Here is a 288,358-nt window from a genome sequence, read left to right as displayed (position 1 = left end):
CAAGCCTCCCAACAGGCAAACACTCTTTATTGCTTGTGTTTTTGCTCCAGAAATATATTTTTTAATTAAAAAAAAAACGTTCTCGCAGCATTCATCTTACAAACGTTAACCCCTTAAAAGACAATTCCGACATACTTTGCCGCTGGCTTTTCCACTTTATAAATGTTCTACAGACAAGGAGAAAATCAGAAAGAAAAATTTATTTCTCACATAGCACAAGCTGTCTGTTTCTTTACGGGGAAAAAAAAAAGAATCAAGGCATTCAAGACAGCTTTTATGCGATTAATCATGTGGGATGAGATTAATCATGTGGGATGAGATTGATCATGTGGGATGCTTTGATTTTTGGGGTGTCTGACTTGAAATAACGCGTAGGGAGTCGTTTTCCAGATAAAACGTGTGAAACCCGGCAGCGTGTGCCAAGTGGTGCCCCCAAACGGGCAGCCAGGGTCGAGGACGGCCCCGGTTTCGCGAGGGGCTGCGGCGCGGAGCCGGCGACACCGGCGTGCCGGGGAGGCGGAGGGGTCGGCCCCTGCTCGGCCCCCTCGGAAGGACACCCACCACGGGTACGGCGTTATTTTGGCTTGTGGTGGTATAACGCCGCTTTTGCATGACCTGCTGGGTCCTGCGGGCTCCCCTATTGCCATATGGTTACTGCAGAATGTCCCGGTGCACGAATGATGATTTCCTTTGCTTTTACAGATGCTTTACGCCGCTGGCTGGCACCGCTGCCTGCGCTTCCTGGAGGCCCTGCTTCGGCGAGTTTAGCCAGGAGCCGGGAAAGCCAAGCTCTGAGCCACGTCCTGCTTAACTCCACACTTTTATCCTTTCATGGCTCTTCACTTCCATGATTTAATTTCTCCCCAAAGAACTTTATTCTGGCTTTTAAATAAAGAATGAGCTTTCTAATAAGTCCTCTTCTTGCAGAGTCACTGTCCTTTTTAGGTGAAGCACCATGATTATTGCATCGCTGGATAAAATTGTGAAGGAAGAAATCCTGAAAAACTGCTAAGCACCCACCTTAAGCTTGATCAAACCCTTCACTACCCCTCCGAGACCCCACCGAAACACCAGTGAGTGTGGAGAGCCTCCCCAGTGCCCGTGGGTACGTGCTCGACCCTCGCTGGGGCATGCTCGAGGACTGCGTCGGCGCGAAGGCGAGTTGCTGCGGGGATGGCTCCCGCCGGCCGGCGCGGCCGCGGGCGGTGCGCCTCGCTGCGAGCCACCGCCCGACCATCGCTGCCGTTTTCCCTTCCAGCAGGTGTCCAACTCTATTGGTGTGACGGCCCACGTGCTCCCGGTCCCTGGTGGGTCTCCTTGATGATAAACATGAGTGTTACCGGTGGCACAGCTCACCCTGATGATCCTTGAACTGGATTTATTCATTTATTTGTAGAGAGGCAGGCAGCCCGGGGAAATTCAACGGAAGCCTTCCTCGCCGGTGGGGGGAAAGGCAGGTGTCTGACATGCTGTTTCCCGCAGGTCGTTATCCTGTCTCTTTAATTGTCCCCAGGGGTTGTGCTGGAACAGCTGCGGGTTGTTTGCAGCAAGGTGCTCGGGGCTACAGCTTCTGCAGGGGGACCTGGCCTGGGGAGCGATGCTGGGAGCGCCTGCTGGGAACAGGTATGGCCGGGGGACGTTCTGGGCTTTTCAGGGCTTTTGTGTGGGCTGAAGGAAGCGCAGGAGGCGTCTGCAGTGCCCCTGAGGAACGGGGTGAGCCCCGTGGGGAGGGAGGCGATGGGCGTGTGGTACGTGGAGGTGTCAACGTAATTCTGACCTCTTGCTAAGGGCTGCGATCGTATGTGAGGAAAGAAGCACCAAATCACCGGTTAAGTCAAATCCCCTCGGTCAAAGGACAAATCTTTGCTGTATTATAGCTCTCCTTCCCTGAATTGCCAGCCAGTCTATCATTTTTATCACTTTAGAACGTGGCCAGTGGAAGATGCTGGTGCTGGACCCTCCCAGCCATGCCAAACCTCCCCGCTCCCTGCAGCTCCCGTGGGCTGGGGTGAGCCCTCCGCAGCTGCCCTGCGGGAGGGAGCGGCACCCCTGTTTGGCCACGGGGCTCCCACAAAGCTGCCCCCCCCCCAGGGGCTGCGGGGGAGAGGCAACACGCAGCCGTACCCCTGTGCTGGGGGTTCCCCATCGTTGAAATAAGCCTCTCCTGACCGCAACGCAGGGGAGAGGCTCGGCCGACAAACTTTTGTAAGTGCTTTTGGGGGAACTGTGTGTTGTTTGTTTGTGGAAATGCACCAGGGTAGATCCTGAACGGATGCAAATCGGCTCATCTCCGTCAGGTCACTCTATTGCTCTCATCCCCCGAGCGCCGGGTCGGCTCCCTGCTTCTGTGCCACCGGTTTCCACCCACCGCCTTGCTCGCTCCTTATGTTTCTCCCTCTCCTCCCAAGTTCTTGAGCACCTTTATTCGCAGTGTGACTTGCTCAACCTTCTTTTTGTGGTTTAATCCACGTCGGTCTCTCCCTTGGCTCTGCCTATATCTGTTGTTGCCCGTATTTACATTGTTTTGATTGCACGTTCTCCGGGACAAAGCGCAATGATGCCATTTTGTGGATAATTAAATTTGCCTGGGTGCGGTCCAGCCAGCGGCACGATTTGCGCCGCGTCGCACAGGAGGGTATAAACTGCCCGGATTTGCATGCAGAGTCTGTCATCTGCTGTGAATCATTTTGGGATGCTTTTGCATGACAGAAGCTGTTTAAAAATAAATTGTGTTGTATTAGACTAATGGAAGACAATAAATTCGGCTGGCCTTTTAGCTTAAAATTCATCAATGCCTGGAGCTGGAAGGAAGGAAGGAGCCCGAGGACATCGTGCCACTGGGCAATTAACGGCCGGGAGCTCAGCACTTGCCAGGCTGCTGCGATGCCTGGCTGTGTCGCTGTGCTCAGGCGGGCGTGGGGATAGCACGAGCATTAAACCCCTCTTAAAAAAGCAAAAACTACATAAACCCCCCCTCTTTTAAACATCGGTTAACAAGATATCCCTTCATCAAAGTCTGCTCTAAGTTGCGCTGTGCAAAGGGATTATTGCAAGATCAAAAACCTTTGAATTATTGAAGCCTTTCAACCCTGACGGCGTTTGCCGTCCCTGCTGTAGGGCAGCGAGAGCCCCTTTTTGGGCGTAATTTCCCCAAGACTGGAACATGTCGGCCCTGCGCTGATTGTGGCCAGCAGTGAGGGAGAGGGATTGCAGAACCAAGCCCGAAGCTCAGGCGGACTTTCACTGGGCAGTTCTGGGGAGACAGCACGCGGGGGCAGACCCTGACTCGCGGCGGAGGACGGGGCTGCTGGGACAGCGCCGCCTTGCAGGGGTTGTCCTGCGGCCCCATCCCTGGGTACCACAGGGAACGGATTCACCGTCAGAATCCCCAGCTTGGAAAACCTATAGGAAGAAGCGCACCGGCTGTAAAGTCAGCTTTATGGTTATTTCTGGGCATCACCATCTGCTGTGAGCGCCAGCGTCCCGCTCCCCCGTCCCCTCATTCCCCCGGCATATGCTCCCTTTGCCTTCCCGCCATTAAGCCGCCGCAGACAGACCGCGGCACCGGGTGGCTCCGGCATTGCTCCAGGAGAGCATCCCTGCGGCGTGAGGGCCCCCCGACACCAAGCCCGGGGCTGCGGCAGGGGCCCCTCGCTTGCATTGAGGTCTGGGGGCTTTTCCCCTCAGCCCCCGCGTGCCGGTGACGCCTGCTCGCCCCGACACTGCCATAAATTTGGGGTGATTCTGGTAATTTCAGTGGAGCGAGGCCTGATTGATCCCCACGTACGCGGGAGGAGAGGTGAGCGTGAGACGTGGAGGGAAAGCAGCTTGTTAGTAGGGCAAATAATTCACAGTGAATAATTTCTTCAACAAACACAGCTCCTATTTCTGAATGTCTGCGAAGGGGCTGTGCTTTTCCCGAATCTGTTGGTGTCCAGAATTAATGGATTTTGCTTTTTTTCCTTTCGGTTTGGGAGGGGTGAGAGCGGGCCGGCCGGGCTCAGGCTGTCCGGGCGAAGGGCGAGGGCTCACACAGTCGTTCCTGGTACCTCCTCAGAGGACCCCGGCTCTCCCCTCCGCCCAGCCACGGCAGAGGCCCTGGAAACATGCCCTTTCCCCGAAAACACGGCAAATGCGAGGACTTGTGCGGGGGCTTAATATTCACCTAACACAAGAGACAGTGCAGGCAGACCTCGATCGTTGGTGGAAGACACAAGCCATCTAAGCAGGGCTGCTGCACGCTCATGTTTAGACTCGCCCGAGTGTTTGAGAGAATTCCCTGGATATATTTGCCCAGTAATTTTTAACTTCATAGAGTCGACCCTCTGCAACTGGTAGTTTTCTTTTGCATCTTCAGCGGCGCTCAGCCGGGCGGGAGGAGAAGAGGGAAGCCAGAGAATGTAATTTATGGGGGGAAAAGCTGCAGCAATCGGATGTTTTGTCCTCTATAAAGTACTGCTGCCACTTAAGTGCCCACTTGTTGAATGGCACTTTCGGTTGATGTCATTTGCTGGCTTCACAAGCGGCTTCTTCCAAAAGCGCGCTCTGAGGAAAAGCATATTTTAAAAAATGCGTGTGTATGATCTGGACTCTGCTGTTACGAGTGATGAGTCTCAAGGTCCTGGAAACTCTCCTCCCTTATGGCTGGGAACGTGATCTAGAGCACTGCCGAAACCTGCCCCCCGCACGCCCCCAAACGCTGCACTTGCAGCAGAGAGAGGGGCCATGGTGAGATGAGAAAGCTGCAGGTACCAATACCCGGTGCTTTGAACTGTTGTTGTCTTTCCTCGCGTTCGGATCACTGACGTGCTGATCTGGCCAAAGCTAACTCTGCCCACCGGTGCCCACCCCGTCCCAAATCAGGGTCCCGGGGCGGTGGCTTGGGCAGAGGCTTATTCAGCAGGAAGGTGTGATGGGCAACACCTCCTTGTGCGTACGGTGAAGGCTGACCACGCCAGGCAAGTAAAATACGCTCAGACTTTACCCCCATGAGCAATAGCTCAAACCAGTACACCTTCCCCGTGGCTGGCGATGGGCTGACGCAGGAGTGGGCTGCGGGGCTGCCCGCCTGCCGCAGCTGCTGAGAGGGGGAATTTGGGATTAGGGGTCTTGTTCGCCCAGCGACCTGCTGCGAGCCTGCCTCCCCTCGCTCTGCCCTGGGATTTGCAGGGCTTTTTCGCAGAGTCGCTCCCGGTGACTTCTCTGCTGCAGACCAACACCAGCAGCGCGGCTGCTCCCTCCCCAGCGCGGCGGCGGCTCTCCCAGTGCCGGTGTGCAGCACAAGAGCCGTAGCCAGGGGTTATGCTCAGCGCCGTGCAGCAGATAAATCTGTACCTGCGGCACAGGGAGCGGCATGGGTATCCCTGCCCTGGTAAATCACACTGCTCAGGAGTTCAGTCGATTAACTTTCTAGTCATCCCAGGTCTTTTAAAGGGCTCTTCTTTTTTTTATTATCCAATTAACTATACATGTTAATAAGAAATTTTCTTTTATATAAAACCCAGCAATTTTTTTTTTTTTTCTCTGCCTGGAGTGACATAAATAGACCTTTTCACATATAGCTTCAGTGTCCTGGGACTGATTTGTGGATATATATTGCTGCTTAGAAAGACTGTAATTTACAGGTGATTGTTTGGAGGACTTCAAATTACCACCACTCATATATATGGATATATAAATAAAAAATGAAGCTTCTCGGGAGATTCTGCATAAACAATTTTCTTGGGAAGAAAAAGGATTCTCAATAAAAAAAACCCCACCATCAGTATTTTTTATATCTATGCCACTGCATAAAGTATGGGTAGATTATTTCAGTCCTTCATTTCTATTTCAGCATTTCTGGACCATTTCCTCTAACATTTTATCTTTTTTCTTCCATCATATAAATCCTCATATATTCCGCTCCCGGAGGAACCGCCAGGTTTGGGGTCTGGAGGCAGCAGGAGCCCTGCCGCCCCAGCCCTGCCCGCGCCGCCTCCCAGGAGAATAGGGACGGGAAGGATTAGCTCCGGCTACCCTAATGAAATATCACTTCAACTCCTAAGTCTCTCTCACAGGAAAATATACACACACACACAAAGAGGAATACTTTTGGAAGCTGCTTGTGATTTTATTGCCTTGCTGCTGGGGAAGCCCAGCTGGCAACAGCTCACAGGCACCTCTGCTGCTGGGAGCTGCTGACAGTGCCTGCTCTCAGGAACCAGGCTTGCTGTTAAAGCTGGGTACCCTAAAGTCACTGTTTCACTTCGGAAGATATTTATATAAAGTTTGTTGGCTCACCCAAAGCAGGACCGCGGGACTTGAGCGGTGCGGCGGGTCTGCGGCTGCAAGAGCAGCCCTGCAGCAACGCCAGACGAGCACCCCGGGCCGTGCATCTCCCCACCGTGTTCTTCCAGCCTCCAGTGTCTGTGCTTCGGGAGCAGCTGTAAGGGAGAGTCGTACCGCAGCCCTCGAGGGACCTTTTCTGCCATGAATTTGTCCAGTCGCTTTCTTTTTGAACTCACATGAACTTTCAGGCATCTGCAACCCTTACTCCATGATGGTGTGATTTTTCAAAGTTATAAGCACATTAATGCAAGTTTAGATGACTTTACGTGACCTGAAAGTAGATCATTTAGTGGTAGTTAATGCTAGTTAATGGTAGAAAACAAGTAATTTCTAGTCCTTTTATTAAAGCTAGCAGCAAAATCTGCCTTCAGCTACCAACGTGCATTTCCAGTATAATTAAGGGGTTTAAAAATGAGCACAACTTGCATGGAGGAAAAGGGATCTCTATTTAAAAAGAACATGCTTTTAATTGAGATTAGTTGATCCATATTCCATTAACAAATCCTGTCCTGTGGACACCATCCCCTCGCAGCCGGGCGGGATTTATCGGCCTCGGCGCTCGCGGGGTCCCTGGTGCTGCCGCTCTCCCAGGGAGCTGCGGGAGGAGCGGGACGGGCTGCTGCATATCACCCACCTCCTGGTCGCCAAACACGGACTCAGATTCACGCCAAGACCTATAAAAGTCAGTGGTTTATTACTGTGTTGTATTTCTGTATTAACCACCTCATTATCATCCCAAATGGAATATAAATCCAAGGGTATCCAGTTGCTCAAGCCCGTGTGCTCGTGCTCCCCTGCCTCCAGCCGTATAAATCTCAGCTCTGGGTAACAGGAGGGACCCTGTGGTTTCCGAGCTCGGGAGCAGGCGGCGTTTATAAAGGACGAGTTTCCTCTGCTCGGGGGCAGGCCAGGCAGCGCTCCGTATTTCTCTTGTCCGTGCCTCTCTGCTCCTGCGGCTGAGCCCGGCACAGGGAGCAGCAGCCCTGGTGCTCCCTGGGGACCCCACGGGCACGAAGCTGCGCTCGCTGCCGAGCCGTGCGCCTTGCCCCTGTGTGGATGTGCTGGTCCCTTGGAGGATGGTCTGTCTTTGGGGTTTGGGGCTTTTCGCGTGGGTGGTGGCGGTTTTGTTCAGCCCTGTGGTTGCTGACACAAGGCCAGTTTGCAAGTGGCTGGGAACAAGTCGGGGCGAGCCCCGCGCACCCTGCCTGCTTAGGGCACTCGCCGTCTTGCTCTCGTGATGGAGGCAGCCTGAAATAAGTAACTAGGCTGGACTAGCTGGGTGAGATCACATCGCACGCAGCTACGGCTAGAAACAGGGATCTCCCCGGGATGCCCCCTCAGGTGCACAGGGGATTCACTGCTTTGGAAAACCCTGAGGACGGCCAGTCAAACCCCCCGATACGTTGAAAAGAGCTTTTATGCCAGGTCCGTAGTTCACCGCGTGTCAGAGTCAGAAATAATTGCCAGAGGAGGCGCGTGATCTCTTGAGCTTTGCCACGACCATGGGGTCTCATCGCCGGGAGCACGTGCCATTAGCAGCAGACAGCTTTTCCTGTCGTTCAAGGCTAACGAACGTGCTTTTAAGGATCGGTGAGGAACGTTAGTCTTAAAAATGAGGTATAATTTTCCTAAAATAAATCAGGAAAAAAATGGAACCTTTGGCCCGAGCCCTCCCGCAGGCGGCAGCGCTGTCGGCCGGGGCAGGGGGAGGTGGGTGTGCAGCAGCCAGGACGCTGGTCCCCGAGAGCTCGTGCATTCGCAGCTCGGCTACAAACCTCGTGAGGACGGGCCGGCTCACGCCGCCGTGAGCTGGGGCAGCTCAGAGAGGGTGAATGCAGTCTGGCACCGCTGCTTCCTCTTCCGTTGCTGTCTGATGTCAAAACAGCAGTTTCCCACGTTTTACTAAACGAATCCTTTTTTCCGTCCTGTTTTCATTGTGAAATAACGAACTAATTATTTAACGTCTCCAAAGTACTTCGACTGAGCCGTCTCAAATCTGATGCAACTCTTAACAAATTATTTTTTTTAAAAAATCCCTCTCTTCTCAATGAAGCGTGCGGCCTTTCCCTTCAGGTTAGTGCTAACTACTGAAAAACTCAGGTCTGCGCAGGAGCTCGGCTCGCCGTCCCTCCTCTGCCCGGTTACTCGCTGTTTGCAGCATTGCAGTTTGATGTGATGGAAACTCCAGGCAGAGAATAAGACTGAAGGCTGAAGCTGCTGGTATTACAATTACATTAATCTATATGATTCTGTATGTAAATAGTGGGACAAGGCATGCTGCTTTCCTCAAAGAGCTTTTCTTTTTTGTTTTTCTAGTTCATTTAGTGGGATGAGACCAAATCAATGATGGGGAAAACAAAATTATTTTTAAATTAAAATTATTTTCTGTTTCTGTGTGATACAGGGCACTCTTTGACTAGCTGCCTCTTTTAACACGCGCACATCACCACTGGCTATTTTTGCTGCAAGTTCCTGCCCAACGTGAACTGATGAGTTTCCCAGAATTTGATAAATTACACCCCTCCTTCGCAAATTATTCTCCTTCAATCTTACACCACCTCTGCTCTTGACGCGTGTGCTGGAGAGGGTGACAAGCTTTTAAACCTCATTTAATGCTCATACCCAAGAGTTGCAGAGTTTTGGGGTTTCTCAGGGGTTGGGCACACTTCTTGCACTCTGCATGCATGTTGTTTTTTTTTTTAGTTATTATTATTTTAATCACAACGCTGCTGCTCCTGAGCCGATTCATGTACCCGGGTCATGTATATTCTAAAGCAAAACTTTTGAGGAGAGAAAAAAATACCAGGGATGGATACATTATGGACACAATGAAGAGCCTGCTTGATGCTATGCCCGATGCTGAGGCTGCCACGAGGAGGTGTGGCTCTTCTCCTCTTCCTCCTCCTCCTCCATGAGCTGCTGAATGCCTCCCATTGCCTCCCCTCCGGCGCCGGGCTACCCTGCCTTTGCTCTTCATCGCTGGGTGCTGAAACATCACGCGGCTGCACAAGGGGTTTATTCTGCGCTGCTGCTTTCCCTCCTTTGGGTCTCTTCTCCTCATGGAAACAATCGTTCCTCTTCTTTGGCATGTTCTGGGCTGCAGGCTTCAGGCAGGTTTTCCCTCGTTAACACCCTTTGAAGATATATTGGTAAAATGTCAGTGTCATACTTCATCCCACCATGAGAACTATTAAGTGCACATTGTTATTCCTGGATTCATACCGACACCATCTCTCTCTGTCTCTCTGGGAGCCTCACGTAAAGATCAAATATGATGTTACGGATGATGGTTAGAGTGAGCAATGCTCCTTCCCCTCCTGCTCCTGTTCCTTCTTTTTTTTTTTAAATTTATTTTCCCCCCTCCAGCGGATCTTTTCCCCATTCCCTTTATACCAAGCAAAAGCAACTGGGATGCTGGCAGCACGGTCCTTCGCGGCTTTGTTGGGGTGTGATGGGGGAATTAAAGCGCTGGTAGAGCGGTTGGTGGTTATGGCCGTCCCCGGGTCGTTTCGGGAGCCCGGCTGCGGGGAGGGCTGCGGCGCTGCCCCGGCGCCTGCTCGCCAGCACGGGGGGAGGCGCAGCCGGGGTCCACGTACAGCAGCTTTTCAGGTCTGAAGTTGGGGTCTGGAGCGTGAAACCGTTACTGCACATCACCTGCTCGGGTTCGCAGAGTAATCGGCTCTCGCGGTGGCTGGGATCGCTCCCGGCTTGGGTCACTCCTGTTGGTAGCCGCCAGCGGGGCTGTTGTGTGGGGAAGACAGGATAATCCTGGCTTCCAGCCTCCTGGAGCTGCCCAACGCAGGAAACCCCCGCGTTGTCCTTCTGCAGGACGTAACGTTTAGTTTGGATTTTACCCACGGAGAACTGCATCTTCCGCACCGCTCCATCGCCTTTCCAGAATACCTTGAGTACCTTGGCAAAAGGGTCATCTTGGGAAGCCTACAGGCTTTCCTGCAAGGAGTACAAGTTACCGGCAAACGGGAGCACGAACTCAAGCACGTGTACGCTTACCTGCATGTGGTAGAGGAGGCGGAGGGCACACACCCCGCACACAAACGGGTGTTAAGAGGCACATTCCCCTTTGAAACGTAGTACCAATGTCTTTCACCTCCACATTTGGCCTTTTTATTTTGATGTATGATGCCACAGTGAAATAAATGCAATTTAACTTGGGTTCTCCAGTTCAGCAGTTTGATATCCAGGGTTCACAGGCAGGGATAGAGAGGTTTGTATTCAGGTGAAAACGTGCTCCCAGAGACCCAGCTCAGTTAATTTGGCCCAGAATAAGACCCATTAGCAAAGGCGAGCCTGCCACGGCCCCGCTTCGACTGCTGCCTTACTCTTTCATGGACCAACACCTGAACTCCAAACTACCTGAAAGGAGGTTGTAGTGAGGTGGGGGTTGGTCTCTTCTCCCAAGTAACAAGCAATAGGACGAGAGGAAATGGCCTCAAGTTGCGCCAAGGGAGGTTTAGATTGGCCATTAGGAGAAATTTCTTTACTGAAAGAGTGGTCAGGCCTTGGAACAGGCTGCCCAGGGAAGTGGTGGAGTCACCATCCCTGGAAGTATTTAAAAGACGTGTAGATGAGGCGCTTAGGGACATGGTGTAGTGGGCATGGTGGTGTTGGGTTGACGGTTGGACTCGATGATCTTAGAGGTCTTTTCCAACCTTAATGATTCTATGATTCTATGAAATGAAAGGTCCCCATTGCTCTGCAAGCACCACATCCAGCCCATGCAGGCTGACCCAGAAACATGCAGAGCAATGCAGCAGCACCCACGCCGGTGATGGACACAGCTGGCTGCTGGCCACTAACCAAGGCCCGACCCCCCAAAATGCGGAGGCACCAGTTTGCTCGGTGGAAGGGAGAGAGGTGGCCTTGCTGCCAAAACCTCTGGGTAGCTTGTGGGGTTGTCAGAGTGGGGATTTACTTTCTTGTTGGCTGCAAAATGGACCATTCAGCAGCATCCGAAGCCCTGAATCCCAGTGAGGATCCTACAGGAGGATCCTGTTAGCTTACACTCATCCTGTGCAGTCTGCAGGGGAAAAAGACTGAGACAGTAAATACAGGTGGGGTTGTATTCTTCTCCTACGGAAAGAAGTATTTAGAGCGGCAGGCCAGCCACATACTGCAATGCACATACTGGACACAGGCATGCGTTGTTCCTGCACCCCTGCAGACGGACGACCGAGTGCGATTGCACCCTGCGCTGGAAATGCAGGGGAAGGACGCGAGGGGGTGCATTGACCTTTGGGAATTTGGAGTTTAACCTGGAGATGTTAATCGAGACAGTCTTTTGGAAATTCATGCTCACAGGTACAACCTCATACATTTCAAAGCCCTGGTCCGGCTGCTCTAATGTAATTTTAGGCTCCTGAAGGCAAGTCTCACCAGGAGAGGGTGAGAAGAAAGGAATTTAATCAGAAATGAAGAAATTTCCCCAAATCTTCATTCATTTTGGGGGTATATATTTGCTGGAGGGTCCCCACCAGCACACTCGGCATTGCTTTGGTCACTGCAGATTCCTCCAGACAAAGACGACTTACCCTGACTTTGGAGCTGCTGCAAATGAAAGGCACTTAACAAATGTTTCTGAAATAAGAAAACCTCTGTTCTCCTCTCCTCGTCATTCATTTTCAAATTGATAAGTTAAATACTGTACCCCAGCATAAACATTTCCCAGGGACAAAGTATAAACTCCACTCTAGTGGAGTGCACTTAATACAATTTTGTTTGCCAAGCGGTGCTGTCTCCTCCCAAGCTATGACTACGAGAAGGTTTTATTTAAATGGAGATATAAATTAATTGCACGCAGCACAGCCTCTCAGCCCAGCTCTCTCCTGCATCCGTACCCTTGGACTCTCTGCAGGAAAGGGCAGGTGGGAGCCGCGGCAGCACAGCCTTGTTGAAACGCTGGCAGGACACCGCCGCCGCCGTTCCCCTGCCTGCCGCCTCCCCAGTCTCCCCCAGATAATTTTTTTTCCATTAGAAGAGACGTGACTGGATTTGCTTTAGTTAGACGGATGCAGATGCGATCCCATAAAAGACCTCCTTCCCAAGGCAAGGGTTAATGCAATGTTTTGCGACGTAGTTATACGTTTGATGGGAGATACCAACTCTTAGACAGCTGGATTAGATTAATATATGTTAGATATTTTAAGGTCTCATTCAAGAGAAGAAAGCCTAATTTTAGACTTTGATTGAAAGCCCATCTTGGTAATAGCATGGCTAATTTCCTTTCAAAATTGGCAACATTTAACTTTCGACAATGTCTTAAACTGGGCCCAGCTACTAAGAAGTCTGAGCTTTCTGACATCTGTCTGTCTCTCTGTCTGTCCCTTCTCTAGCTGAATTCCCGTTTAGGTGCAAATTATACAGAAACTGGTGAAATCGGACTCTCCTCCAATTCATACTTGGTTATATGCTTCGTTGATCCCTGAAATACTTTGGAAGAAAATGAGGAAAAGTGCCCATCTTGTGAATGGAAATCTATTTTGCATTCTAGACTAAAATTTCCGTCTTTCGCAAAGAACTGCGTGCTACCAACGCCGCAGCCAGGCGCGGTGTGCGCTGCGGAGCCCCTCGGCCTCCGTCACCCCCAAAGGAGGGCGGGCAGTCACAGGTCATCAACTGCCTTGAGGTTTGTTGTCTGTGAGATGCTACCGTTCCTACGGGGAGGATTTTGACAGAAAGGTTCCCTCCGCAGCAACGTGACCTGCTCATCCCCAAAGGGGAGGCTTGGGGCAGGGGGTGGAGGCTGGGGACTGAGGCTTCAGCCCACGCGCCCGGGGGTCCCGCGGACCCCCGCCTGCTCGAGGCCCCTCTGAAGCTCTGCCCAGCGCCGGCCCCGCTCTTCCCTACAGGGAGATGCAATCTGTCAAGTCTGCAGAAACAAACTTCTTGTCATAAAACACGCAGCAGTAATTTTATGGTACGAGAAGAGAGACGTACAGCCAGGGTCTTGCTGCTCATCAGAAAAATGGCAGCTACCTTTTGTATGACTATTGCTTTCTTTCACTTTTTTTTTTACTTCCCTTTTTTTTTTTTTTATTTTACCTTTAAGATTAAAAACCCTTCTGAAGAAGGCTTACAAGGTTTATGGCAGAGGTATACAAGAAGCGAATTAAAATTCCATAAATATATTTGCTGGCTAAAATTTATATATCCTGTATTCCTCGGGTATCTAATTAGACCCAAGAAGAAAATAGCCCTGCAAGGGATAGGCATTTTGTTCAAATAATTTTTAAAAATTGAGCTAAATAATAGCCATTTTATACTGCACACAATATAATTGTTCTTCTTGTATTGGGGAGCAGTTATAAACTATCTGGTATCCCATTCAGTCTCGTTGCCATGCCGAGTCCCAAACAATTGTGAATGTAGTTACTGGGCACGTAAATTCACGGCTTTCTGACAGCTATACCGTTATTGCTGCTGCTAACTAACCTTCTGCATAAAAAATGCAATCCCTAGAAAAGAAGGAGCATTTATCTAAGTGCTGACATTGAAACATTCTGAATAACTCTTTGAATCATTTGTACTATTATGGGTAGAAAATGTAATTATTGTAATCAGCCTTGAGTCTGAGGCCATGTTGTTTTAAAAAAAAAAAGAAGGGAGAGAGAGAGGGGGGAAACCAGATCTGAACAACGAAAATGAACCTTGATAATGGAGCAGCCTTGAATTCCACTTCATTTATCACACTAATGGATGTCAAGATGACCTCAATCAAACATTTTGTTTTCCAGTTTTAAGCAATGGAAAATGCTTTCTTTTTTTTTCTGGAAAAAAAAAGAAAGTTATTTAAATTGTTCCTAGTAATTACATTAGAGTAGAAGGTCAAAGTCAATATGAAATAATATCCACCAACCTTTTGATGAGACTAGTCCAGGCTCTTTACTGACACAGTTCACATATCTCTGTAACCCTCGTGCAAGCTTTGTGTTTCTTCTTCCCTATTCCTTATGTTTTTATACTTAAATACGACTGCGAGCTGTAGAAATCTGAATTGTTTATAAGCTATGAATTAATTATTTCATTGAACACCAGCAGTTTTGTTAAAAAAAAGAAAAATAACAAAAAAATCAACAGTCTGAGGAGGAAACTGAGGAGGAACTATCTGTGAGCATTCACTGGCCTTGGACCCACCTGTAGCTGTGGCAGGTACAAGCTTGTCCCTCTTGTAGTCTCTTCTGTCCATGGCGGACGAGGCAAATGCGGTTTCACTTCGGTAGGTGCCGAAGAGTTTTTCACAGGCCTCTGCAGGAGGTCTCCTTTTGTAATTTTTAACCATACTTTCAATATATAGCTGACTTGGTGCATTTACACGATGGTCAGAGAAGGAAGATATATGCCCTAAAAGAAGACACTGTTAGAAGATCCAGGTCTCAGTTTTGAGCCACACTCGCTAGAGCAGATTATGCAAATCCTGGATTTGGACACAAGAAGTAGCCCTAAGCCCAGGTGTATGGACTTAAGAGATCTGCACGCTCTCTTGCACCGTATAAATTGCATGTTTTCTGTTCTCTAATGCAAGATTATTTCTGTCTTTTCTACTTTTAATGGGATAATGATGTTCTCTGTTGACATTTTCCACTACAGCTTGTAATGTTATAAGAAGATCTTGATTTTTAATTCTGGAACTTGAGAGAGTGCTTACATTAGTGTCTTTGGACAGCATTCGCAAAAATACCACCGTTTATTTAAAAGACAACCTGCTTATTTAGGAAAAGATATGATGCAGTAAATGATTTGTAAGAAATCTGCAACGAATCCCCTGCCCCTGTAATAGCATCATGCGACAGACCGCCGTGGGCCCTTGTTCGCTTAGGTGTGAAGCTCTTGGAGAAGTCTGGGCCAAAGAAACTTCTTTGAAACGGTCAGAAATCATCCATATGGTAAAATATCATCTCGCCTCTCTTTACCAATAATTCGGTATTTAGAAAAATACTTTGCAAAAATATGTGAACCGTGTTGGTCCGTGCAAGGGACGGACCTTCCTGCAGGAAGGGCAGAGACGGGCTCGCCCAAGTCCCCTGCCCTCCCCAGCCGGGCAGAAAGCAGTTGCACGGCAGAAAAGAGCAGGAGCAAACAGGTAAGGTGAGAGGAAAGATGCGCAATGCTTAAAAGGATGGATAAAGAGAGGCAGGGCGCAGATCTCCGTGTCTTTCCTGGGAATACTAGCGCACTGTATAGTAACCTCAGGCTAAAAGACAGACCAGTGAATCATAATAGGAAAAAAAAGTGCGGACATCTTTAAGTTAAGCTTTTAAGAATAAATAAATCTGTAGAATGGGACATAAATCAGCGGCCTCCTTCCCCCTCCCTTCCTCCCCCACCCCCAAACACTCGCTAAAGCGATTGGAAACATTTGGGTCTGAAAAAAAAGGGAAAGCTCTAAGTGCTTTTTCTTTCTTTTTTTTGCCAAATCATGCAGAAGATGCTGGCAGCTGCAAAGATTCAATTATACACAATGCAAAAAATAATTTAAAAAAATAATGGCACTTGAAAAAAAATTGCCTCTCCAGAAATTGCGTGGAACAATAAATCTGTTAATTAGCTAATTAATATTCAATTGGGGTCAGTGGGCTTAATAGAACCTTTTTCTGAGACCCAAGAAATTTTCCAATCACAATGTTAAGTCTGCCCACTTTCATTATCATCTAAGCACAGGCAGCCCTTATCTGGCCGCCAGGCGCCCGGGAACAATGCAGCACCATTATCATCTCGGCGCAGTGGGTGCGGGTACCACAGTTGGATGTTGCAGGCTGTGAAGTAAAAATGCTTGAGCATTTAGGGTAATTGATATATGGGTTCTGCTGTATTGTTTAGGGCTGTTTGTTTGCTCTACTGGTATTTAAGGCAGCGGAGCATCAGAAGATTGATTTTCATTGGTTGCCATTTTTTATTTTTTTTTAACAAAATCGATGACAAGTTGTCAGTGCGGGACCCGGACCAATAGCGTCTGGCAAGTCCTGCCCACGGCGCGAGAGCTGCCGGCGGCCACGGCCGGGCACACGCGGAGGTGCCGGGGCAGCGCGCTCCCGTGCCTTCTGCTGGATCTTGTCCAGCAGAGGTGGTGTGGTAACGCTCACCTCTGCGGTGCGGACATTTAAACCCGCATCACTATTAAAAAGGCCACATTTAAACCGGCATCGCTATAAAAAGGACAAAATGCAAGATCTGTGTTATTAACGGTGGTAGCTGCTTTTACTTGTTTTTCCCCGGGACTGCCATTTTCTGCTAAGACCTGCTATCATCTGTTTTTTCCTTTGATGTCAAAGTATGGAAGAGGGGGTTGTTGGGTTTGGGTCCCCCTGCTGCCCTCCAGGTTAAGAGAAAGCTGTAGATTACAGCTTTTGGAGTTCGCTGGACTGAATACCGTTGTTTATGGTATTCCACAACATTTCATAACACAGTTTGTGACCGAAATTACATTTGTTGTTTAGCTGGTAGTAAATCCTCTGGGTTAGCTTAGAAAGGCCATCTAGGTCCAAGCGGTTTGACACAGACTCCTTAAATCACTGTCCCAGGTCCCTGACGTCTACCATACTCTTCTGATGATTAGGTTGTAAATGAAAAATACCGTTGGCGTTAACTTTACAGAATGGGGACATGATCTACAGGACCTACCTGCCCGTCCACTTCTTCACCAAGCTTCATCTCCACACGCTATTGCAAGTGACACCAAAGAGGGTAAAAGTTGCCTGAATACTTTGCAGTTGCCTAATTCAACTGCTAAAAGTTTCTCCGAAGACTTCTCCATCAAGGAGCAATTCTTCTTTTCCCCCCTTTGCAGGGCTCCCTCACCGGCCCTAGGTTTGCCTGGGAGATGATCTTGGAGAGCTGAAGAAGAGGGAAAGAGGTTTTTCTCTGGATATTTGGAGACTGGGAAATCCTTTTTCTTTCCTTCTTTCTCCCTTTCCCTTTCTCGCAAAGGATCCCTGTTGTTGATATTCTGGGGAGAATATAATTACTTAAAAAGAAAAACTGAGAATTTTGCAAGTGTTTCCCAGATGACGTATCTGTCGGTTATTTGTGTACTTAAAACTAGAGACTCCTGGTTAAGGACAGCTTATCCCTGAATCTGCTGGAAAAGAACATTTCAGGTGATTTCTTGCCAGCGAAGGTATAGGTTAAATGATTTACGGGTGCTGGCCTTTCGTGGTGGTGACTCCTCTGCCTGGTGCACCCCGAGGAAGTTTTCTCCCGGAGCTGTTAGGAGGACGCGGGTGTTTCTCGGACAGGGAGATTTCTGGAGGACACAAGAAGGTGCTCTACGTGGGGGCACCGCCAGCCCTTCCAAGCCGTCAGCCAGATGCTTGTATTTTCACTCCAGTCTTCCCTATGGTTTTTCCAGTTGGCTTTTTCAGCCCCACTTCACAGGGCTCACATACTTTATTTTAGGGGCATGGACTGGGGAGGGGGAAATCAATTTTTTCTTCTTTCTCCTTCAACTTTCTTGCAAGTCACAGGACTTTTATATTTATTTCCAGGGTAGCCTATGTGCAATTATTCTGATTAGATCCCGTTCGCCACCTCTCTGCTATAGCGCGCGCATACCCTAAACCTTAAAAGGAAAATAAAAGCTGCTATTTCCTATTTTCATAAAAGCTGCTCTTTCCTATTTTCATAAATGAAAAGATGTTTCAAGTATTGGGAGACACTGAAAGAAATTCTGCAGTTTGAAGATACTTCAACTTAACTACTAATTGCAGAGGACCAGTGGGCGTAATTTTGGCACTATATTAGCTTTGCCACTCCATGAATAATTTGCATACAAAATGCTTTATTTTGGCAATCTATTAAAGAGCTATACAGTATTTGTGGCTTATCGCATTCACGCAGGAAGCAGGATCCTTGGCCATCTCGTTAAATTCTGTTGATGCATAACAATTTAAAGCATGGCACAAGCTGGTATGACATTTAAAGATGCCTTCACTTAATTATATTACACAAATATTGGGTTGTTTATCCTTGGGAATAAAGTCTTTTTGAAGTCAAAGTTGGCATGCGTATAAAGGAGTAAATTTTAACTGATCCCTCAAGTGGGCCTCCTAGCTGCAAATTGGGGTTCTTGCATTTTTTAAATTATTTGTGATAAGAAGCATTACACTTTGAATACAGCCACTGGAGTTTGTTTGGTACTCCCCCTCTTCTTCTCCTCTAATGGAAAATACACTCTTTAGCAATAAATCATCACATGAAACCAGAGGGGTAAGTGTAGGCTGGGGGAGAAATGGGACAAACAGTGGCGGTCGTTAACAGTTAGTGGCTGCAGAAGTCCTCACTTTTGTCTTCAACAGGAGGAAAAAGTCATGCAACAGTGTCTATAGACTGCCTGCGTAGAAACGATGGGGAAATTAGGGTAAAAGAAAAACTGATGCTTTTTTTTATATCCCCAGAAGGATAATCAGCATGAAGCAAACACTGGGGTTTGGGTTTCTCTGTAGATAATAAATTGAAAGGCTGCAAATCTAAAATTCACAGTTTGCTTTAGTGGGGTGATCAAATTTTCTTCTGTGGTAGAGATCCTTTTATACATATCACACGCAGAAGCTGAAGGACAAAAGACCAAGAACGGGCTGGAAGAGAGGTCTCCATCCCAGTAAAAGGCATGTGTGGGGACATCCCAGGTGAGGAAAATGAAACCATCCATCTGCCAGTGTTGGGAAGAAAGTGTGATCATTTTGCTCTATAGATGATGATAATAATAGAGAATAGACCAAATTTTGGCTCACTGGACAGTAAAAGGGAAGATCGGTGTGTGAAGAGAACCCTCAATTAGAGCAGGAGCTTTCTTCCATTTCCTGCCCCACTTTGACCAGCAAAAAAGGAAGGGGGGGGAGGGGGGGAACCAACAAAAAATCCCATCCAAATAAAAAAAAAAACCAAACTAGGGACCAATTCTACCTAACCTTACCTGTAAATAAATGAGGTGACTTCCAGGTACGGACAGACCATCACTTAGGCCGTCAGTGCACATCAGCTGAGCTGCATTTAACAGCCTTGTGTCCCTTTTTAAGCTTATTTTAGAAGCAACATGTGGTGGCTTGAAATGCCTTTATGTTATTGGGTTGGGTAATCAGAAACATTCAGCTCACCCAATTCTTGCATAATGTAGGAAAAATATACGGTATTTCATTCTCACCAAAACCAGTCATACAGAAGGCATTCACCAAACACAGCTTCGAGTGCCTGTCTGGGTAGTTATAACTAATATTTGTCTCCTCGGATTTAGCCGAGATATTAACTCCCATAGAAAATCTAACTTTCTCTCTCATTTCTTAGTATACTCATTCAGCTATTTACAGGGGTATATATATAAAGTTTAATTCTGTAGTTTCTCTAATTCAGGCACACTTCTGCTGGCTGCGGCTCTGAGCTGCGGTTCACCCAGGAACTTCTTTGCTCCTAAAGATAAAGTCTCAAAAAGCTAAAAAGAAGGGCTGGTCTTGGCGTGTGGCCTCGTCTCCTTCTTACTTGTACTTTGCAAAGCTGCATTGCTGTAAATAAGTAACTTGAAAAACATGCAGGCCAGGGGGAATTAGCACCACTGCACCGAAGGCAGAGCTGCTCCTTTCACTCAAGGAGAAGTCTGGGTCCTCAATCTACTTTTGGCTTTGTTGTGTGTCCCCCCCCCCGCTCCTAATTAATTAACTAATGAGCTGATATGAAGTAATTTTATATGTCATAGACTATTGATAAAATCAGTGTTAAATATATCAACAGTTAGGAAAGTAAGAGGATGTTAGGAATCCTTACGTCCAGTTAAGTACTGTGATTTAAATTACTGTCCTCCCATTATCCTCCATTTCGATCTATAAACTGTCCCTTATTGATGACAGATGTATATAGATTCACTCCTGGAGAAGCTACACCATGTTTTGGACTATCTGCCAGTGCAGCGGGATGATCCGTGCACAGGCACTGCGTCCCGAGCCCCAGTCAGACTGAGGCACCTGAATGTCTTCAAACACACAAGCCTCCTTAGCCTACACCCCATTGATTTTTGGTAAGATTTAAGAGCCCCAGCTTCATCCTTAGATCACCGCAGCTTTGTGAGCGCTGGCACATCTGGTCACTGCCAGTGCCTGTGGCCGAAAACATGGGGACACACTCCTGAAACGGGCAGATGTGGAGCAATGTCCATGTCCTGCTGATGTGCCCGAGTGGTACGGCCCCGAGGTGGCCTGAAACAGCCAGCACGGGACTGCCCTGGGGTGCTCTGTAAATCAGAGCACATCAATAGTATTTAAAATCTGACCTTAAGGCTTTGGTCCTCAAGATGTTGTGGCACCTGCCTTTAGCTGTTAACTGGTTATGGCATTTCCAATGACTGGAGCAGAGATGAGCAACTCCCACTGGTGTAATCTGTAAATTGGGAGTTGGACACTACTTAACTGTCCTGGTTTTGGCTGGGATAGAGTTAAATGTTTTCCTAGTGGTGTGTTTTGGATTTAGTATGAGAAGAATGTTGATAACACACTGATGTTTTCAGTTGTTGCTAAGTACCCTGCTAGTCAAGGACATTCAGCTTAAAAAACAACCAAAACCAAAACCAAAACAAAACAAGCATTGGGAGGGAGCATAGCAGGGACAGCTGGCCCAGCTGGCCAACGGGGTATTCCATACCATGTGACGTCATGCTCAGTATATGAAGGGTAGGCGTGTTCCAGGAAGTAGCGATCGCTACTTGGTTATTGGTCAGCACGGGTGGTGAGCAATTGCATTGTGCATCACTCATTTTGTATATTCTATCATTATCATTATCATTATTATTTTCCCTTTTCTGTTCTATTAAACTGTCTTTATCTCAACCCACGAGTTTTTCTCACTCTTACCCTTCCGATTCTCTCCCCGTCCCACTGGGGGGAGAGCGAGCAAGCGGCTGCGTGGTGTTTGGCTGCCTGCCGGGTTAAACCATGACACTACCTTTAAGGATCTGCACCTAAGGACTGGCTCAAGTTACTGCCTGAAAGTACGTATTTTCAACCACTCATTTGTCTTATAGACTATCAGGGGACTAATCTTTTACTAAAAGGAAAAGGTACTAATTTTCAGTCCTTCTAAGCAAAAAAAAAAAGGTAGGTTCTGCACAGAAATATTCTTATGTATCAGAGGGGAAAAGTCTGCTTGAAGCTGTGCTTTGTAGCAATGTCGTGAGGTCTCCCCCTGCAACTTCTTCTGACACAAATTAAACAGCATTCGTATCTGCCCTGGTAAACAGCGAATCCTGTACTGTTTCTACCAAGTGCAGCCCTAATATTTATCTTACACTTTCTATTCTTTGTGAGATTCAGTTGAATAAATTTTAGCTTCATAATAAACATCTCTTGGAGTTAATGGACCAGCAGCGAGGCTGCTGAGCTCCAAGCCGCACGAGCAACGCCAGCGACTCCCAGGGAATTACTTGCAGGTGCAGGTACTTGGCAATGCCCGGGGCTTGCCAAATGCAGGCGGTAATGACTGCCATAAAAAGTTTGGCCGGTGTGTTAGATGAACTGGGCACGCCGCAAAGCCATGGCTCGCAGATCTCCTGACCCCAGTTCAGCAGCAGTTCCACCAGTTATCTGTCTGCAACCAGGAGAAGCACCTCATCGCTGCAGTTGTAACGCCCTGAAACGCAGGCTGCTGCACCACGCAATGGGTGCTGCACAGCCGCAGGATGTGACAGGGATGACTGGGGAAAGAAAGGAAAACCTGCAGCATCAGCTCATGCTCATTAATAACTCTCTGGGGTTTTTTCCCTTTCTTTTCTTTTTCTTTCCTTTTTCTTTCTCTTTCTTTTTCTTTCTTTTCCTTTTTTTTTTTTATCACTTAGTGTAAAATTGAGAGCACTGATTTTTGTAGCTACATCAATTTTCAGCTGTAAGCAGTTGTAACAAGATGTACGCACTGTAGTTATTTGCCACTGCTGCGTGAGCCTACAACCCCAGCCCTCACGGCCATACCTAGCCGAAAGGTAGGAGCTCGGCCTTTTCGGGTTTTCAAGAGCAGTCATATAAGGCACACCCATGCCGTGCTAGTGCAACCCTTGGTCCTCGCGGGATCAGCTAACTGCCTCTCCTCCATGCAGTTGTCGAAGCATAACCGCGTACGGGCGCAGAACCACAAGCTTGGGAGTCAGCTGTGGCGGTGGCCGGGACCAGAGCTGCACGGAGCGGGGGGACACTGGAGCTGCAGGAGGTGTGGAGGGGGGGAGGCTACGTGGGGAAGACACGCACGGCGTGACTGCCAGACCACGCGGCTGGTCTGATCTTGCGCTCTTCAGGGACTTTTTAATTTCAGTGGATGATGCCTGATTTGCAGGTAGAATTTGGGCCTTTGGGCTAATTTTACTTAATCTTACAAGATCTCCTGAGAGATTTTTAATGGGAACTCCGTATTAACTGTCCCTACAGCTGCACATCCAAAGATTATTTAAACTTGAATGTCTTCTCAGCCTTAATCAATGAAAATCATAAGCTATCTTTCCTACCCTTTTCGCCAAGCCCTTGATTCTTCCTTCATCCCTACGCTGTTGCAGCTGCAGTGCCTCTCTTTGAGGCTGTCTCCTCCTCCTACAGTTTCTGAGAGCGGGGCTTTCTACTGCAAGATGTACTCATGTCTTTCTTTTCTCATTTGTGGGAATCATCTACCAGCAGTAGCAATGGAGACCATAGCTGAAGTCCCAGTAGCAACTGGAGGAGCCCAACCAAGCAGAAAAAAAAAGCACAGAGAGGTTGAATGACTTAAATAAGTGGAAAGTAACTGCCCCAGAAATAACAAGTCCCCTGTGACCTTGGTTAATGTTCTGCTCTTTGATCTGCCTGTCCTCTGGTGACTAGTCCTACCTGGCCCTGCAGAGCTGCAGAGAGATGGATGTGTGAATGGAGTTGGGCTGTCCATGCATTTCTTGCATGAGAAGAATGGCATTTGAATCGCACCCCTGAGTAAGCTGCACTGGAGCTTGCGTGGGAGGTGCACGTGCCTTCAAAGGTGTGGAGTTTCACTTCTGAAAGTCACCTTGGTGGTAACAGATGACTATGAACAGCCCGTCAGTCTTATTCTTCTAGTTTGCTTCCAGCTGCACCATTTTTGGGGGGAGGGTTCCTACAGGATCTGGTTGGAGTTTTATGGTCTGTGCGTTTGTGCTGTGCATGAGAAATGTTTTACCCCCGTTACTCGGACGTTTCTCGCATGTGACAGAAACCTGCTGTGCTCTTTTTGCTAGTTCTGATGCCTCACACTCCACGTGTACCTGGCCTGTTTAGCTCTCGCACTGAAACGTGCTCCAGTATTGGCTCGCTGTTGTTCACATGTGCAGAGTAACACCTCTGAACAATATGGTGTGACACCTGTGTTGGCACTGCTTGCATTAAATGACAGCATTTCATCAAAGTGCCGAATTAAATCCCCAGGGGACACAAAACAAGGTGGCCGTGCTGCCTTGCAGTTTTCAAGCCCTGCTTAGCTGTCTTCTTACCCACCAGCGCAGGGCCATACGATGGACCTCTCGAGGCTGGCTGGAGCGCTGCTTAGTCAGAAATCAGTATGATTTGTATTTTTCTTCTTCCTAACATGATCAGTATCGGTCATAGGACCTGAGCTCCTTTTTGATTAGCTCGTAGTGTTGACCTGTACTACTCATCCAATGCACAGTTTAATACATGGAATGTTATATTTGAAAAGTTATTATTTAAATACCTTATTTATGTGTTTTGTCATAAAGTCTGTGCAATAAATCGAAAGACATAAATAATGGGGAGATTCTCCACACCACACATCAATTTCCTGAAGTTTTTACCACGTACGTAATGCAAAGTACCATTACCCGTTACTTCACCATCATCATCAACACTGAGAATTAGAAGTAACTGATATATAAAATGTTATTATGCAATACCTGCATTTCCTTCTCGTATCTTAGTTATCCCCATTATCACAAATGCTACAATCCCTTCTACCAGCAGCACCCACCAGTGAAATTCGCAGTGAGTGGTTTGCGACATGATCCCGCGTAGTACGGGACAGGTTTAGCACCATCGAGGAGGGATGCAGATGAGGTAAGGTGCGCGCTCATGTAAAGAGCACTGGGGTGCTGCTGCTGCTGTTACAGTAAATGAGATTGCTGTTGACATGGTTTTCTATGAATTCCTATGACTTGTAAAAGATGATGTTGACCAGCCAATTATGTTATATTACCGCTGACTATGAAACAAGGATCTAATCTGAATCTCATTGATGCCAATGAACATTTTTACACTGACTTCAAAAGGTGCTGTTGGATCAAGCAGCAAATTATTTTCCTCCAGGGTATTTAAATTTTGATTGTGTCTCACAAAACTAGAATATTTCAGATCTAATGAGCAGGATGTAACTTTTGCCCCGTTACAAGGAAAACGTAGAGGCTGACATTGATGAAACAAGGTGGATTTTTCCTTCCGCCGACTATTTGACAGTAGAGACGAATTGTCTTCTGCCGTGAGTTCCTACTAGAGACTCGGTTGTTGGTACGGAGGCCAGGGTCAGCGGTATAAACTTTCAGAGCTTCAAAAAAACCACCAAACCACAAGATGTTTCTATAAAGCACACGTTTCTGGCCTACTTGAATCCAGCTGTGTGACTTTCAGGTCAGAAGAGGAATTACAATACAATCTTCGCTAACTTTTGATTCTCCACAAAAGGTCTTAACAAAATTGGATGAGTTTTATATGAATATGTTAGCAGGGTGTAGAATAACTCTTTGCTTGCCTTCTTCTCACTGAACTGGTAGGTAGCCTTTCTAGTGTGAATAGAGCCCTTTTTTCTAATGAAAGACTTACGAAAATATAATAAATGAATGGAAAGAGAAGCACAGTAAGTTCTGCATCTTTTCATTGATCTGTTATTTTTAGTAAATCGCATGTAATCATAACATAAAATCCTCGAAATATGATGTGACAAAAATAATCAGAAATCAAGTTCAACCTGAAAATTAAAGGCATCAGCTCACACAGTTCATGAAAGCGAGAATATATTTTAGACGGTCTAGTTAGCATATTGCAATCTATTTAGCAATGTAGTTAGCATACCACTGCATCTGGTGCAGTGCTGTGTTCCTTATTAATTTTCAATACGTTTATTTGCCTGCTTTATGCTTCAGATCTGCCGGGTGCTGCCAGATGTGCTATGCCATTTCTCGGATTGAATCCAGGGTTTACCATCTACTTGCCTGCTACTGCAACTCTTGCAACACCTGCGCTTACCCCAGGTAGGGGCATAGGAGATGGGCGTTAGGAGGGCAGTTGAACATCCAGTGTGAACACGCGTAGCAAAAATTAATTGTAGCACATACTACATGTGATAGAAATGAGTTACTGCCTAATTATTTCTCCTGTTTCCATTCAGATGAATTAACATTTATTGTGAGCCCTTGGGAAACCAGACACACTTTAAAGTTGTAATGAGTGCTATCATTATTGCTTTTGACAGTCATTGAAGTATAATTATCTGATCATCTATTTAAAAAAAAAATCAAAACTTGTTATATATGAGTTCTGAGCTGGCAAATTACAGAACAGTCACCTTAGGAGCTCAACTGCTCAGCTATTTTCTGTAGTGGCACTGCCATCTCCTGGAAAAACAGAAGTTGTGCTTCCAAATTTTTCACCTCAAGATGAAACAAACTTTTCAATAGCAAGAGGCTAAGTACAAAAGCCAACAACCTCTTAAACTTAAGGGGTTAGGAGTTGCTGACATACCTGGTTTTGATGTTGGAAATGGCTGCATGGCTCTTGTTATCAAAGGATTTTGCTGAGGAACAAGAATGGATGTGACGTTTGGAGTGTTGTGGGCTACTCCTATCCAAAGGAGGTGGTGAGAACAGCTAGGTGCTCCAGCGGTTTGGTGTTTCTTTACAAAACGTAAGTTCCCTAAACACATCATGAGTTGCCCACCAAGAAATGGTGCAGTGTTACTTTACTTAATGCCCCCAGCAGTCAGTAACCCAGAAATAGATACTTTCAGATTATGGGATTTTAGCAGCAAAGAGGTTTGTATTGCAGTTTTCATCTGAAAGGAGATGGTATTGTATTTTTTTTTGTCTGCTTCCTTGGCCTTTCCTGAGCCACCCTATGATAATTAGTGTTGACCATCCTACCAACTTACTAAGCAGTGGTTCTGCTGCTTAGTACCGCTGAAGGATCTCCCCCAACTCCAAACACACCTCCCGTGTCTCTAGGCGCTGTGTTCGTTTCGTTACTCAAATCTCATGTCTGTCCATATCCCCAGTTGTCCTCTGCCCCAATGCCAGCTTTTCCATCAATTAGCTTGGACCTCTGGCTGCTATGTATGACCTTCAGCCTGAGGAGGAATTGTAGCAAGAGCCCCTCACACTCTTCCCAGGCTCAGCTTCTCCGTCTGGGTCCAAGACCGGCCGGAGGATGAAAGCCGTGGCTCTGCCCGCAGCGGAGGAGGATCTTCTCCCTGCCTCAGCTCCCTCTTCTAGAAACGAATGGGAGATGGGTACCCACGTCTCACACGGGCTGCCCTTCCTCGGGAGACAGACAGGTGAAGCACGAGGCTGCTCAGCAGTGTTCTCTCTCAAGCAGGGCTGAAATCCCCCTCCAGGCCCAGCGACTTCACACACGCCTTTTCTGTTTGCATAATGACAGGGCTGGGGGAAGGCTGCTCGTGTTCCAGCCAAACAGTTTCTTACTGCTCCCTCAAATTATGGCATTGTGTTCAGCTACAAAAGATGAAATCCTTCCTCACTTGCACTTATCAGGTAACCCGTGAAACCATGCATTTTACACGCCCCTCCAAATTAGGATACAATTCTAAGTACTTTCAAATTTACCATGCTTTGTTTTCAGGGTATTTTCATATTTCCAGTCAAAACCAAGTTCTTCTTTTACCCAAATTCTCTTACAATTACTGTCTCTTTGCTGGGGAGAAGCTGTGTCCGAACTATCCACACTTTATTATCCACTCTGCTGTAATGGCGACCCATTACTCCCACACCTGCCTCAGCTGGTCCCATTCCCGTCTCCGCAGTGCTGGAATACGGGTACGTTGGCTGCTCAGCCAGCCAGCCGCGCACAGCTCCAGCTGAACGGTTCCCCCTCCCATCGCGCTCCGCATGCTGCAGGGAAGCCGACCTCATAGACTTCTAGAAATTACACAGCCTTTCACTAATGCTTTGGATTCCAACCTTTTTTTTCTGCCCGTGAAGCATGCATGATACCAAAGCTGCTGCAAAGGCAGGTGCTAGGACTCAGCTGCCCAGGCTGTTCATTTCTTACTGTGCATAGTGTCAAACTGCTCTCTGAGATAATCCTGTGGATAGGAGGATTGTGGAAAGTGGCACCCACTTTTTTGACTGTGGTCAAGGCAAAAGTCATGTCTGGTCTGTTGAGGATTTTCCTTTTATCAGAAAGAGCAAGGCTCCTCTGCAAGATTTTTATATCATATTTTGTCATAGACTTGCTAAAATTTTTGTAACTTCAGGCTGTCCTGCCTTTTTAAGATCACGAAATAGCATCAGGATTTTATTTTCTTTTAAATAAATTCAGTATAACCAGTTGATACTGGTACCAATATCTATGAGGATTTTTTCCCAACTTACAAGAACTCTTTAAAGTTTCAAGTTTTCTCTTAGACAAGAAAACTTTTCCTGTGGTATTGTAAGATACGTACATGCCAAGGTTGGTTACTTGGCAGTCTCTTTCTGCCGCTGGACCACTGAAGGGTGAGGAACATCTGTACGTCTGCAAAGAGAAGAGAGGCAACAGACTTTTTCCCCCCCTCCAAACACATTTATTCCCTTCAGCTGCCGACACTTGTCTCTCATGCTTAGGGCAATGTTTGATATTAGTTTCCCAATAAGCCTATCTGGAGAGAACATCAGCAATGCAGAGTTTTTATCCAAGACAGATTGCAAACCCAAATTGCTTCTGTTTTTCTAAGCATTCAGACGGGCATCTGCCAAGATTCCTCAGTCATGAGCTACTGCAAGAAGCATAGTTTGAACTGCCCTTGTAAATAGGGACAGGAATTCTTACAACAATCCAAAAATTTATTTCTGAAGAGTTCAGATTTTTCTAGCAAGCCATTATCCTCCCAGCTCCTCTGTACTGAGTAGCCAATAGTGGCCCCAAAGCAAAAACCCTAACTAGAAGGACCTTCAGCTCTGAAATAGGACAGTTCACGCTGCTGATCATTACAACGCTCCCTCTTCTCACCTCCCACAGCACTTCTGAAGTACTGCAAAACCTACAAACACATTTTCTGTAATAGCAACAGAACCTCACCACATTCACATTTCTGTGCGTCTCAGGTACAGGACCATTTACCTATTATTGCACTGGTTTTTTGCCACTAAGAGTCCCCCCCGCTGAATTGGTCAGTGTTACCTCCATGTTTAATTTCAATATGGAAGCTTTAAACCTAGCGAAGGCTACAGGATGATGTCATCGCTTCTCGATCCGATGGTTTCGCTCACACAAAGATATCTCGTTGGTAAAACAAACTGATGGGAAATGGCACGCTTTTCAATATTCTCAGCACCAACTTTTTCATATGGCAGGTGTTTTTAATAAGCTGAAAGCTACAGTTCTAGACCACCAGCAGTTCTCAAACGAAGCTAGAGGCTTTCCTTGGTATTTTTGATGCTGTTTTGAACTTATGCACTCATTTTAGAATCAACTTTTCCCAGTATCTGTCTTTAATTGAAATGCTTCTTTTCATCAGTGCTAATTGCACTCCCAAATGCCTGATTCTTCTCAATACATAAATGTCATGAGCTCTCTTAGAAGCCACTTTTCTATCACAAATATTATGTACAGGTTGGTGCTGAAACATAGCGTTTCAATCACAGCATCATCTCCATCCTCCTCTTCCTCAGCTCCTCTGCAGTCACTGTTACTTCACACCATGCTCAACAGAACTAGATACACATTTATTCACCCTGGCCCAAAAAGTAATACAGTAATACAACCCGTTCTCTTTGTTCATCAGCCCATCGCCTGCTGGAGGAGGCTACAGAGGGCCGAGCTCAGCAGAAACTTTCCGGGCACAAAAAAGAGCTTCCTATGGAAACTGTAAGGCTGGTGCTTCTGGTCTGTCAGCTCGGACAGAGTCCCCAGGCGCAGCAGTTGGGCAGATGTGGGAGGCACAGAGAGCATTTACAGAGACATGGGCACAGATTGTCTGCTGGACACTGCCACAGCCATCCTGCAAGTGGGTCTCGCTGGAGCAGACACCACGCTGCGGGGCTGAAACCCAAAAGAATCTTTCAGCAATTGCATCGTTCCCCAGCTGACACCGATATTAGTCGAGTACAGGTACCTCAAAAAACAGTGGCGCCTCTTTGCACTAGATGATGATTTGGCCCAGTCTAGACAATCTTTCTCTCTCTTTTTTTTTTTTAGCAAACACTGTGTAGATGTAGACGTGTTGTAGATGATTATCCTTTTCAATAAGCAATGATTAGCTCCTCTGTGAAATATCCCTCTTTGTCCTAGTCATGTGAAAACACACCAGCCTATGAGGGACACGCTGGTTGGCAAGCTGAGCCTACCAAACCGTTGACCGATTTTCTTACAAGTTCTTTCTTGCCTGGCTTCCAGTAATGCCTTTTGCTAGAAGCAAAGACCCTAAAAGGTGCAGCAGCTTTATAACAGACCTGCTTCCAGATATTTCAACCTGAAGCTGTGTTCTCCAGGTCATGTGCTCGAGTTAGTTCAGCCTGCTGGCTGGGTCAGACCATATATCCAGGGCTCACACCAATCCAATGACTAATGCTGCCATCTCTGTAACATCACCAGAGAAGGGTCAGTCCTGTTTGCTCACAGGATGTGCCTTTTCTGTTTGTTTCACCAGATTTTCATCTGTTGAGCTCATCAGGGAAGCTCTTCCCCAATTTTGAACTGTTTCACTATGACAGTTCAAAATCACCCATCTTACCAGGGAATTTCCATTTTCATTTCTTTCTCAAGGTAATTTTTTTTGTTTACTTCTTTCAACCCAGCTTTCAGCTGGGTTTCTGAATCTTCAGAGACACAGAAAGCCAACCTTTATGAACCTCACCTGGCTTCTAATGCTGGTATTCTCATTTGCACTTCCTGAATGAATTGATATGCTCCACCGACAAGGGTTTGTGTTGCTTCTCAGTTGGTGGCATTCATCTGACTCAATATTCACATCTACAGGGTGCCCATCAATCTCTGGGCAAGGCAGCCCTGCACCCTTTATTGTCAAGGAAGGAAAATATAGTGTGATCTATCACATCTGAAAGTAGACCTCCACCTATGATCTAGTGAATTACACCTTGAAAGTACCGATTTCCCACTGATCAATACAAACACGTCTCAGACATAAATGTGTACGTCACAGGTATCTGAAGCTAGCAACATGAATCCCCTTCCCCAGTCTCATTCTTGCACAACCCCCAGCTCTTCCATTGGCTCTTCCTTTGGTTCTCCTTGGCTTCCCACAGTAAAGGATGCTCCCTAAAACTGGCAATGTGGACTCAAAATAATTTTCACCTTTTGAACAGTGACAGTCCTGCCAGTCACACTGTGCAAGGAACATGCCTTCAGAGAGCACACTAGAAATGCTGATCCCAATTATACACCCAGAGATAATCCCAGTTATCTCTGTACTGGAGTTCTGTTGACTTCAGTGAGAATTTACAAGTACCCCAAGGATGCTGGGGTCCATCCAGGTGCAGCTCCTGAAGGCAGCGGAGCTCATCATAGATGTGACTGTGCCTAGAGCCACCGAAAGAGGCAGGCTTTGTGAGGCTGGTACCTTCTCCCATACAGCATCTTCTCTAAGGGACGCTTTGCATCGTAGTCAGCACAACAAACACTCCCTGAATTATCTGTACCTGAGCCACAATGAAATCGATTCAGGATGAAGAACTTTTATTTCTAAGTAAAGTGAAAGTTTTGCCTGGCAATGGATAAAATTATAGTTTAACTGGCCCTAAAGGTGGCTGGCACGTAGTAAAGAGGCCGTGTTCTCCGGTTCCTACTGTACTAAATGCATCCTCTAGCTGAAAGAAAACAGTGATTATCAGAAAGTCAATTGTCATTCTGCCTCTTTAGAAAAATTCCCATTAAAGATAAAGCCAATTTTAATTAGATTAAGTATCCAATTACTGTAATTACATTTTTTAAAAATTCACATCATGAGGATGACCCTTTTAAAAAGGGTTACAAGAATAATTAGTGTATTCATATTAACCAAAATGTATTGGATAATATTTATACCCAGAAGGCAAAGTACATTACACATATTTCACCTTTGGGGAAAGCTTGCAAATATTTTGGCAGTGGTATGAATATTTATAGGCAAGAGCGTGCTTTAGCAAGATTATATGAGAAAGCATTTATATGCTCACAAATTTTTACCCAAGGGTAAAGTATACATAAAATGTAGTGCAGAGATTATGGATATGCAAAGTACGATTTAAGCGGGGATTTTGTATCAGTTTGTTTAATTAATAGAGCAGAATACTACTTCCCTTTTTTTTTTTGTGACAGAAGGGCCCACAGAATTCAAATCTGAGCTTTCCTTCTGCTGATCAATGACAGCAAGAAAGATGCAGGGAAAGGGTCTTGTCTCTGCAAGGCATCACCTGGTCCATAGGTTAAACCATCGCCTTTAATGTGTTCCAGATCCCATTCTGTAAGCAATCCCATCTGTTACCTGATGTTACCTTATCAACGCACCACGGAGTTGGAAAACACGCAGGCAGCCTCTAGTCAACACTGCTCATTTAGGGGCAAAACCTCCAATTCTCAGTATGGGGAAGACTTGAAGATATGCCGGATAGGTTTGCTCATGCACACAAGACAAGAAACCACATCTTTGTTCCACGCTACCCACATAAGGCACAGAGGATGTGACCCATTTTTACCGCTTAGGTACAGCACTGGCTTAGCGTACTGCAAGGACACTAGCTGTGCAAGCTCTTGCGCTGTGCACAAAATCCTCGCTGCAGACTAGCGAGCAACATACCACAGAGGTCTTCCCAGCAAATACTGCAGCCTAGCCATTGATTTTTGTCTCCTCTGCAGCTAATCACAGATTTGGGAATTACCAGGGCATTACATTCTTCCTCAGAAAAAAGCTCTCAGGCTCTGGTGTTTGCATTTACATAATACTGCAGCATTTGGCCCTTTACTACTAAGATACTCTGCAACGAGAAGTATGCTCGCAGCACGCACATAGACACCTTCCGAAGTCAGGTGAGAGAAGCTGTGATGGCACAGCTTTCGGCAAGACCTAGACCCACAAGGAGGCTCTTGAGTCATTTGTTAGTTTGAATAAGTTAGGAAATTGATTAAGTTAGGATCCTAATTTACATTTATATCAAAGATTATTCATTTTTATAGCAATTTATACGTGGCCAGTCAAGAATGAGCAGACAAAAAAAAGACAGGCTTAAAATGATTCATTCAACTTCTTTCACATTAATTTTATCGTCATTAAATTATCAGCAATCATACTTCAGCGTTCATGCCTTTCCTGTTTTTCAGAACTGTTGAATATTGTGTTACATAATCTGTAGTTTGGTATTCATTAAGCCATAGACTGTGGCTCCAATTAGTTGCTCTTCATGCAGATCTTTACCTACACACGTGAAAAAGGTTCTAGCTTCTGAAGATGACCCTTCCCTTATGAAACGAAAAAGTTACATTAAGTTGCAAGTATTTGTGCAAATGGATGGTTGCTCCGATGCTGATATTGCCAGCGTGGATAGTAGCATGAACATGTACAACTTCCACAAGTCACACTGTCATTTCCTGGCTTTTGAGCTTTCTTGCAAAATAAAGCAGCCCAAGAACATCCCTAGGAAAAAAGCATACAAACAAGGAAAAAAAAGTCTGATTCATACTGGATAAATTGTCTTTAAAACTTTTTCAACATTTCTCCCATGATAAAAAGAAACTGGGAGAGGTAAGCACGGGATAGCAGAGATGCATATAAGTGGGAGAATATCAGGGTTAAATAAATAAGAAGAAAATGAAATTAATTTCTAATGTTCCTTTCCAGAAGTTCGAAATAAATCATTTGTTGGAGATTGCTATTGATACCTGCTGAATATCTATTATACTACCTGGAAGGTATTTTGCTATGTAAGTGTTGTTTCTGAATACTATAAAGGCTGTACTTTTATCAGTTTGGAAACATAAAGCAAACAAGATATTTACGAATACTAACTATGAGGACATCACTCTGTGAAAACATGTCTTTCTACGTGATGGCAAACACAATTCAAAGCAATCTAAATGCAGCGAAGTCCGCTTTACGAGGCTGACCTTTTTGAGGCCCGTGTGAGCAATCAGTGCATTCGTGGTACTCATGGTCTGAAAAATACAAATTCAGATCAGAATATATTGATGGTATTTTCCCTTTCCAGAAGGTAAAATCATCTAAAGCATCCTCTTGATCTTCTTTGTTAGGGTGTTATTTTCACAGTTGTTTTGTACAATTAGAAACAGGTCTACAGCAAGCTGAACCAGAAGGATTTCGCCTGCGACTTCCACAGACAAAGGACTGTACCTGTCCTTTTCGTGAAGCCCTAGGATTCCCCTGCAGGACTTCTGTATTTGGCTGTAGAAGAAAAATGGGTTTTACCAAGTCCGCCTTTTTTTTTAAACATAACTCTTGATGATTGAAGACTTCACAAAGAGTCATTACACCTATGCAGTCTCTACGTATAATCCCAGTGTTAAATTCCTTGCTTTAGCTTTGAGCTGCTGTAGGCTTCTTGAGCGGCCATGGACCAAGTGCCGTGCTGGGATCAGAAAGCCGGTGATTCCAGCCAGTGAAATGCCGGTTATGGAATATCTGTCTCCCCGTTCCTCCTTGGCTTTGAATGGTGTGGGGAAAAATACTGAGAAAACTGCCATAAGCACTCATGTATTTCTTCCAGTGACCTTCTTAGGAACAAGGTAAGAGTGGAAAGGCAATCTGTTTCATCCAAACCTAATCACCAAGGAAGCCCCCAAACATCAGCATTTTGAATGGGCTGCCTTGACAACACCCAGGGCACTTACAAAGGTGAAACCACCCTTTGACCGTTGCAGCTAACCTGGAAGGCTCAGGTGGTGCTGCTGCTCTCCCAGTCGTTGTTTGCCTTTCCCGCACATCCCAAGAGTTACAATGGAAAGAGAAGTGATCCCCAGGAGCGCTGTGCCAGGCCAGTGGTGTTCTCCCTGTGTTCATGGAAGGTTGTTTTGCTTTTGGCTTAAGGACTGATGCTTTGGTAACTTCAGCATCATCAGCCGCTGAAGGTGACTGTCCTAAGCAACTGCAAAATCTCACCACTGTACTATGCCAGAAAGCTTTTTCTCTTCAATGAAGAGACCAAAGCTGCTGCTCATGGTAGTACATCATTGCCAGAGAACAACAATATATTTTTCATGACAGATTGAGTGAATTATTTGTTGTTAGTGGACTGATGACACATTTCTGATCAGGGAGGTGCTCCGTTTGATGCCCCTACCTGCTAACTTTGCCACTGCAGGCATCAAGAGCTGCTGACAAGTTTAGGAAAGAGGCACAGACACCGAACTGATAGTTCCCACGACTGCTATATCCAGGAGCAGAGCGGGGAGTCCCAGAAGTCCTGTTGTGAGGTGCCTGAGAAGTGGTGAATGAGTGGTGGGTGAAGGAGCTGTGGGAGCAGAGAGTCCAGCCAGGTTAGTCCGGTAACGGCTGGGGGGACCTGGCCAAGGGCTGCCACCTCCCAAGGGCAGCGGTGCTCAGTAAGAACAATTTCTGGAATCGTCCGCCCAGTTCCAGCTGTTCAGACAGCAGATATCTCTTTTGTAGTAATTTAAGAGTCTGTGGTATTCTGCTGCCATAGTGGTCTGCAGCATTAGTCAAAGCAATTCTGCTCTCAGCACAAGTCTAATTAAGGGTAGCTCTTGCGTAAAGTGAGTTAGATTCAGCAGTCACAGCCCAGACCCCATGGAAAATAGTCTAATTCAACTACAGTAATACAGTGTAATATAAATATAACGGAAATACAAAACCATATAATTTAATTTGACATGACTGTCAGTTTTTTGCTTAAGTTGGTGAAAATGAATGAGTACAAACAATGAACTTCCCTCTTTACTTCGATCTTTTATTGTTAGTGGGAAGGTGGTTTCAGGATGACTTTGCAGGGCAGCAACCTAAACAAATGCATTGACAATATGCAAATTTCAAACTCTCTCTTGAAAATATATGCACATTTATAATTTTTAAATTTCTTAGATAGTTGCAGTAAATTGAATTAATTTAAAATATGCTCTGGACTCTTCTACGTCTGTCCTGTGTGCTCGAAGTGGGGAAACAATTCCACATGCAGAACCTAGGCGAGCCATAGCCTCAACCAGCTTTTTTAGCCAAGAGTCTTTCCTACCCCTCCAGCAGCCTTACCCGTCCCCTGCCCAGCCCTGGGAGACCACCGTTAACCACACTGCCGCTACCAGAATCGGCTCTCAGCAGGGCGGGACACTACAGAGCTTCCAGCACCCAGGGCCCACCTGCTCCGCCCTGCCATCACTGCCACCAGCAGAGACCAGCTGTGACACCACTGAAACCTTCACACAGGGGAGAAAAAAAGGCACAATGTAGTGGGTTTTTTCCCCCCACCCGCGGTAAGTTTGTAGTGCTACAGTCAAGGGGGGGACTCGGAGTCTGGAAAACACTCATGGCGGGGTAGGGAAGAGGGGATCCAAACGCCCTCTCCGGCCCTGACCTGCGTTTCTGAGATTCAGGGCCGTTTCCATAAGGACCCAACCCGCACCAGGACCTGAGATTCCCACACCCCGCTTCTCAACACCTTCCCCGCAGAGAGGACCGGGCTACCCCGGCGAGCCCTCCCCGGGAGCCGAGGCCTCCACCACCCACTGCCCCTCAAGCGCCGGGGCCGCCCCGCGCCTCCCTCAGGTTCCCGCCCGGCCGCGCCGGCGCACGCGCGCGCGCTGCCCGCGCCTGCGCAGAGACTAAGGGTGCGGTAACGGACCGGTAACGGCTCCGCGGCGCGCGGGCCGCCATGGCGTACTCGATGTGCTGCAGGGTGGCCATGGTCTCCTGCCTGGTGCTCTGCGTCTCCCTCCTCCTGCCGCGGACCTTCTTGTCTCGGGGCGGCGGGAGGCAGGAGCCCGGGGCTGCGCCGCTCGCAGCGCCCGCGCCGCCCGAGGGTAAGAGGCCGCTGCGGGCCCCGCCGCCGGCGGCTCCGCTGAGGCGAGGGCGGGTCGCTCCTCGCCGCCAGTCCCCCCCCACCCCGGTACGCCGAGGTCCGTGTTTCGGCTGCTGCTCGCGGGACGAGCGTAAACTGCGGGGGGTGGCTCAGCGGTGAGCCCGGGGCGGGGCGGGCTGTCGCCGCCGGCTCGGCAGGCGCTCGGCGGAGGGCCGCGCTGCTGCGCTGGGCCCGGCCCGTGAGCTCTCCGCCCCCGGGGGTGCTGCCGCCGGGCGGGCTGTGTGTGAGCGGTGCTCGGTTGCACGGCGCGTTTGGAAGGTGCTCTGCAGCCTGGTATGAAAACGTAGCGTAGTTAATCCTTCCCGTAAGTGTTAACGGTATCGCGCTCTCATGCTCTCTCCTTAAAGACGTGTGGAGTGTCAAAGACTGAATTTATTATTCTCATCTTTGCTGTAATTGACCTTTTTTCTTTTACCCTCAGAAAAGATAGTTTAAAATCTTCCGAATTTCATTTTATTTGTTTTATGTGAGTGGGGTAGCAAAGCTACTGAAAAGAGACATACCACTTTTTTTTTTGTTGTTGTGATACATCACTTTTTATTTGAAAGCTTCATTATTTTCTGTTCGGAATGCTTTTGTTGTTGCATATGAAATAAAAGTTCATTTGAATCATCTTCATTTTTTAGTTTCCTACTGTAGTGTTTTAAACTTGGCTTTCATGCACCAGATTCTCGTAATTAATGTGCCACATGATGACTCCTGTGAACTCAGGTCCTGTCCTTGCAATCCCTCGAGCTACATCCTGCCTGCCTGCCCTCCCACTCTGCATGTCCCCTCTTAAGTTCTAGAGGAATGGGTTCATGCAAGCATCTCCCATTCTTTTTATGCCCATTGCCTTTTACTGTAGGATTTTCTTCCCAAGGCCCTTCACAAAAGTAGCTAGTATCATAGCCCCAGGTCTTGGCAGAGAAAGAGTTTTGCCCAGGGCTGCCCACAAGGCAGAGGTGAGGCTGATGGAAGTACAGAGAATTTCTGGGTTGTGCTGGATGTTGTCCCACAGGGGCTTGTGTTCAGTGACTTTATCTTCTGCATCCTTCCAACAGTCTGGTTCTTACGTGACCGGACACTTCAGTGACATTGATTTCATTTGACCAGGGTTTCATTTGACGGTTGGTTTCATTTGACGACGTTAATGGTGAACAGAAATGCGTGACTTCTATACTATGGCTACTCTTCCATGGTTGTGTGTGTATTCTTGGTCTTTAAGAACATGAACAAGATTCGTCAGCACTGTAGATCTACAGGTTTATAGTTTCATTCCATAATCTCTAACATTGAAAACCTGAATGGTAGCTGATTTTTTTGATAGCACATCAAGAGCAGTATTGTGAGGGCATGATGCTGGGCCCCACAAAGGTCCAGCAGACAGCAAGGGGCTCTGTGAGGACTGTGGAGTCACCTGCCTGAAGCAGAGATGGGAGCAGATGCTCTGGGATGTGGTACCTACCTCTCCGATAACTTCTGCCTGTGTGCAACTCCCGACTCTGATCCCACAGTGGTACCAGATGATGGAGTTTGACAAACCATTTTCCCACAGCAGTGCAATCTCAGGCAGTTGTCAGTTAATGTTCTGGCGCTTCTTTCTTTGGCTGTAGGATGGACTGGATTGAATTGATCTGACAGAAAAATTAGCTTTAAAAAAAAAAACAAACAACAAAAAACTTGCCCCCAAATTACTTTTAGTGGCATCTGTGTGATGAATGATGTTCATACCTGTTCTAGCACAGCCTGCTTTAAGCAGTGCTGTCATAAGCTAACTAATCACAGCCACAGTTAAATGCTTAAAATAGGTAACATAAATACTCTTTCCATCATCAATAGGTAGCATAAATACTCTTTCCATCATCCTGCAGGAGATCACAGTGCAGCACGAGTTAGTGTCTGCCTGCTGCAGAGCGAGCGCTCGGCATGCTCCTCTGTTGCACTCCAGCACCTGTCTTTGGCCGAGGATGTAATACCTCACCTCAGCTGATCTGTTTCAGATGAGAATTTATAGTCCATATTTTCAATTTGATGGCAAGAATTTCATTACACCTGCTCTGTAGACCAAACTTTATTTCACCTGAATTTATTTTTTTATAGGAAGAATATATCTTGATTGAACAGTTCAATTCATATCTCTGTCATTAGTTGTCCTCTTCAGTGAACTGATAACTGCAGTTACCTGATGAAAGTTTCAGGGACTTGAAGTAATCATGTCATTCTTGAAGTTAATAAAGTGCTTATTGTAGTCTTGGGGGCAAAATGCCTCTGAATAAAACATTCTTAAAGTTTACTACCATTTGTTAGAACTCAATGTTACCAGAAGGCTTTTTATCGAAACAGGCTTTAAGCATGGCTTTCTCTAATAAAGCCATTTTCAGAGGTCTCTTTTAGCAAAATGGTGAGCATAGTACTATACAAGTTAATATTATCTTTCAGACAGGAAGGTTGTTCTTTTTCACAGTAATACTTTCATGTATATGAAAGAACTTATTTAAAGAACTTACGGTGAATGTATCACATTTACTTCATGAACAGGTGTTAGAATTGTTTTGGGTTTTTTTAAATCTTTTGGAAAAGAGAAAAAAAAGAGCTACTAGCAGTTTAAAAAGTACTTTTAAGTCTCGTGTTCATACATATATGCCATGCATTTTGTAAAACTGGTCTCTAAGTTTGTAGTCTAAGAAAAACCTTACACCTCCATGGCAATAGGTGTATAGTCTGTCTGCATTCTTACGAACAATAAAGTGGCATCAGCTTTACCAGAAAAATACATGACTGTTCAGGTAATGCCTTTGCCCAACTTGGATTTGTGCAGTGCACACGTCAGTTGCCTGCAGGTGTCCTTACTTAAGAAAATTAAGATGTTTCCATTTTGAGTAGGTTTTGTGTTTTCCTTTTTAGCCTCCACCTGCAGTATTTAATGAAAAATGTTCAGACGTTTGGCTATCCATTAAAAACACCTGTGCCGTGGTTTAAAGTAAGGATTTCAAAATTGTCATTCCTTCTGACCTTTTTTGTGTAGGTTTCTAAAGTTGTGCTGTTGGGAACACAGCTAGAGCTATTTTGTAAATGTCAATAGAAGAGCAAGAACTAAATGCATGCCTACTGTTTGTCCAGTTCTTCTTGATGTTACACTGTCTGCCAGAATCGGGAGTATTTATAAAAAGGTTTAGAAGAGCAAAATATAAATGACTGCACATGTAAAAAATCTAAAACATGGGTCTCATGATAGTGTATAATACTGTAATAGAGAGCGGCCTCAACAATGAACCAAACATGAACTTGTAGTGTTACAAAAAAGGATTAATTACTTTGGCTTTCTGTGGGCAGAGGTGTGGGGAAGTTAGAGGGTGTTAAAGAATAGCAGCAGAAATGATACAGTGTCTTGAAAAAGAATTTAGATAAAATGCCAAGAAACCAGTTTCTTTATAGATTATTCTAAGCTATTATACTAAACATGGAGGCTATGCAAGAAAACCTAGGAGGACACTTTCAGTCTAGAGAAGATGAAGTTATTTATCATGGAGTCCATGTGTCTTTCTGTGTGTTCTCACTTCTAGCTTTAGAACCCTTTGGCCAATTCATCTCATTGGACACAGAGAGAGAGAGAAAGTAAGTGTTTTATGAAAATACACTACTGAGAGGGGCTAAAGATTGATTCAAGTGTCCTGAGAAGAAGGCTTCAGTATGAGTGCCTCTTTATTGGCATCTACCAGAGAGGGAGGTCTTGCATATCCTACTTAGCAAAAGCTTTGCTTAGAGCACACATCATCTTTAAAGATCAAATCCAACAGAGCAGGGGAGAAAAATGTACAAAACTCTAAGCTCTGGTTCTCGCAGAGGGTATTTCATTTCTGATCCCTGTGACTGTCTGAAAAAGCAGTGGTTTTTCGCTCACTACAATGAACATTTTATCAGGAAAATGTAAGCATCCCTAAACCTTGGAGTCGGAGTACAGTTTGAAGGTAGGTTTGAGGACTAGAATTTGCATTGCTGAGGTAGGAGGACAGTTCTGTATCTGAAAACATCTGTCACATGTTTTTTCAGTTAAATCTTTTGCAGAACGTCTAGCTGGTTTGTTCTTGGGCTGTATTTTTTTGTTTGGTTGGTTTTGCATGCACAGGAAGGAAGAGTAAATGTCTGTCTTGGAAAAAAAACACTTAATCTTAGCATTTCTAAGCCAAAGTAGTGTACAAGTAGTTTTGGGATGGAAACGAAGGAAAAAGGCAGAGCGCCTACTGCAGAGCATGAGCAGAACTGTGGGTGCTGTCTTCCTGAGGAACAGCTTGGTTGAGATTTGAGGAGCGATGAGAACAGCATCCTTTGCATTGCTGTCAGCTTGGACAAGCTGCACGCACTTCCCAGACTGTCATTTTCCTTCTCTAACCCTCCTCCTATGCTTCCTGGGGTCTGAAGAACCTGCAGCTTTTATAAATGAAGTCATGTATCGTAAAACCCCTGATGAATGGAGTGCAGGCTTAATGTAGCCACAGCCCATGTGTACTTCCTGTATGTCAAACTGTATTTTTTTATTATATGTGTATGTACGTATGACAGCATTTTAGAGCTGGTCAGATGTTGCGGAAAGACGTATTATCTAGATTAAGGGTTGCTGAATCATACAATAACTTAAGTCTAAATAACTTTATAAATAGTCGAGTTAGGCTGAGTAGCAATTCCTAAACCCCATTAGGTAGAACACGTAACAGCTTTCTTGGAAAAAAGACACTTGGATGGTCTGAATATAATCAGTTGGCTGTTGTATTAGGTGTGCTATAAATATAGTTTTTAAGATTTGCCTTTTCCAGTTGAGTGTTAATATTGTTAAAAGATTAAAAAAATCACAGTAATTCTAATGTGATACTGCTATTAAGGACTTCATCTACAGTCAGAAACCTACAGTCTCTTAAATAACAGAAATGTCAGCTAGGGCATAATTTCATTTCTGGACTTAAAGCTATTGAAGGGACAGAATTAGACAAAACATGCTCTGCTTGCCCTGTAGCTGGTTTGCAAAGTTGATTTGAAGTGTTAAACTGACAAATTATTAAACGTGTTGGGTAAACCTTAGGTAAAAAGATCACAAAGCCAGGTAGGGTGTGTTCAGTGGAGTTACCACACGCAGCAGTCAGGTCTGCGTGAAGCTCTCAGGCTGTTGCAGGGGAGTTGAGAAATGTTTCAAAAGGAGAGCAGCACTGTGGCACCCCTCAAAGCTAAATGGAGGTTAGTGCTCTTCCCTTCCCACAGCATGGAAAATGTCCTGTTGAAGTATTCACTGTCAGCACTGGCAACTGGGTGGTGCAGCAAACAAGGACCCGACACGTGCCCTTCTGTGCTCACGTAGAAGTGTCACTGGATTTTATTGGTGGAGAGCATGTCATTGTCTCCATTTGAAAGTGGTTTATTTCGTCCCTGGAAATGTGGATCCAGTCACATCACCTACCAGTGTGCTAGGGTGTTGGCTTTTTTAATAGCCCGAGGTATGTTGTTTAATTGACAGTGGCATCCAAATCGCTATGCGTTTCCATGTATATACTGTGTATTTGACAGCTTTTTGCATATGGTGCTTTTAACTTGCCTGTGCCATTGATTTCCTCTATAATTTGCATGGGTTCTTCACAATAAAAAGCTACGGAAAATAATATTTTTTTTTAAATAAGGAAATAGTTATAAAAGTTTAAAAATCAACAGGGAACATTTAGAACTAGAAGCCATGGAATTCCCCTTTTGAATTATTTTGATAGTGAAATGACTAGAGTGTGTCCCTTTGGCCTGATTATCTTTAATTGAATAGAATCTTTTAAAGCACAAACGAGGCCTTGTGGATAATTTAGAAAACTATTCCCTTTAAATACAGTTTCACCTTTGTCAATTATTTTCTGCTTTCTTTATCTCTTTTTTTAATAAATAATATTTGCATGAGTATAAGATGTTTGACAAAGGTTTATCTACTCTGCTGTTTCATCTCTACCTCTGATACTGCTCCCTACACGACATCAGACTTGTTTCCCCAGTGACCTACTGCTACAAGGCATTCCTGCTGGAGCAATGGGACTTTCTTGTAAATAAATGCTATGCTTTCCATTCACTAAAATTAAAGTGCAGGCTAACAGCTTCCTCAAAGTTAAGCCTGAGCTAATCTGGGAGCAGTTTTCGTCAGTGGTGATATACCTGGGCAGTTTCACTAAAGCCTACAGCACTCAAAGAACATATGCCAAGAAAAATGTATTTTTAATACTAGATCTTCACAAATTATTCATATAACTTTCCAATACGTATTTACTGTAATTTTCTGTGCTCAGGAATTTAGCTGCCTATGATGGTGTTTCCTAGCAAGAGCAAATGTTAATTTAATCTAATTTTCTCTTGCCTTGCTTCTCATAAAAATATTTGCAGCTGCGTACTTACAGACGTAAAGTTAGTTATTTTGAGTGCTATTTCGAGCCTGGTTTTCATTTTCTTTATGCAAGTGCATGCAGCCTGCTCCAGCGCCAGTAACCAGTGTCCAGGTTGCCTGGCTTTCCTGCTGTGTGCCAGGGAGAGGGAGTTTTGCAGCTGGCGTCAGGGGGTGAGCTGCAGCCTGGCCTGGCAGTCCCTGTCTCTGGTGCTTCCATCCAACGCCTCCTGCCACCAGACTCGGTGGCGGAGTAGCTGAGTAATTCAGTTCGGTCCCAAACGGTGGAAGGGAGTGCAGGGACAAGTCCAGGCTGGGTATGGAGATAGAAAGCAGGATGTCAAATACGCAGAGGAGTAAAATAATGAATTTCGTGGCAAAATTGTTGAATTTATGGCAGCAAGAAAATAGAATAATGCATGACTTTAGATTTATTGAGATTCTAGTGCCTTTCAGTTGAATGAAATAATCTACAGCGCCATTTCAGGCTCTCTTACTTTAGCATCCCTGCATCCATTTATGCTCACTCCCCTTTCTTGTTTTAAATTCTCTCTGCCTCTCTCAAGGCTAGAAACCATTTTTTCCCCTCTAAAATGCTGAAGGCCGTATGTCCCAAGCTATATTCAATCTCCTTTCTTATATTGCTTTACCCAACACCTTTTTAAGGAGAACAGTTTGAGGTGCCATCACTTTTCTTTATCTTTCATTACTCATTTGGTAAAGTCAGGTAAAATACTACTTCTTATGGCAATAGCCGGAAATCCATACTGGGCAAATGCTGCAGTCATGTATCAGGATGCTAGATGGGTAGTGGTTTATACATTAACATGCCTTTGTGTAATAGTGAAAGACCAGGCTCACAGCAGAAAACTGGTACGTTGCTGGGGTTTTTTTTGAGCAGAGAACCAGAAGTAAGAGTTCGGGTTTTCATCCTGTTGGGGATGCTGATTCATAGGGTCTTTGGACAAGTATATAGCTGTTAAACTCTGTGTTTCATTAGTTGCCCTGCCAGCTTTTTCTCTTCTTAAAATCAAGAGAGTAATTGTGCATACCTAACTCCTAGCACTGCATATAGTAAGTGACTGAGGTTTGCGTTTACAGACTCACTACTTACAGTCCAACAAGTTACTTGATTCATCAGTGGCGGTGCATTTAAAGGTAAAGGAAAGAGGTCAGCCACACCTACTGCAGTTTTAGGCTCTATGTAAAAGGGTGAAAAGTAATAGAAGAAAAATAATCTTTGTGTGTTTTTTTTGCAGGGAAGCTTGGTCGCCTTCCACCAAGGATGCATTACCAGGCCACTCCCGACAGCCGAACTGCCCCTCATTTTCCAAGATCTCACCTTGCTGAAGCAGTTGCCAAAGCCAAGGCAGGTGGAGGTGGTGGTGGAAGCACTGGTGGAACTGGGAGAGGTCTTGTCGGGCAGATTATCCCTATATATGGATTTGGCATCTTCTTATATATCCTCTACATTTTATTTAAGGTAAGACCAACATAAATTGAAAAGTCAGGGAAATAACAACTAAAAAAACCTCAAAACAGAAACGATAGTCCCATTTCTGTACCTGGTTCCATTTCAGCCTTGCTCAAAAATAAAAGCTTATGCTGGACCTTTGACTGGTGGTTGAAAGATTGGTGTATCCTGTGGTTTTTGCTATCGCAAAGACTGTAGCTAAGAATTCAGGGTCGGGTTGCTGAAATCTTGTATTGGCCTCTGACCTCTTACAATTTTTTTAAGGATTTCCCACCCCCCCCTGGAAAATGTGTGTCTAGAACAATGTTAAATTAATTTTGAATATACACATAGTATTCTTTTCTGTTATGTGTGACTACATATTATATATACTGTATATGTCATGCGTTGTGTTATGCATTAAAAGTGGGAGAGAGGGAGTACAATCATTGTATACCTTCTGGAACAAAAGCACCACGTTGTTGGAGAATCGGAGTTTGTGAGGTTGTATTGACCACGCTGGAACTACCCCAGCTGAGGAACGGGTTGAAAGCTAGTTTAAAAAAGCACAGCCCAAATTTCCTTCAAGTGTTTCACACGTGATTTGAACTTCTCATGGCTTTTTGTTATGCAGACGTGACTTGCGTGTAAGTGATGACAGTCAGCTGTGTGGGAGGAGGGAGAAGTGGACTTGTGGAAATGTTTTTTCCTTTGAGTGGGGGCTGAATTCAGACTGAGCAGTGTTCGAACAGTTGAGCCTGCTCTGGACAGACAAGAGGCAAGAATGAGGTGAATTGGGTGAGCTGATCAAACACAGAGAAGACGAAAGAAATAGATAGCCTGCAGTTTCTGTATGGAGCCAGCCAGTATCTTTGCTGCAGGTACAAAGTTTGTGAGGAATAGTGGCAGAAAACATTGCAAGAGGGACAAATGGGGTCACATATAATTCCTTCAGAACCTGTCCTTTATTTCACGGTAATTGCCCAATGCACTGTTTTTTCGCTCCTATACGCAGAAGAATTACAGGATCAAGCTGGAACAGATAAATATTCTAAAATGAAAAAGTTATTTTTGATGAGTTATGGTTTCACTTGCTTAAAAATATCATTTGTTCCAAGTGTCTTTTAGGAGAGCTGGCAAGATTTCCCAGACATCTTTCATCGTTGTCTGTTTTTGCTGCTGGGCATGCTCTTCTGTGGTTACTTTCTGGCGTATTTTAGTTTTCTATCCTCTTTTCTGTTGCCTTTGGGGCTTATATATTACTATTGCTGTAATTCATAGAAGGGTCATCTTTTTTCACTCATCAGCTGGCTTCCAAGGGAAAAACTATTGCTGGAGAGCGGAAATGCCCTACTGCTTCACCTGGAAACATGAAGAGAAAAATCAGTGAGTATGACTTCTGAGTTGTATCTGTGTAGCTGTTGACTCTGCAGAGGCATGGTCGAACCAGGTTCTTCAAGTTCTGGACACACTGTAAAGCTGCTGTTCCCCCCTGTAAAGAAGAAGCCAGACGCTTCTGTGTTGGAATGAGCAAGAGTTAAAGTGAATTACTGCACTGTCACTTTCTAATCTCATTCGGCTAATGAGTCTCTGTGATAGTAGCGTGATCCCAAGTCCCCCTGGAAGCAATGGCTTTTCATGAGGTTCACTGAATTAACTGTACGGATTTGTTGAAAAGCTATGTAGCTAATGATTAAAAAAGGATAATAGGATGTCCATTTATAATTATTCTATAATCCGTAATATTCTAGTAATAGTATATAAAGATATTATTAAAAGCTACCTTCATTTTTTCAAATTTGTGAACACTTAGCCATCACCAGGCACTTTGCTACTTTTTCCCTTCCCTTTTTGCAATGCTCAAAGTTTTGATGAGAAAGCAAACAGTATTCTGAAATGTTATTGTGATTTTACCTAAACATCGGTGGGATAGATTCACCTATTTGTAGACATTTATTAGATAAATTAATAAGCTTACTATTGAAGATTGGATGAGTAGTTACCATAAAAGTATTTAAATGTGTTGTGTTTAGCTGGCTAAATTGTAGTAGGAAGGAAAAGTACTTAGGGCTTTATAGAAAGTGCTAGCAGTAAGGTAATTCTCTTAGCATAGCTGTAATTATCTTGACATTAATGCGTATATTAGGAATACCTAATGTACTTGGTGCTATAGATTGTATTTTCAGTGCACTTGTACTGCATTGTGCCTGGCAATTTTGTGCAATTTATTAGCAACGGTAATTGTATTTTTTTCTCTAATGCTTGGTAAGGGAAACTGACTTTGCAGTAAGTTAAATATTTACCGTCATTATAACCCAAAGAACTAGTGATGAAAATTATTCTGCCTTTTTCTAGAGCTCTTTGTTTGTATTCCTAAAGCATTCTTTGCAAGCTGTAGCAGAGCAGGGCACAAGTCGCTGGACAAGGAACCACTTACATAGTGACTTGGAGGGAGTAACTTCCTTTCTCTTTACCAATTTCCCTTCCCCTATTTTTAAAGTCTCAGACATGCAAAATAATGGCATCAGTGATACATTAAGTAATGACATTCTCTGCAGAATAGAGATATTCCCAAAAGCAGGATGTTTGTGGATGGCTTTCTCCATTCCTACTATGTCGCAGTTCCATTGTGCCTTTGTGCTGCTTAAATGGGTGTGCCTGTAGCAGCTGAATATGTAACTAACCCAGCCTGGTTTCATTTTGTTCTGCAGTTGGGAACAATGAATTCTCAGCTATAGGATTTTGAGCGTGAGCTACAAAAGCCAAACAAGGATACATCTTTTGAAAAAAGTGCAGCCATGGAAATACCGTGCTTTGCTCCCCAGACAGACACCATCTGGCTAGCTGTTGTTCATCCCAGTAAGCCTGGCAGACCGTTAGCACTCATTGCCTACCCTGGCATACCTGTGCAGAGTTGGATGCTATCAAGCCCATGAACTTTATTCTCTTTGTTAAAGATGTGGTTTCTCAAACCTTAGACTCGTTAGAAAATGCTCAAGTGACCTTTTGTCTCTGTTCCCAAAGACTTAACAGAAATTCCATGAGAACTATTAATTCTGCAGTAGACTAACTTTAATCTCCAGGGCATTTACAGTGGCCCACTCACTCTGCTTATTGGGAGGTTGCTCAGGAGCCTTTGAAATAAGGTGCTTTCTGTGTGTCCTCTTACCATTGCAATAGTCTTCACCTTCTTATACCAGGAAAAGTAGGTAGAACTCTTCAAACTGCATGTTTTAGTTTCCTCACAGCCAGTTTGGCTTGGTACAGCATATGCTACCTGTGATAATGGGACAGGGATACATTTCAAAGCTTCTACTGACAGATCTTGGGATTTTTTGTTTTACAGCTGACTATGAGCTCACTCAACTCCAGGAAAAACTGAGAGAGACAGAAGAAGCTATGGAAAAATTAATCAACAGAGTAGGACCTAACTGCGACAGGTATGTTTGAAATTACAGCATTTTAAGGAGAGATTCTGCTCTGATTAGAAATTAAACTTTCTTACATTGGCTATATTAAAATAGCATTTTTATTACTACTTCAAATTGTATAAATTTGATTTTACACATCACACTTTTTGTTCTGCAGTTTTTCTATTTTCAGCATCTATATTTAAAATAAATCATTTTTTCCAACTTCATTTTCCGTAAACAGAAAAGCAACTATCCCTACCTTCCCCCTTTGTACAGTGCGTTATTTGAAAGATAATTACAGGTATGTGTAAACAGAAAATAAAACATCTACGTTTAAAGTCTATAAAACAACCTGTCTTATGTGACCAAAGAATATTATGAATGATTCCTAAGAGACCCATTTGTTTTATGTTATTTTCCAGTTGTATGGATTATTTTTCGAAATAGAAATGCTGTTATAATTTGTGTAAATGCCTGTTAGAATATCCATAAAATATTTCTTTAAGGGCAGAATTGTATAATAATCTGATTCCATAACTTAGTTCCACCCTCTAACCAGTAAATCCATGCATTTGCTTCTAAATAGAAAAGAAAAAAAGAGTTGTAAAATCAGGATTTAAAAATTTATTATGTTTATTAATGTTTGCTATAAATCTGAGATCACTATTCTACATTATAAAGAAACACTGGAAACAAATCTATGTTTTTCATAAGGAGTGTAACAACAGATCAATAAGGCAATGCATAACTGCAGTATTTGAAAATTTAAATACCATGAATATTAAGGTGATGTTTGCAAGCAAAAGAGATAGCTGTTCAGGTTGTAACGCGTGTTAACTTTGTCTGGATCAGTCAATGCCTGTTTTAACCCATTCTGTAGGAACAATTCTGTGCCGAACTTGCACGTTATGTTCCTGTATGCTTCAGACCGCATTCTCTTTGAGTGTATAGTTTTGCCCACTTTGCACCGTGCCCTGTACTGCGGCTGCACTCGACTCAACAAGACAAGGTGCCAAGCTTGCCTGTGTTAGGCCAGGTTCCAGCGGGAGAACCCCTACGCTGCCCTGGTTTTGTTAGTGAAACAGAAGGATACTATTTTGACTATTACTCATCTCTGTTTTGGAGAGCTAACACTATGCTCTACGCGTACCTTTAAGCTGCCAGAAACAGGCTTATGAGCTGCCCAGATATTGTGCTGACTCTCAGGATAGGATATATTTTACTGAGAAAATGAGTTTAGGATCTGATCCAGTATTTGTTCCACTCTCTGTTATTGGCTCAGAACCTTTATTCAGTAGAACTTCCCTGCTTTGTTCAACCAAACTATTTATATAGATGGACTAAAGGCTTCATGGGAAATCAGCATCTGCATCTAATAAAGAATTTTGTATGTGGCCTCTTTAAAGAGAAGGGGAAAAGCACCTCTAGATGGAGCAAATAGCTGTTTTTCAAATACGCCCAGACTTTGAAGCTTTCTTAATCTACACTGTGATACTCATGAAGTTCAGTAATACTGGATGAATGTCTTAAAATAAAATGTATGGTTAGAAAGTGTAATTAGAGCACGGAGTACAGTGCTAGGCTTATTCAGTCTGGATGTTGATAGATTTAAATGAAAAGGAAAGAGGAAGAGAGCAAAAATGACTTGAGCTCCATTTATTAATACGCAGTTAAACAGAAATCCGTACAACAGAAAAGTCAGAGAAAGAAATAACTGGTATCAAATTTAAACTAATGCTGAAAGACCCCAGGTGAGACCGTGGCCCATTATACTAGATATGGCAAAGCGGCTCCCAGCCTGCCAAATGAAGTATTAGTAACCAAACTAGAGGACGTATTTTGCATTGTCACAAAAACCGATGTATCACAATAACGCACAGTGTTTGTAATAGTGCTGAGGTCTGAGCTCATGTCCTCTCACTATACTTCAGGAGTGTTCTCTTCCCGGCTGAACTGCTCCAGGATTCATCCTGGCTTTCTCCGTCTGGTGAAGATTCTTAGAAACCAAAGACATTCTAATTTTGTATATTTTCTTCAAAAAAACATTGCTTTTGAAATCCGGATGAGTTTGGAAGGACAGTTTATTCTCAGATAATGCTATACCATAGAAAGAAATCCTGTTTCAAAGGAGTAATACATACTGTGCTGTGTGATTTTATTCTGCTTTCTTCTGTAGCAAGTGTACGTGTTGTTTTCTTTCTGTGGCTTGTCCTGCTCATTTCTTTTTCTTTCAAAAGCATTTGAGTGAAGTGAGGCTGGAAGACCTTTCAGTACTATTAGCTGGTTTTCTCAGATGGGATAGCTAGTATTATCCAGCCCTGTGTTGTAGAAGGTAGGCAGGCAGAAACTTGGATTTGCTTTTTTTTTATGAGGCTTGAAGACCAACCTCCAAACCAACCAAAGAGACTTCCTTCCAAACCAGCATACCAGTTGGAATTGCTACAGCCTTAAGTACAGAAACCCCCTTGCAGAAATGCAAAACTTTAAAAAAGTACAAGTACGGATACTTTTAATAAGGCCTAGTATGCATTAGCAAGGACTAGAAGCAAGGTAAAGAAAGCAAGAGGAAGAAAGAACTACCTGGCCAGGTCCTCAGCAACGTAACCAAACCTAAACTGAGAGATGGACAAAGATAATTGTTACCTATGCACACACTTAAATGGGTAGTATGTAGAATCTAAGGATATAATGATTCCCAGCTCTGAGAAGATCTAGCACTCTTCCCACCTCTTTTTTCAACAGGTTATAAATTTAAATTATACAGTTTTGTAATTTATCATCACATCCTATCACTAAGGGGACCTCAGTTTCCAAATGTAGACCTTTATAGTCCAATATCTCTCAGCAGAGATGAGGAGCCTTGCTGGGAATTTGATGATTCAGAAATAAAGACTTGATTGATGGTTATATAGGGTGCTCTGCATTAAAAGCATGCATACTGCTTTCTTCCAGGCTTTTAGCAGAGTGTTTCAATGTCGGGACAGTGATATAATGGGTACAAGAGATTTCCCTACCCATTCTCACAGATATACCACAGATATATCTTACCCATATTCTTTTCATCACTGTCTGTGAAGTTTGGTATTTTGAAACCACTTTAAATTGAAGAATACTTGTAAATATTTTTCTCAATGGAAGTATTGTACAATACTTTCTTGTACAAAAAGTCCTAATTTCTCATAATTAGGTAAGAGGTAGAAATAATGCAGCTTGATTATTTAACTGTTTTTAAAGTCCTGTTTACCAGGCTGTCAATTCGAAAAACTTACCTTTTTACCATAAACTAAGCAAATGTGATATGGAACCCCCACTCTCTGGGGTGCCATTTTTGGGCTATAGCTGCATTTTAATAGTGATTATTTTAAGATCATGAAGCAAAAAAATACTGGTTGACATGCCTGAGATACCATGTTAGATTGTGGATTTTCACTGCAGTCATGAGAACTCTTTAGGAAATGTTCTGATCTCAGTGTAAGAATAAGAAACCTTTATTTTACCTGTTAGTGAGCATTTTGGGACTCTACAAAACGTAAGCATTGCCACTATGAAAAGTAATAGCTATGTTGGAGCTACAAACACACAGAGCAAAAATAATGACCTTTTCTTACACTGTAAACCTTCTGCATCTGTTGTCCTCTTAGTATTCATAAGTGCATTAGACCCTGGTAAATCTCCCGTATGTAGGCAGCCAGATGTCTTATACACTGCCAGCATCCTGCAGTAAGTCTTCCTAGAGGCCTTAAATGAAGTAGAAGTAGTACATGGGCTTCGGTTTCTCCCTCTCTACAGGGAAATTTATCTTTTAAGCAAGGTATCCGGAGGAGGAATACTCTGAAATGCAGAGACCTTGTGTTGCAATAAGACAGTAGTGCTTTCTAATGAGAGCATCCAGCATATTAGGAATTTTCCTATATGAAATGCCACAGTGATGCAGCTGCATTGATTGATCCTTTTTTCTCAGCTAGCATATCTCCCCATTGTGCTAAACAGACAGGCCTCTCTGTCTTTATCCAGGTGATTGATACCCAAATTACATACACTTCTGTCTATAAAAGGAGGATTAGTTTGGCAGTTCTATTACAGCTTCTGTCAAAGGCAACTAGCTGATGAAACCATTTCTTTTTCTGTGCCTCTTCATTCACATCTCAAATTCTACATCTGCATGTAGCTTTTGAGAAAACGCTGTCTCACACCATCACTTGTTCTGTGGAACAAACTGCCACCTCAACTTGAGGGGACTCAGGGCAACCTCCATATAGCATTGGGACCTATCAGCTTTTCAAACTGTGGGGCAGAGTGCCCCTCAGGGGAGCGCAGAGAAGTGATGTTTAGCCTCGTGATCTCAGTCAAACAGTTTAATCTGGGTAGCTGCTAATGAAACCAGTGGGCCTGCTCCTGAGGTAAGTTCAGTTACAGACAACTGTGTGTGCAGCTGTGCACAAAATCTAGCCCAGGGTCAGCACTTCGATCACCATCGCACAAACCAGCAGTATGATGCTGATTTCTTTGGCTTTAAACCAGTATGACTTTGCTGCCTTTAGTTGAGTAACTATCGTGTCACCATCATTCCCATATATGTAGAGTAGCACAAAGTACCTATTAAAGTGCTGCTCTAGTCACGACAGATAGAGGAAAAGCTGAAGATGGACACTGCAAGTTCTCAGGTTTATGAGAATTCAGGTACCTGAAACAAGGTTTAGGTAGATACTAATCACCTAAATCCAAAATCATTACTCTGTTTCCAGCTCCTCTTTTCCCACCTCACCCCTAAGATTCACTGAGCAGCTGTCTAATCTTGGCAATTATCTGTCTATCTGATGGTCTCGAGATCGCCAAAGATCATCTGTCTGACCCCACCTACCGCCTACAGTTCAGCATTCTGTGCATGCCGAGGGCCACCCTCTCTGAGTAACTAGGAGCAATAGATCCTGCCTAAAACACAGCCAGATTCAAAAGAGAGCCAGGGTAGTGCTTCCGTCCCCTGAGAGGCTTGAACTGACACCTACACAGAGATCAAACATCTGCTCAAGAACAGCTTGAAACTCAAGATGAAACAAGCAGAACAGTCAGCACCATTTTCACCCCTAAGTACAGCCAGTGTCTTTCTTATTCTACTGAGTTAGTTAGTTAGAGCTCAGATCACCACCCTCCAAATACTTCTTTACTGTCCATAAGATTTTTAGGAGACTGGTTTTTTTCCCAGAGAAAATAACACGTAATGACTACATGATCTTATCTGTTGGAAGCATTTTTGTTACAACAGTAAGTAATTGTGTTACCTGAGCAGTAGTAATTACTAGGATCACCAGTGTAGAACCAGTCAAAATTATAGTTTGCTTTTAATCTGATAAAAATCTCTGTCCTCTCCCACTCTCCCTCTGCTTCTGAAGGGCAATTTAAAGTTAAATGTAACACCTTCTTTTCATTTTAAAATCTTCCTTCCTGCTTCTCCCCCCACGTCCCTACCAGGCAGCATTGTTGACTCTCTATAATAGCATGATGATCTGTCCAACTGATACTTCTTAATGAGGCCTTGCAATTTTCATACCTTTAAGGGTCATAACTAGGGATCATTAGACTCTTGAGAATGATGTCTGTGTGAGACATTTTGATCAGCCCCACAAGTTGTTTTAAATGTAGCATAGGTTCTGGATTACATTTTCTTATAATGCCTTATAAAGGTATGGCCTTCTAATTCTCACCTAACACTTCTAAAAGGCCAGAAATTTCTGTAGTGCCTTTTGTACCGTAACTCTTGCTTGTGTGTCACTTCTGTCTTGCTCTCCCATTGGCTGTACCTGGCTTCCTTTACCTGCTTAAGTTTGCAGACTTCCTGGATAAATGGGTAAACCTTTATACTGTGCTGAAGTGCTGACCACATGCAGATGTTGAATAGGGATCACACTGCATCCAGGTTTCTTCAGACTGTGCTGCAGAGATGGACCAAACAGTTGGGTTCAAACTCTGTTAATAGTTTGTAATAATAGTGGGCTGAATTCTGGTGTCTAATATTTTCTAGCAGGACGCAAAATGTTACAACAGACCAGGAAAAAAGGTTACTTCAGCAGCTCCGAGAAATTACTAGAGTTATGAAAGAAGGAAAATTCATAGATGGCATCTCTCCTGAGAAGGAAGCTGAAGAAGCTCCTTACATGGAGGACTGGGAAGGTAAGCAAGAGCCTTTCTTACCATTACCCTGATGAGAAAAATTGAATAAGGATTACTGACACTCCCAGATCCTTTCAAAATTTTCTGTTAACTTTATCCTTCCTTTTCAGAAGTCAGTTTTCAAAACTTTGCAAGAGGTGGTTTGTTTTCCCAACCATAATAGAAAGAAAATAGATTTTGAGGCATCCAGCATTTCCTTTAGTGTAAACACTACACTATCTGCTGCCAAAAGTGGCATATGAATATTCACATATGCTCCATCTGCTGCTGGGTCTTGGCTGCTGTAGGTTTATATCTTTCCCTTTCTTTGCTGGGCTAGATTTCATGCAAAATCATAAAACCCTTGGAAATCAGAATCGATATGTTTTGGATAACTTACAGTTTTTACTTTTGATTAGTCATTCTTTGTTTGCTCCAATGTTGTAAAAGTCAACTCCAGGAAGTCTGTCTTTTAAAAATTCTTTATTTTAATGTCCTTTCTGTTCCTTGGTGTTTACTTGTTACATAAATGTGTTTTCAAGATATCCTAGTTGAGCTGCTCACTGTCATAATTTTAAATGCAGACTTAATTCCTTGCTCTTTAAGAAGCTTTCAAAAATGATCCAAAACACAAAGCATAAACAGTGGCCTCCAGCTCTGTTTTCTTAAGTCAAGTTCATGATGCATTTTCTAAAATGAAATGCACAAAGTCATTGACATATCTGTTTTTTCAACTTTATAAATAATGCTGTTTATAGCTGAAGTCTTCAAAACATGAATCAGTCAATCTGTAGACAGAAACAAAAAAAAAGAATCTATTTAAGGATCTAAGACATGCAATTTTCACCTGTTAGTTCCCATAGCTTTCAGGAAAGCTCAGATATTCACTCCTGAAAGTCAGGGTTGATATCCTTGCTCCCTACAAATAAGTGGCGTTTTCTAATCATCTCCCAAGAAGTCATGTTTTGCACATTCTTGCCATGGGTTTGATACTGTGACATATACATGGCATTAAATAGGTGACACTTGTACTGGCAGTGCTAACAAACTTGTGCATCCATCACTGAAGTCAGTACTACTTTTAAATGCTGGTAACACTTCAAGCTGCATATCGCTTTATTCCTAAGGTTATCCAGAAGAGACCTACCCTGTCTATGATAATTCTGATTGCTTCAAGCGCAAACAGGACACAATCCTTGTAGATTACCCTGACCTGAGCCAGCCCTCTGCAGAAGAGCTGGCAGAAAGAGTGGAGGACATGGAAGATGAGGAGCATCTGTGCAATGAAACCCTGCTAACTGATGTCACCATGGGACGGGGAGGTCATGATTTAATGCAGAAAAAGGATGTGGTAACTGGCATCAGTGAAGAGGAGAGGGACCTTCATCACAGCCAAAGCATTGAGGGGTGCTGCTGTTGTTACGAGGATGATGATCCTGCTGTCGTAGCGGAGAATGCTGGATTCCACTGTGAGAGCTGCAGTGAAGCAGAAGAGTCAACCCAAGAGGACCTGTCTGTGGAGTCAGAAAATAAAAATACAGCATGGAAAAAGCAAAAAGCCAGTGATTCAGATGAAACAGGCACACTGAGAAAGCGCAACACAAAAGGACTTGAGTAATAGGGACAACAGTGGATGTTATCTAGATGGTGAAGGTAGAGGTCATAAACCGTCATTTGTGTGTTTTTTGTTCCCTATGAAGACTTCTCTGTGTTCATCTCCTTGTACCAGTTTCATTCCCATGGTGACAATTGGTCACATCATCTACCTGAACTGGAAGCCAATGCCCTCTTTCATGCAGTCTTGTCATGGCTTACCATGATGTTGCCAACGGCGCTTTGTCCTTGCTTTTTGGAGACTGGTATCTTGGAGCAGATTATTCAGTTCAGATATTTGTGATTCTTTCCTTTCCGATTCTGAAGAAACAGTCCTTGGTTTTGCCCTTTGTCATCCCAGAGTTAACCAAATGTCTCTTCTGACTTTCTCAAAAACATCTGTTTGTGTGCTACCAGTTATGAAAATTAATTAAATCCATATATATGTTTGTGAGATTACCAGGAAGGTGGAGGAGAAAGTATGCCTTCTTCCTCTTACCTGAATGTTAACTGATCAGCAGAACAGACCATAGTCACACACACAACTGTGTCATTGCTGCTGTACGCCCAAGAAGCTGTTGTCACTGCAGCCCACAAAATTCATATGCTACCCAAACCCACAGCCTATTTCCCAGCTTATTCCATGCTGCAGGACCAGTAGCCTAATCTGTGTTGTGTTCCAGGAAGAGCGTGAGCAAGACTGAAGCGTTACGAGTTTGTTCTTTGTCTTTGCCTTAGCCATGGTGAAACGTCTTGGTGAAACTCCCAGGTGAGTGCAGGAATTGGACCATAATTTGTATTAGAGAGGAACACTAAAAATATTCCTGAGGATTAAGAAAAAAAAAGCAGTGAGAAGGTTTGTCCTTAAAAGTAGAGAAGAGAGCAATGGTGAACCTCGGTCTGAAAAGAAACCCTGCCGCCGTACCTGCCATTAGCTTCATTAGGAAGCATTTCTTTACCGAGAGGGTGGTCAAACACTGCAACAGGCTTCCTAGAGAGGTGGTCGATGCCCCAGGCCTGTCTATGTTTTAAGAGGCATTTCAACAATGCCCTTAATACCATGCTTTAACTTATTTGGTCAGCCCTGAATTGGTCAGGCAGTTGGGCTAGATGATCACTGTCAGTTCCTTCCAACTGAAATAGTCTAGTCTAGTCTAGTCTATTCTACATGGAGGATAGGGAGGTGATTCGAGACAGCCAGCATGGCTTCACCAAGGGCAAGTCCTGCCTGACCAACCTAGTGGCCTTCTATGATAGAGTGACTACATCAGTGGACATGGGAAGGGCTACAGATGTCGTCTCTCTGGACCTCTGTAAGGCCTTTGGCACGGTCCCCCACAACATCCCTCTCTCTAAATTGGAGAGATATGGATTTGATGGATGGACTGTTCCATGGATGAGGAACTGGCCAGATGGTTGCATCCAGAGGGTAGTGGTCAACAGCGCGGTGTCCCTCAGAGATCCGTACTGGGACCAGTACTGTTTAATATCTTCATCAATGACATAGACAGTGGGATCGAGTGCACCCTTAGCAAGTTGCAGATGACACCAAGCTGAGTGGTGCGGTTGACACGCCTGAGGGACGGGATGCCATCCAGAGGGACCTGGACAAGGAGAAGAAGTGGGCCCGTGTGAACCTCATGAGGTTCAACAAGGCCAAGTGCAAGGTCCTGCACCTGGGTCCGGGGCAACCCCCACTATCAAAACAGGCTGGGGGATGAAGGGATTGAGAAAAGCTGGACATGAGATGATGATGTGCACTTGCAGCCCAGAAGGCCAACCGTATGCTGGGCTGCATCAAAAGAAGCGTGGCCAGCAGGTCGAGGGAGGCGATTCTGCCCCTCTCCTCTGCTCTGGTGAGACCCCACCTGCAGTCCTGCGTCCAGCTCTGGAGTCCTCAGCACAAGGAAGACATGGACCTGTTGGAGCGGGTCCAGAGGAGGGCCACGAAAATGATGTGGGGGATGGAAAACCTCTCCTATGAGGAAAGGCTGAGAGAGTTGAAGTTGTTTATCCTGGAGAAGAGAAGGCTTTGGGGAGACCTTATTGCATCCTTTCAGTACTTAAAGGGGCCTTATAAGAAAGATGGGGACAGACTTTTTAGCAGGGCCTGTTGTGACAGGACAAGGGGGAATGGTTTTAAACTGAAAGAGGGTAGATTCAGACTAGATAGAAGGAAGAAATTTTTTTCAATGAAGGTGGTGAAACACTGGCATAGGTTGCCCGGAGAGGTGGTAGATGCCCCATCCCTGGAAACATTCAAGGTCAGGTTGGACGGGGCTCTGAGCAACCTGATCTAGTTGAAGATGCCCCTGCTCATTGCAGGGGGGTTGGACTAGATGACCTTTAAAGGTCCCTTCCAACCCAAGCCATTTTATCATTCTATGATTAGCCCTGGGACTTGGAAAGTACTAGAAGTGTATTGACAGCTCATTTGAATCCATGCATATCTTCTGTTTATCAACACCTGTGTGTAACCACTGTGGACCAGCTGTCTTCCAGATCACCAGGGTGTATCTTGAGTGTTTTTGAAAAAAAAAAAAAAAAAAAAAAAAGAGCATCTTTCCCTACACACTCAGGTTGGGTTTGTTGTTCAGTGGGTGTCTGCCTTTGAAAGATCTCTTTGCCTTTTGTTTTGGCTGGTGGTTTTTCCAGGTTGTAACTGTAGGCTGATGTTTACATTGCTTATGTTATTTATAAAGAATTTCTACTGCAAAAATTAGTCCATAGTAAAGGAAGAGAGAAAATAGAGAAAACATGTTGAATACTTACTCTGTTTTATTAGGAGTGTATTTATTTTTTAATCATTTTGTAAGCCAATGTTTATTTTGGTTTTGTTTCAACACATTCTGGACTCTCTCAACACAGTCTTTCTCTTGTAACCATGTCATAGTTTGACCTCTCTCTAGGAGCAGGGCTAGTGTTTTCTTCACTGGGAAGCCCCGCTGCGCCTCTACAACACCTGCAGCGTTTCTGCATACCGCATTTTATTTAGAGAATGCGTTACTACCAAAGACAGCTGCTAAAGGACTGCCTTCATTCCACTGCAAGTAACATCACCTGTCCATCCCTCTGTTCCCAGAACAACGCTCGCGCTGTTTAAACACTCCTAAAAGCCCCATGAGTGGAGAGACTGAGTGCAAAGGATGGGACGGTGGACAGTTCTGATTCTTCTGTAGAAATAGTCAGGCTGGACGGATTGATGCAGCTGCAGGACTTGCCAAGGATACAGCCCTTACTTGTTACTTGCCAGTGGTCTGTGATACCCATATGCCACCAGTGCTGCAGATATGGCCATCGTTCAACCCATTGCCATGAGAAACAAGGATGCCATCTCAGGTCTACTGCAGCCGACAGAAGTGTGGACTTACAGAATTTACCTGTCTATACAAATATGTGCTTCTGATGTACTTTAAATTCCTGCTGCTTAGAAAGGTATGTGAAATTTTAAAAGCTCACCATTTTCATTTGCATTTGGGCAAATTTGTGCATTTAATTTTGCGCAAGGCATTGTAAACATGAAAAAGTGGTGTTATTGATGAAGTGCAAGGTAGAGTTTTTAAACAGCTGTTTTCATACTTTAAGAAGCTAAAATGTAGTAAATGGTCGTGAATAACAAAGTCCATGCCCCAGTGTGATAATCTTAAGACTACTGCAGAGCGCATCTGAATACTCTTGCTGCTAAGGACAGCTCAAGTCATGACAATACCCAGCGAGTCGCTGTTTGTGCACGTTGTACTCTCACACCCACAAACGTGGGCTGCAGATGAACGTTCCTATTGGCCTTTTGGTGGCCAGTGTTTCTCTACTGAGTGAGCAGCTTGACCAGACCTTGATACAGCACTGAATATGAAGACACACACAAATTTTGTTGTTGGATAAAGGCAGCCTGCACTATTAATGAGGACTCTCACTACAGTAGTGGGAGGCGTTTGTAAATCCTCGCACTGTGATGTGGAGCAAGGACCGCCAACCTCAGCGTCCCCCCGAGGGTGGCCTAACCAGCAGGCTATCGCCTGGTGTCGATCAGTGTGTCCTTTGGAGCTGCTCCACTTGGCATTGAGAGTTACATTCGCCTGTATCAGTGAGAGAAATATCAAGCAATTCATTTGTGTGTGACATACTAAGCTTCCCAATTAATAACAAAAGTTTAATTCCTAAGTGCAGTCTGGCTTTTGACCTTGCTGTCTTCCAGCCTCCCACAGTCCTTATTGAAAGGTCATTTTTGGCAGACAACTAAAAGTCCAGAATTTCTTTCCAGGCCCCTTAGCATAGGTAACTACAGAATTCAGTTGTGTCCTGGGAGTTAGTCTGGTGGGCCAAGGCAGGCCCCACAGACACACCAAGCACACGTTGCACTGGAGTGTGAGAAGATAAATAATTCTATCACAGCACTAGTTAAAAAACAAAACAAAATGAAAACCCAGTGAGTTTTCTGCTACTAATACAGAGACAGGTTGTTAGGACTCCTTTTAATGCCTGTGGCAGAGCTAAAGGCTTCGTATTTCTTTGCAGCACCAACAGGAGAAAGTGATACTAGTGCAGGTGTCAGAGATCTCAGCTGAGGTCCAGATCGCCTTGACAGCCCCACCCCATGTACCAGTAAGTGCTCTCTGCATGTAGCCAGGAATACCTCGTACAGCAGCTTACCAGCAGCCTTCAAACGCCTATTCCTCCTGTTTATATGACACTTCCTTTTCTCTCTTTGCTTCAGCTTTCCCCCCTCTGTAACAGAAATGTCTATTTAGAGAGGCATTTTAGAAAAGGATCATCTCACAGGTGTATCCAGCATTCTTAATTGTTCCCTTTCAGCAGAGAGCATTCATGATCTGAAGAAGAACATACCTGAATAAAATCAGGATTCTCAAAGAACTTAACTTCTATTAGTAAATCAAAATCATAGGTCAGAACATCAGCAAACCTGGGACTTTGGAAAAAAATTGTAGAAGCTCAGGTAGACTCCCAGTGGAAGCAGTCAGGCTTATTAAAAGCACGTGCTCCTTTACTTACAAGGTTTCCCACCTAGCAAATTAAATGGCTATACTTTTTATTAAAGCTAAAAGAAACAACACGTGTGTTGTTTAAATTAAATATTCTGATAAAACTAAATTTTAAAACCCGCAAAAGGGCTTAACTCTTCCTGGATATTTGTTAATAGTTAGAGATCATTTCAGGCACTCCATGGAATCAGAAAAAAAGTACAAAGTATAAGATCAGTGCTGGCCCCAAAAATACTGTAAAGAGGATTCCTTATCAAATAGTATTTGGAAAACAGATAAACATGTAAGAAGTTTATGACCTAACTCATTGCATTAGAAATTAGTGTTCATATGTTGGATTCTTTCCTTCTGCAGGTGATTAAGAAAATTATGATTAACTTTGAGGTCACGGAACAATGTAGTGCAATAATCCTCTATTTAAATGATTTTTACTTGCACATCCTAATAAAAATATTGTTTCTAACCTCATGTATCACAAACATTGAACAAGGGAACCCAGGTAAGAGTTAGAAAATGATCTATTTTTCAATGGTTTTATACCAGCCACATATTTCAAAGCAAATGAATGCAACATCAGATCAGACAGACTGAGCATCCCGTGTACAAATACAGCTGGAAAGGTTGGTCTAGTCAAATGATTTTTCTCAGCTTTGGAGCTTCACCAGTTTTCAGGGGGGACACAGATTCCTAGAGAGCAAACAGGCACCTGACAATATGCTCATTTTCCTCAGTTGATCTTCCCAGGATGGCGTAGATAGTGCCCAGAGCCCACTCCTCCTCTCTGCTGCTAATTACTGTTGTGATCAACCACCTGTCAAAATGCAAGATTACCCAAACATACATTGTTCCTGGCAGAGGAAACTGCGTGTCTCCTGTCACTGAAAGTTTCTCGGATAAAAAGGTCTGTTCACTAGCCTTGCAGGCAGAGAATTTTCTGATGTCTAACCTGACCGCGGTTTGAATCAGTTCTGTCTATCAGAGATAGGGAGCAGAGATGCTTCTCTTCTGCTTTCCAGTAGCTTTTTACACATTTGTAATTGTGCAGTTGATCATTCCTGCCTAAGTATAGTTCTTTGCTCTTGTCCTTACTGAACTACATCCCAAGTTTCTCTGACCATTCTCCAGACTAATTTTGGTAGAAATAAGCAGGCCAAAAATTCAGTCCTTAACAACAGCCAGACTTGGAAAGAGTTGGTTTAGCTCACCGCCAACAGCACTGAGGTAGCAGGAACAGGACAGGATCATCGGGCGGGAGGGACCTAAGGCAGCAAACAACTGGGCGTCTGCTCGGCCTGCGTTCATCAGGAATCTCGCTGTCCTCTTCAGGAAAATGGGTAAGAGGAGGTTTCTACAGCGTGTACCAATTTCAAGTCTTTGAGCTCACAGTTTGAGAAAACTTACAGGCTGAAAATGACTACAGATCTGGTAAAGTCAGGCCTGATAGTATAACTTTCTATGGCTGTGTGTTCTGTTTTGAATTCATATTAGCATTAAAGATAAAAATACAGTTTAAACAGCACTGGAAACTCCTTGTGTCAAATAACCTGCATACTCAGTAGGTAATTTATCAAGGTATTTCTGACCTTGGGTAGGGAAAGACATAGTTGTTTCAAACAAACTAAGTTTAATATTTCTGCACAGTGTTCTGTATTGACAAATGTCGGAACCTGTATGACATACACAAGGTAAATTATGTGAAAATACAAAAATCAATCGTTGCACATACTGATAAATAAATACATTTACTCCAGAATACCAAAGGGTTTCTTTAAAAAAATTACTTTGTAAAAGCACATTCTTGCAGGTTTATCTAAAAGTCCATATAGGTCAGAACAAAAAATAAGATGCCTGACTACTAGAAACAGGTCAAGACAGTCTTGTGTGCAAACAAGCATAACATATTACAGGCATTCTGAAAAAACATGACTGGTTTCTCAAGATTAAGACATTTTTTGTGAATTTTGATATTAAAACTCTACTCTTGAAACCCCATGTAATGAAAAGGAAATCTAGACCATAACATACTCAAATTCTACCATATACCATTGATTTATTTAAGAAAGGCAAAGAGATGCATTAGATGATGTTTATTGTGAGAATAAAAATAAATTTAAAAAACCCTAACTAAACTGCTTTTTCATTTTATGGGGACAGAAACATTCACGTGGCATCTACATTTTCTACTTGTTGAAGTTTAAGTAAACATGTCAGAAACAAAGGTGTATTTTTCTTTACAGGCAGATATAGTCCCAACACATTCTAAAATGGGTATTTCTACAGCTGCTCCAAACACTGGATCTTTCAGACTGTCATTAGTTCGACATCCTCCACAGATATTTTTTCCCTTGTTCCCCTACTCTTGAGTATAAGAAATTATTCAAAAAGGAGAAACAAAAGGCCCAGTTTTGTAATGGTGGGGTATGGATTGACTCACTGAATGGATCAATCCCACTGAAAAGTCAGCTCAAAGGAGAAAGGAAAAGCAGAGGGCTATCTGTAATAGATACAGGCACTTACATGGAGAGCATTTAAGACAATTTGAAAAAGTATTTTCCACAGCAAGATTTGACTTGTTCAAAATTATTTTAAAAGGAGTTTCAAATAACAGCGTTTTTTAAAGATATTTTGTAATAATTAACGACAAGACAAATGAATATCATGGTTTATGCTGTCAGTGTGAACGGTGGGAAAGACGACTGAGTAATCCCCAGATATCACCAAAGGAAGTGTTTTAAGACTATATACGTATGGACATGCTTGTGTGCACAGCACATATGTTTGCACAGCTAACATCATTGGAAAATGTTGGGGAAGTTACAATTCAACCCACTGCCAGTACTGCGAATCCTGCCGTACTGGGCATGTACGTGCCGCCCCGTTATGCTTTGCACGTAGCCTCCCGATGACCTTATTTTCCTGTCACCGGGTACAGGATTTTTTATTTGAAACAAACTGTTAGTTTCAATCACAAGAAAATAATTTTACACTTTTAAGATACTAACAGAATTAACAAAGCTCCAATATTTGTCTTTTTTCGTACGTGTTTTACACTAACCCGGTGTAAAAGGTTTATTTCTAACAGACCTTGTTTCTTGCGTGATTTGCTAATTCCCGGCAGGGTCAGTTATCCAGTATTATCCCTTAAAACATGGGCAACTATGAGCAACATTTTGTTTTTCTAAACGCCCTGTTTAGTTGCAGTAATGACATCATGGAATTTGACGGCACATTTAATAGAAAAGGTCAACTTCTTCACCGATAGGCCTTTGGGAGTGAACCAGGCCTCATGGGACCTACGTAAGAGCAAAATTTGGCCTCCCTTCCAAATCCCCGTTCCGAAGTATTCGTGCCAATACTGCCCAATTTTGGAGACCCAGATAAGTCTCTTTTAAACAAAGACAGACAAGAAGACATTAGGACTCTTGTAGAGACATGCAAGTGTGGCATTTCGGAGACACAGCAGAAGTTAGAAAGGAACTTTGTTACACCAGCCGGCTTTGGATTAGGCCCTAAATAGAAATAAATGGGTGAAAATGTCATCATGAAGAAATCTGCATATAAATCAAGCTGTTCAGGAGAGAAACAAGTGGTATGGGCAGAGTTCTTGCCAATATAACACAACCTAACCAGTGGCCATCATGGTCTGTCAGTGACTACTGAAATGCGTTGCCCGCCCCGGGCGATGCCGAGCAGCGCGCCCATGCTCCTGCCCTCCCCTGCACCTGCTGCTGCCCTGCCTGCACGCTGGAGCCCCGCCGCATCTGTAAATGCAGCCTGTTTGCTGCTCTGTGACTGCGCTCCTTGGATTGCGTGTTTTCTGGGCTTAGGGCTCAATACAGTGCAAGTACAATAAAAAAGTGTTACCTTCTTATCTGCAATGCAAACACATGAAAAGTTCAAATAACTTAAAGACCCACAAGTCCCAGTTTTTGCCTTCAGGAGGAGCTCTTCCTTCAGTATGAGGAGAGGTGTATCTTAATGGCTTTGGTTCTGCAGTTAAGCTTCCATGCGTGTCTTTGCAGCCGTATCCCGACTGGTGACAAGCACACAGGGTGGGAAAGAGCGCACGGGGAAAACCATGCACCGTTACATAGCGGGACGTCAGTACGCATGTAAGAGTTGCATTGCTTAGTGGTAAACCCCTCTGTAATAAACGCGTTGTGTGTGTTTTTCTTACGTGGTGGCTGCTTGCATGAATGCTAAGAGGGGCTCTCATCCTCCAGATCCAGGCAGATATAAATGAAGGAAAAGAGAAAGGAAGATTATTCTGACAAACAAGCATATCTCTGATGGGTACTGTACAAATGAACCTAGTTATACTGGCATTGTTTACACCATGCTCCCAGCAGCAAGCTCTGCCATACTAGTAAAGCAGTTGCTTTTAGCATACAGTCCCCAGGTCCCTGGCTTCCACAAAATCCAAAGAAGAAAGCACACTGTTGTCAGGAAGCTTAAATTCATCATCCAGGTGGCAATAAATCAGAGAGGCCTGAAAACCATTGCAGTAGGAAAAGAGGACTTCAGAAATGTGCCCTACGAGCGTAGGTGCTGAGCTTTGCAACTACAATTCAAGGAGCCAGCTGTTAGAAATCTGTACCGTAAGTCGTAATTGCCACGCTGAGAATGTGGAAAGGTGAATCCCTTTACATATGTTCTCCAGTATCTTGTTCAGAAACCTATTCTGCACTTTAAAATTCACCAACAACCTTGAACTGCGCGGTGTGATGAACACCCCCACTGAGGATTATGCAACCGGAATTAAAGGCCACCCTACTTCGAAATGAGAACATATACACAGGGATTTAACACACTTTAATTCACAGACATTAACTTTATAGGTTTCACTGACTTAGCTTTCTGGAGTGTCCCCATATGGAAAAACCTGTACATGTTTGAAACGAGAAAGTTATAGATGGGAAAAAAAAAATCGGGGAGCTTAAAACAAAACAAGGAAATCATAGTAACACAGATTACTAAGAAGCTGAAAAGCATCTACCACTTGCAAGAAAGTATTTGAAGTGATACCAAATAGGAATTCATCCTCATGGACTTGTGCTATGTAGTCCAAAAGACAGAATAACCAGTGCTTTTGAAAACAGGTTTGTTTTTTTTTAAAAGAAAAACAACAACAACAAAACTTGTCACAGTGTCATTGAATTCAGTAACTTGAGAATCCATCATAGTTGAAGAGCCATATTCCATAATCAGCTTTTTAAGACCACATTGTTACAAATCTTGTAAGAGTAAGCATCACTGCTGTAGCCCTACTTTAAACCAGAAGTTAGAATTAACAGTACACAGCGTTTTTATCTTTTCAGCCTACATTAAAAAACACTGACTCTCCAAGTAAATACAGTTAGGAGTTTACTTAGGAAAATTCAGTGGGCCTGATTTAAGTTATTTGCTAAGCAACTTTTCAGTACCTGACACTTGCACAGCACCCTCGTGTTTGTCCTGGGCCATCCTCATCAATTAATATGCATGAAACTTGATTTCAGTGTAATTTCAATTGCCTGATGAGAACTTTCTGTAGTAATGTGGTTTGGTTTTCCAGTATTCCAAACTGAAGTGAAACAGTTCAGTCTTCACAGTGAAGTTCAAAACAAAGACCCTCTGCCTACTAGTTGGTCACCCATGGGAATAGCTAGAACACAGGTTTGGGGACTAAGAACTTAGTTCTAGTGCCAGCTCTAAAAATAACTCTTTGTTTGTTTATCTGTTTGCTTTTATAAACTGCAAAACACAGCTTCACTGCCATTAAAAGGATAATACTACTTACCTGTTGCTCCTGGACCGTTGTAAGGCTTTACTAGCTGATGTGTAGCATCGTTGTGTTGGTTTTAGTTTGTGGATGTTTTTGAGGCTGATATTTACTAACCTAATCACAGATTGGCCCCAAGATGGAAGATACTCATAAAAGCATAAAAGTATCAACAGAAAGCCCTCCAGAAAGGAAGGTGGTGCCATTTTGCTGACAGAGGGCTGTGTCTTGGGACCAGGTCCTAACGCTGTGTCCCAGATGTAGGATGCAACAGGGTATCATGGGATGTTTCATGGCACACAGTACTCTGCCAGTAATAAGATTCCTGGTTGGAAAAAAAGCCCTCTGTCAATCCAGGCACATAGCACTAAAAGTTAATAACTTTACCTAGAAAGCCTGGTTTTTTATTAGATGAAAAGTTTCTAATTTTAGTATCAAATACCAAACCTCTACATGTAAGGCAGCATGAGACTTTATGAGACAGATGAGGCAGAGATTTTAGTAGAAAACACTGCTCTATCTGTGTGTAGCACTGGAAGTACTGACATTCAGAAATAAACGTAGTGGTGCACAAAAAGCAGTATCATAAGGCAAAACCCAAGGAAAGCGTATTATAACAGCTACGTCATGTTTTTCCAGCAGGACTATCAAGTACTGCTTATACGTCAACTGAGAAAATTGCTGGAAAAGGCAGCTGCCTCTCAACAAAATCAACTTGGTACCTATAGCTACTTCAAAGACTATTTCCTTTGAGCTCAAACTACATCTTTGAAAACGTTTTAAAAATAGCTAAAAAATACCAATGTTTAAAGACACATCAAGTTCAGTATAGTTCTATTTCTAACCAGTGAGGACAGGAGATTCTTCCTAGGGAAGAGAACAGGATGGTAATAATTGGGTTATCTTCTGATGTCCCCAGTCTGGAACGAAAACCTCCTGTTACGAGGTGCCAGAGCTCACAAACTTGTTCGAACACTGAACTTCATAGCATAAGCCTTGCCCAAAGCCCACTGTCACAAAACATACCCTGGTTTTGGGTACTTGTGAGATTTTCTGCACTGGCAAAATAAGCGATCTCATGACATAATTTTCCAAGACCTCAAGACTAAATGTCTCTTAAAATTACACTTGCCTAGACAGTAAGCATAGTCGTTAAAAAAATATAAAAAAATTCAAAGGGAGTGAAAATATTCCTGCTGTTATTTGGTAAGTCAACATAGGAAAGGTACATGATTTCTTACATGATGTTCAAGAGTGCCTAAGGGAATTAGGAAGTGCACTCTTGTTAGGACTTTGGAAATCCCATCACTTACTGTGTCCTGATCACACGGACAGATTCCTGCAGCCAAAGTCTGGCAGTCTGCATAGGCCACACTGTATTCTTCTTGCACAGATGGAGCTGCAGGATCAGGAGCTTACTGCTTAAAAGAGAGCTCAAACTTCAAGACAAGGTTAAGGAGAGAAAATTTTGAGCAAATAATTTCCTTGTAATTTCACCCAATTTGTAAGCATTAAAATCGGCTAGATTTTAATGTTAAAATCTATAAAAATGTTTATAAATTACATTCTGTTACTTTGAGAGAGTCCGCTTTATAAACTACTGATACTTCTAATGGCATTGTGCCAACTGGGATAACCTCAGTAAGAAGCCACAGATACAGGGTCAAATGTGAGAAACAGATTGCATTGTAAACATCCCATGTGAGTATAAAGGTAGTCATAAATCATGAGACTCATTGTTTTTAAATCAGATGTGCGTGACAGAGTCAAAGTCTGCAGTAACAACAGTTTTGAACAGCTGAGTCACATCCAAGAAAAAAAAACCCAAAGTACAAAAAGGCAATTTGCAGCACAATCACCAACTGTCTCAGTTTGCTACATAAAAGCATAAATAGGCAGCTGCATTAACTGAACCACTGCAACGTGTTCAGGAATAATGGTTTTAAAACAACTGATGGTGCAAATTAAAACACAACCAACACCACATCACTGTGAGACAGAAAAGTCTCAAAATCAGATTGATTGTCCTTACTGTTTTTTCTGCACATTTAGTGACCAATACTGACACAAGGTAAAAAATTCAAGCCTTGCTTAAATCATTGACAGATTTCCATAGAATTCAACAGTGTCAAGATTTTATCCTAAGAGATTGTTAGCTATTCAGTTTCTACATAGATGGCAGAAAACTTTCCTATTTTACTGCAGTTCTTCAGTGAGAATTAAATAGGATACTTAGCACGCCAACACCACCTGCCATCCACCAGCCTCAAAACACTCCTGAGAAGCCTCTCAGCAGAACGGGGACGTAGGCAGGTCCAAAACCTATTATTTCCATTCAACTTGTTGCAACAACTGAGGCACAAAGAGGTTACAAGATCTGCACAAAGTCACACAGTCGGTTGGGATTAAAACCCAGGTGACCTGATCCCCAGGCCTGTATTCTAACAGCTGTTGGACAGCCTGAACGATTAGGCTGATTTTAAGACAGGTCTGTGACTCTTCAGGACTTTTTTTGCATGCAGGCCGTACCGAAGCACAGAATAGATGCATGACTATGCACTGGTACTTGCTAGGTTCTGACTCTCAAGTGGGACTCCATTCCAGTTCACATGCTAGCAAGCTTTTGTCAGAGTAATTTTCAAAGTGCCATTGTAGACTTAAATAAAACCACGATAAGCTTTCAGTGTTACTGAGTAAGCCGATTATAAAGTGAATAGGAAGGGTTTTCTTCTCAAAAACGTAAGCGTAATTTTTCTGAACTGTGTCCTCTTCCTAAAGCAATTTAGCAAACCAGTGTACGGGTTCCATTAAACAGTTTCAAGAGATCCAGTTAATTCAAGCCTTCTCAGTGAAGGTATGGATAAACATGCCCTCACTGAAAAAGAGGAATCTAAAATTTCTAGGCAGTTAAATAAAATACAACATATAAAATAAGTTTTAATGCATTTTCATCCAATATACAGGTGTTTGTGAGTATCAGCTACTGAGCTATAGTTCACAGCAAAGTACCAAAACATCGAGATAGTTGTGCAAATCCTTTTCTTAGTTCCTTGGTGAGCAACAGAAAGAACTGAAAAGTATCTACATAATTAATTTCAAACACTGACAGAGCAGAACCCTGGAAGGTACATTTCATACATGAAGAACAACAGAAACCCGTTTTCATTAAGTAGCACACATAAGAGAAGTCTGCATCTACAGTTAGATTAGTTCTAGCGCAAGATTTGGATGTATAAAACTACTTTCTTCTAGTAATCAAAATGAGGCCTTTTGAGAAATCCAAGAGTCATCAGCCCATAATTCTAACAAAAGTGACTGCTGTTTTACCACATATGCTGTCCTCATTTGCCAAGCAAAGATATTTTATTGGTAAGCACATGCTTCTCTAAAATCAGGAAAAATCTTGCAAAGCAAGAGAGATAGTAGGGGGGAACTAGCTAGAGTGCCACAGGATCAAACCCAGATCTTCCCTCTGCCACACGTCAGGAGAAGCTCTCCCTGCCAAAACCACCAGGCAACCCCCTGTCCTATCCTACTAAAATAATCAAAGACAAAATATTCTGATACTGGTCTAGAGTCATCATCTCTTCAGGGCAAGAACTCTTGTTTGCTGTGTGACATCCAGTCCTTGTTGTATCCTTATGTGAAATCACTAATAAATTTATAATAAAATTTGTAAAAAGCTAAGATACAAGAACTGGGAGTGATTTTCTATACTAAGAACTGGATTGATTTCCTTCTTTTTTTAATGGGCAGCAGTCAGGCAGGGGTAAGATTTTTATAGGTAGAAAAGTAGGTCTAATGCTAAGTACTTCTAGAGACCTCCCTGATGTCTCTGCTTGTTGCAAGGCCTTCCTTTTGTTCATCAAAAGGGAGCAAAAAACCATAAAGTTCGAATTGATGGCATTGGTTCACCATGACCGATAAAACTCAGTGGTGTCATTTGACTCGACAATAATGTTTTTCGATTGTGCAGCTACCAGATTTTATTACAGAGCCCTTTTCACTAAAGCCCCTTCAGTTCTAGTACCTCATGAGGACAGCCGGCTGGGAACTCCAGCACTATTGTAAGGCAACTTGAATAGTGAGAGATTTGCCCAGTAATTATTACAAAATCATTCGCATAGACTTCTTAGCATCAGAATTTGTAACAATGGCCTACGACATTTACGTGCCATATATTATCCTACAAAAGGAGTGGAGTGATGTCTAGCTTCTAAAAAATAACCTCTATTTTAGGGCACCAACACATTCAGCTCACAAGATGATTTTCAGCCTTTTGAAAAAGGAAAAAATAAGGCAGCACTACAAAGGGAATCTGTCTAACAGTCTGCCTTCAGGCTTGTGGACAGCTCTGCTCATTGATTAGCAACCAATGGTTTGGAAACTCTGGTTACTGAATGTTTACTGAGAAAAATTCTGATTATATTTTAGGCAAGCTTTTTATCTGCTACCTTTTAATGTGTTAATTTACTGTACTGAAAAGCCAAAGGGCCAAATTCACCCCTCTGATAAGACTTCTATTGTAGGAGCATCACTGGATGTGCACCGTAGGCATTATTCATCTGTGGAGAGATCACTGAGTAATATTGTCAAAATAAACACTTTTGAGTTGCACATCCTTGAAGAAAAGATAAAGGGATTGTGAAGAGAATGAGAAGGAACAGAACATCAGAGATGAAGAAAATTAGATAAAGGGCCAGGAAGAAACTGTTTGATGTAAACAGAGTGACAAGTTAGATTAAGAACTCTCATTAAAGCATGCAGTATTTGCCTATAAGCAATTCAGGCAAGGAATTTGTTTACAACTCTCTGCCAAAATCAACAGCAGATGCAAAAAATCATCAATATTGGGATTTTAAATAATATTAAATCTACTGTATCCAAACACTGTGAAGGAAATGCACAGCTTGGTGCCATTATATTCTTTGTCACACTAAGTAAACAAGATTATGCCCTGTTGCACATTGACATGCAGGCTCTGCAGAAGCTACTACTAATATGAGTGTGCCACTAACTACTCCTCAGTTACTTTAGTATGCATATATCTCTGAAAATATATACTGGTGCCAAGACTTTATTGCTGGTGTGGAGGAAAATCGAACTTTGTGAGGACTGTGTAATCTCAGTGTGACTGGTATGTTAAGACAGAACCCGCTGCGACTTTACCAAGTTAGGAAAACAAAATTTGGAGATGTGCTGGAAAACCTGTGATATCACCTTGCATTGATATGCAGTAGTGCCCTTCACCAGAAAGTGTCCATCAGAAATTATATAGATGCTAAATTAAAAGAAACTGCTTTCGGAGCAGATGGCGATGGTCAAGTGAATCAAAAGAACCCACTACCTTGCTCAACAACAGTGAGGAATTAGGGTTTTGGCAAAGGCCACCAGGCACAAATCCTATTGTAACTGAACCACATTTCATGAGAGCTCCTCATTCCTCTTAGTCCCAGGTTAACATCCCCCTCTAGTGACCTCAATTTACGGTGGGGAATTTTTTCCTCAGCAGCTCGTTGGCTGATGTCCTTGTACGATTCTGTTAAGATGATGGGAATTTGAGTCACCGCTTTCCTCCTGGCATGCTTACAGGTTAAAAAAATACCAGGCCTGGGAAGAACATGGAGTGAGAGTGAAGTTACACAATGTGCTGGCAGCAAAACTGTCCCAAGAAGCTGAACTCTCTGCCTTTCCCCAGCCTCTCATTCTCACCCTTGTGCAGGAGCTCACTGCACAGGAGTTTCCTTTTCGTGCCATTCCCTGTGGGGCCATGATGCGAGTCAGACCATTGTTATGATCCGCGTTAAAAATAACCCTTCCTAAACCAACACCGCTGCTAAAGCCAACAGATCGTATATTTGCACCAGAAGGCACTTAGTTCCTTTGATACAGTGTTGTGCACAGAGAGAGGCAGAAAACTATGTCAGGTGCCACTTTCTCAGGCTTTAAAGAAAACGTATGACTGGTGAGCCACGGAATTAAAGCCATGCAGATTCAACTATTCCCATGCTGCAGAGTTCTTGAAATCCACCTAAATACCAGCAGTGGGAATTCCTGTCTGTTTTCGCAGTAGTCTAAACAAAAAATTCTGGTTATCATTGGAGCTAGTTTTTAAAGACTGACATGAGGTAACAGGCTTAAGAGCCCTCTCTGTTAAAATTCAAAGTGAGATCACAGATGGGGATGTGAAGTGGTGGGAAACCACCAACTACAGGGGAAAACAAAGCATCCATGTGCAAAACCTAAGTATCACACTGCAGCTCATGACTCATCATTTTGATCATTTATTGAGGGAACTGACTGCTCATTTCTCTCAAGCAAAAGGTGTCTTTCCACTTTCTACCGTTGCGTGGAAAGGCTTTTTGCAAAAAGATGTGAAAAAAATGACAGAGCCTGCTGTTATTTAAAGATGACATTTGACAGGTTGAGTCCATCAACAAAACACTGTTCAAAGCCAGCAGACTTTTTTCCACAGATTTTAAAAAAGATTAGAAAAAATGCTGGCAATTACTTACTTCCATCTCTTATCTGAAATTTCCTTGTCTGTATACTGGGAAGGAGACCTGAAGGCAAATGTGAAGAAGAGGGCATATTTCTTTTATTAGTTGAAATTATACAGTCCAAATGGCACAACCTCTCCTTATGGCCTGTCCCCTATAGTCAAAAAGGGACTGACAGCTATGAGACAAGCAGATTTGATCTCATTTTCTCATTACATAATCTTTGGTTGTGCAATGCAAGAGTCTATAAAGAGTAAAAAGGAGGATTTGATTACACACAGTAAAAAACACAATTACTTCTTCACTTCACTCACATTTCAATACCCTTCTGGTGAACTACATATAAATTCTATTACTTGTGTGCGGGTTAGGATAACATTGTACAGAACGATGGCAGAAAGGCTCATTATTTTTAAAGGTGTTTTACAGTGTGCTTTCAGTTGCAGCTCTTGGCTTTTGAGATGTTCAGAAGAGAAGAGAAGAGAATGGCTTGTTCTTTGCTTGTGTTTTGAAATGGTATTTGTTTATATATTCAGATAAATCAGAAAAAAAAGAAACCAAAAATCCACACTATTTTAAGCTATTCTGTGTCCTGCCAGTGTCTCATCTGTATGCAGCATACACTAGATTTGCCTAGAAGGATTTAGCTCAGTAGCTGGCACGTTTACATTAGAGAACAACATACACAGTTTCAATTGATTTCAAGCGTTCTTACAATGGGAAATAAATATGAAAAGTGGTTGTTGTTGAAAGTTCAAAAAATGCAATCAACAAATTGTAAAATCGCAAAAGGCCAGACAAATTTAATAAAATATTTCCATTTACCTTCCTCAGCTTTACACAGCCTGTTCAAAATAATAAGATTCTCTGTAGAGAGCCTTTATCCAACTGTTTATATCACTTCATACAAAATATGTGTTTGAATTACCACAGCAATACAAGGATATAAATTCCCAACACGCGACATGCCAAATTCAACACAAGTTATGCTTTCTTGGCATCTAGACGTTTTCCTTTTCTGTACTCCAAATACATTTCCATTTGAAACAAATTAAAAAGCATGTAGATGTTAAAACATAATGACAGCTTAGAATTCAAGTGACTTGTGCAACGTTATTTTGTGCTTTCTACTTCTCCATTTCCTCCTACTGCAATTAAAATTCATCACGCCCTTCTACATATACAATAGCAATGCATCAAGTTGAGTCCAGTATAGGTTTTCAACCCTCAGACTTAGCTTTATACTACACGAGATCTTTGCAAATTCAAAAAAGTGCATCTTTTTTGTGAGCTTTCTTTTATGTTGGATGATGTGAAGCTCTGATTAGTCGATGTAGGAATGCAACCTTGAGGTATGATTGCAGCCTCGGAATAATTCTTAAATGTAAAAAGAAATTTTTTGAGCGTGCACGCCCTTTCTGGATTTAAAAAAGACACCGTTATAATGGTGCTACTAGAGCCACGGTACAGTACATCATGGCACATCTCCATAACATAATCAAGGACATGAGATAGAACTATTTACACAAACTTGATGCCACTTCCAGAAAAATATGACAGAAAAAAAAGGAAAATATTATTTCCTGAATGTCCTGAATTTTTAGAAGATTCCTTTTACTTTCTTTTCAGCAATAGAGTGGTCCTTCACAACTGCATTTTCCCCGACCTGTTTAGTATGGACCATAGGTGACACCAGCAGGAATTGGGAATCATATGGCAAACTGCTTCCTTTGAGAAGATGCTCACCCACGCCCCTTTACTCACAAGCCAGCTTGCTGTCGAAACTTGAAAGGGCAATAGCAAAGGCTTGGAGCGCGCACATGGGGTAGTTGTAGTCCATGGTGAACACATCCTCAGCCACGCGGCCAAACTGCATCACGATGTAGTCGGCTGCAAGAGAGGTCGTAAAAAGTGACAAAGCGTTATTTTTGTTTGCAGCCCTTACTCAGTAAGTATGCGTTCAACATCATCCTCTGGCCCAGCTCAACAAAATACAAACAAAACATGCTACTCGTCAAACTTCGCAACACTTATTCATGCAAGTGGGTGTGCTGATATCAGAGGGAGAAGCAAGGATAGCTTAAGTGAGCAACAGTTGAGTGATAAAGGATTGCAAGACTTGTTACTGTCTTCAAAAAAAATTACAGATAAAAAGTGTTTTTTTCAAAGACAGAGAGAAAATTGCTTCTGTATAAAATGCTCAAGCCTTTTATATAGACCTAGTACTGAGTTTCACATGTACCAAGAACCAATTAATCCTATTCCTACTTAACTTCAGGCAAGTGGACAAGCAAGGATAATGGGGGAAGAGAAGGCATGATTGTGATCTAGACTTAATCATGTCTCTCTGTCATATCATATTCAGAAATTCTTCCTCAATTTTTTTCCCCTTTTGTACTCTGTCAGCAAGAGGAAATCTCAGCCTCATTCACAGTTTGAATGTTTCATTGTAAAAGCAGGTGTAATTGTTTCACCTTATAGAACGCAGCAAACGCATACACCAATGTTTCAAGCTCAGTGTTGCTCGAGACTGGCACAGCCACTTTCACCAGTTTCCAATACTCCCCTGCAGTCTAGGCATGGCACTGGTGTATCCCAGTGCGCTCCAGCACCTAGCGACTACGCCTGCCTACAGTGAGTGTCAAGTGGGGCAGTATCACTCCACTCGAGCACTTGTCTTCATCCCTGCTCCAGCAGCTGTACCTAAGCTTGAGAAAAAAGGGGACTGTACATTGCTGGCAGAAAGCAGCACATCGGTAAGGTCCTGCTGACGGTGTGAAAGGCAGTCCTGACATTTTCAGGGTGTTCTGTAGGGCTAGTGCTACAAAGAGTAGTAACGGCAAAGTGGATGTGCAGTGGGATCGGTCTGACTGCCACCATCTCCAGCTGGGCAGCCTATAGGCTCCAGAGTGAACAAAAAAACCAGGGAAGGATGGTATGATACAAGTGCTTGAGCAGAGTGATACTGCCCCACGGTCCTGCTGACTGGAAGTACTGCAGCTCTGAGAGCAGAAATGACTCTAAACTGTTGCTCATCTCATAAGCCGGGCAGCCAAGGGAGAAAACTAAGATAGCACATAGCAGAATCACCTGGCTCAAGCACGAGCATTTAAACACCCAACATGCATCAATGCCATGGCCACAAGGCAGAGCAGCATTAAGTTGGACCGACGTAACTAAATTAAACTCACTCAAGTAACAACAGTAAGGGCAGAATCACTGTCAGGCTGTGTATGCAGTACTGTTTCCACACATTACAGACAGAGAGCTATACTTACGATCATTATCATGAATAATTTGGAAGTTTTTCACTGAGGCCTGTGTGACTCGACCATGGAAATTTAAAACATAGGACTGGGTGTCGTCATTCCAGACTGGCGTTTTGTTATGTAGCTCAATGACACTCTCTGTATTTTTGTTCTGCCATCTTGCAAGAAGCGTCTCATGTTCCTGCACACAGCACAGATACACACTTCAGTTGAACACTCTCACAAGACAAAAAATAAATTCACATAAAAAAAACCGTTCATAAATCCTAGCCCAAAGACTAAACTGTCATCCTCAACCCTTAAAACAGTATCATCGAATGAAACAGAGAACTCTGAGTATCTTAACGTGCATTCCAGTCCTTTCCACAGCTTGGAAAAGGTTAGTTCTACCTTTTGTTATCAAAATACATTATTATTTGTAGTACTTTTGTGAGTCACAGAACTAGTCACACATCCCATTGTTCTGCAATTGTTCAAATACTGTTTTTTTTATCCTCTAAACCTTCAGAAATGCGAAAAAACAACTCTAACTGAAAAAGAATTCAAGTAATTTTTATTGTTGACTGATGGTATGACTTACATTTCGTGGTCTGATGGAAACTCTTTCGTGGTCCATATTCATTCCTGGTATAATCACACTCATCTTACGAGGTCCTTTAAACCCCAAGACATTTGTTTCCTAAAAATGTTTAGGAGAGAGTTCATCATGTTCTGTATTCTTAAAGTTAATTTCTTCAACAGAGGGACGGAGTGGCAGCCCAGGGAACTTATTTGTTAGTCAACTCAAAAACCATCTTGAAACTTTACCTTCACTGGCACTGCCAAACATTCTAGCTTTGTCTTAGAAGCTCCGACAACAGGAAAAATGGAAATAGAGAAGTTTCCAAAAACACTCCTAGCATCGGCTGCCTTAATACAATTTTTAAAAAAATCCCTTTGTTAAAAAAAGGATATGAACTAACCAGATTGCTTGGCTACTGCTAGATCCCAAAATAAAGTAGTTGTAATTTAAAAATCATATAATGCAGTCACACATTTTGATGAGAGACAAAATTAAATGTATGGGACCAACTCCATTTATTCCAGAGCCAGCACAAAAGCAAACAAGAAGAAGCTGCCAGTAAGAGCATCTGTTAGAGTGCTGTGGTTTTCAAAGTCTTCAGATATGTTATGCTTAGAGATGAGCATGGTAAAAAACAAACACATTAGCATGAATGCAAATTTTCCAGCTATGAAGGCAGGGAAAGTAAAGAAATATGGGCAGCAAAAACAAATTCCTTGAAGATACAAGTCCTTCCCTAAAACATGACTTGATGCCTTTCTGACCAGCTTTTCACAAAAGCATTCCAGTATTGCACTATCCTCTCAAAACACAACTACTAAAATCTAAATAGGCCTAAAGTCTTATTTTTATCTGAGGCTTTCTTTTTTCCACAGAAGAAACTGGGGCCAAGTATTTCAGTAAGTCGTCATCTACTTTTGAAAAAGAAAACGTAAAGGACGACATTTTCCAACCCACTCAGTAACACCTGATTGCCTATTTTAGCATTAACTCCAGTAAATGAAACAGCGACACCTCCAAAAGTCCATCTCCTCGTGTTTTCTGCTACATTTTTTTTTTCTTCTGGTCACATGCATTTTTTCCCCTCTACCTTTCCCAAGTGAAGGGCTGTGGACACACACTAAGGAATCTCAGGAAGGGAGTTCCCATTGGCACTATTCCCAGCAACGTACCACAAGATGCCAAGAACTGGACACCCCCAGGCTCCAGTTGGTGTGGCTCCACCACTGGGACATTTCAGAAGTGACAGATTCAGATGCCTCTGGTTTTTATATATTTAATTAAAGTGTCCTGATTTTAAGGAACACTAAACTTTTAAAAATATCTCTACTTTTACAAGCAAAAATCCACACATCTCAACTCACTGGAAACATCTGAAAATACCCGCCTAAAATTTACTCGTGCAGAAGTTTTATCATCCATCAGACCTTGAAATAACTTTGGTTGTTTCAGCATACCATCTGGAGATTTTACACAACTCATTAAAGATTTTCATGCATGCAAGAAAAATTCCACTGAGTTATTTTACTGAATACTCTTGAAGCAATCCAAGTATATTCATGTATCTTCATAACTATATACATTAATGGGAAGATTCTACCTCTTTTCTGAATCACCTATATCATGGCCTTTGGCAGAGTAAACCAATGTTATCAGTGCAGTTGGAAGTGTATACTTGGTTTTGCATCATGGCGAGACTCAAACTAAAATGACTGCCAGCAGATTTTATAAGCAGGAGAGACTCAGCACAGCAGAGGACAATTTCTGAGAAAAGATTCATACTTAAGCTTGTTTTCCACTAACTACTGACAATTTTGGTCTTCTCTGCAATGCCTTACAAGCTCTTATTCTCATCAAGCTGCAGTTCTGCTACATAATTTAGATGCTGACTGGTTGAAGACATTGTTCAAGGTAAAATTAAGTAATAGCGCTGAATCACTTCCCTCCCAACAAGCAGTATTATCACTCTGAAAAAACAGGACTATATTCTTTGGATTTACTCAGAAACACTAAAATCAATACTTCTCCCAAATGATAAGGGAATAGTTTCTAGTTGCACATTATATCAGTCACCATTTACATCAAACTTTTTATTGGCAAATGCTACCCTTTTGCTAAAATGAAGGTACAGAATTGAAATTCTACAAACATGGAATATATGAGGAAAACAGTAGGGACAAAAGAGAAGCTTTAATTAAAAGCAGACCTTTCAATCTACCTGCATCCAAATAAAATTAATTTCCCTTACCTCCTGTCTCATTCCCTGTTTCTCTTTTTTTCCCCTCCTCCAGTATTTTGTGTAAATTCAAGACTACGAATGGTATTATTAGGGGAAATTCTGATTTCACACCATTTTAATGCCACTGACAGTCTTAGTTTACACAGGAACTCAAAATAAGGATTGTTAGCTGGCAGACCCCAATTGACTCAACCAGCATGCCAATGATTTAAATCAGCTAAGGATTTACCTGACGCTAAAGTATTGCCCAGTGTTGCTTAGAAGTCACACTCTCTGCCTTAGCCCAACCAGTAAGCTGTTCTGTGAGCAAGTATCACGATAAACTGGACTGAAAGAACACAGAGCCGCTCCCCGGGGTTGCTTTTAAAATCTTACACACTTTCATAAAATTATGTAAGCGTTTCACTATGGTGGCAATAGCTACCGTGATAAAAGCTGCAAGGCGTATATCCCAAGAGCTCCCAGGAGATTCACAATTTAATTACCCGTTTTCCTTCAGCTTCCTTCCCTTTCTGGACTTGATTCACACAGCTATGCCCTGTCCTTAATATATCCTGTAGAGACTATCATTCCATAGAAAGCCCAAACCACAGAACCCGCTACAGTAGTGCACAATGCAAGTGATTGAGGCCTGAGTAGAAACATGTAGTTTTATTGCTTTACTGAAACCTCAGAATATCAGCTGAGCTCCCTGCCTGCAGAATCTGACACAAACTGAATTGTGAGATATAAAGGAATTCAGCACAGAAAATCCTGGTGCAAATGGTCAGTCCCTGCTCCTCGATAAATTTTGCCAGGCGATTCTGAAATCAGCCATTAGGTGCTGCTGCAGGTTTATTAATATGCTAGCCTGCCGTCAGCAGGGAGAGTAAAAATGGTTAACAGCTCCTGATAAAACTCGGTCCTTGCACTAACTTTATTCCTATTGCTTGAAACGTGCCCTAAGGTGAGCTCCACAATGAGAGTTCTCAACACGTTTATCCCACAGTTAACAATAGATGCATCACCAGCTTCTACCTGTATGAACTAGACCTGCTGAGATGATTCAGCAGGTCAGGCTCAGTAAGTTGGTGGAAGCGGGTACAGCTTGCTCTCCAGATGGGTACTTGATCGGATGAGCTGAGAGACAGTGAGAGGCAGAGTGGTCCTTTCAAAGTATTTTTTATTATAGTTTTTGCTGCAGGAGAAATCTCAAGGCAGGAATTAAAAGATTACCTTAGGACAAGGGTGGTTTGGGAGTGCTCTTTCTGGCATTCTTTGCTGTGATTCTGCTGCAGCCAGGAACAATAATCTCACTTTAGCAAACCTGGCTAGTAATGAAATATCATTCCGATTTCCTTTTGTCCTCTGGGCATAGCACACCTGCAAGCCTGCTGCCTTTCTCCGCGAGTATCAAAATATCAATGGAACGAATCATTTTCTTATACAAATGTACAAGTTTTAAACTGCTGATCTCAAAACAGACATATAAAAGCAGCTTATCTTAGCCACATTCTCCAAACAGTGGCTATGGTTCTGTTCTTTCCAATACTCACACTTCTAATTACTGCTGCTGACCACAACTAAGCTTTTTATTTGGTAACGTTAATGGTTCAAATGTCATTGCTGTTGACTTACACAAGCAATGCCTAAATTTTTTAATATATAACTTCTTTTTAAACTCTTTTTTGTTTTCTTCTCATATTTCTAGTTTGCACCAGAAGGCTAGTTGCCTGGCTCCAGGGAATGCCCTCCTATATAAACCAGTAAAATTACCTTTATTAAACGTGTAAGTTCTCCTAGGTTCCTGCTGAAACTTCAGTCAAACTGTAAACTGACATCAAATCCTGGACTCTCTTGTTAAATCCTGTTAGCTGGATTTTCTGAAATTCTCAGAGTGTTTCAAATCCAACAGGAATGGAGGGGTGTGTGTGTGTGTCTGTGTGTCTGTCTGTCTGCAACTGTAGGCCATGTGCCTGAATGTGAACAAAACCACTATTTGTACTATATTCACAGAAAAACTGCATCCTAAGCAGCAGGAAAAGAACACTTTAGCAGCTAATGCTGCCACTCCTCAGTGCTCTCAGCACTTTGCATGGAAAGGATGGCTCTCTGCTTTCCTTTTCATGTACCGAAAGCTTCTGGACACATTGCTCCCCGCAACCTAAAGCTGACCTTTCCAGGAACGCACTCTGTGCCTAAGCAGGGTATATGCTGGGATGGCTGGACTTCGATCTGACAGAGCTCCAGGCATCCTTGATTAGAGCTGGGCAGGAACTTTTCAGAAAAGTGGTTCTTGGGTATTTTTGTCAGTCAGAAAACATTCTGTAGCAGTGTATGTACCAATTTTGACTGGAAGAGTTTCTTGGGCCCAGAGATTTCTGGACAGAAATACTACTCTCACCAAAACAGTTAGTCATCCAGTAAATCATGAAACAACAGCAACTGTGCTTCAAGTCTTGATTGTCTTGCATTGCCCCTGACAAATGCTATTTACTGCCTCATAAGAGGCTGGTTTCTCTCATTCAATTGAATTTTGGATTTTGTTTGGGGTTTGTGTGATTTTTTTCCTGGTAAAAAAGAGTTTTAGAGTTTTTATCCCAGTCTCTCAGCCACTGCTGCAGACCTACCTGTCCAGTTACCTGTGTTTTGGATCAGAGATCCAAATGCCAGATCCAAAATGCCATTACAAATGATCATACTTTAGTGCAGTAATTCCATGTGCACAACTCTTTCCAGTTCAGGAGGCTCCCTCGGATGGTGCCTGCAGGCTGTGAAGCATCCTACCTCTTCCAGAGGTTATGTAAAAGCTCCAACACCTTCTGACTAAAAGTGAGAACTGGGCAACCTGGTTCTGTGCACATTTTTCACCTCTACTTCCCACGGAATTTCCTGGTTTCTCTAGTGAAGATCAGCTGTTTGATTACATCAAAGTATGAATGCTGATTTACATAATCCTAAGTGAGAAGGAAATTCAGTGTGCTATTTCAGAAACCGAACTGCCCTTTCTTGCATATTTTGCCTGTGAGCAGTACTTACATAACAAATAGCAGCTAGCTCCTGACGCAGGATACTCGCCTCCAGGCTTGATGTTGTTTTCATTGGATTTACTCCATTGTCATAAACTGTAAACTTAGTTCCCATAAGATTCGATCTATTAAAAAAAATGGAAAATCCAATCACCATTTGCCAGTAATGCTGCCCTAGACATCTATCCTTTACTGCATTGTAGCCCCAAAGGAAAGTACAAATAGTTGTTAATCCTAATCCCAACTAAATGGCAACTCCTGGATTAAAAGCCATAACAAAAATGTAAAGGTACAGTACAGCAGAGTATACTAAAGCTCCCTGATCATTACACTGGAGAGTTCTCACGACTTCTTGCAAACTAGTACATTCAAGAAAGCAATAAGGAAACACTCAGGTGGGGTTATTTTGATTGTTTGCTTGGTTTTTAAAATATGCTTACTCACTACAAAACTATCTGCTTTCTTACCTGACTACTAACCCTATTAGTAGAGAATACAGAGAGTGATTCTCATAAAGTTACAAGTAAGATCAGTCTTTCCTACTTAAACAGAAATCAGACCAAGGAGTGCAAAATACAACTTAGAACATATTAAAACCACGTTATCCTTATTCTGTGTTTGCACTGCAATAAGTAACGCATGAAGTTCTGAGATCCACACAGGCAAATGGCAATTAGCAGTACAGTCCCTTTCCTCAGGCACAGACAATCTAAACATACATTGACAGGCTCCACATAAGTATCAATAACAGACTGATGTATGATGGGGTGACAGACAGAAAAGAAACACATGGTTCTGAAAGAATTCCACTACTTGTAAATAACTCTAATTAGGATCTTAAGAAATGGGCGAAAGCAGAGATTTTCAGATTGTTTAACAGACAGAACTTCCATTCCAAGGAATTTATATCAAGAGGGGCTAGACACAATCTACTCATGCACTTCTGAAAATCCCATTAACATACGTTGTGCTCATACACCCTTGAGAACCTGGCCTTTGAGCATTTAAGAGCTTCAGTCCTGCCGACTTTTAATAAAATGTGACCTCCTAAGTACTTGAGACGTTTTGAAAACATGCCTTGGATACTGGTAAACTTTAAGACCATTATCACATGATGTAGTCAAGCCTCTAATTAAGAAGTCATAGTGGCTTACAGGCTTCTTAATTTCAAATGAACTTTTATATAATATAAAGAAAATTCTTAGATGTATCAGTGTTTACCTCAGTTTTCCAATAAAACTCTCTCCACCCCGAGACAGGTCAGTTGGGTCTATGGAGATGAGGTAATTAGAGGTTTTACTCTTCTTTCGTTTCCTTCCAGCTAACAGAAACACCTAAGCAGTGCAAAAAAACATATTCTAGAATGCGAAAGGGGTTAGCACACACCACTTCCTGCTTTGATATAAGGAAACCATAGGCAATTTTTCTGTCTTCCAGCATCGTTAGTGAAGTAACAGAAGGTCTCCTGGGACTTAGGAAAACCAGATAAAAATCTGGAAAGGGAAAGTGACTTCTCAACCACTCAGTTCATTATTTATGGTTTAAATAATTAAATTCAATCTTTTTTGTTAAATGTTTCATTCTAAGTTGCTCTGGCTCTTCCAGTTGAATTGAAAATAGATGCTTTTCAGGCCACAGAATGCAGAGAGCCCCAACTGCTGACTGTCACATAAAGGTGCCATGCATGGATTATTTAAGGCCAAAGATTAGACATATGAAGAAAGGCAGTAGAACAAAGCGATACGATTGTTTTGCTTTTGGAAGACTGTAAGGCAGATCTCAGTGAAAGTGAAAATGTATTTAAAATATAAGATTATATTTTCTTTGTAAGACTTCTTCACACTTTAAAAATTTTTTTTATATTCAGATGCAATTGGTATGCCATTCAAGTTATTTTATGACCTTTTTACCATGCTCCCTTTCCAAGTGGAGATAATAAGTAGGGTACATCCCTCGGTCCATTCCTTTCTTGTCTCTTGTGATTCTGCATTTGACAGTGACACCCTGTGGAGCAGGTCTTACGGCAAATTCCTCCAGGTCATCGACATCTATGAGAGGCTCATTTGTGGAAGGACTGGGGGCTGAGGCTGCTTCCTAAAATAGTAAGCAAAACTCAGGTTTCCTCAACTTTGATTTACAAGGTTATAAGCACAAAGGAATGACATTTGATAGAAGCTGCACTTTAAAAAAATTAAAACAATGGACATATTGTCTTCCCTGTTCTGACTCCTCAGCAGCCTTGAAGGCAGCTTATCAAGCTACGGATCTCTCCCATCCAATCGGTCAAGCTCTTGGCTACCAAAGGCCCAGGGAGCAGTTCTCTGCGCCACTGATGCTCAGCTTACAGACACACCTGGCAAAGCAGAATGAGGTGGCTGCACAGGCAGAGTGCTGTAATGTTACAAAGCAAACCCTGGCTCACACCTTCCCATCTCATCACACTTCTTTTTTCAGAAAGGCCATACCCAAGGACAGTGATGGCCTTTGATGAAAGGAAGAAATGGGATAGGGAGAGATAGATTAAGCTAGATAGAGATATAACAGAGATGAGAAGTCAGTGCAGCATATAAAAGAGTGGGGCACCATCAACTGGTTTAGCAAGAGCTTGTGATTTAGAATATTTGAACAAGCCAAAGTCTTATTTTATGCTTGGATGGTAGCAGCGAGAAAGGGTGGGAAAATGCTCAGAAAAAGGCAGTAGAAACAAAAGATCCTTCTGAGCACCTGCAAGAGGCAGAAAGGTAAATATTTACTGTTTACCTTTCTCTTCATTCAAGTTCAGACAATATTTGCTATTCTTTTCTCCAGGTCATTATTTTTATTGCTTGCTCCTGTGAACCCTGAGAGCTATCACAGTAAATCACCTTGGAGATACTCTAGTGCATATTAAAAACAAAACAAGAAAGCCAGGCCTATCCTGACTGCACTCTGAAATCACGCAGTACATAGCAGCCTGCATGCTCCTTCTTCAGCTCTCACCCCTTACCTTATTGGATTTCTTGCTCGTGGCAGAACCAGGACGGGTGTTACTGTTCAACTGTGAAGAACTGGAGCTGTCTTCATCTTCTTCATCTTCTTCCTCATCAAAATTCATGCTGCTTGAAATGCCTGAGGAGAAAGCAGCGCACTTACATGAAATACTAATACATTAAAGCTGTCCATACTTGCTGTAAAACATCACTTATTATACTATTGCAGCCTTAGGCTCACAGGTGAGAGAGGGTGTGTGGTGAGGGGGGTTCACTGTACGAGGCAGTGTACAAATATGTGGGTGAGACAGTACCTGCCCTGAGAAGCCAAAACATTTCAGCAATTGAGAAAGGAAACGTCATGGTTTCCATTCCACAGAGAGGATCGAGTTACCCAGTGATACAGGAGCAATATCCAGTTAGGAATTAAATTCAAATCTTCATCCAATCAAGTATTTCAAACACAACACAAAATCTTAAACCTGAAATTGGAGCTGAGTGGACAACCTATCAGAGCCATTTGGAAACCTTAACAATTAAAATATGAGCCCTTATACAGCACACTTTTAACTGTCCCTATGAGACCTAATGAAGAGCATATCTTAGACTGAGAAGAAACATTCACATCAAGGAAGTGTTCTCATGCATATTTATTTCATGTAAAAAACAGTATCAGCCCAGGCCAAAGGAACTGCCTTACAGCACTTAAAAATTTGACTTTACAAGAATTCAAAACCTCAGACATTTCAAAGGAAAACACAACTTTGAACATCAAATATAACGTAGCAGCAGAAAGCGTCATTTGCCAGGCCTAGTTTTTCAAGGAGTATCATGCAGATGAAGCCACCTTGTATTCAGGTTCAAACTCTAAGTTCCACATATAAGAGGCTAACTACGCAATTTTTTTTCCTTAAAAAAAAAAAAAAAAAAGAAAACACTTGGTCCAGAATTTCCACTATTGGTAAGTCCAAGGCAGAAGGATAAACGAAATGCAAAGATTTCCAGAGTCAAGCAGCATGGGCGTAATTAACTTCTTCCTTCTGTACTTACCAGGAACACGATCCAGGGCGACAAGACTGGATTGGGAGGTGGAAGAGGACCAGGATGTATTTGCATGGGGATCTGGGAAAGGAAAAAATCCATGGGCTTGATTCTGCAAACCCTTAATTGAGTGAATAAGCCTAACTTTCCAACAGGACTCTACAGGGCTAAAGGCTTACTGGATGGGGCCATAATGCTGCTGCCTGAATTCTCAATTATGGACATTTTATCTTTCTGCACAATCAAATTCACCTTATACCTGCTTATACCTGCTGTCACCTTCTTTTTTAGTACTTTGAATAAAGTCAAAAAGCCCTGTGGAACACAGAGCTGAAACCAGAAAACATCATCCACGCTAAACAATTGTGCCACAAACCCTTCTGGGCACGACATGCCCTGCATGGTAGCTTTTTGGCCTACTTTTGAATTCTAACACACAAAAAAATAAAACTGATCGATACAAGCGATACACACAGATTCTACACAAATAATCATTCAGTAACATTGAAAAAATTATTCAGACTCATATTCAGATGGCCTAAATTCTACCTAAATCCCTGTGCCCAGCATGTCCTTATCATCTTTCTCAGGCTTTCTAAACTGTTCTTCTGGGACTTCTAGGGATACGCATAGAGACTTCCATGTAGCTTAGTCTTTTAGAATATGAGCTTGGTCTGCAACAAGCAGAGACTGAACCAAACTAATGTACAGAAATGTAAACATTAGAGATAGTATCAGTAATGGTTTTCTTCCGTTCAAATTTTGGAAGAGAACGAGAAATAAAAGACACCAAAAAAGGCATTTAAATACGTTTTATGTTATTGCTGCTTCCAATAACTTCAATGCATATCCCTTTAAAATAGCTTTTGACACCAGATGCATGCTGGATAATGAAACAACACCAGAGTAGTAAGAGCGAGTGTATAAAACAGAAGCATATGCAATGCTTGTATTCCATTCGCTGCACCATGAATGGTCTCATTATCCACGTCTTCAGTTCCCCCAGTCTGGACATACACCATACAGCACGACAGCAAAAAGTTTCAGTAGGATCTGGTTATGCAAGGGAGGCCTGAGTTCACAGGTCAACAGATATTTTCAAAGCGTGTAGAACTCACTCATTATTAATCACACACTCATTAATCACAAGCATTATTTCTTAATAATGACAACCATGTTCTGGTCAACTATGCATGGGTAATGGAGACAGTCCATCTCCTCAGCTGGCAGCTATGTAAAGCCGTACTTCATATGCACAGACATAATCAGTTTATTTCTACATCCGTGCTCACTATTTCACCACCAATATTTTGCCATCCTTAGAAAAGTCTGCACTCATGACCCGCGGAAGAATGCTTCAGAGAGCTCCGTTTTGTTTCTGAACCCAGAAATCAAATTTATTCCTTCCCTAAATCTCAAAACAGTTGTAACTTCAGGTGGCAAAGAAGAACTAAGACCAAATTGCTCATCCCAAGTCTTTACAGAGACATATAGGAAACTGATAAATGTGAAGACTAAATGTTAGTTATTCAGTGTTAAAACTTATGGAAGTCTGGCTCTGTCCTAGTGACTCATTTCCCTGAGAAGAACTCTACGTATTAAGACTTCTGAAATCAGAAGGACAAATACTTCCTGCAGGAAGAAAATTATTCTAGTATGGCAATTTCCAACAGATGGAGAAATCAAATAAAATGTTTGGCATTTTCTTGCAAGTGGCATATTCTTTTCACACTCAGGTTGCCTATAACCTCTTGTCTCGTAACAGAACTTGACTCGCTGGGGAAGCAGAGACATGTGCTGAGAGAGGCTTCTCTCCACAAAGTTAGTGTCAAAGAGCAGAATGGGCACAAATCAGGGCTATGCAAATCTGATGGGATTCAGCCTTTCCCATTAGGCCAGTTAGCATTTATCTCTGTGTTCTTCTCCTTTTGCTCCTATTCCATGCAAAAGAAGGACTGATGGGAGACAGCAATTCTAAATGCTTTTCAGACCAACGGGGACATGCCAGTAAGGACATGCCACAAGCAGTGAAGTGGCAGTGGGAATCCACATGACAAGCCCTAGCTCTACATAAAGTTTCCCATCAATACCGGGATACTCAAAACTTTCTAACAAGCCTCCTCTGCTGGTATCAAGTGGCAAACCATACACACAGAATAAAAATGTTTTATGGAGATGCTGTTAGTTGCAGTCTTGTCTTAATACCTTTCTTTGTGTCTCACAGAGCATAGCTCTGTGGTTAATAAAAATGAGTAAACCTCAGCATTCCCGTTTTAAAAAAGTGCCCCCCCCCCCAACTCGAAGCATACTAGTGGTCCACTCTTAGCAGTGTCTGTTCTGATCAGGAATATACTCAGACCTGGTAAAAAAAGGTTGTATCATATATTTGAGGATATGAAGAAGCAAAACAAAACCAAACCAAATCAAAAAAAACCCACTTGCTGCTTCTGTTAATAAATAAACAAAAATTTGGGGAGAATAAAAATATATCTTAACCTGGAAAAAACATCAAATATAGAAATGTTCCCCAGAGTAAAAATCTGAATGCTCTGACCTAATTTAAGAGGTCTGTTGATAGTTTTTAAGTCAATCAGCTTTAGTAAATAGTCTGCCTGATGATTAAATATTCTGAGCCATGGTCTAAGGCAACACAATCACCACACAGATCAGAGCTTGTTAGTCATGCCAACATCCCTCTGACTCAAATGCCCAGGAAATACCACACTTGGAGAAAATCTGCCCATTTCAGTTGAAGTTGCTCACATCTGCAGAGTAACGTCCCAGAAAAAATGAATCTTAGTGAGAACTGCTCTGCAGACAAGAGGCGGGCATTTAGGTATGAATAGTCTATTCTAGATGAGTCAAGTTTGCACTTACATTTTGCTCTTTATACACAAAGAGTTTATTTTTAAAGCATCAGAGCGCTCTTGGCTTGAGCCGTCTTTGCTTCAAAAGCTGTACACTGAAGAAGAACAACTCCAAAGCAAATGCCTTCAGAAAAACCTTTGTGAGGATTTTAGGATTTTTTTTCCTTCCTACAGTTAATGTCTAATGAGAGATAATAACAGTGCAGGAAGGAAGAGACGGATGCACAAATGTGTACATACACAATCTATCTCCCAAATCATGCATGCCTCTAGGAAAAAAAAAAACATTCCAGAACATTTGAGGACTACGCATGGGAAATGCTGCAGAATACTCAGTGCTGTAATTTTCAACTCTGCAAGCATGAACACACATTATGAAAACATGAACAATATTTAACTGACAACACAACTAAAATTAATATTCTAGTTTGAATGTTGCTATTCCGTACTCTTTTTTTAACCCTCAAGTAAGTAATTTCCAGAGTTGTACAATACAAAAACGTGAACAGATGGATACGAGCATTAGCATCTGCCTGGTACCTTAATAGCGGCACTGCACTGCAGATGGGAAAGCCACATCCCTGAGAGCCTGGAAAGCTCTTGTTCCTTGGGACAAGAGAGAACAACTGGGGTTTTTTTTGAGATAATAGAATAGAGCCTAACAGGCTCTGAGGAGAAGAAACACAGAGTAACAATCTCTGCTTAGGCTAGGGCTGAGAGTAAGAATAGGAAAAGGAGTCAACGTACATAAAGCAAACAATGAGAACATGAAGGCAGCTTTGGCTACTTACCTTTTTTCTGCATTGCTGTTCTAAGATCTTGTTTGCTTTGCTGTTGTTGGCCACTAGCCATTTTCTCTCCATCATCTTCATCATGGCTAGACTGTCCAACAGTGAGAATCTGCACTTGACTTCCTATCTTCTGAACATCATCTTGAAAAGCAGCTGGGCCATCAATCCCTGTCAGACAACAGCAAAAGCCTTAGTTGTCTTTGTGTCAAGGAATTACTGAAAAGAGAATTGCTCACTCACAAAAAGCATCTTTTCTAAGAATCAGAGATCAGAGGTTCACATTCAATAATATTTCTAGACTTAAACAAGACTAAACTAGCCTCCAAGGCAAACATCTTATTTCCCACAAACTGCACTAGAGAATCTCCTAGAGGTGATCAGGATTTCACCGTTGCCTTCCTTACCCATCCATGCACCAGAAACACTGAAAACGAAACAGAAAAGAAATTCACTGCAGAGGACCAACAAAGAAAAGAGATGCAGTGTTCACAAGGACACACAACCGGTCCAGAAACAGATAAGCCTGAGTCCCAGATTATGCCATATCCCCTAATAAACAACACTGCTGTTATGAAACAATGCTTCAAAGTTCCAGAAACCTAGAAATTCACACGTAGATCTAGCAGTGTATACAACAGGAAGAGCAGCACGTTAACAAGCCTAAATGTGCCTACTGAGTTAGTAAATTGCTATACAGTTAAAACATCAGAGTGAAACTATAAAGAAGATAATACATATTCCCTGGAACCTCCATCCTCCGAGATGCTCAAATCCCAACCAGGCATGGTCCTGGGCAACCTGCTCTGAGCAGGGGCATGGGACGAGACAGTCCCCAGAGGCGCCTTCCAGCCTCAGCCATGCTGTGATTCTGTGGCTTCTGATGACTGCCAGAAAGAAACTATTTACGTCCTTACAGCTGTAAATTGCCTCTGAAGACAGAAAAATGAAAATACGGGGTGGGGTGGGGTGTGTTCTTATCACAAGCTAACTTCATTCAGGACAGCAAGTTGAAACATCAGATTGCAAATGTATTTCAGCTCTTAGTTAAGATCTAGTGCTGGTATGTATTACTATATTAGCTATGTAAAAATGCACATTTGCACCAATAAAATTACCAATAAAATTACCAATTACCAATAAAAAAGGTAGTATTATCACGTACAGATACAGTAGATAACATAAGCCTCTATACTGTTGCTGTTCTGAAATTCTTGTTAATAAGCAAGCAACATTGGGGAGAATTAGCAAGCATTACAAAGAGCTAGTTCACTAAAAGAATATGGTGCTTCTCACACCAAACAGAGCTGATAAATCCTGTAAGAAGGAGCTGTAGGGATTGGGATTTTTTCAGACTGTGATCTGTAGCAGAAGTCTCCAACATTACCATTTCAACTCGCTTTGCCAGCAGCTGTCAACTTGCATTAAAAGACATCAGGCTTATACATTTAGCATGCTTAACTGTACTTTGCCATACTAGCTGTCACTGCCACTGTGATAGGAAGCATAAGTGGAAAAGAGAGTGGTCCACACCCTCAGGAACAAGAACAGCACTGGCTGTGCAACTACCTAACAAGATGCAGTCCGACACTGCAGAAGTATTAAATTCACAGAGTTCAAGACCACAAGGAATTATTGACTCATCTGCATCACACAGACCCTTATCTGGCAATTTCTGCACCAACTCTGTAAATTCTGATTTACTTACAGTAAATCTAACAACAACAACTAACAACAAATAAACAATCTGTCCATCCAACCTTGAAGGACTAAATAAAGTCCATGGAAATGTTTCTCTCATCTCGGTAGGATGACAATTTCAGACAGAAGCTCTGTGTGATGCAGAATGAACCGTATAATTTCCTATGTTCCTGGTATAATATGGCACTGAACAGGATAGCATTTTTCTTAAAAGTTATCTCAGGATAAGCACTACAGCAAAGGTGCTCTAGAACAGACAGATAGCTGCTCAGATCCACTGTGGTATTTTTAACAGCTTTAACCATATTAACCATTATCATTAACGTGGCTGCCTGAAGTTAGGTTCTTACCTTAATACTCTGAATTTCAAAAGTGTTAAGCATCCATGAATTTGACAAGATTCTCATACCTCACCCATAGCTATCTAGCCCCTTATTAAGCTTTGGACGATACAAACCTAATTTTGAGAACCTGTTTCAAAAGGAACAAAACACCTTAATTATTCTTCTTCAAAGCAGACATTGATCTGCAACAAATGAAATGCCTTCGACAGCATTAGACATTGCACTGAGGCTGCTTTTTTCTGATGCCTGCAGAACATCTGCGCTCACATCCTGTGCTGTCAGGAACATCACGTATTATTAGGCGTTAGGACAAAGGCTACACTGGCAGGCCACGCTATTAGAAAAGAAAAATCAATTTCACTATTCTGAAGAGTGCATCACTGGTAGAGTGTGTTATTAAGCATTATGAATGGTTCCACTGGTGACGCCATTTAAGGGAATGGAAGATGTAGCCAGACAGAGAGAGAAGAAAAAACCAAAAGAACCTCTGCTGCATTGGAATAGTGTAGATGGTTCGTGGCAAATGCAGCATTAACTGTTTAGTATTTGTGTGTGTGCACACATCTTTGTAGCTATTTATGCATGTGTAAAATGGTATTAAATGCAAGCATACATACACATTTCTTTTTTCTATATCATGAGATATAAGTGTATCTTTGTAAGCCATAGTTTAAAAGGCAGCTTTACCATCACCTAGCTAATGTCTGAAAACACTTCAGAGCTTGTGTAATCGTGATACTCAAGGTGGATCTCTCCCTATGTTCTCACAGACTTTGTCTCGCTGACTCCTTTTCACCCACTTACTGGAAGGATGGTTCACTGTACAATAAAACAAACCTTTCATGTCCATAGTTATAAGTTTCTCAGTTTAAGGACAGGGTCAAAAGAGGCAAAGAAGCTGGGTGGGCTGTGCCAAAAAGAAAGTCTTTATCACTACGGTCAATGTTTTCTACAGCTTTTCCCAAAAAATCAGACAGAAAAAAAAACTGATAGAGATGTCCTTGAATACCTGCTAACAAGAAAAGGAATCTTTTGTAGGCAACTGTGAAGCAGGGCAGGGAGGAAAGAGAAAGATTGAAACAACCCCCAGAATACCAGTCCCTTCAGTAAAGGCCTTCTGGTAAACTTTGACATGGTCATGTCTCAGATGAAACCCATAGGTACCAGAAATTAAAACAAAGAGATAATGAAAAAAATGCAACAGAAAATTGGCATTCACTGGCATTTCCATCCTATAAATTACTGTTTATCAATGCCTGTATTCCGTTAGGACCTAAAATCTTCTAGACAATATTTATAAACAGATAGTACCATGCTCTTAAAAGCTGGTAATCTAAACTACCACGTAGAATGTTTTTATAACCTGAATTCATTTAAATTCCAAGAAATTCAAAACACATTAGGTGGACATGCACTTAACTTTGATCTCAGGTATGGGATTTTTAGATAGGATTTTTTTTTCTTTTGCTTTAAACACACAAAATGTTAATTATCTACACACAAAAAAATCACAAGATCAAGGTCTGGAATGAGGGAAGAGAGAAAAAGGTATGGGAAAAATAGGGAAGAGAACTGCTACTGAAAGCCTTGGAAAAGGAATAAAGTGGCAAAATTTTGCTTAGTGTTTATGACATATGAGAAACAAATCTAAGCATTCGTGCATTGTATGATACCACATTATGCCTGTTTGAAACTTCACCTTCTAAAGGATGGACCAACAACCTAAAATCCATTCAGTCTCACTGGATTTAGTAATGACAATACCTTTCAAGGCTATGAAGTCGAGACCTTGTTTTATTGTTCCAATCCAGCAATTAAAGGAAATCTCTTTATGGAAAGGTCACACATTTCTCTATCCTACATCCCCAGCAGCCTTCTGCTGAACAGTTTCCAACCATTTTGATATGTCCTATAGTTAGATGCTAAAATGAATATAGATGAGCCATCTCGGTTCTACTAGATGTAGTTATCAAATTTCTTTCTGACAAACTAAGCAAGAACATGGGATGGAGACTATAGATCCTGAAGTATATCCCTCCTCCTTGGCCCTACAGATCTAGAGGTTGTTTTGGGGTGGGTTTTTTTCCCCCACAATGTGACTAGTAGAGCATTACAAGTGCAGTTCTGGGTATCCATTTGAGCCTCACACATTTTTATTTCAGCTTCATAATCTTCAAAATGATTTTGCAGAAAAGGAATACACTTCCTAACCCTATTTGCAAGTGGGAAGCTAAGGGTATAGTCACGCTGAACACAAGGCTTAGATCAGTCTGTTGAATAGTCCTGTCTAACCCAGAATCCGTAACAGAATAGGTCCGAGTAGAACTTCCTCTCAAAACTGGACAGAAATTAAGCATTTCCACGCACCCCGTCAGAGAAGTTCTCAAAGTCATCACAGTCTAATGACACTATAATATTACAGCAGAATAAGAAAATTAAAAAGGATAGGCCAGAACCGTGATTTTGATTATTTCATTGCTCGAGAGATAATCAAGAAAGAGTATTTAAAATTTTTAGGGGGCGGAGGGGTGGAGGGAGAAGGTCAAATGGGAGGAAAAGACTACATACTACCAAGCTATCTATTACCAGGGAAAGTTCAGAGAGGCAGCTGATACATGTGGCCACCACTTATAGATGAGCACGAGAACCAACGTGAGGAAAGATTTTGCTATCTGAGTATAGTGCACGATGCACAATGGTAGTCTTGAAAAAAGTAGTTACAGATTAAATATGTGACAAACTACCCAGCAGCAAATTACAGGCATAAGCATAGTGACTCAGCTCTCCAAAATATTATTTAAGTATTTGACTATATACTACATGAATTCCCAGTAATTGGATCTTGCAGGAAAATAATCTAATTGTATTTATACACATCATGTTCCTCTCTGCATGTATTTATACATGCAAACATTTTTGCTGTGAAAAGATTTTCAGCAAATGTTATTTCCTCTTCTTTTACATGAACTTGTAAGTACAGGAAAGAACGATTAACTGATTACTTACAGAGAGTCTTTACTCCACCTAGGACACCCGGAAGAGACAGATTTCTAAATTATTTGAAAAGAACTGTTATAATAAATTAAGAATTTCTTCATAGGACATTTGCAAACTAAGAAAGAAACTAAAAAGAAAAGTATCATACATCAGAGAGAATTAATTGAGCTCAGTGACTGAATGGCAAACAAGATTACATATCAGGAAAGGAACATAGCATAGAAAACAGGTATTTCTGTCCCTACTTTACAAATGAGGAACTGAAGGATACAAAAATTCTTGTCCTCATTTAAGACACAAATTCAACATATGAAGTCAGGCATATTGCTCACAGACTAAGTTTTAAGAATATGTTTAAGCCCTTTGCAGATCAGATCTGAAGAGCTGACCGAGGTCAGGCAGGAGGTCTCTGGAAGAGAAAATCTCAAACCACATTTTCTGATCTCAGTTACATACAACAAAGGTTCTACAAGAAGTCTGTCCTTCCTCTGCAAACATGCTGACAGCAAATGAAAATTTTCTCCGCCTCCCCTTTTTTTTTTTTTTAAAAAAATGTGCCTTCAAAGGCGAGATACCAGGTTAGATAAGCCACTGGTTTGACACAGAAGTCATATCCATGGACAACACTCAAGGCTGCGGCCAGCAGCAACGCTGCAATTGCAATTGCTCTTGAAGAAGACTGCAGAGCAGTTCTTCCTCCAACTTGGGGATGGCAGCATAACCCTTCAAAGGCCGGCTGGCCTACTCCCAGGTCAAAGACAGGGAGTCTGTCCTCAGAGAAATCTGTGCTTATTAGACTGGCACTAGAACAAATAGAGTTTCCGTCCTTTAAAGAACTTGGCTTAAAGCAAACTCTGCTTCTGCTTTTATTGTCTCAAGAGATCTACATTTTAAATTAAAAAGACAAAACAACAGTTGATTGTATTTTTTTTAAATCTGCATTTATCAAGAAGTGTGACCACTGAGTATAATAACTTTTACTTCCAGAACAGTGGTACAAGAAAGTAGCATTGCACAAATCAATAAGTGAAAAAGGTTCTTTGTCAGAATGATTGCTTAGGAAGCTCTAATAAAATGGCTAGAATGAAATATCACGAAATTACATCTTCTAGAAATCTGGAACTCCACTGCTTTAAAAAAAAAAAACAACACACCTCTCTCTCTCTATTTCTCTCTCTCTCTCTCTGTTGGGTGAAACTCTCCTCAAAAGGAATTTACTGAAAAAGCAGAATGTTTCAAGGGGGGGAAAAGCTTTTTTTTTGTTTATTTTTTAGGACTGAATAACCTTAAGTATATTCTAGCTGTCAATATTTTGTAAGCCATTTCCCTGTATGCCTGTTCTTATAGGGGCGGCACATCCACTGATCTGGGTGGGTTCAAGCAACTCCAAAATCACGAAGAGATTTATTTATAGGTAAAGGGGACAAACAGAAATTTTTTCAGGAAAAGACCTCTGGAGGTGATTTAGTCCAAAATTCCATCTAAAGAAGGACTATTGCTAACACCAGGTCAGGTCACTAAAAGGAAGTCCTTGAGCACCAAGCTGCACATTCACTTTGACGAAATCTAGAAAACTGTAGCAGGAACTGTACTTTCATAAATCTCTATCCTGAGGAGGCCAAAATGACTTCTTCACAATCAAGTTCATGTGTTGCCAAAGCACAGCCTGAAAGGATTGTCACATCTGGAAATAACAGGACTTTCTTTGGTGGAAACTCACTTATTGCTCCTCCTACCCTTTCTCTTTAATGCACCGGGAAGCCGAGATAAATCTACCCTACATGAACTTCCCTCCGCCTGTCAGAAAGGAAGTGTTATAGTGAGAAATGATGCTTCTTATCCAAGAAATGGTGCTGCTTTCTTAGTCAGCCAGCAATAATGTAGTTGCTTGTTACATACAAAAATGAGACAGGATGCACAAATCAAAACAGACAGACAGGCGTGAAAGAGAGAAAAGAAACATAGAAGAAGCAAACCAAATCAAAACATGAAATAGCCATCCTGGCAGAAAAAGTGCTGTGTGTCAGAGCAGCTCATTTGCTTTCTGACTCTCATAAAGACCACAGGGAATACCCAACATACTGTATACATTTAATGTACAACGTAAAAGAAAAATTGCTGGGAAGGTATTGTTTATTTGAACATCTTAAACACATCCAGACTCCTGATTTCAGTGACAAAAATCTTCATTTATATTGCCCATGGCAGTGAGTGAACCAGTGCAATTCAGAGCAGGGTTTTTCTAAAACATACTTACATGTATTTACACTTATAAGTGCAACAGTGCTAGGAAAAAAACCAAAGCGAACCAAAAAACCAACCACAACAACTTTTCACAGAATGATTCCTGAATTTTCATATCAGATTTCACTTTGCATTAACTCTTGGCTTTGCATGGTTTTCTGAGGTTTTTTTAAAGGTTCCATTTTATCTTCCTGATTTGTTTTTGCCCCATTCATTGCACATAGCCAAAAAAGCACTTTATCCAGTATATTTATTGATTTCTTCACAAACCTGTATGGGGGGGAAAAAAACAACCAAACAAAAAAACCCACACCACTATTTACCTGTGATACTTTCAGGAATCTCAATTTTTAAAGAATCATCAAGTTATTTGGTATCTAAAGATGCTCTGGTTTTGTACCTGTAACACTATGGAGGGTGCATACTTTTCGTAAGTTCCTGCTGCAACTCTTCTCACTTGTGTGCATTATTTTTCTGTTGAACCATCTAGTGATACTGTACACCAGGTTCACTAATATCCTTAATCACCCCTTACTAGCGTCACAACTCAAACAAGAATTTGATCCACTATCTCCACTGGAAAGACAACCATTTTACATATTCATTTGTTACATTTTGGTTTTTTTTCCAATACTGAATATTATGTCAAACAATAAACTGGGAGACCAAAGCTTTCAGAAATACCAGTTTAATGAGCTAAGCTACTATAAAATGTCATCAATTTACTGCATTTTGACGTTTCTTCTTAAAAACAGGCACAGTGTATACTGGATACTGCCATTAAGAATGAAATACCAGTAATAATCACAGATTTAGAAAAAATTGCTAAATACCACACTACCCATCACAGTATTACAAAATGCACTGACCCCTAACTTGAGAGGCACAATCAGCTCTACATAAGCAATTAGCCACATTCCTTTTCTTGCCTTATGTCAGCATAACCTCATTAAACCTAATATTTCCCTCGCATTTGTCTTTAGCACATTTTTCTGATCATAGTTTCATCATTCTTCAAGCCACTTAAAAAAGCATTACACATCTAAGACCAGAGTAAAATCATTACACTACAGCTTCAAGAGCTATTCATGTATAATTCAATGATTTTTGCTCTAAATTAGCTTATTATTCACAGGATCTGCTCTAAAGGTTGTTTTTTTTTTAAAACACAAAGAGCTTGGCTATGCTTGGAAAGGTAATGCTCACTACAGCTAAATACTAACAGAAACCTTTAAAATACTATTTTAGCATGTGAAGTGCATTCACCCCTCAGCATTCATCCTGCTCGTTTACAGGACACACAAAGGTTACAGTCAGAGTAGTCAGAGTGGAGACAAAACCCGAAGCAATTGCAAAGCTAAAAGCAGAACCTAAAATTTCCAAGATTTGGTCTAATTACCAATGAACTTCCTTCAAAAAAATCTCTTGTGCCACAAAATGGCATAAAATCATTTAACCTTCATCCATTTTCACTAGTTAGATCTGAAGTTAATAGCAAATCTATTCAATATTATTATAAAATCTTTTCTTAAGACTCGTACTTACTCTTAAAACTAAGTGAAAAATTGATACAAGTTCCACTACAGGGTTCTGCTACCACGTGCATTTTCTTCATTCCTAAGCAACACAAATTAGCTATGTCTGTAGTGGATTGATCAGTAAAATCCCTCCGGAATTTTGAAGTCACATTCAGTTTTACTTTTTCATCCAAAACCAAAATATTTTGCAGCTTTAATAAGGATGCAAGACTGAAAATCCAGTTATAATCCCCTGCAAACACTCCAAATTTAGGGGTATTTGTTACTTGAGATTTCTTACCAATCATCAACATAAACTTCAGGAGACGAGGTGCTCAAAATTTTCTTTAGTATAATTGATGAATAACACCTTCACTCTATGAAAACATACATAAGATGCAACCGATGGGCAAATGCTGAAGGCCAGGGAAGACCACGCATAGCATAGCAGGATGAGCAATAAGAATTGCAGCAGAAGCAGAGGTTTCTCTAGCTAACAGTATTAGTTTCCAACACACAGAGCAGTATCAGCATGCAAAAGTTCTCAGTCTACATAAAGTAACGTTACTTTTCCTGACACAACTTGCTTCTATTAAAATACGCCAACATTTGCCTATTTGGGGAATTTTTCAGAAAATTAATAAAAATATTATCGGCATATGAGAAAAATACTAGGTGTTCCTGCTGTGAGATAACAAAAACCTGTGCAACTCCTTCACAGTAAGCACACACTGCCCATGGAGTAACTTGCCCACATCTAGCAGATGAGTTCAGAGGGAGCTATCCAGCAAACGCGGCCCCAGCACGTACGTGACCAGTGTCTGCAGAACAGCCCTGGAAATCACACACTCCAATGATTACTTTTGCTTGCTGTGTGCCTCACTAGGCCTGCGGCTAGGATTTTGTTCATGCAATATTTTAGCCAAGAGCTCATCAGAAAACTGCCTAGAAAACACGTGAATGTATACACACGTTGGTGTTATACAATGCAAATTTGTCAAATCAAACCTACTGTAACTGTATCTTAAGTTCTGAACATAGGACAGACATAGATACCCCATAAAGGCAAAACAGGCATTATATGAGATGAAACAGAGCCTCAAGGTTATGCAATAACCATGATTTAAGTATTACCCTGCACAATGCTCAGTTACAGCCTAAGACAGGTTTTCTTTAACTAGTAAAAGAATTCTTACTCTTCAGCAAGATGTACTTCAAAATAAAATTTGGCATCTGTATTACTGTGCTGGAGCGGCATTAGTTTTTACATTAAATTGATAAACATTACCCTTCTGTTCACTTTTTTTGCCAACAATTTTTACATTCAATTAATTTTACCTTTGACTTTTACTTATTATTTTAAGCCTAGGTATTGACACACACCATCTTTTTTTCAAGTATGTGAATAAAGTCTTCACCTCAGGGCCAGACTCTAAAGCATGTCTAACCTAGGGCTTTCTTTGCAGCCAGAGGGACTCAGACATAGAGACGCTGTAGATTCAGATCTCAAGAATTAAGCTGCAATATGTAAAGGATGTGTAAAGGATTTTGATAAGGTAGGCTCAAGTCCTGCAAAAACCCCATAGATAAGCCCCAATACTCTGACCTCAATAATTACCCTTATTAGTCATTGCTATCTTTAAATAGACTTTAAATAGTCAAGGACATACACTATTTTCTTACTTAAGCAATAATGGAGAGAGTGTTGGACATACACAAGACAGGAATACAGTACAGTCCAGGCAGGATAGCGTAACAGTGGCCTTATCCAAGAACTGCAAATTATTGGAGAGGTATTTTTAAATTTCATTAGTCATTCGCCATCAAATAAAAAGGAACTGTATGTAGTACAAAAACCTCTCTCTTTTTGTGAGTGTACATATATATATCTCTCTCTAAAAAATTTGAATACCTCTAAAGTAGCTCATGTTACTTCTTCCATCTAGTCTATGTAGCTCAAATAGTAAATCTAATAATGGCAATGTCATTTCTACCGACCTTTTGTCATTATCAATAGTGTATTTTTGTTGTCTACTTAATCTTACCCAAAGTCATCGCAGAAAATTTTTCATACAAACACCTCCCATATGTTGACCAGGTGGGATAAAGTAACACTGAAGTAACAACTTGAAGAACCCCTTTGAGAATGTTATCTCGGTTTTGTTGAATTCATTTTCAAAATGCCCACTTAACCTCTAATTTGTATAGTTTAAACCTCAGTAAGAGTCTGGACAGAAATGACTGCAATTTAAGGCTGTTTCGCCAAATTACATTACATGCAGATAGTCTAAAAAAACACCTTGCTGTAAGATGGTTCTCATTTCTTTAACACTGCAGGAAAACACTAGCATCTTTCCATCAGTACTTTTTTCCTTCTCTGCAATTCAAACAAACACTCTCCTTTGGAAAAGACTCAGTTTACAAATTTTAGCCCTCTTTCACTCCCAAGTTATACATGTCGAGACAAGACCAAGTCACTCACATTTTCCAATCTCATAAAAATTTCAAGAAATTACTTTTAGGTAATTTTCATAAATTCAAAGAAATAAAAACAAAAAAAAAAAAGAAAAGAAGTACTTTGCAGTCAATTCAACATCTGACATTCAGCCGCATGCAGCTAACCTTTGTGTTTCCCTTTTTTCTCCTTTCTGGTGCTGCCAGTCTGACAGCTCGCAGCTGCTGCCTTGGTTTTTTTAGTTGGTTTCGGAGCTTGGGCATCCACTACCACCTTTACATCTTCCTGTTCGGCCTCCTGCACTGCTTGACAGATTCAGGGTAGCCCACCAAAAAGAAAAAGAGAGAGAGAAGAGAGAAACAGAGAGAGAGAGAGAGAGAGGTAAGAGAGAATGAATTGAGAACTCTGTGAAGGCATGAAAGAGTAAGCAGACATAGCAGAGTTTGTTTGGTATTTCAGACAATTCATGCAGAGAGGAGAGTCAAATAAACCAGAAATTGCAAAGCTACAGTAAAAACACAAAAGTGTTAGGTTAGCTGGGATGTATTTCCTAACTTTTTTCCTCTTTCCAATAATATATCAGCTCCTAACTTTCAGGCCAAAAGTGACATCAGAATATTAATGTGTTGCTGAGCTATTGTAGGAAGCACCAGTAAAGCTCTGCCAGACTGATCATCAACAATGGCAGCGTGAAGGCAAAAAAATTTTATTTAGACTTTGTAGTGCCTATGCTTAAAGCTACATCCTAACCCTGTAAACAAGGAATCATCAGGTTATTTTCAAAACACACCTTGCACAATTGTATATATCACAGTATGATGAGTAGAACGGCCATGCATTTTATGGTGAAACTATACCCAAGCTGAAATTAAAAACTCCTCCTACTTTGTAACATACACAAATTAATTAATTCCTTAGAAGTCTCAACTTAATATGCATGGCATAAACTGTGAATGTCAGCATAATTCATGCAATGCTACTTGTTTTCAAAGTAAAAAGAGGCTTTATCATTTTCTAAAAGCATGACACACTTTGAGGTCAATATTTGAATCTGTGAAAGCAATACAAGAGTAACTTTCTTCTGGCCAGGTCAAGCCTTGAAGTGAAAGCTTGAGTTTACAAAGGCATAAAAGCAATTACCTTTGTGAAACACATAAAGGAATCCTCAAACTTTACATCCCGAACAAAACAGCCTGTAGGTGGGCACCAAGAGCTTTCGGTGCCGGCTGCTGGTCACTGTTACTTGCTGAGCCCCGCTCGCTTCACCTGGTGACTGTCGTTTATCTCAGAGGAGTATCACCCTGGCACTTGGGGCCTCCTGCCATCCCTTTCTTTATCCCAAAATTAAAGTGCTTTCTTTAAAAGGATAAAAGAAGTCAACTAAGGAACCTTACCGGAAAGAACTGGTTGCCCATAAAATTACTTTAAAATATCCTGACAAACTTCATAAAGCCCCAAAAGACCAAATGATGCTCAATGATGTGGGGACTGCCAGTAATCTCTCTTTGAAGGGGGAAATTCTCCTTAGGTTTCTGGTCTGTGGGCAACTTTCCTGTTCACCAAATCCTTCGTGCGCATGAATAGCAATGGAAACACCAAGGAGATTCTCAGAGAAGTAAGATGAAACGGATTTAGTCACGTCTGTGTAGACTGTAGCTTACAAACCCACAGCTACCCACAGCATAGCAATCTGTTACGAACAGTATTACATTCACAACACAATGAGCATCTGAGGCACCCAATAAACACACGCTCCTTTTCTCATTACGCAGAAGAGTTCAAGTTTTATAGAGCATATACATTAAATTAGTAAAGGAGTGACTAAAAGCCCAAAGAAACAGCTTGTCACTGCCCAAGTCCTCATTCCTGTCTTTATCATGCACTAATCACAAGATTGCAGTCCCTTTCCTGAGTGTAAAGGAGCACTGGAAACGAATACGACATAACCAAAGGAGTGAGTGCACAGGACGCCAGGGAAAATTGCACATAAAAGGCAGCACACTGGGTCCTATTTCCACGGGCATAGCAGCCTCGTACTAAGCAGGGAACCACAGAGTCCCTGCTCTACAGTCTTTAAATACGTGTGATTTGCCAAGCCAGCAATCTGTCCTATATTTGTAGCTCAGTCTCTCTTCAAAAACTAGGGTATGTTCTTTTCATTGTTTTAAAGATGATAATCCATGTTATAGTTAAATTCAGTACTTTACAAATGACCTATATTAAATGACCAGACAGTTCTCTAAATCCTTTTAAATATGGCCATATTCATTCACTCAGATGAAGCATCATTTACTTGGTCCAAAGCAATGATTAATCAGCAAAGGATGAAACATTCTGACATTGTTAATTGAAAAGTTAAAAACTTATCTTCACTATCTTGTCAGCCATCCTTTGATCTAACAAGTAAAAGCCTGAAGCTTTTTTAATTACTTTTGTCTCATAACTTTCAGCAAGAGATATCTGATTACAAGTACAGTGATGGAGCTCCGAAGGACAGGGAAGGAAATATTGCCATTGCTTTACTCTGTAAGGCAGAGAACAAGATTTCAGTCCAGTAGCCATTTTGAGCATATACCATCACTGCTGCCTATGACAAACAGGACTTTCAGACATAAGTGATGGAGGCTGCAAAATAAGATTTAAACCATAAATGTGCAGATACTGCAGCTGGGTTCATGAAAGGAATTGGCACAGAATTTCCTGTTTCTAAAGGATGCTTTTCTGAGCTTCAACATTACATTTAAAGCATTACCTCTAAAATAAATCCAAATCAAATCCCAAAATACCATCTCCACCACAAAACCCCACCATCTTATTCTTAGCTATTAACTATTCAGCAAATAGCAGACCTCGGCTAAGGCTCATCCGCTCACTAATGTTTTCTCTTATGACTGCAGATATGAAAGAAATTATGTAGTTTTGCTACTGACTACAAATTCAGTTCAGGACAGGACTGGGTTCCAGGGGACTTGGCTATGTACTTGCAGTTAAGCACCGGGTAAGCAGGGGTCTTCCCCTGCCCCTAAGCGCTAGCCTCCCCACATACCTCACGTGTAAGTGCTGCCCACTGAAGCGTGGTAGGAAGTGAAGTGTTGCAGCACAGCAGTTCCTGTCCACAGGGCCAGTCAAGACACTGACCCTTGCAGCGGAGTGGGCAATGGGCCATCTTCTGAAGCCCACCGACCTACAGAGAGAGGTCTGTGGACCTGCCTTGCTCAGTGGGTCCAACAGATGTAGATGTGGAGCAAAATAAAAAAAAAAAAAGTGTTCTCTTTCCAGTGCTTTCTCCTGCCCTGGAGAGTTGTAAGACCAACCATTTCTAATACCCTCTGTACTCGCTCTGCAGCTGGTCATTAGCATGTGGAGCTTTGAACTTATTGAACCAGCGCTCCTTCTAGTCTGTCTTTGTGGAGATGAAGGGATAATTGAGCAATTCGTAGAGGCAGTGGTTATCCTCAAATATTCATCAGGGGATCAAATGTCCTCCTCTCTGCCCTCTACTATGTCTTGGGATCACTAAGTAACAGCCTGACAAGAATTTCCCTCCTCAGCACGATGGGAACCTTGAGGCAAACTCTAACCTGCTTTCTCCGCAGACTCTAGATAGTCCCATAAAACAATTTAGAGTTCCCCGCAAGAATGCCTGAATAAGGAAAATGAGATAAACTGGCCTCCCTACATAATATTCACTGATATGACAATATGATTATGTCCTTAGTTGGATGTTAAAAAGTTAAAAACAATAATAGCAGTACCACAAATAAAATAAGGACAAATAAAAGAAGAACCTTAAATGCAGCTATACAGGGATGGAGTTTCAAAAACTGTCACTCAAAAATGCATTAATTTCAATACAAAAAGAAATTTAGGCAACTTTAAAAATCCCTATTGATAGTTATCTTAACCAATAGGAGACTACATTTGAAAATCTAGCCAGATACTCCATGTGCCCCACCCCAAATTATTAAAATCTTCACTTAAAAAAAAACCCCACAGATTTACCTTTTCTATTAGAATTATTTGTTTATACTAGAATTTTCATTTAGATGAGACAAAAATGGAGGAGCGTGTGTTGTGCTAAGACAGAATTCCAAACAGCAAAAACGCTGGACTCTTAGATCTGGTGTTTCATTCTCATTTGGATACATAAATTGTTAAGAAATAGTTTTGAGATAAATGGCAAGCTTTCAGATAAAACAATGACATGATTTTAATTTTAGTGTTATTCATCCATGTGCATTAAATCAAGTACTGACTACTAACCTCAATACAGTATTATAAAAAAATACTTTTGGGGAGAGAGAAAAGAGCACAGATTGCAATATTAATTCAGGATCTGAGCTGAAAAGAAAAGAGGAACACCGAACAAATAGTCTATTAACATAGTACAAGGTGAGCGTAGAAGGACTTGCATCAGTGCAGAGAAGGGCAGTGTCCCGGCTTTGCCTTGCATCACCAATGGTCTAACTGCTAAAAGTGGGAAAAAGAAGCCTCTCCCATGAACCAGTTCTGTGTTAGACAACACTGCATGTTACAGGGATAAAGTTACAATGCAGAATCAAACAAAAGGATGCAATTTGTAAGTAAGTGAATAATCTGCGATGCAGATAAAACCAAATTGAAACAAAATATTGAAAGATAGTTATCCACACATATTTCAGTGAATGAAAATGAAAAGCATGTTTTTCCATCTGGCCTTCATAATGAGACATTCACACAGGAAATTAGTTTCAAAGTAGCATGCAATGAAAATGCACATTTTTTTTTTCCATTTGCATGTCCATTTTTCTTTATATGAGTGCTTACACACACTTACGATCTTAGAGGAAGAAACAAACAAACAAAAAAATCTATGAATCATAACTTAGCAATCCCTATCACGTAAAAATGCCATGTGGCAAAAAAAGTGGCTTTGATCAGTACATTACGTGCAGAATGAAGTGAGTGAAAAATCACAAAAAGAAGATTTTTTTTAATGGATAAATTAAAAATTTGTATAGTCTGTCTGGAAAACACCTTAAGTAGAAAGAGGCTGAACCAGACAATGAGGTATGTGATGCAAATGATTAGCTCAACTGCATAAGGCAAGTATTAATTCTATTTACCAATGTCCTCTCAACAGTAAAAGTGAAATCCAGAATGAGTATCATGCAGAGAAAGATAAACTACAGTTCAGTCGGTGTACCTTAACAAATCAATGTAAATTTGTTGTCCTTTTCTTATTGTTGCCTGAGATGCTCTTGTGTTTCACTATAAGAATGGCTTGCTATTTTACTTTGTAAAGTTCTAGATTTAGTGAATCTTGCTGCTTATTGGGCTCTTGTTCATTATTACTTTATTTGATCAACTTAGATTCTGAACCGGTCTAGCGTTTCTACAATCATCTAAAAGACACTGGATTCTATCAGAAACATTCTGAAGATGGGCAAACCCAGTCTATTTTCCAATAAAATGAAATATTTTTATTAGTTTTATATAGACAATTAGTTAAATGCAAGGGTCTGAATTAGGGCAAGAACTCTGGTGTGTTAGGTGGTACTATTTAATCACATACAAAGATTTGATTTCTGCTTCAAATTGCTTATAATCAAAGGCATTACCCCTGCAACTAGTAACTTACAGTCAGATTTCAGATTCCCAAAAAATTATATTGCCCATAAATTCCCTATGGCTCCTTGCAGTTTACGTATCTAACACTGGTGTGTCGATCAGGCGGGTTTTACAAAGGTGAAAATACTTGTAAGTGAAACTGCATGTGAACGGGCTCAGAAAAAAGGAACAAGTGTACATGAGAACCTGGTGCTGCTTACAGACATTATCAAAAGCTCATTGCTATAAGGAGATTTCCTGAGAAAGAACAAAAGAGGGAATTAAACAAAAGATTCTTCTTAACCCCCAGATATCTGTCGTCTGCCCCTGGGGAGGGGGAAAGAAAAGGGAGCACGTGAAATGGAGAATTAATAGCAATGAATTAGACTCTTTGGGAAAGCAGACAACTAATAAGGAAAGCTAAAAATATCCATGAAAAACCTCTGCCAGGAAGATTAAGGACAGTAATTACATAATTATTTTGTGTATCAGTGCCCTGAGGGCACGAGTAGGCTTTAGTTGCCCTGACAAGCCTCCCTGCGGGCTTCTACCCCCACCCTGCCCATGGGCTCCATTTCAGCTCTGCCCGGGGCTATGCTGTAGCTGTGTCTCCTGGGAGGACCCTGGCACTACGCTGTAGGTAGCTCATCTGCTCGATGGACCCCTCGTATGCACGCTGCAGCCTTGTCTCTGGCCCCATCTCCCCTCCACCCTGATAGGCGCCCTGGAGGGCCCTGGCCCCGGTTCATTCCTTGCCGTGTCTGGGACTGCTGAGGATCCCGTAGCAGTGGCCGGCTCTGCCCGCCACGTTCGGAGCCTGTGAAATGGTTCCCCAGCTGTGAGGGCATTGCCTGTGCTGGGGTCACCCTCGCCTCCTGGCCCCTGCTGCTCCCCAACACCGAGATTGTCAGAGGACAGAAAATAATGGCTAGTTGTGAAGTGGTAAGTGAAAGTAAATATACTTTAAGTGGAACTTTAAAGCAAAGAGAAGGGAGTTTTTCAAGCAATTGTGCGCAATTGCCTCTAAACTTCTTTCTCAAATCTTTCAGTACCAAGACCCACAAAAAGACCTCTAAACCACTTGCTACCCGCTGCTCTCTGATTGTTGCTGCCAGGTTAGTTTGTTTATTTTGGAAATGTACTAGTGCAGCAAGGACTGCTGATAAATCAGAAAGATGCTCTAAAGGATGAAGGTGAAGAGACTGCAGCTGAAAGGGAGATCTCAGAATATATGCTCATTGGAAGTTAAGTATTTTGCCCACATGATACTTGGAGTGCTGCCTGATCTCTCAGTATTAATAGTCTTATGCACAGAACATTCGTTGCTATCTTCAAAAAATAAACTAATACCTTCTCATTTCAAGGTCAGTGGGAAACAGGGATGGCGAGACACTGTTCTGATGAACACGCAAATATATGTTTTTTAAATGAATGGTTAACTGATGTTATCTTATAAAGTTGACTGCTTGATAGTTATCAGAAAACTCTCTCTCATCATTCATGGTAAAGGAGCAGAATGACATGTCAGATTTAACAATCCAGAGCTATGATTTGCCATCAGAAGTCTGTTCAACATACGACACAACCATTACATCTAGATGTGCTGCCAAATGTCAAAGAAGGAAAGTAAGAAAGTAATTTTGCCTTTTTACACATGGTTAATCTAAATCTCTAAATTGGAAGTTGCCATGAAAATTACTCTGAGAGTATCTAATTGAAAACATTTTTAATTTCAAGTCTTAAAAAAAAAAAAGCCACAGCTGCAACAAAGTATGGTAATACTAATGAAAGCATATCTGGCACTCATTCAAATCACTGCCTTCCTCAGTGCTGTGAAAAGAAAAATCGCTCCCCAATGGAAATTCACCTTTTTTACAGAAGTAAAATTACTCTTCTCTGTAAAAATGGGCTTTCATAATTTACATTAAATGTAATTAAATAATGTAATTAAATTGTTGCAGTAACTAGTGTATCTCTGCATGCCACTTGGCTCCAAGAACGCTCAGTATGTATTTGCAATCCAGACTGAAAAGAACTGTACTCATAGCAGAATTTTGCAATGTCATATCAGGCTAAAATGTTTGTTCAGGTTTTCAACAAACTTCACAAAATAAGTGGAGTAGAGATACATGAAAACAAACCAGCAGATGTGACTGTGAGGCATTACAGAACGGCAAGCAAAATTTAATAAAAACTTTAAACAAACAGGTAGCAATATGTCCTTATGAAGGACACTGAATCGAAAATAAACAAGAACACAAGAAAGAGAAGACAAAGCAAATTGTAAGTGATCTCTCCTACACAGAAGGATTAAATTTATTCCAGTGAATAAATGACTTTGTTGTCTTTTATATACAATGTTAACTTAATAGCAATACAAAATGTTGTTACTGGTTCTTATTTTGCTATTTATAATGATGAAATAGTGATGAAGTTGTGTTTGGTACTGCAAGAGAGAGAGGCGTTATTTGTAATAGTAACAACTGGAGCCAAACATCATGGAAGTTAATGGAAGGACACCTATCGCTTGAAATGGCAGGCAGATAATTTAGGGTCTAATCTACAAGTGTGGTCCCAAAACTATATTAATACCTCCATTTCAGTGGGGGGGGGGGGGGGAAGAAAAAAAAAAGAAAAGGCAAAAAAAAAAAGGACACTGCATTCATCATTTTACATGAACACTTTCTGTTACCTCCATATACTCAGCTTTGTCCCTGACTTATCTAGAAATGCTGCCATGAAACTACTTCTACTACTGTGCCTATGTGTTCCTAGATGCACAGATTATAAAACAAGAGGTTCTGTTCCCATGAAATATATGTCTATAATCCTTTCCAAGTAACAAAAGCAATTTCCTGCACACTTGTTCCTACCTGATCTACAGATGCTGACAGGCAAGCACTGCGTTACCATGGGCTAATACTTGAGCTTAAACTAACCACTCATGGACCAGAGTGCCAAGGATTCATTTTATCTCGGGTTGGCCTGTTCAACCTAATTCATGTCAGTTCCCGCAGATAACTCAAATACTTCTGTTGTTATTAGTTAATTAGGCATTATGCCAACAACAAAAAGGTTTTTAAAAGGTATACTACATGCAAGTCATTTACAAGCTACAGGATCTGAAAACTTTTACCTGTAGGTGAAACATGGGCAGAAATTAAGAAATGATCTGTCTGGAGACTTGTGTATGGTGAATTCTGCAGAGCCACTTCCTCAGTGGAAGGGCACCCATCTCCTTAAAAGTCTCATGGCACTCAGAGGAATTGCCAGTAACACTTGGCAGGGAACAGAGATACTATTTCATCCTACCAACACGTCACCTCACTGCTTTGAAGGTACCTAGGAAAAAGTCTGGTGATCCTGGCAATACTCCTCCTTAATCTGTGGAGACACGCTTTCAGCAAAGCCATTTCATTATTTATTAAACTAACAAAAAAGAAACTCAGAAGAGCCCTGTACCTGCTAGGTACAGCTTTCATGCTGAATTAAACTGGTCCCAGCATCTTCAATCCTGAGCAACACAAGTGTAGGAAAGGCACATCTGTATTATCCTCTTTGTGAGCTGCCCCATCTGCCCTTAATTAATATCCCTCCATCCTACTGCATCTTAGATTTATTTGCACTTCCCTTCAGCTCCAAGCTAGATGAAGCAAAATACACGTGCAGCCAAAGGACTAGCAGCAATCACCCTGCAACCCCCTGCAGAGCTTCAAAAGCAGCCAAGGGCTCCTTTATGTGGAAAAACTTATGATCAGCTTAACGAGCGAAATATGCTGTTCCACTATATCTACCTACAAGGCCGATGTTCTATTCCAGAACAAAAGTGACTTTGACTTTTTACTCCACACTCTGATAATTATTCTGGAATTAAATGAGTTTTTATTCCAGAGTAGAGTTGCCCATCAGGGAACCATTGCAGCACAGATAACGGCATCAGAATGAGCTATGGCAGTGTATGAAAGAAAATTTCCCAGTGCAGAAGGCCTAACATCTCAGAATTGCTGAGATATTATCTCTGACCTACTTTGCTCAAAGTCCCATAGAGATATCTCCACACAGGCATCCAATTATTTGTTGAAATCAACAAGTACTTTTGTGCTACACAGAATCAGTACAAGGAAAAAAAGAGAGTAGAGGAGGATGATAGGTGGAAAGAAGTTCTTTTTGTAGCTTTGCAGTACAGGAATTGATTCCACAAACATGCTCATCCAAGCAATGTAGTTCATTCAGCAGACCGTCACCTCCCATCAAAGAGTCATTCTTAACTTAAAATCAGCATGCCCATAACAGAAACAAATGAACGGAAAAGAGCAGAATAGTTCTTTAGAAACAGCCCAGCTGTCTCATGCATCCGACACTCCCACATACAAATGTTTTCATTGAAGGGGAAAAAAGTGCCAACCCAGAAGCTGAATACCATAGTTAAAAATGGCCATCAAAACCTAACTACGTACCATGCAAACAGTGTAACCTAAGACACTAAGCACATTCCCAGAGAAGACCACACCAAAAAAGGAACTTTTGGAGTTCTTACAATATTTTCAAAAGCAACGTTCCTAACAAAGGATTTTACAAGGCAATAAAACACTTTACTAGGTAATTAAATTCTACTAAGTTGGCTTTTGCTAACTGCACAGTTTATTACAAGGACAGCTATCCCCAGGGATTAACAAACTCTGGGTTAAATATGAGAAATATTACGATATATTTTTGCTTCTCTGAAATCTTGTGAAATCTTGAAGGGGTTTGAGAGACAAACTTAGAACAAACTGATTTAAGGAGAAAAAATTAGTAAGTATTCCAATAAATGGTGTGGTATAACATTACAGGAAGGGTCACTTTTACCTTAAGAGCACAGTTAATCTCACTTAAGTCAGAAAGTCCACTCTGGTGCAAACTGTTGCAAAATTTAGCTCAGTTAGTGCAGATATGAAATTTGCTATCATTTATGGGATGATAGTGTCTGTTTCTCTAATCTGTGAAAATTAAAACCTTGTTCAACTGACAATACAGGAGGTTTAGTATACGACAGCACCTCTGTACCATGAGATACTATTTCTTAGAACAGTTCTGTACTTTTGATAAGCTATTGTGTGAAAGAGGAAAGAGAGAAAAATTCTGTTTTCTCTGATTAAAAAATAAAGAAAAAAACAAATTCAAATTCTATGCTAAATCAAATTCTTAGGTCAGGCTGGAAGGAATTTAGTTTCATCTTAAAAATTTTCTTCCCAGACCCGGAGAAAATAAAGAGAGAGAAATATTACTAATGCTTTTAATATTTCTTAGAAAAACATAATTAAAATAATACTACGAGAAAAAAATACTTCTTCATCTGAAATCACTTATGGTAGCCTATCTGCTTGCAGAAGCAAGATAAAAAAGGTCCATTATTAATGAAGCCTTACATTTAATCAATGCAATTTCCAGTTTCTAACAAAAAATTCTGCAGCTGTAACCACACCAAAAAATTCCACCAACTGCAAACCGGGGGTAGAGACTCTGAAACCTGCACTTCTCGCAGCATGATTAGTTAGTCCAGTAAATACCTGCCAACACCTTGTTGAAAGATGTGACCACCAACTGAAAACAAAATGATAGGGCAGATGAAAAGTATAGCACATGCAGTATACTTGATAGAGATCTCAACTGAACGATGAATTAAGTTTTTGTTTGTTTAAGACTACCTTTGTTCTCATTAGCATAAATTTAACATGGAGAGCATCATATTATGACTTGCAGTAAATATACACGCAATAGATCATATTCAGGTACCATGATATATGGTGCTGCTGTTGCTGTTAAGATACGATTCAACCAATGGTGCTTGTTCTTCCGAATGTTTCATTCTGCGTGTTCTTGTGCGACTGTCCACATTGGACTGAACCATTAATGGCTCCTGGCGCTTTTTTTTCTGCTTCTGTTCTAGCAATGCTCGCTGAGGAAAATACAAAGAAAAGCATCTGTTACTGGACTCCAAACAGTAGCAATCTATGATGAAAAACAATGGATATCTTTACACCTTCTCCAGTTTTCCAGTGGCAGCAGTTGGCAAGTGGGATATTGGGATATCGGGTTATAGAAAATCTTTCCAAAAAACCACAACCAACCTACTGCTAAAACACCTTCTACTGAAAACAGCAAATAATTAAAATAGATCTTTCTGAGCAGTCCACCAGCTGTCAGAGCTTGCTTGGAAATAACCCGTGGGGAAACAACAGTGTGAGAGTACTGGCTGTGAAGCAATAGGAGGGTAAGCAAGGGCATGAGGCAGAGATGTCAATTTAAGTTACTGTAAATTAAAAGCAGGTAATCTGCAAATTAGAATCAAGTGATAATGCTGGACATGAGCCTAATTTAACAGCTATACAAGATGAACTTTAATTAAACACTTTAATTTCTCAACTAGACCTGCTGGAAACCAAAACCTTCAGCATCCAATGGCACCATAGGCACTTCTCTCTTTGAGCCCTCTTCCACAACCTCAGAGAACTGAACTTATCCATCACCTTACCATTTCCCTGCTCCTGTACATTGATTTTTGCTTTTAGAAAGGAGATGGACTAAGACTGAAGAACAAGAATGGAAAGTGGCCTCTTTTAGCTCCATAAGTTGTGTGGAACACCTCAACATGACTTCAAAACGATCAGAATCTAGTACAGGACTATGGCATAAATAGAAAGTATTTGAATTTGAAAATGAGATGCTGGTAGACATGCAAGTTTATAAAACAATGGGAAAAGAAATGTATAGAAAAACATAAAATTAAACTCACAAGGTTTAACTATAAACACGACAAAGTTTCGTGAAAAGGGGACCACAGAAAAACCAAAGGAAAAGTGGAAACTTCAAACTCCATTAAAACTTGATGGCAAAATTCCCTGAGATTTCATGGGAGAGATTCTGAATCACTGTCTTGTACAAGTCATGTAGGAATACAGTAGCAAAATAGGCAACATAGTACATAGTGCCACTAGTTTACAGCCACAAAGGCTAAATCCATGAAAGGAAAAGGAAAATATGTAAAAACTTTGTGGGAAACCTCTGTTGGCTGGCATGTCTGCCAGAACCTCTTGTCCTTTCTGGTCCATCAAAGGGGTAACAAATACATTGTAAGTCAGCCTAAAAAGCCCAAGGCAGTGGAAATGAGAATCACTCAAACCACAGTCATAAGAAAAATTTTAATGAAAGTTAGGCTTCTAAGAAAGCTGTAACCTCCACAGACCTCTCTTTTGCATTCCTTAATCAGACGATGCAATTTTCTATCAATTACCAGATATATGTGTCCATGATTTCGTTACTCCAAGATCTAGAATTCAGAGAGCAAGTAGGTCCCCCTCCAAAATCTTACCTGCCTGTCAAGCTTCTGCTGACGCAGGCTGCTCCCCTCATCATCCAGAACACTGCAAAGACAAAGAATACGTAATTGAAACAAATTTATCACTCAAAACAACACCTAACAGCAATCACTGGAGCAAACTCTTGCAGGAGTTATCCATATAAAACTCCCACTATGTTCCATGGAAGTTTGCCTGCCCTAACCCGCAAAAGTTGGCTCAAGAGAATTTAAATGCAGTCCATGAAAAACTGAAAAACTCTGGTTCACACAAACTTCAATAAAAATATATATTAAACCAGCTCACAAAGAAATGCAAAATCCACAGTCTATAGCTGTTTTCTTCTCCACTGTCTTCTAATGCAAAATCTCAATGTATACATCAATGGGAGTTGATTGAAAATTTGCATATAAAGCATACAAAAAGTGAGGAGTGTAAGAGAGCTGCTTAGCAACTCAGCAGTATTTAAAGTTACGTTAAGAAAACTAACTGTCTAATCTTTTGCACACTGAAAACCAGAATTTATTCCTGAATATCTGAAGAGTCACAGTGATTGCCATGCACGTCAGCTTTTCGAGACTGGCAAGACAAACAGTATTGTGCACTGCCATATTTCTTTCTGCTAATTGTTGCTAGTTGGAAGATTGCACATTCAATAATTTTCATTAATTAGATGTTAAAAACCCATGGCACTGAAATCAGAAAATTATTTTTGTAAAGTATTTTATCAAACTACTGACTACACTTTATTTTTCTGAAGGACAAAGGTCTCTATTGTAAGAACATTATGGTTAAACATTGAACATAGATAATTAAATCTTTTAAACCGTAATATATCATCTACAAGGAAAATAGTTCTATAGAACAAAAAAAATAGCCTCTTACGAGTAGAATTCATTTTCTCTTACAACACATTTTTATAAAAGATTAGCCCCTTTTTTGTAATCACTCTTAACAATCAAAAAGAAAAAAAAGAAAAAATCCAGGACAAACGAACCTGGATTCTGACCTACATACAACCAAATCGTATTGCAATGGAAATTTCATAAAAAACTTGACTTCCCATATATTAATACATGCTTTTTAGGAGACATTAACATTATAGTAGAGTTAGATAGGACAGCTGATAAAGGCATGCAGAATGCCACCTTCCCAATGCCAGCATTATCAAAGACCTATAATTAGGCATTATTGGTAGCATCAACCTTTTGCAGTTTATACTCAGCTTATATGTTACGAAAGGCTGATGCTCCACAGAATGAAACTATGCTGTACAAGTACCTCTGGTATGAAATTTCACAGTCTCTTGTAGAGGTAATGCATTACTCATAGTCCACAAAAAAATGAAAGAAAAAAACCCTCACACTCACAAAAATGTTCTGCTTTACACCAAGCATTCTTTGTTTCATAAATTTCAGAAACAAGTTATAAAAAGAAGACACACATTCCTCCAGGGTATACAATATCAGGTTTTTTCCAAGAGTGCTTCACTACAACTGCAATGCATATTAGCTGCACTGCTAGAAAGTAAAACTACCCAAATGGGTATCTTCGGCCAAACAATTGAGTAAAGCAGTATAAAGTTTCAGGCTTAATGGCCTGAACAAATCTTCCTCATTTAAGACAATGCTTGAAAAAAGCCAAAACCATGTAATGATGCTAATACAGACCGTAAGAACTGCAGAGGCAGCAATGCACATACAGCTGTAATACCCAGAGAGGTCAAGAGCCAATATTGCTCCACTCTACCAGTCATTTGCAGAGCTAAGGAGAAAACTCCGATCTCTTCTCATCTTCTGCTTTATAAATCAGACTATGCTGACTCCCTCAGATATGTAAAATGAGCTACATATACACATCTCAGACATTCCCATTAACCACCAGTTCAGTAATTATCTTTATGTGAATATAATGGTTTTCAGCATTATGCTGGATTTGCTGTAATTCTGAATTCTGTATCACAGAGAAGGTGTCTAAGCACTGAAAGCTAGATGAAAGCTTCCTCTGCTTTCCCATCACACCGTATCCTGGCTGGGAAGAAGGGAACAGGGAAATGTCTAAACCTTACCTGTGTCTCCCTGGGAAGCCACAACAAGCTAAATTCAGGTTCAGGTAAGCAAGCACAATATTGTAAACAGCACTTCAGGTTTGTAGTAATAGTCTAGTCCAAATTCAGTTAGCAAATGAGAGCCTGTATATATTTCCTCCAGGGAAGACCCATCCATCTATACATAACTCAAGTAAGCCACCCATTAGAGCTTACTGGATGTTGGGCTTAAGGAGTCAAGCTTACAGCTATAAATCTTAAAGATTCATACTAGCAGCCTGGACCAAGGCTCACAGAGACTTAAGTATTAAATTTAGATAGCATATTTTCATATTTTAAACGTGGCATTTGATTCAAATATCCCCACCTCCTGTTTTCTAAAGGTAAATACATTAAATCAACCTTTTTGTCAAAGTATTACTTTTCATACCACCTTTTTGAGACACAAAATCTATTTTACAGAGGCAGTTTCAACATTAAATTCAATTTACACAAAAATAACCAGGCGTTCTATACTGCTGCATGTCATAATGAAGACAAAAACATAAGCAAGAATTTTAGTATTCTAAGCTCTTCATAATCTGTATTCCTTAAAAATCATTTAGAGAGAAACCCAAGACCAATCAGGTTTTAAGTTCCACAATTTACTTCTGAGATGAAGGCAGGAACTTCTGTAAATCAACATCTTGCTACATTTGACTGTAATTCCACATGGACTGATTTCGATTTCAGTAAAATTGGAAAAGCCTTAATTCAAATAACAACACATTTCACAGCAAATACTTCACCTTTACTCTTTGAACATGCAAACTGCTCACATTTCAGTAAGCCACTGCAAGAAAAAAATAACTAAGAAGAAATGTTTTCAATTAGAATGTGCAAGATGCACGTAGTCACTGATTTTATTTCTTTTTTTAAAAGAAAAAACTGACACAGTAAAGCAGCTCTATTGTTTCTGCCTCACAAATGAGGCAACGTTTCTGTTCCTTCCTGACACTGCTTCATAAAGGAACACTTTCCATTACAATACCTTTTTTACCAGGACAAAGGTCCAAAATCATATCTATCACATCTCTGCAGCCCAGCACTAATTCCAGTGAGAAGTGTTCCTGGCCAAACAAGCAAAGACATATACTACCACTAAACTTTCATACACTGTTTAAAAGTCTCACCCTTGCATCTTCTCTTTCTGCTGCTTCATGATAATACATTACTAACAGCAACACCCAAAAACTCTATGTGAAATCAGGGACCTTTGCACAAGAAAAATGAATGTACAGAGTCAGGGAAAATTCCTGAAACAAACACTTCACCTCATAAAATGATGAGGAATTGGATAAGAAAATACTACTCCCATTTACAAGACTAAACCAGAAGCAATGGAAAATTAGAGGACGTATTTTCATCTCGAGTTTCTTCTGCCATATTGTCAACTGCAATTCAAAAACAATGGATGATCAAACCAGATAGAAAGAAAAAAAAATACACCATACCAGACTAATCTTCAAGATCACTCAGATCTTTTCCATGCACTCTTGCTGTGAAGAAAGCTGGTATGTTGCTGTGTTAAGAGAAGCAAGTTATGGGATCTTTTAGAACAAGGCTGACTCGAAAGGACAAGAATGGGTGTAATGTGCCATTTGAACATTACAAAGTCTCTAAAAACATATGAAATAAAATTCCTGCAAAGAGAATTCCTGTACTTGGCTTACTGGATACCATCTGTCATATTTACCCAATTACACTTCTCTATAATCTCTACACTTCCATAAAGTCTCTGTAGTTCCATAAAACCCAACTGCTCTGGATAATGTTACTGTTAAGCCTTTAGGAACAAGCTTTCCAGCAGCACTGATGAAATGCTACTGTAAAAGCCCATTAACAGGGTCGGGACCTGCAGGCTGAAGTCATGCTCCAGAGGAAATGGCACACAGTTAGGTTCTTCAAAGAAGTGAAATTCAGTGAATTCCTAACCAGTGAAGCCAGCAATCTCTGTAAAGTCCCAACACCTGCAAGCCCCCACATAAAATAAGGTCGGCTCCCCCATGTACGCCATATGCTGAGTTCACCAGAAGCCTCTTGGGAGAACATTATAACATCAGACACGCACCCTAATCAAAGACTTTTAAATGAAACAAACCACTCTGAAAGATTGTGAGGGCTCCCCTCATGCTAGGAATCGTCAAGGTTTTCTGACCCCAAAGCAGTTGCTCAGTCACCTGATTTAGAGTAAAACCTGCAGCTACTATCTTTACCCTAAAATGAGTAACTTCTTTCCTGGGCCATCTAAGCAAGCAAAAGTCTGGTCATCTTCTTCATTAGGAGCAATCCAAGGACATTCAATCTTAGTTTGCCCTTCTACTGCCAACAGCAGCAACAGCAGCAGCTCTTGGATTTCTCCCATGCCATACTCATATGGCAGAGAGGGCAACGGCCTACCATTACTGGTACACCTATCAGTTACCACTGAACTGACCAGTAACGTACAGACACGGCAACTGCTGCAGAAATGAAGATTGCATTTTTCATGTCAAGCTTCAGAGGAATAAAATTGTTTCACTGTGAATCTCACACAGTAAATAAAAGCATGCCAGTCCAGGAATACAGCATTGCTTCCCCTGCCCCTTCTGAAGACCCTTAAAAAGACTAAAAGAGATAAAGCAAAAGGATAGGGAAAAAAGGCAGGAATATGAACACAGATATTTGTATCAGAACTATCAGCACCAAGTCAGCCACAAAATGTAAGAAGATGCAGAGGATCATACGCAGTGCCAATGATGCAAATGGCACTAAAAGTAGTGCCTGCAGGGCAGATGGCTGAAAGCAGAGACTGCATTTGTAGTTGCACAAATAATTACGGAACCAAATGCTTTATTTTCTTTTCAAATCCTGGCTGGCAAACTAGCTTAAAAATCAGTAAATGAATGAGACCTTCCTGAATTGTCGGTCCTATTTGCTTCAGTAAGGTTTATCTAAATGCCCATTGTACATTAAGATCTATGACGCTCATTATGTCTGTCCAACAGTTCTGTTTTGGGGATTTAAAAAGAACGACAAAAAACTTTTTAGCACTCTATTTTTCCAGTAAGTCAATGCAGAACATTATTTGTTAATATTTTTCTCTTCTATCCCTCCTCAGTCATACGATAAGTATTTGCACCTGGGCAAGAGATAACGTCTTTATCAACGACCTGGAGGAGACAACTGAGTGCACCCTTATCACATTTGCAGAGATGACAACAAGTTGGGAGGACCAGTCAATACACTCAGGGCAGGGCTGCTGTCCAGAGGGACCCTGACAGGCTGGAGGAATGGGTCAACAGGAGCCTGTTGGAATTTAACAGGAAAGGCCTGGGAAGGAAGACTCCCCTGCAACAATACAGGCTGGGGACTGTCTGGCCAAATGGGACCTGGGTTCTCACTAAGCCAGCAGTGTGCCCTGGCAGCAGAGGCAGCCAACAGCACCCTGGGCTGTACTGACAGGAGCAGGGCCGTTGGATCAAGAGAAGTGCATTAACACCCCTCCTTTTCTCTGCACTTGTGAGACCCCGTATAGAAAACGGCATCCAGTTTTGAGTCCCCTGGTACAAGAAAGATATTGATCAACTGGAACAGCCCAAAGGAGGGTAATCAAAGAGGTCTGGGAGCTGGGCTGGAGCACTTGTCTTCTGAGGAGAGATTGAGGGAGCTGGTCTTGTTCAGCCTGGAAAAGGGATGGCTTTGGAGAGACCTAACCACAGTCTTCTAATACCAGGCAGTTCGGAAAGGCTGTGAAGTCTCCACCCTTGGCGTTTTCAAGACCCCAATGAACAAAGCCCTGAGCAACCTGGTCTGACTTCACAGCTGTGAGCAGGACCCTGGGCTGGAGAACTCCAGAGGTCCCTTCCAGCCCCCAGAAGTCCCTTCCAGATTCTGTGAATAGTGTCCTCCTCCTGAATGTCACACAGAACTAAAACATCAGTGTCCCAACTGAGCTACATGGCAGATTATACAAACAGATGAACCGAAAGAAAATGTAAGAACAGGAACACACATTCATAATTTTTTTCTTAATTCCACATAGATAATTGTTAAGCTGAACTCCAGCCAAATCCTCATCATGACTACACAATTGTATTTTTGTTCTGTTTTAATTAGCACAGTTCATGAAAATAGATCTCCAGTTGTTATTACTTCAGAGGTATATAAAACCAACAGAAATTGTAGAGATCAAGTCTTCTCAATGTTTCACTCGGAATAAGTTTTTAAAAAAAAAAACAAAACATCAGAGTCAGGTAAAAATATATTGGAAGATGGGTCTATTACAGGATATATACAACCAAGCACTGATCAAGAGCAAACAGCCCAACAGACTCTCTGCTGAAGGGAACAACAGGAGCTCTACAGATACTGTAGATATGCTTTGTATTGATGTGATCCAGCTTTCGGTTCAATCAGAGAACTGCTATTCACCTTCCAAGAACGAAACTGAAGTCACTGGGAAATAGAAACTACAGTTTAGGATCTGAAACGTCTAGGCTGACAGCTTTCAGTGAGGATGGTAAGAAGCCAGGAAAAGATCTAATGAGGGGAAAAGCAAAACTGTTCCCTAAAGCACAGTGCATATTTTAAATAACCCGAACTACAGAGCTGCCACTATTGCCCTGGAAAGATCAGTTGAACTAATATTTGTACAGATTCATTCTCTGCAATTACACAGAGGTGAATAAGACAGCACACCGCAGTAAATTGCAGGTAATGAAAATAACACCTAAGGGAAGAGTGGATGGCTGGGCTATTTCTTGCCCTCCCTCAACACACACGAACTCTGAACGCAATGTTAGAAAGAAAATCTATGTCCCAAAAGAGAGAAGTGAATTTAATAAACATGAATGATGGAGCACAAACACACAAGGGCCTTTAGGTATTAAGTGAGTGATGCTAAAATTGTATTTAAAGTAGATTGATGAGAAGTGCCTGAATAGGAGCAAATTGGGAAGGAAAAAAAAACCCTGACCTGGAGATACATTACCTGCAATGCAGATGGATCCAGATGACAAATGACTTGACTTTCAGAAAGTGCGTTTATTGAAAACGCATCGCTGCCAGCCACAGGAAAGACCCAGCCCTAACAGTCAGTCTGATTTCTCATTCAGTACCAAAATTCAACCAATCTCAGTCATTAAAACAGTAAAATATATGCACAAATGAAACCAACCCATTAATGTACAAAGCATCCAACCACAACAAACAGTAAATTAAATGAGCAGAAACTAGGGAAAAGTATTGTCTGGATAAAGAGACTGCACTTACACACACACTGCACAACAAGGGTTCTCCGCCAAGACCCGAGAGGACCACGACGACTCTCCCGTTCCACTGCTGCCGCACTGGTAAAAGGTGTCATCTAGAACAGAGCTCCGCGATTCTGATACGCAAACGACTGTAAACCACTGCGACCAAGAGAAAACCTGCGTAAGATGACTGCTGGCTCCTTTCCCTCCCTCTCTTATACCTGTTCTATGAAACATGGTTTTGTCCAGTTGGCAGCATACTGGACCTATTTTACATCAAACAGTATGACCTTCCAAGACACCTGTAAAATGAGATTAACAAACAAGTCTTAACTCCTCTTGGAAACGCCTTTGTGATGCAAGAATGAAGCATTACAGGTACAGTAACTAACCTAAAAACAATGCTGGCCTTTAAAATAATAGTATAATCGTTAAGTGTTTAACAAACAAAACACTGATCCCAACGATAGGGTCAATGCTGCAGGTGTTCAGGGAGGCTTCTCCCTGCAGTAGGCGTGTAAACACAGGCACAAATATGTAGATCAAATATGCTGCTGCTGAAAGAGATGATATCTGGGGTAATTCACTAATGCAGCAACTTATTAACAGATCCCACTGCCTACCTATGTGTTTAGGACAGGATAGGAGAAAGATACAGTTGTATTTATTGGATTTTCAAAGGAATAGTAAAATTAAGCTATCAATTTATTGAAAATGCTAGGCGACTACCTAGCCTCCCTTAGCTGCTTTAACAATCAAAACTGAAGAAAAATACAGTAAAAATTACAACTCTGATAGGAGGTGTTAGTGAAGTGAAACAGCCAAGCTCCTTTTTCTTTTTTACAGGTGGTGTTACAGTTTCTATGGAATACAGTTTCTAAGGGAAGACATGTCATTTCATGATAAATACTAACCCTGGAACAAAATATTTTGTCACTTTTCCCCCCCACACATACTATCTTTATAACCCAATCTAGTATTCTTTTGCTGGAACTGAAGAAAGCAGATTTTTCATTTTGGTTTGAGTTCATTCTCTGTAGTTACCTTCTATAAAAGTCGCAAATTCTGACAATCCTGGACAACATTTTCAGTGGAAAAGTGAGTTTGTCAGATCCTGGTGCCTGAGTACATGATACAGATTTCAAGATTGGTAAGATGTTGATGGCTCTCAGAAGTAACAAACACCATTTGGCCTAGATTTTGTACCCAATAATTAAAACTAAGTCATTATTTCTAACAGCACTCTATGCAGATAAGGCAGGCAAGCAAGCAAAGAAATTCCCAAAGGAATTTTGCCCAATAACACTTTTCCAGGATCAGGCTTTCTCCATGAATCATTATAAGGCAATAAATCAGCAAATTCTGATGAAAGCTCTCCCCTCTCCAGTACATATTAGTATGCAAAACAACCAGTTGATATTATTACATTATTATTACATTAATATTAGATTATTACATATTATTATAGGAAACTGTTGAAAACTGTTAAAACTACAGTACAGCCAACAAAGTCCCTGTCGCTCATTAGATTTTCTGGGTGTTTAAGATTACTAAGAAATCATATTCCACAACTTCAGCCATCAGCCCAGAAGGCCAACCATATGCTGGGCTGCATCAAAAGCAGCGTGGCCCGCAGGTCGAGGGAGGTGATTCTGCCCCTCTCCTCTGCTCTGGTGAGACCCCACCTGCAGTCCTGCGTCCAGCTCTGGAGTCCTCAGCACAGGAAAGACATGGACCTGTTGGAGCGGGTCCAGAGAAGGGCCACAAAAATGATCAGGGGGATGGAACACCTCTCCTTTGAAGAAAGGCTGAGAGAGTTGGGGTTATTCAGCCTGGAGAAGAGAAGGCTTCGGGGAGACCTGATTGCAGCCTTTCAGTACTTAAAGGGGGCTTATAAGAAAGATGGGGACAGACTTTTCAGCAAGGCCTGTTGTGACAGAACAAGGGGGAATGGTTTTAAACTAAAAGAGGGTAGATTCAGACTAGATAGAAGGAAGACATCTTTTACGATGAGAATGGTGAAACACTGGACCAAGTTGCCCAGAGGGGTTGTACATGCCCCATCCCTGGAAACATTCAAGGTCAGGTTGGACGGGGCTCTGAGCAACCTGATCTAGTTGAAGATGTCCCTACTCACTGCAGGGGGGGTTGGACTATGTGACCGTTAAAGGTCCCTTCCAACACAAACAGTTCTATGATTCTATGATATACCTTTCACCTTTCTCCATGCTAACTAACTCCCTTTCAAAGACACTATTAAGTCCAGGCACTGTCTTGGAAGAAGGCAGGGTTGGAAAGGAGGCAACAGAAGTCAGACTAATGTCAGGCAAAGTGCAGCGGCTCCAGCACACAGTTGGTAAAATTATCTCTGTTATAAATTGTTCTCTATGGGTGGAAGATAAAAGTATGCATTATTATAAGGCACATCAGCTTTTTTTTCTTTTTGTTACATTCAGTGATTTTCTCCACATCTCTGTGTAACTGCCAGCCAAGGGAGCTGAACTCACACATGCAAATTTCAGCCTGTGTCAGCTTCCAAATTCCTCTGGTAAAACTAATTGTAGAGAGAAAATAAACAGGAGGAGGGAAAAGCATAACAAGGAATAATACTATATAGAATCTCATGTCATAGGACATATTAGGAAAAGCAACAAATACTAATTTTTGACACATTTTAGGAAAAAAACTAACTTGTCCTATTAAACCCATATTTCTATATTCTGACCATACTTTATTTAACCCCAAATATGCTGGCATGCATTTTTGTGTTTCAAATTGAGAAAAAAATAGTCCTTTTAATAGTAAAATGCATTCACTACATTTACAAGTACTTGGAAGTGTCACATCAAGTAACAGTCTCAACATTGTTATGTAACATAACCTCTTTTTGTTGCATACTAAGATATGTACATTGCATAAATTTTAATCACCTTTCATTTTCGTAACTATTAACTGTGCTCACCAATTTGAATTTATATACCTAGTTAGCATATCAGCTTTAAGTATTTCAAATAAATTAGTCAAATTTAAAACAGATCAAATATTTGTTATTGGAATATTTTTATTTCTATCTTCATTATGAACCATCAGAGTCCCGACTATACTTCTTCTTGACTACTCTGTGACCGTTTTTGTTACATCTGACAATCATGAGGCACCTTTTAGCTAAGTAAGTGTACTGGAGGAAATGATATTAAGAAGTACATACAAGCCTGGGCTCTTCCTGTGCCATGCAACAGGAAGATTTCAGCTATTTAAGTCTCCTACTTCTATCATCAAAATTCTGTCACAAAACTTCAATCCAAAACAATACCTGTCCACTCAGAAAACTCCAACAGTTAATGGAAATCTACCCTATGATCTTTTGACTCCATTTCTCACACTCCCTCACATAAAGCTTCAGTTTCCAGGGTTGTGGCAGTCTTTCTTGATGTAAGAAAGATTCCAGCAGCTAGAATTATCTGTCCTGATACGAATCGTGAGCACAAATGAATCCACCTGGGGTGTAAAGTTTTAAGTTCAAATCAACTATCAAGCTAATATGTTAAGGCAGGAAGTCTTCAATCAAATCTTCTATCAGAATCTCATGTAAATGCAGCACCCTTGAAAAACGCTTAGTTCACAGGGGCAGTACCAGAAAGCACATATACATCACAAATTGAAAATTATGGGAAATTACAGAAGGTAGAGCATATAAAAGAGAGAGAGGGGGTTACACCTTGGAATTTTCCCCAGTGTTGTTCCAGATATAGTATATGCTTTTAATATTTCAGCAAATAAGAAACCCAAAATACCCCGGCAATGTGACCTCTAACTGATTATCAAGTTGTCTTCACCTGGTTCTCTCAAACTGCCTCCAATGAAGTTATCATTTAGTCTAATAATTACTCTGGATTGTTCTCTCAACACTTTACAGTATATTGTGTGGAGCTACAAAGAGCTATGTGAATGCCTTGCTGTAGTAATATATAAATGGAAAAATACAATCAGGCATTTAATTACTAAGAAGTGTGATGACTTGATAAAAGTAATACATTATCTGCTCTGCCCAGCTTGACCTCTCAACAGATAACTGGACAAGACATTATTTCCTCATATTTAACTATATATACATAGATATATGTACAGATAAAAAAACTGGGAGAGAAAATCAGGAAAACTACTACTTTTTTTAATACAGTTTGGAAAACTCTCGTCATTAACTGGTATGACTCAAATGTTGGATTCTTTCAGCATTGGGCAGTTAATTGATACAGCAGTCCTTCCTTTCAAGACATAAAATTTTGCTCTACAACACGTATGAGACATTCAAGAATGTGTGCTGCCAGCAAGAAATGAGGACTGTGGGAAAGGCTGTGGCAGGAGTCAGACAGCACGCAGACTCGCAGTTTCGGAGAACTGGGAATTGATGTCCCTAAAAAGCTTTGGATTTCCAGCTGAAAATCTCCTCTGCAGTATAGGGCTTATAGTTGACACAGTTATCAAATTACTGGAAAATTAAGAGCTAATTATCATGACCCAACTAATTCATATTTCTGACTGCAACGATCTTTTCCAAATTACTGTTCTAGGCTTGAAAACATCTTCACATGAACAGCCTGCGTGGTACTGTTTGAGAGCCTCCATCGATCCCCCATGCAAGACATTTCAGACTCTCAAACACCATTTTCACTATATTTGAAGAAGACTGAAGATAGAGTCGAATACATGCACACCACCTAATTTTTAGGGTTCTGATCCTGAACAGAGTAGTGAATCTTGTTATTGCTGGACATAAATATTGCCATATAAGCCTGCTCAAATGGCTAAGTATTTGCAAAATAAAAGCTTATAGCATGTGAAATGGTGAACACCAAAAGAAAAGGCTGATAACAAATCATTAATTTTTATCTTTTTTTTCTAAACTGCTTGTCAAATATTCACCAGTTCCATCAAACAGTAACCAAGAAGGAGAAAAAAAAAAGACAAAAAGACGAAGATGCTTTTTCTGATCGTTTTGAAAACTCCTAGGATTTGCACAAACATCTTACATGCAAAAAGAGTAACCTTTTCTTTAAAATAAAGCATGCATAAGATAATTAGATTTTAGAAGATGTGTCGACTTCAGGTTTTTTTTTTCTCCTTAAACTGGCAAGCAGCTGTCATCCATAACTATAACAAAATATCCAAAGGCATTAGATCAAAAAAAGATTTCAGCATTTATCCAATCTACTATTTTTTAAACTGTTCTTACCTGAGTTAAGCATTATTTTTCCTCTTTCACCATGTGACAATTGCTAAGCAAATCGGGTAGCATGTTTTATAAACCAAAGAAGAGCTATCATACAAAACCACAAGCATTCTTTGCCAGTCGTGTACTACTACAGATTTTCAGTATAATTTGACCTTTCAAAATAGATAAAGGATACAATACCAGCATGGAATTAATACCACCATGATAAAGGGATTAATACCACCATGGAATTAAGCAGTGTAATTCTCAGTTGTGCCATTAATCCCTGCACAGAGTGTACTGAAAATTTACGCTCAAATGATATATTTCTAGATATTGGTAGAAATTACAGTTCTCTAGAATCAGATTATAATTATATAGGATTGCAAATTGTACGTTTCTCAGTTCCTAGAAACAAAATGGATAGCAAAATCTGCAATTCTAATGGCTGTTTTCATGCTAAACACAGATACTGAGAACACTGCAGTTCATTTACCAATTAAGACAAAAATTGTTTCCCTTGTCTTTTTCTTCTCTTTTCTCTAAGACTCAGGCATATTATGAATCCACAGAAAGACAAAGATAAGTCTATTGGCCAGAAATAACATACGGAAAATCTACTGACTCCTTACTTACTGCATATAATAGACAAACTCTCCTTATTAAATCATAATTCAGACGTACAGAAGATTGGGTATCACTGAGTTTGAGGTTTTTTGGGTTTTTATTCCCTTCTTTGTTTTTTAAAGGGAAGATGAATGATAGTCCTACACTGAATTTCAACCTGTGGATTCAACCTGTGGAGCTTAAATGAATCTGCAATACTCAATTATATTGTGAGAAGTAGTGCTTCCTATGTGTTTACAACTTGACAAAAATAGTTTCAAGATAGAAAGAATAACCAGAATCTAGATTTTTGTAAATGTCACCTTCCATGTATTCAGAAAAAGTGCAAATTGTTTCCCATCCCAAACGTTTTAATAATAAAATTTTTAAAAGTCTGTATAAAACCACCTCCCTTTCTGATTTCAAAACCGGCGCAGGTTTAGAGAGATATCACTGATGACAGCCACCCTCTTTGTAGCAGATTTGTTTAAGCATGACAGAAACAGGTCCTGAGGTAATTCAAGATACTACAGGTCTTGTTTTTTGTGCTTTCCATTTTTCAACAAAGAAAACTAGCATAATCTAATTTGCTTCAGTGTGTCGTTTTAAAAGTCTAGAGATAAACCATCTTTGCTTTTGTGTAACTAAACAGATCACAGGTAAAGTAGATCAGAAAGATTGTGCTGACAAACATTACAGAAAAGTTTATCAGCACTTTTTGTGGATACAAAAAGCACAGTAAAACATACAAATCTATTTGCCAGGAGGCTGTCTTAATCTTGTGTTTAACTTGTTGTGAAGCAAAGGCTGGAAGAATAAGATGTAAAGCATTTTTCTTGAACAAAGAGCTGTTCAGGTGCTGTGACATCAGTAGCAAACCATTACAGGAAAGGGCTTTTCACAATCCTTTTCATATATTTTTAATATGTGGCTGAAGTTGCCATTTTAATTATTCCACTTCACCTGCTAGAATGCCTGTTAGCAACAATTATAGCACAAGCAATCTCCACTGGGGACTGAAGCGCCACATACAGCCTTGTCAGTGGACACACTTCTAAGCCTGCTAGTTCCCTCCTATGAAACATTTTCAATTAAAATGTGGGTAAAACGTGAATAGAAATATGTGATTATCAGACTGGTCGCTGATTTTCTAGAACAGGAAGCAAAGCATACCATGCAAGTAAAATTAAATTCAAAACATTTAGGTCTTTGTCAGAGAAATATTTAACTTTTCTGTCTCACATGAACATGTATGTTAACGCTACATCTTGCATAAGAGTACAAGACAGAAAGCAGTGAACAAGTGTATCTCCAGAAGTTTCAGGAAGAAATTCTCATTTCCACAGCAGTTCTGTAATAAAATTTGACCAGAGCACTCAAACTTCAAATTCCTTCACTGACAATTCAGTATCCGTATAATGAGGGGGTTTTGCCTGGTTTCTTAAGGAAGAAAGATTTATGCATTCATAATGCCTATAATTTTTTTTCTTCAGTTGATTAATTTCAACTAAAATTAAAGAGGGGTAAGTTATTTCTAAGTCCAACAGATTTCATGATGAAAGTGGTGGCTGGGTAGAGGCAAAGACCTGAAATAGCCTCTCTGTAGAGAGGAAGGTTTTGGGCTCAGCTCAATAATATTATTAGAGTAATGAGAATTCACACAGGGAAACATGATGAACGACAGCTATAGGAATTCTGGCTTCAAAAGCTGTATTGATCCTAGGACCGCTTCTAACAGATGTATGCAGAAGATCCCTTCCAACCCCAACACATTGTGAAGCAAGTTTACTGGGTTCATTTTTTCTTGTCTACATATGCATGGTTCTTATCTTAATTTGGATTTCTTATAAACAGACAAACAGAAATACAAAAGAAATAAAAAAGATAATCTGTTTTAGAGGCAAGAAGGGTGGAAGTGGAAAATAAAGCAAATATAATTCCTTCCCTGATCCTGCTACTGAGTTTTCATCTGGGAAAAGCCACACTTCTGCTGTATGTGCAGTGTCCCCCTCTGTAACACAGGGGTAATACGCCTCTCCCCTTGCACCAGCTCCCAGAGCTCCACACAAAGGGCAGCAGATGAGGGTGAGATGCAGTGCCCTACAGCACCACGCCAGGGTGCATCCAGACCACTGCGGGACCCGTCACACTGAGCTCTCGAGCCACGGCCACACCATAAATCACCAGGTGCGTGCCAGGAAAAGGAGACAACAGTAGGAATAATAAGCGAGCACACGTACTTTCAGACAGAGGAATCTGTACCAGACAAAGCTGGAGACCCCTTTTAACCATATCAGATGTAATTAAACCACTTCTGGCACTGTGGGAAGGTATTTCTTAATGCATTTGAGTAAGGCAGAAAGTATCATTTTAGCTATTGGACCATTAAAAAAAGTGAAGATAAGATCCCCCTTTGGATATAATCAACACTCATACACCAGCAGATGTTTTTCTACTCCTCTCAGATAAATACATACGACTGTGTATCTTCTGGTTTCTTTATGAAATGCTAATTGCCCACTGCACGAAATGTCTAATTGATGTAGCATGTGATCATTGTTATCTGCACATTTTTCATAGCTGTAATATTTCAATGCACAGCCTGTGAGTTTGTATTTATTGTAGGATACAAGCTTACAAGGTGACCCATTTCAGCCTGCAGGATCATCCACTGAATGTCATTCAGCTTCATTCTGTCAGATACAGAGGGCTCCGTTTTCTTCCTGTTTCAGGACCTAGCCAAAACTGGAACAGGATGAGGAGGAGTTCAGCCCAAGAATTATGGAAAGAAAGCCGGCTAGCACAAAAAAGCTAGAAATGCATAAGACAGCAACAGCTTCCTCTACGTGACCCTTCAAAAGTGTTTATCGTTCTGGGGCAGCGCTGTACAGCTACCTGTGCACATGCTCTTATCTTTATGTGCGGCAAACTGGGAGCACACAGTGTGCTTCTCTGGACTGCCGGCCTCACAACGGTGACCACAGCGGTGATCAGAGACTGCTCACCCACATCACTGAAGCTATCTGTGCTTGCAAACCATGCTGCTCCCCCGGGAACACATCTGCTCTCTCCTGCTCCCGCCTGCTGGCAGGAGGACCTCTGCTTGAATCTGAAATCTACTTTAGAAGGCTTTTGGTGACAGTTCCTGGATGGGAGCACAGACCGGAGATCCTGCCCAAATATTTATCTGCTTTATGATTATTAAAAGATTTAATTTAAGAAGACCTGGAAGATTATAAGGATATACTGCCATTGACTTGCTGCCAATTTAACTCAACCCATATTATGTTCAGGCACCCTCCCAGCAGGTGGGTGGTTTTGGGTATTCTCCCCAAAACCAACATCAGCCATTTGACAGCGCACTGGACAGAGCACTACAGATCAAATTTCCAGATACAGAGGACTCACACAAAAAGGGAAAGAACTACAGAAACAAGCTGAATAAGTTTCCTTAAGTATTGAGTATCATTAGAATACAGAGGTAGGCATTTTGCGATGTAAAAAGAAAACACATGTCTTTCATTTCACAAAGTAAATAACTTAGGGAATTATTAATAGTGACTCAATCATTGTTAGTTATAGGCCTATTCTAATGGAGTGAAAATAAAAAATACAGAAACAATATTATAGCCATTTTGATGAAAAATTAGCAACAAGATAGAAGTCATCAAGTGCAAAGAGAAAAGCAAAACCATACAGAACACCATCTTTCTATTTACTATTTATTGCAATATGCAATCATGTTTGGTGTTGTTAATCCAAGTCCATAGTAAATGCAATAGTGCAGAGCTGGCTGTAAACTAAAACCTTGCGGGCTGAATTTTCATCCTAATGCACAGAGAGTTACTTTGAGGACTCCTGGCAATGTCAATTGGGCGTATTTACAATTCATCACGCAATGCAGTGAAAACTTCTATGCCTCTAACGTATCTTACGTTTCTCTTCAGAATCAGCTTTTTCAGATGAGAATGAGTTGTTCTTGCCAAAGAACACATAAAAACTGCAATGTGTTATATGCTGTTTGTCATTTTGACTAGGCAGCGCAGTAGTCATTCTCCTCCCTTCTCTCTCCACCACATTAAGTATTTTCAACAGAAACTTCAGATTTTCAAAGAGGCTCACGATTAGGAAATAATGTGAGCAGAGAATCAGAGTGACCCTGAGCACTCTTGAAAATCCAGCCATAGACTCTTCAGGGCTCCCTGTGTAGTATTACACTGCATGCTTTGAAAGGCCTATACCAGCCTAATGCTAAAATACAGCTATTCTGCACATGTTCTTAAATCTTCTGTTTCAAAATCTTTATATTTTAATGGAATGCAACAATCAATAAACTGAAAGTCCAGCAACTGGATGGTCATTTCCAATGAGCTCCTAGTTGCCTTACTATCTCCTTCAATTTTTGTTATGGCTTATGTTATTTGGTACCACTTCAATGAAATGATGGCTTTCAGAAATTATAATTTATTGTAAGTAAAATTGATTTTCTAAGCCCTAAAATCTTTCCTTCCAAATCTAGAGTTCACTGGATTCTTTTGCCAGAAGCGTTTGAAAGAGAATGCCAATTTATCAAATCCAAATCTTGTAAACTCCATGACCTCCAGAGTTTCAGGACAAAATTTTTGGGGGTGGGGGCGTCAGGCCCAGCCCACACCTGAAAGTCCAGACACTCATCTGAGGTATTAGAACTACCTTCCTAAGGAATGAAACACACAGGGCAGAGACTTGAACACTTGAACTTGCATATCCCACTTTCCAGGCTATGCAAACGTAATTTCACATTTTTTCCAATAGAATAATCTGGAAATCATTCTGACACAGGGTGCACAGGATTGGAATTTTTTTTTCCTTGCAATACGACTCAGAACAACCTCTATCTTGCAAAGCCTCAAGCTTATAGCATTAAATGAATAAATAACAGAAGGTGCCTGAGAATCAAAACAGGAAGGAAAAAAGGAAGGAAGGAAAGAAGGGAGAAAGGGAGAACCTTTCATTTCATTTAAATTTCTTCTGTGCTGTTTTTTCTTGATCTTTAAAATCTGTGAGTGATATTCAAGCCCCAAGGAAGTAAGTAACAATTTTTCAAACTGCATCAATACTGCCAGAATACTACACTGTATCGTTATTTGAAATAGCTAACATTTAAAAAGCATCTTCCAGGATGCATCAAACTTCTAGCAATGTCATGGTCTTTTTGCACTGATATGATGGCCCAGTTTCTCTAGGTATTAATATACTATTCCATAATTAATATATCTGGCATATTCAAGAAGAATTATCCTAGTATTCTGAAAAACCAGAGCCTAGATTAGGTCCCTTATAGGTGGCTAGTGCTCTTAACAACCAAAAATTAACATTCTTAGTTTAGACCACATAATGAATTTTAAATTAAAAGTTACATCCACATTGTGAACTGTGCTATTATAGATACCCAGCTTGCTGTAAACAAGCTAACACATATACTGGAAACAATTTAACTATGGTAGTCCCTAGCTCCTCACAGACTCAACTGCATTGCTCCTCAAAGGAGTAAATCACTTCTGCATTTTTGATGTTGTTGTACGGCTTTCAATATCTGTGTTAGCTTATATGCAGCTCGCCCAAGTGTCTCTCTACTGCACTGCAGTATGCAGCATGGACATACCACAGAGATCAAATACAGAAGGAAAGAATTTAACCAGTTCGACACCAAGCAAAGCTACAGGGTTCTCTGTGTGTCTGTCATCGCATAGTTTTAACAACACGCAATATGCAGAGGCACCTGAGCTCTGCCTTAAGGACAGGCAATAAAACAAAGCTAGTGTTATTCTAGGGCAAGCACAAAAACTTCCTCTAAAACCTTGTACTTCACTTTTCAAATCTGCAGCAACAGCCAGTGAAGAGATTTAAAATTCAGTAATCTGGAAGAATCAATTATCAAGGTCTGACTCACTGGTGTGTAGAGACATCTTTAATGTTATTTAACGTTGCTCTACAGATGCAATGTCCCAAAAGATGCATTATTTACCCATACAACTAACCTAAAGTTTTAGGTAGGCATATAAGAGTTCATGCAATCCCTAGGTCTGCAAAAGATTGTTTAATGAGAATTCACACTTCTGGCTTGAGTCTTGGGATTTATATCTGCCAAAAATAGTGGGATGCATTCCAAAGTACAGTAAGTGTCTTAGTCTTTCAGTTGTCGCTCAACCTGACCTGAGCAGTTAATCTAAGTCATTGTCCAGACAAGTTATCTATTCTTTAATTTCTACAATAATCCAATAATTTCCTCAAATTTTCAGAAGTGAAAATTGCAACATGATGCAATGTTGTTTTTTTTTTTTTTTGTTACTGCAGACAAGTGAAAATGCTGCTGTAGTAGTATCGGTTAGCAACAACCTACTCTGGAAAAAACAGAAACCAGTTTTCTTTACACTTCTTGCTGTGGCACAGGTACCTTTAATGGAAATACCTAGCCTTTAACTTTACTCATTTTGCTTTCAAACTGATACCAAATTCGAAAGACAGACCTGTTTTGATCCCTTCCTTAACCATGGATCAAATACTGACATATCTGTATTTCACTTGCAGATACAATTTCCAGCTTAGTCATAATTTGGAGTTAATCAAGGAATTTCTTCATCTTGTAATTTCTCACCTGCAGGTAGTTAGAACTGTGATTACAATTAAAATTACCATTAAAAACTTCATGCTGTGGTTTCATTACCTGTGTCAAATGAGTTATATTAATTATGAATTATGATATTCAGAGACTTGTGTTAACATGCATCTCAACAGGAACCATGAGGTTTCTACTGAAATCTGCAATGCAAGACTTACTTTTGGTAAACATCTGAGAACTCAAGCTAAAACTCAACTTCATGAAAGAATGACTTGGGCACTTGTGTTGCCAGAGAGCAAGATAAGTATGTCACTCACAAACAAAGTGCGCTCGCACATTCATATTAATGCATTATAGACCGCTTGCCATTATTTGCTCAGCTAAAACATGAGCTCAGAGAAGGTCATGGAACCAATCCAATTCCCTTTTAAGTCAAAAGAAAGGCTCTTGTGGCACCTCTTTGTGACTGCTTCCTGCAAGCAACCACACAACTACATGTAAGGCAGAGGGTGGTGGTAGACTCTACAGCACCCCTACCTCCAGGTGTAAGGGTAGTAGTCTGACTGCACAGAATCAGCATCCAAGATCTGCAAAGTTCTTGTACTGGCAGAAGGAGTTACTATCCTCTGCTGTATAAGGCCCTACTGCATTTCCCCAAAGGAAGTGTTTTAAATTGGGTCACTTTTTCCCTTTAAGGATAAATAATAGATAAATCTGTAATCTCCCAACTTATTAGCAATCCAAAAGTATGAAAGCTACTTCTGCTGTAATCACTGAAAAGGAAAGTAAAGATATACTTTAGCTTCTTATTAATGTAAAAGAAGAAAATACAAATACATCTAGTAATTTAATTACAGAGCAAACAGAGCATTTAAAGACCTTCCTAAATGTCACAAAGCTACACAATGTAGACATAAACTAAAATTATTCAGCAGATGATCCGCAATACATCCACTGTTACTGAACATGCATACATTACTATCAAGCATTAGATAAAACAGCTATGTCAGCAAAAAAAAAGGTGTCATGTTTTATCACGTGTACTCATGCTGTTCCAAAATAATTACTCCAATCTTTCCACCTTCTCCCATAGTTATCTTTGCATGGTCTATACACCCTTCTCTGGAAGCACATTTCTTATCTAGTTAAGTCACTATCCCCTTCCTTCCCATTTTCTTAAGAACAGGATAGTCAAAAGAAGCTGATGATCATATGTCTCTAACAAAAATGAAAGCAACAAGAAGTATGTGAACAATCACCCTGATCTTTTGGCTTGTATTTTGTGCCCTTTTTGTACCTATCTTCTGTACTGAAAATTCTTCAGACTGAAGACTCTCTTGTATACCTGCATACTATTAGCATTATACAAACGATAACAGAGCCCAGAGAGGTGTTATATTCTCAGCTGAGAGTCCTCAGAACTTGCTGGTGTCATCCTGCCACTACGTCATGGTAAAAGAGATTGCAAAACTGCGAGAGAACAGCTCTTCAGTTCCCCACCAGCACCCCTTTGCATGACACAGACTATCACCGAGAAGGGCATCTCTTAATCCCAGTTACTGGCCTTCACATACTGCAGTAACAAAAGCTTCAGCACTAAGTGAGATATAAAATGAACACTGATTTTAACATTCACGCTTAAAGTAATAATCTTTGAATAATCTGCTGCAAATACCGAAATTAATTCTCAATAATTTGAAAAAAAAAAAATGCAGCTCAAAAAATTGCAAACAGTACTAACTTAAGTAATACAATGAAAAGTTGGGATGGATTTATTCAAAAGTTACAAATAATAAAATACAAATTAAAGAGCAAACATTTACAGAGAAGGTTACCATATAGCTGGCAAGACAGAATCTTATTTTCATGAATAATCTCAAAGTGGGAAAGAGAGAAGACAGAAAAGAAAGAGGCAAGGAGAGCAAGATGTAGGGACAAATGGCAAAAAGAAATCTGTTCATAAAGAGAAAGAACAGAAAAGCATGAATTAGAAAATAAGTCATTAGTATGAGGGGAAGAGGAACGAGGAGGAAGTGTGAAAAGAATCCAGCTCTCTAGAATGGCAATTTTTAGTTACTAATAAAAAAGTACCACCTTCCAGAAAAGCTGCTGCTTGCATGCCTAAATGGATGCCGCTTTAAGGAAAACCCAAAAACCCACAGGCGTAAGAGTGAAAACTGTCCGACTCGAGAACTGCAAGAGCAGACATAACATTTCATATCCACTTTCCGGCTGTGATCCAAATCTGGCACAGATGGCTTGTAAATGATTGTCACTGCCAGAAACCTGCAAATGATTGTCGCCACCAGAAACCCATTGGCCTACCATGAAATGAGTTTTAGTCTCAATCTGGATGTTGATCCTGCAAAGGTGGTCGGGGGTCACAATAGTATAGGACGGTGCAGCTGCTTATCTGTCATACGGCCCAAAGCGCGCCCTGCAAAGAGGTGGCAAGCCCCTTCAGCCCCTACTTAAATCCCCCTTTGGCACACTGCAAGGCACAGGACGACTAGGTTTCAATCCCAGCTCTGCTGCTGATCTCCCTTGAGCCTTGTCCCATTTCCACTTAAGCCAATTCCCTGCAACTTCCACAGGTCTCTATTTCCCTCACTGGTAAAACTGAAGTGATACTTTATTTTCCTCGCCTCTCTTTTCTGCCTGGTTGATTTAGGCTATCAGCTTCAGGGTAGCAATTGCTTCCGACGATGTGCTTGTACAGCTCCCTAACACTGATGCTGGGCAGAACAGGACTTTGATCTCAGCTGGGGTCTCTGTGCACTCCAGCAGTGACACTCTACGTAAGAGCACAGACCCCCACTAAGGGAGAGCTCGAACTTAAACGTTTTAAAAGCACACGACTAGGCTAATTTTATACATTGCAATAACCTGAGACAAGACAGCCTAATTTAGAGCAGAGGAGACACATACTCTTTGTACCCTTTTCTTTAGAAAAAGCAGCGCTCTCATAAATTATCAATGCCATTCCCCACAGCAGGAGGCTGAGGGCGAGCTTGCCTGCATTGCAATGCACTCGGTCACAAACTGCACCTTGCAGCGGGGTGAGTTCTCTACCTGCACTGCTGCCTTTACAGTGTCGAGGCTTAAAGGTAGATAATATCCCAATGCCTCAAATAAATGCATAGACAAATGTGTGGGACACCCTTGGTCTTCAAGCCTGTTCCTGTTCCAGAACTTGTTTACACATCACACTTTCAGAAATCTTCTTATCTGCTCTAATTGCCATGATTCATGAACTTACAACACAGCTGTCCTCCACAATTTTCATCCAACTGTAATCCTTCACTTTACAAATAAATAACTAGTAACTGTTTACAGCTGCAATACCTAAGCACAGCCTTAAAGCTTCAGAGCAAATTCATAAAAGCTACAAAAAATTGAGTATAATAAAAAGAAATGTATATTATTACCATCATCATGTACGTATCAAGACATACTATGCCACTGCAAATGCACGCTGTGTATTCTGCTTTAGACAGCGCCCTCCGCGCAAAGTGCCAGACCCCCCGCGGCACAGTTCATGGCTTCCCCTTGGGCTACGGCAGGTTTATCCGCACAAACCAAGTCCCAGTAGAATTACACAGACCCTTAACAGAGAAATCTGGGGACTTGAGGCAAATTTATTCCTATGTGGACTGCGCTTTTCAGCTGACCACGTTTATATATTTCTCATTAAACAGGTTAGATGCTTTTGTAAATGCTGCTTTTTAAGTTATAGTATTAAGATTTATTGTTAAAGAAGCAAGTGAAAATATAAGAACAAATTATAATAATACGGACTGGGACCTTACTGTGACTGAGTGTATTGATACTTTTATCTTAGCTAGCAACAGTTTCATTTAACTATAGTTATGTAGTACGAGGAATGTGCTTGCTTATTCAACACACACCAACATAAAATAAAAATGAATATGTTAATTTCAGAAATTCTATATGTTAAAATGAGTTCAAGAAAAAGATATGAAACTGAAACATATTTTTTAACAAAAAAACTGAGCTCCTGTGAATCAGTAATGATTCCCAGATACTTCTGCTTTATATTTTCTACTGGAAACTGCTAAAGTATACCAAAGGAAAACGCTACTGTGCTTGCGAACATAATTCCTAAAGAAGCTACATCTTACTCTTAACATCAGAAACCACCTTCGGGGCTGGGAGCAGCTACATGAACTGCAACTGATTTTTTACTTGAGTCTAAACTATTTTGATCCTCCATAATAAAGGACAGAAACATTGTTAAAAATGGGTTCAATTTAAAAAAGAATTCCTAGCTCGTACCTGGTATGTAGCTTCATATAACTAAGTGCTTAATAGTATGCTTGAATTTCTATCTACAAAATAGTTTCATGAAAGTATTTATTTTTAAAAAATAATTTCTCAACTGTATTTCATAACATTAGCAAACTCGAATCTCTTCATCCTATGACTATTAGTGTTTCAAAAGCAGAACACATGAGAGAAGAAGAAAAGACATTAAGGGCAAAATGGCAAAATTGCATACTCACAAATAATACGAATCTTTTATCCACTTCAGCATGAAAAAGCTAGCACTGACATTAAAAGTATTGCCTACTATTTTTTAACTCACCCAAAATGTTCTCAGCATCTTAAAAGTGGAAGTATAATCTGTTTTGAGAGTTTTGGACATGCAGGTAGATTGCTTAATGAGTTGTGCACGACACGCAGAACTGATTCCCTCTGGCTCATTTTACTTGTAAGGAAAAATATGACATTTTACTAAAGAAAAAAACACTTCTCTGCTTGAATTAGTTCAGGTATATAGCTGCATGTACGTTCGATTGCTAGGAGGAACAATGTAGGTTTAGGAGTCATGCTACCGTTTTCAAGTCTGTGCCAAAGTTGAAACAGCCTTGTCGAGCTCAGAGAAGGGCTTGCAGCATTTTCTAGCGCACCGTACATCAGCGAGGCTCAGGCTATGTCCCATACGTCTTTACAGACTTCATCATTCCCAACAGCCTATGCTCTGTCTCCCACGCTAGCAGCAGTGACATTGTTGGCTGTCACATGCCACCCAGGCCATAAAGAAGGTGGGGAATAGGCCTCCAAGCTTTGAGAGTCAGCAACTATTGAACTCGCTACAGTAAACAGAAATCTGAAGCAAGGGAGCAGGTAAGCGTGGGGCATTTTTCTCCCAGAGAGAAGATGAACTATTCCAAGGCCTCTCCCTCTCCTGTTATTCCACTCTTACAAAATGGTACTTTGACCTAATTTACTAATAAAATGTTTTCATGTGTAATCTCAGTCACATACGCATTCAGAAACCATTGTTTCCTGGGTAAGTACGTTTAGGGGATCCTGGAGGATGCTTTAAACGAGCAAGTTCAATGAGATTTGCAATGATACACCTCTAACTCAGGAATTAGCTCTGTAGATTGAAAAATAAGTCAACTTCTTGAAAGAACTCTGTTAGAAGCCTAAACAAAGACACTTCAGAACAGAAGCATGATTTGTTTGCCTTTTGGTTTGGGGCGGTCCTCAGCAGTTTCTGGCCATAAACATATGCTTAACATTCAAGAATAATATTATATTAGAAAAGACATGAGTATCATCATATCTGTGTTTCTCTGAAGATCTACTATTTTGTCTCCCTTTGCTTCTCTGAACTGCACTGAGCAGAAACAGAAGAGATGTTTTCTTCAAGGCCACTGCTACAAAACCCCTCAGCAAACTTTTGGCACTGGCCTCTGCAGAGCCTTGTGTACAGTGAGAGAACGGAGAAACAGTCACTCTGTTGCTGAGAAGAGCCATGAACAGCTGTTCTTCTGGTATATTTGCCTTCATTACATGGCTTCAAATTGCATCAGAATGCATCCACTAATCATTTTTGAAGCCTTATTGCCAATTCCTTACGTCTTTTCAAAACACATGGTCTGAAAGAGCTATTGGAGAGAGAGTGGCGATATTCTCGGGTTCATTGTAATCGTGTTCTTTCTTTCTGATTCTTCTATTGATGAGAACTATCACACACACAGATTAAAACAGCAGACTTCCACTTGCGCATCCATCGTTTTACTTTTTTCTCTGTATTAAGGAGTGATTTATTTGCACTCATTGTGGCATATGGTTGCTACAAATATTGTCATTTAGAATGGGGCAAACTACAACTGACCTGCTTAAACAGCTGTCTTTGTTTTAAAATGCACTCTGTAAATATCTTTAATTTCGTGATTCTCTACCAAAAAAAAAAAGTTTACATTACTGTATCTACCTTGTTTTATTCACAACCAATTGAATGAAACAAACATGCTTTGCGTTTTATCCAGAACACCTTTTTAAAACACCCATGATTTCCTGCTGCAATAATTCAGTTTGAAAAAGGGACTTTACTGAAAACTAAAAAACCCCATAAAGTTAATGTCACTCTGAATAGCAGATTCAGAAATGGCTTTAGTATTGTTCTACAGCAGAGCCCATCCCGCCAGGAGCCAAATCTTCTTTGGCTCGCTCTCTCCTCGTACTGGCAAGTCAGAAACAAACTATTCTCACATTCCAGCAGCAGACGCTCCCGCTCCAAAACCGGGCGCTCGGGGCAGGCACGGGAAGGGCACCGCCGCGCCGACCCCAGCACTGCAAGGCGAAGGAGGGCAGAGCGGAGCGGCCCCCTCCGCAGGGCGAGCGGGGCTCCGCACACCCCCGGGGCCGGGGCCGCTCCTGCAGCGCGGACCCCCGCCGCTGCCCGCTGACGCACGGGGCTCTCGGGCAGCGGCCGGCGCGCGGCGGCTCCCGTAGCTTATGGCAACGGCGGAGCCAATGGCAGCCGTCCGCCGGGCGCTGCCATGGCGATCCCGCTCCTCGCCATGGCGGCACCACCGGCCGCGGCCGCACCGCGAGGAAGCGGCGGCCGCGCCCGCGCCGCCCTGCCCGGCCCGGCGGCCCCCGCCCCGCCCTCGCTGGCACCCAGCGGAAGGGGCAGCGAGCGCCCGTCAGCGCCCGGCGGGGCCGGGGTCCCCGTGGCCAAGGGGCGACGGCCGCCACCGACGGCGCAGCGCTCCGCCTGCTGCTGCCCGGCCCGCCGGGGGGGCCCTGTGGCGGAGGCAGGGAGGGAAGCTCTCCCGCTCTCCGCGGGCCTGACAGCTCTCCCCAGAGACCAGCCCCTGAACTTCGCGGAGCGGGACCGGACCGAAGTTGGGAGACGGGACCGGGGTCCCCCTCCGGGAGCGCCCGCCAGCCGGAAGGCACGGGAGACCCGTCACCTCCCTGCCGCGCCCTGGGCAGGGTCCGGCCGCCCCGGCCCCGCCGCCGAGGCACGGGTTCCGGCGGCGACCCCCCCCCAGCGCGCCGAGGGGCAGCGGCTCCAGCCCAGGAGCAGCCCCGGTCCCTCCGGCCGCCCCCCGCGCCCGCACCGCTCTACCCGTTGCCCCCCGGCGGGGTTCCCCGCTACCTGTAAGGGATCCAGTCCGCCTGGTGCCTTGAAGTCATCTCTCCCCGGCGACGCTGCCCGGAGCCGAGGAGGGGGACGCGGCCGCTGCTGCCCGAGTCGGAACCCGCCACGGCGCGGGCAGCATCCTCCGTCCGGGGCGGGGGCGGACGGCGCGCCGGTTATCCCGGCAGCGGCCGCAGAAACATCCCCCCGGGGAGGGCTCCCAGCGGCGGGCCGGGCTGCATGGGGAGGAGGGCGGCCGGGGGCAGTGGGAGGCGGCTCCCAGCCCTTCCTCCCTGCCCGGAGCGGCGGCTGAGTCGGGCACCGGAGCAGGGGGGGGCGCGGGAGGGGGCGGAGGAAGGGCCAGCGGCGGGCAGGGAAAGGCAGGGCAGCAGCGCCGCGTCCCCGCTGCCGCTACCCGCCCGCCCCCCCGCTGCTGCCGCCACCGCCGCCGCGCTGAGGCATCGCCCGGGCGAGGCGGGCCGCGCCGGGCCGAGCCGCCCTCCGCGCCGGGCCCGCCCCTGCCCCGTCAGCCGCGCCGCCACTGGGCATGTGCGGGGCGCCGCGGCCGGCGAGGCTCGGCTCGTTGTGCCTCGCGCCGCCCCCGCGGCGGGCAACGGTCGCCCTCGCGGGGGGTAACGATCGGGCCCTGAGGCGGGTAACGGCCGGGCAGCCCTCGCAGCCGACTGAGGCGGGGGAGAGGTGCGAGGAGAGCTCAGCCTGCGCTTAGGCTCTTCTCAGTCCAGCCCTGCCGGCAAAATCCATACATTTCAGCAACTCGACCCAAAATGGCTGAGGAGCCACGGCCTAGGGTCTGTTGGTAAAAGCTTAGCGCGGCCCTAAAGGGAAGATTCATGTTTCTGTTTGCCGACTGGCGCCTCGCGGTGACACAGAGCCGCTGGGACATGGCGGCGGCAGCCCACCTCTGCCAGCCCTGGGGCGGCCGCGGGCGCCAGCAGCTCTCCTGGGGAAACCATGGCGGAAGGCTGAGGCTGGCTGGGAGCAGTCACGGCTCCCTGAGGAGCCCGGCTTTTGCTACACAGGTGTGTTACGGGCCATCATCCACCCATCCCAGCAAGACCCGCTCGGCACCAGCTCTACACAGCAGAAGTTAAGCCCATTTACACTACTGACGGTGTAAATCCCTCCTCCTCCCCTTAGTCTGTCAGGCTATACGCTTACTGAAACAGTTCTGACTTCGTGGAAAAGACATGATCTGAAGAAAGAAGAAATTAGTGAAAGATTAATGAAAAAGATAATCTCTATTTGCTTTGAACACTGGAAGTCTGGCCCCTAATCTCAGAAGGTTTAATGTAGCTAACAGCTGTACTGCGTATGGGGGAGAGGTTTCAAGAAAAGACTGTAACGAGTTAGCTGAAGTCACCTTTTCGCACATAATAGGCATTGTGGAATAAACCATCAAAGAGTTAAGTGTGGCACCCACTGTACCCTGGAAAGGCTAAGATGGAGAGGGGCACCTAAGTGACAGACACGAAGCCCTGACCTGCTAAGCCATCCCCAAATTGCAACGTTGGTCTTCTGCTTGGTGGTGTGAACTCATGCGGAAGAAGGGTACGGTACAGGTTATCCCATTGCAAGGTATTGCAGAATTAGAAGGAAGGGTGAATGATTGAGACTGTGGAAAGGTGCACATCTGAGCAGTGTGTGAAAAAAAAAATCGCCTGAGAAAATAGAGACAGGGAGTTTAAAAGTAAGTGTCTAGAAATAGAGCAGAACAGTAGAAAAAGAACTTTTGTTCTGGTTTTATAGCATAAAAATCAAGGAGACTATTATAATTTGGCAAATGAAAAACAGATTGAAGGAGATACTTTTTCACACAACGTAACTCTATGGTAGAGTTCTATACCAAAGAACATGGCTGGGGCCAGGAAGCCAGGAAGAGTCAACAGAAGATTGCACGCTTAACAAATTACAGAAATGTTACCATATTGTTCACTATCATGAACTTTTGAGAGGCTATTTTGTTTTAAAGCCAGAAACCAGAATTTAAACATTTTCCAGAAGTCAAAAGGATATCTACCGTTAAGGAAGAATTATCTCACATCTATGTGGATAAGATAATTTGCTGCTTTCTTGATCAGCATCAGGCACTGGACTTGACAGACTTCCGTTCCAGTCAGGCACAATCTGGAAGTGTAAAACAATGGGCTTCACCACCACCTGGCAGTGTCATTAGCGTGAGGAGGCTGCAGGAGAGAGATCCCATCGCCCACTACTAAGCTGCATGCTTTTTAAGCATGCCCATTTACTGAGGCTTCTGTAGAAAAGAAGAAAGGAAAGACGAAAACTGGAAGAGTTTCATGTCTTCAGAGTCAAAAGCTTTTGAGACTGATGATTAGAATATCTATTTTCAAAAAGCCGTAAGTGTAAAGTCTGATCGATGAGCTAGTGCACAGACATCAAAAAGATCCCTCTGAACCTTTGAGTGATATGAAATACAGAAGTGCTGCACTGTCGTTTAAACAGCCCAAGACCATGTTTGTGTTAACAAATACAAAGCATACAGGGTTACTAGCTGTTCAAAATGGGAGACTGTCAGGGTGTCGTGGAAGATGGGGGTGCACAGAGCATAATGTCCATGTAGCAATTGCTGACACAGAGAAGAAAGATCTGGAAAATTGTATGGTGAGAAGGGAAAAATAATTATCTGATATTTTGTGTGCTTTTGTAGGGTTTACTTATGCCCCCAACCTCTTCCTCGTCCTCCTTGACCCTGATTCTCCCTCATCCCTTTACCATCTTGGGTCACTTGCTTTTATACTGCCTCACTCCCCAGCTTCGGTTCTTCTCACTGGCAATGCTCTGCCCCCATTTCTGAAGCAGATGAGCTGAGCAGAAAGTTGAATACAAGCCCTCCACAGCTGGCAGCATCAAGAGCAGGGTTACTGCACACCTCTAACTCTGAGCAAGGTCCCGACTCACCGTCTCAGGGCAAGAGTTAAAGAGAAATCCTTGCCAGGAGGATGACCAAGGTGTTCATTTTGCTGTGTAACAAGCCTCAAGATTGCCCTTGAGGTGCAGATCTGTTCACTGACATTTCTAATAATTTTCGGCAGCTCAGGGAAGACCTGGCTTTTGCAGGTGCCAGTTTCCCCAAGTACTACTACAACAAAAACTAGGAAAAAATACCAGCATATAACAAATAACCCTTACATGCAATGATGATTTCTAGGTGCTATTTGTAAAGAGAGTTGTACTTCTCAAAAGCCATGCTTAATTAGTTTCAGATACCCACCTGATGGGCAAGGTAGTCTGTTAGAAAAACAGTGCTTTAAAGGTTCAACAATGGATATATGAAACAGATGGAAAGCAGCAGCATAGATGCAAACCTAGCTCCTCCACTGCCAAACGTGTCTCACTGAGTACCATCTTCCTTTATGTACAGTGTGCTACCTTTCCAATTATTTCTATTTTGTCCTCTATGTAAAGTAAGTGTCCTACTAATGCATTTTTTGGTTGAGATGATGAATAATACAACACAACTATATCTAACAGTTGAAAACACCTGCATTTGCAACTGAAAGCCTTCTGGCAATCTGGGCAGAGAGCAAGACATCAAAGCAGAAGGACTCTGTTGAAAGGGAGTTGGGAGAACCTAAGCAAGCAGTAAAATAAGAAACTGATGTAAGGTCTTTCCTAAATGTAAAGATTAATAACATTTAAAAGTCTAATTTTGCCATGATGGGGGAATTAAATTCTTATAATTTAGCCCATGAAAAAAATAAATCAAGTAGTAAATGTATATAGTGATTTGAAAAAGTGCACAGGGTATCTCTTATAGAGAGATTTTTATCTATCTATATTCCTATTGTTCCTTTTTCTAGAGCCACTGTTGCTTCTGCACTAGTGAGCCACGGCACTGTTCAGAGCTTGTGTGCTACAGATAGAAAGGTCCGCATGTTGTGTGGCTTAGGTTTCCTACACCTCATAGCTGCTACAGTAGCTCGGGATATGTACTGAGTTAAATTCCTGTCTCATTTGTCTTTTTAGCTGACTTGAAAGAAGGTTGATTTTAGAAAAAGGAGAAGTATAGTAATGAACACCATAGATTTTCTTATTTGCAGACCCATCCTGGTTTTATGCTGTGGTGTAACACACTTCCTAACTCACAGTTCCTAACCATTCATAAGACATCCAAGAGACTAATTAGCTCTTTACTTTCTAGGTCTTTTAAAAGGGCAAAAGCTGACAGTTTGTCATCTCTGGATCAGCTCAAGCATGACGCAGAAAACACTTCTATCTGGCATTTTAAATCTTATAATAGCACAAACAGGACAGATTTGGCATAAACGTACAAGGATTCTGGGTTTTCCTTTATTGGCTTGGACATTTCTAATTTTAAGCTCCAAATGACAAGCAATAGGGATGTGTTTGTGCTGGCATAACTACAGAAGTGGTTGTGTTTAGATTTTTCCATTCCAATATATCTAAAATCAAGCTATCACATTTGAAGTAAAGCCATGCCAAATAAAACTTATCTGCATTCATTACAAACCTAGAGTTCCTAACAAAGTTCATGAACTTTTCTGTATAAAGCTCAGATCAGTTGTGAGCATATCTAGGATATTTTGTTTGTTTGTGTGTTTCTTTGTTTGAAAATCAAACTGTGCAACTAACCAGGACCAGATGCAAAAGCTGAGGTTTTGTATAATGAGCTGAAATTCAGCAAGTTCAGTGGATTTCTTCCCAAGCAGTGAGTTCTGGAATGTGTTGAAACAAATTCAGAATAAACTCCAAGGAGGATAGTAAGGGCGTTAAAACTTTCAAAAATCAAAAAGAAGAAAATGCTCACAAAAAGTTAATAAAATCAAAGCCCTGAATGGTAATTTTAGCCATAAGCACTTCAGTAATACCAAAGACATGATAGAGGTAATTCTGCTCATCGTTGTGGGCTTTGGATGAGGCTTATGCCAAGTTCACTGTCCTTGTGCGTTAAACACAAAGAAGCCCAGGTTAAATCTTGTTTCCCTAGTAAGAAAAAGAGGCATTATTTTTGATATCCCAATTTCAACTATAACAAGAAAATTTTGTGGTAAAGGTGAAGAATTTGGAGATGAAACTCTGGGAAGGAGACAAATTGGTATATGAAAGATTTATTGCAGCCAGTACATGGTTGATCCTCTCCATGAAAGCTCACTTTTCCTTACAGTATTTCATCTATTCTCATTCCAATAAGTACATTTCTGTTTCTTTATTGTGAGGCTGTGAAGCATAAATACCAATCGGTAACACACTGAAATAAAATCTATTCTGCAATAACAGAATAGAGTTCCCTTGCCACCCAGAGTGATTTTTCACTTTAGTCACTTCAGTTTGAACTTGCCTAGCTCCACTGAGAACCTGTCTAACATCAGTTTTTTACAATTAATATCAAGCTGACACCTACATCTACATATTCCTATAAAATAAGTAAGTATGAGAATATGTTAACGTTTGAGGAGTGGAAGTTGTTAAGCTCACTTTGCCAGCACTAGAAATCAAACCTTGTACACCACTGACCTGGTGTTCGCCACTGGTGGCCTGCTTTCAACACCTGTTAAATAAGTTTTTAGTTCAATCTGACAGCAGATCCTATAACAACACTTAGTGTCTTTGTCAAAATCTTGCACTGGATACATCCAATGCTCTGATTCTCCAGTGTAAGTAATAAACCCTGTTACTAAGGTGAAAACAAAGTCTCTTGCACAGAGAAGACTAACCTACATGACTGCTGTATATAAAGTCACTGAAACTTGAGTAAGAAACTAGTATAATCCTAATTAGAGCTCCTGTCACCTTTGGAATTGCTGTCCCATTGAACACTCATCTAAATCCAGTGGCACCGCTAGAAGTGGATTCTGCTATATATTCTCTTCAGACTCCCCTTTTTACTGCCCTCTAACATTATTCCTACATCCTGATACCTAAAATGAGTGTTCACGAAGGATGAATTTTGCTATGATAGTGCTTAAATAGAAAATTGGATAATCCTATCCCATTTCAGCACGCTATTTCACATACGTTTTGCTTTTAAAGGTTTCTTTTCCCTTTGAAGGTTATTATTAAACCAAATTTTACACAGTAATTTTGCTTTCATCTCTTGCACTGATACTTTTTGAACTTTTCTGAACCATTTACACTATTTACGTGTCACTCAAGGCAGTTAGAATACGAAATCAAAAAGACCTATTTTCAAAAAGACTCCTCCACCCAAAGTACATGTGGCTCTCTTGTAAGACAGGTCTAAATTCATAGCAAACCAAATGCCAGTTTACTGACCATGAAAATTATAAGTCACTTTTTGTTTGTTTTTCCCTTCTAAAAATCAAGGGTAGTTTTCAGTTCTGACTCTTTTTTTTTTCATGGAATCACAGGATGGATGGCAATGGAAAGCATCTCTGGAGATCATCTTGTCCAACCCCTCTGCCTAGAGCCACGGCAACTGCAGCAGGTTTCTCAGAGCTATGTTCAGGCAAGTTTTGATTATCTCCAAGAATGGAGACTCTGCAAATTCTCTGGGCAGCCTGTGCTGCTGTTTGACCAGCCTCACAGTCAAAAGGTGTTGTCTTACGTCTAAATAGAATTTCCTGTATTTCAATTTTTGTCTGTTACTCATTTTTTCTAAGATGCATCATTTTGCACTTAACCAGCAAGAGGGGAACATATTGCATCTCCCTTTGTCCCTATGGCAAGTCCAGAGGACCCTGAGGTGTCCTTTCACCAGGCTCTTCCAACTCAGACTGGGAGAGACATGCTGGAATTCTCGTAGGCTGTTAGCAAACGGTAGCATGTCTTAGCCTGCTGAAAGGATAACCCCCAAACTGTTTCTTCATATTAAATAGTCTGTCCTTTGCAGCATGGTAGGCAACTGTACTTAATACTGCAAAACCTCAGGATTAATCTGAAGCTAAGTACATCTTTCATAACTGTTCTGTAAAAGCATGCATAGGCATTACCTCCAGTTAATATAAATCAAAAAAATTCCATTGAAATTATAGATCTAAAACGTCTACCCCAGCTGAGGATATCGTTTTAAATGTTCATGCTTAGGTGTTGGGGAGCTAAACAAAAAAACCAAACAAAATCCTGTCTAATCTCAGAGATGTTTCAAACCCAGACATGACTTATCTGCCCTTAAAAACCATTAACTTCATCTGACAATGAGCCAGAAAATTGAAATGCTCCCAGCAGAACTGTAAGTAGAACCAGAAATGCTTTGCCATAGGTGTTCGTTTGAAACATTGTGATAATGACCTTCTCATTTTACACCCTCTAGATTTCTTCCATCAAACATGATTACTCAAAGAAGTCAGTTTATTTAGAAAAAAAAATGAGCCACAGGTTTTGAAAGAATTAACGTTCATTACACTTTAGCACAGAGTTGCAATCAAATTAAAATGAGGTTGAGTTCACTGTACAAGGAAAAAAGATTTGAATGGTTTTGTTTTGAATCAAAGCAGCTAGAAAAATAGGAAACTAGCTTTAGAATAGCTGAGCATTTTTATAACTGGAAAACATTCTACAGTCTTCAAAGTCTTCAGATGATATTTAAGATTAAATAGTATCAAGTTCTTATTTTCATTTGTTTGCTTTAAAATGGTCTAGCTAGTAAAACTTTGCAAAAGAAGCAGGAATAAGTATTTAAATTATTGTTTTGCTGCTCTTTCTCCAATACAATGGGTTAAATGTATTTGATTTTGCAATGGAAACACCTGATTTTCCTTCAGAGTTTATGCAACTTACTAGTTTGACTTACTGCAATCATCTGCACTTCTGGCCAATATATGATACTATTTGTAATATGACTGCTTTACATCATCTTTGTAATGCCATAAAGTGCCGCATTCACATTAGAGGTGATAAACTGAGGCAAGAGCTAGATTATTTAGTTTGCCTACAGCTATATAGAAAGTCTCTGGATAAGCTAGGAATTGATCAGTTGATCTTCACTGAAACATCCATCTACAATGCATACAAATTATATTCTGGGTATCATGTGCCAAGCGCTTTCCGAGTCCTCCGTATTTGCCAGTACAAGGACAGGATGAGAGGGTATTGCTTACTCAGTGTTTCCCTGAATTACAGTCTAATGCAACTAATAATAATTTCAAATATACAGATACACTAAATTAACTTAAACAGCTGGCTGAGAATTTCTGTTTGCAAGAGCTATTAATGTTATTGATTTTACCACACCATTTTTTCACTTTACCTCAATAGATGACTGAAGCTGTGGTCAAATAGTTCAACAGAAGCTAAATGTGAGACGCTCTGTTCAATAACCTGGTCCAGCTTAAAAAGACTGGTTTTTTTAATGTTCTAGCATAGTCTTATAAAATGTTTTAGTTCGCTATTTACCAGGTTCTCAGTGATTTGGCTGTCAGAGTTTAACAGATGCTTGTTGGGCAGCTCCCAGCTTCCACTGGAGAATGCCAGGGCAGTTTCTTTTTGACTGGTGAAGAGGTAGCTCCTCACGTGGGCTCATCATGCAGCCCCTGTGCAGCCCAGCGCCCACCTCCAGCACACCTTCCCACCAGCACTTCACGCCCGCCCTTAGCAGGGCCCTCCTGCATCCACTTGCAGAGGCCCCCCAGGCACCCCAGATGGTCCTGTCTGACTTTGCATTGCCAACCCCTCTGAAAGGCAACACCTGTAGGGTCTGGCACGAAGCAGGCAAGGTCCCACCACCTCAGAGGGCCAGACCTTGCTGTGCTGCAGCCCTCAGCACAACACTTTTCATTCAGAGGGGGAGAACCCAATGCTGAATTATTAATAGTTCTTCTGTGAGAACTGTATCAGCTGCATCTGGCAGACCATGAGCACATTTTCCTCATTAACTTTGTCAGTGGTTTGAGCAGAGTCCCCTCACCAGCAAGTACAAATCAAAGCAGTTTTGTTTATTATTTTTCTGTAAAAAAAGTTGGAGGAACTATTGTTTGCAAAATACATTTCCTGGCAGCCAGACAGGAAGATAAGCTTTTAAAATTTCCCTTCTAGACATAAAATGTTAAGTATTTAAGCACCAATTAATTACTAAGCAAAACATATACTGTAACGAAAACACAAAGGATGCATTAAAATAAGATTTCCACTTTAAAAAATTAAATTCTTCCAAGAGACTTCTCTTGCATGGCAGAAGATAAGGTAAAGCAACATTTCTTATGTAATTTTTGGGATAAGAATTAAAAACAAAGGAAAATAAATCAAATAGTTTACATCTCTGTATAGTAAATATTGTACAAAAATTATATGGATTCAAAATTCTCTGAGCCTGCGCAGATTTTCATACAGGGAGATGACTGTATGAAATCTGTCTTCTTTTTCTTCATTTTGCTTTGCATAAACCAATTTATTTTGGCCTCTCAGACCCTTTTCAGACAACATCTACTTCCTCCTAAATTACTGTAGGTAGATATATCTGGATGTTCTTCTCTCTAATATCCAACTCAGGAATTGCTACTTTGACTCCTTGGGATTTCTTCACACCTACTTATCAGTGACAGTTCCATGCTCTTCTTCTAAGCCAAATCCTGCTGCACCTTCCATGCATTGATACCACATTTTCCCCTCTGTCGTTCCAGTTGCATGGTCAGCTGGGTTCACGTGCCTTGTTCATTCACGTGCCAAACACACCTATTCAGGTCTGGATCATAACATTGATAATACAATTGTAACCGCGTCCTTCAACCCCCTTCAGGAACAGCAAGTTATAAAGACAAACTGACTGAGAGCAGGGATAATTCCAGATCCACTCAAAATGTATTATTTATGACTAAATCAAAAGGAGTCTGTGAGATCAACGCAACAATCCTTCAGTGAATGTGCAGATACAGTACATGCTATGGAGAATGTGAAACCAGGCAGATGATCTGAACTGGTAAAAGATATGATGCATTCACTTTAAAAAAATTAATATTTTTGTGGAAGCTTAGTCACAGGCCTGGATTTAGTGAGAGGTCTGGGGAGAGGAAAAAAGTAAAGAGCATGAGACAGCTCAGGACATCAGAGTCTGTTACTGCCTTGCTGCTGGTACCACCCATTGTTCCCATTCCTGCATGAATGATGTGGCAGTGTCTCAGTTTACCTTTCTTCCTTTCACAGCTCTGTCTCCTTTTCTTGACTTTAAAGAATCTATTAAGATTCTTTAGGAAAGATCGAGGTTCGGGTCTTCTGGAAGAGATTTTTACTGTCTCTGCAGTATTGCCCCACCTGCCCCTGGGCAGCACAGTTAATCTCTGAGGGTCAGCACACTTTGACTGGAAGATAAGCAAGAAGGAAACCTGAGACAGGGAAGAAGTAGAAAAGAGCTGGGGGGGAAGAGGGTATTAGAAAATGGGAGTGGAAATAAAAAAAAAAAATTTACCAGATTTTCTGCATTTACTGAAAGTCTGTTCCAAAACCAATGATGGCCCTTTTCCCAGAGAATACTAGTATGTTTAGGTATGTTCTATATACGTATAATATACATACACGTTGTACCTCTAGCAGCCATAATGAAGCAATTGTGCATGCTGGATATTTGGCACAGCCTTTTTGCTGCTGTACCTGCTGTGTGACTCTGCTCCCTCTCACGGAGTCCTAACTGTAACAACGCCCTTGAGAGTCCACTCTGCAAAAAGCACTGCCTCTTCCTCAGGAACTGCTGAGCAGTTTCTTCATTCTGACATTTGCTATTTATTGATCCTTGTCTACACTGTCTTCCCTTATATTAGGAAGGTGGTAATGTAACAGCCCGTTTACAACCAGTGCTGTATTGTACTGTAGTATGAGAGAGATGTGTTGAGACACACTGACTCAAAGACCTAGAGAAATTCCCTTCTGTGCTTCTTGGCATGTTTTCCAATTTAACTCTCAAGCAGACCCAGTTAACAATAAGACCCTTCCTTTATACAGAAATGTCAAAGCAAAACCAAGACTGAGTGAAGGAAATTAAGTCAAGCAGAAACCGAAAAAACACAGCCAATCCAGAAAACATTGAAAAAGTTCACTAAGAGGTAATAGGCAAATCGATGTAGAAAAGGAGAGAACAAGACAGGGGGAAAAATATATAAAAAATAAACCTAGAGAACAGGAGACTCAGGTCTAGAAGACAGAGTTGGGGTTAATAAACTAAATACAGTTAGAGAAACTACACACAAAAGGTCCATATATCAGCAGGCTGGGGAAAAATACAACAACAACAATGAAAAGCCTCCAAAAATACCACATATTGTAATAGGATATCAGAGTAAGGCGGTCAATTAGAAATGAGTCACAGATTAAATATGTAAAGGTATGCAGCACCTGAAGTGGTACAGAAGCAGATGGTGGGTATTGATACTTTTTTTCTATTTGCCAACTTCTTGCCGCTTGATGGCGGTGAATTTTGTTGCACAAAACATGCCAGCTATACAGTAAATGAGCAACACTTGAAAGGAAACATACTGCATATTTTTCTGAATGGCAGATTTGACTTCAAATCGTCTTTTAAAAACAAATTGGTCTGTAGAAAAATACATTGTGGTGCTAACTTCTACTGAAAGTACCCAGCCTCACAGAGCACTGTTCTTGGAGATTATGTGTTTCCCTACTCTTTGCCTTAGCTGTCAAATACTAGTTGAAGAGTTGTTCTTTTTCCCTTTACTACTCACTTTGTGTGCAGACACTTTAACAGACCTGAATGTATTATTACATTGAGATAAGATACTGTAGGGCAGTCTGTGGCTCAGATGCAAGTTATGTTCTGGAGGTAAATAATTGGCAATAAATAGACATTTCCAGAAGTCCGTTGGAATTGGTGGAAGTATTTATGCACATTTAGTCTGTGGTCAGCCTAATATGATCAAGGTAGGGATTCTGAGAAGAGGAAAACACAATTATACTAGCCAACCTCTCCTAATGTCAATAAGTGCCAGCTTTCCTTGATACAATTTTTAATTATTTGCAATTAAACCTAACTCTGGATATTCAGAGAAAATTGTTCATTAATTCAAATATTTGGAAGAATCAGTGAATATAATTTCCTTTAAAATGAAACCTTTAACTTAACTGTAAATCAGAAAAGAATAGTGGAAAATTTTTAGGTTTTCATATTGGCATCCTGCTTAACAAAACTTCAGTGTCCGCCGGAGAGACTTTAGGGTGGCAGTAAAACAGAGGGTGCCTCTGTGCATATTGCCCCTACCCTGACATAAGTCTACTTTCCTCATTCAGTATAGCAGTTGTAAAAAATATCAAGTAATACGAGTAGTCCTGCCTGCTCACATAACACAGGCACACATTGACCAAACACAAAATGGAGACTCTGGGCTCTTTTAACACCTACCAATCAATGATTTGTGTCACTGCATATAAATTATTTTCATTCCCCAATGACGTGAAATGAGTTCTAAGCACGTACAAAGGGAGATGCGCCTCTGTCCCAATTGCAATCTCAAGAGTAGAATTGATTAAATATATTTATCTTGAAAAATGTCAGGTTTTCAGCATCACAAATTTATTTCCAGAGATGCTTGAGTTATGTTTCCTATCTTGTGATCAGCTGCATCCCTGAAGCAATCTATCACCCCTTTATTTAAAAGAAAATATTCATGAACAAAAGTAGTGTTATGAACACCTGTAGCCCCTGAAGATCAAGAGAACTCCAGGCATCAAAGCAAAGCATCAAAAGAGGCAGCAAACTAGGAAACTGCAATTTAACAAGAGCACATGAGATTGAATTTCAACTGAATGAGATTCTCAGTCCAGAGCCTGATTATCTGATTTTGAACAAGTCACTTCACCCTTAGGTCTCTCTTTCCTTATGTGATGTTCACAGTGTAAACACACAAGGCAGTCAAAGTGTGATTATTTCCCCATTATACATGCACAGGGAAAGGGAAAGAGCAGACTGACTTTTGCACAGCAGAGATGTTCCAGGGCAAGATCATCATTTATTTATTGGTTTAAGTCTGAGTAGCTTCATCTGAACTAATAACTCTCCTAAGTTCTTTCTGTGCGTGATTTACTCTGGTAGACAAATTAGTAAGTGTAAAGAGATGGATAAAGCAGCTGAAATCTTTTCCATTTCAGTTCCAAGAGAATATAGCTGCTGCATGGTAGCAAAACATTGAATAAAGAGAATAAAAATTCAAAGTTAAATAATTGAAAACTTGGTTGGGTAAAATCATCTCTTTTGCTAACCAACCCTGTGTAAGTGTTTTATGAAAAATACAGAGTCAGGCTCAGTTCCTGGATAAAACATATAATTATTTTATAAAGACATATAGTAATTGAGGATGATTCAGAGATAGCTAAAGAAATAGAAGCTGTATCAATCTTCAGGGAAACAGTTCATAGAACTACTCTTTTAAAGACTCCACAAGGGCAACTGCTAGCTATAGTCCATCTGTTCATAAAAATCAAAATGAGAAAAAAATCAGTTATGATTTAAATTTAAATCAGATTTCAAGCCCAAAGCTTTGAAATTTCTTTGTCTAAGATTTCCAGCACACAGGCTTTGGATTTAGGACCTGTGTGATCTATTTGAAAGAATGGCTGGCAGGTCACACCATTATACGTTCAGGTGTTTCCTTTAGGCCAAATTCATGAACGTTACTGAATTTTTCCCCCTTTTATTCCCAGTCAAAATTATATCCTAAATTTCAGTTTCCATAGCCTGGCCCGCATAGCAGCCCACAGTCCTTTTTTCTCCAGACCCCTCCAGGAAGGTAGTTTGCTGCCCTGGCCCTCTGCCAAGGTAGGCTCCTGCCCCGTAGGGACCCCAAGTGGTGGCTCTCTGGCTGTGTCTCTGTCCCCTCACATTTCAGAAGCAGAGCACACTGAAAATCAAGTTCCACGTTCCTAGCTCACATGAACAAACTGTAGGAAGAAGTTGGATGAAAAGATAATGAAAGAAGTGAAACAGAGGTCACATCAAATATCATTTTGCAAATGAACAGATTGGTTCAATGTCTCTCAGATCATAAGACACTGCACACAGATATTAGTAGGAAACAGAACACATAAAGACAAATTGATGGGTATTCTCACATGCAAGGGATGCAACTTGGGAATTAATAGAATTGAATTTGCTGTGGCAGCATAAACATCAAATTACATTTTTGCTGGGAGAGCTGCAATGCTAAGAGCTAATACCATAGCAAGACCTCTTCAGTGTTTTTAATTTCATTAGCAGTGTGAGGTCAGGTACTTGTCCTTTTGTGAGGTCAACTTCATGTTATTAATCTGCAGAGAAAACTCTGCATTCAGATGGATTTATTAACATTGTCTATGTTACTTGAAATACGTACTGCAAACCCTGTGGAAGCAGGGAAAATATTGTATGTAACAATAGGAACTGCAAATCAAACTCCACATTTCCAAAGGAACTAGCAGAACTTCACTGAGTTGGAGTGAGCGATGAAGATTTATGTCAGCTGAGAGCTTGGTCCATTATTTCTGTAATACTACATAAATCATCATAAAACATGACAGATGCAGCATTAATGATGAGCTGCTAAAACTTAACCAGAGCCTCCCTCAAACCTTGCTGCTTCAATCAGTGCTATATATGACACTTCTGGAATAAACTGCTCTTTCATTCCAAATCCATCAACTTTTATATTTTGCCTCTCCTTGAAGTGATGGATTTTTGGCCGGGACAAACTTTATAGTCAGGTCTTTGCTGGTCCTGGGCTAGGGTTCACTTTGAGAGTACAGCCTTCCTCCACTTCTGAGGATGCATGTGAGAGTCAGGTAATCTGATGGGCAAACAAGTTCCCTCTCACTGAGCCTGGAGCATGAACAAGCTGACACTAGATGAGGATGAGGGGGAAATCCAGAATAATGAAGAAGGTAACTCCCAGAACCAGCTTTCCTATCCTTCGCCCTCTAGGCAGCGAGGAGAAGGGTGTGCAGAGAGTGCAAGAATGGCGCTTTCACACGCTTCAGCAAGACAGTAGCTGTGCCCACAGTGCTGCTAAATAAAGGATGGACATCTATCACTGCAGGAAGAAACACAGCACCTGCTTTTGCAAGGAGCCGCTGTTTAAGCGGGCACCAACCATCTTAGGAAGTAAAAAAAAAAAATAAAAAAATACACGAACTGCTTCTTAATGCTTTGAAGTAGAGCTGCAGCACATCCCCTCAGACACAACGGATTTCCCTCATTCTCCCACAGCTCTCCATGGTAGGTCAGACAAGGCGTTTGGAGGGCATGTGGTGAAACTGTCTTTTGGGGCTGACCTGCAACTTTCCATGCATTTATATGAAGGCATGTGGGCAGAAGCCCATCCTGTCTCACTGCCACAGCCTTCTCAAGACTTTGGGCCTGCAGGTGGCTGAATGGACTATCATGCAGAAGTGGTTACCTTTTTCAGAGGACCTTGGGAGGCCCTGTGAAAATGGCACCTGCACTGAGGATCCCATGCATCCTGAAATCAGGCAACACTTCTCCAAAGCTGTAAAGCTGGCTTTTAAAAATCATAGTGTTCCCAAATAAATTGAGGCTATCTTGAGGTGCTCTGGGATTTTAGCTTTAGGATTCTGGTTTTCACATTTTCTCTACAACAGGGTGTGCTGGAAGTATTTCCCTGTAAATGGACAGGCTTCAGAAATCACAAATGCCGAGACTTTAGGCTGCATCTCACGAGAGTCTTGAAGTGCTGCAAAAGCAAGCAGTAATGTTGAGCAGACATATAAGTCCAGCTGATTTCAGTGAAAGTATTCAGTATGCAGCAGTGACTGTGTGCACAGGTCACCATGAAATATTACATGTTATAGCCGTATGCATAAGCATTAGCATATTAATTCTATTGCAGACAACAGTACTAATATGGTCTTGAGTCATTTACTGATCACTAAATAATTAACTTTTACCACCAATATACTTTGATTAATCATTTTTTCCATAACAGTTGAAAGTGGCTCAGACCACAAACCATCGATCTAGCAACTTTTTCCAGTACTTTGCATTTTCTTGTGAGATGAACTAGATAAATTAACTAGTCTTTTCTTAGCTACAGTATTCATCATTCAGATGAATAAATGTCATTTAGATCAGCAATATTCTCCATTCTAAATGTTTATGTGAAAAAGAAAATTGAAATTAAAACATTTTTTCAAGCTACTTGTTGTGAACAGTGTTGACACTCTTGAGCTGAAAGATGCTGACTCAACAGCACTTTCATAGATAAGAATTTCCCCAAAGAAATAGAGAAAAATAGGGGATAGGGAAGGAAAAAACCCACATCATAGAGCCAAATCCTGGCCCACAATAAAGCTGTTCTAGGAGAATGTTGGTGATGAAGAGCTGATATAGGAGCACCTCATAATTGTCAGAATGACGTTACCTCAGATTCACACCAATGCCAGCATCTGAGGGTGGTTTAGCATGCTGCCTCCAATCCGGAGGCTAAGCCACCTATTCAGACCGAGTCATGTGCGGCCCATTTGGTAAAAGGCTGCATTCACTGTCAACTCCAGGGTCTCCAAGTTGTACAAAGCTACACCAAAGGCTGAACAGGCCCAGAAAGTTTCCTGCTGCTTGTTGCAAGGTGTTAAGACTTTTGCTGCAATATGCAAGCAGATCTTGTAGCAACTACACCTATCCCCTCCCAAATTTATGTGCCGTCTTTCTCCTCCAGCACAACATGGAAATTGCATGAGTAACTCAGAGAAACAAAGCTTCTCCTAAGAACTGTTTCCTTAGAGGACAACAGCATTGCTAGAAATTGTTGCTTGTGTGACTTGACCTATAAAGAATCTAAATGGTTGCAGATGGAGCAGACTTTGCATTTTCATTTGATTTCTCTTACAAGTTTGTAAGAGAAATATTAATAGCACACTAATGGTAGCAATTACTATAATGAATGTAACAGCTGGTACCAGCAGCTGAGCATACGTTTCGGTTTTATACTTTCCATGTACGGCGTGAGGTGGCTCTGAGCAGTTGCAATCACTGTCTCTCACTTTTCCTCTCTGAGGATTCTATTTTCAGCAAGTCAGTGCTTGTGGCAAAAAGATAGAGAGCTACTTTTGTAAATATGTCAGCTCTCAGGAAGTTACTCGTGGCTCTAAGAAATAGGTAACATGTTCAAAGGATGGTCAGTCTCTCAATCTACTCTGGTCCTCTCGATGAGTACGGTTTCACCACCAAAGCAAGTATCTTTCAGTTGTGCATCAAGCAGTTTGTTCCTCCTCTTCCTAAAGAGAAAATTGGGTGGAGGGACTTCTGCAGTAGAACTATGAAGCAAGAAACAATTCTACTTACTTGGAAACATTTACAAACAAAATGCATGTCTGGGGTCCCAAGATTGCCACCCACTTGCTCCACTTCTGAATAAACCCCGTGAGAGTAAATTAAACAGAAACGTAGCACAGACACTAAGAAAGGGCAGAAAGGAACTAAGAAAATTGTTCTGGCCCATCTTCACTCAGATTAAAGCCAGAATTTTAATTAGGAGTGAACTAGGCTCCTGCTCTACCAGACATGGGCATCTAGCAGCCATTAGACATTAGTCAAACCCACATGATGATGCCAACCTCCCCAAAGGCAATTCAGTTCAGGGCTTTACCTCCAAATTCCCAAAGATTGCCAAATTTGGCATTCAGCATTCCTGTTTTACACTTGGAATTCAAGCCTATTCAAATGCTTTACTGCATTCATATGCTTTTCATGCTAACACAGTCTAGGTATTAAGGAGCCTGAGGCACTTCCAAGCTTCAGTAAAAGCCTGCAGGAACTGAACTGAGTTCGGAAGGAAGGAAACGAAGGAAGCATGAAAGGCAGTGGGCACTTCTGGTGTTCATTTCACATGGTGTGAAGACTTAAAAGGCTACAATGATTGTGCCTGTCATCTGTTCATCTACTGAACATTCAAGGATAATATTCATTGAATCAGAATTCTTTCCTGCCCTAAGATAAGAAATTTCAGATTCCTCTTTAAACCAGGCCTCGGAGTGTTACCCAATCAATCAACCGAAATACTACAGAAGTACTTTGTTTCTCTTGAAGAGCTGTTCTAAAATTACCTCAAATCTTTCTCAGAACAAAATGCTTCCAGAATTCACCAAGTTCCCAGGCTAATGTCTGCATCTATTATCACATTTGGACTTCGCCTCTGGGAAACTTGAGTCAAAGTCGACTCTCATGGCCCCATCTTCTAAACCAACAGTACTGTCTTGAAGGACTATTCCAGTTTACACTGCCATTATGAAATGTAATGACTGCATTTTTAAAACTCTTCTCTGTCAAATGCTTAGGGTGTGAACAAAACACAAGTTTTACATTTAAACTTTATGTGCATTCAGCAGGACGTTATGCAGCAATCCTCAATGTCAAAAGACAGAAAAGAGAGTGTAAGGCAGAGAGTAGAGAGAATACACCAAGATCGTTGTTGAAGGGAAATTAATTTCCTAGAAGAAACAGAAGACAAAATACAGTTTTTCCATGCTAAAATACATCTTTAGGATCTTTACTGTTCTGACATTGCTGGAATGCAAATCTCAAAGTACAGGGCTCAGAGAAAAACAAAGATAAGGAGCATATCCATTAAGGTCTGCAAAAAACAAAGGGGCAACTTAAAGGCAATCTGTCAGTGTAATAGCAAAACAGGCACAGTTGCTGACTTCAGCGAGGAAGCAGACAGCTGCATTTTGAACAAATGAGAAGCTCTGAAGAAGAATTGCTGGCAGCTGTGTTAGACATTAAAATAATAAAATTCTGTGGTCACAAGGGCAAGCACTGCAGATAGAGGTGAGTCATAGACTATTTCAGGACACAGGTTTTTGAACCTCACAACTATAAGGGACACCTAGAACGTGGCCTCACATGTCTCTTTGAGGCAAACACATGATCGAAGAGAGAGGCATCCTCAGATGACTCAGCTGCCACAGTATCATTTTTAGACACCTTTGTCTGGCTTGCTTAATCCCAAACAGAGCCTCTCAATGAAAAGCAAAGCAGAAGTCCTATTTCTGCTCCAATCGATGAGCACCAGATTGATGGGAACATAGCTCTAGAAAGTGAAGGCTAAATGTCACCACTACTATAACGTCTCTTGTTTAATTTTGTTTTCTTTAAAGACGTGGAAGAAACACTGTGTTCTTATTCAGATTGTAGAATATCATCCAGAAATGTGGTGGGAGTGTGACCCCATTGCAAAATTGTGGTAAAATCTGTACAATAACAGCCGGTATTCTGATAAGTCTTACATCTTTGAGAAAGTATGACAAACAAGATCAATAAATACACACTGAATTGTAACAGATCAAAAACTGCAGTTGACATTAAAAATTAACATAAGTTTCAAGATGATTCTGCATGGCATTTTCTATGGTGTATTTTAAACACCAACATTACACAAACACCTACATCATGGGCAACTGTCTTACTGCATTGTTATAGGATTTTGCTATTCGTTTAATGCTGAAAAGGAGGTGGCTCACAATCCAGATGACATCCAATCATCCTTTTTTCCCCCCTTTCATTTTTTTTACTGCATTATCTGCACAACAGCGATGTCATGGCCTAGTGGAAAGGCACCATACCATGCTGGATTCTTCTCTTGGCTCAGCCACTGGCTGACACTGACCTTGAGCAAGTTTTTAATCCTCATTTTGTCCATTTTGTTCATTCGGGACGAGGTTGGTCTCTGCCACGATTAATGCGATGCCCATGTAACATGCTTTATGTAACCCAGCCTTTACGTAACGCATTAAGACAATCTGTAAAAATGCAGGAGAAATAATACTACACGCATTACAAACAGAGAGGAATGCCCGTGCAAGCTCAGGAGGAAGAATTTGTGCCTCCTTCCTAAGCTGCTGCTGCAGTTCAGCGACTCGAGAGCCCCTCGCAATGCTGTGCCTCACACCCACAGCTAGGACAGGTAATCAATTCGCCAGCTGTATTCTGGCCAGATTACAGTATTATCACTTGAGACCAAGTGGAAGAGGAGCTTGATGGCAAAGATACAGTGTGGAAGCTCATGTTCAAAACCAGGACTAAAGAGGACTATTTCCTCTTTATTCAGGGCCTTACGAATTTACTTCTCACAGTCCTAAAGAGCTAACACCACTTTCAGACAGGTTTGTAGGGGTAGCACAACTTTCCACAGGCTAGAAAAGAAAGAATTACCGTGCATAATAATAACATAAAGAAAATCAAGTGAAACATTTTGTTTAAAGGAATAATTCAGATGAAGCATTAATACACTTGGTTGAGCTTTAATTCTTTTTTAAAAATTCCATGTCCCAAACTGGAGACGTAGTAACAAAAAGCATGAAAGAGAGGGAGGGAGGGAGGTGGGGGAGAGAGAGATGCCAATGCCACAGACTTCGGCATTGATACTGTTCTCCCAACTACACGCTCAATATTTCAGACAGTCCCCATTTACTTGTGTTCATTCCTGCCCTGACTGATGTTCTAGCTACTGAAAGCCTCTGTTGAATCCCTCAAGGGATTGCCTGTGGGCTAAATATTAAGGCATATTCTTTTTAAATCTTGAGTTTTATTATATTCTGGCCCCTGAGACAAAGCAAGCAATGCATTAAATACAACATATTTTTCAAAGCAATTACTATGATCAGGAGTATGTCACTGCATAAATCTACCACTGAGTGAATAGTAGGTGGGAGGATACATTTCTCATCCCTAAATGCAGTCGTAGACCATACCTGTGGGACTATCCATTTCATTCTCCATTTAAAAAAAAAAAAAAGTGGGAGTCTCACATACTTTTCAGAGCCAGAAATACTTGCTGTACTGTTGCCCCCATATAGCTGTCTCTTATAATATAAAATGCAGTTTAAAAGTATAAATCTTCCTTGCTTTTGTACAGTTAATTACTCCCAATGCCCTGCCACACCTCCTGCTTTGTGTAACACAATGAAATTTTGCCATGTGGAAAGATACAGTCCCGGTGCACCAAAGAAAAAAAATAAAATGAACCAAAAAATCCTCACCCAAGGTAAAAACACCACAGGTTTCTTGATGTAAGAAATTGCTGTGTTGTACATACCATCTACACTTAGTTTTCAGTATTCCTTACAAGTATTTGTTCTTTACATCATTGTCAAACAAATCCCTCAAAGAGAACCTTTCTGACCTTGCAATAAGCTGACCTTGCTTTGTTCTTTAATATATTATTTTCTTGCTTGCACAGCCAATTTTTCCATTTCTTTGGTCAATGAACTCTCACATCCTTTCCCGTCAGTCCCACCATTTCTGCAGAAATCAAAAAGGCACAAACTAAAACTAAGCTTTAGTTTAACTTTAAACTGTTAAAGCTGGGTTTCAGGCAATTTTGTGAAAATTATCAAAAAGTGTAAAGTGGCTCTCTAATTAATAGAGAAAACCCATGAGCATAGACCTCAAACAGCATGGTTTTTCATTCATCTATTCAGTCAGTAGCAAAGCTCCCTGAGCTTTTTGTGCAAAAGATTAGGTCCCCAATATCATGACTAGTATTTTTAAACATAGTGCCTTGCTTCAGACTCTTAAGTAACAGCCTGAGTGTCAGGTAATTTGCTGTAGGCTCTCTAGTGTGAAGACAATCTTCAGTTTTCCAATGTTTTCACAAAGAACCTCCTTATTCCTGCAGTCAACATTTATCGGTGTTTATATGATTTAAGAAATAACTTTTAGGATTGCCTGCAGGCAATCCTATCCGAGCTACCCGCAGTGACCCACAGACTATACTGTCCCTCAGAAAGTACTCTCACATCTGTACACAAATATATACCAGTAAGTTTGCAGCACCATTCCAGATATTGGACTACCTACAATGATTGTACTACCTACAATAATAGTGCTAGCCATTGAAAGAAGTTCAGTTGCAAGCTATTTTCAGGGTATATTCCTTCTGGATACAGAGCTAGTTTAACCTTTGCTGACAGCAATGTCTTGACAGTCTGCTGAAAGGTGTCTGGATGTCTGAACTACATATTTTCCTTTTTCACTGGGGTGAAGACTATGTATGATGTCATGTAGCTGAGAACAGGGTGTTTTTGGCAAGGATACATCCAAAGGTAGTGAGTTTTAGCAAAGATCTTCTAAGAGTCAAAGACCTTGAGCATGTTTCACAGAAAAAAGAGCACAGCAGCTTTTCTTAAATACCCAATTTCACGAGGGACTGAGCTGAAAGCCCAGCTGATACTCTACCAAATCAACCCCGGAGTCTTCATCATGCAATTTATCCACTCCCCCAAAATCACCAATGAAAATATCCATGTATTGTTTCTAAATTAAGTGACTTATTGATGTCTTAGTAACTGGTCTATTTTTAAAATACAGCAGCCTAATGAATGTTCGTAGTCAGCCTGCAGAAGCTGGAGAGGAGAAAGGCAGCAAAACCCCTATGAGCTGGAACTCAAATGTCAAGGAGCACTTCTGCTTTCAGGACGCAGTTATCTGAGCTGGGTGGTGGTTTTATTGCAGCCAGCATGGAGCAGTGCAGAAGTCCGCAGGAGCACTGGTCTTGGAAATGAGAATGTAACCCAAATTCTGCCCTGTTATACAAGAAAAAAATCTCACCAGGAAGCCTACTGAAATCAATAAACTTTTGCCAGATTTACACAGAGATAACACGGATTAAAAATTTGGCCTCCCATAGTATATGCTTTCAGCAACGACCAGATGGATAGTGTCACATACAAATATCTGACTTGTTAAAATGAGGTTCAGCAATGCCAGGTATGTGATTTTGGTATTTAAGTATTTTAGAACCAGGGTAACTATTTAGCACATTGGATTCAAAATGGCTCAGTACCCTGGTGCTTCCCAGTGCTGATTCAGTATGGTGCAGAGATCCTTTGCAAGGTAGTAAGCTCCTGCAAATAGAGAACCCCCAAATCACTGGAGCAAAATACAGCTTTTCCTACACATTGTGGTAATGGCTGTAATTGATGCATTACCATAAGAATTTTCTTTTCTCCTTTACTGACATTTTAAAATGGGTTATTGTCAAATACTATGGACAGGACAATATTATACCAAGACCGGAGGGGGTGATTGGTGTGGGAATTTTTAATATCAATTCCGTTTAAGCAAGAAATCTAACTTGCATAGAATATTATTTTAGTACTTTTCTAGAAACACATAGATTTCCTGCCATGGATTGTGTGGTGAAAATCCAAATGCAGGAACATCTTTCCCTGAATATCATTGTTTTAATTGTGTTTCAGTGAGTTAATATTTACGCATTTAGAAAGTAACTACTGTGGCATTTTAAAAGGTTCCTGTGAATAGCAAGCTGACAAGTGCTTGCATATCATTCTAAGTAAAACTACTTCACATTGTTCTGCTGACTATAACAACTATAATTACTCTTTGATTCAAAATGCTCAACATGTTTCAAGAAAGAATACAAAATCTTCCTTAAGTGTTCTAATGAGTCTGCTTTCCACTGAAGAGCAAATCCTTAAGTAGTAGAACATGTAAATTAACAGTATGCCAAGAGTTGCCCTAAATAAATATCACCCCGTCATTTGCAGTTAATTTGACTCAATTTGACAATGCTGAGCTATTAGGCTTCTGGGTACTGAGCTAACAGAGAGGAAGGTAGCAGTGTGACAAGCTGTTGATGGCGCTTAGACAAACAATTATCTGTCCTACTCACCGGGCCTTTGCTTGGTTTTGTCAGTATGCTCACTCTAGGCCTATGGAGAAGAAAGATAAACCCGGGTATTCAGTCAAACTATCAGCTGTTTCTTTGTTCAAAAGATGCATTTGAAGATAGCCACAATGTTCTGAAACCTATTCAGTATTTTGAAATTACTCAGCAGCTCACAGGGAGTACATCCCTGAAACCCATGGAAATATTACTGCTTATTTCACAGAGCCAAGAATTTCATTCCTGGTCTGTTAATTTCCTGTGAAAAACTCATTACGAGTTTCTGCTGCTTGCATTAGCATTAGAAAAATACTTAATTGTTTTTGCTTAAAAACAGTCACTTCGTGTAAGTCAAGCATAGGAACACAAATTTTATGGACTAAATAACATTTTCAGAAATAAATAAGTTCACAGCCACGCTTTTAGATCAATTTGACATAGAATAAAAATCTCATGCGAACACAAAATAAGATGTAGCAGTCTCTTCAGTGTCAGAACAGCCTGTTCAAGCCATGAATGTGAGCCCTAGTGGAAATTCATTTTTGAGAAATACTCCATTACTTACACTAACAATTAGACTTTTATGATTATAAATTAGTGAAGTTTCAAAGAAACTTTGTGGAGGAGGGAGCCAATAGATGGTTTGAAATTAAAAGAAAAGAAATAGAACACAAAATACAAACACCTTTACCTCAACAATTCAATACATATTGCAACCATATTTCAAATACTGTGCACAGTCCTAGTCCTCCCGTTTCCGTTCCCAGACAGTGGGATCAAGTGCACCCTCAGCAAGTTCGCAGAGGACACCAAGCTGAGCGGTGTGGTTGACACACCTGAGGGACGGGATGCCATCCAGAGGGACCTGGACAAGCTTGATAAATGGGCCTGTGTGAACCTCATGGGTTCAACAAGGCCAAGTGCAAGGTCCTGCACCTGGGTTGGGGCAACCCCCAGTATCAAGACAGGCTGGGGGACGAAGGGATTGACAAAAGCTGGACATGAGCTGACGATGTGCGCTCACAGCCCAGAAGGCCAACCGTATGCTGGGCTGCATCAAAAGAAGCGTGGCCAGCAGGTCGAGGGAGGCGATTCTGCCTCTCTCCTCTGCCCCTCTGCAGTCCTGCGTCCAGCTCTGGAATCCTCAGCACAAGACAGACATGGACCTGTTGGAGCGGGTCCAGAGGAGGGCCTCCATCAGAGGGGTGGAACACCTCCCCTGTGAGGACAGGCTGAGAGAGTTGGGGTTATTCAGCCTGGAGAAGAGAAGGCTTTGGGGCGACCTGATTGCGGCCTGTCAGTACTTAAAGGGGGCTTATAAGAAAGATGGGGACAGACTTTTTAGCAGGGCCTGTTGTGACAGGACAAGGGGGAATGGTTTTAAACTGAAAGAGGGTAGATTCAGACTAGATATAAGGAAGACATCTTTTACGATGAGGGTGGCGAAACACTGGACCAGGTTGCCCAGAGAGGTGGTAGATGCCCCATCCCTGGAAACATTCAAGGTCAGGTTGGACAGGGCTCTGAGCAACCTGATCTAGTTGAAGATGTCCCTGCTCATTGCAGGGGAGTTGGACTAGATGACCTTTAAAGGTCCCTTCCAACCCAAACCATTCTATGATTCTATGAAAAGTATAGAACGTTTCCTAAGGAAAAATTCCATATGCCCTGGCTTCTATAGCATGGAAAAAGGAGAGCTGAGGCTGGAATAGGAACAAGATTTACTAACTGTGATTGCAGTGGAGAAGATGAGTGGGGAAGGATGCATTTTCTCTCCCTGGCATTAGAAGCAGCTAACTGGTGGCATTGCTTGCCTTCGGATAGTATGACTGCTAAAAGCTTACACATGTTCAAAAACTGGTTAGAGAAATGGCAGGAAAATCCACTGTGTGTCACAAAGCTGCTGCCTCTGGTTCAGAAGTGCCTCAGGGGCAAGTCACTGGAGGCTGGAAGAGCAGTACAGCATCCGTGATCGGTACAGTGTACACGAGAATTAAGCGTGCACCTTCTGCAGGTGTGCATTTCCTACTCAGCGGCTCTGGGCACTGCTGGCGACAGAGCAGGGACTCAGTGCATCCCCAGGCAAACTCTGCGCAACCTCCTTGTGACCATTTCCCACTAGTCTATCAGGTGCAGAAATGTATTTCAAAATTCCTGAAGGACCTCAAAGCGCGTTATTGACCGTGAGTCAAACTCTCACCGACTTTGCAAAGCCAGTATTTCACTTCCATGCGCATACAATCTCCCGCCTTGGACATGCCCTGAGAGCAGTAGGCAGGTACAGACACAGCAACCAGCACGTTCTCTGTGCTGTAAGAAGAGATTCTTTTGGCCCATCACTCCAAGATGCTCACCTACCCTCCAATGAGCCACACCAAATTATGTTTTCTCCCTCACAAAAAAAGAAAAATGTTTGAGTTGAAAAATGCTAGAATTTGTTTCTGGTCTCTGTCTTTGAAAATCTGATTAAGAAAAAATACTTCAATATTTATAATGAAGACTTCACTTGCCCTTGAAAATAGTGAAAGACAGCTGTGAAAAATACATTTAAGGGCAAATTCATGCCCTTAACTTCTCAGAATAAGACATAGTGAAGCAAAGTGGAGAATTTCTCCTACCTCACTGTCATTTGTAAAAAAGAAACAGAAAAAAACCCAAACCCCACCCAAAACAAAAACCCAAATGCTTTCACTTGTTCCCTCAAGCCAGGAAAAGAAAAAGTTATTGATTTCGTGTTTTAAAAATGGGTCAACTAATTATGGGAGTGAATCACTACAAATGTATGTTTACAAAGTCTTCAACATTGTTTGTAGTGTATTAATGTTTGAATAATTTTTTACAAATGCGTCAGCAAACATTTCTCCTTTGCATGCACTCTAATTTTTCATTGGCCTGTACAAAGATTCCAGTTTTAAAACCTGTCTAGTTTAAGCTCACTGTTTTCTATTTTTGCCACACTAAGCAATCCAGATGGGTGGTTTAGAGACTAACAAGCTTTCAAAAATATCCAGTTTCATTAATTTCTGTGCTCCCCATTTATCACTGCCAGACTGCAAACAGGAATGGGAGCAAAAGAAGTGTATTGCACAGAAGATTTAAGGATTGCTTGCGGGTTTTGTTTCTTCCTCCCAAACTCTACCACAGCTATAAAAAGTGAATAATCAAGTGGCCTGATTACCTTCTAGAGCTACAGTAATCTAATTAGTAAATCAAAATGATACACGCATGATAAAAATAATATATGCGACAAGATCAATGGTACAGAAGGGTGCCATGCAAAAACTGTCCCTCCAGACAAAAACTGAAATAAAAATACTTTCTCTGTTCCCAGCAACACTTAGTCCAATTTCCATGCAGGTCAAGGTAGCCTAATTAGCTCTAAATAAGGAACACCCAGAAGAGTTTGTTCTATCATACATTTTTTTAAAGCCTTTAAACATGTGATTCACTCAACTGAACTCTGGAGTTTGAAATTCAGACTGTTTTGGCAACCATGATACTGCCCTTTCCCTCAGATGGAAAGGCATACCAGCTCTTGCAACACTCCAGCTCCTGGATGATGTTTCTTTTTAAATCTCTGTCTTGGTTTAAGCCCAATGAATAAATACTTTTGTGGCATGTTTTAATTGCACATCCTTCGCATCCTTTCAGCTCAGCTCTTCCCCTGATGAAGCACCATCAGGTGGCACAGCAGAAAAAAACCAGGCTGAATGCCGAATAGACGAAAGCATTTTTGGTGCCTGAACGAAATCAATACAGTACTTCAAATCTTGAGGTTTATTCTGGAAAAGCAGCAAACAGGAACTCCCTTACATTACGTGCCCGACCTCCATGCTACACAACTGCTGCAGAAGGCTCTGCTTTCTTTAGCAAAAATCACCTCCTCGTCAGGAATATTGAGAGGTTCTGTAAAAAGCAAACAAGCAACAAAACCTCACCCTACGTTTCTGAGTCTACACAGGTATCTACACAGCTGCCCTAGTGGCCTTTGCAGTCATGACTGTGAAGAGCGGGGCTGCTAGTTAAGGGCATGAATTTAGACCCAAAGATGGGCCGTTGCTCTCCATTTGCCAAGGACAACTGCAAAATTCAGATGTACGGTATTTCAGGCAATGTTCGTGCACACAATAATATACTATACTGAAGAAAAAAATTATATTAATTTCCATATATTGGTGCCGGTGAATAAAAAAAAAGCAGACTGATAAAACTATTTTACATTTGTAAAATATATTCAGAAGCATGATCCAAGAGCCAATAAACCAGTGGTAGTTAAATTGATATCTTTCAGCTCGGGCATCATCATGCAAATAAGCAAATGCTATATTTTAGTACTTGTGAAATGCTGACATGCATACATAAATCAGGAATCACTTTACCAAGCTATTCTCATGCTCTTTCAGTTTAAAGTGGCAAGAGCCTCATCTAGACAATTTTACAGTAAGTGTCACTGGCCACAGGTAATGAATGTTTTCATAAACATACAATATTTTGAAAAACATGGATATCAACCAAAGTATGGCTTTTAACTCCAAAGGCTTAGATGATTTTGGAAATAGCATACTAAATGAAAGAAAACAACATGAGGCATCTTGAAAAACCAGACATGGGCTTTTGTAAGTGATTTTTGCTTCCATCCCTACATAGTGCTACTGGCTATTACTGGTTTATAAGCATGACTGTTTCTAATTCGTGTCTCATCAGAAACCTGGGGTTTTCCTCACGTATTTTCTTTTAAACATTTCTGCATAGATTAAGTAATTAATTTTTTTTTCAGGATGCTAGTTTTCCCAATTTACAGCAGTGAAAATAAGTGTCTGCATCCTTTGGTTGTAATTCAGTTGATACTGATCTGTAATTTTAGATAATCTTTGAGATAAACTATGTGCTATAATTCTCTGCACAGTTACAATTTTCAGCAAAGGGATTGTAGTTTGTCTGTTCAAACAATTCTATGCAAGAATGAAACTCAAAAAATAAAAGTTAGGAATAGGCAATTAATACGTATTTCACATTTCTTTTTCTGTAATCTGTAGGAAAAAAACCATCAAATCAGAAAAAAAAACTTCCACTCTAAATTCCTATTGTTGCTACCATCCAAACATCTAGATGTTGCTTGAAGTTATATAAATGAAGTTTAAAAATTACATTTTTTTCTGATCTGCAGTGCAGCACCATTTTATGTTATATTCTTAGATGAAGAAAATTATAGAAACTACACAGCTTGATTTTCTCAAGTACACTGTATTAGAATGTGCCAAATAAGGATTTTTCCCTCCCAGTATTTCAGTGCTGGTAGCCTACACAGTTTGCGACCTGGCATACAAAAATCCAGCTATTTCACTAACTGCTTTTAACCACATTGCATTTCTAAGTCAGCATGATCAAATCTCTCCAAATTTTCTTCATTGTTAGAATGGAATAAAGGAACTCTTCACACAGCCCTACTCAAATTGACTACAGTGTTTAAACCTAAGTTATGGTGTTTAAACATGTTTAGATTTTTATCACCTATCCAGCACGTTATCCATCACTACAGCATCTACGCCTAGCCTTAGCGTTTACAGCTGGTTTCTGCTCACATATGTAATAACTTGGGGCAAAACGCTGTGGAGTGTCCAGACAGGGAATTTGCCACTGTCTTAGGTAAAACAAGTTAATTTGCAATTAGTTAACGGGCATTGACGAACTAACGTTGTACATTAGGTGTACAGTAAGAAGAGAGAAAGCACCTTAGCTGTACACTGAAAGGTCTGGTGGCCTTGGTGCCATCTGAAACCTCAGATGCTGTGGAGACAGCCTGACCCTGTCAGAGGACAGCTTTGCCTTCACCACCTCTGGCCACTGAGCCTGATGGGCGAGGGCAGAGGACGCGGCCCAGAACGCCCAGGACGTGGCTAGACCTCGGAGGGTCCCTTAGCACCGCGCAGGCTGGCTGCCCTAGACTGTGCTGGGAGCTGGGCTGGCCGGGGGAGCGCGGCAGAGGTGGAGGCTGGACGCCGAGGCTCCACACATGCAGTCACACATTCACACCCCTGGGCCACTCAATTCTGCCTTATTAGCACCATTCCCTTGGTGCCAGCACGACTGCTTGCTATGGTAAATATCAAATAATTAGGTTAAACAGAAATACAGGCAGCAGGGCAGAAATTTAAATGAGACATTTCCAATAGCAGATTTAAAAGAAGAACCTGCAGTATGGTATTTCATAGGAAGCTAATGCATTTACCTCATTTCTTTGAATAAAAACATTCCCACCTGGTGTATTTATATTTAAGATTGCTTTGGGATTACATAGTTAAGGTCGTGTTTGAGAAAATGCTCAGAGTTGTCCCCAGAACCAATGAAAAGTATTTATAGAAAACAATTTTTAACACACTTGAAAAAATAGAGACAACTTGGGAGAGATGCACAGAAACTGAACGGGAATAGATCTTTTGAATCCAGACAAGATTGAATAAAATAGTTTTATCTGTATTTTCTGACTTTTAAAGTCTTTTCAAGCCACTGGTAACAAAACTAAATAACCAAGAGAATCATTAATTTCCACTGTTTTCCAGTTTATGCAAAACAGGTAACAGATTCAGTAACCCGAATGGAAATAGGGCTCTATAAATTTCATCTCATTCTCCTCCTTTCTCTTTCCTGGTCGTATTATCCTTCCCATTAGCTTTAATCACCACATTTGAATTGACACTAGCCAAATCAACTTCTTTACTGATACTTCTTAATAACCACGCTCAACTTGATCCTTGCGACTTGCTTATCTCTCTCGCACAGTTCTTCCAGTTCCAGACTGTCTGTAGAGAGCTTCTGCCTTCCTTCTCACATACTGCTTTCCGAATCGACACGTAAAGCTCTTTATTCCCATGATACACCTTCCCCTTTTCTAGCCTGGCTGAATCTCTTTTCACACACTCCTCTTCTACTGATAGGGATCCTTCTGCTCTGATCTGAGCTTTCCTGTCTCACGTACCCTCACTGGCTCCATCTCATTTGAAGCTTCAGATGAATTTCTTTTAACCCTTAATCATAGATTGTTCATTGTGACATTAAAAAAGCAGATTAGGACTTTTAAAACACTCCTTCAGTACTTATCTGAGAGATGTCATTATCGAATTAAGTTGTACATTTAGCATTTGAAGGAGCCAGCAAGCTGCTTAAGCAGGAGTAAATGAAAGTTCTCAAAGGAAATCTGTCCTTCCTCCAAAATCCAAATTAAAAACTTATTTCTATTCAAAAACATTCTTTAAGTGCTTTTGGATAAACATGAGGGAACTAAAACACACAGCTTGTTCGAAAGCTGATTTGCATTTTACTTCCAGACCAACTGGAAGGGGAAATCGGAGGAAGTCTGTGTGACCAGCCTTCAGAGTTATTTAAATCCTAGAACTGTTTTTATCAAACGGGACCAGACATCAGGATTCACGTTTATTTGTAACAACTATTTATCCATAGCTAGGCATTAATTGTGTGTGGGTCATGAATAGAGGGCCATTTCCTTCTATATCACCATTTCAGAATACCAGAATGGCTTGATCCATTTGGACACTGCAGAACAACGAGATGAGAGACTGACTTCTCCACTTGCCTTCCCAAAAAGTGCCACCACTGTATAACGCAGTATATTCATCTGTGGACTGTCCTTTGGCCTGGCTTGAGGTCTAAAAGTTTGCTAGTGTAACATTTCGGGATGGCCCTTGCACACCCCGTTGCAGGGATCCTGCCTGCTAGCCCATGCCCTCTCTCAGCATGCAGCACAGCACCAGCTCCTTTCTGAGGATGGTCCAAAACCAAATTCCTGAACCTTGCCACTGCGGCTGCCATGATAGTCCGTCTTCATCTAGCCTAAGAGAGGGTAGGAGAGCCACTACCACCAGTCCAGTACCAAAAATAAAGTGGGTTAATGGCCGAGAAAGGCCAGATGGTCTGGTGTCCCCGCTGCCCTGCCACGCATCTGCTCCTGGGTACAGGCTTAGAGACAAGAGCATAGGAACTCACCCAGCGTTACATCCTTTCACCGTGTCCTTTCCCTGCACCAGCCTCCTCCCTCCTTTGCTGTTATTTTTTATAACAACCAGCATTTTCTACATATTTCCACTCTAGACCTCTGTAACAGTTCTAAACAACTAAACACTCCCCCCAAATGATCAGCTTTCCACCTGACAGGTACTTACTTACCTAACATCACCCCCCACAATCAATCTTGCTGTTTCTCACTCAGGCAGTTCATTAAAAGGTGCACTCAATAGCCTGACATAAAGCATTTGCTGTATCTTTAAAGATATTCTCAGGCAGTACAAGTGCCGCATCCTATTCTCCAAGTTAAAACTAAGTATGTTTTGCTAGCAGAGATGACTAGAAATTTTTTGTAATGATTTAGTCAAAAGTACAACATTTTCAAAGCAGCTAAAATCAGACAAGACATATAAAAGGATTCAGGACATTTGAAGGATGTTGCACTGTTCAGGTAGCATAATCAGGTGATGGATAACGGAGTTTCCATTGCAGAAAAGCTGTCATCACACTTTTCTTTGAAACAAATAGTATTTGATTGACAGTTTGCTAACAGACCTATTACTACAAAATAAGTAGCAAATTCTGAGCACGCTCTTTTCACATTCTGACCATAACTCAGCTATGCTGATTACAATACTGGAGATAAAATGATCAGGGGTTCTTGGAGTGGGGTGGTTTGTTATGTTTTTTTTCCCTCTAAGAAAACAATTTAAGGCACAGACAGGCTTTGAATTACAAAGAGCTGATAATTGTTCTCTGGCTACAGCGTGGTCACACAATTCACCCTTAGCTTTAAATCTGCAGTTATGACTAACAGGAGACTGGGCTTATGGGTTGAAATAATTCAACACTCCTCACACTGCAAGCTGACCACACATTTGGAGGTAGCACTGCATGAACCGCAGACCACTCCCACTGACCCCACATATTGGTTAGCCCCAACCCAGCCTGCCCATCTCTTCAGTCCAGCTGGACCACCATCCCAGTAATAAACCTCTAGGCAATCCAGTCTGAATTTTCTGGCCAGTCTCCATGTCCCCTGCTGGTCAGGCTGGAAGAGGTTTTCAGAGATAAAAGCAATGAGTTTTTCAGCCAGCAGAATTTATTCTACAGGAGCAAGAAAAATCTGTCTTCTGTTTATGCGTCTCCTTCATGTCTGTTGGGCATGGCGAAAATCCCCTCTTCGCAGAGGAATAGGGCTGAATCTCTTTTTTATCCCTCTTCCAATGTGGAGGCCTAACAGGAGACTAGAAGAAAGGCAGAGCCCTGAAGGAGAAGCAAAGCTTACAGCTTTGCGATAGCTAGAGAGCCTTTCCCATTAGAAGCAATCAGACGTAGTCATACGCAGGGGTCACTGAACTAGCAGGCTGCAAAAAGGAAAGCAGAAGTAAGCCTGTTGTCTCCCAAGAGTCATATGAGAGATGGTGGTGGTGGTGGCTGACGGTGGTGCCCCATGGAAAGGAGCGAGAGTTGCAGAATTCCTTGGCAGTTGCAATACCGATTACAGAGAAAGGCAAGAAGACTTCCCCTTTTCAAAGTTTTCGTGTCAACAAACTGGGAACAAAACAAATTTAGACCCATCTCTGTTTTTTCTTTGTTCACCTGCAAAACTTCCTTAGGCACAAATCACAAGCAAGCTCAGTATGATTGCAGGTTACTTACGTGCACGAGCAGCCAAAACAGTATCAGTCCTGTACCACAGGGTCCTCCAGACTTAAACACTTTCTTGCTCATCAGGACAAATGAGTCCAGGCAGCAAAGCCATGAATACTACTGTCTTATATGCTTACATCTAAGTTAGTTCCTTCAGTGCTCAGTGAGAGTCTCAGCGCTGTATCATACGGACATACCCTCGGCATAGCATTGCCTCTTCCTTGCCCTGTGGAAGGGAGCCTTCAGTCTCAGGGGGTGTAGTAGCAGGAACTGGGACCCTCCATGTGAGGGGGAGACAAAAGGCTGATGAGGGAAAAAAAAAAGAAGAAAAAAAAAAAGGTAATTTCCTAGGGCCTTTGGAGACACCTTATAGGCCTGCTTAGTAAGCACACATCACCCTTGTCAGACAATTGCTGGTACATGGAGCAATACATGCATGTTGACTTCTCCATTCAGTATGTGCTACTATATCTTTCCTGTGCTGCACTCCTTCCCACAAGCACACCTTCTGGCCAGCAGCCTGCAGCAGAGGCCTCCATCTTCTGTAGTCAAATAAATAAATGGCTTCATTTAACGTTATTAAATTTAAAGCATTTTTGCCGCCAGTGACTAGAAAAGTGCTCCCTGTGTCAATCACTTCTCCATTGAGGGGTGGTGTTTCAGTTTTGTCTCTTCTCAAGGAGTGGTCAGAAAAAGTCCAGGTGCCTTTTTTTACAGATAAATACAGATGCTTCAAAAAATTTCAAGTTTGCAAAGGCTTAAGCATAAAAGTTCCTGATTTGGTCCCATCTTTCATAGTCCTCCAAACCTAAAATGCATCCACCAAACTGCCTGATAAGCCACGTGCGTGCTTTACTAATCCCAGTTTTCATCTTATCTGACCGACAAAAGCACAGCACTCTCAGAATGACAAATGCTATCTCACTTCTAGAAGTTGGCATTCAAGGTGACTGAGTGAGACACAAGGAGAATTAATTTCCTCCAGTATTGTTATGGCTGATTTCTAACCCAGCGGTGCCACACAGATACCCAAGACACATATATAAACGCCCGATAAAGGAAACAAAATTCTTGTCTCAAAGAATGAGATATTTCTGAAGGTGGCAATAAGGGGTTGGATGGAAGACATCGGTAGAAACATCTGAGCAAATTAAATAATTCACAGACAAAACAGCAAATTTTCTGATCTTCTTTACAGTAAGAGTGTGTGCACCATGTATTCTTTATACCTTTTAAAATAATTTATTCTTAAATAGCATAACAATGGAATTGCTCTGGGTAACTTCACAAATACCAATTTATATACAAAATGTGTAATATTCTATGTTAAATTAGATTGGCTTTTCTCTGGACTTTGCTCTGTTTCAGACTCCCGTGTATTTAATGATGCTCTAATGTTCATTTTCTAACATTGCTTGATGCAATCGTGTGACTTGGACTTCTTTGAGTTTTATAAAAGATCAATATGGCAGTGATGAGTAAAAAACCATTTAAAAACAAACCTAAAATTTACAACGAGCTCCTGTTCATAGAGCCAAATCAGAGTTTCTTGTAAACATGCCTGCAGTTTCTGAGGCTACTAATCAATGTTTTCTCCTTATTATAGTTGTTGAGAGTTGCTGACAGCTTAATGAACCAAAATTTCAAGTCAATCTGCACTGAAAGTATTTCTGGTAATATAGGCACACCTGATACTGTATTTTCACGCAGCAAGAACTTTGCAGCATGTTATTAATTACTGTGCAACTGACACTCATTATAGTCGCAGAGCATATTTCACCATCAGTTAACTGAATGCTTTTCAAAGTACCGTTTCTAAATGGCACAGGGTGACACTGAAAAACATGGATTAGACCCCAAGATGTTAAGGAACACTGCAACTAGTGTTTTACTAGGCTGAACATGATTTCCAGAATCAACAGCATGAAGATTATTTGGTTTGCTATTCGTGTGACAGCTCATCAGGGAAGTCACGTGGCCTCTTCTCCTGTAAAGGATCAGCATCTTCTAATACAGACAAAAGGTACCGGGCCGAGTTTCAAACAAAAAGGAGCAGCGGGAGGACCTGGGGAGCAATTGGCTATGTGTGGCTTTAAGTGCTCCACCTCTGATTCTGCGATCTGACAGCAGATTTCCTTCAGCGTACAGACATTCAGTTTGTCTGCAAGCCAGCTTGGTCTTCCAGAGACACTTCAGTGCTATCTCCCCACTTGTGTTTCTTCCAGCTCTTTTCTCTAGGATAAGCTTAAAATAAAAGCCCAAACCTGATGGTAAGGGGTGAAAAGAAGGTGGTTCTGGCACTCGTAAGTAATGCGAACTGGCATATGATTGATAACATTAACTTGATAAATTCCCTTGTGCTGAGCTGTACTCCGTGTGTGACTGATACAGAGATGCTGGAGTGCTGGGAAAGAAGACATGTGTTTGTGACAGATGGGTGGATGTTTTGTAGTGTTGAAAAAGAAATTACATCCTTCTCAAAGTGTCATTTTCCTTCTTGCGCTGGCATCCCCGGGCGTCGTGCTGCTGGCAGAACGGTCTCAACAATGAACGACACCTCAACTGAAGGAAACCGCAGAATGCAAATAGGTGCTGCAAAACGTATGGCCAGTTAGGTCAGGGCTGATTGGGATGATGACAATTGCTGCCAGTTACAGAGGTGATTTGTTTCTCCACTGCCGCTTCCTGATCTGGAAGGCACTTATGGACTTCCCGACTTCCCAAGAGGAGGCAACTTTGCCTCCCTGTAAATAGTGCTGACCTTCTGGGATAACCTGCCCAGGGCTCAAGGCACAACCTCTCTGCTCTGCCCTGCTGAAGCTTGGGGCTGTACATAGACAGCAGGAGTTTGGCTGGCTACAAGCCAGGATGCCATCTGAAAGGCCACCTCCCTGCCTCTGCCAAACTGTGCTGTCTTAATTCAGCCTTTTGACAAAGGAATGACATTAAAAAACCTCAGTCTGGCGCTTACTTTCATTTGAAGCAAGCAATGCAGCAAGCGCCCAGGCCTGCAGGAAGGATCTGGAAGGCTCACTAGTTAGCCAGCAGTATCCTACCCCACAGGAGCTGCATCTCGTTGGCAATATTTTATTTCTTTCCCTACTTTTACTTCTTGTCTTTAGACTAGTTATTTCAAGGAAAGACTGTGCCTACTATAACAACGTTTTACTCCCAGTTATCCACTGCTGTAAGCAATAAAAAACCAGAACAATCAGTTGCTAACAGCCCAGGTAACCTAAGACTTCTGGACCGCAAAATACAAGCCTTCGCTGCCCAGGTTAAGCGATGCTGCCTTGCTCTCGCACCCTTCCCTAAGCACCTGCTGTTGGCCACTGCGTGGCTTTTACAACACAGACCTGTTAGCCTCAGCTGTAGGAAACTGCATCTCCGTGTGGGCATAAATGCCACTTGCAAAGAGCAAGCAGGGCTGGCACTGAACAGAGACAGTCCGTTGGCCTTCGGTTGAATTATGCCCGGAAACACTTTGAACTAGGAGCATCTTACGAACCGAGCCTCGGTTCCCCGAGACCTGTTCACTGCGATACTTGAAGCGGCCTCAGCACAGCGGTGGCTCAGCGTCAGGCGTGACGCGCTGCGTTGCTGCTTTCTTTGAACATGAACCCCTCATGTGCACGGTGCATCTAAAGTGTTATGGGGGGGTGATACCACGGCACAGCTGGTGCCCACCCTCCTTCAAAGCCGACTAGCTACACCGTGCTTGTGCTTCCTTCTTCCTCCTGGCTCAGCCGAGTGGAGAAAAAAAAGCCAGAGTTCACTTAATATTTTATCAGCTGCTTTTCCCCCGCGGTGAAGGAGGGCGGCTGGGTCTGCCACAGACCCGCGGGGAGGCGGGCAGGGCCCGGCCTGGCAGCCCCGCCACCGCCAGACCTCCGCCGGCCCGCTCCCGGGGGAGCCCCGTCGCCGGGGCCGCAGGCCGGCCCGCGGGGGGGTCGGGCCCGCACGACGAGGCCGGGCCGCGCCGCCCAGGGGCGCTGCAGCTCCCGTTCCCATGGCAACAGCGCGGCGGCGCGGCGTTCCCGTGGCAACGCGGCGCGCGGTCTCGCGGGCGGCCGTTACCGGCTAACGGCCGCCGGGCGGCGAGGGGCGGCCGGCGGGGCGGCCGGCAGGGCGGGCGGGCCAGGCGCGACCGCCGGCTGCCAGAGGAGGCAGGTACCCGCCGTAATCCTGCCAGGGCCGCGGGGTACGAGCCGCGGCTAGCGCTGGAGCTGAGCCCCGCGGCGCTGCCTTCCAGCCGGGACAGCCGCGGAGCCCGCCCTCAGCGGCCGCCCCCTCACTGAGGCGTCAGGGCAGATGTTCTCCATAGCAGCGCGCACCGGTTCAGTGCCACCCTCGGCCCTTTGAAGAGACACTCTGTTAAAGCCTGTAAGTAAAAACTGAACTTCCTAGAGAAACAGATTGCACTGCAGGAGAACTCGCTGGCTCGGTGCCCCTTGAAGCCTATGAGCTCCTCCATTACGGGATGCAAACATGCAGTGCGCTCCCCTCCCTCTCACACAAGCTCTGCCACTGGCATCCTTATGGGGATCTCACTGAAGTGCAAACACCTTAGCAATAAGTGCTCAAAGCAGTCAACAAGGAAAAGAAAAAATATTTCTTTTCACAAAACGAGTTACATCTTCCCAGTAACATCTGCTAATTCTTTCAATTCGGAAGAGGATTTCCCAGTTGCTCTCTGTTGCCTCTCTGCCTAGTTGAGAAGGAAATGGACACTAAAAGGCATTAGAAGAGAAAATCGTGGCCTTTATTGAGATAAAACAGTTAATTTTAGCCTTAAGTGACTGTCTTATCACAGTCTTTCCTAAGAGCAGCTCTGCTATACAATTTTAAGTACCTCCTAAATCATATTTAGCATCTTTTCCCCTCCCAGTAAAGAAGCTGAAGTAGTAGTACCTCAGACTCTAACAAAGATAGCATCTAGGTTATTTTGTCTTTTGTGGAGAGTCAACAACACTAAAAATAATTACAAGATTATATAGTATAATAAAATAAACTGACCTGCCTAAATTACACATGCGTTCATTTCTACTATGTTGGGTTTTTTAACCATTCAAAAACCCGTGCTGATCCAAAGAAGCAAACCACTGCATATTCCACATGATGAGCCAGAGACAGCTTTTGGTGTAAGACGCTTACTTCAGAGAGTCTACCTCCTGCTCACATGAGGTACTATCCAAAAGCAAAGTGGCCCCAACGCATCCTCTGGGAACACAAAAGCAAGGCAATTCAATATCCGTGAAAAGATTTGGGAGCTGCTTGCCTAACTGCTTAATACCACATTAGTGCAGCTTCCCTTAAAAAAAGAACCACATATATCTAAGCTTTACCACAATCAGACATGTTAGTCCTGGAGAGCCATTCTGACCTCCTGCCTAAAGAGACTTGGAGTATCACCCCGTAATTGCTGCGCCAAACCCAATCATTTGTTGTTAAAATCTAATCTGTCTTTCAGAAAGACAGCCAAGTCTTGATCTCAGGCATGTAGTAACACGTGGGCCATTACACAATAGACGATGATGTGCTGCTACTTACAGCTAGGATACTTCACTTTGATAGTGACATTAAAATTGCAACAATTAACTCTAATGAAATCGACAATTATGTCTTAATGCAATAACGGGCTGTAACATAATTAAGTAGAAGTTATCTGAGTGCTTTTTCCTAACATGCACATTCAGGCCTGTACTTTGATCTATAATTTGGCAAGAAAAAGAAAAAATGCAAAACCGGTGGCTTGGAAAGAGTATCAATAGCACTGCACATTCAGCTCTCTTCCTCCCCTCCTACCTTTGTTGCACAGCCGATGTTCTCATGAGGCCAGTTTCTCGCTTTTGTAAGCAAGCTGTATTTCCATCTATCTTCCATCAGGAGGAAAACGCCTCCACACCAGAAATCTTTTCAAATACAAAGGCAGAGCTTAGAACTATCTGGTTTACCAGAAGTAAGGGTCAGGAGTCTCAGACCAAGACACAAGCAGCTGAGGTACCAAAATGCCTTCTGTTACCATAGCATAGAAAAAACTCATTACCCGTTAATGAAGTTTTGCTCAGGGCACGATTAGTACTCGTTGTTGTTTCCCACTGAGCCCAGACAAAGTGTTTAAAGGACTTGACCAAGGCAGCAGGGAAGTCTGAAACAGACCACAGGCTTACACCAAACCTCTGATCCGCAGCGCAGTCCCTTAAGACCCCACAGTCTTCGTGCTGACCAGGGGAACCAAGAACATGGAAACACATCTAAGAGCAGAGTCAGCTATAATTAGAGCAGAGTTGATCTGATACATGAGGAGTATGCATCGTTTCCTTTAAAGGATAAAGACAAAGCTCATAAAAGTCACAAACATCATATTTATCCAGATTCTCAGGATACTTAACCTTTTTTCTTAAATAAGGGCTTCTGGTTAAGAAGATCCACTTTCCTATAAAGGCATTCTGCTGCCTGGTTTATGGAAGAAAGCTTGAAAACCATGACCTCTGAAATGTTCAAAAGTCTTGGAACAAAATAAAGTATCTAAACTAATTTTTAAACTCCGTTTTTTGAAAAATCCTTACTGTCGATGTGTAAATTCTCAGACCCGCCAATACTGCAGTTTAGCCCTAAATCACAACATTTGCCATCTAGAAGGCACAGCCCAAGAACAGTTATGGGCTCACAATTTCCCATGACAGGAAAGAAAGCAAGAACATGGGAGTAACCAAAGGGCTAGATCATTTAGTTTATTTTCTTACAAATGACAACAGATTTCTGTTATTTCATTCCCACGAGCCAGTTCTGCTTCACTCTGATTTCTAGGAGCAAAAGGGGGGGGGGGGGGGGCTGGAAGGGAAAATTGAGTCCCATCTGCACAGGCGTGGCTCTAATCTTAGCTGTCTATCTCCTAAGACAAATAGTCAGAGAGTCTTCATCATATCTGGGGTGACAAGCTCAGAAAACATAGTTCTCACTCAGAAGCTGCTCCATTCTGTGTCCAGGCACTCATATCATACACTTTGAAATAACGAGGGCTCCACCACGGACCATGAGCAATTTCCAGTGCACCCCAGAACCACTCAGTGCCACAGTCCAGCCAGCACTGCTCTTTTGGAAGATGGATATTCACATTTACCGTCACCTGCCATTGAGTACGTTCCAGAGGCCAGGGCTAGCACATGATCAACAACGGCAGAGGAAAGGTATCAGATAAATGGTTTGCCTGTTTCTCATGTTAGGCTTGATCCCATGTTAAAGGGTTATTACCTCCTCTCCTTGGCTTGTAACTGTTCCAGTAATGAGGATGCATATTTTCTACCCTTCAGTAGCATATCTGATAGGAGGTTTTTGTGCTAATGCCTCCATCCAGTAAAAACTGTTTTTCTTTGAATTACATGCCAGGAGGTTGATTCTTGGCATGGCTGAGTTATTTCTTTAACCCAACAACAAAGTATTGTGTATGTGAATATAGATAAATACAAGAACATGTCCGCATTGCTCTTTTAATATTAGACTTGATAATCTGAGTGGAAAAATGGGTGGTGAAATATTCTTGGCTGCTTCTCACTGTTCCCTTTGCGTCTTCTACTGGCTGCTGTCAGAAAAATTAGTGGACTAGTCAGACCTCTACCCTGACCTGAAACAACCCTAAACCTTTAGAAATCAGGACTCCTGAAGCTTCTATTTTGAGCACTATCTTTGCTCAATGGGATATTGAAGAAATCCATTCCCCATTCAATAATAAATAAAATCACTGTAGTTAACATGTACAAGTCTGAAGGATGCAGAGCAGAGGGAAGGAGAAAAGCCGTTCCATTGAAAAACCCACTACAGTTTCTGTATTTCCACAAATTCTTTCCTATAGACTCTGTCTCAAAGCCGAGATACTATTTTTGTAGTTTAGCCCATAAAAAAGAAAACTGTAAACATAGTACAAGGTATGCACACAACCAGTACTGCAGAAATACAGAATTCCTCTAAAAGTAAGATGACACCATGATGTAACTAACAGCAGCACTCACTAGCACAGCAGAGGTGGTTTTGAGAGGTGTGCAGTCGGCACTGATTCCATGTTCAGAGACCTGCGGTGAAGTCTCTCAGAGAACCAGCACAAAGTGATGCTAATACACCCTGCCTTCCCCAACTCTTCTGAACGTCCTGCCAATTACTGTTATTAGTATCTGCAGAGCAAAGCCATTTTCTGAGAGTATCTGGCATTAACCGTGGATCTCATCTCATTTATGCATTTCAGGTAGTCTACTGTCTCTTTTATGGGCAAAGAAGCTAGAACACAGGCACTCAGCAACAGGTTCAAAGTTAATCAGAAAGCCAGTGACCAAGTCAAGAACGCAAGAAAGAGTTATAAAATTGCTCCCAGATGATCTTTTAGTTTTGTCTGAAAGCAAGCACTAAAAGCTCGCCTTTGAAGTATTGTGAAATTCTGTTGGACTTCAACCCTTCATATATTGTGCTAAAATTGTAAGCATTTTAGGGGCTAAAATTCAACATTTGTTTTCAATTTGTCCACCTAGATCTTGGATCATTTAATTCAATTGCTTAAGAATTAGAAATAGGCATATATTTCAGATTACAATACTCTGTCCCCTCAGCTTAGACCTTCAGAAAACAATCCCTACATACATAATAGATCAGCGTCAGGGTGATAAAAAGGAGAATCATAACAAGTTTTTCTGTATGTGGCTCTTGGCATAGTAGAATATACACACAGTTACAATTCTCAAAAGAGAACCAACTTGTGCAGTCAAAACACACAAAATGACACCTTAACAATTACTAAGAACTTGAATCTACTGTGGTGTTATACCTGTAAGAACGAATGCAGAATTTTTATATGAAGGCACAGGTGGTAGTTAGGCTGTCTTAAAATTAAGAAATACGTTTAAAATATCACTTGGACTTTTTTCCTTTTATTTAACAAAAGAACACTTACTATTTTAACAGAATTCTGACAGCCTGACAAATGCTATTCATCAATGTTTTTTTCTTTAGAAGAAAAGGGTACAGCTAAGGAAAAATCAAGTTCTCTCTATTGCAGTAACTTTATTTTTGTGTTCCATCAGAGCCTTTCAAGCAGACCTTAAGATATTTTATTCTTAATTGTAGCTGAATACTTCTCGCATTGCCTTATCTTAGTCACCATACAGAATAGTAACCTCAAGATGGCGATATTTCTCCCTTTTTAGAGGCTGGGCTGACAGCTGGTATTACTGAAGCATCGTCCTTCATTCTGAAAGCAACAAAGTGGAATTTCTTTATCTTTGAGCACATTAAGGTGTAGCTGCCCCCCAGAAATTTCTGCATCCTCCTCTGTTAAACGTTCTTAAGGTTCTTAACTGCCATTGTTAACTCTTACACCTTACAATAAAAGTGAACTTCAACTAGAAAGTCATATTATTACCAATTATTGAGAGCTTTCTGAAGTGTTTGTTTTCTCTTCACAATCTGAAGTCCAAAAGCCAATCTTTTTTTTTGTTTGTTTTGCAGTTTCATCCATAGGCCTCTGTTTATCATACTGAAAATGATTCACAGAACAAAACTAAAAAAAACACTGTAACAAACAGAGTTGCAAAAAGTATTGGCTATTGAGGAAAAAAGGTTATTATCAGATCTGGGGGAGGAGAGAACTGTTCCTGTGAACCCCTCCAAGCCACAGGCAAGCCAGGCCTGAAGAGTTTTGCAGGGAAGAAGAGTTCTTTACATTGAGGATTTTTATTTGTGCTTAAAAGCTTTGCACTGATAAAGGGTGACAAGGCTGTGGTCTGTAACATCCATGTACAAACCATGAGATTATGAGTCACATCTGTGCAAAAGAAATATGAAGGAGCTAGTTTTAGTTCAAAGCCTTACTTTCAGGCAACTCCTGCTGTAAGCAATGAACATTACACAGCTAGTTTTGGGCATATGAGATATGGACTAGTTTTCTCCAGGAGCTGATTCAGCTAGAACTCAGGTGCTGGAAACCTGCAATTTTGGAGTTTCCAAGGTCTGTTTGTAAACCTAGTGTCTGCCTGCAGGTTGTCCCTGTTCCCTGCACAAGGGCTCACCCTATTAAACATCCTCTAGAGGAATTGTCGTCCCCTGCTGCTCCTCTGGATATTTTTGCTGTTTCTCTGTTAGCAGTTGTATTGTTGATTCACTGTGAACTGCCTGTATAAACCTTTATAACTAGGAGAAGGCCATCTTTTGCATTAGAAGCAAACAAAATTTACTCAAGCCTGCCACAGAACAGTATGGCTTTATAGCTGTCATTTCCAGTTGCCCTTAGGAGGCATGCGTTCAAGGAAGTCTATTGCCTGATCATCTTTTGTTGTCTGAAACAGTTTCACAGCTTTTGTTAGGTCTTGTCTAGCATTGCCACAAGCCATCTTGTGTGCTATACTGTACAGGCTTTCAGGTGCTTTCGTGTATGTGGTGTTATACACATGCTTTCTGGTATAAGGTGTTAGGTTCTCTGCCTTCACTTGAGTGTTTCTAGTACAAATTAGTAAAATTGCCTTCAAGTCCTGAAGAGATTTAGGAGCTTGCCTTAGCTAAAGAGGTTTTTACTTAAGGTTTCAGCACCTTGCTCTTAATAACATGACTCTGAACTGTTTGAAGAAAGCAAACAGCTGAAACATGCTTGCAATGTAGCAAAACCCTGTTGGAAAAGGACACTTGGGATGAGCACCATGTCAGGAATACTTAGCTTGTTTAAGGACCTGATGAAATATTTGGCGGAATCAAGACAAAGAACCCAAAAGACGTAAGCTTCATTAGTTCAGTCATAACCCACTTATCTCTTCAGAGCCACTCACAACACCACACAGGCAAGCTTTGCTCAGGTGATGTTGCCGTTGTGTTGGGCTATGGGCAAAACAGAAGGAGAGCAGTAATCCCCTCTCTTGATATTTTTATAATAGCAGTAGGAGGATACAAAAGGTAGGTCAATAAACACAACAGGTTGATTCAGAAAATTAAGCAAGGTAAGGATCTAGGGCTGCTTCAGGATTATTAGCTACAACCTGAATTCATTCCACCTATGTTTAAGTGGCTAAAGGGATCTGAATTGGGGGATAGTTCTTAGGTGGACTGAATTAGTCCTTGAACTATACATCTCTCATAACTACGCATGAAGCTGAAGGCAACCACTTTTGTCACTTGGATGAGGACAGACCTGGGCTTGGGCATATGTATTTCTCAGTATCCAAAGCTTCTCAAGCCCAACTGCAGTGTAAGTTACTGACTGCTCCAAAACTACTGTACAAAGTATTTATGCTTTGGTGTATGAAGGTACTGTATCGCAGCTGGAGACCAGTCCAACAGCTGCTAAGCATCCCAAACTCCTGGTGAGGTCAATGAAATCTGAGGATGCTCCTCACCTCGCTGGCATAAGCCCATTGAAAATAAGAGACAAAAGTCTTCGTGAGAAGGAAAACATCCCAATGCTGAGCAGTCATTTAGTCTACAGGCACTCAGTCCTACTTCTTAGATATTCCACTATGGAACTGGTCACGGTACTGGTAATTAGATCACCTGAATCACTGCAATTGGACCTGAACTCTACCAAAATAAGAATAATTCCTGAGTTTCCTGGTTCCTTAGCTTTATACTCTTGGTTTGATTCTTACTGCTACCAATTCAGACTCATATGAAGAGAAACCCAGTTTAAACATCTTTAGATGTCATTAAGCTAAAAAAAAACAAACCAAGACAACAAAAAACAAAATACAGCAACCAAAAAGACATTGGATACGGCGTTTTCATATTCAACTGAGTGTGGATCTGAGACAATGGGGAATGACAGAAAAGGAGCGATGCTGTTCAGACGTGGGTAGGAGGCATTTCTCCTGGGTAGAGGATATCTGGCTAGTAATGCTTGTCTCCTTGCATCACCCAGTGCTTCTCCCACTCTCTTTGTAGGCACCTCTTAAGTCCTTTCATTTAGGAAACTGCAACTGCCTTGCCTCACATTTGCTGCTTTCCAAATGTTTCTCCCTGCCTGGTAGGCTTATAAACTCCAGGCACCTTAGTGGACTTCACTAGTAATAGGTGACTTTCTATTAGAACATGGACAAAAACTGTTTCTAATTTAGTATCTGCCAATCTACAAAAGAGCCATTCTTGAAAAAGGTAGGCAGCAGGAAGTCCTCTATTTGAGGCGATGCTATGGAGAAAGTGTAATAACAATAAAGAGTCAGTTACCCAAGAGTGCTGTTTGGAGAGACATCACTGGAAGAGTTGCCTTAATTAGCGTGTTTGTTATATCTGTTGCCGTGCTTATACTGCAGATGTGCCTTCTGCCACGTAGTATCTAACAGCAAGGACTCCACACAGGGACTAGACCCAGGGAGTCTTTGGTTTTTTTGTTTGTGTTTTTGTTTTGGGTTGTTGGTTGGTTGGGTTTTTGTTTTTTTTTTTAAAAAAAAAAAAAAAAAAAAAGTGCAACTGTTTGTACCATCTGAGCTTGAGCCCTGGGGGGCTAGCTGAAAGTTTCTATGGAACACTATGAAATGGAGACAGATGAGGAACAAAGATCAAAAAACAACAGCCAGGAAACAGATACCTTTAGACAACCTGCAAAACAATCTCATGCTTCTCCAGCCCAGTACAAGCAACAATGCCCACTGTGAAGCGTGTAAAGCAGAGAGCCTGCAGTCACAGCCAGAGGCAGCTGGATGAGGAATCACCTGCTTTAGAACTGGATCCAGCACTCTGGGTGCTGTCTCACCACTGCCAAACAGGCGAGGATAAACACCTCCCCTGGTCTGCTTGGGTACGTTCCTTCTAACGCAGCCCAGAACACAGTTTGCCTTATCTGCAATGAGAGCAAACTGTTACCATAGCTCTTGTCATCAGAGGTGACATTCAGCTTACAGAAACTGGGACAGACCAGTCTTTCCTGAAAAACAGCCAAGGATAGCTGGGCATGGGTTACGGCTTACTCTAAACAATGCATGAGTTCAATCCATTCCCCATGTAGCCCAATCACCAGCACCAGTTGGTGTCTGGCCCAGGAGCTGTACCGAGAATATTTAAAATCGTCATCATCTTATGTAATTGCTATCTCATAGCTACTTTGTATGCTAGGGAAAGGCAGGCACTCAGCTGCTCAGAAAGCAGGGCCAGAGTTCAATTTGCCCAGCTCCTATATGCTGTTGAAATATTGCCCTGTGGTTAGTAGGCTTGTGCCAACAGAGCCAAATCCCTTTTGCTCTTTACTGCAAGGCATTTCCCACACCTCTTGACTAAATGCTCACTCTTTCTTCCACCTCCTTTGCTTCAGGCTCCAGCCAACTGTCATCCCCTGGAACCAAACATTTACTGCAAAAAAAAAAAGCCAACACATGACAACTAACCTCTGTCAGTGCTTCTGTCAAAGCAACTGCTGCCTTTCAAGCTGATTTCACTGACTAATTAAGCATGGAGACACACCGGACTGCCAACACTGAATGGTGGCTGCAGCATCCATCACTCCAGCAGGATTCAACCTAATGGGCTAAAAGCTACAGCTTGAGAGCCCGGAAGAGCTTGTTTGCTGGAATGGAAAACCCATTGTTTACCGTGCTCTAAAATTCCCCAAGTTATAAAGAAAGCAAAAAACCCAACCAACTCCTACCTTCTCCAGCCTTGAAAACATTAATTATGAATTACCAAGAGAGAAAAAACACCTGCTCCCCTTTTATCATTAACATTTTATGTATTACACCTTTCAGTTTCTTTCCAGGCATTAAAGTTCCCAAGGTCCTTCAGAGGTAGTTAGAATGTGTATGGCCACACTAAGTCCCATTTGCCTACAAAAACATTTCCTCTGTTTCCACCAGGGATAAAGTTTATTTTCCTCCCACATGTGTGCTTGGCTTCCTTTGTGCATGTGCACATAAATTTTGAATAACGTGGCTTCCCTGTGTGTTTGGTAGAGCATTCTCCTTCCTGTTGACTGAGTAGTTCCCACAGAAACTTTATGCAGAAAATGACACTGAACCGTAAGATGTTATTTGTATGGTTTCTTGACTTAGACCATTGTGAAGACCCTGAGAAACCCATCAGAATCTAAATGGCATTTAGTTACACAAAGTATAACTAGACCAAAAAGAAAAGGGAATCAGTCAGGGACAAGGATGCTATGTATCAAAACAACTTGTAGTGCCCCACATAGCTCCATGCTCACATTCTCACTCCAACTACATCTGAATTTGAAAAAAATTTCTCCTGTCACAGGGAGGAAATAAAGTCTCCTAAACAGCCACACAGCTAACACTATTTATGTTTATTAAGGACACTAGATTGTAAGATTAAGATTGTAATTGGCAATGCTTATCCTGATCAAATCAGTACCTCTGAACACCTTTGTGATAACAAAAATCTCAACAGAGCAGGCATTTGTTTCAATGAAAATATTTTCAGACTAAAGAAGGAAGGAAGAATTTCAATTACCTTATTTGGCATAAAAGGACTAGAAGGCTAATTACTGTAAATACATTTAAGTTGCAGCTCTATTCAAAGAGAAACACCACTGATGTTTACAGAATATAAAATGGAAGTTTTGCTAAGTACTGAAATCCGACTTCAGCATGTAATTTCAAATCCTTTGAGACAGGTACAATATTACGAAAGTGTATTTTTGATTCATCAGAGCCAAAGATTTTACAATCTGGAAAAAACCTGACAACGTATTTTACATTTATATCTCAAATGAAATGGCAAAGATAAAAAGAATAACTTCTTTCTTGAGCTAGTAATATTTGGTTAAGCTCCAACAGAGTCAAGCTCTAATGCTGAAATTTGGCTCTGATAGCTGAGGAAATATTTCGTGAAGTTGGATTTTTAAGAGAAGAAATTAGAAAACTTCAGCAAGAATACCTTTTTTATAAGGGTCTGTTTCCAAGAAGATAGCCAAAGAATGGCTATCTGGATTGGGCAGGTTTTCACTGGAGACTGACTATTTTAAAAAACTAATAAATGAACCTGCAGAAGATATACAGAGCTGAAGGCTGTTTTGAACATCTCCTGCAATGGATTACTTTGTTGTGAGAATTTTAAGTGACATTTAAATGTATTCAAGTGACAGACTCCCATATACCTTTTTTTTTTAATGGCACCCTAATTCCCAGTTACAATTTTGCAGCCAGGAAGTGTAACCAGCGGTGTCACTACAGGCAGTTACACAAGTGCTGTTACACTGGAGAAGAGGCAGGACAGGGTCTGCACCCGGGGATACACGGGAGCATGAGACACCATAGACCAGACAGGGAGCAAAGCCAACTCAGCTTCTACAGAAAAAAACATAACCAGGAAGATCTCAGACAATACCTGCAAGAAAGTTTGACTGAACCTCTCCCTGTTTGCTCCAGGCTCTCCAAATCCATTTTGGTCTCCCTCAGGTCAGCCTTCTTGCCTGTCTTCAGATATTTATCATCCTCTTCCTCCTGTTCTGTGTACTCCCATTCCTGCCCCATCCTTCTGTGTAGCCCACTATCATTCTAATGCCAGAAAACCTCAAAGAGATACAAAATATCCACTCTCATTTTCTCATCAGTTGGCTATACATTCTCCTGTGGCATCTTGTACTGCATCTATCCTCTCCATTCAACTAGCAACCTGCACAAGGCAGCGGCCACCTCCAGTCTTTCTTTCTGCACCACCGGGTGCAGTGGGGATGAACTCTTCTTGATCCTCCCGCAGTCACACTGTTGGGCAGGTAACAGAAGGTTGGAACCTGCAAGAGCCCCGACGGTGAGGGCCTCCAAGCAATCTTCCAAGGTCACCATCAGACTGTGTAAGGTGCCACTTAATAATGTCCACAGCTAGAAAATGAGAATGTCTTAAAAGACATATGTTTCTCTGATGAACAATTATAAAACCACATTGAAGTGTTGCATATATTCATAATTGGAGTTTTCCAAGTCACAAAATTTAAGAAAGTACATTTTCCAAAAAATCAAGACATGCCAGCTTTTCCTGAAAATTCTCTCCTGCCTCAGGGATGCAAAGCACCACGCTATAGGGTGTATTCACATCCTTCCAACCTCCTGGTAAGGGCTGCTTTTGCAGTGCTTCCAACCAATATTGGAAAAGAAAGTGCTGTTTGTTATGCTGGCTTCTAACACCACATCTCCACGCTGAAGCATCTGCGTGCAGCATTACCACACTTTCGTAATTTCATCCACATTCCTGATCAAGTTGCAAGAGCCATTAAGTACAAATTCAGCTCTTGCAGAGCTCATTATAGGCAGTCTTTTTGCTGCATGAACTCACAGCACAAAAATGTACTGCTGATTCATAAGCACCAACATTGCAATAATCAACAGCTAGAGTATTTTTCTACACTTTGTACCACTTCAACAAATAGAAAGTACTGAAACACACACAGCAGAAATGACCAAATCTCCGATATAAGCTCCAAACACTCTTTTACATCTGTGCCAACACCACACATTATAAGGACATATCTTCATGGCCTGAAGTACCTCCCTCTTAGCAGTGTTTTTCCACCTCAGTTAATTAATACCTGTTAGATAACCAGAAATAGAAAATGCTTAGAAGCTGCCTGCATTTATTTACCAACTCCAGTCTTTGATAAAAAAATAGAACTGAATTGAGTAAGTTTATTTCACAGTAAAACAAAGATAGCTTCTCTTCAGCAAGTTTGTATCATGCAATTAAGTCAAGGTAGAGAGGGGAGAGCTTCTTTAGATAAATAAATTCCTAAAAGGCATAAGCAGCAAGTCCATGAAAACCTAGAATATCTAAGTACAGAAATACCTTCTCTGGCAAAATTATCTGTTTTCTCCAACAATTTTTGTTGCTAAAATATTTTTCCAAAGAATGGTATAGGACAATATTTCTCGAGCTTGTGTTCTTCAAGAGACTGCACACAATTTATGAAGTAGGATACAGCTGAACAGTCCAGCCATTCTGAAAGTCTGAGCTTTTGTATTCAAGCCATTCATCCCTACAGCCAACCCCCCTCTCATGGTACCCTCACAGGACACAGGTTAAAAGTGTTACCTAGTTCCATTTTCTTGTAAAAGTTTCCGTTCCACAATTTCCCATACACATTTCTCACCTATGGAAATTTTACTTGTTAAGTACCCAGGCCTACCTGATCAGTGATACAAAGTGACTGTGTTCATGCCATAATCCAGTCAGAAGAGTTATATACCAGAGAAGTTCAAGCTCAAATAACCATTTACTTGCAGAGCAGATTCGTATTTTCTTCCTCCTCTTCATCTAAAGAAACCCTTAATCAGTCAGCTACTTCCCAAGAAATAGTACTAGCCTTGACCAATTCAGCTGTGATTAATTTAAGGAGCATGATAAAGAATGGTCATCTCTAAGAGCATTTGATTGCAGAATAGCCCTGCAATAAACATCTGTGTTACTGCAGAACAATATGAAGAGACAGATACTCAGCTATATATTGCCATTTGTCTAGAAAACATTGAAATCAGAGCTGTGACATACTGGAAATCTAATTGTTTGCTTAATCAAGATCAATAACATTTGGCCATTTTATGTCTTTTGATCCTAATTTAGGAACACCCTAAATCACATGCTTTAAGATCCACCAGATCAGAAACACATTTAATTGCTGTGGTGAGCTAGGCTACATCTTTACTTGCTACAACATTGAAGCCTATTTCAATCACCTGCCTGGTGACACTAGATGTATTTCAGAAATCGTTGTCTCTGTTTTGATGCATGTTTGAGCATGAGCAGATACGCTGCAGCTCCTCATACTTCTCTCTACTAGCAAATGCCTAAAAGCATGTGTGTTTTAACCAAGGAAAAAAAGCACTGGGATAAGTTTACTGTTGAATTTGTAAAATTCTCATTACTATCAAATCAGAACAGATGTTTTTGCCAGCTGAGATTTATTGACTTTGACTAGCAAATTGTTCCTTTTCAATTAAAAAAGGTCATTTTCATGGTTGTCTGCAATGCTTAATGCAAATGAAGTAGCACACACAAGTGTGGAAAAAATGAGTTAAATTTCACCAACGATAGGCAGTAACCTACAATCCACTGGTAAATAAAAACACTACTCTGTCACTAACAAAACACAGCAGAGCATTGCTGTAACCCTGAGCATATTTAAGTGTTTATTTAAGCTTGCAGAGCTGATACGAGAATGTAAGCATACGAATCCTCATGCTTATATGGGTAGCTATTTGAGCTAAACACGGCGAGATACAAAGGCATACTACCGTCAGACAAGAAGCAGGCATGGCTGTTCAGGAGCCAGTCCTCTTTGCTCACGACTGTGTCCATGCCCACGGGTGTTCTTGGGACACACTAGTCCTGGGTACCTCCCCACATGGCCATTATGGAAACATTGCATTTTATTACATCTTGTTGTGAGGATCCACATACTTCACTGGTTTCCCATCAGATGGAAGAGCTTTCCCAGTCTCCCCTCCCTGCTCACTGAGTGCAGCGCTCTCAGCTGCCAGGCCTAGGCAGGACTTAAAACGCATGAGAATCAGAGCTTTGCTCTAAGGTGACTGAGAACTGAGCCTAAATTTTACATCAGGATTCATCAGATGGCATCAAGGCAGTGGAAGATTACTTTTGTGAGAACGTACATGATATCTACATCACTAAATAGAAAAAAGCATAATTTTTGGTGTATCCTTTAAAATAACTCCCATCTCTCTCTGCTGATGTAATGAGGTCTGTCCAACCGTTTCATTTCAAAAGCAGTTTTGGATAACAAATCCCCCTCCCCCAATCTTAAGGAAAAAACAATCAAGTCTCTAGGAACGAGATCAATAACAGCGTTAAAGGAGGACTGGCTGGTGAAACATGTAAAGATGGTTTGGAAATTAGATTTTTTTTTTTAATGCCAAGGGACTAGGCTATTACAACTAATAACACAGGACATATTCGATTTCTTCCCAGCCATAACTGAATGCACCAAATTGCAATGCTAATATATCATGAATTTGATAAACGTTATGGTATTTTTCAAGTAAGTTACTCAAATCACTGATGTATTTGAAGTACAGGTACTGTTTGAAAACTGCAAATTAACCCTTACCAAAGAAAAATTAGTATTGAAACATAAAAGCAAAATCAGGCAAATTTACATGACTGGGTGGTCTTCCAAAAATGAGCCTTTTGCATTTAGTCAGCATAACAGCAAGTAGGAAAATGCTCTCATGTGCTAAAGAAGGAAGGATTTCTTGCCCCACAATCATACCAGCCCTACAGCTTTTTGTTTCTTGTTATTCCTGAGAGAAGCATATGAGCTAATTGCTGGCAGAGATTCTGCAACAACACAACGACACACCACTGCCCACCTGTAGGAAGTAACCTCTCCTGCAACAGCAAGCACCGAAGAGTATATTCCCATTGTTGGATCAAGCCTGAACCACAGTCCTTGCCCTAGCTGGCTGCCTGCTTGTATCAGAGACAAGAGATGAAAGACAAATGGGCCAAGATTCAGCATTCATTCATTTGCTGGTCTCTGATAAAAGGGCTGTGCCATGTCCTGACAAAAGAAGTAAATGCAGATACTTTTCTCGTATTCCCATAAAGCCATCAGAACATGCCAATATGCAGTCTGTGCTTATGTGACTTTGCAATTCTTATTTTCTGTCTCTCTCTCCTTAGAGCATGGATCTGTTACAGAAATCTTTTTGTGTGGCTGTTCTTACAATGTGGAGGGCAACAGAATCCAATCCCACAGCTGAGATTTCTTGCCCCTACAAGAATTAAATAACAAAAGCATAGATAAGAGTACTATTAAAACTAATGCATCTAAGTCTAGGCTAGGAACAGTTTGCTATAGCAGACTTGTTAATATTAGATGTTTCCTGGCATTTTCCTGACCACTAAACAAGAGAAACATTTTGAAGAACTCCCATCCCAGCCAAACAGATGGGGAAACATCATACTAATTTCCTCCTGGCGTTTAAACACAGAGCAAGACAATTCACCTTTTTGCTGTTTTGGGGCCTGGTTCCCACCCTTCCCCTTGTTGTGAGAGCTCTCCTGTGATGGATTAAGCAAGATGTTCCCCACGCATCAGTCTCCAGAAGAGCTGCCAAGTATTATTTCCTTTTCAAGCTGCTTCTCTTCCAGCACTCATACTCTTTTTGTACACTGTTTTAAACATATCTCTATTCTGCTTTCTATTTTAATACAGAGTATTCAGCCTTTTAGCTAGTGATTAACATTGGAGATCCCAATATCTCCGCAGGGTGCATCCTTCCAGGCCAGGGAAGCAATAATGACAGGCCACAAATGCCACCTGCTCCTTTGAAGAGAGCAGGATTTGGTCCTCCTCCATGACCAGTGCTTTAAGAGGTAAATCTGAAAAAAACCCAAACAACCAACCCTCCCCCCAGGGCAACACAGCACATACGCTGCTTAATGGAAAAGCAGCGTATGGAGAAAGTTTACTAGTCCCTTGACGGGCAACCACACTCGTTGATTAAATGTCACTAAGAACTCAAGTCAAGAGCAGGTGGAGGTCAAAGGGGAGCCCAGGTACATTTTGACCATAATGTACCCCCAAGATGATGGAACAACTCCTATTTTGTGTCTGCTTGCATTCATCCCTATTTATATGCAAGAGACAGGAAAGCAAGGCCAGGCTACCTGTATCATTAACTCGTTTTATCTATATATGGCACATGCAGTTAATCAAAAAGATTTAAGACAAAAATACTTCTTTGGCACCTGTTTGGGTGAGTGGGAAATAACCATGGATGGGAACATAGTCTTGCAGACTTGGTCCCGCTGTGCTATGAGCAGTGCTGTAATTCCTTACCTTCTAAATACAGGGCTATCAAATTCCTCTGGAATTGCCCTGAAAAACAAAGTGAGCGCCCTCCTGGTCTGAAGCCAGGCTGCAAATCAAAGGGACAGCAAGTTCTTCCTCCACCTCATGACCATGACTTGCTGACACTGGAAGAATCAGCTGGGAGTGAAGAAACACATGGAGATGCTTAAAAACCCCCAAGAAGCTGGAAAGGAGATGCGTTACCCAGCACTGCAGAATCCCTCTCTGTCCATGCCTTTCATGTTTCTTCCCCAACTCTGACAGGTTCAATGGCTCTTTGTTTATGTCTGGAGAATGGGCACCTTTTATTGTCTACACGGAGATTTCCAGGTAAGAGTCTTATCAGTTTCAATTATTATTTCAGCGGGAATTTCGTGAGATATAGAGAACAACACTTGTTTGCTCGAAGTGTGGATAGCTGCAAGAAAACTGCTAACTGAGAGTTATTCACATTAATTGGTCTCTAAATCATTTCACTGTCTCATCAAAAGTACTAGGTTTGAACATGACTTTATATTTACTTATAGAGCTCCTTTCATCTCAGAGGGATTACATCAGCAAATGCTGACATGCAGCTACCTCTGGGGTGTTACTCTCTTTCCATAAAAGCCATGGAAACACTAACAGTACGAAGTGTGAAATACAGTGAGAACAGCAGAAGGGTTGTGCAGGCACAGACCAAGGGGGTGCCTAGCTCGGTATCCTGTCTGCAGCAGAAGCAATACGGGGACCCCCAGAGAAAAGAATGACTAAGGCAAGTACATGCCTTAAAAAAAGGATGATACTTCTTCCAGCCTTCAAGTATTTTCAGTTCAGGGCATTTTCTGAGTCAAATCTCCTTGAATCCATATAAAAAACTTTTGCATCCACAGCTTTCTTTGGCAAGCAGCTACACGTCTGTCGCCTGCTGTGCAAAAAGCTACTTCCTTCTCCTTGTTTTGATCGTGTCTCCCACTAGCTTCATTTGCTGACTCCTAGTTCTTGTACTAGAAAATAGTTTGAGGCTTAAGGACACACTAAAAATGGGAGGAAAGAGAAAAGCTCATATGTAGGGTTCTCTTTTTTTACCAAATAAGAGAGGAAAACAGACCTTGGCAAACCCTCAAATCCTTTGAGAGCAAGTATTTATATACAAATATTATGCTTTCTTAAAACATCAAGGGAAAAGAATGAGGGGGAAAATTCCCCTTCAATTACTTGAGCTGAAGTGTGGACAAAATGTTGCTTTTAACAGCCTCAGACACAGAGAGGTTGTTTTTATATTCAGAATAATTGCCCAGAATCCCAAATAAAACAAGTAGCCCCTTACAATCCCTTCCAAGTGCCAGAATATGGATTCACTGCAGCTGACAAGAAAAGTGCCGTTTCTTGACCCCGCAGCGGCTTTTCCTTCCTTCCTTTCCCTCCTCCTCCCTCCCCATCAGAAGCGTGGCTTTGGTTCAATGGGCTTTACAGGTAGGTCTGCCATAAACTTGTAAGCACTAAGCTGCCTGATTGTTTACTTACTGACACCTTCAACTACCTCTTGACTGCGTCATGAAACCAAAGTTTGCTGGAAAGGCTGGCAAATGCTCCAGCTAAGAACTTTCTGGCAGCACATTCTGTCTATACTGACAAGTGCTGTTTATTTAAATTAGAAAAATAAATGAGTTTTTCTGCTTTAAGTTGGAGTACTTTGGGAGGATTTGGAGACATCAGGAGATTCAAAATATGGATATTAATTATTTGATATATTTCAATATGGCACCTCTAGTTCTCAAACAGAAAATTGGCACCACATTTTCTCTCCTATTAATAGAGGTGTTAACATCTTAGTTTTGCAGGGAATGCAGATTACATTCCCTGTTACATTAGTCACTAAAACACTGTCTTGCACTACGTATGTGCAGAAAACACAAATGATAGTTGTCTTGAAGTCTAGACTGGATTTTAGAATATTTCATCCTTCCACTTTACATATGGCAAATTCCTTACATCACACCTTGTAACTTGACTTCATTGATAGACTACTACATCCAACAAATTATGCTTCTACACCTAACTTTTCTTTACATATGAAGTTTTCTGCTAGAATAATTTAAACTGACACTAACCAAGAAAACTGCAATTCTCATTACATCTACAGAAAACAACACAGAAAAGTAGAAGGTAAATAAAGCTGTAAAGCAATGAAGTGAAACTGGGAAAATCAATTACTGAATGTAAATAATAATGGCTTCTATGATTACGACAACTAGCTCTAGCAATCTTTAGTACAGCATGTAGAGTTTCAGTGCATTTCTAAAAGTGGTCCAGAATAGCTCCCTCATCCATTTAATGCCAGCAGGGAAGAAAGTTTGGGTGCATTCGCCTACATGCTAACTATCAGGCAACATATTGAAAAAATACCAGCTCTGTCATGCTTGCAGGTCTCCTGTATGAGCCACGGTGATATTTTAAATATATTGCTTAGCTATTAGCTTGGCTTCTTTAGCTGCCCTTATGAAAAGTCCTGAGGTGCTATGTGAGCTTCACAGTTCACAGAAACAGATTGGGATATTTACAGATGCAAAGATATCATATAAAGCAAGTCTAAAAAAGGCAAATGGCTGTAAAGCTGCTGAATAAATCTTGTTTGTAGTTACAATTAAATGCTGCCATAAATAATTCTTATTTCTCATGGAGATTAAAAATAAAGTAACAGCCAGGTGTTTCTGCAGTTTTTGTTCAGAAGCCTAAGGCAAATCATCACAAAATCCCTCATCCTCAGCCCAGGGGAACGAACAACGTTCTTGCATGGACTGTTACTCAATTCAACGAGCCAAAGCATTTTCTTTTTCAGTTTCTCTTTTTAAAAATCCAGTATTTGTTCATGTCTGTATAGCACATGCACTGTTGCAAAATGTGAAATATCTTTTAATGTTAAACATAAGTGATTCCGACAGACAGACCCCCATATTACACTTCCAGGTCTTTACTGAAATTTGGCACTGAGCAGGGCTACTCAAGCCAGGGGAATATTTATCACGCGAGTCCAACAGGAGAGGGCATTTCTCAAACACCAAAGTGAGCCTGACCCAGCGTTCATCAGCAGTTCACTTCAACCAAACTTTTAAAAGCTGGATTTCAGGCCAGTGCTGCCCAGACACACCTGTGCGTCTTACTGCCAGTATTTGCCTGAAAAGACCTGGATCCACAGTGTGACTGTGGATGTAGGTCTTCAGCTATTCTATAGCATATTACACAGACATTCCCATCCATTATTAGACTTCACCGTTCTTCCCCTCCTCTCCCAATATTAGTCACACCACTGCTCTCTGCACCTATTTTAGTGTGAAATAAACATGACGCTGTACAAAAAAGGAGACAGCATTGTTTTGCTTTCAGATCCCATGAATCCTCTTGCAATACAGCAGGGAGCTACAGCTGTGCTGGGATCCTGTGCCACAACAGGTTATATTTTCCTGACAAAGTAGTCAGCAACACTTTTAAGAAGTTCTGTCATAGCATCTTTTCCTAGAGAAAAATTATAGGGTTAGAATTTGATGTGTCTGGTAGTAGAATGAAAGTCTCTCTCAGCATCTCGGCATAGCACATTCTTAGGTAGGGCCTCCAAGAGTTTCAGTAAATGTGATCAAGAAAAGGATGACGTTTTTTCCCCAAAATGCAATAAACATATTATATTGATCTTCAGCATCAGTTAAAATACCCAATATATTTTAAGGCTTTAAATCTAGAGCCAGTAGGTCATTCATAAAGAGATTTTAAAAGCATCCATAATCACCATTTTAAGAATAAGTTTTCTTTTATATGCCTTGGATATATTTGGTTAAAATATAAGATAAAAAGGAAAGAAAACTATGAGCTGGAATCGATTGGGAACAATTTTCCATGTCTGAAATTCCAGATTTTTTGCTAAGACCTCATTTTAATGAAAAATTGAGAACATTCAATTTTAGACTCCAAAGTATCTTGTTTCAAGCACTAGTGATTGGTTTTGACTTGCGTTCTATATTCCATGTAAATCAAAACAAGATGTTTTGATGGCATACTGTCAAGATTATTAGTGGTAATTAATCTATTCCCACAAAACGTTTCAGTTTCAGCAGGAAACTAGAACTGTCAAGATTATTGATGGCTCTGGTAGACGCACTGCAACAAAAAGCTGTTCTCTCTCAGAGGTCTCAGGTGACCGTTTTTATGTATTTGTACAAAATGTACTTCATCTGTCTGTATCGTGACATGTAAATTGTTACTGCGGTTAGCAGTGCATAGATTTTATATTATATATACCAACCATTGTAAGGGAAGAAGCTTGAGATAATTTCTGTAGTTATGTTAACATCTGCAACCCTCATGTAGGCAGACTTCACAGACTTCCAAGGAAAACTAGACAGAAGCAATGGTCTTCGCTCTACTAGAAAACAAAACCAAAAAAGCATTTCATTATATTCTATTCCCAAAGACTACCCTTTTCTAAATTTTTATTTCTCTCTTTTCAGGCTTATACTACAGTGTCTGTCTGGCCACACAGATTTTCAACACAAATGTAGAAGACAGACATTTGACAGCTTTCATAAATACAGACAGATACTTCATACTTACTGGGACAAAAGGTAATGAAAGGTTGTAATTTCCACTCAATAGCTAGCTCAGCTTTTTTAAAAAATGGCACTTCCTTTATTTCCAACCTTCCTTTATGCTCGCAAGGGGCAGAAGTGAACAGCTGAGTCCCTGGAGATGGACTATGCATTATGCTCCCCCAAGGAGGAAGCTGTTTTTAAACCTTTACCAGACGACGCTGGATATGTTTTTTTGGCTCTCACTTACCTGTCTTCCTGTATTTCACTCCTTAGGCTGCTGGCTTCATCCAGGTTCTCTGCCCCAGCACCTCTGTTCTACACCATCATCCCTAAATTCTCCAGTACAGACCACCTGCAGTCCCCACAGTTGCATCCTCACAGGTAAAGCACAGGTCTAGAAAAGACACCCTCACCACAGCCACAGATTCAGGAGAGGGAAGTAATATTTGTCATCACTTACACAAATTCCTGAAATGATTACTTTGTCAATTCAGCACATTGGTACGCAGCTTAAAGCCAACCAGAATTATCAAAGATCAATATACACACACGCACACTCCCTGTAAATTTTCCAGATTCAGTATTTTTGGTTCATGCTGTTTAGCAGCTGCCCACTCAAATGTGTGTGCAGTGAGGTTCTCATGTCGGAGCTGATTTCATGTAATTCTGAATGAGCAAACTTTGCGACCACTATTTTAGAAGCAGCTAGTCTATTTGAAACCTTTTTGAAGATGTCCCTTCCAATCCAAACTATTCTAGGATTCTATCTGTGTATCCAAGAAGAACAAGGAAATCTGTTTGTGCCCTCTGTCATCTTCCCTTAGACCAGGATGGCCCCAAGACTGGGACTGGAACCTGCTATAAAGCACTGTACATAAATAAGGCGCTGCGTGCATCTATATCGAAAAGCCAGAAACAAGGGGTTTTTTTGTTTTCTTTTTGAGAAACATGCTGACAATCCTCAAGAGTAGGCAGCAGCACCACCATCAGCCAGGCACAGCTGATGTGCCTGTGACGGTTCCTAAACAGTCTCCTCTCCATTAAGTTACCAAGCACTGTCTGTGCTGGACCTTATAAAAGGTTGCTCTGCCCAGCACAGAAATTTTAACAGTAGGGAAAGAGTTTGACATTTTGCAGTGTTTAGTGAAATGCCAGGCATCTGCAGGGCAGGAGAGGGCACTCAGTGTTCCCACTCTATCTTTTGCATCCTCTGGTGGGGATTTGGCGTCCATGCCCAGGCATCAGACCCACCCCCACCCCATCGCTGCGCTGCGGAGGAGGCAGCAGCTCTCCATTGCAGCAAATCATCTGCCACATTCCCCCTTATGTCTTCGGACTGTGTCTTTACAGCACATGCCTGTAAAGATTAAGGTTTAGAAGAGCCTTAAGTGTGTTGAGACCACCCTTGGAGGCCTTGCAGTTTTAAGACTATGGTCTTAACTCATTGTTTTCCAGCCAGAGCTGAAGGCAGTTGCCTAGACAACAAGTCTGATTCATCAGCAGTGAATTGTCAGGGCAACCGTCTCTGGCCATACCTGGGATGTGCTGAACAGCACTGTTGTGCAGCAGAAACAGCTGTCAGACATGGAAGGCCACCCCAAAAACATTGCAAGTTAAAGAGGTAAAACCTTCCACTGGGGTATCTCTTTGCTAAGCCGAAGATGGATGCTTTGCACTTGTTCACACCAAAAAACTGAGTACAGCTACTCCACGTAAGGAAAGAAAAATATTTTGGCAAAGAAAATAATCCTATCTCAGCATACTATGTATCCACATAACATGACAATGTACAGCCCTTCAATGGTTTGTACGCAGCGTCCTTTGTTTACACTGTCACCATCTTTTGGGGGGATATCACTGATGTAACGTGGGAGGAAGTTCACTGTGTTGTTTCATGGAGAATTTGCTCTCCATTTCTTGTTGGCCTACAGCAAGGCACTCGTGTTGATTTCCAATTTTAAATATTTCTTCCACCGTGTTTTCTTTTAGAATATTTGCACTTTAAGAAAATGAATACATAGCCCAAATGTATTGGAGGGGAAGGGAGGAAATCATAGTAACATGTAGTCATCTATTATTTAAACTACTTTATAGGCTCCTGAAAATATTTGAACTTTTTTTTCTCAAAAATTAGCCAGTCATATGAGATACTAATTATTCATTTTCCCAATGTATTTCAAACAGTACAATCATAATTGAATAAAATATCCACTCATTCTATTTGACCAAGTGTCTCAACCAGTAAAGAAATCGCATAGCACAAATTAGAATACTGACAGAGCTCTTCAGTAAATATCTTTGCGTCCCTCACTTGCACTCTGCATGCTCATGTTCTCATATCTCATCTTTCTGAGAAGTTGATTAAGGAAGAAGAAAATTATAGCTGAGAGTTTGATTTTCTCTCCACAGACTAACGTACGTCAGAAAAACTTTTCCAGCTCCAAGATCCAAAACCCCTCCCAGTCAGCACCTGCAGGCTTGGTTTTAGAGTCTTACTCAGACTCGTTTCAGAGTTATACTGCTGTGCCTGTCCAGGTTATGCCAGGCTCCCTTATTTCTATATCCATTTCATCCAATCTATACTCCTTTTCCTAAGAGTGTCCCATCTGCCACATGCACTTGGCTATCTAACCCCCAGCACCAAGTTCACTGTGAAGACTAAAAGAGAAGACACTTCATCACTTAACTCCATAGAATACATTTTAAAATGTATTGTTGCTATTTTAAGGATGTGGGGTTTGGGTGGGTGTTGGGCCTGAGGCTTTTGTTTTATTTTGCTCTCCCAAACTTCTGACAAATTCTGCTCTCTGCTAAATCCCCCCATGCCCCTGCTTCCAAGCAGCCTAAAGAAAAGTCTATAGATAGCTATTTTGTTCTTTCATATAGATCCTATTCTGTTGTAATGGAAAATTTGCATTGAAATGTTCTCATTTGATCAGGGTCTGCACAAACTCATTGAAACTTCTGATATTAAAGTCTCTGTATTTTTAATGTGTGAGAGAGGCTGCTTTGTGAAACATTTTGCTACGGAGTTAGGGAATATTGTCACATTCTAGACTAGCTTCACTTGCCACAATTTTTCTTACTTCTTATCATTATTTGGGTGTCAGAGTCCTATTTAAGTCACTTTCAGTTGCTCCAAAGTCCATTACAAGACCAGCAGGGCTGTTCAGGGCTCAACCATTCACTCTTCAACACAGCGTGATGCTTGCAAGCAGGCCTTCAACAGGGCCATCTGAGCAAAGCCCACGTGTGACTGTGCCTGGATGATTTCTGATTGCTCCATTACCCTTGATTTATTCAGTAGGTGTCAGAGTATGAAAAAGGGTATGCTGAGGGTATCTGGCTCTTTCCAGCTCTGTAAGAAGGATATACTTCAGAAATGCTCCCTTGCTAGAATGGACAGGGAGAAGATGTGACATTTCGAGCACAGCAGCGAAGCAGTGTCCCCTGCCTGTATGTAAGCTGTTCTGCAATTGCTACGAGGCAGACTTCTCTGGATTTCCAATGGTCCAGACTGCAATTTAAACCAGATGCTTGAAACCCAGGGATCTGGCAAGCCCAGCTCTGAAAATGCTAATCACAGTCTGCTGGACACTCAGCGCTTCCCTTTCTCTGCCAGCCTTTGCCAATATTGCAAAATGACTGCATAACACAAATAAATGTTTTGTAATAAAAACGTACCCCTCCAAGGCCCTTTGAACCTCTGAGCCTCAGGCCAGCTCGGTGTGGCCGCAGCTTTGCTTCTGGCAGTGGGACTGTCCTCCATCCTGTGTGCCTCAGGCACTCGAAGCACCTCGGGACAACCTGGGGAGTTGGGGCGTTCTGCTTCGGAAGCAGTGATTCCTGCTCAAAAGCAAGATTTCTGCCCAATATCAAGTAACTTGAGTGTCTCAGAAAAACATATACCTACTTACAAGGAACTGTTGTGGTTTTTTTAACAGAATCATTTTCTAGTTAATATTTTGTTGTCCAGTGGAGTACAAGAGCCAGCTGTAGCACGATGTCCTACCAACCAGCCTCAGGAACCACAGGCAACCAAGCACAGCATCAGCAATATCACTCCTCCTGCAGGCCGCAGGTCAGAGGAACCGTTATGCTTTCAGTTCTCCACAAGGACCTGTGGCTATTTTTATATTTCTCCTTCCTAGCCTGTGTGTGCAAATATCAAGCTTATGTCTTCTTGATTAGAAGATCTGGAATGAAACAGGAATGAAAAGCTGCATGCAGTATTTTAAGGAGGCCAAGGAATTTCAGCACTTCTCTAAACACATGGGGACTTTTTCAGCATTCAGCCAAAATGTTACTAATGCCCTACACTTCTAAAATGCTAGATTTCCTATTCACTTCCCCTCCCCTTCTTTCTTCTCCTAAATGGGCTTTTTGTATCAAGGATTCTGAGGACTGGTCAACTAAGCTCACTCACAATATGTCAGGGTTATTATTTGAAAAACATACCTGGATTTGCTTAGCAAACTGATGCTCTGCTTAAATCGCGGCTTAATCAGAACACGACTGGAAATTTGTTATGTAAAAAAGGGCCAATAATTGCAAACTTGTTGACTCAACCATGGTTAAGAAAAGTAAATTCAAGTGACCTGGGTTTAAACTCAACTCATCTGAAAAATCAAGTCAGAGAAAATAAGCAATATAGCTCCCAGATGAAGTAATTACTTAATTAGTGACAGTGAAGTAAGTAGCATCTCATCAGTTTGCTATTTAAACAGCAAACAAGGCATTACCATGTATACTTGGTAAAGAGGTCTTGGTGAGTTGAGAGATATATTTATGACAAAAGATAACTGCTAATAACAGGAGCCATTTCACTTTCAACATACCAGAGAGTAAAAGCTGAAAAAATATTTCAGAAGCTTCTCAATTATTTTGTGACAGCTAAACCAAGCATTTTTTTTAATGTCATCAAGCCTTGAAGACAAAGCCTTGCTCCTTCTGCCTACCCCAAGATTTCTGCATTTTTTGCATTTAAAAACTTACAAGGTTATTTCAAGATGAATGTACGTGAGTTATCTTCAACCTTTTCCTGATGACTTAGTAACAAATTACTTTTATGCAGCCAGTGCAGAACTAGAGTTAGAAGACCGCTTCTTTGAAATCTAAAATATACTGAAACCTTCATCAAGGGAATAGTACTTTGTAAAAGCTGCACTTTGTGGGGTGCTTGTAAAGAAAAACCTGCTGGGTCATAAATACTAGAGTGGCAATAAGTCCACAAATAATTGTTGGTTCAGCTACTTTATCTGTCCTGTTCTTTTGTACATGGTGTTGGAAATGCCTGGTGTTTTATCAACACCAAAGTCAGCCAAATCGGATTCAGTTACCTACAGCAACAGGTGTATTAAACTGCTTATATAAATCCCACGTGTCCAATTCACAGGATGCAAACCTCACCTATGCAACAACATTTTAAAAATCACAAAGTTTGTGCTGGGGTCAGTGTGCCACGTGAGGACACCACCACTAAGGACAGCAGACGTAGCCCAAGCTGAAGGAGATAACCCAGTTTCCACCATCCTCCCTCTGCCTTGTGGTTTAATTCACCCAGCTGGAAACCTCACTCTGTGGGTATTCAGAAACTGGGAGGCCGTTTCAACTCCTGGGCCTGTGCAATCTCATGCAAACTATTTATTCGTGTTCCCCAGCTACATTTACTTTCACCCAGCACTCATAAAAGCCAGTCGCTACTTCTATGTATTTCCTCTGGTTAGACTAACCCAGCCAAGGTGCTTGCACAATGAGGCTCTAGTTTTGACAAAGTGTTTCTGATGCCCTTTAGCACCAGCCAAGGGATATGCAGTCACAAAAACTGATGGAGGTTTGCCTTGTTTTTATAGCGAAATGTTGCTAGAAAGCACTGGATAGGGCTGCTAAAAAGGTTGTCTGTTTTAGCAAGGGGGGTGAGCAGGCTCAGAATTAGTTAAATTACATACACTTCTGCACTATCCTCACATTTCAACCTGATAGTCTCAATTACAGATGACAGTTTCTATTAACAGAAAAAATGCACAGAATGAAAAAAAAAAAAAGTTTCTGGATCTGGCAGGTCTCGGGCAGAAATCCCACCCCCATGCTAGCAGATGCCTCGTTCTTGCTCATCAAGGCTTGACCTGCTGGGAGGGGGGAAAACCTGCTATGTCATTAATCACTGTATCTTTCAGATAGCTTGTTCTCAGAAGAAAAGGAATTAATCTGGACGCTTCTGAAAAGCAGGAGCAGCACACCATCGAGCTTTGGCATGACTGCATGAGTATGACATAGTTGGACAAAAAAGCCTTTTTTTCCCCCTCCTACAAGAACCTCAGGGAATTCAGCTTCCTCTCAGTAACTCGTGCAATCTACATAAAGCTATTTTTTGCCGCAGGCGCTCAGTGCGGTGTGACTGAGCACTCTGGAGTAACACTTCTTCGTAACACTTATTCTTGGCAACTAAACAGCCACTCGGGGGCTTGCTCATAAAACGGGGGGAAATGTGCAGGAAAACTGCCCAGGACTGGCTTCCCCAAAGCTTCACAATAGCTGAAGAGTAAAGGATAGTCCATTTTCTGCGGACATATTTCCTAACTTTCCAGGCAACTCTGCTACAAAGAGTGCTGAGCAGTTTCAGCAGCAGCCGTGCTGTGCACGGGAGAGCTGGGCTGCCCATGCTCTAGCCCATGGGGCTGCTGAAGACATGGACTGTATTTTTCATGATGCAGACTCCAGGGGACGAGATCTAATTTCCAGATGAGTTTCTTGATGAGTGCCTTAAATCAGGAAGTAGGAATAAGGTATATTTATTCAATTAAATAGAACTTTGAAATTGATGTAATCAAAAAATGTGAAGGAATTATGCTTTGCAACACCTGGCAAGGCAGCTGAGTATGATATATATTGGCAGGTAGAGGGGAAAAAAGAGAATGCACATGCAGGCTTTGAGGCAGGGGAGCTACCTAAGCTTACGGCAGCTGAATACACAAGCAGGATTTGGTTGCATGTTTGGGAGGAGGGTCTCCCATTCCCTCTATCCTTTGGTAACAGGTATTTTGAGAGTGGGGGAGAGGAAAGGCGGGTGAATGCCATCAGCACCTCTCCCCACCCGGTTTCCTAAGCGAGGTGCTGGTCTTTCCTTTGTATTTCCTTTGAAAGAAGTGCTCAGGGTGCAGTCAGCACTCCCATCCAGACAGATTTCACAGCAAAGGACAGAGCAGAGAGCCGTTTGCAGCTCTGCATACAAGCACAGGAGGAAATTTGGAACGAGCTGAGCCTGTTCCAGCTTCTGGAACCAGGTGCTCAGGAGATGGCTTTGCTGGCAGCACCTACCCTGCTACACATGGCAGTCACTATTTGATGGTGCCTTTTCCTGCTCGTGCTCTATTTTGGATGGTGTGGTTAAAAGAAAAAAAGAAAAAAATAAAGAGAGAAAAGCTCACCTTCTGCACACTGTACAGCTGATACTTTTTCTTCTGTATTGACAGAGACCATGTGCCCTGGGAACAGAGGAACTATTCAAAGAATAGTATTGCAAAGAAGAGTCCCAGTATGCAAAAGAGTTCATTTAAAAACAAGCTCCTCCTGGGGTGACAGTACATGCAATGTAAGAAGGGAGTAAATAGTGGGGCCGGCATGGTCCCAAGACCTAAGAGGCATTTCCACCAAAAGCAGGCCTGCCTGGGAGAGCCTGTGCAAGCCATCAGCACCGTCACATCCCATCAGCAGCATGCTGTCTTTTACTTACCATTATGAAATCGTATCATTTCAGATTAAACTTAAAAAATAAGGCCAGTCTGCCATTTCCAACAGTGCCCAGTCCTGAGTATTTTGGAGAGACATCAAGGGAGATCCCCCCTCCCGTGCACTCTGCCATACAGTGTCTTATGCTGGGTGGGTGCTTCATGGTGCGCAGGTGGAGCAGCTCCTGGCATTCCCTGAGCCCCCGCGGCCCCACTGAGCATTGCCAGTTACTGCCGCCTGCGGAGCTGGGCTGCTGGCACAGGCAGCGCTCCTCCTTCTCCTCCTCCTCATCTTACCCAGGCCAAGGCAAGCGAGGGAGCGTGGCTCTCTAATCTGTGACACAACGACATCTCTATCCTTATGAACTAGGGCTTATTTCTGAAACGAAATTAATTTGATTTGCCCTCTTAAAGAAAATAATCTTACTTGATATTTTAAAATATTTGTAATTAAAAGAATAAAAGGATTACTTTTTGTTATTAACTAATCAAGAAGTATTTCTAATTAAAAAAAAAAAAACAACAAACAAACCAAAAAAAGGTCAGTCATTATGTAAATCTCCTGTACTACAGAGATGCCTGGCTGCAACCCTACCATTGCAAGGCTTTCAGCACTGCAAAGCTGTGCTCGCTGCACAACCACCACAAGGTAATACTGTTTCAGAACATGATTAATATCTCAAAATAACAGCTCATATTGCTCTGGCCAACTGTCAGATAATACGCTAGTAAGACAGCACAGATGTAATTCAGAAGGCAATTGAATCCTCCATGCAACAGCTCAGGCAAGAGCTAAACCAAGTGAACAGCTGTGAAGATCCACCCTCTCTTTCTCTAGCCTCGTCCACTGCTAAGGTGCAACAAAAATAATACCTGATCTTTTTTATGATGGTCCATCACTAGGGATGTAACTGGAGAAAAACTGGAAAGAAAAGACAAGACAGTAAAGTAGCAGAAAAAAGGAGTACAAAGGAGAGGACTTGGGAGAAAACAAACCTTCTTCCTAATCTTCAGGTATTTTTAAAGGGATATTTCCTGAACCAACAGGAAGACTGAGAGATAAGAATATGATTTTGGCTGGAAAAAAGCTCATCTAGTGACCCTATGATACCCAGAGGGTGTCTGAAAAGCATCGAAGGAAAGGTAAAGTTCACAGTTACAGGACAGGCAAGATGGCAGAGATAGCACGGAGCGTGCCGGCAGCTCTCAGGGAGCATCACAGTGTGAACTTCACTGTAAAGATCTAATTCCGAGATCTGATAAGAAACATCCCTCCTATGCCTGGGAGAGCAAAAGATGGAGAGTGGCTGGTTGACTTCAGCAACCAAATTCCCTAAAACATACCGGATAACACTTCTTGCTTCCGCAGCAATGTTCTGTGTCTTACATTATGAGATTATTTTTCTTTTTAAATCCATAGATCAGAGTACTCATAAGCCCATCTGGGGCCAGGATGGAGAGCACAAAGCTGCAGTTAAATGTCAGCCCACAAGGCTGTAACTAAAACAAAGCTGAACTCAAATTTAAACAAATTGGTACTGCTACAGCAAGATATTCCCCTGGCATCTTTGCTCTTCTCGCTGCTTCTGGCAGAGCCAGGCAGTGAGACCGCCCTCATGCAGAACATTCAGGTGAAGGTGAATTTTAAGTTATTCTAACAAGCATTTAAGAACAGTCTCACTGCATCACAGTCAGTGGTATCTGAGTACATATTTGAATAGTTCGTTGCATAGGGATGGGTTTTTCAGCTGTCTCAAACAAAAAAAAAAGTTATAACTTATAGATCTGCTATAACCTATGCACGGAAAAATTTGACAGTGCATAAGTTATAACACTGCATAAGTTATAACTTATAGACCTCCTGTAATTTATGCACAGAAAAATTTGATGGTACCTGTGGACAGAATCCAAGTAACATTAGAAAACTTTTTGCATAATTTCTGCACTATATTAAAAGCCTGAATCTTAGATACTTCAGAAAAGGCTCATTAAAGGGCTCTAGTATTGTTCTCTGCTAAATAATCTGTTTTATCACTCCCTCTCTTCTTGCCTATTCTTATCAAAGTCACCTACCCTGACTTTCCAACTACCTACACAAGTGTGGTGAAGAGAAACTTAGTAAAAAAAATTGATTCTCTGTATTTTCAACCCTGACATACATTATTTCATTTACTGTACACAGAATTCAGCATTTGTATTCAGCTGCACCATGACTGAGATGACATCAAAAAGGTAAACTTGGATGTTACAGCTGTAGAAAAAGAGCAATCCTGTGGTAAAGAAGCCAGAGACCTGCAAAGGCACTCAGAGCCTCATGCCACTACTGGAGCATCACACCACTACTGGAGGCACAAGCACTTTCATGCTGCTCAGTACATAGGAATAATAAATCCATAAAAATACTAGCAGCTGCTCTTTGTGACAGAGTCTGGACCAAACAACCAGCCAGGAAGGTAACTGATAAGATGTAAACTAATATTCTTCGCAATGTTGTTCTTGGCAAGATTCATAAGATGCACAGAAAAGGGACTGAGGCACGTATTTCAAATCATGCAGACAATCCCACAGTTTAATGGGGGCAAAGTGAAAGCAAAGAGAGATTTTTAGCAGAAAGATATTTGTCAATGCCAAAAAATCAAGCTGAGTCAAAGATAAATGCATAGCTTCCTCTAACAAGCAGGTTTATCACAGCAGGAACAGCACTCAGCATCACCCTGCACCCACGATCCGGGGCTGTTCCCATGGCACAGCTCCCCCAGGCTCGGCGGGAACGCTTCACACAGGACGAGCAGACAAAACACAGCCGAGCACCCATACTTGTTAATCAATGGTGAGAGCTTACCTAAACAACTGCATTTTTCTGTCCTTGTCTCCCACACATACAGCATCCTTATGTTTGACTCTTAATTCAGCATCTCATTGGATTACGTTAGCAAATCTACAGCACAATCAAGACAACAGAAAAGCCTCACTACGATAGATAAGAAAAACAAGTGCTTCTGCTTTTGCAGACATTTTACCCTAACTACACTTTAAAACAACCTATTAGTCCGTACAGATTTTCCAGTGAATGAATCAAATATACATAACGTATGGTAAAGACACTACAGGGAACAAAACCGAGCTTGGTCACCACGTTTGAGCTTCCTTTGCCCGCCCAGGCACAGACGTGTTTCTTCGGGATGCCTGCAGTCCCAGCCTGTCTAGAAGGATGCCTGTGGGACAAATTTTGGTTCCACTTGCTCAGGAGCACAAGAGTGGCTGCACGCAGCAAGGCCAGTGTTTCCCTTTGCCTTATTGGTGGCCAAGAGCTGGTGCCCAGAGGAGACAGTAAGTGTCAGGAAAATATCACTGCCTTCCCTCCCAGCCTCCCAAGCAAAAGGCAGTGTATTTGCATTTAATGATACCGTATTTAAGATGATGTATTTAATAATCCCTGTAGTCAGACTGAAGCTCAATTCTAGGAGCTCAAAAAATCATGAACAGAAATAGCTGTGACTTAGCCTCAGCTCCTTTGCAAAGAGCAGCCCACCTGTGCCAGGAGCTGATGGGAGGAGCGCACCTTCACAGAAGGTACAGCTCAGACACCGACAAAAGCAATGTAATATATGGTTGCTCATTATTTTTCATAAGAGAAAGCAAATAACATCTGCGTGATACAACTCCTTCCAAATACAAGTGGACAGTGACAGCAAAAGCCCTGCCTTTTAACAAATCTGGAACATTAAATCTCAGCTCTGATTTAAGGCCAGTTCTTATTTTTCAGTCCAAAGTTCCTTTTCTTGCTACATATAAACATATATTCCAAGTATGAGTAAATTGCCTTGGATCTCAGTTCACCCATTGCTTCAGGAATCGTTTTACATTTGCACAAGGATGCATGAAAATAGCCCAGAATCTGATATGAACATCTTTGACTGTAGTATTCAACATCCCGTGCTCCTCAAGCTAATCCTCTTACTGTGATTAGCAGAAGAACAGAAGGGTTGTAAGGAGGGACTTAAATGGGATTTGGCCTCAACCTGGGTTCATAGCCCAGACCGGCTCCTGTGCTTCTTGGGTGAGTGGCCCAAACCGAATTTCAAAATCCTCACTAATTAAATATATTCAAGGGATTGCTAGGAAGGAGGGAAGAAAAATAAAGTATGTCAGAAAGAAAAAGAAGTTTATACTGTGCACGCTTAGGATGAAAGGAGTGAAATTTTAGGTGGTGGTGGTGTGGGCGATGCACTTACTGGAGAAAAGGGGCAGCGTGTCTGTGCACACCGAACAACCTGGGAAGCAAACCACTGCTGCCTTCAGCATCCGGGGCAAAATCACAGCTTCCAAGGGAAGGTGACGCTTATTTATCAGCATCTGGATCTTAGTCTTGTTCGAAGCACAGCATGTCATGCAAGGAGAGTTACCGCGAATACCTTTAAAGCTTCTGTTCACACAGTATGTTGGAGCCCAGCTCCAGTCCCATTGCTTCCTAGGTCCCTCTCAGTATTTACCTATTACTCACTCGTTGCTAGTAAAAGACAACTATAAAATATTCATTATTTAGAAGGCTTCATCTTCAGAAAGCTGCGTTGCACATGTTAGCTCTTCTGAGATTCATTTAGACCCATCTAATTAAAACTAAATCCACTGACCACACATGTCATTCTTGGTAGCCAAGAGTGATTCACATGCACATAAAAATCAACTCACCTGCTCTATGGTGAGACACAGCAGCTCTTTGATAATGAACAGCTACCAGTTTCCCTGCTGGCCCCTCTCTTTATTTCCTCCTTCAAATTTATCTGCAGCTTCCCACCAAAAAGTCTGTTCAGGTCTGAATGCACTGTTTCATGATACAGATGATAACTTCATTCTGAAAACTAGTTCAAAATTATTAGATCCTGTTATGAAGCCCAAGTTTCATTACTTCTTCCTAAAGCTAGCCAAGTTATATTACAAAGTAGAACACTTAATTTTTTCCACCAAAGATATTAAAAAATATGATGGAGTGAGAAATTAACTTCAACTAGCAACTTCAGCTTGGGAAAGTCCATACAGTTGCACTTCAATAGTACTATGTGGAAAAAAAAATTCAAGAGTGGAATAAAGTACAAATGCAGTTTTATTATTAGGAAATGGAGCATCCTGCAGACAGGCAAAACAGTCTGTGTTGAGCCGGCCTCTCCTGAAATGACTATCTGATCCATACCCCTCGCTGAGTCCCTCTGGAGACCTTCCTTACGCAGCCCCAGGCTCGCAGAGAAGCAGGGCTCCCCCAGCTCCCTGGGGGCACCTTTAACCGGCCAGGCACGTTCTCTGTGTTTTGCTAGGATTTTAGGTTACAGCTCTGCAAAACAACCTGCAAGAACATACATAGAAAAGCCACATTAAGAGGTAAGGAATTGGCTTTGACACTTCAGGAGTCCCAGCAGAAGATGTTTGAACAGGATTTTCGAGTAGGATTTTAAAGTTGAAAAAGTTTAACTTCAAGAAATATGTTTTAAAGAATTGCCAGCAAACTCTGCGAAGACAGGAGTGAATCTAAGTAAGCTTGCACAATTAACCAAGAACAGAACAATAGTTTACCATTAATATCGATGTCATCAGTGCCCACAGGGGCTATGAAAATCATAGAATCATTTAGGTTGGAAAAGACCTTTAAGATCTTCGAGTCCAACCGTTGACCTAACACTGCCAAGTCCCCCACTAAACCATGTCCCTAAGTGCTTGATAACCCTTTCAGTGAAGAAATTTTCCCTAATATCCAATCTAAATCTCCCCTGGCGCAACTTCAGGCTGTGCACCAGTTCATCACTGTACAGGGTAAAGAAAGTAAATGATCAAATAAATGGTTGTATACCTCAAAGATTCCTATATACAAAAGAAATATCCAAAGTGACAAATTTAAAATCAATACATCTAACATGGATGCAGACCGACACAGCCTTCTATATGGACTAAAATACTTCAAGTATGTTCTGTAGAAGGGACACGAGGTTAGCAGAGGCACATAACATGCACACAAGCTTATTTCAAAGAAATATTACCTATTAACAATAACTCAATTAATGATATTCCCAAAGATATTCCCTTATTGTAAACAAACAGCAGAGCATTAATGGCAAAAATATGTTCATAAAGAAAAGAGTTAGGCCTACATTTAGCCTAAAAAAAGTCATATGCGACTTTCCTTACGTGTTTCTAGAAACACTTCATATACGTATATATAGATACAAAAGCACAATGAAAACACAAGTAAAACTTAGGTAAGTACCTGAAGGTCTACATTTCTAGGAATGCATTTAAGAATCGTGAAAAATAAGTAAGCAGCAAACACAAAGATATTGTAATCATACTAAATATGTGCAGAAATGAAGCAAGTGTTGCTGGATGTTTTCAGTTTTTCAGATGTAGCTGTTGATGGCCCAAACATCTCTGAAGGACTAAAAAAAAGGTACAATTTATTTCTGAATTCTAGTGTTTCAGTTATTTCAGTTTTTCCAAAAAATCGGCTTCCTTGACCCGTAGGTACTTGCCTCAGGGCACTAAGCTTCTCAAATTCATACAAGTATCTAAAATTTTCAAATCTTAAGGAACTATTCCATCCTGCAAAACATAGCTGTTTGTGTTCACAGACAGTAAAAATGCACAGCATGAAGAAAGATGCTGCTGGTGGTGCATGAAACTGTGAGATTTCAAAATAAACTGGACTTTCTGAAACAGAAGAGCACTATCTCCGGAATAACAGCATCTAAGTACGACTGGAAGACTATTGCCACACATCTTGTCTCTCTAAGGACCCACAAATTGGTGCAGGAATCTGAACTGACACATTTACCTGAACAGCAAGTAATTGGATGTTTGACACAGTGAGGCAGATTGTCAAAGTAACATGACCATAACATAACACAGCACCAGTAGGATGAAAGGAATAAAACACACATCACAGCAAGCTTATAAAAACAAGGAATTAAATTTTTTTTTCAACAAGGTAATTTACCTGGCTGATCGTCCATGTAGTAGACTCCTAGAGACATATTACAATTTAAAAAATACTTTTGAAATTGATTTTGAGCTAATTTGTTGTCATTTTACACTTCAAAGACCTGCACTCTTCTGGGAGCATCTTTGTTTTCATACCAGCTGTTGAAGTCTTCTCCTGTTCTTGACCTCAGCGTTCAAGCATTTCAGATCTATGCAAGTGTTGGCTAACATTCCTCTTTCACAAAGACAGGTGACTGCTGGCAGAACTCAGTCCGGTCATCTCAAAGCCCCATGATATACTCATTTTTCACAGACACAAAGAATAAACAAAGGTATAAATTGACATTATTTGCTGGCCTGGGGCATTCGGGGTTAGCCGGGACTCCAGGGATGCTGTCCCGTGCGAACAGCAAGCCCTCCTCCCCATGGACCGCAGGGCCCACTCACGGGGATGTCTCAGAGACGGGCAGTGCCCCACAGTCTGGGCAGTGCTGTGGTTGCCTGCTGGAAGTACTGCGGTTGCCACTAGCCAGGAGCACACAGCCAAAGGCAACAGGTTTTAGGGTGCTGGAAAGATAAACCAACTGCCACCCCTGTTTCAACCTTCTCTAGGAAGTGATGGTTATGGATATACTGAAGCAAAGAGGTGCTTGTTACCTTGATGAACATGACCGCATGAGGCTATGGTTTTTGCCCAGCAGTATGACATTTGAAGTGGACCAACAGACCCTACCTACTTGGGTCTGGCAAAAAAAAGATCAGCTTTGGTCTTTGTGAAGAACAGAACGAACTGAATATTAATTTTTTCTCTTCTTGCAGAAACGCCCCCTAAAATCAGTGCTCAACAAGCTTCCCCAGACCCCATCAACCTGTCACAGCTGCGTGCGCTGCAGCTCACCGGCCAGCTGCACGTGCAGCACCCACCACGTGCCACTGTGTCGACAGCCGGGGCTGCTCTTCTGTCCTGGTTTCTGAAGGGGGAAAACCCTTTCTGTCGGTTTTCAGCCGTGAACATTATTTCTCTGACTCCCATTAGTAGTGACATTTACACAAATTATATATTGGAGAGAGAAAAGTTTTTCTTTTCATGATAATGTGGATCATGAGAGACATGGTTGATTTTTCTTTAAGATATAATCTAGTTCTGAGAGCTGCAGTGAGAGCACAAAGAGCATCTGATAGCTCAGAGCTGCGATGTTCGATCTTCCTTGTATGGTGCACATGCTCAGGCACAGAAGAGACTGTCGATTTTGTGCCCCAGCACAGAAGACGAGGCACTGGGTGTGTATTTTAGACATGGTGACAAAAGGCATTCACACAGAGCATGCGATAAGACCAAAGAACAAGGAAAGAGAAAAGTGCTAATCAGAGATACCAGAGCAGCATTTCTTATGGTGTATCACAGGCCAGTCTCCTTATGGCCATTTATGCTGGTTTCCTATTGCTCCTTCTACCCTGAAGAAATGCTTGAGTTGTCTTTGTGGTTCAAGGGAAACCCTGAGTGCAGGTTTTAAGCATAAAGCCTTACAGAGGCCTTGGAACATTTATAGAGGTCTACAGATGTACTGACAAGAGATATGTATATTTTGTTTCTATTTTTCTCTCCATCTTCTTCTGAAAGAAATCTTGTCACAAAATTAGTTAATGGGAATTTGTTAATGAGCTCTCTGACCCTGAAGAAAATGACTATCAACACAATGCTGAGATAATTTGCTATATTGCCCTTCACTCTTCATATTTAGAGACTATACTGCTCACCCCACATCTTCACAAAGAAAAGTTTACAGTTTTAATAGCATGCCTTTTAGAACTAGTTTAAACTTAAGAATTCCTACTAGGCTGCCCCCCCAAAAAAAAAAGATACAAAAATACATTTCTGTCTTGATACTAGAATTATAGCTAGGTATGTAGGAGGTAACAGTAGATGGCAAGAGCATTTATTCCGCATTTCACTTCAATAGCCACCTACCCCAGAGCAGATGTGACGCACAGAGGCAGGTCTATATTGTGTGCTAATACCTTTAACCATTGAAGTTCTCCACTTCCTTTCATTGGTATTTGAGAGAAGTAATATCATTGGTACTGAGCCAAAACCAGAAATACCCAGAGAAAAATGGCAGAGAGACATGAAGGAAATCTAAGGTTGGTGAGGAGGCAGCCACTAAACACAGGAATTGTCTTTTCGAGGTTTGTTGTTTTGGATTTCAGGCATCACAGTCCAATTCTCATAGAGAGCGCAGTCTCGCGCTACCATCCCTACGAGCGGGCCCACTGAAACCTTCAGATGGGGCGTCAAGTTTTACACACGTGAGGTCCGTCGATTGCTACGGCCCAGCTTGTGCGCTTCTACATAAAAAATAGAGTATGAAATGACTGGCAGGACACAAGTGGCATCTTCCAAGCTGAGTTAAAAGTCTCTTAAGTGATTGTCTCTTTCTTACTGTAAATTCTTAACTGATATATTACACACTACGGATAAACTAAAGATCAGCTGTAATATTGGTTTCCCTTTAAGAACTTACCCTTCAGTCTCTTTGCTGAGCTGCTGGCCATGATATTTACTGCTCCAAACACAATTTTTACGTTCGTTAGGATTGCAATGTTGTACATGAGCCAAGTAGGTTTAAAATATTTTCTCAGGCTACTTCTGTTTAAGAAGCTTTAAAATTTCTTCTTCAGCAAAGTGGGAGCTGAAGTTTCCTCTCTCACACCTCTCTGCCAGGCTGCCACAAGCCACCACGCAGGCTCTGGAGATCTTGCACCCCCGAGGACGTGCCGCCAACCAACGCAAAACGTTCATCCTGAGCACGGGAGGATGCACATGAACACACCCGCAGATCATTCCTAGTGTCTTGACTCACGGAAGGAAACATCATTCCCAAACTCTAGGTTCTCCCATGTAACTGATACTTCATTATGAAAGAAAACTAAAGAAAAGAACAGATTTCCAGCAAGCTAAATATGCAATGTTGATACATAAATCCTCGTAAGTTTATCCGTTATGTGAATGTTTTATTCTGGCTTCACTTGAGGGTTGGCTAATTCTGCCTCTCCTTTTGTCCCATAGAACAATTTCCATTTCTTGTCCCCCCAGGAGCTTTGTCCAATGACTACAGCTATAAAGGTATCTACTCCAGGAGGAAACACCTAAGGACACAAGATGGCAGAGGAGAGAAGGGTGGTGGTGGCTAAGGCACTCCCTCCTCAACCTCCTTTTGCTTCCTCACCGTGCTACCTCCCCTTAAGAGCAGACTCAGTAGTCACCATCAACAGGGGGTCAGGGCACCCTGTGCCACCCATCTCCTGACGGCAGATCAGCACACAGTGCTTGAGGCGGCTCTGCAAGCCTAGGAAGGTAAGAAGTATACATGCTTCGGGATTTCACAGCTGCTACTTCAAAGAAGAGAAGGTAAAAAAAAAAATTAGTTTCCCTAAGAAAGCCCTTTTGGATGAAGTTTGGAGAACAACCTCTGTTTACTCATTGATGACAGCATGTCCCAGAAGAGATCAAGGTAGAGGAGTTTAAAAACCTTCAAAAATGAGATCTAAGATCGAAACCTTCCAACACCATAACCCAAATACGCAGTCACAGCTTTTCAACACAGGATAAAAAAGGCAAAACAGAAATAGCAGCTTCAAAAGGGAGCCACGAACAACGCTGATATCCAGAATAGACCAAAGAGACAGATCAATAGAAAAAAGTTTTCAGCTGTCTCCAACAGTTTCCCAAAATATACTTCCAAATGCCAGCAGATAAAACCTACATTAATCACAATGTGGTAATTTGCGAGCCCGGCATAGCTGCACTAAAGCCCTCCAGGAAAAAAATAGAAAATAAGTATGGAAATGAAGCAAAGAGGATAGGGGGGAAAGACTGTATGGTCTCAGGAAGAAACGTGAGGAAGCAGGGAAGCAATTGTGGCTTTTACTGCCTCCACAGCTGGCATTTGGTTGTGGTTTGTTGTTTGTTTGTTTTTTTTTAAAAAGCAACACTAACATCTTTGTTCATGCATAGGTATTCAGTCTGCCTGCAGGTTACCCATTCCTTCTGCTGCAAAACTTTTTACTGCTCCTGCAGAAAACCCTTCTGGACTAGCTGTTCAGTTGTGACTCATACGAGCTATGCACAGTCCACTGACACCTGAAAAACCTCACAAAATCTTGCAGTTCACCACTGCCTTGCACAGTTTCTCCAAATGCGTACCACAGATTCCCAGTCTGCAGTATTTGCCGTATATTTGATTTCAAACTGGTCTCCTGTGTCCATGGGCTGACTGAATTCTGCACACTTTCCTAAATTGTGCCTTCCCAGAGCTTGGATTCGACTACGTCCATGGTATCAGAGCTCCCTCAAGCCTTCATGAGCACTATTTTGAACTTCAGTGGTCAAATTTGGATGACATTGAGAGTTAATTTTTTGCCCATCTGGTCTGCAGCTGCTGGACGTGCTACAAAGGAATCGGGTGGCCCAGCTCACAAGAATGGCTCTTCAGCCTTATGCCAGCTGAAACATATTCACCATTTTCACCTTCCTATTGTATTAATGACACTTCTCACTGAGCTTCCATTTCCATGGGACGGGAATGCGCCCTGTAAAACCTCCACTTGCCACCTCCATTTCCAGAGAGCTCCAGCATGAGGAGGCTTCTGAATACCCCATCTTCTGCTGTTCATTTCACTCCTGACGCTGAACATCTTCAGTAACGGCTCGGCTGCAAGTTGCCTCAAGGAAGTCAACTTCACACAGCGTTCAAGATCTACCTGATCGGTGCTGGGTACCACCAGCAACTGCCGTGGCAGAGAGCAGAGCCCCTTGAAAGTACAATTCCCTGCACACAGGCCATGAACTCCTACAGGAACGCATTAAACCTAAATAAAATTCATCACAGGATAACCTGGAGAAAGTACTACACGGTGGCTCTTAGAGCTGCATGGATGACATTTGAAATCAGTGAATTGGGATGGGTGGACGCTTCCCGAAGAGCTCGATGGAGAAATGCTCTGTCAGCCCCCGTGCAGCATCCCCGCGAGTGAGGTGCTGCATGAGCCCCCGACAAAGCTGAGGGGAGGCAGCAGGAGTGCTGACGGGTGACAGTCCAGCTGCCGAAACCTGCCATGGTGCTGGAAACTGAGATCATGAAAAAGGGCAGGTTTGGCTCTGCTCTGGAAGACGCATTTCTGCACAGCCGGGGGCCATAAGCATGGTGAGCGGGTAGCGCATTGCTCAGGAGGAAGAGAAACCGAATAGAAATGAATAGTAACTGTCCAGAAAACAGCGTATCACCAAGTGCAGAGGGTGAAAGAGTGGCATTATCTTACTTGATGAATTAGCTGGCTGACTTCAGAAGTCCTGAGTGTTTCTAGGACCTTCAAAATATCCCCAGTTTTTGTTTAAGTTGCTGCCTATCCGCTGCTTTTGGCTGGCAACATTCAGAGTGATGAGGAAATTATCACAGCACCGAAACAGGAGGAAGGCAAAGACATGCCTGAGATAAGGCTGGCCTTTTGGGAAGGCCAACCAGTCAGATATGGAAATGCCACATGCGATCATTAAGAGCCTTTTCACACACAAACTGGTCTAGTTTGGAAAAAAAAGAAAAGCCTTCCTTTGGTTAGGAGAGCAGCTGAGGTGAACTTTGTTGAACGGTCTCTTCTCATTGCATGGGGCTCCCTCACCTCGGGATTCGCAGTCAGTGGTTGGACTTTCTCTTCATTGCACAAACTACCTGCAGGAATGAGCAACGGTTTTCCTGTAGAGAAATCCTGCGCAGCAAATCTAAGGGGAGACCACAATTACAGGACTAAATGCTGAGACACACAACAAATGCCGGATAAACGCCCACTAGAAAAATGTCCTTGTGCTGCACACAGGTGCTTTCATCTGCAAGGCACATGCTTGGCCATTTAGAAGGGACATAGCAACTCCCCTCTTTTCCATCTTTTCTACCATCATGCATCTTATGGAGTCCAGAGGCCAAAACCTCTGTTTAATTCCCTTCATCGGATTTAATTGACGGTGAGCATTTTTTAAAATAATAGATGCAATTGTATTGATGGGAGGCAGCATCTGCTCTGTCGGCCCTATCTCTCTATAACTGCAATGCTGATTCATGGAGGCCAACACCAAGAGGAGACACCAGGGCATGCATCTGGAGCTTGGCTGTTCATGGTGCTGCTCCACGCGTCCGTGCAGACAGGTATGTGCCTAAAACCCTCTGCCGCCAGGGAAATGGGGTGGGGGGGACAAGCAAAAAAGCACAGTGACTTCTGCAGGTCATGCAGTAATGTGTAATGAGTAACAGAGCTAAGAATTGTAAATATCATGTTTTTACTCAACAAAAAAATATCAGTTATGCTCTCCTTGCTGCCAGCCAATGTTGGAGGAGCCCTGGCCCGAAACACTCTGCCACAGAGCAGCTACCCCAAGAGCAGCTGTGATGTTTTGTGGCCACTGATGAGGAGGAATAACCCAAGAACTATCACTTGGTTTCACAGGACTCTTGTAAATGAAGTAAGCATCATTAACCCTGCTTCACGAGCAGCAGCGTTTCTTGCCCAAGGTTACAAGTGTCCCTTGAGGAAGAAGCAAATTATGTTATTTAAGTTCACCAGCAAAGCTCCTACGACCCAGTGCACTGGAGCGCAACTTTCATGAAATCTTGCAATAACTTCATGTTCCCGTCCAAGCCCCAAGACTCATGTAAGTAGTCCCGGGGTGATCTCAGCCTGCGGGGGCTTCGCCTGAGCCTGACGGTCAGAAAAGCATCCACGGCCTGCCAGCACAGAGCCCGGGGCGAGACCCCACGTCCCCGGGGGGAGAGCCCACATCCCCAGGCTTCGGCATGCACCGCAGATGCTCAAAACAAGCACCTCCCATTTCCTTCCCTCCCTGGCAGAAAGTTCCCCCAAACCTTTTTTCTGTTGTTGCTCAGTGAGACCAAAGACGGGGCAGTGAACATGCTCCAAACGCAAATGAGAGCCACCGGGGTTTTGGGTACAGAAGCGTTAGCTCCTTCTCCTGTCGTGGGCCTGGGCACAAGAGGGGTGTGGGAGGACAGGCTCGGTGTGCGAGAACAACTCTGCACCATTCTTCAGAAAGGGAAGACCGTGAGTAAAAGCAGCAATTCACTCCTCAGCCTCCCATACTGTATATAGTACGCAGGCATCAGTTCATGGAGCTTGGATTTATTAGGAAAAATCTCAAAATCTGGAAACTGGCCACCAGAAAACCAGCTTGGGCAATGAAATACTGGATTTCTCTCCCCAGATGCAGAACGAAAGCCAAGCAGGGTAGACACCCAAGTGCAGCACTTCCCGGGTGCAAGGCTAATAAACAGTAATCAGCAACTTCTCTGTCAGGGTAAGCAAGACTGAAAACTGGAGAAATAGATCGCAAGTAATGCGTAAGGTTAAAGCAAAAGGCAATAGCACCGGGTGAAAGCATCCAAGAGCAGGTTTTGTGAAGTTTCTGGATTGTTTACTGTGGGGTTAGGATATCAAAACTGCTGCAAACTTGGACTGCATGGGACAGACCTGTGCACTACAGGGTCTCAATGCTGCTGTTTCTGAGGACATGGCATCAGATGGAAAGCATTCTCTGTGTGGGAGGATATATGCATAAAACCACAGCTTGTTGTATAAGTCAGCTTTGCATATACATAAACATAGACACATTTTTTTAAAGAAGACACCGTTCCCATTGCTACCACTGTATGCATCTGTACATATTTTCTGCTGAGGCAGCATGAATGTACTGAAAATGAGTGAAACTCTCTAGATGCACATATAAACCATATAAACCCACGCACCAGGGAGCGTGGGTGTCACTGAATATGTGTTTGAGCATTGAAAACCTCTTCCAAAGGTTATTTCTTCAGAATATTGTGGTGGCTTGCGGTAGTGATTCAGTGAGATGCTAATACTGCTTAGCATCTGGCTCCATTTCAGGTGTAACATTTACACAGACAAAAAGTTTAAAAAAAAAAAAAAAGAGTATGAAGTTTGTACCTTTTTTTTTAATCTAGGCTCGAAGAACCTGTCAATCACAACCGTGAATCACATAAAAGCAAAACTAATGCTACAACAATTTTCCGTTCCCTGGAAGAGGAAAAACACACATACATAGCTGCATCTTGATATAAAACACGGTGTGAATATTTCAGCTGTCTGAGTGAGACACCTAATTCAGCCCCCTCGGCTCTCTGGTACCCGGGCTGCGCACAGCGCTCCTCACAGCTTTCGCTTGAAAATACCACTCTTTAGCCACATCCTGGCTCCCTGGCCCCTTCCTGCCCCAAGCTTTCGTTTACATTTGTAGAAAATGTCTAGGAGTTGCTGGAGACCACCTTTCAGAAGTCAAGGCGACTGCTCAGGCAATCACGGCATCTCCGTCGCCCTGCTCAGAGGAGAGAGCCCGGAAAGCTCTGTGCCGTACGGCTCGGGGCTGGGAGTAACCCCCAGCCCAGGCACCGCAGGGTGAAACCACCCCCCTGGCTCCAGACAAACGCCTGCTAAACAACAGCAAACGCCGCCGCTCGAGTCGCTGAGAACCCGGGGTGCCTCAAGGGTCTTTCAGACTGTAAAAGCAGCATCAGTAAAGGTTTATGCTTTCCTGAAGAGGGCTCTCCGTCTATACAAACACCTTGCTGGTTTTAATATCAGGAAGGAAAAAAGAAAAAAACCACACCAAACCAAAACAAGACAGACGATACCTGTTGTAACTCCATCTACTGTAAGACATGGTCCTGTTGCTGCCGACACCATCCATCTCTGGCTCAGCTACGGCACTTCCAGCATCGCTTGCCTCCCGCAGGCACCAGCTGCCGGGCTTGGAAATCAAACACCTGCCTGAAGACGGGCCCACCACAGGGATGTGTGCGGACGCCTCCGGCCTTGCACAGCGGGGCCAAAATTCACCGCCGAGCGGCAGCTTCGCATCGAGCTCTGGATGCACGGAGCAAACCACTGCCCACGCCGGGGAGGGAGGGATGAAGGGAGGGGGGGGCTCCCAGGGTCCCTGCTGAGGCGACCGGCGGCAGGATGCTCTCAGCCACCCGGCAGACACAAAAGTGCCTAGGTAATAAACTGGAGCAAGGGTGCTAAGCTGCTTAAGAGATATTCAGGGAAGCCGTGCTCGGGAGCCGCAGCTTGCACGCCTCCTGCTCCAGCACACGCGCTTTATTTATTTATTTATCCTGGTTGCCACAGATACGGGTCCATCGCTCTGACATCAGCCATCTCCCACCCCGCCACGGGTCCCTGGGTCTCGCCAACGTGATCTTCCAGGCAATGATCACATCCCCTGAGTGCAGGGGCAGCCCTGGGAGCCGGCCGCGGTCAGGCAGCTCCGCAGGATCACCTCCCCGTCGGGGACACGGCCCAGCCGCTCGTCCCGCCGCAGCACCCACTGCAGCCCCTGCATCCGACAGGTCGGGTACAGACTTCTCCAGAGGTCACTCGGGGTACAGCAAAAATGCTTTTCATCCCCCATTTCAGTCGCTGGTTTTGCACAGCGCACAGCCCCAGTTTGCCCAGAGAAGGGGCGTCAGCGTGACATTCATCCAGCCTCGACGTGACTCTTTCTGAGCGCAGGTCTCGGGCGTAGGACCGAGAGCTAAGCCACGCCGTGGCTCCCGCGCACGTTTCCCTGGTGGGGACCAGCAACGTTCAGTGTCGGGGCCTGGGCCAAGGACCTGCGGGTCTCCCGCAGAGGCATTTCTCCCCTCCGCCAGCTGCAGGCAGCACGGGGTCTGCTGGGCTCCCAGGTGCCCATGCCTGCCCGCTGGTGGGAATCGGATCGTGCTCCTTCACTGAATATTTTCTGATCTGTTCTGATAACCTCAACAGGAGGGGACTGTGCGACACTAGTTCAAACTGAACCACTTTACAGTGGTTCACAAGAAAAAAAAATCTTCCTTCAAATTCACTTGTGGTTTTCCTTTCAGAAAAAAAAAGTTCAGCAGAACTTGCACAGCATCTCTGCATTTTCAAGTCGCTTTATTACAGGTCTGCCTCCAAACTGTGCAGTGGTTTGTTGCATCTCCTCTTAAAATAATTTGCTCGCCATCAGCTTCCCCGTGCCACACATTTGTGAAGTTTGGTTGCTGAGATGCACGGCTGTGCAATGACAGGCACACAGAGACAGCTGGGTCGTGTCCTTCTGGGCAGGGCATCCTTCATAGCTCCTACCAAAGAGCTTGGTTTGGGCAGCAGATCTCAAAAGCAGGCCTTACTGATGATACTCGGTGGATGCTCCTGGGACGAGGAGGATGTCTGCAGGGTCAGGGGTAGGCAGGCGGAGGTTTGTCTCTCCAGAAGCCAGTTCAGAGCTGCCCAGACCTCGCTGTGCACAGCTCAGGACACTGCATCCCACTCACAGCCCCAGGGCACTGCGCTCTGCCCTACGCTTCACTCGGGCCTCCTGGCCCCTTCCCTCGCTCAAGGCCAGCCAGGTGCCCAGCCCTGCTCTTAAGCCATATGATGCACTCCCAGATCCTAAGGGTAAGATCTCCCAGTAGAAATGACTAAAAATCCCAAACATACATAAATAAGGACTGGAAGGGACTTGGGTTGGTCAGTCCCAGTCCCTCATCTCACAAACAAAGGTATCTGACAAGTGGTCTCAGGCTGAAGCTGCAGAGGCTGGTAGTGAGCTCCTAGAAGCTCCTAGAGCTCCAGAAGGTAAATGAAGCTCCTAGAGCTCCACCCTGCAGACAGCTCAAAGGTATTCATGGACATCTGATATCCACTTGGTCTTTCACCATTCAGTTCCTTTAGTTCCAGCTAAATCCTCTTTCTCTTGAATACCTGCCATCAATCTTTCATTTCCAGTCTTTATTTTGGGAGGGTGAATGGGCCAAACCCTTAATCCCTTCATGCCAGGATAGGCAGAACCAGCCTAAGAGTTTTTTTCATGTACCAGTTGTAATCCAAATCAAACCTTCTCTGAATATGGGTAATATTTGGCCACATTTCTTTCAAACTGGGAAAACATCATCCGAGTTTCCTCGACATGGCAATTAAGTTGCCCGAGCCTCATTCCTTGTAACTGTATATCCCGTGAACTTATCATCCCTACTCCTGTTACGGATGCTGTTGTTACCATTACGTATACACGGCGCGTTCTCATTTATCCCATTTATAACCCACATTGAGTGACTGGGATGAGACGACCAGTCTGGAAAGCAGAGTTAGTCACAGCACACCTCCCCCCGCCGGCACCTGCTCGCTGCTGTGCTTGTGCTAAGAAAATTGTAAATGGGCAAACTGAAACCTGACCATTCACTTGGCTGTTTAATTACTCAGGGCAACGTTTTCCACACCAGAGCAGCTCAAATCACCCTGAGGAGCCCCTGCATCCCAGGGAAGCCTCTGTCACAAACAAAGGCTTCAAGGTGCATCGATAAGAGCAAGGAGCACCAGGTAGCTGCCGGAGCACGGACTCTCCTCTCCACGTGCCTCCCCCGAAGCATGGCTCGCTGGCACCCCGGGCTCCTTCTCACTCGTCCTGCACCAGAGCCTGGAGCAGGAGAATGTCAACCACAGCCGCTCACGCTGAGACAGAGGGAAACTGCCCACCCCCAGTTCTCTTGTACCAGTGGCCTCGGTTCCTTATACTGTTGTCGGAAGTGACAACTGTCCTGGCACGCTCAGGCAGGTGGGTTGCGAAGATTTTGGGTTGACTCTGCCGAACCTCACGGCAAATACCGCCTCTCCACACGGGTAACACACCAAAACCCAAACCCCACATCCAAGCCCCGCATACAAACACAGTATCACTTCGGCAGAGCAGTGCTTTGAGAACCGCCTGTGCCAGCTTCGGGAGGCCCTCCACACACGTCCTCGGACGAGAGGTGCTGAGGTAAAGCCAGGCGCAACCTCCACCGCTCTGCTGCAGGTGGACAGCGGTTCGAGGCTCCTCAGAAAAATACCCTGTGTGGCAGACCTAGCCTCCTAGGACACAAGGGTCTCCCTGTTTCCTGCACGGGCATGGCAAGTTCCCCGAGTGCAAGAACCTCCCAACTCTTCCTCTCAGGAGTTTCTCAACTCCTGTGTCACTAGTTCAAAACAAACGCTAATGACTTTGACAGTGAAGCCTTTGCCTGTAATTAATTGTGAGTACCTACAGCTCCTGCTGGGCTGTGGCTTTCTTCTGCAAGTCCCCTGGCTCCGCTTCTGCCATCTGACCCCACAGCTTGCATCGCTGACGATATTACTTCAAACTTGACATTTTCAAAAAAGCTTTGATGGGGAAGCTGGGGCACTCCTAAGCTCGTGCAAGGTGAAGAGCCACGAATCAGATCCATGCTGGAATTCAGTCAGAAAGAGGAATGTTTTTCCCGCCATTTGCTCTGCTCTGCTACCAGCGCTGCAAGGCGTGTGTCACCATGGGTTTGTGCAGGGGCACATCTACACACATCCAAAATGAGTCACGTCTGCTCCCTGTTTTAAGAGATTCCCCCCGCACACTGCAGACATGGGGGCATCTCAAAGCCAGCGTGTTTAAACAGGGGGGAGCAGGGGGGCTCGGCTTCTGGGTTACAGCATGTTAATGCTAGAGCAGTAATAAAATTTCAGTTCTTCGTTACAAGCGTTGGAGAGCCGCACCACAGAGCGACCATCCCAGTGCCAGCTGGGGGAAAGTTTGGAACCGAGCACTGAGAAAGCACAAAACCTTCCTTTTTTCAGGTGTTTAGTATATGGCAAATGACCTTACCACCCAAATAAACATGATCTGGAATATTGGCTTGAGCTGTTGAAATATCACGGAGGTTAAACTGGCAGTTGAAGCAAACAGACTGTTCCTGCATTTTCATGCCGGCACATACGAGGCTGCAAACAAGTGACGAAGTAGCTGCTGAGTCACTGGATGGTGCCTAACATTTTTAACAGTGGAAAGTCAAAAAACCAACATAGAACATGCCCAGATTAGGTATTCTTGAAACAATATGGGGTTTAAGGATACATTTTGGGCATCCCCAGACAGAAGTTTTTCCAGCAAAACATCGTGTTCATGACCAACCCTCTGTCCCATCACCAGGTGCCTGCAGCCGCAGAAGCCGCCCCTTCGTTACAGCCCAGCCCGAGTCCGGAGGTGAGCTCTGGAGAGACAGACAGGTCTCTGCGTCTGTCCAGCCAGAAGGGTGCTGGCCAGAGCCGACCACAGCATTTGCTTTCCTGCTCCAGACACCCAGCACAGTGTGGCATGCTCAGTGAACGCATTGCCAGGATCTCCTTTGGTATCAGACGGGGCTCGAAGCTGCACCTTGTCAGCGCTGCTCAGGTTGTTTTCTAGCCACGGCCATGAAAGTTCCTCAATGAGATTATGAGTCCTTCAGCACTGCTAATTAGTGCTTACGCAAGCGAGGATTTCTGCAAGCCCTCGGGGCTGCTGCCTGGAGGGGACGATGCGACGGGGATCTGCGCCGGGGCAGCGGGGCACTAACTGCCCCTTCCCTGCTGTTTCGACAAAAACATTCCTCCTCTCCTCCTCCTCCTGAGGGGCTGCCCGCGTTCAACCCCGCGGCCGGCCAAGCTCCAGCTGATGGAGAGATGAGGAGAGGAGAGCGGGAGGACAGAGGACCAAGCCACAGACCGAGACCTGGCCTCCTAAGCACCACTGTGAAGAGGGGCTTTTTCAGAAAGTCCTCGTGGCGTGCCTTGAGACACCCGCTGCCCCCGGCACACTGGGGAGAGTGCCAGGGTGATGTTTGTGAGGTACCGGCAGGAGACTATTGCAACCCAGCGCGCCTGTCAGCTCCAGAGAGACCCAGGCTGACTTGAACAAAACATGCATATGCTCTTTCAATAACCAGACAGATTTTAGGACAGCAACAGGAAAACCTCAAGAAAAACCAGTTATAAACCCTTTGACACCTGGGCAAACACCCTTGCATCCCCCTGCAGAACAAATATCCGGGCTGCTCTAAGAGAGAGACTTGGGTTTATACCTAAGCCCAAACGCAGCGATCCCTGGGGTTTAAGCACACCTCTGAGTGAGGTCCATAAAGCAGATCTGTCCTCCCCTGACAGATTTAGGAATGAAGAGCCTCAGTCATTTGTTAGCACCACTTGCTGTTCCTGCAGCTAAAGGTATGTGGCCAGCAGCAATACAAGACGCTACACGTGTCCACAGAGCCTGCCTCCTCATGCGGGGCTTTGCTGCCTTTAAAAGAAGCATGAGATGCCTGTGAAAAAACACCACGTAATTTTACAACAACAACAAAAAAAAGGCAAAGACAGGCTGCAAGGTACGTTATGTCCTGCCACAGCAGAAGAAAACAGCATAAAAGCATCTGTGCTGCTGGAGAGCGGCTAGCCGTAATGAGGAGAAGCGCATACCAATGGGATGAGCAGAGGAGACTTCAGGCCACCTAACATCTGTGCCGGGGACTAAAAGCCAGTGCCTTGAATAATATAATGTTTTATACTGGGGAACTAGGGAAGGAGGAATGCTGCTGTTTGTTTTTCCACATGCCCTTATATTACCCTGCCAAAGTAAAGCTCATGAAAATTGGGCTTAACAATTTCATCTGAAAAGAGGGTATTTACATCCTTAAGAGCATCTGGCATATTTCTGTATTTCATCTTCCTTTCAAAGGATAATGCAGCTTCTAAAAATTCTCTCCAAGACTCATTATAATTTTACTCTGCTCCCGATATAATAAACAACTTCATTCGTCAGTCTCCAAGCACTTTGCAAAGAAGCCAGCATCACTATTTACATCTTCCAGAAAGGAAGCAGCACAGCTTTCCCACCAGCGACCAAGAAACCACGGCAGGCACCCATACTGCCTGCAGTCTCCCGCATCCCGCTCCAGCCCCCCGCGCATTGCAACACCCCCAAGTCCTACGCACGCACAGGACGACACCGACCCTCTGATAATCTCTTGCCTGGAAGTGTTCAGAAACCTGTTGTCCGTCCTGGCGGCCGTGCAATCCATGCGTGTTTCAAAGTCCCTCTTTTTACAAACACAAGGAACCGGCGCTGCGCTCACGAGAGCTTGACTTCTTTCTTCCTTTTGAGCAATTAGAAAATACTGTCTTTATTATATATACTACATGTATGTTATATTTACTCTATAGAAAACACTGTAATTACTAAACCAGAGAAAGTCCATAGTAGCATGGGTGCTGATCTGTATTTTTTAGCAGACTCTGCCTACCTCACGGAGCATACTACTGGAAGGACTGCGTGCTGGTTTCATCCATTTGTACGGCCCTAATGGCTAAGGCAACCTCTGAGTAGCTCGTTTGCTCTTTTCATCCCCTGCTCATCTCTGTAATATTTGCTGATTTCCCACATGTACTGAAATTCTTCTACTTCAAACTCAAGATTGTGCTGACAGATGGTTATAGTGGCCTTCAGCGAAGCATTGCTCCGTTAACATGAGTGAAAAATGAAACATGAAAATTGTTTTGACCATTCAGAACTTTCCTTGGGTTAAAGAAGGTACAAAGCCACTCTGGGCACTGATGCTACATTCAACCGTGGCCCCCTCCTCTGGGGCACCGACGTTTACCTTGGGCCGCAGCAGCTCGCGGCAGCCCCAAACCCCCAGGAGCCAGCTCGGAGCTCCGCTCCTTGGGAAAAAGCACAGACAATTTGACACAGTGCATCTATTCAGCCAGTGCTTGCTGCATACGGGCTTTGCGTTTCAAAAGGTTTTGTTTCTATGAGTTGGGGCCCTCATGGTGCTAGGTTGTACCTGGGCACGCGATTTGAGAAGGCAGTGCTCTGCTTGTGTAGATCTTATCATTCACATGGACCAGCTAACAACAGAGATATAAAAACTAGAAAAAAGCAGGGAGGAGAGAGCAAAAAATGGCATAAGAGAGGGCCCAGGAGAGGCAGCGAGGAAAGATGCATAACTGCAGCAGGCAGCAACACGGAAAGAAGCCGGGCGAGTAATGCAGGACCCCAAAACACCACTCCGGTCCAGCAGCCGTATCGGATGCTTCAGCTCCAGAGACAGGTTGTGAAGAAATCATTCCTGAGTTTTAGAAGACTGAAAGAGAGGTTGAAGTTATCTTTGTTCTTCATTTAAAAAAAAAAAAAAAAGAGAAAGAAAAAAAAGAAAAAAAAAATTAGCTCAATTCCAGTCCCCATCTGCTGGGGGATTTTTATATTGCATTCATCTCTCTGGACTGGCATCCTCCTATCTGTGAAAGAAGTTCCTAGCTCTACCAACGGAAATTCAGGTTCAACAATAACACTTTTTTAAACATATATATTTTGAAGAAGCCTAGATGAAACAGTTACTGTGCCTACAGTAATCCACACAATCTGCAAGGAATAGAAGTAAAATCTAAGCATCAGCAAAGATTAACGACTTCACTGCAGCTAGGTTGAAGCACATAGCCCTGATAGGTGCGCGCACGGCAGCTGAACGTATTTATAACAGGGCATAGGCAGAGAGGTGCTGCTCCCAGCTGACCCCTGCCAGCGCAGTGCCCGCGCTGTCCCCCGTCCCCAGAGCTCCCCAGCGCTCCCCCAGCGCTCGCAGCCAGCGCTTGCCTCCTGCACGCCATCTTCCAGAAAAATGAACCCAGATAACGTCCTCGCTGCTGGGACGGAGCTCCGGATGGGGAGGCAGAGGAGCACAGAGGGTGTCCCATAGCAATAGCGAGGTAGGACCGAAGGACGGTTTCTAGTGGGGGAGGATGGCGGCTCTCAGCACCGCCTGCCTCCACCCTGTGAGACGCCGACAGTGCAGAGCACCCTTCAAACCTCGGGCTCCTGCAGGAGCAACCGCATCGGCCCTGGTACAGAACCGGGTCTTACAGCCAAAGGTGTTTTAAATCCCTGCCTTGCACTACACGTCTCGTTCCCCTTGCTATTCCTCCACGGGTCATGCCGGCTTCGGCATTCAGAAGCAAACTGTTATTGCTTCCTTTGGCTGTGTCCTCAAATGCAACCACTGACGCTCCTGCAGATCTCTGAAACTGCTACGGACAGCAGATAAATTAGATCGATAGCCAGGCAGCCCTGGCCTTAAAGCAGTGCAGTAACGAGGACTGTCACTGACTGGCTTCTAATACAGGAAATTTTAAGCAACTGTAACCTTGCTGGAGAAGAAACTCAGAACCAGGAGCATTAAAGCACGGCTGCCCCCCAGGTTTTTTAAGTCTAAATCTGAAAAAAAAAAAAAAAGCAAATTAGGCAACTTACCCTTTTAAAAATTAATTTTTAAAGCTTAAAAAATAAGTTAATGCTGTTTAAATGTCATGGGAAATTGGGATTACTTTAGAAACGTAACCAAACAACAGAACCCGAAGTACATAAAAATATCAAAATGTTAATCTGAGATTTTACAATGAAATCCAAGAGAGACACATGCCCACATACCCCGGCTGCCCCCTCTGCTGGGGAAGCGGCAGCTTTGTCACCTCAGTGCAGTGCCACAAGCCAAAAATGAGGTGGCCACTACACCTCAAACAAAAGCTGTCCTGGGAGAGCTGAAAAAAGCCCCAACAAAGCCGCGGGCAGCTGCCAGCCCTACCGCGTCTCAGGGGTCTCACGAGGGCAGAGAAAGGGAGGGGTGTTCACGCGCTGCCCGTGATCCAACGGCCCTGCTCCTGTCAGTACAGCCCCGGTGCTGTCGGCTGCCTCTGCTGCCAGGGCACGCTGCTGGCTCGTGCCCAGCTCACTCTCCACCAAGAACCCAGGTCCTATTTGGCCAGACGGTCCCCAGCCGGTGTTGTTGCAGGGGCGTCTTCCTTCCCAGGCGCAGGGCTTTGCGTTTGTCCTTCTTAAGTTCCATCAGGCTTCTGCTGACCCATTCCTGCAGCCTGTCAGGGTCCCTCCGGACGGCAGCTCCACCCCCAAGTATATTGACTGCTCTCCCCAACTTGGTGTCACCTCCAAACATGACGAGAGTGCACTCAGTTGTCTCCTTCAGGTTACTGGCAAAGTGCTTAACAGGCTAGACCCCCGTAGCGCTCTCCTTGACACTGTTCTCTACCTGGAGGCCAGCCCATTGCTCTCTGAGGCCAACCACTAACCTCTGAGTTCAACCCACCAGTCAGTTTTTATCCATCTGGTTGTCCCTCTACTCAGACCATAAGGTCCTAACTTTGATACAAAAACATGGTGGGAGAAAGCAGTGAAAGCCTTGCTGAGCTGAGGTAAAAAACATCACTGCTCTCCCCTCATCCACAAATTCAGTCATTTTATCACAGAAGGCAATCGTGCTGGTCAGGTGTGACTGCCCCTGGTACATTGGTACATTCGTGCAGACCATTTCCAACCACTTCTCTTTTATGCGCCCAGAAACGTGTTCCTGGAGGACTCACTGTGCGACGTTCCAGGGACAGAAGCGAGGTTTACTCCCTGCAGTTCCCTACGTTGCTCTCCGGGCCTTGCTTGAAAATGGGTGCAACGCTTCCTTTCCTCCAGTCACCAGGAATTGCCCTGATCTCCTCTAAAGATGGTCATCAACGACGTCCGGGCAGCCTTGCAAGGACATCAGCTGGTTCTCTCACCACGTTGGACGGAGCCTGCCAGGTCCCGTGAATTTGCATGGGTTGAGTCCTCTGAAGTAACCCCCACCTCGATCCTCATCCACTGCTCGTCGCACCTCTTCACTGACCACGCGGGCCTGGGAAACCCTGTTGGTCAAGGCTGAGGCAACGAAGGCACTGGGTACCTCAGCCGTACCTGTGCTGCTGTCACTGCATCACTCATCCCATTCAGCAACAGTCCCCTGTTCTCCTCATTCAGCAAGTCTACATAACTCCTGAAAGGCAGAACCAGAGGGGAATCATCTGCCCCATATTAATTAGTAAATAGTCTGGAGGAGTAAGTCACATTCAGTCCCAGTAATGTGAAGAATTCCAATAGTAGTTGCTAAGGGGTTGCTGTCATGCTTCAAGTGGGAAACAGGTGTGTATTCTCTACCGGCACATCCAGAGCCCTCCAAAGACATTAGAAATAGGACTGCTGGGCAGAAGTCATCACACAGCAGCTCCCGGCAGCAGCGCTGGAGCCCAGACCTCAGGACTTGGCAGTGACAGACACCTTCCCAGACACCTTACAAAGCCAACACAACGTGGTACTGGGCTCTGGCAGATGTTGACAGCATCATGAAGTTGGCTGTTGGAATGAGGATTTGAATGATCTCAAGCTGGTTGTTCAAGACGAAGATAAACAGGAAAGGTCTCACTGCTTTTTAATTACAAAAAAAGATCAAGAAGTTAAGACAACTGGTTCATAGAGACAACGGGAGCAGGGAGGCGAGCAGTGTCAGTGTGCAACTCGCACATTAGAATCCACAAGACAAGAAAAGAGTACCAAAACATCTCGAATTCATGAGGTATTCTCCCTCCTATTTCCCAGAAATACAACTGGCTGAATGGATGTTTTAAAAGTGGGATTAGGGAGGAACAGAAAGTTAGAGCAAGCACGCAGTACTCTCCTTGAAAAGGTAGCCCTTGGAATGACCGAAAGTCAGCCCTTCAAACGAGAGGGACGACCACGTAAGTAGAAGCAGCATCAGTTCGAGTTGCCAGTATGGTACTTCATAGTTGCATTAAAGCACTCGTTACTCTGTAAATAATAAAAATCAGCATGAGACACAGAGGGCTTAGTCTCACGAGGAAAGAGAGAGGACAGAATGCCTTTTACGGTGAGACACAAAGCCCGTTCAAGAGTATGACATTCTTCCGAGAGGCAATGAAGGACGGGCAGATTTTACAGTTTGCAGGAGAAATACTAGAGCACACATGAACTTTTACTGTTTAAAAGTCACAGCAGGTGTTGCCTGAAAGTTGCAGTAGGAAGGAGAAAAGCATTAGAACCGTGCTTCACTTTCAAAGGTCAGCACCACATTCAAGAGATGTCCCTGCTCCCCAGAGAAATGCCAGGACTGGTGCCTAGACGAGAGGGACTACATTTTTCTCGTGCTAACAGTAATCCTCATTTAGATGTATTATTTAGCTGAGCACAAAGTGTTTATACATAACTTTCTGACTGCAAATTGTACATATTACTAATGATACAGAAGTATTACTTGTTTTGTCTCCTGTATTTGTACTGTAATTAACATGTATTTAATGTTTTCGATTGCAAGCATCCTTCCTGCTTTTCACACGAATTTCTTCAGAACCACTGTTTATAAATCATTGTTTTTTCCCTAGCTACTGACCATCCGGATTTTACAGAGTCCACAGAACAAAATACTCCGAAATAGCACTGACACATGGCCCCGTTTAATTATAGCCCAACGGCTTTGTTATGGTTCTTGTAGTTCATCCCTACCCTGCTTGTACAAATAAGAACTTGAACTCTGTACAAGGCTCTCGGTGAGGCAGCACTGAAGAGCCCTCCCAGCACACGCGTTCGCCTGCCGGCAGTGACATCTCGTGGCTGGCAGTGAACTTGTTCCCTCTGCATTTCACATCCACAGCAGAATTTATTGCAGACCCACTCTAGGGCCAGAGCAAGCCGGAGGCAGCACCCCTGCGCCCCCCCAGCCGCCGCGAAGCCTTTCGGACTCCCCCCGCGTTGGAGGCAGCTGCAGAGCACGGCGCTGCGCTCCGAGGGGCTGCCGCAGCCCTGGCCGAACTTCGTGGCCGCAGCTAGCAGGTTTCTTCCGCCGTTTTCCCCGCCTTACGCCTTCACCTTCACTCCACTCCACATAGCTCTTACCACTGCTTTTTTGTATCCCACCTTTCATCCCTTGCTTAGAGGGGGATTCCCTACGGAAGCCCACTGCTTTATAAATAAATAATCACAACAAAAAGATAATCCACCATTTTCTCCCGGCAGATCCTTCTACAAAAGTGCTTGTCTTCCCTATTCAGCTTTTTATAGTGAGGACAAACCTGTGTTATGTTTGCATGGTGGACTGGATATATGGTCCCAGATAGGTCTCAAAACACTGCTTTACAAAATACTTTTTAAAGCATATAAGCTATTCATATCACCAGAGTAAGTTCATTTTTTACATTTGTCATAAGAAACGTGAGATACATTCAGAGGAGTATTTGTACCGTACTATGGCTCTTCAGCAGTCCAGTTCAAGTGAAATGAAAACCATCTCTAGTATGCGTTAATTCATCCCTAGGACTGAGAGACAGGAACGAAAAGGTTTTATCATTGTTTCTACTTGCATTTTTGGTGCCTGTACTCTGCTATGGTAACTTCTCCCTCTCTACAATACTTTCATGTCAGAAGCATTTGTTAAAAATGTAGTAATTTATGAAGTGCTAATGTCACTGCAAATTAGTGAGTACCAAATACTGTGTATTTTAGTACAGTTCACAGCATCCAGTTTAAAAGGTAGCCGAACAGACTGGTATTTGCTTTCCAGCAGCAACACGATGCAGTTAGTTCTGCATGCTACTTGCTGGCTGGCTCAGGAACATTACTCATTGGACATTATCTACCCTTTATATTTAATCCACAAAAGTCTCTCAAACTCTCCAGAATAACTGCAGTGATAAAAGTCTAGTAGCACACCTAATGAAAGGAAGCACAGCACATTCACAGTGCTGTTTCTGGGTATTACGCTCTCTTTTTATTTTAATTCATTGCCTTTTCCACATCTGTTGCTTCTCCTTTAAAGCTCTTTATCTTCCCAGCTAAAGGCTAAGACAGTCCGACCCATCCTCATTTCTGCACCCGATCTGTTGCAGGCACTCAGGCTAGAACATAGGGAAGTACCAAGGCTATTTTCCTCCTCCTTCCCTCCGTTATCACTCCTTGGTGATCTTCCCCATTTCCTACTGTTCCTCAGAGAGCCTGAACAAAAGCCTAGAAAGATCAAGGAAGCGGCCTAGACAGCCACAAAACCCGACTCCTTTCAACCAAGAGTTCCCGTGGTCAGAGCTCTATGAGAGTATCCGAGTATCGACAAGTTTTCTGGCCTTACCACACGCGCCACACAACACAGGGAGTAAGACCTTGAACGTACTTCTACTTACCCCCCTTAAAGCCCAGAGCCTGCTTCAAGCCCGCGATGTTGGCTTCGCTTTCCAGCAGAAGCAGGGAAGCCGGGCAGGGAAGCCGTACTTACAAAGCGTAAGCACTGCTGTACCGCTCGGGATGCTCTGAGCAAGAGCCCATCTTAACAATTTTAAGCCTTCAGGTTTTGGCAAAGACTGCGGCCCTGCAGCGGGTCAGCCGAGTAACACAGGCAACACCACCCTGCCCCGCGGTTCTAGCTTGAGTGTTTTCAGTTTGAGTGTTTCTTTTACCATGGTTTTGGAACATGAAGGTAATCAACTTCCAAAATCAATGCCTAAATCAAGTGCACAAATGCATTCCCTGTTTAGCAGATTCCTGAGCTTTTCCAGGCAACAAACTTCTGAGCACTAAATGCAGACAGCTTTTGGCAGTGCTTGGCTTGCGGTGACTGACTTCAAGAATATTCTGTTTGGAATAAGCTCATTAAAGCTTTGTAACGAGATTACGTGGCAAGGCCAGACAACGATGGCTACAGCTGTGCCACGGGTGAAATGTTGTCACATAAACTCACGTCAGAAGAGCGTTAGCTAGTATTTTTGTTTGAATCCAGACCCGAACTTTATCAATGATGACTAACCAGAAGGCCAAGCATAAATCAGTTTTCCTTGGCATTAGTGGATGTTACCTCCTTCCAAATACGTTCTGCTTTATTAACCCTTCCACAACAGCTCATCTCATTACACGCTCCCACGCTGGGCTAGCCAGGCTCGCTTCGGGCGTTTATCTGATCGCCTCTCGCCCAACAGCCGGAGCACTGAGCACTTCTGCAGGGCCAACAGTACGTGCCAGTGTAATGAGGAGGTGGCGGAGGAGCCGTCCTTCTGCAGGAAGAGGGAGGGCACTGCCAGCCTGCATTGCATGCTGCAAGACACCGCAAACTTGTATCATTAGAAAAATGAAAGGAAAACAACTTTGATAGCAAAATCACCCACCTCATACTCCTACACAGCTCTGCAGTTTTACCACACTAGGTTAGTTTTAGCCTGCAGCAGAAAGGCTGACCGGCTGCAGACACAGGTGGATGCCCAATGCAACAGGCTGGAAACAGACCAAGCAAATACTCCTACCCTCTGGTCTTCTCTTTTCTGCACAGTAAAGGTAAATTTACAGTTATTATCTGCATCAGCAGCTCTACTTCCCCTGAACAGGCCATGTCACAAAAACAGAGAAAATTTTAGAGGAGGTGATGTAGTACTTCTGGAAATTCTCCTCTTCACCTGTATATGTTAGTTAGCACGCGAGTACTGATGCAGAAGAGTTGCTAGGTCAGAGAAAGCACATGCATTAACCAGAGCAGTGTACGTACTTGGAAGTAATTCCTCCCCAATTCTGGACCACCCATAAAGCTTCACCAATTGCATAAAAAGGCTTTTGCCTATGACCAGGTCAATCCTCCTCGTCTGGTGGAGTGGTAGGCTCAGTAGTGTGAGATTCCAGAAAGAGGAGAGTTATTTTGTGCTTTGAAACAAATATCCAGACCCTCCTCTGTGCTCTAGGAGGAGCAGGAGGTCATTTGTGGATACATTTTAAGCACCCCAAATTCCTGAACTGTGAATTTAAATGATTTAATGATATGCCCTTGAACTAAAGTAACTACAAACATAACAGCCAAATCTTTAAGCATTTCTTCTGCCAGGTAAAGGCATAAGAAACTCTCTCTCAGGTCATCAGCTAAACTGCTATCCTACAGCAAGGTGGCAATGTTGTAAATTCACAAATAATCCAAGGCATATAGATCGGGGCTACTACTTTTGAGAAGACTGACAAGGTCCCTACTGCCCTTTGCAAGCTTCACACTAGGGACAGAAGGGCCATTTTTCACCATTACCTTCAGGCACAACAACTAGAAAAGCCAATCACTGAAAACACCTTAAGCTGTTTCAAACTCATGACCACCTAGACCACCATTACTAGCCAAAAAAACATATCACTTTTCTAAATACTTACTTCAAGTCTGAAGAGTAGGATCAAAACACCTACATTTAACAGCTCCTTGAAGTGCCATAGATGAACCAGTCTCAAAAAGAGACCACAACATTACATGAGGATTTCCCTGCACATTCTCTCCAGCAGAAGCCTTAAAAACACATGCACAGGAATATACTGTCTTAGTTAATAAACTCAGAGCAGACTTCCACTGCAGCAGCTGGTGGTCCCACTTCTGTTTAACTTGTTTATAAAGTTTACCACGTTTACAATGTGGCTTAACAGACAGGAGTAGGTTGCTTAGCACCAGCCACCTCAAAGCTATGCTGCTTTCCATGTGAGGAAAAGCAAGGGTGTGGTGCTCTCCACCTGCTGTGGATTAGAGAGTTACGTATTAAAAGACCTACCTATATTAACAGTCTACTATTTTAAAACCAATCTATCATGAGTGAAAGATTAAAAAAAAAAAAAGGAAAACACTGATGAAACTTAAAGATATTTGCACCTCACAAATGACACATGCTGTCATTTGTTGTCTTAACTCATTCTAACGCCACACAGTTAGTGACTGAACTCCTGAGAGCTTTACATATTTAAGAAAACACATCGTGTTTGCTACAGGCTGTAATTTCTTACATTTGACTTGAAAAACGTAATCCATCTCCCAAATGTAATTCCACTGTAACCTCTTGTTTGAATCTGCTACACATTATTCATAAGCAGCCTTTCATCAACCAATAACTTTATTTAAAGGGGGGGATGAAGCTACCCACTCTCTCAAAACAGTATTACACAACCTAATCTCAATTACATAAAAAACTTCAATTCCTCTGCTATGCATGGCACTAGTGTTACTTCTAGGTTTAATGTTTTGCTGCTGTAAAGGTAACTGGAACTTGTTTAAGCACTGTTTTCTCAGCAGATGTTTACAGTTTTATAGCAGAGCACTTTTCAGTGAGCATAGCCTGAAAACACCAGAACTGTTGATGGCACCACTGACTACATACTCCAAGTCAAAACAAACAACAGCTTTTATCATCTATCATGATTTAAATTGAAATGGCTTTTCTTCACTTCCAAGCTTGAAGAAAGGTCGTGCAGACGTGCATATCCATCTCCTAACCAGGTCCCATCACCCCCTTCTTCCCCCCACCCCCAAAAAACTCAGGTTTTGGAAGAGAGTCAGAAAGAGGCAACGTGCTTACCCCTGATAATGGTTAGATCATCTTTAATTCTAGCACCTGAAGTTATACAAGGGTTTGCTTAATAATCAAGTTTCAAAGAACTGCTGGACACATTCAGTAAGGTGACAACTGTGCAATACCACTCAGTATTTCAATATCAGGGAACATACTCTTGAATTGTTTAAACACAATCCACAGAACTCAAAATTAAACAACCATCCACAGTTTAACTAAACAATCAGTTAAAAGTCTTACAGTTTAATAATTCACATAATGGTCAGTCTTTAGTAAGGGATACTGAAATTCATTAAAACACAACACTAGATTTTACTCTATGGGTGTGTTGGGCAGGCACATAATTGGCCATTCTTGGGTACAACCAGAAGAGTAAGGAGAAGTTTACCACAGTTTGGCAAATCCCACATTTTGTCAGTTAAAAGTGAACTGTGAGAATTAAATACTCATCTTTACATATACACAAGTTATGCTGTGAAAGCATATTTGCTTACAAACATATAAAAATACTTGTTAACTAGTTTGATAAGAAAATAATGTATAAAAGTATATAGCAAAAACATTTAATCATCTCTGACAATGGAAAGATCAAATTCATTTTTATATCACATGAAACAAAAACAGCTACAACTTTAGTTTTCCTTAATCCCTTACCCAGAAATACAAAGGAAGACACAATTTGTTTCCAAACAAATGATGTGAAATTTCTTAATAAGCTGAAATGCCTCAATCCAGAAAGAGCGCAGGTATTTGGCCATATCCTAATAGTAGTAGTAATCATCCTGCAGCTGTTCTGGATTTATAAAATAAATACAGTAGACTGTTTTGGCCACTGAAATAAAACTGCAGCAAAAATGAGAGATGAAAATTTTTGCTGACAATGAAATTCAGTGTAGGTTTCTTAAGGCTAGCTGAATACTCAAGTCTAATTTAACTGAGGGCAAAAAAAGCCAATCCACCCCTTTTTTTAAAAGTATTCTCTATACTTCAATATAGGTCTTTGCAATAGCTAATGAAATGTCAGAAGTAAAAATAAATTAATTCACAAGAGACAACTTATGCATGACTTCAACACCTTGTCCTACACGGTTTTGTTTCATCTCCTTTGCGAATAAAACTCCACAAGGTGCAAGCTCTTAAGGGAGAGAAGGAAGGAACTGTGGTATTAAAGAAGCAGCCTTAGTGTTTTCTTTTGAAGTCTGCCCCAGGATGACCGAGTCTTCTTCAAGAACTATTCTGCCAGCTGCTTGGACTAAGGCTATTCTGGTGACCACTTTTAGGACATGCACATATAAGGCTAGACCAATACCAGAAGTAATGTAAAATGATGGAAAGAAAAAAAATAATCTGGCAGTCGATAGCTTGGTTCTTGGGATTCTCAGAAAATAACACAATGGCAGCCTTTCTTGTCTTTTTCTTTCCGTGTTGGCTCTGGTGAAGGAGGGCACTCTTGTTCTTGAAATTTTCTGGAAACAGATATTTCAAATTAAATTCATAGAATCATTTTCAGTTAAAAACAAATACTGTATTTAAAGTTACTGGTTTTTCACTTTTATAGAGGATGGACTGTTTTGACGCTCAAACTACTAATTTTAATAGTAATAGTTTTTTGGGGGTTGCTTTTTTTTTTTTAAAGAAACATCATTTTTTACAGAAGGCCAAGCGCAGATTTAGTTTATCAGGCTGACTTAGTAGGTGATCAATAAAATCTGAAAGATCAAGGTGAAGAAATTCTCTTTCAAATACGTATTACATTCATGTAAACATTTTTGCAAATACACATGAATATTTTATAAGGGAGAGCATTGGTCAAAGTTTCCAGGTTACAGCAGGTATAATTTTCCCTGCGATTTCCCACTACATTCGCTGTACCTATCCATTACTGTAGGAGGAACATTAATTATCTGGTCTCAAGTTATCATACCTTATAACTCTGACAAGTTCATGAAAAGCTTGGTCTACATTCAATCTGATTTTTGCTGAGGCTTCCATGTATGTTACTTTAAGTTGTCGTGCTAGCTGCTGACCTTCCTCTTGTGTCACCTGTAACAGACATCAATCATTAAGTTCAAGGCTTCCGCAGGCATGTTCATATCAGTAGACACCGCAAATACACATTAAGGATCTATTTCCCTCAAGCAATAATGCTGAACTGGCCACAGAATAGTTTCCACACTGTCCACATAATACAACTGGGAAACAAATCCATGTAATACATCTTTTCAAATGCAAGTGAAGACTTTTTAAAAAAAGTTTCTGCAATAGACAAAGGTTGATCCTCTAAAGAATTTCCCTCACTGCAGCTGCCTCGTCTTCATTTCTGCATAACAAGAACAAGTTTTCCTTCAGAGGCAGACAAGAGTCCCTCCCTCCTCCTCAAAGCAAGAGTTTTAGTCAAAATCTGCTGGATTACTACAGAACTATGAATACTATTGCTAAATTCACCCTCTCCCTGTCCCAGCTAAATCTAGAGAAAAAAAATCATATTACTACTTTTAAAACAAGAACTGATGTTTGGCTTCTGTATCTTTATAAAAGTCATCTAAAAAAATTCTATTTATGACACAGCAAAATATTAATACAGCCAGCTTTAAACGTAGCTTAAATTACAAGAGATCTAAAAATCCACGAAGCCTTCAGGCTATCCAGAGATATGAAAGAAACCCTGTCTACCTCTTGACTCCTTGGGACAACACAGGAAAGGGAGATGAAGAGGAAATAATGAGCATCACAAAGGGTTGGTATAAAATTTAAAGCGACGAAGCAGAAGGCAGGACGCCAGTGGACCATTATAGGAAGGAGGAATAAGTTGGTCACAGGGCAAAACCAAAGGAGATGGCTGCGTATTTTTGGATGAAGTAGAAAGCAGCGAGGTCAGACAACAGAAGGCCACCCTGAGCAGTGCAAGGCATCCAAGGCTTCACCAGGAAGGTCACCCACAGGGCCGGGGAGGAAAGGGCAGCTTTGAGTGATAAAAGGAAGTACAACAGATCTTGCCAGGACAATGGCTAGTGGAAGAAATATCAAAGATTACACTGCTTTCACAGAAAAATGTTAAACAAGCACGTAGAGGACTGATACGGTGAGAACAAAAAACCAAGGGTTTCTTTTTAATTTCGTTTTGAAAAGGCACTCAGATATTCACTTAGATTAAGAAGCTACACAGAAATGGAAATAGATGGAAACAGAAAAGCATCATTGGGAGCGTTCACCACACTGCAAGATACAGAAGTACTTTTTAGCTTGCAAAATACTCTCCCAACAGCTACACAGACAGTTTGAGAGCCTTCAGGCACAGCATCTCAACACATTTGATTCCTCTGTCCTTAGCACCCCCTCTGGTGTTATATTCATATATATTTATATTTTTGTATTTTTGTATTTATATATTTACTGCTGAATTGAGGGCTGTTCCCACTAAATCCTCCTGAAGCCCTACAAGGAGCCCCCAGCACCTTGTGCCTTAGCTGGAGTAACTCGGGATGCATCCGCTGATCTCAAACACTCATGAAAACTCTACATTTATTTCAGTGTTATTGTTATCTGCTGAAGCAAAAAAAAAAAAAAAAACCACCAACAAAAACCAATCCAAACCCAAGATCAACTACTGAGGCTGCATTTTTAACAGCAGGGCACAAAGTGAGAATGACTGGCATCCTTCAGTCCTCCACTGGTGTCTGAAAACTGAATGATACTCAAGATTTTTTGCTCCACTAGCTGGAGCAAACCCACTTCTACCTTTCACCCCCAGATGTTGAAATATCCTTATTCCAAAGCTTACGAAGGCTACATTTTGAGAAATGTTTGTAGCTGTTTTCTGGCACGTTGATGACATTGCAGAACCCCCCAAAGTTTGCATCAGGGCTTCCAGAACCTTTTGTACATCTCTGCCTCAGTCGCGAGACGAAAGTAAGCTAAAAGTACGGATACGGCAGTTTTTGCAAAACTAACCCCCTTTACTTTTCTTCATCCCTGCACAGTCTGCTGTAGGCCCAGAAAGTGAGAGGCTAAAGTCTAATAAAAATAAATAACTGGGAAGGAATGTATAGTCCTGAGGAGAAACTGAACCCAGTCTTCAAATGTGCATGGTTACTACTTTCTTCATTATTGTATCTAAAGCACATTAGAGGTCCAAGTCAAACTAACACCATAATAAAGTTAAGCTACACTTCCCCAGTTTTCTGCATTTAAAATGCTATAGATGCAACATTAAAGCCCTTATTGCATTTGTTAGAAGACCTGTAATTGCTTAATTCCAAAACAATCTTTTTGTCAATCTTACAAGGATATTTTCAAGTAGCTTGTGGTCAGTTTTAGTGACCTCAACAAAGTCAGCTTAAAAAAAATACTTGGTTTTGGACACACTGTGGAAGCATTTGCAATGCCCAAGTTGTAAATTAGAGGCCAGAACATACCAGCTCCATTTTCATTGGCGAGAGAAATGTAGTAAGTACCATGGAAACACTTGAAAACAAAAATGAATTTACATCTTTTTATTCTCCCTTCTCAAGTACAACAACGCTGTGTCACGACAGACTTTTCAGTAAATGTGACGGGAGAGCTTATTAAATGTCACCAGCAAAATAAAAACTAAATCCTTTTTCTTCAAAGAACACTGTGTTTTATTTTGACAGAGGTAAAGAGAACCACAGATTTTCTGGTAGTAACTGTGTGTGTACGTGTGTGTTTTGGTAAGCTTAAGGCTGAACACGAATGGGACTCAACTTATAATGCTTATCCTTTGTTTTAGGGTATTTTACTGCTTGTTTTTGGGTATCATTCATTCATGCTGTTCAGACATCGGTAAAAGTTTCTCAAATTAAACACCATTATAGAATATGTAAGTGAGCAAGTCAAACCTGGAAAAGCTTATTTCCCCAACTCCCTAAGTAACAGTCACCTTACTGAAACAGTTTCCGTTTGAGTATCTGCGCAAGAACCCTGTGAACCTATCTCACACGGCCCTCCCTCTTCACTGTCGTATCCGAGAACTGTTAGATATATGTTCCTTTCTGAAGTTTCTATTCTTTACTCCACCTAAAGCAACTCTACAAGGCCGGCTAACCTAACACTGCATCTGTATTTTGCCTGGATACTTACGCAGACTAAAGGTCACGTTGCACTCACGTCAGCAGGTAACAGGTAAGTGCTTCCTCAAGTTTGAGAGCAATCCATTTCTACCTCCTTGTGGTCACCCTACAGTGCTCCCTGCACAGAAACATTGCCCATTCCTGCAGAGAGCTCCATCACTCCTGAAGAATGCATCTGTCATCCTGATTTTCTGCCTCACCAGCCCACCCACAAGTGCTGCTAGTTCATGCTTACTGTGGGCTACCATAGTAGGAGTAGGAGTAGTTCACCGTCCACTAATCCTATTTTGTCTGCGTTCTCATATAAAAGGTCACTTGGGTACACACAAACTGTGGTTAAGAAGCACTGACACATACTCAAAGACTGACTTGCTGTATTCAAATACAGCATCAGATGCCTGATTGCTAGTTACCTATAAAGCTCAAAGTCAGGCAAGCCATGGAAAGACCTGAAGGTATGATCCATCTGTGAGAACATCACTGTATATGGCCATAAAAATCTACCACCTCATGAAGTTTTTGTCACACTTTCATACAAGTTCACAATAGTTAAGAGAAAGACCAAAATGAAATGTTAATGAATTTGGATATGCCACCACCCAGGTCCCTGTACCCATCCACCCCCTGGAATAAGCCATCTCAGGTCAAGCCATTTGTTAAGCAGCAAGTCTGCAAAACCAATATATTAACTGCTCGTTGGCTAGCGTCTAGGCTGATGCTGATCAAGTTCAAAGCACGAGACTGCTGGCCTGGGATCATCAGCTTTGCTCATCACCTGTCTGTGCATAAACTGGAGCCACATGGACCTCTCTTTAAAACCTTGCTTTAAAGGTATCTAGCAACACAGATGATCTTAGCACTAGGTCATCATATTAGTACAGTCATGATGCAAAAGCAGAAACTAGCATTTAATGAAACCCAAGCACTTTCCTGTTGCAACCTGGATTTTCCCTGAAACCCTGCCATCTGGGGAATGATCAGACTTGACCCAGTTTAAGCTAGCAGTTATCTACAAAAAGTCATACACACCCTGCACTGACAAGTCTACTTCTCTGTCAGTAGTGGTTATTACTAAAACATCTGGTGCTCTACTGGACTGTCCTACTGTAGAAACATCCAGTGTTGTCCGAGTTGTACGGAACTAATCTATTTAAGGGAACGACTGCTACACAGCATTTACTTTAAGGAACGAGCAATGAGAGATGGTGCTTCAATTTTGGTTTCACAATCGCCAACCTGCGACTGGAAACACTGGTAACTTTATTCCTTATCATACAAGGACATTCTAGAGATTAATGCTTGCTCGTCGTCTAATAACTCGTTTTTCTTTGTCAACCTAACATGTAAGTATCAAGGACTTTGCCTCCCATGCCACAAAGGCCACAAAATTACAAAAAGTCTGCTTAACTCTGTCTATACAGTTATTACCGTAGCAAATTGCTATTCCAAACTTCCTCTTTCACCCCTCTTCTTCCAAAAACACCTGTGAGTTGACCTATAGTATATTACAGCCACCACTATTTTAGACTACACCTTTGGTATGCTCCTAACACTTCATCAAGATCATACTATCATCTGTGCACTTCTGCTGTACAACCCAGTTCATGTCTTTCCTGAGAAAGAGTTGCCACCACAGAAGGATTACCAGTTCCGCATCATTTGCTTCCAAATTCATGGTATCACAATGATAGTACTCTGTACTGTGTTCAACTACAAAATACAGCCACTTGCATAAGGGTGTGGTCAGGCCCTTGAGATATCCAAAACTTTCGTACATGTTTAATTCTTTTGGTCTCCAGGAAGATCTGTGTGTTAATTCTATTGAGTATCGTTTGCCAATCAAAACACACACTAAATTACTTTCTTTAACTTAGTCTTACGCTCTCAGAGGTAGCACATGTTCTCTGTTCTTTCACTGGGTTGCCTCCTGTCTTTCAGGAAAAGAAGGCAGAAGCCTAGTACAAGCAGTTTTGCTCTAAGAAACTCATACCCAACTTCCTGAATTTCTACAAAGGCTACTTAAATTCTGAAGCTGAAAAATGTACATTTGTGATTAAACAAGTTTGAAAGAGCAAGACAACCTCATGTAGAACTGCCAGATAAGGCGGCAGTGTGACACTCCAGCCTGGCTCAGCAGGTTTACAGAGTAATTCAAGTGAGGTTTGACACACCAGCAGACTGAAAATGCAAAAACGCAGAGGACTAGCACTTCTCAGGTCTTTGCCTGCAAGTTACAGCCTGGGGACGCCCCACACTTCCCACTCCCCCCAGCTCCCCTAAACAGAGGTGAGGGAGTACTCTCGCCTTTGCCCCCAGACCTCCCACTGCGGCTGCCTGTGCAGCAAACCGGTAGCCAGAGCAGGATGACCTTGCTTGCCAGGCTGAAGTTTTGTCATACTCGGGGAGGTGTGGCGGCAGGACGAGTTTTCAGCCAGATCAGCAAGCTGGTCCAACTCACTGACTGGATGCCTGCATCGAGAGTTCACGTGATGGAGCAGAAACAACCCCACCGATGAAGCAGAGACTCTGGCTGCGTTTAACATCCAGCTGATAACATCTCACTGCTTGCTGCTGCCAAAAGGCGAGGTCTCACTTTCTTCCCCCCACCCCAACTCCTCCCTGCTCTGCTCCAAGCCACAGTCCCACCCCTTCCCATGCTTGGAGCACTGGCACTCAATCTTTCTGCAAGCTGATTTAACTCACACAGGTCCCAGAAAGCCATTCCAGCTTGTCTGTTTTTCTCCCTGTCTAGAAAGATGATTCAACTCACAAAGTGCTTCAAGTGAGAGCTAGGGCCAGCAAAGGAAAGAGGGGGAACGTGAAGTCAAGAGGGAGGGGAGCCTCTCCCTCCTGGGGACTGACTATGTCAGCTCAGCATCCCCAAACCATTCCTCCAGACTGACTTAAGGCCAACTGAAACACACCACGTGAGGGGGAAGGGGCAGGGAAGAGTTAAGGACACGTAACTAGCTGTTTCAGCAAACCCAGAAGTGCTATTTCAGCTACACTAACAAAGGCTCTCTAAGCCCCAACTTATGATGGAAGTCACAAATCTACCAATTTACATGTAAATTGTGTGAGTGATAGCACCAAAAGTTATGCTTGTCAGCATCTAATCAATTAAGGCAATTAATGTAGCCATAAAAAACAAAAGAAGCTTTTGGGGACACATGCTTTTATTTGTGTTCAGATATAAGCAGCAGAACTGCAAAGTTAAGCAATTTGAACACAGCTGCTTTGAGCCTGAATGTGTACCAGCCCATCACCATCTGAACAAGCAGCTAGGAGTCAGGTACGGAGGGACTAGCAGGAGAAGAGGTGACAGGCACCTCTTCCTTTAAGGGAGAAACAGATGCTGTGTAATAACAAGAGGAGGGTGGAGGAGAGAACAAAGCTCATAACTGTTTCTAGAAATGGATCTACGGGATTATCAACTACATTTGCAGGTATCCTCTGAGAACTGGGGCTGACAGTGATCATGTTTTTTCCCTCCCAGAGCATCTGGATGTTTGTCCTTCAGCAATTACAGTTTGCAGAACTGGTTTCCATGCCAACATTTGTGCATGAGATAAAGTACATTATGTTCCAGGACCTGCAAGGTTAAATTTGGGAATTTTGATGGGGACATGATGGTAACTGAAGAGTGAAAGAGTTTCACTTTTGTCTCAGGGACAGGATGATAGTTCTGTGCGTGTGTGAGTACGTGAAGTTACTTCCAAAGACTTTGTGAGCTACTTATTTCTGTGAAAACTTCTTTTAAGACATTATCTTTCAGCATAGGTTTTAATTTTGTCGTGATCTTTCTACTCAGATTCTGGGGTAAAGAGGCTGTGACAATCAAGGGAGCATACTCAACAGGAACTTTTTTGTAGTGAAGGTTTCATGTAGTATTCAAGAAATTCATTCAACAACAATGTACTAACCCACTAAGCTCTAATGTAACTTGTTTTGAGCCTGATTTTTTTCTTGTTTCAGCCACTGTTTTTTGACAGAGAAAAAATTTTATTTAGCAAAGAACAAAACCTATGTAAGCACTTGTGGACAGAAACTAAGCCACGTCCTGGTACACAAATCTGAGAATATCTTAGTGTTTAAAGCTGTTTTCCTTGTGAAACTCTTAAAAAAACTACAGCAGTTTTAGTAATGTTTAGTTTACTCTCAGATAAAAATCAATCATGTGTTTGCTACCAAGCTTTAAGAGTCATCTTACTGTCTCAGGAGAAAATACTAAACTTGTGAAATAAGTTCCTGAAGAAGAATACAAGTTTGACGCCTGTTCCTTTCCTGCTGATGTAGTAAGATTATCCTCATTTCAGCTCAAATCAGTTTGATTCATGAAAATCAACAGTAAATAGGGAAAACAAATTTAAATTTCCTCTTTAAATCATTCTAAACTAAATCTTTTAAGTTCTCTTACAACTAGAGATTGGAATCTAGTATTTCAAAACTTTAAGGTACATAAACACGACAGTAATTGTGTTGCTGTACTTCCAACTTTTAAAGCTTTAAGTCAGTTATGCAGAAGATGAGTGGCCAAATAGAAAACAGCAAATGGCTACTTATTTATACATAACAGCAGTGAATGGTAAAAGCAACAGCACTGAAGTCTCAGGATCGTTAGAGCTGGAATGCACTCTGCTTGGCACAGCGCGCTATGGTGAGTAACAGAACGGAGGAATTAGACACGTTCATGCCTGAGTAATCAAGTCATGACAGAAAGCTCTCAACTCTGTATGTGAATAGATTTAGTCTCAACATAACCCTACTGAGTCAGATGTGCTGTATGTGGAATGCCATCATGCTTCTAAGAGTCTTCAAGTACAGAAACTTAGTGTGGTTGTGCTTCTTGCATTGGAATTAGTTAGTATGATATGATTTTTTTTTCATTTGTTTCTTGTTCCCACTCTATTTTGGGGAGGGAATGTAAAGTTTCTAGAAGAAAGTGAGCAGTAACTAATAACAGATGAATTACCTGTCTTTGGTGGTCCAGATCCGCTTTATTACCAACTAGAATCATAGGAAACTCATCGCGATCTTTCACTCTAAGAATTTGTCGCTGAAACTTATAGATTTCTTCAAAGCTGTAAAAGAATAAAGTAGAGCATCAGTGTACATCATAGATTCTCAGGTTCTGCAGAATGATGAGTCACCTATTCAGACCTGCCCTGCCATGCCACACAAGCAGACAGCTGCAGGCACTCCACCAAAGAGTCCACTGTCACAGCATGACCAGTTAGAGAATCATTCAACACTCAAACTAAAAAAAATCCTCAAGTTAGCAGTGTGCTAAGCACTGGTCTTGGGTGGGGCTGCAGGGTAAGCAAAATGCTTACTGTGTCTCGATCTAGAAAGATCCAAATGCCAATGTGTTGCAGAGAATCAAGCACCCACAGTCCATTCTACAAATACTGACTTTGGAGTTCAACTCTGGCTAAAATATTCGAACTAGTCTAGAGACCCTGGTAATCAGTATTTCAGCTGGCAACCTCCACAGCTACTTCTAGGAATTTTGGGGGAAGCTATCAAAGCTGGAGAATTTTATATCTTGAAGAACAAAAAAAATGGCAGGGCTGAATGATCAGAAAGCTTTCCATTTACCAACTAAGTTATACCAGGTACCGATCCTGTTCAAGCAGTAAGGAATATTCCAGCAGTGCTTAAGGGAAGGTGAGCAAAGCGGAAAGCTACTCCAAGGACAGTATATTAAACAAGCCAATTCTGGCCTAAACAAGGATTTTGGAGGGAAAAAAAAAAAAACCACACTGCTTTCAAGTAAACACTGTTAAAGCTACATCAGTACATGAGGAGCTTCAGGACAGATGCTTCCAGACAATCACATATCCTTTGGAGCACAGACTTCCCAAGCACTATATTTAATTCCAGGCGTACAGTTCTGAAGCCATTTATACGTAGATGTGCAAACTAAAATTTAAAAGCAAGATGATCATCAATAAGAAAGTTGCATTAAAAAAAAATTACATAGTCAGACATGACAATGCCAATCCACCTCATCCATATAAAGCAACCATGAGAAGAAAGGTGAATTAGAAGGAAGGTATGCCACTAAGCATAGATGGACCACCATTTAGATATGCTGTTTTAATACTCTGCTCAGAAGTCCATAGCAACTGGAAGAAAAGAGTTCAAAGTTACCAACTAAGTCATCTAGATTTCCTCTTGCTTCAGAATTACTTTCCACCACACAAGCAGGACAGACACCGCTAGCAGATACTTCATTGATAGGCAAGGTAAGTCTTGAATTAAATGAGTATCAGAACAAAAATTAAAACTCTGCTCTTCAGAAATCTTTGCGGGATTTCAGAGAAGAGAGTGATATGCAGGTTTAATGTGTCAAGACCTGCTTAAAATCAAGGTAGACCCTTAGCCAGACGAGCAAATAAAAACTTAAGATTTTTAGACAAACCAAGGAGTTCACATGACATCTTCAAAAAAATCTACAGTCCTCTGCAGCAAAAGTATTTATGCTAACACAAGTGCTCAGTATGTCTTAAATCCACAGACCCAGATCTCTGACAGAATTGTAAGAGTCTCTTCTGGACAGTACATCCAGAAGAATTTATACATTTAGCAGCATTCTTAAGTGTAAGATACAGATCCAATGTAAACACACTCATGCTCCATGGAATATTTCTCTTAATTCTCATACAGATAGAGCTGCTAATAAGATCAGAAGTAACTTATTAGAGCTTAGATTGAATCTGTAAGGGAGGGGGGTAAAATCATAGACAAATTTTTTTTTTGTCATTTTATTGCTCTTCTGTTGCAACTCAAAACAGAGAAGGACAGATCCCTGAGCAATTCTCCTTTAATACTACTTATCTGATAAGCTCAATGGAGGAAGAGCACAGCCAAAATATTAAGTGATTGTCTGTATATACATGGCAGTCCTACTCTTACAATGATCAGGAGCTACTTGACCAAGGTCTGTGAGCTTCTAAGAAGATATGTTTCATCTCAACTCAATCAGTTATGCGGGTTCCAGTCAATTCATGCGAGTAAGCAGAGTGAGCACTGCCTGCAAAAGAGTGCAGAGACATACCCTGAACTGGATACACCCGTTCAGAAATCCAGAGCCAGCCACTCGATGTTGACAAGCACATGGCAAGGAGATACGTCTATGAACTGATCAGACATCATAGCATGTTGCCCTTAGTTTAAATTTCTGTCACTTCCAGGAAACTAGCATTTTGACTATAATGAAATGCTTGAATAGAGTTGTCATTTTTTTGTGTATGCTTTTAAAGTCATCTATTGCAAAAGACAGATATTTTCAATAAGTGATTGGTTTAAAATGGGTTTTCATCAGTGCCGAAAGAATGTCACACCACAGAATCTAAGAGTGAACCCATATACTTAATGTTTCTGTTTGAGATTATTTCAATAAAGGATAAGCAGCAATTTAAGATTAATTACAACTTGTTTGTTTTAATAACTTGACATCAGGCTTACCTTCCTCTATCAGTGACTGAGAAAACAAGCAGAAAACCCTCCCCTGTCCTCATGTACTGTTCACGCATGGCTCCAAATTCTTCTTGTCCTGCTGTATCCAGAACTGAACATAAGCAAAACCTTGATTACTACAGTTCATGTTCTTAGAGTATAGACTGAGAAAAAAATCCTTCCTAGCAGGATATTGTGAGAGTCTCTCCTGCACATCGTAACTAAGCAGAAATCGCTTTTCACATATACTACTGGATTTTTGCTAAGATTCCCAACAAGTTCTTGGACTGACTGAACAATTCAAGACCTACCAAACAAACTAAACAACAAAGTTTGGTAGACTTTGGCTAATTCACGACCAGCTGAAACAGCTGGAAAATGCTTAGAGAAACTTGGGGATGGGGTTGGGAGGGTGGCTGGTTTGTCCTTAACGAAATCAATGACAAGGAAGAACTGAAACTTTTAAAGCAAAGCATTTATATTGGACTTGGGAGAGGCAGCACACAACAGCCAAGCGATGTGTTTTTAATTCCACCATGTCACCCAGGTAACTGCCAGGATTTGTACAAATTCTCCTAGTTTTGTAGGCGCTAAGGCTTCGGGAATAATTCTTCAAAAAAATGTCCAATTTACTCTAAAGAGAGAGACTTACACATACATAAGGCATAAGCACTTCAAATCCTGGGTATCTCATTAATAAAACAAAAGTAGGTAGCTTTTATCAGCCACACACTTACATAAAAACCCCATGCTGCACAGTTGTTTACCTGTGTTACACTTTACGCGTACAGACGCGGATACGGGCACCGGCAGCTGGAGGCTGTTAGTACCATGCTTTAGCGAGGCTACTTACTGTCCAAGCGCGCAGCTCTCTCATCTATCACACATTGCTTGGTGTAGGAGTCTTCAATCGTTGGATCATAATCCGTAACAAAATAGGACTGCAGAAAATAAAACAAGTTTGTGTGTAAGACAAGCACATACAGGACACCCATCAAATAAAATGCTAAAACTGTACACTTACAGCTTAGGGAATACGAGCAGGTTTTACCCGTGTACAACCGTTCACCACTTTATCCAAAAAGATAGCAGGTAACGGCTTTCCTATTCTCAGCAAACACTCGTAAATCATAGCAATTACTAGCAGAGTCACTGAATTTACTGGATTCCCACAGAATTTCTAGCATTTTCTAGAGATTTCTGGTAACTCCTAGAATTTCCCAGCACGAATCCCTAGAAACTTTTAGTTTCTAGAGGCTTTTAAGGTCTGTAGTAACTGCTAAGTTTCTCTGAACTTCTGGTAGGGTTAGAAGTTTTTTGGAATTCTCAAAAGTTTCCAGGATTTCCTCCCCTGCTCCCAGAGCCAGTAATTTCTAGCCAATCTAATTCTAGGATTTTCCCAGCTGTTTCTAGAATTCTCTAGCAGTTTTGTAACAATTTCTAGCAACAGCTCCACGCAGCGCAAGTGGCATTTAGTTTGTAAGCTGAATAAAATTTAGTGGATCATCCTTGTTCCCAGGATTTCTCTCCTGGTTTTAATGACTTTAAGCACACACACCCTCCAAAAAGACAACTCCTGAAAGCAGAATAAGCCATGAAACGCCTGTGTCACCCATTGCCTAAGCACAAGGCTCCACCAGATACTGCCAGTCTGTTACTTATTACCCAAACCGCAGAGCGAAGCACATTCTGGTACATCCTTCTAGAGACTGGGTGACCTGGTATCGAATACTGGGGTAACAATACTATCTGAAGATGGCAAGTTTAGATTTCAAAGGATGAATTTTTAGCTTGCATGCAGTCATAGCAAAATTATCTTCAGCCAAAACTAAAGCACATTAGCATAACAAATCTGAACTCTGATCAAATTCCTCCCCCTCTGTGCTCAATGCAGCAGGCACCGGGGATGTGTACTGCCCTGACTGTTCAGAAATCAAGCACATAGGGCATGCATGCACCCCGATGAATGCCACTGCAACTGAAGGAGTACTACCTGCGTACGCTATTCAGTTCTGTAAGCCAGTGAGGAACTAGGAATGCTTTAACGCTACATATTGGCTCCTAGGAAGACAAAAGGGGAGTGTTGTTCTTGCATTAAGAAAACATCACCAAAAATAGGGTGCATCTCCTTATTCATGTCAAAATTAATAGTTCTCACTGAAGCATCTTTCCCATCACACAAATTCAAAAGATACCAACAAGACACCACTCTATTCCTCTAAACTTACCAAAGTCAAGTTAACAGATGTCATGGTAGGGAAAACAAAAAAATAGGAAAAAAAAGATAACTGAAGTTACAGCACTAGCCCACTAACCTTCTCCAGACACATCACTGTCAGTGCAGAATGCAGTTAACTCTGTTCTTGCAGATACAGTTTTATTAGTGTGGTTGTATTTGTTCTTGTCCAGTTTCAATCTGGAGCTGCCTGTGAGGCTGGCTGCAGTACTTGTCCTGACTGCACCCAGCTGACTCCCACCATTTGGACACGTCCACGCTATGTTTCTGGTTTAACAGCACGGACATGGGCTCCCCCGCAGAGCTCATCAACTGAGCTGCAGCTGCCTTATTGGGAGGAACACATCACCAGTTGTAACACACTCTACCAGCTGCATAATCTATATGTAACCTATGCTCATATACCACAACCTCACCACCATGCAGTCGGTGAGCATGTACAGGTTCTGTTGATCTATTCATTTAGACCTGGCACCATACTGAAAAACTGCTGACCCCTAGAGCAGAGACGCTGAACAGCTCTGCGCGTCTCCTTTGCATTTTAAGTAGACATCAGTAAACTGTCCTCTCAGGATACACCTACACAGTAGCCTCAGTCGCTCTCATCAATGGCACCACTGTGTAACCAGCTACCTTTATATAGCAATGACATTAAAACCACCACGTTCCTCTCCGAGAAGGATAAAATCCTAGCAATCTGTCCCACCAGAGATACCTGTGACACATGAGATGCTATAATTCAGTCCTTCCTCACAGTGTTTCGTGAAGTCAAGTTGTTCATTTCTGCATAAGAAATGGTTTCTCCCTTATTTTAGAACATTCACCCAGGCTAAGCAATCTCCCCCCTTCAACCCCCCTCAAAATCCCACCCACACAAAACAACAAAAACCCCAAACAAACCAACAGGCAGGGATTCTAAATGAAGCACACAAACAAATTCAGGTTTTGCAGCAGAAGAGTGCCTATTTGCAGACAGCACAACATCTCACCACACAACAAACCCCCAGAAGATGCTGTTCCAACTACAAGTTGTCACTTTACCTCGCTTCTCTGAAGATTTAAAGAGGAAAAACCACAGCCTTCAAAACTGTTCTTGTCTTTTCTTTTGCCTGTGTCCATGACTCAAAAAAAGTGTTATCCAGGAGCGTAAGAACAGAGTTTTTGAGGAATGAATTTATTAATAAATTCTAAATTAGGTCTCAAGTCTTCTGTGGCCTTTAACAGTCTTTGAAAGATGGAAGAGAAATTCACTTATGTGAACATAGAAATGTGTAAATAAAATCATTTACAGACTCTGACTTTAGAAGGTAAGATCACAAGGAAAGGAATTTAAGTCCTATGTTTCATTAAGGAAGCAGAAAGTGTTATTCATAAAAAAAACATTAAGTGACTAAAACCTGGTGTCACTATCAGTATATCTAGAAATTCAGCGTTCTGATTTGGAAGATAAAGCACGCACTCTGAAGTTACTCCCTATCCCTCTCCAGCTTCAACTTTCATTTCTCTATCCTGCAGAAGTCAAAGTTACTGTCTGACCCTTTACATCTATAAAGCAGTCAAGTATGCCAAGTTTTAAATAAAAGGGAGAATTTGGGATCAATTTATTTCACTCTCATAAATCAATAAAAAAGTAGCAAGTTTATATCCAACCAGGGCAGTATTTTTCACTGAGAGAGGTCAGAAAAAGAAAACCATAATAATCTCAGAGGGACTCTTCATATTTTCCTTATTATCTGTCCTTGGGTCAAGAACTGCAGGATGTTCTCTAATCTCCAGGGCATTTCTGTGATTCCCTCCACCCTTTTTGGTTTCTTTTTTGTTTGGTTGTTGTTTTTTTTTTTTTATAAAAAAAAAAAAAAGAGAGGAAACTACACACAAAGTGAGAGTGCCAGACTAGGTACAGAGACATGGAATACTGTTCCTCCCTCAAAAAAGTGAACAAGACTAAGTTACTCTGATCCAGCATCAGCCACATCTCAAATTCAGAATGAGCAAGTGCCAGAGCTCCCCCATTTAACAAGCCTCTTCTGAGCAATTTCTTCCCTCCCATGGAGCTGCGCTGCCAAATCTGCTGTCACAGCCGCTACAGGAGAGGTTTGCGAGGCAATTAGCGTTGTGGTTTACCTCCAGGCACTGGACAAAACTAATGTGCCTGAAATAGCTGCTGGTTTTGAAGGAGTCTTCCCAAATTGCACTGGGACTATTTGCAACAGGGAGCACATCAACTGCAGCTTGCAGGCCTTATTCAGTCAGGGCTGATCTATGAAAATTAGATGCAGCAGACGCAGTATTTATCAATCTGAGCAGAAGTGGACCTTACTGCTGCTGTACAGTCAGTGCTTAAAAAATTAAGGGATGGCAGAGTATATCCTGAAATACTCCACGAGGCTGTACCTTGACTCCTGAATGCCATCCTGCAATGGTGGGAAGGTGCCTGCACACCCTGCAAGCCCAAGACCATGCACCAGTGTAAGTAGCTTTGTAGAGGTCAAGGAGTTTGTGGCAGAATTGCTTCAAAGACTAACAGGAGTGCAATTCCAGCAGATGCAAATCACTGCCAACCTACTGGTTTTAAACCGACGCCGAGTCCCGACACATTAGAGGAGCACGCGTATGCTTAGCACAGCCATGCTGTGTGATGCCACAGTGTTGGAACACCCAGGCCTGCCTACTGCTGTCTCCTTTATGAAAGCTGTACATGCAAGCCCTAACACTTCAAAGCAGTTGCCCTGCTAAACTACAACATACTAGAAGCTACAGCAGGTGTCTCAGATGCCAGCTGGGACAAAACACACTGGGCCACTCTCTAGGGTGACCCCTTACAGACCAGGTTGTCAGAGCCACTCTCCTAGGAGCAGTTGGGTTTCTACGACGAATCGGAGGAGCTAAGCCTCATTCAGCTGGCTCCACTGCAATTGGCCACTGCCTGCAGGAAATAATTAGAAGAAACTAAATTTCTTCTATGAAGATAGTAACTTGAACATGCTCTTGTGTTACACCACTCCCTTAATCACTAGCAAAAATCAAGGCTCTTTCCACCCACCTCCTAGAAGGGAAGTGAGAAGCCAAGCCCAGTAGTATCATCAACCATTCAATTTACCAAAATATTATGCAACAAGTTTTCTAGGTTTCCTCTTTCTAAGACTGCTGAGGCAATCAAGTCCAGAGATGGGAATGCCTGCCAAGGACGCAAGCTCTTTTGCAGAGGGGAAAAAAAAAGCCAAAACAAACCAAAAAACAACGAAAAAACCCACCCCATCCCCAAACCACCTACATCACTTGCAGCTGGGCAACCCACCACCACAATCCCTTCCTATACACACACCTGTCATCTGAAAACGTATTTCAAACACAATCTCCTGACCTTCGCAGGAGTTTCTACTTGCGGTGCTCCGGAACGATGACACTACTATACTGAATAATGCTCTAGCAGTCTTTCTCCATTTAAGGTAATAGTAATCCCTAAATTATTCTTGCAACCACTCAAGTCTTTTGGCAAGGAGAACGTGTGAAAAATCTGCTTTCAGTTTATCATCTTCCCCCTTGATTATGCTGCCTTTAATACACATAAGTGAATTCCTCCATTAGCTGGACTCATTTACAAGCTCAGGAGTCCCACTCCATAAATTAATAAAAACAACTACCTAAGTAAGACATCTTACATGGAAAGACAGAGAACCCCCGTGAAGTTTCACAGCTCTTATGCAGCTTTTCTTATTTACTCTTCACAAGGTCATCAACAGTCCACAAGCTGGAAAGCCACTGGATTACTTTCTTTTGCACCAACATTTAAGTTTTAAGGCGAGAGAGAAGTCAGACGCTATCAACAGGGAGCTGCTGTAAGCTGCAGTCCAGAGGCTGGTTGCACAACGTGCTTCCTTTTACCTTCACACAAAGCTTGACGGGCATGCAACGAAAGGCAAGCCAGCACAGGGAAAGCGCACCACCATGAGTAAGTTAAAGGAGTGGTACATGCCAAAATATATATTCATCCTTGCTGTGTCTGTAATCTCCATTTGTATTTACTAAATATACATTTAATATTTCAAAGAGTCACTAGTTGCTTATTTAAATTTTTTCCACATTTAAATTTTTGGTTTCAACTGAGTGGAGGCAAGGAAATAGCAAGGTTTCCACCCTCCAGCTGAAGTTACAGACCAGCTCTGGATTTAAATAACATCTACAATTTCAGCATTGCAAATAGCCCCAAAATCCTTCCCAGCTATAATTTGTAAGGCAGAACTTAAAACAAACATGTTGGTGAATGCTACACACCAAAGCTTCAGCTGTAGACTTTGAGTACATTCCCAAATACCTGAAATACATGATCCCAAGACATCTCCTAGGCTCTAAGTGCTACTTGACAGAGTCTTTCTTTTGGCATTTTCTCCTTTGACTACCATTAATATTATCACCTCTTTTCTACCTTCTTCCTCCTTTCCTCTGCACTTCACCAATAACATTTGTCTGCTTCTGTCCCACTCAAAGGAGAAAAAGTCCAATTCAGGATCTGTAGAGGCATGTCTTCATACCATGGGCACAGAACAAATAACAGTATCAGCTACAGCCCTATCACATACCACAGTGATCAGATCAGAAATACTTAATCCAGAAAAAGACAGAAACCTGACAAAGTTCTCTTCTAAATACCTTTCTTCATTTAAATTATTATTTCTGACATTTGTTCCAAGTCACAAAGTCAGTGCCAGAGTTGAAGACCAGAACTATAGTGCCCTGCCCAGTTAGTAGGGCCATAAGCGAACACCTTTCTGTTTGAAGTACTTGGCTACGTGGTAGAAGCTTTCTCAGACCATGAATTAAGATCTAAATGACTGACTGCATAAATCAGTTTGTAACCACCGATGGAAATCTTACAGCCTCTGCCTTCAGCTCTTCTGCCTAAGAAGAGTGACACAGCAGCCAAGTCTATACTAACACGACCACAGTGTCACCTTGTGCCCTCCTCCAGCCTACAAAGAGGGTAGAGACCGTTTCAAGGAGCTTTAATCTACATTTCCATCCCTGTCCCTAGAGGAGCATAAACAGGTTCAAAGTCACCACAGACATGTTCCTAGAGGACGGGTGGCAGTAACCTGCCACCTCGCTCAAGCCCTACGCTGGCCCGGATCCAGAACTAACCTGCCCAGCAGAACTGGTAATTAAGCAAAGCAGCTGCTAGAGCCTCAGCGCCTGAAGAACCTCCTTTCACACAACAAAGGAGGCTCCTCAAGTAATTTCTTTAGAAATATTTGAGTTGGCTGGCTAGAAAACAGGGAAAACATGCAGGAAAAAACCTGAACTGCCTTCTGGAAGCAAACCTAAACCCAGACAGCATTCCAGAATAAAGGAACAGACACAGCAAAACATACAAATTTAGTATTTTACAGAGCCCCATGTACTTGGGTCACAGAAAACAAACAAACAAAAAAGCACACCACTGATTAGATAGCCTTTGGCAAGCTTGTTAAATACTTAACAGATACCTGCCCAAGAATAAGTGGTTCACTAGGACCTGAGGTTTCCCCACAGGTCCAATTGGTTGGCATTGGGGGAGCAGGAGATCAACGCTGCTGTGGTCGACAACAGGGAATGCCACCTCTGCAAAGGGCTCGGGCACCACACAAAACAATACCAGAAAGACTGCAGGAGCTACCCACAGCAACCCAGCATCGTTTTAAACAGACGTGCTTGAGATAGCATTGAGCATGCTTTGCTGGCATAAACAGTCAGGCTTTGTACAACGAGGGGAAGTATTTTGGTGTTGAACGCTGCAGAGAGAGGAGGACCAAAGGTCTAGAATTATGCTGATCAAGACCAGACTGCAGAGAAAACGAATAAAACACTGGATCATACTACAGAAGGCCAAGTGCATCCTCCTCCAATTATCCCATATTCATACAAAGCTTTAAGAGTTACCTTCTTTTAATTATACAAACAGTAATACCTGTTCCTTTCTTCTGAAAAACATAAATTAAAAGATAGGCTGTGCTTGTAAGCAATCAATGATGCTTCCCTCAATTTACACTTCTTCCCACTGTTCTAATGTACACTGCCAGCATTGTTATGGCTATCCAGGGAAAAAATGTCATTTATAACAACAATTACTGCAATTATCCAGTGGTGTGAAACACCTGGTAATTTCACGAACAGTGAAAACTGAGACACAAAGAGGGAAGAGGATTAAACCGAAGAAAATTATAGTGAAAGAAAGAGGCTGTGAGCCATATACAAGCTAAACCCTTTGGAAATTCAAACACAAGTTGAAAAGTTGTTTTATTTGCTCCTGAAGAACTAGCATTACATAGACATATAATACTGATATTTATGATTAAGTACATGCTTAATCAAATCTTAATGATTCTGTTAAAGAAAAAAAATCATAATGGAGAATGCAAAGTTCTTGAATAACCCATGGCGGCCTCAAAGTGCACCCATTAGATTATCCCCCAAACACATAACTGGAAGACAGAAGAGAAACAAATCTTAAATTCTGAGTAAGATATGGTAGGTTACAAAAATAAACATCTGACTTGGTTAAGTACAGGTAAGTCTTCCCCTTCACTTTTTTCTGCAATGCAAGGATTGTCAAGAGCTTGTGCTTGGTCTGGAAACACTAAACAAAGCATGAGTTAGTCCTATTATATGGCCACCACCTCCTCTCTCTCCCTCTCTCCACTCCCTGCCCTTCCATATACAGTGATCACTGAACGAGCATACCAGAAAAAGAAAACTTAAGAAATCTGCGTTCAGTGCATGGGAATATTTATTGCACGCAGCCAAATATAACACAGCTCTTTTCTGTATGGGCTTTGTTGTGGTCACTACCCAAAGTACCTAAAAACAAAACTAACTTTGCTTCCCTCACAGGTGTTGTGAAACATGAGTTAAGATAGGGGGAGCAAAGGTATAGAGGGTAAAGTGTCTTCAACCTGAAGACTAATACACATACCTGAATTCTATCTACGCACCTTTAATCTTCGTATTTCCTAAATGAACACTTAAACTTCATATCCATAAACACACTCGTTTCCAGTGATGTTTCTCTAGATAGCCATAGGCTAGGAAATTCCACAGATTTCATCCACAGTTCAGCAGGACTGACTCGCGTTAGGGACTTAAGAACCACATTGGTTCTGGAGCATCAACTTATCGTGCAGGTCACACAGTGGACTAAGACTCAGGAAGATGAAAGACTGAAATCAAACTGACTTTTGTGCTCTGAAAGGGAACTTCCATCAGTTCTTTACACCTTTCAACACTCCTAAAAAACTGCCTGTTAGTTTTTGGCCTTCCCCTAATTGCTACTTATAGTAAAGCAGCTTTACCTTCTCCAACCCTGCCTGGGCTGCAGCAGCACAGGAAAGAATCTCCCTTCTTTTCTCCCTCAAACCTGGCACCCAAGGCACAACTTGCAAAGCAGCTCAAGCTTACAGGTAGAAATCTGGAGAGTTTTTAACTACTAAACAGGTAATTACAAGATTCTGTGAAAAAACTAAGAATCCTCACAGAGACGCTTGGGGAAGAGAAAGTGTCTTTGAAACATAACTAAGGCAGCCTCTCAGTGCATGTTCAAATCATGGAGGTTTAAAGAATAAACTATTACAACTACTTTATTGAAAAAGATTACATGCCTTTTTACTAACATCCTGCCAAACTTAAACATACTGCTAGGGTAACTCTTGTAAAGCGTTAACGCAGCCTCAACACTTGAATTACGGACAGCGTGGGTACTGGTTACACGCGTATAGCAAGAATACTGATGAGAGTGGGGTTTTTTAATATGTATTTTGAAATGCATGTGAACATCTTTTTAAATACCATCTTCCTTAAAAACAGCAGATTGATACTTTTTTAAACAGCTTTCCCATTTTAAACTCAAACTGAATCTGCACTGCGCTTACGTCTTCTTTCAGTTACTAGCTTACAGCTCTCCACACTGTCCATCGACTCAGTATTAGCAGCTCACCAACCTGTGAACATTTGCCTCCAACTTACAATTCTCATCAAATTTCTCAAAATCAAACCACACCAAACACCAAGTACACTCACAGAGAGAACTGTCGTAGCCAATACATGCATTAAACTTTCGCCTCTTGAATACTTCCTGGTGATGCAGTTTTCATTACTCAAGATCAGAGAATGAACACTTTCACTGTCTGTTAAGACTTCTTTGTAATGGCTTGAATTAATGCCTTTTAGTGCCAGTAAGCACCTACAAAGTTCTTTGAAGGCGGCTATGCAATTTCTCAAGCCGAAACACGTCTGACTATAAAATGTACTCTATACTGCAAGCATAGATGAGTCTTGATTTCATTTAATTTCATTTTTGCTTCACAGCAAATGTGTGCAAGAACTATGAACACAACAAGTACTTCATCTTCCTGATCTTGGCCATTTGCAATTCCAGGAATGTTTAAAATATTAGCTACATACTATCTTTTCATCCATAAAGTTTTATATGGTTCAGACAGTTTTCAGCACAGCAGCTTACACAAGCTCTTCAGGACAAACTCAGTTTTTACCTCAAGAAGCCCATGATATCTTTTAAGAAGTGCATATCTGATTTTAGGATATGTGTATAACCAGATAATGGGGAATACAGCTATAAGTGAAAAGAAAGTACGGTTACTCAAAAAATCCCCTGGTGGGGCAGAAGTAAAGTTACTGGAACACCTTTTCTCGTACACATGAAATCATTAGAAGACCTCAAGGTACACAGTGTAATGTAAGAGCTTTTGATTTCCAAGTATCAGTACAGTATCAGGGTAAGACTTACAAATCAATTAAAATAGCTCTTCATTAACTTAAACCTACCTAAAACACAGTCAGCAACAGACTTCAGGTTAGAGGCTATGAGGAGACCCATGTTTAGGGCATTTACAGTCTATTAAGAAAGAAGCCACTTCACAACCCCTTGAGGAACGTACTAGAAGAACTGAAATGCAGATTGGAAAAGTTAATTCCATGGCAAAAAAAACTCTTGAGGAGGGTGCAGGTATTCATGTCAAATCAGAACATTTAAAATAGGGTCATATTGCAAACAAATTGCTTGTTAATTGGATTTTTCAGATTGTCTAGCCTAGGTTATGGACATTTGCACCCATACAATCACATTAATGCAGTAAGAAGTTCTCTAGCCCAAACAAGCCAGTAAAACAAAGCCTCACTTCAAGAGCTCTAATGCATTTTAGTAATGTTAACTCCTGCTTCACGTTTTAAGTACCTGAAAATGTTTGAGTCCTGGGACTCCACAGCAAGCCAAGGTAAAAAATTTCTGAAGTTACTACTTTCAGAACAAGAAAGGTATTAAGTAAAGATTTGTTTTAGGTAGTAAAAGCCTTTTCCTGCTATTACATTTCAGTTCTCTACAATGCCAGGCACTACTTTCAGTTGTGTAGGTTTGGAATTGCTTGGAAGCAGATGTGGACTTGGACCACAGTTCAGCAGAAAGATCCAGGTAGAAAGCCTGAGGAAGGCAAGTTCTCCACATTCTTCCTGAGATACACCCAGGTTAACTAGTCCGTTAAATCCAGAGCCTACAGTTTTCTAGAATGATTCAAGTTAGGATTAAATATTTGTAGGATAGTATTTCACAATGCAATTGAACTACGTTAGCAACTTCCTGCCAGTGGAAGAGGGAGGTTTTGTCATCCCCACTCCAGACCTTGTCTGCAGCACGATCAGGAGACCAGACAGTTCAAATTGCGAACTAAAAATTTAAAAAATCCCCCACCCAAATACTAGTCAACTGCAAACACCTTTAAATGTCCAAACACTTCAGGAAAGCTCACAGCGCATCACTAAAAGATGCCTCTTCCCCCAACTCATTTATATAATGTGTTTATTTAGATATATATAGAGAAAAGTGCCAAACAGGGACTGAACCAAAAGAGTGAAAGCTTCTAGAATTTTTCATCATACTACTTGTTCTGTTAGAAAAGAGACACAGAATCATTAGCACGTATGTAATTAAAAGTTGAGATGACTCTTTCAGAGCCAGTAACACGCCTCGTTTATACTATGAGATCACCGTAGTCATAGATAGCAATACACTAGTTCCTGTCCTATAATTTTTTTCTATTACCACAGTTAATATCATGGAATTTTTGAACACCAGCCTGGACAATATCCAACATGAAAACATTCAGCTTCATTAGTGAAGTCTGGAGTACTTTATTTTTCGGAGATTTACTGACTGATCATTAGAAGCTAATTATTTAGGGAAAAAGCTATAAAATAGCACTTATACCTAATAAGAACTATTGTGTCAGAAGATAAGCACAGTTCTAATAGCTTTATTTGCCCAAATTATGTATTTATTCAACTCCAACCTTTTGGCCTGAGACTAGACTGTCTAGACTCATTCTGCAGACTACAGACTACAGTTATTAATGATCTTTAAGTTTTGAAAGTACCATAACCAGAAGTGCCAAGAATGCTCAAATGGCAGCTGTAAGTATTATTTAGCCATCTATTTTCATTAGCAAGGCTAATTATTACTAGCCTTCCCCCAAAATCCTCGTCCAGCTAGGTAAAATACACAAAGCAGTTATCTTTTTGAGTCATGAAAATTTTAAATGATAATGAAAGAATTGATTGCCTACCTATGAAATAATGGCAAAATCAATTGAAATGAAAACATACTAAGCAACTTCCCCTTAGAAAAGCGTATCTGAACAGCTTGCAGGTGTCAAGTTATCCACAAAAAGTTCATGCTAAAAAAAAAAAAACAATGGTGATAATGCGCTAAATACACACTTTTAACACGGCAGATTCTTAAGTTTTCCTCGCACCACAACAGACACGGCGTGAAAGCCATACCAGGCTGATCGACTCAACGTGTGCGAGCCCCATGCCGCAGTCCCGCCAGCTGCGGCAGCTCAGCAGTCAGGAGTACCCGCCGTGCCCCAACACCAGGTATTTTTGCCCATCCGTATCAGTCATCGCACTGTATTCTAAGATGAAAATGTGCTTTCTGCCTCCCGAAACCATTTCTCAGAAGTTTGTGGCTAGTAGTAAAGCCTCAGATAGGGGGAGAATTTGTACTGGTCAACAAGTGTTTTTCCTACATGACCTGTACTTTCAGATTCAGCAGCTCCTGGCAGGGCCAGCGCAGGGGCTCCCACAGGGACCAGGAAGGAGAAGGGAGCACCTACGTGCCAGTCACTCCCGAGTCCAGCAATAACCTCTGTAGCCTTAATGTCCCCTCTGCAAAGAGAAGCTTTTCAAGAGATTGGCATTTCAGCATCAGGTTTTAACTCACTGAGAAGAAGTACTCATAATCATAGCATGGGATTTAGAGCCAAACAACAAAAAGCTTAAGAGTATTTTTTGCCTTGTCTCTAACCTAAGGTGTCAGGTTAACCTGCCTAATTGTGAGAGTGAAAAGAAGGGAAGGGGATCTCTTCCTAGGTCGCGCAGGCTGCGTAAACCTTTTCGCACTAGGGACAGTGTGTTCAGATCTTCCTGGCACACAAGCAGCCCCTTTGTTTTGTTCGACTGCTTGGGCATGGCATTCGAGAGATCCAATTCTGACAGACAGACTTGGTCATTGTCAACCAAACTTCGCAGAGCAATGTGATAATGATACTCCACCCTTGAAGCAAGACAGAGAAGTCCTACCCCATCTCAGCAGAGAGACGCCTGACGCGGATTTCAGTGATGTAGGCTGACCTGAAATCATGATGAGGCACGATGCCTGTTGGAAAGCACAAATATTTTAAACAGAGGCTAGTCTTACAGATGTAGACACTACAGCTTCGTAAGTAGTGGTTCAGATTAATACCACTATTTTCAAAAACTCTAGGTTTCTATAAGAACAAAAGATTAGAAATCCAATATACGGAGTTCAAGGAACCCGCAGCGTGGACTTGTGTAACTGAAACGAAGCTTCAGCTGAACAAACCACTCTGAAAAGAAGTAATAGTGAGTATTCTCCATCGCAGACACCAGCAGACTACAATGCTTTTCTTTCCAGCCGAATCAGTGCTTGCAGAGAAGTTAAATCTTAATGTCCTTGGAGAATGTCTTCATAGTCTCTCTTACTACCACCAGGAGCAGATTTCAAGATCAAAGGTTATTACTACTTCACATCTGACAACAGGGTAACTCAGACTGGTTTTCTCATCACAAGTGGGAAGTTGCAGTACACTGCGTGAGGATTGTTTACAATAGGAAATGTAGCATTTCATTTCCGACCTTTCAGAAGCAAAGCCATGTGTATTGGAACTCTTACGTTAGAGACAGTTAGCTTAAGTTCCTAGAAGAAATACAAGAGGTAATAGAGAAAAAAATTATCCTAAATAGAAGAAAAAACAACAACAAGCAAAAAAACCCAAACCACCAGACTGACGGTTGGGAAGGTTTAGAAGTTAATGTTCCACGTTTTGTGTCACTGTCCCACAAGGCAACCCAAATATACTGTCCCGCAGTAGCTCCAGTCCCTACGTTTTATTTCTCTTTGAGGTCTGTGCCCATGCCTGTGCTACCCCTACACCCATACCTCAGTGGCCCAAAGTTGCTCAGAATCGGTGAATTCACTCAACCAGCGAATTTGCAGACTAACACCTGAAGTTTACATACAGCCTAACATTTTCTGTGCACCTCACCCCAATCCATACTTGCTTATGCTTGGCTCAAGAGTACCAAACTCAGCAGTACCTATTTTAACCGAATTATTTTTACAGTGTGCACAAAGTCACATCAACATCAGAATCACACGACAAGCAAGGGGGAGATGCCTTCCTGGCAGAGGATGCACGGACGGCCCTCCCTTTCATTCCACCAAGCGAGCGGCTGCACACATGCACACCCCCGCAACGTGGCGGTCAGAAGCTGAATCATTCACAAAGGAACATCTACTAGGGAGGTTGACAGAAGCAAGTTCTTGAGTGGCATTATCCTCCCAATTAAGGAAGACTTTAAAAGCAGAATGTGACCGATATTGTCGCAACTTACACATGGGGAAATGTGTACAGACTCAAATTCCAGGAACCAGAAACTATTGAGTGGTTTTACGGTTGCTAATCCTGACTTGTAAGCAAGATTTCATAGCACAGAACTGGTTACAAGCACTGTCCTGCTAAAATTAGCTTGGTAGCTGATCTGCAGGGAAAAGGGAGAGATCCTAAAGCCCCAGTAAGCACAATTCAAATGCTCTTAAGCAGTGCCAGAATTTTCAGCCTCAGCAAATTTAGATTCTAAAGTCAAAAGAGTGTCAAGTGGAAACACGCTTACATTCTCAAATTTTATTAAAAATGCTTTTCCCTTCAGTATTCAGTCTACATATTTAAGCAAGCATCAATTTCCATCTAAAAAAAGCATATTTACCAGCAAAACATTTGCTTATACTAAAACCAACCACAGTGTTTCTTCCCCTTTGTCTCTGCACCTGCAGGTGTAGTAGCACTCTTAGTCAGCATCACCCCAAATCATGGGCAACACGTAGGAAACTCAGAAGGAGCTTATTTTTTGCTTGGAATTATCACAGACACTGCATGAAATAGAAAGAGATAGAGATAACCAACATTACTTAACATCTATGGCATTAACAACGTTAGATGAATATTTCACGTGACCTTTGAGCTAGAGGACCTAAGCACATAGGTGTTAATCCTGTCTTTTATACTTTTACAGAATTTATTGTCTTAATAGCAAGGACTGTTTTACCTCAGTGAGAATATAATTACCTCCAAACCAAGTGCTGTTATAACTAAGGCAAAAAAAATAAATGCATCTCCTGTAAGGCACCATCCTCATTCAATTAACAAAACCCAGCGACACAGTATGCTAAAGACGAGCGTTAGCAGACTTGTTCTCATGTTAAAATCTGCTTCACACTGTATGATGCCACAAACTAGTTTTATGTGCAAATACTTTCACATTACGAAAAGCCACATCTATTAGAAACCACATCAAGAAACTGCAAGCAAACATTCAGCTGAGGTGCTACACAATCAAACACCACTCGCAGTCAACAAATGTTGATACAGTATGGCCATTTATGGTTGCAGTAAAGAAGGCAAATGAAACACTGGAGCAGTTTTACACTGAGCAGCATCACTTCCCATGGTGGAGCCAATTCTAAGTATCAGATAAAAAGCATGATTTGCATTAAACACTACATCCACAGACGATCCCTCGTTGTTCAGGGAATTCACAGTTTGAGCCAGAAGCATTTGCTAGAGTCACGTAGACCTTAGGATCACTGGAAAGCGAGGTCTAGTATTTTCTTCTCTAACATCCTGTTTAGCAGTATGCTAGAGCAGGTTCCAGAATAGCTCTCTACCCACAGTTTGAGTGACGTTTCTCCAAGGGGAAGGAGAGCTTAAAGATTAAATTGAGAGCAAACGCTATAGACAGTCTCATTCAGAAGGACACAAACTGCTAAAAGGAAACAGTGCTTTATTTCTTTGAAGAGCTGGATGCTCAGGCAAAACCTGAGCTCTCTAGTGAGGAGCTTTTCTCATGAAACTACGGGTGTTGCAGTTTGTTATCTGAAGCACCAGTGCTCCAAATATTAACCTTGCCACACATGCTGTGATAGCACAGCTCTGAGGCAGCCATTCTCCACTGTCATGTAAAGCTTGTAAACACAGCTTTGCTTAAGTAATTGGCTAGCAAATTAATACTGTAAATAGGCTTTAACATCAAAATGCTCTTTCTCCAGTATAGCAATGAACTCTCTGGAGACTATTAAATGAATCTACAGAACTTAAGACTATTGAGAGAACACAAACCCCCATCAGATCTAGAAATGCTCATCCTCCTTTTTGCATTCTTCCCTTGCTCTTTACCTAACCCTCACATTAAAAACCTCGGAGGAACCATGTGCACTGCAGACAAACCTTTCTAAGAGGTTATTTCTAGTATGTCTTTGCTGGTGTTCCAAAGCTTAGCAGACCCCCACCCAAAGGTCCTTCCCTTTCTGTTGATGGTAGCTTATTCTTTCACACACTTTGCTTTAGGGAAGCTAGAAGAGGGCAGAAGCACTGTCAGTTTACCTACAACAGATCTCAGCTCAATTCAGTTAAGCAAAATATTTTTCTCCCCATCCTTTTGCAACATTGTAACTTGCTATGCTTATTTAAACACATCTGAACCCAGTTTTCTGTGGGCATTTCACAGCTAAATCTTCAGAGCCACTCACAAAACTTCAAGGATAGCTCTTTCCCAAATTTCACTTGAATAGATTCAATTATTCTCTCCCTCTCCCGCCACTCCCGTTTTAAATAAAACACAATCTTGTATTTTAGCAGGCTTTCAAGTTTTAAAGGAAAATAAGGTATGCACACCACTAAAAATGTGATTCTCCTACACTGTACTCATGTTGACCAGTTCATCATCCCATCCTCAAGACTGGCAGGCTTTTGGATTTTTAGGCTCATTAAAGGTGTGAACTTTAAAACTAAGGGTTCAAATTCAGATACTTCAGTTTAGTAACAGCATATAGTCAAGATTTGCTCTGGGGGTTTCCAGCAAGGTGATTTCCCTTCTGTCCCCTGTGTGCTCTCATTCTTACAGAGAATTTACATAAATTCTCAAATAAACTTGTTTTCTAAACTTACGAGCTGCCATCAGCCTGCACAGAGCAGCCAGGTCACATGATTTTCTTCATTTGCATTAGCGGATACATGCCGACTTCTCTATATCATATGCCTTTACAGACATCAGTTGAGGAGAAAAGCATCACTATCTGGAAAACACAGCTGCACATCATATGAATATAAGTCATGAAAAGCACAGGTAAACGTATTACCTAAACCATGCACAAGTATGATCAACGTGAGGGAGGACAAGGGCTGATGAAAAATAACTCGATCATGCTAGTTGTAGTTCTCCACTTAAGACAAGTTGGTTCCGCCACCTGCCACTATCTCACTCTGATTTTATGATTACTAACTTGTAACAAATCTTCAATGAAGTAAGCTACCTTCTTCACGAGAGATTCTGTGAACAGCCACTGCCACAGAAGCAACTCAGTAATTTGTTCATTACTAAGATATTTTGCCTTTAAAAAAAAAAATTTACTTATACCAATATTCTTAGAGCAGATAGCAAGCTCAGAAAAGAGGATACGAGTATGAATCCAACAAACAGCACAGAAAGTAAGATTTCTACACAGACTAGCAGTGACTTACAAGGAAGATCCTTTTTGTTTATTGTCTTAACATGAAAAATTAAACTTACACTATCAAATGCCATAATCAGCTACACTACGCTAGTTTACAGTCTTTCAACTTGATAGGTCCCATAAGATTCTCCAGAAGGGAAGCTGCTACTCCCGAAATGTAACCTTGCTCTTCTTAGCTGTCTTTCAGACCCCTTCAAAGCAATCCATCCATTCCGCACCCTCATTTCTGGAGGCCATAACCCAAGCGGAGGCTGATGCTACAGCGCAGAAGGCACAGCAACAGAAGAATTAGCTATCCCGTGCAAAGTGCAAGAAGAAAGAAGGCAACCCAAGAGTTTCTGTAGATGAAATCGAGCAATTATAAAATCCCCAAACAAACACATTAGAAACAAAACAAATTCAAGTTCTCCTCTCTCCAAGCAAGTTCACATTGATAGAAACTGAGCAGCTAATAAATAAATAACCTGAGCCCAATCCATAACATGTAAAGAAGTGAGGAACTCATACCAAACTAGCCAAATTCATTGCATGCCACAGCCCTCTAGTACTATAACAAGTTAGCAGCACTTGAAAAAGTGGCTTTATCGTACATGTAGTGGGGAAGACAGCTTAAAACATCTTGTCCTGAAGCGAAGAATATACTCCATCACCTAAAAGCACTCATTTTCATTAAGAAAATAATCTATACAGTAACTTCTAAATTCAAACTGTAATGTGCAATATTCTTCCCTGGTCTGACAGGCACACACAAGAAAGTATGACTTTAAATAAGTAGAGAACGTCATTATTTGATTGCTTTCTTGAGCAAACAACTTATGCAAACAGTTTGTTCAAAGGTATAAAGAAGCAGCAGTATAGTTAATGCCATCTTAAAATGTGTGAGCGGTGTGCAAAGACCTTCAATTTGTTTACTTTCAGAAGAAGGTTTTAGAATGCAGAGTGTGATCAGAGGGTTTTTTTGTTGTTTTGGGGGTTTTTTTGTTTGTGCTTTTTTTTTAAAAACCTACTGCTATTTCCGCTCCCATATTCTACCGACCAGTGATCTTGTGGTAAAGGCATTCAGTGAAGAGAAAACAGAGCGTGGAATGCACAAGCAGCCTTCTGCACCGAAACCACAGGAAAGCACACTAGTTTCTCTCATTTTTATAGATTAGAAACAGGTTCTTCAACTTCATCATACTTACAATAATGGACTATTCAGTGTTGTTCAGATTTCCAGTAATCACAGGTGAAGTCTCTGGACAGGCAGTACATCAGTAGGACAAGCAGAAACCCTTCAGAAGACCTTATCTTTTTGCTGGTTAACTCGTACGCAGCCAAGTGTGAACGTAACCTCTGAACGCAGCATTACCACCACGCAGCTCTGTCAGCTTTTAACACACAGCAAAGCTAATGTTATTTACAAGAGCAGGGTGGATGCTACCAATTAAAGGCAAATAGTTTCTCTTCTGAGCTTTCTTCCAGCATGAGAAAGTATTTTAGTTTAAATCGTCTAGGCTTATTTCCTGTGCGTGTGTTAAAAGCAACCTTTCATAATGACCAAAACTCAAAGCTGATTAGATGGGCCATATGCATTACAACTTGTTGAACAGAATCAAGACCGCACTAATGTGTTGGGTTTGGGGTGTTTTTTTTTTGTTTTGGGGTTTTTTTAGAAAGAAAGCAGAGTTACAACAAAGTCCTCTACAAATACGCTTTGGCACTGACAGCCTGTGTGCTTCAGGTTTAGGAAATGATTGTCAGATCCTGAGGATAAGACATAAAAACAAATCTTGGGATATCTTCCTATGAATCACTATGGTAGCCCACTGCTAGGAGAGCAGGCTGCCACTGGTTTGCAACAGCACACACTTAAAAGCACTAGCGTGGAAGCTGACAAAAAGTCAGAGGTCCAGCGTGGAGGTGTTCCGTCGGCAATAACAGAACTAGGATACACACAGTGTTTTGCCCAGGAGAATCAAGTACCGGGAGTCCCTTTCACTAACCACATTTCATGTATTTTCTAGACTTAGGAGAGACCAGAGCTATCATAATCCATTCAAGGAAGAAATTACAGAAAGATGATAAATACCTAGCTGAATAGGGTTACGCAATCACAATATGGCATCTCGTAACAACTACTAGCACTGGGGAAAAGCTGAGATACTTTAAAATTTCTCAGGCTACTTTACTGGCACGGAAGTACTTGTGTACAAAACAGCTACCTAAAGTACATGCAGTGCAGTAAATTTTTAAGTTTTAACATAAACTGTTCAGCTGTTACAAAACTCAGTCTCACTTATCTGGGCTGAAGAAAGTGGCTGCAGCTTAAATTATTCATCTTCTGCAATCACCCTGAACAAATTCTTCCAAATCACCACCTTCCCTCACACGGAGAGACAGCCAGCACCTTTTTCAGGAGATCATAGAAGTCATAGAATAGTTTGGGTTGGAAGGGACCTTTAAAGGTCATCTAGTCCAACTCCCCTGCTGTGGGCAGGGACATCTTCAACTAGATCAGGTTGCTCAGAGCCCTGTCCAACCTGACCTTGAATGCTTCCAGGGATGGGGCATCTACCACCTCTCTGGGAAACCTGGTCCGGGGTTTCACCACCCTCGTCGTGAAACATTTCTTCCTTCTATCTAGTCTGAATCTACCCTCTTTCAGTTTAAAACCATTCCCGCTTGTCCTGTCACAACAGGCCCTGCTAAAAAGTCTGTCCCCATCTTTCTTATAAGCCCCCTTTAAGTACTGACAGGCCGCAATCAGGTCTCCCCAAAGCCTTCTCTTCTCCAGGCTGAACAACCCCAACTCTCTCAGCCTGTCCTCATAGGAGAGGAGTTCCATCCCCCTGATCATTTTTGTGGCCCTCCTCTGGACCTGCTCCAACAGGTCCATGTCTTTCCTGTGCTGAAGACTCCAGAGCTGGACGCAGGACTGCAGGTGGGGTCTCACCAGAGCAGAGGAGAGGGGCAGAATCACCTCCCTCGACCTGCTGGCCACGCTGCTTTTGATGCAGCCCAGCATACGGTTGGCCTTCTGGGCTGCGAGCGCACACTGCCAGCTCATGTCCAGCTTTTCATCCACCAGTACCCCCAAGTCCTTCTCGGCAGGGCTGCTCTCAATCCCTTCATCCCCCAGCCTGTCTTGATACTGGCCCAGGTGCAGGACCTTGCACTTGGCCTTGTTGAACCCATGAGGTTCACACAGGCCCACTTCTTGAGCTTGTCCAGGTCCCTCTGGATGGCATCCCGTCCCTCAGGTGTGTCAACTGCACCACTCAGCTTGGTGTCATCTGCAAACTTGCTGAGGGTGCACTTGATCCCACTGTCTATGTCACTGATGAAGATATTAAACAGTACCAGTCCCAATACGGACCCCTGTGGGACACCACTCATCACCGATCTCCATCTGGACATTGAGCTGTTGACCAGTACTCTCTGGATGCGACCATCCAGCCAATTCCTCATCCACCAGACAGTCCACCCATCAAATCCATATCTCTCCAGTTTAGAGAGAAGGATGTTGTGGGGGACCGTGTCAAAGGCCTTACAGAGGTCCAGAGAGACGGCATCTGTAGCCCTTCCCATGTCCACTGATGCAATCACTCCACCATAGAAGGCCACTAGGTTGGTCAGGCAGGACTTGCCCTTGGTGAAGCCATACTGGCTGTCTCGAATCACCTCCCTGTCCTCCATGTGCCTTAGCATAGCATGTCAAGACGCAGGCCTTTTATTTTTTTCACAATATTTCTAAATTGAAGAAATGCACAGAACACAGAATTTCAAGGTGCAATTTTACTCTTAAGCTAGAAACACCCCAAACTCTCAAACCTTGAGTAAAATCCCTAACTCAGCAGTATTTTAAGACCCCAAGTCACAGTTCCTCTGAACAGACATCCAGTCAGCACAGATCAGATTATTTTCAAATTCTGCTCAAAGTGAAGAATTCTATTATCGGTTTCCTTTTTTGGGAGAAGACTTCTGGTGTGTCAGTTGAAATATTCAAGTCCTCCCACAAAACAAGTCAAAGCAGCTATGGAGGAGGGGAAGTCACTATTAAAAATGTGTGGAATGTAACCTACTTGGAAGAAGGCAGATAATACTAGGACAAGGAAGTAGACTACTTCAGATCTGAGGCTCTTTTCCCATACAGCCCCACCAACACAGATACTGGGCAATTTCAAATTTTAAAATGTTAGTAAATTTCAACCACCTTTGTAGAATATACACGACTAAAAATTAGTTTCACAGAAAAAAAAAATTATCAAATCCTTCAGTTACCTGATACACACTATATCCATTCTAATGGGTGCAAAAACTTCCAGATAGCAAAGGGAAAAAGTGTCTTTAACTACTTCAAAAGCTGAGCTTTGAAGTGTCTTTCTTAAATTGAAAGAAGTTGAGATGTATGCATCAATATATTTGAGTGTACCTTTCCAGCAAGACAGAAACAAAGCGGAAACTCCAAAGGAGACAAAACATTTTCTATAGTTAGTAGATTTAGGCCACGGATACAGGAATTCAGAAATTTTTCAGGCTTTAAACATCCTTGTTAAAAGCAAAACACTCAATTTAAAAATGTCTCCTCGCACAAAGTAATGCTCTCAGAACTAATACCGGAGGGGATCAAAGAGCTAACCCACTGACAGGCAATAAACTAACTTTCAGCCTTAGTGCTCTCAGAGATGCACGGGCACCTACTGTAGCTAGGCTAGTCAGAAGACCACAATAGCTTGAAGCCTCAGAGCTGCCGTGACATTTCTAGCTGAACCTGAAAGAAATCAAATCTCTTGCTCCATTAGCTGATCTGACACAGTCTAAAGTCTGAGAGACTTCAGCTGAACACCCTTGTATCAGATAACAGGACTCACTCATCAGTATTATACACAGGAGGCATTTTGCAAGTGTTCTTGTGTTTGCTCTACACGATAAGAGCAACCACTCTTAAGTCTCATTCTCCATCTTGAGCAGAGCTGGAACAGGTTAACTTCCCCCCGTTGCACAAGGCTTCATGCAGTTGTACACACATCTTCTTCAGTGGTTAACCTGCTGCAGAAGTTGCTGCCTGTCCCATCCCTCCCCCACTCGCTCTGCCTGCTCACGGGTCTCAGCACAACCGCGCTGGTCCACATTAGCTACAGAGAATTTACCTGGGTTTTTGCGATCCTTTTTACAGCATCACCCTCGACAGCTGAAGCGATGTAACAGAGCAAGTTATGAACCACGTAACTGCTAGAAGCAGAAGCATCTAAATTATCTCTACTGCTGAAGACCTGTTTTCATGCAACACTTAATGCTGAAATCATGCTCAAGAAGTTACAGCGGGCGGCCCAATTCCCTTCGCATGATTTCTTTCGGAGAGTGCCGCCAGTTGATTAATCCTTCAATAATCCAGGTATGGTATACAGCTTAAACACTTAGTTATTGTACTAGTTAAAGTTTGTACTTCGGCAGTTGGCAGTATCACTTGTACAACATAAAAGAATATTGCACGAAAAGCTAGAGAAGTAGTTAAACCATGCACAAGATTGTACGGTGGTTTAGTAGACCTTTTCCCTTAGTTTATGGGAAGAGACTTCTGGACTTGAAAAAACTAGAAGCACAAGCATCCGAACCAAAGCTAAGCAGTCAACAGCACTGTTGGCTGGTAACAACCTATTAAGAGCCAGCATTAAAAGTAACAAGGGAGGTTATTCAAAGTGGTCCGTCCACTGGACGCCACAGGCAAAACACTTCATTTCTAGGAAGAAAAAAAAAAAACAAAAAACACAAACCAACAACAAAACCCCACCACACACATCCCCCCTTGCCCCTACAGAAACGGAAATACGATATTTCCACAGTTTAAAACTTCTCATTTAAATACTCTCTAGACAGTAAGCTTATGCGCTAAGAAAGATTCTGGCCTCACACGTTTACTTTCAAACTTAAGGGTCTGGAAACTGTTTGTCATGGCACACACCCCACTGACGAAGTTTCCTGAATTCACTGCAGCACTACAGGAGCGCTGCTGAGCACGGGAGGATATAGTCTCCACCCATGATATTTTAAGAACCCAAGCAGGACCTCAAGCTGAGAACTCCCAGCAAGGTGAGAACCTGGCTCCCAGGGAGGAGGAACATCAGCGAAAAGAAAGTCAAAATACGCGAAATCAAAATGGTACTGCACATGGGTTTGTGCCTCGGAAATCTCAATCAGGACACGTGGTCAGGAATTGGATAACTTTGTTTGGGGTCTGGGGAAGGCAGGAGAACAAGATGCAAGGATAGTGATGTTTCTGGAGAACTTTGAAGACAAACTACTAGAAAAAAAAATCCTAAGCAGCAATTGAAATTGCAAGACAAAGTTAAAATACACTGATAATTGCGTTCTTAGGAATGCTGGGTCATGCAAAGCCAGAATCCTGTTAAATACATCACCGTTACTTCTTTTATCGGGTTTTGCTAATGAAGACTTCTTAGCATGAGGTAGTAGAGGCAAACGTTGTATACATTTTTAGCAGAATCTTTTTCTTAAGTAGTAGAGTTGGTAGCACATACACAAGTATATTATCAACAACTACTTTTTTTTTTCCCAGCATGTGATTATAAAAGGACCTTCATAAAAGGAGAGACAAACACAGAAATACTATTAGGAACACACAATTTAGAAACCCCTGCCCTCAAGCAGTACATATTACTGTAATGCCATTTACTTTCCCTACACAGAATAAGTCTAATAAAGAAGAAATTTAAACAGATCACTTTACTACCCAACGATGCCAGATCTTTCACACAGACTTACCACCGGCATCCTACCATTTCACGGTCTACTTACTACATACGAAGCAAAATATTAAGATTTGCTTGCAGGTTTATAGATTTGTAACTGCTTAAATCAGGAATGCTGAAGATGCTCTATGATGTGAGCTGAGCAAGTTAGTTTTGCCAGAAAAACCCAAAACGGTAACTGCAGTGATTTTAAAATTTCTCCTTTTCCTAGCAAATATAACTAGTGACTCAACATATTATATCACTACAGTTAAGACTACTCAGAACAGGACTGGAAAAATACTTTCCATGTAAGTTGTGTGGAAGCTCAAGTTTATTTTCTGGCTTAAAAGACCTGAGGAAAGTGACACACATGAGAGTTATGAATATAACTAGGAGATAACGCTTCTCATAGGTCTTCTGCATAAAGATCTTTGTAGCATACTTTGGTTATTAGTGTTACACCCATTTTTTTTTCTTGAACTGTAGCATTTTTATGTGTCAGTGCTAACATCTGGTTAATTATTAATGCACGCTGGTCCTAGCAGCTAGTACTTTATGCTATCTTTAATAGCGTCCTTTCACGTACATTCCTACCATCTGAACTCACTCCTATCTAGATTCACCTGAAACTACAGTTTAATCTCTGGACACAGCTGAGAAGCCAGTGCAGCTTCTGGTTAAATGAGCACGACTGCCAGAGGAAGTTGTTTGCAGAGCTGCACAGTGAACCAGACAGGGTAACCGATCCCGGGTGAAAACATTCCCTGGTTATTTTTAACTCTGAGTGCTTGCAGAGTTTCAGTGAACCAGACGGAGTAAATAACTATAGTGGTAAATTGCTGTGGCAGCTTGGGTACCTGTTGAGCATTTTTCCTTACTGGTAGTACTAGCTTATCAAATTAAACCCTCAACTACAACAAAGCCCTGTTCTTCAGGCTTGAAGAGTAAAACATTTCCCTAGCCTTGTGCCTCCCCACTAGCTGTCACTTCCAAAAACCAAACAAATGATCAACTTGCCCTCACTTTCAAGGCCCTTCAACTTCTTCAGCTGTACCAGCACACTGCTCCGACCTGCGACAGCTTGGGCACAGCCCTCGTGGCCACACACACAGCCTTCGTTTTCCATCGCGGTTTTGGGGAGCTCCACACAAGCCTCTGGAAATGCACCTTCTCCTTTTCAGTCCTTTGTGAGCTTTTGTGTGAGCACATTTTTACGTTACAAAAATCACCACAGAACTAAATCATTCAACAGGATCTCCACGTGTAAGCAGAGCTTACAGCACTTCCCCACGTAACCAGAGAAGTGCTCTACAGTCAGTAACTGTCCCAGCTCAGGTTTGAGGCTCTGTGTATGCTTGAGGACAGCTAAAGTGCAAGTTCTCCAGCCTTTCCCTTTCCAGCAGCAGGTAAGAAACCCTGACCTCACTTTAATGACAAGCAGCATTGCATACAATGCTTGATTAGTCGCAAGATCAAGCACTTCAAACGTGAATACGTGACCTTCTTTAACTTAATCACGAACAGCCTGTGCACTGCATTCCAGCCAGCCCTCTTAGAAGCAACGAGTAAAAGCAAGCAATCTATAAAAACGTAATTTTAATCTCATGGAAGTTCCATCTAGAAGCAGTGCTGCGTATCAGGCAGTTTACACATTGGGATGTGACCAGCTTAAGTATACGCATGGTCTGTCATCGGAGGAGAATAAGTAAGAAAAGGCAAAGCAAACAAACCAAGTAAACATCCTTTTTGTCTGCTATCTACTTCAAGTAATTAAGTTATAAAGAGTGGAAAGAAGTATTTTCTTTTGTATTACCTGTTCCCAGAGTGCCTTACAGGCTATCCCGGACCCGAGCTGCAACCACTCTTAAGCTGTGAGATAGAACATCAAAATGACAAATAACAGAAGGTAAAAAAGAGCAAAGAAAAAAATTTGTTCATGAGCACAGGGCATATCTCTCTTAGTAAAGAAAGATACAGTTCAAGATAAATAGGTAGGGCCTCACTCGCTGCTCAGATAGGAATAATTCACCCAGGATCCAATTCAACTCTCCACATTTGTAGTACAGGCTACTGCTACTATCTGTCAGCATTTCAAAACAAAGCTCCAGAAACTTTGTAAGGCAAACTATTTGCCAGGCAAACATTGCCTACTGGTATTATTTCCAATTAAGCTTTTCAATCTGGATCCCAGTCAGTTTACCCCTTTCAGTAAAAATTTGTCTTGGTTCATCAAAGTTTCTGGATGTAATCTTTGGACATGTTTTATGCAACGCAACTGGGAAAAGTAAAAAAGAAAAGGAGCAATTACAGGTGTGATTTCAGCTTTAATGCTGGTTTTACATACTTCTTGAAACAGAACACATTTACAGTAAGTGCTGCATTTACCTGGATGTTACATTCTCCTTTAATGGTGCTTATGGCCATAATTGAAGACAAGACTACCAAACCAGTGCAGTTAAGCCACCTGAATCATCAGAACCAATGGAGAAATTATCCACCTGTGTCGTACCAGTCTAGACCCGAAGAGTGACTCATTTAGGAAGGTCTGCAAAAAACCTAGCTTCCTACCAGCTAGCCAGCAGACTGCTACATTTCACTTCATGAAGCAGGTATTTATCTTCGGGTATGTCGAGGAGTGCAGTCACATTTTCAGTGCTGGTAATGCTTTCCGTAAATGAAGACAGGTTGCATAAGGTATACAAACATGAGCCATTCAGGTCCTTCAAAATTCTCTCAATATAAGGGCTCTACTTATAAGAGCTACCCTCTACCACCACTACTGAATACTGGAATCCAGAGCTCCAGCCAAAACCAGAAGCAGGAGCCTCTCCCTCTAGCACGGGAAGGAGGAACAGGGCTACGGGCCAGCGGCTGCCTATTCATCCCCGAGAGTGCAAAGGGCACGCCAGCCAGCAATCCGGGAAGCTGTGCCAGTACTCCTTGTGCAAGTGGCAATAGAAGACAACCTGATAACCAAAAGGTACGTCAATATTTACTTGCTATATAAGCAACTGCTGCTAGGGGTTAACACACGGAAAGGTGCTTTCTGACTGCAGTGTGGTTTAAGTTATCCCAAAGGAATTTCACTTTGGGAAAGGATTGTAAATTCCTCAAAACCAGAATGATCAGCATCTCAAAATTTAAGGACTACTCCAAATTTATGCCAGCTTTTGAACCCAGCTCAGTTCTACCCTATATGCACATTAATACACAGCATCCCTGCTGGCTAAGTTACAATGCATTATACCACTGCTAGCTCCACCAGAACACTAACATGCAAACCAATGCTTCCTTCTTGCCTGCAAGTTAAGCCTGAAGTCATCTACTACACTTCCCAGGCTGTAGATATACAACTAACCGGAGCGAGACAAATCTTCTGTTTAGTAGCAGTGCTCTAGAAAGCAAGGAGCCAAGCAGTTCAAGTTTCACAAGAAGTACAACAAGCAGCCCTTATTATTCCAGGTGACTGCATCACAAGTGCTTTGTTTTGATTAGGATTTTTATTTCCCACCTTTAACCTCAATAGATGCCAACAATCAGTCGCTCACTCTCCTACACTGTATTTTGTCACCTTGCGTTACATTGTACTACTTACCGTAAGAAGGCCCCACACTTTATCAAAATGTAAGCACACCAGTCCTAGCATAGCCCTGCATGAATCTGCAGCCTGGAATTCGTGGCATTTTATTCCTTTGATTTTCTTATGCGCTTACTTAAAGGACATTTTTTTTTTGACGGTCAGCAATGGTTAGTCAGAATATCTAGAAACTGCAGAGGGATTTGCACATCCCCCAAGTCTAGCACACAAGAGTGCTACACTGAGACATCGGGGTCTGTCAAACATTCAGCACGCTGGCTCAAACACCAGCTGCATTTTCAGTTGTTGCTTTTCAATCTGCTTTACTAGTCTATTATAGAGCTTTACCATAAAATTCAGAATAAGCTATTTTCTTGCCCAACAGCTATATTGGAGATAAAACATACTTTGAGATGACCCACCTTTAGGTTTACTGTTAGTTAATGAGAACTAACAGTCTTGTGAAAATAGCAGCTTGGAAACGGAAAAAAAAAGTCTGAACAGCTGCTCACCACCCATTGGCATATATGCTTGCTTTCAGACAAGTGTCTGATATTAACGTTAAAGAGTCAACAAATCTACCTCCAACTCGTTTTACTCACTAGTTGGTAGAACAGTAAGCTCAGTTCCTATAAGAACTTGTTACTGACAGATTAACAGCAGTAGGAAAAATATTTTACAAATTTGGCAGTAAGAATTAAGCTTGTAAATACAGCATGAAATCAGTAAACAAACAAAAAACACCTAAACACTGAACCCCTACATACATTTTATGTTACATTAAGTGTTTTAGCAGCTCCAAACGTGTTCACGCATTACCATAGTTAACATTAAGCTGATTGACAAACTAAGCTCAACTCAGCCACAATGAATTACATCCAGTCAATACCATCTCAAGGTTCTAGTGACATTTATTAACTAATACATTCTTGTAAGTCACCAAAGTCTGTGCATGCAAAAATATACATGTCATTGTCACAAAACAAAAGCTATAGTTTTATTAAGAGGAAAAACAGTATGACAATTTTAACAATTCTGATCAAAAGCATCCACTATTTTGCAGAGCAGATTTGAAAGAACAAAACATTAGCGGCTTTCTTGCGGTATACTGCTAAAACTAGCCACACATTGTTCAGTTTAACAAAAAAAAAAAAAGCATGAAGTAAATGGCAACTGCAGGATAAAAAAACTGCAGAGGGTGATGAGGTATTTGCTAGGCTGTATTCCCTTTGAGCAAGGAAACCTGAATATTACAAAGGGCTGAGTTAGAAGGGAATGTGGGGTATTTTGTGACAGACCTCTGCATGACAGCTGGAGAAAAGCTATTGTGGCAACAGCTGTGTGCTCTGCACAGCTCACACTCCCAAATACCTCAGCCTGCTAAGAGGCCAGTTAACTGGCTGCAATGCATTTTAAAGGTTTTCTGCCTCTTGGGATGTAAGCATGATGGATTATTTGTGTATGTTTTAAATAAGAGAAGGAATGCTTAGTTCTATCACTTACAGTTTTACCGAATACTGTGGTGTAGTGTTGAACTATCATTCACTGCTGCCTTCCTAAAGTTTATAGCTGCGACAGATCCCATCAACTCCCCTCTACAATTAAGTAGTCTTCACTTCCTGTCTTAACAGTGCACAGACTCGACAGCAGTAAGTTCATATATCATATCCTGATTTAAAGGAAATGATTTGATATTTCCAGGATGAAATCCTGGCCCACCAACAGCAATATCGAGCTGTGTTTACCTCCCTAGAGGAAGAATTTTGAGGAACACACCAGTCATCTAGCCACTGAAAGCTTAGATCTGCTAATTTGTACTCTACAGTTTCTCCAAGCTGTTGATGAACTTCTGAAAAGTGAACCCAAGATCACAAGCAATTATATGCAAGTGACCAGTTACATCTCCTGCACCATTCCTACTGCACTGTACTAGTTAGCACAACGATGCTGAACCCAGCCCATGAAAGAGCTTTCATTTATGACATGGGTTTGCTCACTCAGCCTCCTTACACAAACGTTGTTTCAGCTCAGCTTGAGGCACAACAATCCTCAGGAACCGATACTCTGGCACACAGGAGCGCTTCACGTGCTGATCGCCACCATAATAAGAGCCCAACCTCAGCCATTGCTACAGGAACGAATGCTATCTGTCTCCCCATCAACAACTAAACAAGGCTGGAAAGGATGGATGTGCTGTGCGCAAATCCCAGAAAGCTGGCAAAAGAAAGAAGATTAACTGGTTCTTCCTCCATCCTCAGTGCCTCTTGTTTTCATTTATTTCATCTGAAATGAAGGAGGAGTTTTCCCATTTCCAAATATGAATCCTCCTTAGTCTTTCAAAAATACAACATAAATCACAGCCCATGCTTTTCCATGATATCCTATCACCACGATGGTCTAGTTTACTGGAAAATAATCAGCAGCACTTAAGTAGAAGCAAGAGTGACTGTACTTGAGTACTGATTTACTGAAAATTAAATACAGGATTATAGGAAAGCAGGACCAAGTGTGGAAATATTTGCTAGTATCAGTAAGAAGAAACTTTCCTTTTTAGGCTTCAAAACTGAGTTGGTGACAGCCATATTTTAAAGACAAGCAATAAAGAAGCAAAAGAGAATTGAAATCCTTCACTGACATCAAGACTTGTCATGTGGCAAGAGCTAGTACTGATCCATGTTTTAGTGAAGGCAACTATGAGCTTGCCACTTAATCCTAAGAAATTCCAAAAATGAAGCACATGACTTGCTCATAATCAATTTTAAAACAATTTGGAGCAGTTTCTACGCAGTCTTAAAAGACAAACAATGCACTTGGCAATACACTTGCCATACAGAAACTACAGAAGTGGTTGCATGGCATTGCACACACTTGATAACATCATAAGCTCCAAGAGCTCAGGAAGATACTGTGGTATATAAATAATACACCAAGCCTCATCTCTTATTGTCCGTAACGACATAGCAACTACATGGAAACAATACAAAACTCTTCTCTAAGGCACCTGTGGTTCTGTTCAGAAGGTCTTTATTTCTTAGCTATTTATCATTTTTTTCAGAAGGTTGAATTTTCTGCTGAACATCACTTTGTGGTGGCAAGATTTTATCTCAAGATAAAGCAGCTGAGATGGCAAAAAGATATAGATAATTTAATACAAACTGACAATAAGTTGTTTTGAAAAATTCACCCTCAACATGTCAGCTTAACGCTACAGTGCTGTTCCCTCACCACTCTTTCAAAGTGAACTATTCCTTTTTCTGCTATTAATTTGAAGAGATTCTTGTATGTGACAAAGCAGACGCAGGTTCCTCTTTTGCAGATATTTGCTGGAAGACAAGTGTCAGTCGCAGCACTTGAGCCAAAACTTCTATTTCTACAGGGGTGTAGCTCAAGCTTCTACTTAAAAGAATGAGTATCTATCAGCACTCAAATATTGAAATTATCCAGTACTCGGCAGAACCTTACTGCTATTAAAATAAATGGACATACCAAGGCATCAAGCGTGAGCCTCACTTTTCTCCCTTCTCTTTCTGTGTTTAATAGAAATTAAAGACTTTTTTTTTTGTGAAGTTAAAATTATCCAAAAGCCCTTAGCATGGCCAGGGACTCCAGAGATCCATTCAGTAACATTTTCCAAGACAGCAGGATCTCAGAACTGAACACAAGCCGTGTCCAGCTGCACACATTACTGTCACAACCAGTTTAGATGTCCACAGGAAGACGCAGGCAATACCATCTAAAGTAACAGTATGGCACTCTAAACCAGCTTCAGTCAACCACAGTAATTAATTATCTCCATATACAAGCAATGAGCAATCCAATCCACACACCAAGAGGACTGCAGTTGTTCTAGCCCCATCACCTTCAAATAGACCGGTGAGCCAGTATCTTACCAGTATCTGACCAGCTACCTACAAGTCCGACAAACAAGGCACCAGTACAACACAGATTTCCATTCCATCTCAAATGCCCTGTTCAAACTAATTTCCAAAGAAGTACTTCTCCTGAAGTGTCAGTTATTTTAATGTCCTGTACAATACGGGATCTTCTAAACATTCAGTATCCAGTACTTACCCAGATTTTGAAAGTGCTGTTTTCTATGTAGTTACTTAGTCTACACTGCAGAGCTTAAGTTCTCAGCAGAATATTACAGCTAATGAACACATGGATGCACGCATTAGTGAAGAAAATTTGAAGTAAAAAAAAAAGTCTATTTGCTATCAGATCATCTGTTCTAACAAAATTTTTTTTGAGAATATCATTGCCCCAAGCATTAAAAGACAAATTTGCCTTGCTGTCAAATGGCCTATCTTAAGGGTAGGTAGAATAGTATGGCCTCTCCCTGGTGGAATTAAAGAAAACAAACAAAAAGTCATTCTCTCCAGATTTGCTTATCTGCCATCAGCAATACCAGCAAGCAGAACACAAGTAGTTGTCTCCTCCTTCCACCGTAACCAGACAGAGGTAGATTAATAACACTCCCATGACAGCGGTAGAAACGCTAAAAGCAACAGGGCAGAAGATGAAAATAAATAAAGGGGGTATGGCTGAATTAGCGGCGGAACAGGAAAAAGGACTCTTCCTCATAAGACTGATACGCACACTTTACATCACCTATTCTGACATGTTTTTTACTGGAAATGAGTAGAAAAAAGTTCAATTATCTAGAAGTTGAAGCATGAACAGCAAGACTCGGAGGGGTGGTGGGCGATGGCTGCTCAGCACAGTGTGCCCCCCTCCTCTCTAAGGGGGCTGCCAGAGCTTCCTCGCCCCTTGCGGGGCCGGCTCAAGAGGCGCAGGCTCAGCCCCGGGGCAGCTATTTCGGACCCGGACGCCAAGTGTCACTGCTCCCCTGGCCGCGGCTGGTTACCGCCACTGCCGCTTCCCGGGCGGAGCGCGGGGCCGGACCCCGCCCGCGCCACCGGGAGGCCACCGGTCCCAGCGCCTCGGCGGCCCCGACCACCCCGCAGCCCCGGCGCTGTGCGCGCTCAAGGCGGCGCAACCCCACCCGGCGGCCGCTGGAGCCGCGCAGCGCGGCGGAGGCCCCCGGCGGAGGCGCCCGGCGGGCCGGGGGCGGCGTCCGCCCCTTCCCGCCCTCCAGAACCTTCCCGGGGGCTCGCGCCGCCGCGGGCGCCGCGCCCCAACCGCCGCCCCGGGCCCCTCAAGGTCACGCAGCCGCCTCCCCGCCCCTGGCTTCCCGCTTCCCCGCCCGGCAGCGCGGCGAGCCCCGCCGCCGCCACCAGCCCGCGGCGCCTCCGGCAGCTGCCGCCCGCCGCGCCGGCCCCGGCCCCAGCCCCAGCCCCAGCCCCAGCCCCGGCCCCCCCCCGCGCTGCGCGCCGGGCAGCGCCCAGGCCCCGGCGCCGCGGCCGGGCGGAGCGGCTCCCCCCTCCCGCGCCGCGGCCCCTCACCTGGATGAACTGGATGGTGAGCGCCGACTTGCCCACGCCGCCGCCGCCCACCACCACCAGCCGGTACTTCTCCTGCCCCGGGCCGTCCCTGCAGCCCGCGGCCATGGGGGAGCCGAGCGGAGCCGATCGCGGCAGCGCCGCCGCCGGGTCCGGCGCCTCTCTCCCTCCCGCTCTCCTCCCTCCTCCTCGGCCCGCCGGGGCTGAGCAGCCGCAGGCCCCGCCGCCCCTGCGCTCCGCCGAGTGCGCCGCCGGCAGCCCAGCGCCCCGCCGTGCGGTGCGGCAGCGCCGAGCGGAGCGGAGCGGAGGGAGCACCGCCCGCCCCCGCAGCCAGGGAGCCGCGGCTACAAATGGCCGCCGGGGGGCGGGGCCCGCCTCATCGGTATGCTAATGAGAGCGACTATATGCATGAGCGGGCGGGGCCTGCCGCTCACCGCCCGGTTCCTGCGGGCAGCGCGGGGCGGCCCGGCGGCGGCACCCGGCGGGGAGCGGGGCTGGGCGGAGGCGTCGGCGAGCAGGGAGATGCCCGGGCCCGGCTCCTCGGCACCGCACCTCCTTGTTTGTAACGTGCGGGTTGTGACAGCCCCTGGGTCACCGCCCTGCCCCGCACTCTCCCCCCAAACGGAGCGGTAAAGAGGTAATTACTGTTTCCTCATGGGCTTTACTGGGGCACCCGTCCTCCCGCCGCTGAGTGCTTCATCAACACTAATGAACCTCTGAATACCCACGAGGTGGGGAGGGACGTGTTACTGCCCCTACGTACAGATGCTGAGCCAAGGCACCGTTAACGTCAGGCACAGATTGACCACGAGGGAAGAGGGGAAAAAAAGTCATAGAGACTTTAGCCCTTCCCCCCTCTTCATCACGTCTTTTGTGACCATGCACGTCAATGGGTTTCCCACTCATTTAGACCATTCAGATCAAGGCCACCCTCTCCCCCAAGTGTCACCCACCATTGGGTGTCACAATCCCACCATATTCATCCTTTTCTGTACACGGTCAGAACACTTCGGTTGCAGTCTGTGGTAAATCCTCCTTGGTCCTTTACATCTGTACTACCTCTGCTGAGGGCAGACTACTGCTTTCGGTAGTGATCTACCTACTTTGGTAACAATTTACTGTCCGACATGTTTCTGGACATCCAAAACACTAGGCAGATGGCCATTGCACATACTACAAAGAAGCAGAACTTTTGCTGGCAGACCTACTTTCAGCTAATTCCTTCTTCCCTTCCTCTCCCTCTCCCCTTTTAGAAAAGAAATATAGCAGTAAAAACTATAATTTTTACATACATAAACATACGTACAGCTTTTTGCCAGCACAGAATGACAGTCAGTTGCAATCGCGCTCCAACAAGTCTGTAAGGTAGACACACTCCTCCCACCTGGAAAATAACGAAAACAGAAGTAGTGGCCATGTATGAAAGCTCTGTTGAAGGGACTTGCCTGGTACAGCACTGAAGCTGTGTGGGGAAGCAGGGACAGCAATCGGGGTAGCCTTCTGTTTATTCACCCAAGAAACCCAAACTTTCTGCATTTGACACACATTCTGCATTTCTGCAACAAATGAGGTGAGGGTCCCACAGGCAGGAGCCTTCCCGACACACCTGGTTAGTTAGCTGTCTGCCTGACGCAGTGACTAACAGAGTAACAACATATTGTGGAGCTAATTAAGAACTAACATGGTACCATATATATACATGGGGTAAATCAATGATGCACCCATAAACTTAATTCTACCATTTCCTAATTTGTCATGCTGAACTTTGCAGTTCTTGCACTGGATTTCTCTGCTTAAAAAAGCAAAACTGTAAAACCAAACCCAACATAATAAATAACATCTTTCACCACTCATTCTGGCTCAGTGGAAGGGAAGAGCGTTCTACGCACAGGAAACAAACCGATACCTCCTGAGTTAATGGGGTAATTGTAGGAGAGGGAGACGAGGGAAGCCACTGGGCTTCACCACTATATTTTGGAAGAGGAATGCCAGGACTCAGGTCCCCTTGGTTTGGTATTCTCCTGTAGTGGTAAGCTGCTTTTTCACATCCGTTTCCTTATTTCCCTGGCTGATCAGAAATAAGGAACAACTCACACAGAAAAGAATACATAGTCTAAGATTTTCCAGTTCGGAGAAGAGATCAGTGAGTGGGAGATACAACAGAGGTCTGTAAAGTCCTAAGCAGCACAGAAGTTGAACAGAGAAAGTCTCAAAATAGGAGAATTAAGGGACACCCAGCGATAGTATGAAAAAAGAAGTTCAAACAAACACAAAAAGGTATTGTTTTCCGCAGACACAATCATGGAACTGTGGAAGTCGCTGCCACAAGGGACTGTGGAGGACAAAACTGCACCTGAGTGACAAAAGTTTAGACAAAGTCACAGAGCATAAAGCAGCTACTAAGCACAGCGATCAGGGACGCGGGTTTGATTCGGGAAGTTTCTAAAACACTGGCAGCCTGAAGGCGGGTGGGCTATGGGAAACG

General features: G+C 42.2%; 3 protein-coding genes across 14 annotated transcripts; 1 reads left to right on the top strand and 2 right to left on the bottom strand.

Moving 5' to 3' along the window:
* The first annotated feature begins 36,290 nt into the window (after window positions 1–36,290).
* On the top strand, window positions 36,291–70,831 carry RIC3 (RIC3 acetylcholine receptor chaperone). Of its 8 annotated transcripts, none has more exons than XR_012675739.1 (8): window positions 36,314–36,503; window positions 44,201–44,424; window positions 45,702–45,780; window positions 47,741–47,834; window positions 48,049–48,108; window positions 53,827–53,975; window positions 55,082–56,316; window positions 58,630–70,831. XR_012675739.1 is itself a non-coding variant. In XM_075163110.1 (7 exons), exons 1-7 carry the CDS (start codon window positions 36,356–36,358, stop codon window positions 55,570–55,572), a joined length of 1,242 nt encoding a protein of 413 aa, XP_075019211.1. In that variant the 5' UTR covers window positions 36,314–36,355; the 3' UTR covers window positions 55,573–70,831. The 8 variants fall into 8 exon arrangements, 5 of the variants coding, with proteins under 5 accessions (XP_075019212.1, XP_075019211.1, XP_075019214.1 ...); XR_012675738.1 differs by having other exon boundaries at window positions 55,082–58,982; window positions 61,279–70,831; XR_012675737.1 differs by having other exon boundaries at window positions 55,082–58,982; window positions 60,063–70,831.
* Window positions 70,832–72,212: 1,381 nt separating this feature from the next.
* Window positions 72,213–223,060, bottom strand: TUB (TUB bipartite transcription factor). Of its 5 annotated transcripts, none has more exons than XM_075163103.1 (13): window positions 222,861–223,060; window positions 113,750–113,801; window positions 112,174–112,336; window positions 100,977–101,111; window positions 89,555–89,722; window positions 85,906–85,977; window positions 84,873–84,994; window positions 83,789–83,980; window positions 83,108–83,220; window positions 81,897–82,011; window positions 76,658–76,756; window positions 76,087–76,258; window positions 72,213–74,698 (listed from the first exon to the last, which is right to left on the bottom strand). In XM_075163103.1, exons 1-13 carry the CDS (start codon window positions 222,914–222,916, stop codon window positions 74,565–74,567), a joined length of 1,593 nt encoding a protein of 530 aa, XP_075019204.1. In that variant the 5' UTR covers window positions 222,917–223,060; the 3' UTR covers window positions 72,213–74,564. The 5 variants fall into 5 exon arrangements, with proteins under 5 accessions (XP_075019204.1, XP_075019205.1, XP_075019206.1 ...); XM_075163104.1 differs by lacking the exon at window positions 222,861–223,060 and adding an exon at window positions 140,895–141,357; XM_075163105.1 differs by lacking the exons at window positions 85,906–85,977; window positions 222,861–223,060 and adding an exon at window positions 140,895–141,352.
* A 16,193-nt stretch (window positions 223,061–239,253) lies between these two features.
* On the bottom strand, window positions 239,254–286,233 carry RRAS2 (RAS related 2). The gene is made up of 6 exons (XM_075163102.1): window positions 285,877–286,233; window positions 252,646–252,733; window positions 251,802–251,904; window positions 249,304–249,412; window positions 241,166–241,284; window positions 239,254–240,707 (listed from the first exon to the last, which is right to left on the bottom strand). Exons 1-6 carry the CDS (start codon window positions 285,979–285,981, stop codon window positions 240,620–240,622), a joined length of 612 nt encoding a protein of 203 aa, XP_075019203.1. The 5' UTR covers window positions 285,982–286,233; the 3' UTR covers window positions 239,254–240,619.
* Window positions 286,234–288,358: the final 2,125 nt, after the last annotated feature.

The sequence above is a fragment of the Calonectris borealis genome, chromosome 14, assembly GCF_964195595.1.
Source record: "Calonectris borealis chromosome 14, bCalBor7.hap1.2, whole genome shotgun sequence".
In the NCBI taxonomy this organism is placed as follows: domain Eukaryota; kingdom Metazoa; phylum Chordata; class Aves; order Procellariiformes; family Procellariidae; genus Calonectris; species Calonectris borealis.
Note: the sequence above shows the minus strand (reverse complement) of the source record. Positions and strands in the feature narration are given on the sequence as shown.

What these genes read in the sequence shown, in the direction of transcription:
- TUB (XM_075163103.1), bottom strand. Translation starts at nt 222,916, where the DNA reads ATGGATGGTGTCGGCAGCAACAGGACCATGTCTTACAGTAGATGGAGT. An exon ending in AGTTTTATTGGAAAACTGAG is followed by an intron (nt 82,012 to 83,107) that starts GTAAACACTGAT and finishes TTTTTTTAATAG; the next exon opens with ATCGAATCTTATGGGAACTA. An exon ending in AATTATTCATGATAATGATC is followed by an intron (nt 74,699 to 76,086) that starts GTAAGTATAGCT and finishes CCTCTCTTGCAG; the next exon opens with CCGACTACATCGTGATGCAG.
- RRAS2 (XM_075163102.1), bottom strand. Translation starts at nt 285,981, where the DNA reads ATGGCCGCGGGCTGCAGGGACGGCCCGGGGCAGGAGAAGTACCGGCTG. An exon ending in GAGAGCTGCGCGCTTGGACA is followed by an intron (nt 251,905 to 252,645) that starts GTAAGTAGCCTC and finishes GCTTATGTTCAG; the next exon opens with TTCTGGATACAGCAGGACAA. An exon ending in ATCTGGACCACCAAAGACAG is followed by an intron (nt 241,285 to 249,303) that starts GTAATTCATCTG and finishes TGTCTGTTACAG; the next exon opens with GTGACACAAGAGGAAGGTCA.
- RIC3 (XM_075163108.1), top strand. Translation starts at nt 36,356, where the DNA reads ATGGCGTACTCGATGTGCTGCAGGGTGGCCATGGTCTCCTGCCTGGTG. An exon ending in TCCTCTACATTTTATTTAAG is followed by an intron (nt 44,425 to 45,701) that starts GTAAGACCAACA and finishes TTCACTCATCAG; the next exon opens with CTGGCTTCCAAGGGAAAAAC. An exon ending in AAACATGAAGAGAAAAATCA is followed by an intron (nt 45,781 to 47,740) that starts GTGAGTATGACT and finishes TTTGTTTTACAG; the next exon opens with CTGACTATGAGCTCACTCAA.